The sequence below is a fragment of the Mesocricetus auratus genome, unplaced genomic scaffold, assembly GCF_017639785.1.
Source record: "Mesocricetus auratus isolate SY011 unplaced genomic scaffold, BCM_Maur_2.0 Super-Scaffold_100022, whole genome shotgun sequence".
NCBI classification, from domain to species: domain Eukaryota; kingdom Metazoa; phylum Chordata; class Mammalia; order Rodentia; family Cricetidae; genus Mesocricetus; species Mesocricetus auratus.
This window is the reverse complement of record NW_024429203.1, coordinates 19,582,036-19,870,393: the sequence shown is the minus strand read 5'-3', so window position 1 is coordinate 19,870,393 and position 288,358 is coordinate 19,582,036. Positions and strand designations below refer to the sequence as shown.

The 288,358-nt window shown below is 45.8% G+C and overlaps 2 protein-coding genes and 1 long non-coding RNA gene across 3 annotated transcripts; 2 read left to right on the top strand and 1 right to left on the bottom strand.

Annotated features, from left to right (window-relative positions):
* Positions 1 to 71,319: 71,319 nt before the first annotated feature.
* LOC110340753 lies at positions 71,320 to 73,897 on the bottom strand. Its single transcript, XR_002382558.1, has 2 exons — positions 73,464 to 73,897; positions 71,320 to 72,787 (listed from the first exon to the last, which is right to left on the bottom strand). It is a non-coding gene; the product is annotated as an uncharacterized LOC110340753 (long non-coding RNA).
* Positions 73,898 to 96,563: 22,666 nt separating this feature from the next.
* Positions 96,564 to 240,598, top strand: Ubash3b (ubiquitin associated and SH3 domain containing B). Its single transcript, XM_005069401.4, has 14 exons — positions 96,564 to 97,016; positions 202,551 to 202,604; positions 203,318 to 203,504; positions 206,465 to 206,663; positions 209,440 to 209,609; positions 215,938 to 216,146; positions 221,270 to 221,402; positions 222,668 to 222,788; positions 224,347 to 224,469; positions 225,894 to 225,986; positions 228,053 to 228,197; positions 232,653 to 232,759; positions 234,540 to 234,649; positions 236,333 to 240,598. Exons 1-14 carry the CDS (start codon positions 96,964 to 96,966, stop codon positions 236,468 to 236,470), a joined length of 1,842 nt encoding a protein of 613 aa, XP_005069458.2. The 5' UTR covers positions 96,564 to 96,963; the 3' UTR covers positions 236,471 to 240,598.
* A 29,527-nt stretch (positions 240,599 to 270,125) lies between these two features.
* Positions 270,126 to 280,077, top strand: Crtam (cytotoxic and regulatory T cell molecule). Its single transcript, XM_005069399.4, has 5 exons — positions 270,126 to 270,427; positions 271,874 to 271,957; positions 274,646 to 274,792; positions 277,232 to 277,318; positions 279,243 to 280,077. Exons 1-5 carry the CDS (start codon positions 270,292 to 270,294, stop codon positions 279,371 to 279,373), a joined length of 585 nt encoding a protein of 194 aa, XP_005069456.2. The 5' UTR covers positions 270,126 to 270,291; the 3' UTR covers positions 279,374 to 280,077.
* The last annotated feature ends 8,281 nt before the right edge of the window (positions 280,078 to 288,358 follow it).

Here is a 288,358-nt window from a genome sequence, read left to right as displayed (position 1 = left end):
AACAGCTCTTCTCCAGTAAAGTTGAGGCCCCTCTGATGAGATCATCTTTCCAATCTGGTTCAATCCCAAGACGCACTAATTTTATAATACAGACAGTTATAACAAAAGAAAAAAAACCTTTCAGATCCTTTACAGATTGCCCCAGGCTTGTCCATGTGTTATTAAAGTTGGACTGAGTAATAAGTGCTATAAACAAACGTCCTAGGAGACAGCGCTCATGCCCAGTGAGCATGACATCCCATAATAGGCCTATTTGGCTTGCTACCCTGGCGCCTCTCTCTAGCCTGATCTCTGGAAACCAGAGAAAGGCAAACATGGGAATGTCAATCCAAAGGCATTGAGAAGCTTTGTTGGAGACTTTTCATAAGATCGGATTTCTGGCCAAATTCCTATTACTTATGCATTACAGTCAGGAGGCGATCTTTTTTTTTTTTCTTTCTTAACGTTCCTCTTCCCAGAAGGAAAACATTATCCTCCAAATAAAATGCAAGTGAACTAAATCGCTTCCAACCTCAGCATCATTTCAGGCTTGGTGTCATTTGTGGATTCAAGCTTGAGTCCTGTTTAATTTGCTCGTTTCATTGCGAAGAGGGAAAACGCCAACAAAGAAGGGAAGCCTTTTCAGAGGAATCACCTTCTCTGTTTCAGACTGATCACAACGCACTTCCGTTTGTCAATTTCGTTCACAGTCAGCTCTCTCTGTCAAGCCCTCTCTCATTCTTCAGCTCGCACTTACAAAGTCTCTACCCTACCCCAGGCACTGAGGCTGGCCCAGAGAGAAGCTGGCATGGTTTATTTTAATCAAAACCTCATAGGTTAACTGTGAAGACAGAAATATAACAAGCTACTAAATCATACAATCAATATCCTCCTGGAGATTTGCTCAACATAATATGGAATTATAGGCTAGTAAGCAATAAGGATACAAATATCACTAAAACACTGTCCTTTCTCTCAAGGGGGGGTTTAATTTAGATGGGGAAACAAGAAATGCATCTGAATACTTACAGGCTATCTTTGATGAAGGCCAAGTGTATAATTAGCTGAAACAGCCAGGAATCAGTGTTGGTGGTGCTTAAGAACTTACGATGGTGGGCTGTGGGGATGAGGGTAGTGTGGTAAAGTGCATTTCCAGAAAGAGGAGAGGAGGTCTATATGAATGTAGGTGGCACTCTTCCATGAATGGGCATCTTGGGTGGAATAAAAAGGAGAAAACAGGTGAGCATTGCCAGGTTCAGTTTGCTCTGCTTCCTGACTACATGCTCCAAGCTCCCCCAAAAAAGCAAGTTGGACACCATGCTACTTCTACCACAATGGACTGTCTCCTCAAATTGAGCTCAAATAAACCCTTCTTTCCTCCATTCCTTCCTTATGTCATCAAGTATTTTGTCACAGCAATAATAAATATAGGTACATAAGTAAATAAATACATTTGAGCTGACTGAAAAAAAATTATCATGGGTAGAGGTGGCCCACTCCTTTAATCCCAGCACTTGGGAGGCAGAGGCAGGCAGATCTTAGTGAGTGTGAGGCCAGCCTGGTCTACAAAGTGAGTTCCAGGACAACTGGGGTTACACAGAGAAACCCTGTCTCAAAAAAATTCATATTCTGACAAAAAATAAAATAAAGAAAAAAAGGAAATCTCACCCCCAAGCCACCATAAACAAAAGGATGCAACAGGATATTCCATCCCCCAAGTCCTCCATCCCACAACCCCATTCTAGGGCAACAACAGAGCTCCAGGTGCATTTACAACGGAGATCGTATGCATGGCCAATTTTCAGGGGGAAACTTGTAAAAGATATTGAGGCCCTCATGTGTAGCCCTGAATAGTGTATACAGGACTGTGAGTTTTATTCCATAACTGATGGGGAACTCACATGCCTTTCTGAGCACATGAATGGGAAGAAGTCAGGAGGAAAATTGGATTTGTGATACTTTGTAGGATAACTTGGAGTTAAAAGTGCTGGGGAAAGGATCAGATGCTGGAAGGAAGTGTGGCAGAGAGAAGCCTGTGTCTGCACTCAGCAGTCATTAGCAGACTGCTCTTGTACTGGAAGTTTTGATGAGGTACATGTAAAAGGTGTGTGGGGTGCACAGCATTATTATCTAGGAAGCATCCTGGTGCAAAGTGTAGGTGACTATCCCAGATTTGAGCTTCCAAGAGGTCTAAATCATTTTCTTGAAGCTCATTAAGTCCAGTGAGGAAGCTCTCACTGCTGACGAGGGAATGCTTAGACTCTTAGAACAAGGAGAATGTTTTGTAAGATGGAGTGTAAAGGTAGTTTTGTCTAGTGACCTCATTTCTGGATCTAGACCAGTGGTTCTCAAACTTCCTAATACTGTGACCCTTCAGTTCAGTTCCTCCTGTTGTGGTGACCCCCCAACCATAAAATTATTTTCATTGCTACTTCATTAACTGTAACACTGCTACTGTTACAGATCATAGTGTAAATATTTGTGCTTCCCAAAGGTCTTAGGAGACCCCTGTGAAAGAGTCAGTCAACCCACAAGGAGTTGTGATCCATTGGTTGATAACTGCTGATCTAGGCAAAACCTTCTAGAGACAGCATCCCAGAGCCTACAGTTCAAAGGGAGGAACCTCCTGTTCAAATCAGACACTCCTGCTAAGTCAGCCTCTTTATGAAATGATAGGCAACACACTTCCCCACAAAGACCTTACTTGCAGAGATGACTGAATTGTTTCTCATGCAAGGAAAGTGTGAAAGACACACATATTGTGAGCAAAATGACTGATGGGAAAATATGCCTCCTGTATATCCCGAGGGCAGTTTCTGGGAGCTTAAAGGTCACATCACGGAAGACCACACTTCATTAAGTTTCATCTTTGTATATGAAGTTTGTCCTAGTAAACAAATGTAGGAAAGATCTCTTTCATGTGGACAGAACACTTTCACTTTCTATATCTATTATTGTCTTGGTTCTGAAGTTTGTTCCAGAGAAGCCAGAACAAATTATTCACAATTTGGGCTCACAATAAGAAGGTTCTAATTATTTGAAATAGGTACAAATAGCAACACAATAGCTCAGGGCCTTTAAAGACATGTTCATGAGATCCCAATGATTAGGCATGTCCTCACCTCTTACATTCTTCATGAGGAATTACATACATCAATATTTGAGGAACAGAAGAATGTTACACAACAGAATTGTAGGTACTCATTGAAGTAACCCAACCACCAGACCTTAATGCCTTTTCCTGGGTAGTCTATCTGAATATCGCATGTATATAAGAAAGGGAAATTAACTGGGTCTAACTAAAAGGCTACTATTTTTCCAAAGTCCATTAGAATATGTATTATTTTATTCAGACCAGGTTTTCTAAGGTCTTCCCAGACTATTGATATGCCTCACAACACATTTCAAGTGATTAAAATGTACTCGCTTTATAAATATGGTAATTGTGAGTCCTAAAATCATAGATGGTAATGGCTTACCAGGATGCTACAGAATAAAACCACCCTGTGAAGAGGTGCTTGAATTCCTCCCATGGAGCCTGATCATGTGGCTATTCTAGCCAGGACTCAAATGCACCAAGGGAGCAGAAAGTTCCTGATGTCTGGGTATTTGTTCACTTCTATGCATTACTACCTAATGTCAAAGACTACTGATCTTCTGCATTTTGTGTGTTTCCATCTCAAGAAAGAAGACAAGAGCCTACTCCCTCTTCCACTTGACAACTCATGTCACAGATAGCTGTTAATTATATGCCACACACTGAATGAGCTAGATAGTGGAGAAAGGAAGGAAGGAAGGAAGGAAGGAAGGAAGGAAGGAAGGAAGGGAGGGAGGGAGGGAGGGAGGGAGGGAGGGAGGGAGGGAGGGAGGGAGGAAGAAAGGAAGGAAGGCCATTGTTTTACAGACATATTATGGGAAATACTTGTATGACATACTCAAAGTGTTCAGTTGTACACAACATTCAAAGTTTGAGTAATTAAGAAAAGTAGTGTGTGTGTGTGTGTGTGTGTGTGTGTGTGTGTGTGTGTGTATGTACTGTGCACTTATGTGGAATGACTTCATGTAGGGAAGAGGCCAGAGGACAGTCTCATGTGTCATTCCCCAGTTGTCATCCACCTTGTTTTGCTTTTTTTTTCAGTCAGGTCTCTCAGTGGCCTGAAGTTCACGATATAGGCTAGGCTAGCTGACCAGCTACACCAAGGGACTCACCTGTCTCTTCCTCCCCAGCAGTGAGATTACAAGTATAAGCTACCACACCCGGTTTTTTACAAGGAGTCTAGGGATCAAACTCAGAGCCAAATTTTTGCAAGACATACACTTTACTGAATGAGTGATAACCCAAGCAAGGCCATAAGTGGATTTTTTAAGGGCAAATACAAGTTAGTCAAGAGAAGTAATTGCCTAAGGGGAAATTTTTGAGCAAAAGTATGTACTGGAGAAATAAGATAGTTTACTTAAGAAACTGCAGAAAAAAAGTGTACACTGTGAGTGTTGAGCAGCTGCATTAGAAACTTAAGTAGTAATCAGATAAAGAAATTTATATATCATACTTAAAACCTCTGAAATGGTTTTTAAAGGGAAATAATAAATTAGATTGACTTTTTGTTGATTGATTGGATGATAGTACAGAGAAACAAAGGCAGAATAGGTAAGACCACTTAAGAAATTCTTTTGCTAAGTCAGTGGTGACTAAATCTATGGATTGAGAAATACTTACTAGTTAAAACTGAGAGTCTAGACCAGTGTGGAGGTAACATTACAGGTATCAGCTCAAATAGGACTCCTCAAATCACATCTTTTTTTGTTTGTTTGTTTGTTTGTTTTACGAATCAGGGTTTCTCTGTATTGTTTCGGAGGCTGTCAGTCCAGCCTGGCCTCGAACTCACAGAGATCCGCCTGCCTCTGCCTCCCAAGTTCTGGGATTAAAGGCGTGCGCCACCACCGCCCGGCTCAAATCACATCTTAAGTAAACAGGTAAATGTTGATATCGATAACTCTTCATACAAGTTGGAAATTCCGGTGTGAATTGGAGCTGCATTTGTTAAGTTTGTTGGGACTTTAGAAGACTTCCTAAAAATGAATGATTAGCCATTAGATGTGAGTCTGCAGCTTGTAGAAAATTTGGGGTTGGAGTGATAAATGCAACATCTAAATAAATAGTTACAAATGTAGTAACTACAACTTGAAAGACATGAAGCACTAAACTAGAACCCCCTGAAATAAAATACAGTGAAGTATGTTCCAAGAGCCTGGCACAGCTAGCATGTTCTTCTCTTCTAGCCATTGGCAAGTCTTTTCTTTGTATCTTCTATCAGTTCACTTTGCTTTTTATTGTTATTAGTACAAATCTCATGCGCTAACTAGTACTGAGACTATTGTCTCCATTCTGAATGTCACAGATGTTAAAAGTCATCAATAAATGTGTCCCAACTTCTGAGACAGATTTGTGACTAGCCACTGGTCTAGTTTCCCTACTATTTAAGGTGATAGGAAGTAATACATAATATTTCTGGGCCATAGTTTTCTTGAACAGTAGATCTTTCTTTACTCCTTCATCTACAACAGTGTGCCACAGGCCCCTGCTTCGTTAACATTGATCTAACATCCCTCATCTCCTCCAAGCAGAACTGATTCCTTTCTCATCTCTGCTTTTGCACTTACACTGCTCCAACTTCCCTGTTTAGGTGAGTACCTCCCACTCCAGTTTGTAAGCATGCTGGGGACAGAGTTGTGGCTTTCACCTCTGCACATGTGTGCCCGTGTAGATCAAAGGTCAATCCCCTGCTGCTGTTCCTCAGGTGACATCCACTTTGTCTGGGAGGACAAGGTCTCTTCATTGGCCTGGGAGTCAAGTAAACTGGACCTACTTGCCCAGAGAGCTCAGGGACCTACCTGCCTCCTTCTCCTCAGTGCTGGGATTATAAATGTACACAGGGCTCTTTTTTAACATTTTAATCTTTAATCCATTGACTAATTGTCTGTCTGTTTTTTTGTATGTGTGTGGAGGTTGGAAGACAATTAGAGGGAGTCAGTTCTCCTTCTACTATATAGGTCCTGGGGATCAAACTCATGTCAAGCCTGGCAGCAAACACCCTTGCCAACTGAGACATCTGGTTGACCCCAGGCTCTTTCCACATGGTTTTTAAGGATCAAACTCAGTTCCTCCTGTTTGCATGGCAAGTACTATTACTTGCATTTACTAATGGAGCTATCTGTCCGGCTGTCAGTGTGACAATCTTTATGCAGTGGTAAGGAATACAGAAACTCATTATTTTTCAACTCCACTGAAGTCTGTGTGTGTGTGTGTGTGTATGTATGTAGAAAGAGAGAGAGAGAGAGAGAGAGAGAGAGAGAGAGAGAGAGAGAGAGGATCTCATTTACTTCACCCTCACCTCAAACTTGCAATGTAGTTGAGGATGATACCAAACTTCCAATCCTCCTACCTTTATCTCAGACCTGCTGGAATTCCAGGTATGCACCACCACATCTGGTTTGTGTTATGCTGAAGAGAAAAATCAAGGGTCTTGTGCATGCTAAGCAACCAGAATACCACCTGAAAAAGAACCCCAGGCCTATGGAAGTATATTTGACAGATGGAAATTATATACATTTAAGATGTATACTCTGAAGTTTAAGGTATGTATACATTGTGAAATTCTTTCCATAATAGATAAACCTAATTAGTGTGTGTATTGCTTCAGTTAACTCCTTATATATCTGATAAAAATTCCTGTGATTAATTTTCTTAACAAATTCCAAGTGTGTATTGCATTACTATTAATATGGTCACCATGCTGTATATTAGATTTACAGAACTCATTCATCCTGCATAGCTGTTCTTGATCAACATCCTTCCCTTTCTTCCAGGCCCAGTCCCTGAAAGCCATTGTTGTACTTTGTACTTCTCTGCAGGTTCAATATTTTTCAACTCTGCATGTAAATGGGAGCATTAAGGATTTGACTTTCTATGTCTGACACCTCACATAAAGTTCTCCAGGCCCATTCATGGTGTGACATCTCGCAAGTGACAGGCATCCACCATTCTTTGAAAGCTGAATGATATTCCTTCTTTAAATGAATATGTACATATGTACATATCACATTTCATTAGTTCATTCACCTTTTGATTTGACATTGTAGCTTCTATGAATGATGCTACAAAAAACACCAGGGTGCAAACACCTATTTAATATACTCATGTCATCCCCTTTGGCTGTATACTCAAATGAGGGATTATTGGAGCACATAGAAGTTCCATATTTTTTTAGGAACTTACATGCTATTTTTCAGTAGTGACAGACATTCCCATTAACCATGGACAGGATCTACCCCCCCACATCCTCACCAACACTTTTCTGATACTTGTTTAGTCACACCCATCCTAACAGGTGTTAGGTGATGGTTCATTAATATATAGACAGGTATTGACCACTTTTCAACGTTTGGCTTTAAGACTTCAAGACCCAACCATCAAAACTGGATTTAGTAAGTCAGACCTTAATCATAGCACTTAGGAAGCTGAGGCAGGTGGATCTCTGCACAGTAAAGACAGATCAAGGCTATAAAGTGAGTCCCAGGCTAGCCCGAGCTACAAAGTGAGACCTTGCCTCAAAAGAGCCATGGGTCTTTTTTTTCAGAATACACTTATCTTTCTTTATGAGACCTGGATCTACTTTGATATATGCTAGATTAAGAAACCCTTTCTATGTGCAATAACTAATATTATTTAAGAAATGAGGCAACTCCTTGATATTCAAATTCTGAATGCTAGTTCTAAAATTAGCATGGGTACATCTATTAAGGACAAATTAACATTATCTTTGCTTCTGTTTGTTTTAGTGAAGTAATAAAGAACAGCATTTTTTTAGATCCAAATACCTGGAAATAGACTGAGTAAGAATAAATCCAGTAATTAGTTTGGGAGTAGAAAGCAGGATTGACTTCATTACATAATGGCTTCCAAAGGGAATGAGCTGTCTTCCTTTTGAAGTTTGATTAAAGGTGTGCCAAGGAAGGATATTCCACTGTGCCCTCCTCAGGGATTTCTTTCCATGGTGGATTTTCCCTGGGGTAGTTGGTACAATGTACTGTTCTGCTTTCTTTCACAATTGTCCTGAAGCCCTTTGTGTTTTCAAACTGCTCTTCCATTGTTTTGTTCCTTAGGATAGACTTTAAAATGACTCCATTAGGGGAGACTGGGGAGTAAGCACAGTTCAGGGGGTTGCCAGCAAAACTGTAATAAAGAATATGAAGATTCCTTGTATATTGGTAAGGTGTTTTCAAATTGTCCTTTTTTAAAAAAATGCCATTTCCAAAATTCAAGCAAAAACATCAAACCTAGCTTTCTCCTTTTGGATGTAGAATACAGTTGACAGATAAAACACAGGGTGGTCAGTTAAATTTACACTTCAGATAAACGGTTAACTTTTTTTTAGTATAAGTGTCTCAATGAATCCTAAGAAATCTAATTATAGGGGTCCTGGGCTCTTATCTGCTAAATCTGGCCACTCTGCTGTAGGAAGATGGTGTACTATTCACCCCAGAGATATATGAACTTCAACAAAAATAAGTAGATAAAATAAAATTGTAATCTTTGTCTTTTTGAAAATTCTTAAAAGTTTATCTATGGGTTCAGTTACATGGCTCAGCAGGCAAAGGTGCTTGCTGCCAAGCCTGATGTTCTGGGGCCCACAGGGTGGAAGAAGGGAGCAGACTCTTGGCAGCTGTCCTCTGACCTCCAAACACCAGCCAAGACATATGAGCACTCATACACACACACTAAGTGTGTGTGTGTGTGTGTGTGTGTGTGTGTGCGTGTGTGTGTGTGTGTGTGTGTGCGTGTGTGTGTGTGTGTGTGTGTGTGTGTGTGTTCATGTACCAGGACGCTCATGTACAAGTCAGAGGACCTTGTTGAGGCAGAGTCTCCAGTGTAATCCTCCTGGGTTGAAGCCCTCGTCTCCAGTGGTAAAATGCTATACTACCTAAACCATAAATATGGTTTATTGCAAAGTCGGCTATGTGTTAGCATCACTGCATCATCCAAGATTTACCTGGAGACTGACTGGTATCAGGCAATAGGCGCTGTATTCAGAGCAAGATATGAGGTTGAATTTCATCGTTGACTGTACCACCTTTAGGCAAATTAGTTCCTCGGCATCTTAGATTCTTTGTCTGCAGCTACGGGGATAAGAGCCAAATTAGCTAATGTGTGCAGAAGCACTTTGCTTTTATGAATGGCTATAAACAGATTATGACTTATTAGGACGCCACTCTGATCTAGGAGTGGCCCAACCCTGAGATCCCAGCACTTGGGAGTGGGGTGGAGGAGGTAGGAGGATTGACTGTTTGAGGTCAGCCTGAGTTACACAGTGAAACCCAGGGGAAGAGATGTGGAGAAAGGGAAGAAGAAAAAAAGAGGGGAAAAGGTTATTCCGCTCTGCCAGAAGGTACTCTCATCTCAGCCTGCTTTGGAATGACTTATTGTCGAGGCTGCACAGTAAGGGGCTCTCTCCCCGAGTTTTCAAGGGCGGAAATCTTAGCCAGGAGCCACATGCAGTCATTTTACCATCCATTCTCTTTGTATTTCAAGAGACTTGGGTTCGAATGTTAGTTCCAAGCCTCTTGTTTCTTCACATAACAAATGGACCAAAGGATATTCACTCCACGAATTTATGCGGTCAGAAAAGGTGGGTGAGAAAAATAGAGGCGGTGAGCTTAGGAATTCCTCTTTAAGGGTGTATGAATTTTTTTTCTGTGATTCTCCTGAAGCCTCACCGAAAGTCCCTGAGTAGGTGTGCTGAAGGAACAGGTCCTGGTTTCCCTTGTCCTTCTTTGCCTAGCTGCTCTGTGGTCAGAGCCCAGCAGGGGAGGTGTGGGAGAGGCCTCTTCCAATCTCCACACATCCCTCTAACATGGGATCCGAAAAGCTCCAAGCAGCGCGGACTTCCAAGACAATAACCTTCTCTAATCACTACCAGATTCGCGCCAGAAAGCAGCAGGGGAGCCTTTCCCTTGACCCACCCTGGCCTCCAGCCTCTCCCCGCCAGACGCAGGCTAATGCGATACAGACGTCTCCGTCCCCGCATGGCTCTCCCACCCGCCGCCCCTCTCCAGACGGACATCGCTCTTCCGAAGTCATATTTTGGAGGTCATCAGGCCACTTTTCCGCGGACCCAGGGAGAGGCCTGCACCTGGGGACTTCCTAGCTACCCAGGGGGTATTGTATTCACCACTAGCAGAAGCCAACTTCAAAAGAGGACCAGGCGGGGCTTCTCAGTCTTATCGATGGTACAACAGTGACCTCCAGTGGCTGAACCAGGAGACCAAAAAAAATCTGCAGTGTCTCAGAACAATCCAGTCCTATAAAGACAGTCTACAATATAATAGGATTTCCTAGAAATCCTGGGTACAGCATCTAAAAAATCAACAACGATGACAATAATGACCCCCAAATTTTCTGAATCTAAGAACCCCAGCAAATGTGGCCAGTGGAAAATCTCCAGTTCACAGTGCACATGGAGCTCTAAGGAACTGAGCACCACTGCCTATCATTTGGGACAAGTTCCTCACCTCTTAATCCACTCCAGATCCTCCCTAGTCCCCAAGCAGCGTGTATTAATTTCTTTGTTAGAAATGACCTCTTCATTTCTCTGTCTGATAACATCTTGTGATGATGTCAGATGAGAGCTGGTCACTGGAGGACATGTTCAAGATCATCCTTCCTAGCAGAATTAGCATATAATATCAAGGACTCCGTACTGCTGCACGTGTTTGGCTTAAGAAGCAACATGACATGGCACTGTTATAGGGACCTACTGTGCTCTGAGCTCTAGGTAAAGGATGAGAAGTGTGGAATGTCAGTCACATTTTTAGCACTGAGGAAATGACATAAGAAAGGAAGGATTTTAATTTTTAGATCTATTCAGATATACATCTGCTGATTTAGATCTTTCTGTCTACTGTCATTGGTATCTGCTGCTTCTGGACTAAGGTGTGGTGATGCAGAACATTGGGGCAAAGAGCAAAGTGACCCTCCTCATGGCAGGCCCGAAGTGGAGATGGGAAGAACCCAACGGGATCCAGATAACGTCCTCCTAAAGGATGGCCCAGGGGACCTACTTCCTCCAGTGAGTCCCTACTTCCTGATAAAGCCATTAAATTGCAAGTTCATGCATGGACTGACCTACAGATTAGGTCAGAGCCCTCATGAGCCAACCATTTCCCCAAAGTTAACTGACTGGGTTATTTATCATTGGGTGTTGCACAGACTAGAGTTACAAGGCTGAGACACAACGGCAACCAGGAGAGAGGACCTTCCAAACTGTTGGATATGAAAATCAGAGTCTTCAATGATTGCTGAACTGAAACAATACTTAGGGAGAATAAGCTCACGCATAAACTAGAATGGCATACAGCACAAGCTAAAATCAAAATCAGGTTTCTTCCCATTAGTGGTCCTCAGACCACAGAGGTATGTGTTGGTCAAATCTCACCTGCTGGGGTGAAGATAAGTCATTGAGCCAGTGAGCAAACAGGTCAGGAACAAAGCAAAAGAAAAAACACAAGAGAGGCAGCTGCTCAGCTGCAGTTGTCAGTGGAGACAAATATCAACATTACAGGAAATGAGATGGCCCAACAGGAGAGTGGAGATGTCAAACTGTATCTTTGTGAACTGCATCATGCCAAATCATGACTGATTTTTGAATGTCCTCACTGTTGAGAGGAGATCCGATGAAGATACTCAGGTCTATCTCTGAGATCCAGGAAGCCTCAGAGAAGCCAGTGGGACCCCACTCTCCATTAAAGCCACATCCTGAGCAGCTGGGAGATGACAGCCTGTTTGTTCTTCAGCCTCAGACAATAAATACTGTCTGGAATCCGGCCCTTCTGGGTAACTTATCATGAATAAAGAGACATATGCCCCCTTCAAGGGACTCATTGATGACTGAGATGGACAGTAGCTTAAGCCATGTGACTTGTGCATCAATACAATCCCAAGAATTCAGGAAACTCATCTACAGCAGGTCAGCCATGGTGTAAGGAAAACCGGCAATCTGCTGGAGAGGGTACAAGGATCTCCAGCCAGGCTTCCAGTGAGAGTTGCTGGTCTGCACTGTGATAAACCTGTCTTCTTACTGATCCCATTAGAAAGTGATCTCCATGAGGAGTCTCCCCCAGCACTGAGCCTAGACTCTGCTCCCAATAAGCCCTGGCGGAATCAGAGAACAGTGAGCTCCTCCAGGATGAGGAACTAGGAAGTCTCTGAAGATGCCTGAAGACCAGTAGGAGTAGCAGAACATTCCATGTTTCTCAGACATGCCCTTTTAACTTTGTATTAATACTGTTAACGTGGGTATTAGAAAGAATGTGAATTTGGGAAACAGATAAAAGGGATTTTGAATTCTGGCTGTGTCACTTCATTAGTGTGAGCAGTTTGTTTGAGTTGTGTAAGATGCTCTTTAGCTTTAGAAGGTGTCTAGAAACTGTGTATAAAGTGGACCCTTGTTGATTGCTATAGTATACCGAGTCTCTATGTTAGTTTGCTCTCTGCTGCTGCTGCAAAAAAAATACTACGACCAAAAGCAACTTGAGGAGGAAAAGGTTTACTTACCTTAGATATCATGTTCATAGTCCTTCACATGGAGAAGACAAAGCAGAAACTCAAGGCAGGAACCTAGAAACAGGAATTGAAGCAAAGGCCACAGAGGAACACTGCTCAGCGGTTTGCTCCCCATGACTTGTTCAACTTTTCTATACAACCTGGGACCACCTGCCTTGGGGTGGTAGTGACCTGGGTCCTCCTACATCAATCATTAATCTATAAAATGCTCTCTTGACTTGAATACAGGTCAATTTGATGGAGGCATTTTCTCAGTTGAGGTAGTCTCTTTCCAAATGACTCTACCCTGTGTCAAGTCAACAAAACAGAACAAAACAAAACAAAAAACTAACCAGCATAGCCTCCAACAAGCATCAGCTGTTGCAATGACAGCAGCATATACCTTCTTTCAGTAGACTTTGAAATACCACTCATCCCAGAAGTTGCAGTAGATGATCTTTACCTACTGAACCATCTCCTCAGCACAGTATATGGTCTTATCCAACAAATACAAGAATCAGAACTGGGCAGCCTCTGGCCTGGCTGGAGAGCTGTACTGTGTGGTGAAACTGTACAGATGAAGGCTTACACCCAGCTTAACAGTGCAGGACCTTTCTGGGTATGAAATGACATCCATGAAAAGCAATGCCTGTCCCCATTCAACAATGTGTTGTTGCTGGAGTCAGGGACAAAGAAACACATGTGGGAATTACACATTATGACAACAACGACAAAGCACTAGACCTGCAAAGAACTAGTCCACAGGACTGTCAGGATCACATAAAGCTTTAAAGCAGACACTAACTCTTAGTCAGGGTTGCTGGCAGTTGAGTGACATGTTCGGTGGCTTAAAAATCAGTCTGAGCACCCACCTAGAATCAACCACCTGTGAGTGACACCAAGATCCAAGATCTGTGCTTCTTGCCACATATGAAAAGTCCTGTTTTGATGTTGTGGCTTCAAGGATGGAGAGTGACATCTAATCAAGGTTCCTCCTGGTTAAATGACAACATTTAACACATTGATTTTAAGCCCAAGTTGTCAGTATAGTTACACTTGTGTGACCTCACAGATATGGAAGTCAGTTTGAGAAACCAGGGACACAGAGAATACTTTTCCTAAATATCTGTTATCTGTGATGGAGTGAAGCAACCTCATTTACTTACCTGACTCGGTGGCTCTTCAGTGTATCACCTCTAGATTGAGCCCTCTACACACCCATTAGCTTTCCAATATTTCTGAAGCAAATAACTACAAAATTTTAGGCTTGAAATAACATAAATTTATTATCTTGGAGCTCTTTAGGCTAATACTCCAAGCCTTGCTGGCTAAAATTAAGACCCTGTCAGTACTCCTGCCTATTCTGGAAGCTCGAGGGGTACAGGTGGGACAAATCTATTTCCATGCATTTTACTAAAGGAAATTCACATTCCTTGGTGCATGGTCTCCTTCCTTCACCTTCAATACCATCACTATAATAACTGTAATTTATTCCACCAGTGTAATTATTGCACATGTTCCAGTGCCACACCTTTTTCTGGCTATAGCCAGCAGAGGTCCTCAAAAGATTATCCCCTATTAGGAGTTTGCATAGTTAAACTGGTCCACCTGAATAACCAGAGATAATGTCTCTAACCATTGATTTGCCTTATTCACTACAGCAACGCCTCTTTTGTCCCTAAGATAGCATCTATTCAGAAGTCCGGAAGAGTAGCGTGTGGATACACTTGGGGAGGCCAGTAATCTGGTTCCCACCACACACATTCTTTCCTCTTTCACTCCAACTCCCAAGAGATAGTCACTGCTGTTAGCTCCATTTTGTAGAATAGGATACTGTTAGCAAGCTGCTTTAGATGCCCATGGGATCACACTCTGAGAAGTAGCCAGAGACGCTCACCCTAGAGGTCCAGTCTCTTACTCTTCTGCGTTCCTGCCTCTTTGCCTAATGTCTCTTAAATCTATCTTCCCACCACTTGGTTTCAGCCACCCTTGCGGTTGACTTCAGTTATTGGAATATCCTAACTGGCCACACTCCCTCATTCTCCACTGTGCTGCCAGAGTCATCTTTCAAAGCCTGCATCTAATAAGCTTGCAAGCCTATGACATTCCACCACTGTTAGGTGAAAGCCCAGACTGGTGGAGCTGGTACACAGGACTGTCACGACACAGCATTCGCTTGACTGTCCAGCTTCACTCTTCTCCCTTCTCTATCCCAGGCTCCCACAATAAGTCCAGCCCTCTCTGATCTCCAAATGCTCTCACACACTAAATCTCCACGGGTTTGTTTGTGCATTAAAACGCGGAAAGCGTATTATCATTCTTCAAGCATGTGTTTAATAAAGGATAGTCTACGGAGAAGGGCAGCATGAACAACAGTGTGCAGCATGTTCAAGATCTCACCACCATCGATCTAAAAGAGATAGGAAGTTTCACAGGAATTTGTCAAATCTGCTTCCTTTTATTCTAATTTGTTTCTTCTGAGACAGATTTAAATAAAGGTGGGGAGAACAAAAGCATGCTTCGGAAACGACACGGCTAAGAATGACCCAGTAACCCATCTTCTCTGTTCCATTATCTAAAGCGGTGAGCACGTAAACAGAACAAAAGCAATAGACATCAAAGACGAGAGCAGGTCTCTCCTCTTACAAACTATGCGCACAGAGAACGGGTGGATCACGAGAAGGCTGCTTTGTAGGCAGAGCCCTCTGCCACAGGAAACAAAGGCCTGGGTGGTTTGAAGTACTGGATGAGTGATTTTATAAACTATTTGCAATTCTGTGTCAAGTGAAATGTTTATACTATGATTTAGAGAAAGTCTTCGAGGCTGGGCCATATGCCATGGCCGGCCTACACCTGGAAGGAAACAGCATGTACACCGAGGCAGAAAGAACATAGCAAGCATGGAAGACTGAGCCTAAAGAGAGGGGCAAGAGCAAGCCCTAAAGACATGTTGATTAGAAGCTGTCAGCACTACCGAGAGGTGACTGGATGGAGGGACCACAAGAGCACTAACTGCCGCGTGTTACTCCACTGGCAAGTTCATCCTGAATGGGCTACTGGGAGGAGGTGTGGTGAACCATGGAGGTGAGGCCTGATTGGTGGGATGCGTTGTCTGTCTTTTTCGGCTCCCAGCCCTCCCACCGCATGCTTCCTGCGCTGATTTTTCAGTGTCACCTCCATCCGGAGCCCACAACAACAGAACCAGATGACATGAACTTAAGTCTCTGAAATACCTCTCTTCCTGTAAATTGTTTACCTCATGAAATTGACTAATACAGGATGTCAAGAGTTTGAACTTCACTTGAACCTAGTTCATGACTTACTCTCAACATCCATCAACACAGGCAAATTTGAATGTTAGCACTACTACTGGAATAGCCATGTACAGGAGGCTTGGCAAAAAGCACTAGATAATTAGAGACCTTTGTAATAACTCAGGTGAGGGCTTCCCGGGGTTCTGAATACCAATTAGCAATCAGAGTGTAGATGAGGCGATGGAAGGAGGAAGGAGAGCAACATGTCAATGACTAACTTGATCCGGGAGATGCCACTCTGTGACATAAGGGATTAAAGATGAAGACCAGGTTGTAGAGAAAGGAGAAAATTGGGTTTGGAGGACTCTTGAAATTCTATAGATCTTCACTTGGTTACATACTATCCTTTTTCTACCTCCCCCTCCATTTCTTCTTCCTGTCCTCCTTTAATGGCTAACCATTGTTAAACCCTTTACTTGGGGACCCACCAGTTTAGGATACTTACCAGTTTTCCATGGGACCCAAGTTTGGTTCCCAGCACCCACATCAGGCAGCTCACAACCACCTGTAACTCCAGCTCCAGGAGGCCCAACGCCCTTTGAGGCCTCTGCAGTCACCTGTTCACACATGCACACAGATCCATACATTTTAAAAACACTTTTTTTCTACCCAGAACTTTTATTCAGAAACTGGTAGTTCAGGATTTTTTCCATAGCTGTTTGGTTCATTGTTTTTGTTTTTGTTTCTGCTTTTTTAGAATTTCATACACTTTTACAGTAACATATGATCACATTTACTCGTCTTTCCCAACTTTGAACTACCTACTCCCTCCTAGTATATACCTCTCTCCCAACTTCATGTCTTTTTTTTTCTTTTTTACTCTTTTTTGTTTTTAATAAGCCATTAAGTTCAGTTACTAATGCCCACACATGCATAAAGGTGTGTGACCAACCACTGAACCCTGAGGAAACCTTCCTTGATGGTCCCTCCTTGCCCAACAAACACAGTAAGAGGCAAGACCTGAAGACCACCTCCTCCATCTATGCTGGGATTGGGACTGGCTTGATCATGTGAAGGTCTTGTGCAGGCAACCACGGCTGCTGTGAGTTCATGGGCGTGGCAACCATGTCATATCCAGAAGAAAGCCTTTAACAGAACTCCTCCTCATCCTCCAGCTCTTAGACTCTTCCTCCTCCTCTTCTGCAATATTCTCTGTGTCATGGCAAATTAATACAACATCCCTGTCCCATGTAAACCTGAGCACTCACTCACTTACTCTCAGGACTTTGACCAGTCATGAATCTCCGCACTGATGGAAAGAAAGAAGTGTTTCTGACCAAGGTTGGGAACAGCTCAGGCCTATGGATATAAACATAAATACTCAGAAAACAATTTGATGGCATGACCATTAAAACCTCTGCTTTCTCATTTGTTCATTTGCTTGTTTTTGTTAGTTAGTTTGATTGCTGAAACAGGGTCTCCATGTAGACCTGGCTATCCTGGAACTCACTACATTAACCAGGCTAGAATGGAACTCACAAAGATTCCCCTCTATCTCTGCCCTCCGGGTGCTGTCATTAAAGGCATCCATCCCTACACTCGGCCTAAAATCCTTCCTTTAATAAAATACAGCTCTGTCTCATGCTGTTTCATTCTTTTCTGCTTCCACCTTAAGAACCCTGGCTTCACTTGAGTGGAAATCCCTACGAAGAGCTCCTTGGGATGCTACAGGCAGCGGCTTGGGGCTGTGTCTCCCACTCCTACTGTCACTTTGGGGACTCCTCAGGGAATATCTTAAAGGAAGGGAGGAAGAGATGGAAGGCGGTGAGGAGAGCACATCAGAGGGAATGGCCACATTCTACTCCCCTGCCTCTTGACTGCTGTGTTCCGAATTTTCATGAATTGTCCCCACTGTGCTCTCCCAGCCTCTTGCCATCACCTGGAATATTTCCTTTGCCGTGAAATTGAAGCCCTCTCAAACCACCTTCCAAACAGTTTATGTTCTGGATTATATTCCATCACAGTTCACTGTCACCCTTCCTTTAACACCGCCATGTCTGAGAACACCCAGCGTAGATCTATTGCACAGCAAGCTCTAGGTGAGAGGTGAGAGACACTGAGTGGAAAAGCAAGAGTCTGAAAGGACAAAAGGAAGGTGTTGACCAGAAACACACAGAAAAGTTGGGAGCAGCTCAGAAGACCCACAGAAACTGGCACGGGTCCCAGTGTTCTTCACCCCCACCCCCACCCCCACCCCCACCCCCCAAATCTTACACTAAAGAACAGGAGTGAGTTCTTAGACTGGAGATGCTCACGCTAAAGCAACATTGTGGGATATCAAACAAACCCAATGCAGCAGAGGTGATGGAGTAACCAGACAAGTGACCAGAGAGATGCCCTGGAGGCCCAGGTGAGTGTCTTGGAGAAACAATGAGTGAGGATGTCACTTCATGTGACATGCCATGGATAAAGGGAGGAAATGATTCTTGACAGAAGACAGAGGTGTTGAGAGAGGATGGCATACAGAAAAGATGCTAGAGGACACAGATTCAGTGATGGCAGGGTGCAGAGGAGTGATCAGGATGTGGGGGCTTCCCATTCTGCACAGTCACAATGGGACCAAGTTTCTGCTTGGGACACTATGGCATAAGGGACACTATGGACATAGCCATATAGTATGTTTGTAGACTATGGATCAGCGGGTCTCTTGTTAATCACTAAAAACAGGCTTAGTCTACCTGTTCTCTGCCATAAGACCCGTAACTATCATTAAAATAGTGTAAAGTGCAGTGGACCTATGTGCATAGGCAAATGAACTAACTTCTGGTTCACGCAAGCAGAAAAAGGTACTGGCTGAAATTGCATGGGAAGGCCTCTTTCCAGCACTACTAGGTCAAAGGTCAAATGAAGTAACCAGGATTCGTTTCTCTCCAAATCTGGGCTTTGCCTTACAGCATTTTGAACTAAGTTCTGGCCTTGCTTTGGTACCAAGATCTAGTCAAGAGTCATTTTCCAAAATAATCCTATGAAATTTTCACTGGCCATTTTGGTTAACCTGTACATTCCTAAACCTGTCACTGTGGCCAAAACAGTGGCAATATTATTAGCTTAGTCTGGATAACACAGATCCCGAAGACTAGAATTGTGTCTGAGTCTCAGAGTCAAAGACTAAGAGGAAATTAAAATGCAGTTTGACAAAAGTTGAATAAGTGGCAAAAGCAGCAGAGGACCATGACAAAGAGCACAGCCCACATCCTCTCAAATAGCTGGGAGATGCTAAAAGATTTATTGGGAGCAGCATGGATACATTTGCATTTCAGAAAGATCACCCTGGAGCAGTATGGAAGACAAGGTAAAGTAGGCTGAGTCTTAGGGGAGGAAAATCTACAAGATGACTCGATTCAAATTTCAAATCACCAACTCCCGCTGCCTTCTCTGGAAGCACAGTAATGAACAAGACACTCTCCGTACCATGTGAAAGATAGACAAGTAACAGGTACTTACATTGCATAATGAGGCTTCCTAACATAGCACAAGATAGGTCTGTGTTTAAGGTTTGAAAGATGAATCTGTATTGGACATATCTGCCATCAGCTGCAAGTAGAAGCAATACACTTCAAAAATGAACTCAGAAGAGCCAGAGCAGAGCATTCCACAGGGAAAGCAGCCAGAGCGGGAGTCAGACTATTGCAAAGCAGAATCATGAAGTGCCTTGCCAGGCTGAAGTTGGAAGTTAGACTCCATCCTTCACCTTTACAGAGCCATGAGTGTCTTAAGATTTGAGAGTGGCAATGACCCGTGCCTAAAGTTCCTCTTAAAAGATCAGTCTGGCTATGTAATACATGAATTAGAAAATTCACAAGCAGAATTTGGGGATGGTGTAGCTTCGTAGACACCTGTCATGGGCTCAATTCCAATCATCCCCCCCCAATAAAATTACAGAATATGCAAGATCACCACAAACGCAAGTTTTGAAATAATTCAGAAAAGATGGTAGTTCTCTCTGTGAAGACAGCAATAACAGAAACAGAGAGAAGTGGGTCTTAATGGCATTTCTACTTTGGAGAATAGAAATAAAAGAAAGCGTAGGGAAGTCTATGAGAGTCAGAAGTGAACAAGGACTGACTTGGAAGCTGGACTTTCCATTGCTACAACAAAACACCTGACAGATGCTTCTTCATTGGAGGAAAAGTTCATTGTGGCTCATGGTTGTTTCACAGGTTTCAGTCACTGGTCAGGTGCCTGTGTTTCTGGGACTGCAATGAGGCTGGGCATCATGGTAGAAGGGAGCCAAGGAAGAAAAGTGCTTGTTCATTGAGCAGCCCGGAAGCAGAGAGCATGAGCCTGTTCTTGCTGGCTTCTTCTTTCTCTTCCTTTTATTCCACCTGGTCCCCAAGTCAGAATGAGTCCTCCCTCTTAGTGAGTCCTCCCTCTTCATTAGTCCTATCTGGAAGCATCTTCACAGCCACAGACCTGGTGCAGGTTATCAATCTCCTAGGTGCCTACCCATCCAATCAGTCAGTATATGTAAAACACAAGTGCGGTATCCAGAGCGAGAACTGTGAACAGCTGGGATTCAGGAATGGAATCTGTGTGGTCTTGATTGGGAAGTGGTCAAGGTTAGACACAATGTCAGAGAAGATGAGAGGCCACAGAGGAGCCATTAGTTGAGATCAGAGCCCCCCAAGAAATAGGAATAAAGAAAAAAAGCAGAGGAAGAAGTATCAGCAAGGAGTCTTCAGAAACTACACAAGTGAGCTTGTCCTACAGCTGACTCAATGGGATATTGTCCTTGTTTCAATATTGACTCTTCTCTGTCTGAATACCGGCACTTGTGTGATTTTCAGCCATCAATCTCTTCAACTCTTCGAGGGCCTTAAAAGGTGAAACGACATAATGATTCTGCCTCTCTTCTAAGTCTGTCTATCCCAAACCTTGTCAAAGAACCAAGAAGTCCCAAGTCCTGTGCTTTGCCTCTGAATTAAGGACTTTCATGAGTTAAAAGAAGTAAACTACTTACTCAAGCAACTGCTTGAATTTACTTCCATGCTTGGAAGTACTTCAATCATTTGGGCTCAGCAGAAGCCTGTAGCGGCCTACAAAGGCTGCTCCTCACAGACTGTTGTGAACGGCTCAGCAAGTGGGCCCATCATTTTCTTGCTAATTAATTTAGGCCTAATTGGTTTCTGCCCACACAACAGTGCAGGTTGCAAACGAGGGCAATAGCAGTCATAGTCTTCTAAAAGTACCTGCCTGCATCAAAGCCTCCACCATTAAGCAATTCACTACACAGGGAAGAGCTCTTAAGAACTAAACAAAGTGAATTAATCCCCCCCTTCCCAATTAGCTTCAGAAAAATCTCCGAGTGAGGAGAACTCTGTCAAAGTCCCAGGAAACATTTCATCTTACTATCACTATTCTAGCATGGCACACCCTTGCAAGAAGTTACCAAACATTTACCAGGCCACATGCTGTGCATTATTTAGAAGGATTTTGAGTTCTCCAAAAGGACTGTTACCTACACAGGTACCACAGCCAGGAAGTTTTGCTTATTATTTCATTCCTCTCGGATAATAGAATGCATACAGATGGTGTTCAATTCATCCTTGCTACGTGAAGAGAAAATGGAGAGAAGCAGAAAGGAAGGAAGAAGGGAAGGATGAACTGATTTGTGAATTTATTCTAATTCAAAAGCTACCATAGAAAAGTACTATCTTGGGACTTGGAGATGCCTCGGTTAGTTAGTAGTTAGTAAAGTACTTGTGGCTCAAGCATGAGGATCTGAGTTTGAATCCCTAGCATGCATGTGAAAAGCTAGGTTTAGTGGTGAGCATCTGTAACCCTAACACTGAATAGGAGTGGAAGGATGGAGGGAGATAGGATTCTTGAAAGCCATTGACCAGCCAGTCTAGCCAAATTGATGAGCTCCAGGTTCAACAACAACAACAACAAAAAAAGAGTCATATCCTCCCAAAAAATTAGATGGAAAATAATCAAAGAAAAAACTTGAAGCTGGAGATGGCTCAGTGATTAAAAGCACTGGCTGCTCTCCCAGAGGACCCGGGTTCAAAGCCCCGATCCCACATGACAGCATACAACCATCTGTAACTCCATCTTGTATCAGGCACTCATACATTCAGACAAAACACTCACATGCATTAAAAAAAATTTAGCTGAACGTTGGTGGCACACGCCTTTAATCCCAGCACTAGGGAGGCAGAGGCAGGCTGATATCTGTGAGTTCCAGGACAATCTCCAAAGCAATACAGAGAAACCCTGTCTTGAAAAAAAAAGAAAAGGAAGGAAGGAAGGAAGGAAGGGAGGGAGGGAGGGAGGGAGGGAGGGAGGGAGGGAGGAAAAAAATCTCAAGTGTTGACCTCTGGGCCCCAGTTGCACTTGTGTACATATTAATGTTGCCTTACATGTGCTCATAAACATATACTTATAGCACACATGTACACACACATGAGTACACACACACAAAGTATTGTCTTGGAAGTCAACCCTGTGACCTATGACGTCATAAACAAGTCACTTAATCCCTCTGAATCATTTGTTCTTTCACTTAATGTCAGTGCTCTCTGCACAACATATTTTAAAGTACTATAAGGATGGCAGGGTATGGTCTTTAATCCAGGACAGCCAGGGCTCTGTAAAGAGACCCTGCCTAAAAAGCAAACAACAGCAAAAGTATTATAAGGAAGCAGGGGGTGGGGGATTGGCACAAAAGCAGAGCATTTGCCTAGTGTGTGCAAGTCTCTACTTAATCTCCAGATCTCCATCCCGGAAAGGGGGTGGTGTGATTGTGACAGTGAAGCAAAATAGTGAATTGATGTATTAGAAAGCAAAAAGTGTCGCTTCCCCAAAAGTAAAGAACTAGCTGCTGCCATATTCATCATTGTGCCCATGGTTAGATCAAGTTAGCATCTTTTAATAACATTTTAGTCTAAGCTTTCATGAAACTATTGTGACTTCTTGTTCTCTACTGCACAAAGCAAATCTAACTCAACTGATGTCCTTATGGGATCAGGACTCAGTGAGGGAAGCCTGCTCTAAACAGAAATGGTCATCCTTGAAGCAGCCACATCAGAGAGTGGCCAGAAGTCCCCGAGAGGAGCCATTACTCTGCTCAGCAAGTGGGACTGGGGTGGGGAGCATAACTGAACTGGGCTGCAATGTGTAACATTCACCTGTGGGGTGGAGACAAAATGGACTGTGGGTGTTTTAAGTTATGTGAGTCAAATCTCACCATACGTATTTTTCAACTTTCTTTACATATTGATTACATTTCCTAGATTTAACCAGAGTGTTATAGAGTTGCGAATATCTAGCTCTTTCCACAACTTAAACTACTTTTCAAGCTGTAGAGAGCCTTTCTCTGTACCACCAGCTCACACAAAAATGATACCATGACGACTTATTATGAAAACTTGGCCCATAGCTTAGGCTTATACCACTAGCTCTTAGAACTTAAATTAACTTATTTACATCAATCTACATTTTGCCTGGTGGCTTTCTTGTTGTTGTTGTTTTTGTTTTTATTTTTCGAGACAGGGTTTCTCTGTATTGTTTTGGAGGCTGTCCTGGAACTCACTCTGTAGACCAGGCTGGCTTCAAACTCACAGAGATCTGCCTGCCTCTGCCTCCTGAGTACTGGGATTAAAGGCGTGCGCCACCAATGCCCAGCTTGCCTGGTAGCTTTTTACCTCTCTTCCATCTTGAACCTCCTCTCTCCTCTCCATGAACCCTGGCCTCTCTCCCAAGCTATATTCATCTCCTCTTCCTCTCTGCCAGAAGTTCCATCTAACCTCTTCCTGCTTAGCTATTAGCCATTCAGCTTTTTATTAAGCCAACCAGGAGGCGCCTTGGCAAAGACACATCTTTACAATGTACAAAAAGATTATTCCACAAAATTAAGCTGGTCATGGTATAGCATGTTCGTAATCCCAACACTGAAGGTAGGGGACAGGAGGATCAGGAATTTCAAAGTCAGCCTCTACTACTTAGCCAGTTCAAGGCTAGTCTGGGCTATATGAGACCCTATCACAAAAAGGGGGAAGAGTTTTGGGGCCAGGGAGGTGGCTGACATGGTAAAAAGTGCTTGTTGTATAACCATGAGGACCTGAGTTCAAATCCTCAGAACAAAGCATGGTCCCATGTATGCCAGTAACTACAGCACTGCAGTCAGCAGAGACAGAAGGATGTCTGGGACTTGCTGGATGTCAGACTAGCTATAGATTAAGTAGAAGATGCTGTCTCAGTGGAATTTGGTGGAGGGTGATGGAGCTGGACACCAATGTCATCCTCTGACCTCCAAGGACCACACTTGGCCCAGGTACCCCCCAACACACACATAGGCATATACCATGCATACTCATCACACAAACACTATACAGATAGATTTTGAAGGGGGAGATAGGTACTCCTTTTTTTTTAAGGAAACGAAGGGTGCCTGACTGGGACAAAGTGTTCAATGTGGCTAAGAGGTAGACTTTGGTAGCTATGGGTCAGCTTAGGAATGAGAGATGTTACACGGCACAATGAGTATTCTGATTTTTCTTCCTTGGATAGAGGAATGCACAGTTGATGGTCAATCAGCACTGAGTCTACCCCATGACTCAGAAAGCCATGTAGGATGAGAGCAGAGAAGGACGCAGTCCACCAGCCATGGGAGACTTGGCTCTGCTCTCACCTTTGGCCCCTGTCTCTGTGAGTGATGCTTTCCAGATTCAGGAGAAGAGCGATGATCGTTAGGATGCGGGAGCCTTCGGGCATCTTTGTGGAGCTTCAGCTGCTACTTTAAAGTCCCATATACAAAGCACAGGCCACACATTCGTGAAGCCCCTGTCTACACCAAGTCAAGAGGAGCAGGGAGTCAAGCCAGATAGAAACGTTTTTGTTGTTGTTTCCCTCCACAGACATCCTTGTACCACACGAGGTCCCAGCTCAGTCCCAGGATTGAAGGCCAATTGTGTGTTGCTGTGACAGCAACTATTTAAAAGGAAAATAAAGACACGACAAGCTGCGACATGCTATCATTAAGTAATCATAATTTCCTCCCTATATTACGACAATAGATGTCACTCTCTCATCTGGAAGGCAGGCCACGTATAGAAACACCATGTCAAAAACCTTTTCAGACAAAGACGGGGTGGCGGGGAGTGAGCTAGCTGCACGCACCGCGGAATATGTTGATGGGCTGCACCCATCCCACTTGCCACCCCCCAAACCCCTACACTCTCTAATAAAAGTCGGATCTGTAAAGAACTTCAAAGGTTCCCTAGTCTGACAAACAGTAATAAAACAAGAACTTTTTTTTAAACCTGCCAACACGCATGGAAGAAGCAGAACTGACAAGAGCTGCTGTGGTTCTGTTTTAGTAATCAACAGGCTAACGGCAGGGCACTTCCTCCTGGCGGGAAGCTGAGTCTGGGCTGTCAACTGTGAAGGAATACAGAAGGGTCAGGCAGTACGGGGGCCCCTCTCTGTTCTTTTTGTCTTCCCGTCTCCATCCCACCCCAGGTCACAGCCCACTCCGGCCCGGTTACAAACTCAACTAGTCTCCACAAAGGAAGATATGAGAAGCAAAACGGGTGGGGTCTCACCTTCTCTTCCTCCTCCGTTGAATGGAGGACTGGGGGTGGGGAGGGGGGTTGGGAGAGAGAGAGCGAGTATGCAAGGAAATAATTCTGGAATCAGGAACATCTGGCTTCTATTGAGACCCAGTCACCAACCTTGGGAGCATATTGAAAGCATTTGGCTGTCTCAACAGTCTAAAAGGAGCTATTTATTTCAGACTCAACAACCAGCCGCAACACATGCTTCCATTTGGACACAATCGGAGCTAAGACAGGCCCCCTTGAAAGAAAGGAAGGAAGAAAAAGAAAAAAGAAAGAAAGACGTGGAAATAAGGCAGGATTTAGATCAGCACTCCAACCATGGATCCATCCGCCACTTGTCTGGGACAACTGTGTGACTGCATTTGACTCTCAGTATCTCTGCGGCTTTAGTTCCTCAGCCTGCAAGCCTTGATTGAACTTCCCTCATGTGGCATCATTGAGAGTATTAACTAGCACTGTGTCTCCTAAGAATCTGGTGCAGAGCCTGGCATACAAAGTCTGCTTCCCTCAGACAAAGCACTGAGTCACATTTTAGCCACTGGCATAAAGGGACCTATCTTGCCAGATCTGGTGCTACACATCGGTAATCTGGATATTCAGAAAGCTGAAGCAGGATTGTGAATTCTAGGCTAGACTGGCATATGTAGTGAAACCTTGTCTCAAAGAAACGAAGTTCTACCTTGTCTACCGCACATGTACCATAGTGGTTACAGTAGGGCCACTGTCGAGTGCTTTGCAGGTCAGAGAGATTTGGTGGGTGAGATCATGACTACAACAACAATATAAAATAGTATGCCAGAGGCAAATGGTTTTAGTATTCCTAAAACCAACTTTGTAGGGGGAGGCTTGACATGAGAAATTTCTAGGCCACCCCTGGATGTGTATTTTACTGTGTATTTTACTGCAGCCACATCTTGATTTGCTCCTGGACCTTTCTGAGACACTGAATTCTATATAAACCCTGAATCCTCAGCTTTTCCCAACAGCATCACTAGAAGCCAGGCAGCTGGCATGTCAAGAAACCTCCCTGCTAAAGCACAAAGCATACGTGGGCAGAGGGTTCCAGGGCACAGTGAGCATTGTTTCTGCCTCTGCATGGCTCTGTTTTAGTCCAATCCCTAAAAAGTGAGATTAGATAAAATGGGCCTGAATCTTCTTGGCCTTAGGTAGTTAGTAGTGCAGAGTATACCCCCAGAATATTACCAGGGCACCAAGTCTCACTCCTCGAGTCCCCAAGGTTGTAGACTAGAAAACATGGGCTTTATACACACATGTAAGACATTCTGTACCTGTGTGCATTCATACTGGCTACATCTCATGCTTCAGATGAGGAAACTGAGTCACAAGCAGATGGTTGTAAAGTACCCAGGCTTCCCTAGTTCAAAGCCGCCATGTCATACCACAGCTACCAACTTAGTTGGTAAAAAGGGATCATAGGAAACATCACTAGACCCTCAGAATCCCTGGGGCAGCTTTGGAAAACACAGATCTACACAGGATCAGAGCAAACTCTCAGGTCTGGCCTGGTGAAATTGCTCCACAGTTTGGTTTCTACTTTAATTTTTATTTAAAACAAGAAAAGGTCTGTGGAGGATAAAGCAAGCTTGCAGCAGAAGTGTATGGTGTCCAGGATTGAGCCACCAAGCCCTGTCCTCCACGCCTCTCCACAGCTCTGTCTATCTTCCAACTTAATCCTCAATTTCCCATGACATGATGTACAGCTGTAGTCTGACTTCCTGCCACTGAGCCAGCCTGTGCTGGGCTAGACACTTCCTAGGCCTCTGCCAACTTACCAACTACATCTTCTGGCAGGATTGAAGGTTACCAAGGTGTCTTTGGAGTACATTGTGACTTTTAGATAAGTAGACTATACTTAACAGTATGCTGACCCTTCCAGGAAGTCTTTCATTTCCCTGCCCCCTTCCAAATGTTCTACTCATTTAGAGATACAGGCCACCCCTGTGTACCTTGATGGGGTCATACTCTTTCATGTGTGACAGTATCCGTTTACTGTGTTATAAAGGTGTGTCGGTTTGTCACTGACTCTGTCTCATGAAATACATACTCTGTCTTTTGCTACTGAGCCACAGTTCCTGGTACCATGTTTCTGAGATGATTGACATTCAGGAGTGAATGAAAACAAACTGTTGTGAAGTATCTCTGCATAAACAGGAGCTGCAACAGGCTTTGTTTTTTAATAAAGCCAAAGAAGTTTATATCTCTGAGCTCTGAGTTTATATCACTGACCAATGACTCTTTCCAAAACCATGGTTTAAAAAACTATTCAGTTTTATTTTCTTTCTCTTAGAGTAGTTCTCAAATGATGCAAATGCTAGGCTACTTAAAACCGAACTCTATTCCTTGTGAATCAAACTCAGATACCAAGCCTGACCATCCAAATTTGATTCCTAGAATCTACAAGGTGGAAGGAGAAAACTGACACCCACAAGTTGTCTTCTGATCTCCACACATGCACACACACACACACACACACACACACACACACTAAATAAGTAAACAAATAAATAAAATCACTAAAGTGTTAAAGAGAAAAACAATTAAAAACTACGATAGGATTATGAATATCCGTGTTTATAATCCCAAGCAAAATGTTTTCAAACAGAACGCTACTGAGTATTATAGAGCTCATAAAATTCTTTTCTAGGGTTGGTGTAGTAGTTCAGCAGGTAAAGTTGATGGCTGCTATGCCTGACTACCACCTGAGTTCTGTCCAAAAATTCATTACTAACAGGAGTCCTTCTCAGCTTTAAATCACACATAGCTCTCCAGAAAACTCAGCATTTTGTTTCTCTGTTGCTATATAACAAATCATTGAGAACCAATGGCTTTAAAACAATAACAATAATTCACTTTGCCCCCAATCTAGAACTTACCCAAGCCTCAGTAGATAGGCCTCTGTCAGTCAGCAGTGGCTGGGCCTGGAGACATCTACCAAGACTTTCTTCTCATCACAGTGTATAGCAACCAATAGTGTAGCTATTGAAACACCTGTGACTGCAATAGCATCTCTTCCAATGTCGAGTCCAATGGGAAGACCTCAGAATTCTGTTCTCTAAGGACAGGCAAAGACATCCAAAGTGAATGTTCCAGAGAAGAGTAACAAGTATACTATTTGCTAAACTGCCTAAGAAAAACAAGAGAATTTATTTTCTCACAGTATCTTTTTTGAGGTGACCATTAAAGGTCTATTGAAATACAAAAGGCTGTTGCGTAGACTGTACCTCTTACAGGGCCAGTGTCACTTTGCAAATATGTCTTAAACAACCCTATAGCATCATACTTAGCAGGAACCAGCAGTGATATGAATATTCACATTATAGTCAGAAGCAAAGCAAGGATGGCCACTGTTAGTTATGATTTATTCTTGCATAGAAAATGTATGTGACCTTATTCTTGCACAGAAAATTGAATATGTGACAACATTCTAGTGTAGTTAAGGCTTTATAAGTTTCGGTGCCTGGCTGTTTATGAAGCATCTCTTTTAAGGTTCGGTTAGACCTTTCAATTATTGCTTGTCCTGTGGGATTGTAAGGTATACCAGTTACATGTTTTATATTATAATATTTGAAGAATTGTTCCAATTTACTGGAGACATATGCTGGACCATTGTCAGTTTTTATTGTTTTAGGTATACCCATAACAGCCATTACCTCTAAGAGGTGTGTAATAACAGAGTCAGCTTTTTCAGAGCTGAGGGCAGTAGCCCATTGGAAGCCTGAGTACGTGTCTATAGTATGGTGTACATATTTCAAACTGCCAAATTCTGGGAAGTGAAATACATCCATTTGCAAAAGTTCATTTCTGCGAACACCTTTAGGATTACAACCTGCTGGTAATGGAGTTTGATTGTACAATGAGCAACTGGGACAATTTTTTACTATTTCTTTGGCTTGTTGCCAGGTGATAGAAAAATCCTTCTTTAAACCTTTGCTGTTAACATGGTGTTTCTTATGAAATTCTGAAGCTTCCAACACATTACCTACTAATAAACGATCAATTTCATCATTGCCTTGTGCCAGAGGACCTGGCAGACCTGTATGGGATCTGATGTGTGTTATATATATAGGATGAGTCCTGTTTCTGATGATTTCCTGCAATTGTAAAAACAATGAGGTTAATTCTGTATTATCAGGAACAAATTCTGCAGTCTCAATGTGCAGGACAACTCTTTCTGCATACTGAGAATCCATGACTATATTGAGAGGTTCTGTAAAGTCTTTAAGTACCATGAGAATGGCATATAACTCTGCCTTTTGTACGGAGTTGTAAGGGCTTTGAACTACTTTACTTATTTTTCCTGATTTATACCCTGCTTTACCTGATTTGTTTGCATCTGTGTAGAAGGTAAGAACTCCAGAAATAGGTGTTTGCCTCACGATACGTGGAAGAATCCAAATTGTTTTCTTTATGAATTTGATTCTCTCTGTTTTGGGATAGTTATTACTAATACTTCCCAAAAAGTCACTGCAAGCTATTTGCCAATACTCATTATCCTTCCATAAGGAGGAAATTTCCTCATTCGTTAAAGGTACAATAATTTCAGCTGGGTCTTTCCCAGTCAGTTGACGAAGCCTTAATTTACCTTTTAATATCAAATCTGAGACCTTTTCTATATAGGTTTTCAATTTTTTATTCTGTTTATGTGGCAGAAATACCCATTCTAGAATGATGTCGTCCCTCTGCATTAATATTCCTGAGGGGTATTCTCTAGATGGTAAAATAACCAGAATACAGTCCAGATTTGGATCCACACGGTCCACATGTGCTTCTAATATTCTCTTTTCTACCCATTCTAATTCTTTTTCAGCCTCAGCTGATAGTACTCGTGGGCTGTTTAGGTCTTTATCTCCTTTTAAAGCCATTTTCAGGTGTTTTAAATCATGCCCTTCTACACCAATAATCATCTGTAATTGAGAGATTTCTCCTAATAGTTTTTGAAGATCATTAAGAGTCCGGTAACGATCTCTTCTGATCTGTACTTTCTGTGGTCTAATTTTCTGAGCATCTATTTTATAACCTAAATAGTTAATAGAATCTCCTCTTTGTATTTTTTCTGGGGCAATTTGTAATCCCCAGCGAGGCAAAATTTCCTTTACTGCCTCAAACATCTTTTCCAAAGTATCCTTATTTGAATCAGACAATAATATGTCATCCATATAATGATATATTAACGAATGTGGAAATTTTTTACGAATTATTTCTAGAGGTTTATTCACAAAATATTGACAAAAAGGTGGACTGTTTAACATACCTTGAGGTAGTACCTTCCACTGGAATCTCCGTACCGGACGGGAATTATTATAGGTAGGTACTGTGAAGGCGAACTTTTCTCTGTCGTTTTCTTGTAGCGGTATGGTGAAGAAACAATCTTTTAAGTCTATAACTATAATTGGCCAATCCTTAGGAATTAGAGAAGGTAATGGCATCCCAGGTTGTAGAGACCCCATAGGCTGAATTACCTTGTTGATGGCTCTAAGATCAGTAACCATTCTCCACTTACCAGACTTCTTCTTGACAACAAAAACAGGCGAATTCCATGCACTAGTTGATTCCTCAATATGTCCAGCATCTAGCTGTTCCTGAACTAACTTCTCCAAAGCCTCTAACTTCTCAGATGTCATAGGCCATTGACCCACCCAGACGGGTTCATCTGTCAGCCATTTTAATGGTAGAGCTTTCGGTTGCTCTGTAGGTTTGGCACTAGCATCTTGCTTCTGTACAGCCTGTACATTTGGCATCTGTTTTCTGTACTGTCTTACTATATTCTTACTACCACTAAGAGCTTGTCTATAATTCCTAGCTGATACAGGAGGAATTTTAATCTGCGTATTCCATTGCTGGAGTAGATCACGACCCCAGAGGTTTATAGCAATATCTGCAACATATGGCTTTAACCTTCCTCTCTGTCCTTCTGGTCCAATAAAGTCAATCCATCTTACACTCTGTTTAACTTCAGATAGAGTTCCAATCCCTAAGAATTGAACATTAACCTCTTTTAAAGTCCAGTTGTGTGGCCAGGACTGCTGATTAAGGATAGTGACGTCACTTCCGGTGTCCAGTAATCCGTAAATCACCCTATTATTTACCTTAACCGGAAGTTTGGGTCTATGATATTGTATAGAAGTTTGCCAAAATATATGTTTTGTATCTCCTCCTGATGTAATTGATTCATCCTCTGGAGCTAATGTATTATCCAGTGCCGTATTATTTACAATGGGCAGTGGATCTTCTAATTGTCCTGGGAGAGGCTGTCCTCCACTGTCACTGGGAATGACCGGATAATCTTCCTTTTCGGGGCTCCATTGAGCCCCAGAACCCTGTTTCCCTGCTGTAAAGATCTACCTTGTCTGTCTATTGTGGAAAAGCATTCATCAGTCCAATGGCGCCCCTTCCCACACCTCCTGCATAGACCAGGAGGCTTAGGCCTTCTGTTTGATGCATTCCTGGTAAAAGCATTATTTCTAGGAATGCGTTGTCTACAGTTCCTACTAAGATGTCCTATTCTACCACAGTTAAAGCATTTTGCATCTTTATGCCTATTTAAATTCTTTGAGATTGCCTTCCCTACCCATGCCTCTATATCATCACAGGTAGGGTATTTGGCATCCTGGTGCCTCCTCAAGCCTGTAGAAATAGCTTCACCTACCCAAGCTCCTGTATCCTGACTTTTACATTCCAGGTTCGCTGTATGTAGGACCCATTCCTCCAATGGCGCTGATCTTATTTTTAATGGCCAAATTACCTGCCTGCATTGAGGATTCGCGTTCTCATACGCCAAAGATTCTATAAGAAGACGCCTGGATTCTGGGTTCGCTACCTGTACTTCTACTGCTCTGGATAATCTCTCTAAAAATTCAGTGAACCTTTCCCTTGGGCCCTGTAATACCTTGGTGTAGGGTTGCATTATCTCTCCTGTTTCACAAACCTTATCCAAGGCATTTAAAGCAGCTGTACGGCACAAAGACAACATGTGCTCGTCATATGCAGATTGAACCTGCGTGTCAGCATAAGGACCCTCCCCAAGAATCTTGTCTTGGGGTACTTCATGACCCTTCTGCAATTCCTGAATCTCAATTGCTTTTGCTTCTTGCCTCCACAAAGCTCTCCATTGAATTTGGCAAGAATTTTCGAGCACTGCAGAGGCTAATTGGGCCCAGTCTTTTGGGGTTACTTTATTTACAGTAGCCCATGAGGTTAGGAGCTCTCTGACAAAGGGAGAATGAAGACCATACAGGACAATGGCCTCCTTAATATTTTTTAGATCCTTCATCTGTATAGGCTCCCAGTGATAAGCAATGGGACCATTTGATTGTTTTTTCATTGCTGGTTTTTCTGTTACAGATACCGGAAAAACCATAGGGGAATGCATAGCAACCTTAGGGAAATCATTCCGGCATTTGAGAAGCTTTGGGAAACTCCTGTCCTGACCTGTTGCCTGTATTTCTGATTCTGAAGTATCAGATTGAGTGTCTTCTAAATCCTGCAGTCTATTCATCATTGTTTCTCTGAGCTCCTGAAGTTCTTGGGACAAATAATTTTCTAAGGATGTCATGGAATCTTTCATTTTTTTACATTCATCATTTACATGTGATTCCAAATTTCTAATATTCTCATCCTTAGCAAGTACCTCAATAGCATGTAAACTGCCTTCTACAAATGATATTCTATCAGTTAGTTTATCATTGCTCTCAGACATGGAACAATTCTTTTCTGCTAGCATTTCAATTTTATGTTCCAGTCTTTGTAATTTGCTAGTGAAATCATCAAACATGGAACCGTGTTTTTCATTAAATGTTTCCACATTATGTTCCAATTTTTCAATTCTCTCTGTGGAACACATTTTTCCTGATAGTAATTCAATTTTGTGTTCCGTCTCTTTAAATCTGTTCGTCAGACCTACATTATCATTTTTAATATCCTGAATATTATCTACCAACCCTTTCTTACTCTCCTGCAATGAATTTTGCACTTCCTGAATCCTTTGTATTAAGATTTCAAAACTATCCTGCGATGACTGTATGACCTGTATAAGTTTATTCCTATTTTTGAGCCATTTCATTAACAAAATTATATTGATTATGAAGCTAATAATCACCATCGTGGGTAGGAAGTACCTTTCAGGTAGGTCCTCAACCCTTTCTAAAATCCCATCCATACAAAAAACAAGAAAATTCTTAACATCCTGCATCATAGTGTTAGCTGTTGACATTGTATAAAGCAGTTACGTTTGTTACCAATGGAGTAATTCAGGCCGAAATCAACAGGCTGCCAGCGAAAGAGCACGTGGCCGGAGTCAGCAGGCCGCCAGTAAAACAGCACGTGGCCGTGAGAGAAATCTTGGAATACCGCCTAACCTTACCAGCAGGTAGAAGGTGCTGATTCCTGGTGGCAGGAATCGTGCCTTGCCAGCGAAGTGGTGAGGAACTTAGCGAAAGGAGAGTCCACGTGTGCCTGGTCGGGCAGAGAGAAGCCACTTTTCAGGGTGCCTGGGTCCGGATTCCAATCCCACCGCTGCCACCAAACTGTAGGCTTTAGCGGACGCTGTAACAATACGCGACACACAATTACTGACAGTAAAGCTAAGTATTTAATGTAGAAAATTACTCACAAGATACCAAACCCAGAGGAGCAGTTTTTCAGCTAGCTGCCGGACCGGAAGCCGATCTCCAGGAAAAGAGAGCGAGACTTCCTGTGCGCTGTCTTTTATGCCTTCCCCCGTAACGCCCCTAGCCATGCCCAAAAGTGGGCCTGGCTAGTGACGTAGTTCCGCCTATGTACGTATATGTCTTTACGTCCAGCCGTATACGTCTTTAGTCCTGCCTAAAGTGGGTGTAGTTAGCGGTGTGGTAAACCGCCCTTTTATTACCTCATCTGTATGCGCCTCTAATAAGTCACATGTTTAATGGCGGCATCAGACTTCCTCCTACACACAATGACTGCCATTTGATTTCCTGGCACTCTATAAATACAGATGATAGTTTAGATGTACCCCATGTGCTCCAGTTTATTAACCTTTAGTTCAGAATGTCTGGCTAATACTAATTAGAATAGAGAAAATAGGAAGTAGAAATATGGGCAAGGAAATGATGAGTTTACTTTCTGTAGATAATATGATATGCATCTATAAAGGTCAAAAGAATCATCTAAGAAGTTATAATGAATATTATAAACCTTATAAAGATGCATGCGTACACAATTAGAATACAGAACTTAACAGTGTGTGTGTGTGTGTGTGTGTGTGTGTGTGTGTGTAAGAAATTGAAGAAGATGCTAAAAGATAGTGATGGGAGATTGATGATGGGGGACATCCTTCTGTATAAATGTTTCTCTTATTAGTTGGTGAATAAAACACTGTTTTGCCAATAGCCAGGAAGGAAGGATAGACTGGGCTACCAGAACAGAAGAAGGCTGGGGAGAGGAAGGAGACAGAGGCAACAAAGAGATGCCATGTGGCTGAGATTAACATGCTGGACTATGGGTAAGCCACAGCCTTGTGACAATACATAGATTAATAGAAATGAGCTCATAATTAAGACAGGGTTAGCCGATAAGGAGCCTAAGCCATGGACCAACATTTTATACTTAATATAATACAAGTCTCTGTGTGTTTATTTGGGGCTGAAGGGTGGTGGGAACTGACAGGACAGAAACCTCCATCTACAAAATAGTCCTCATATGCTCATAGATGGGCAAAAACTAGTGTTGTGAAATAGTTAAATTACTGAAAGTGAGTTATAGATTCAATACCATAACCCATCAAAATGAAGAGATAGTATACAATGAGCCTTCCCCATTCATGGTTGGCTGTTTACATACCCTGTCTTATATAGGCTCAGTACCAGCAATTGAAGCTACTGTAAGACAGATCATGCTGCTGTGAGACAGATCAAGCTTGCAATGGCTGCATCATGCCTTAAAGACAGCATTTCTAAGCCCTTCTCCCTATCTCTGACTCTTAACTTCTTCCCACTCTGTCTTTCATGGTGTCAATTAGAGCCTTGGTGAAGGCAGTATAAAGGTCCTGTGCAGGGCTGAGAACCATCACATATTCTCAGTTCCTTGTGTAACCAGGGGTCTCTGCATTTGTCATAGTTTTTTTTTAGTTTAAAAATGAGCACAGAAGCATCCATTTACTTGTCCAAGATCACATAGTTAGTAAACGGTTAGGATGAGCTTCAAAGCAAGAAACATAATCAGATCTTTAAGTTCTCTTTAAGTTTCTGTATATGTGTGTTTGTTTTTTGAGAAAGTGTCTCCTATATCCTAGGCTGACCTCAAACCCCCTTATTTAATAAAGGATGACTTTGAACTCCTGATCCTCCTTCTTCCGCCTTCTAAGTGCTGGCATTATGGCTGTGACACCAGTTCTGGCCCTCTCATTACAGTTTTTTTTGGGGGGGGGTTGCTGTTGCTTTTTTTTTAGTTTTGGTTTTAATGTTTTGTTTTGGTTTTGATTTTTTATCATTTTTAAATAGATCCTGAATATAGCTTATTCATTATATTTTTAAGATATCTCCTTTGGGGGTTTTGCGACTGGAATTGCTTTTCTATTTTATTTCTAAAGTATCAGATAGCACCAATTTATGTGTGTTGACTGATTGATTTTTTGAGACAGGGTCTCACGTATCCCAGACTGATGAACTCTCCGTATAGCCCAGAATGACCTTCAACTCCTGACCCCTCCCTCTACTTCTTACGTTCTGGAATCACAGGCAGGACCTACCAGGCACTGAGCCGATTTTTACACGTGCTTTTAAATTTAGCTATTTCACTAACTCCTCTTATTATCTCTAACCATTCTCTTCTGGTTTTCTTGAGGTCTCCAAGGAAGCACGTGTTTTTTACTCACACAACCACTTCACTTCTGTCTGCCAAGTGTCTTTCCGATTACTCACTTTCTCCGGTCCAGCCTGCACTCCCCCTGTTGCACTGCCCCAAGAGCCTCAGCAGAGTTCGCAGTCAAGATCAAGTGCAATCTTCAGGACTCAGGAGGTCCTTTCCCCGAGGAAGGGACGGCTAAGCAGAAACTCTGAGAATGAAAATGCGTCCATGTGGAAGAGGTGACCAGGCCAGAGTAGGCTGACAATTTCCAGATACACAGATGTACCGAAACCGGTGTGGGGAAACTGGTATAATTTTCTGGAAGGTTCTGAGGTACCATGTTGTGGATTAGATCTCCATACAAGAAGGTTATTCATGAATTTTGAGCAAAAGAATGACAAAGTGTAGTATATAATGGACCAATGGAATCGAATAAAGAATGCCAAAGTGAACAATGAGATTGGCTACACATACTAAATGAGAGGATACGACAAGCCAGTGGGACCGTATAGAGAGCACCAAAGCACATAGTGAGTCTCATTAAAGGGACAGAGCAGAGGGAGCTAAGTAGAACGTCTGTTTGAATTTTTATTTTTGGTTATGAGCCTAGCCTTTAATGGCTGAGCCATCTCTCCAGCCCTTGAATTTTTATTTTTATACTTTATTTTAGCTGACTTTGGCTAGGGGTTTTTTGTTGTCACTGTTTTTGGTTTTTGGTTTTGTCAACTTGACACAAACTAGAGTTGTTTGGAAAGAGGGCTCTCAGGTGAGAAAATGCCTCCATAAGACCTGCCAGTAGATGAGTCTGAGGGATATTGTCTTGATTATTATTGATGTGGAAGGGCCAAGATCACTGTGGGTGGTGCCACCCTGAGCAGGTGGATCCAGGGTTATAAGAAAGCAGCTGGGTAAGCCATGAGGAGCAAGTTAGTAAGCAGCACCCCTCCACAGCCTCTGCGTCAACTCCTGCCCCCAGGATCCTGCCTTGAGTTCTTGCCCTGATATCCCTGAATGATGGACTAAAAACTGTAAGATAAATATAAACCTCCTTTTCACCCCAATTTGCTTTTGGTCACAGTATTATCTAGCAATAGAAACCCTAACTTAGATAATTTCTAGTTTACATATGATTTATAGTCTCCTTGGTGCACACTTCATAAATACACAGGGAAATGTAAGACAGGAGGGTCGTGAGCTCAAGAACATCCTGGGCTGCACAGGGTGACCATGCCTCAAAAACATGAAACCAAGATGGATGTGGTGGCTCACACCTGTAATCCCAACACTCAGAAGTCAGAGGTAGGTGGATCTCTATGAGGTCAAAGCCAGCTTGGCTGCAGACACATAGCAAATGACGGGCAATCAATCTGGAACTGCACAATCAGCATCTAGAGAAAACTCCCCCAAGGAACATGCACCCCAGGAAAATGCTGTAATTATGCTCCTGTGAGACAATTCATCCCCAAGTGAAGTAAAGGGAACAGAAGTGGCAAGCCCACAGCACCCCTCAAGACTCAAAGAAAACAGTATTATGACATTTTTTAAGAATGTACTTGGAATGCCGGGCGGTGGTGGCGCACACCTTTAATCCCAGCACTCGGGAGGCAGAGGCAGGCGGATCTCTGTGAGTTCGAGGCCGGGCTGGACCGATAGCCTCCAAAACAACACAGAGAAACCCTGTCTCGTAAAAACCAAAAAAAAAAAAAAAAAAAAAAAAAAAAAGAATGTACTTGGAGCCTGGAGAGATGACTCAACAGTGAAGACCACTGGCTGCTCTTCCAAAGGACACAAGTTCGATTCCTAGTACACACATGGTGGCTCACAGCCAACTATAACTCCAGTCCCAAAGGATACAATCTTGTCTTTTGCCCTCAGTGGGCATCAGGCACATACACTTTGAAGCACAGGCATACATGCCGTCAAAACACTCGTACACATAAAAACGAACAAGTAAATAAATCATATTTGGTTGGAAATGGATATGAAAGACAACGTTGAATGGATACTTCAGGTCCCAGACTCATGATGAAACATTTAAATGTCCTCAGATATGTGTGAAGTATGAAGTGTTTTAGACAAATGTATCTCAAATATCAATTCCAAGAGCCATTCCAAACTTTGATAAATTGTTCACCCCTTTGTAACAAAACTATGAAAATAAGAAAAAGTTAGTGATTGCTCCACACAAAGCTCAATACTCCGTTTTAAACAGCCATCCATCTTTTTTTTTCCGTGAGAAAATATTTCCTCATTAAGAGTTAACTATCCTCCTCATCCCCATCCCTGGGGCAGACTCCCTGAAGGGGCCTGTCTTCCCCCTCTGTCTTCATTCCCTGGAGACTCTGCAGACCCAGCCTTCCTCCCTCACCCCACCCCTCTGTGTCAGCCACCAAGACCTGGAGGCGCTCTTTACCGGTGTGTGGGGGTGGGAAGACCTACTACCCAGATACTTATTCATCCGTATTCATGGCTGCTCTATTCAGAACAGCCAGAAATCAGAAACAGCCTAGATGTTCAGCAGCATATCAATGGATAATGAAATGTGGTACATTCATACCATGGAATATTACGCAGCTCTTGAAAAAAAATTATGGAATGTGCTGGTAAATGGATGGAGCTAGAAAAAAACTAATCCTGAGTGAGGTAACCAAGATTTCAAAATACAAATATTGCATGATTTCTGCTATATGTGCATGTCAGCTTTTAAGCACTTGATAGGCTTGCTACAATCCTTGTAACCACAGTAGGCAGGTATAGAGTAAAGGGGTTGGGATAGAGACCTCCCAAGGAAGGGGAACTAGAATAAACAGTTACGGAGAGATGGTGGGAAGACTGGAGCTCGAGGATTACACAAGAGGGAGGATGGAAGAGAGGCAAAGAGCCATTTAAAGGGTCATTTGGAAACCCACCATAGTATAAGCGTCTTAAAATATATACATAGAGTCACCAATCTAAAGTCTAAAAGGAATTACCAAAAGCGGGAGAGACAGCGCCTCCACTAGACATGTTTTGCCCCCAAGTGAGACAGCCAGTACCAAGCAAGAATGGGTTATATCTGGTAGAATCATTAGCCAAATGGGCCCTATAAAAACCCCCGAAAATTTCATGCTATTGGTTGCTCTCCACAAGCTGATGGTAAGGCCCTATTGCTGAAGGCAACATTTATATAGTTCGTCCATTGAGGAGAAGTTGAGCTGGTGCTTAACTAGAGCCGTCATGCAGTGAGAACTCTATCAGACGCACCTGCGGTGCTGACCTTTGGGTGTGCTGACCTTTGGGTGTGGTCTGATGGATCTCTCACTACACCGTCGCCTCTACTGACTAGTGTTCATGGTACTGAAAGGTACTCTGCATGTTACCAAATGAGAAAGGTAAACACCAACCCAGCTACAAACCCCGGAGTCTACAGCAATAAGCTGCCTGCATGACATGCTGGTAAGATGGTGACACAAATGTGGCGGAAGTAACCACACTCTCTAATTGGATTTAAGACCCTCTCCACAGGGTGGAACCCATGCCCAACACAGCTCAATGGCCAAGAATCTGAGACAAGACACGTCATAAGCCTAGGCAAAAAAACCCTAAATACTGTTGTTCCGCTAAAGGAACAGAGCATCGAAAGGACTCCTGACGACATTCTGCCATACACTTAGATCAGTGTCTCACTCAACCATCACTGGAGAAGCTTCCTCTTGTAGAAGATGGGAACTAACACAAGAGACCCACAACTGGACAATGTGCAGAGAGTGACAGATTCGGGGGTCACTCAGGCTTAAAGGGGACGTCTTCATCAAGCCCCTCCCCTCAGGGCTCAGGGAGCTCTGCTGAAGAGGGGCCAAAAAGAGTGTAAGAGCCAGGGGGGATGGGGAAGTCCAAAGACACGGAGTCTCCCAGGCTCAACGGGACAGATGCACGGATGAGCTCAGAGACTGCAGCAGCGTGCACAGGGCCTGCACAGGTTCCAGGCAGATGGAGTCCCAGCACTGAGACGGGGAGGTGGACACAGGCTCCCATCCCCAACCAAGAAACTATCTCCAATTGTATCTGCTTGCAAAGGAAAAATTGATTTTTCCCAGTGGAACTATTAACCACACTTAAGGACAGACCAGCAGTAGATAGACAAGATAGTGATAACTTAAAGGCATTTTTGTAGACACTTTTTTCCTTAAATTGCTTTGTTTGGGCTTTTTTTTCCTTACTGGCCTTTTGCTTGTATATTATGGTTTCTGGTGTTTTTTGTTTTTTGTTTTTTTTAATTTGGCCATGGGTGTGTGTTTCTTGTGTTCTCCTTTTTTTTTTTAATTACGGTTTGTGTTGTGGTTGCTGCTGCTGCTACTGCTGTTAACTGTTCTTAAGAGAGAAAGAAAGTTTATGTGATTGGATAGGTGGAAGGTGTCAGAGGAGTTGAGAGCGGTTGCGGAAGGGGAAACCTTGATCAGAATATATAGCACGGAAAAAAATCACAACAAAAGTAAAGTTGTCAATCATACATTAACTTTCTGTATTTGGAATTTTATGGCGTTTTCTTGTTTGTAATGCATAATAACGTGGAAACCTGTTATAAATTGCAGGTACCACTTTGCCCACCAGATGGCAGATGAGCGCTGCCGTAACTTCCACCTTTGCAGTCTCTGCATTTGTCTTACATAAAAACGCCCAGAAGGTCTTTCAAAAACAAAAAAAAATTCTTTGATTATCTCTAAGAATATTTTGAGATAAAATATTTTACACTTCATCCTAGAAATGACTTTCTACAGTAGCTGTTTCGGGTAGTTTTTAAATGATTATATCAACAGCACAACGCCCTAACTCAGCTATTTAGAGGGACAGAGAGACACTGAAGAAAGAAGACATCTTGCCCTCTTGTAAGTCGTCACCACCGCCAGACTGAGACACAGGCATGCGCACACGGCTCAGAATATGTAGCCGCAAACACACTAGGAGTGCCGTGACTCCTCAGGAGAAGCTACTACAGGCTCCATCCACACTGCCACCCAGTGGCGCCAGCTCCTCATTGCCTGTGTGTAAAACTGGTCCAGGCATCCTCTCAAAGGACTTTACCTTCCCAGTCCCTCTGTGCCACCAGGACTGACACAGAGTGTCCTTTGTGCCACAGGGAGTCAATTCCCCTGACCTCCAGATGCAGGGGTTGTCCGTATCTGACTTCAAAGCCTCCTCTAGTCTCTGACAGCCCCGGGCAGCCTCGGGTATTCTTACAAGAGCACTTACCTGTCCTAGTCCTCCAACAGGAAAAAAAGTTCCCATGTTCCCTCTAGGCAGGGGCGGCACACGTTTCTAGGGGAGGGTTCAGTCACAGTCATACAGACTGGATGCTTAAAATTGGGTCTATGTGACAGTAAAAGGATACATTGTACCTAGTGTAGGAACCCCATCTGACAGGACAGCAGAAAGGGTTCTCTTCTTTTAGATATTTACAAAGAATGGGCTTCCAGCACAGAAATATCCCCGGGAGAGCGCTTCAATGCAGCAGCTATGTTTATATTTTTGGTTGTGAGCCTAGCCTTTAACGGCTGAGCCATCTCCAGCCCTTTTTTTTTTTTTTTTTTTTTTTTTTTTTTGGTTTTTCGAGACAGGATTTCCCTGTGGCTTTGGAGGCTGTCCTGGAACTCGCTCTGTAGACCACGCTGGCCTCGAACTCACAGAGATCCGCCTGCCTCTGCCTCCCGAGTGCTAGGATTAAAGACGTGCGCCACCAACGCCCGGCTACAGCAGCTAATTTTGCCTCTCCCCACCATCAGCAAAATGTCCAAGAGTACTGATTTCATTCTAATGCCCCACCGTCTTCTAGGCTATCCCAACCCCTTCTGCTCAGAAGGGAGAGTGATCCCTAGAGAAATACCCCTGTAGAGTTCTCCCCTTCTCTGTTTCCCTTGCTCCATCCCCTCTCCTCCCCTCTCTGCATTGTGCATTCCCAAAACTGGTCATTTTCCTCCTTCTGCTCTCTCCAATGTGCACCTTGCATCGATTTCTCGCTCTTTATCCTCAGTAACTAATCTAAACAGAAGCAAAGGGAAGGGCCAGTAACCCACTCGACTATGCCTCATGACGTGGGGTTTTCTCCCATTTCAATAACTCACAAATTTGCTCTGTATTGAAATCCCCAGGATGCCTGGTGTGACCAGAACTTAACTGTACTTCCAGCACATGGGATGCTAGGGTTGAAAGATCAAGTCCAAGGGCAGAGTGGGCTGAAATGGGGGTGTACTGTCTCAGAAAGAGGAGAGCAGAGCTAAAGAGTGTGAAAACAAACAAAAAAAAAAAACAAAACAAAAAGGATTAGGTCAAAGCTGGGAAGCAACTCTCCGTCCAGGTTACCCAGCAGTTTATCCGAATCACTTTCCCACAGGACTCTCATGAAATCCCCACCTCTACAGACAGGCATTAGCCAAAGGTCTACCATCCTTTCAGTCTCTTCCCTCTATACATAAGGTGATTACTAACCTGTAACCTAAACTCTCGGTAACTCCAAACAGGGTCCAAACTCTTCAAAAGCTGGCCTCGTGTAGAAGCGTGGTTTCTCCTCTGAAAGCCCAGGTCAGTATTCTGCTATGCTTTCTACTGCTGTGACAGGCACCAAGACCGAAAACAAGTTGGAGAGAAACGGGTTTATTTTGACTTATGTGTCATCGTCCATCATCATGCGAAGCCAGCACAGAAGCTGCAGCTAGAAGTGAAGCGGAAACCAAGGGCGGGATGCTGCACTGACTTGACTCCAGGTTCATCTTCAGCTACCTTCCTTGTGCAGCCCACACTTCTTGCCCATCCTCCTAAGTCCATCCAGTGACGGCAGTCAGTGCAAGGCGTTACTGTGGGAGGGGAGAGGCAAGAACAAAAGGTCTTCTTGGAGTGGGGACACGAGAGAGGCAGACAGACAGACAGACGGGAAGGCAAGAGGAGCAAGAGAGAAGAAAGACAAGGGAGACAACTGTGCCTGGCTGACACTTTTAAAGGGTACCCATGGCGACAGGTGACGATGCAACTGCCTCGGTGGCAGCCCAGGCATCAACACTCACAATCTCACAAACACAACCAGCTCCTGCAGAAGACCACTGGCTCTGCTTTCCCTTAACTGAACTGGCGGCACTTACCCAGCCACACTATTCAAACGGACTCAACCCAAAATCTCCACCCACTCACATTCCCAACAGAACCTTTTCTTGCTGGATTTAAGACCACTTCCACCACTCTGGTGGCCAAATGTAAACACGAATTTCTCTTATTCATATCTTCTTGGCATCCTCTTAGTCAGGCCACTGATCACTGAGAAAACTCTACACTCTGGGTATTCCTTCACCATACAATCTCATCTACCTGTTAGACAAAACTGCTGTCTCAAAAACCCCCAATTCCAAGGCAATATATGAGCTTCACCGGAGGTGCTCTTGGAATGTCTGACAAACGTCTAAATAAAAATTCAACTCAATGAACCAAACTTTACTAGTCCTGACTTGTCTCCTTGATGAGATTGTACCTCTTCTCTGAAATTTCTTCAGGTCCCCTTTCTATAATGAGCAACAGGGGACCCTAATGACGCCTACATGTTCTGCCTGGACTTGGAAAATGGAAGTCCCTCCCCACCCCAAGTCAAGTTCTCCAGCTTCAGCCTTTTCTCTGAGTCGTCTTGGATTCTTATTCCCCTCGTGTCCCAACAACATCTTCCTCTAAAATGACCAACTACAAGACTGGAGTGATAGATCAGAGGTTAAGAGCATTGGCTACTTTTCCAGAGGACCTGGATTCAATTCCCAGCATTCACATGGCAGCTCACAACCATCTGTAACTCCCCAAGGCCCTCTTCTGGCCTCTGTGGACACCAGGCATGCCTGTGCTGCACAGACATTCAAGAAAAACCCCATACACATAAAATGAAATTGGAAAAATTAAATAACTACCTGCTTCTCTGCTTAGGTATAGCCACATGCCTCAAGTCCTCAGGAGCCTTCCTTCCATGTGGGGCTAAATTATTGTTTCTCAACTTGTGGGTCACAACCCCTTTGGAAGGGAAATGACCCTTTCACAGGTGCCTCATATCAGATATTTACATTACGATTCATAACAGTAGCAAAATTATCATTTTGAAGTAGCAACAAAATAATTGTATGGTTGGGGTCACCAAAAGGTGAGGAGCTGCATTAAAGGGTTAAAGCATTAGGAAGGTTGAGAACCACTGCACTAAACGTCTTCCAGCTAATTGGACTGACACCTGTATCATTGCCTTTGTTACTGCCCATATCCAAATTGCCCTTGACAACCAACTGAACTCAGTAGCCCTTTTGGGACTCTTTTCACCTAAGAGAGTCTTTAGGCTGATAATCCTGCTAATAGGACAAGAAACCATAGAGGGAGTGGGTACCCGAGTAAGTGCAGTAAAACTGGCTTCTTGTGCTTCTAACTTGTCAGCCAAACTTGCTAAGAGACTAGATCACAGCACCTTAGCCCTCAAGGCCCTTCAATACCAGTTGATTCTCTTGCTTCAGTAATATTCCAAAACAACCACACCCTAATCATGCTTGTGACTAAGCCAAAGAGTATCTGCTTGTCCCTGGAAGAAGAATGCTAACACCATGCAAAGATACTGTGAGATACAACGAAAAGACTAAGGAAGCAAAACAAAACACCTGACTAGGTACCTTGGAGGGATAGCTCTTAGGCACGTGGGTGGCTTTCCTGGTTACTAACGAATGCTCCTCTGTCCACTTACAGAAAAATTGTTCTCCCTTGTAGACCTTACTTAACCTTCTGTCATAACAGGCATCTTCCAGAATTCAGACCATTTAATTCCAAGTGGCACTGTCTCAGGCTATCAAGTGCCATCAGCATCAGCACCAAAGATCTCTTGACCTCTGTAGTTGTTTGAATGAGAAATATCTTGGTAGTTTGTGTGTTTGAACACTTGGAGGTTATGGAAGCTCTGGTCCTCATATGGTGGTGCTGTTTGGGGAGGTTAAAGAGGCAGAGCCTCGTTTGAGGGCGTATGTCACTGAGACCAGGCTTTGAGGGTTAATAGCCTCATCCCACTTCCTGTTCTCCCCCCTCTCCTTCCTGTTGTGGATGAAATGTGACTTCACTCTGCTTCCTGGCAGACTGACCTCAAGCTCCTGATGCCACACCATCCACCACCACTCCATCACTCTGGAACTATAAGCTAAATTAAACTCTACCATAAGCCTTTTTCTGTCACAGTATCTTATAGCAGCCACCGAAAAATAACCAATGCAGCCTGTAAGTGATGTCACAGTCTGAACTTCACCCTGTTAATGATAACCACTTGATCAAGTGCTATCCACATTGCTTTTTGAGACATGGTCACACAACCACCTAGAATCCACCAATTGAGTTAGACTTGCTGACCACTGAATTCTAGAGATCCACTGTTTCCATCTCCCCAGCCCTGGGAGTAACAGTACCAGCATACCTAGCTTTTTCACCTGGGTTCTCAGAACTGAACTCCAGTACCTCTGCTTGCAAGACAAGCACTTTACCCACCCAGCTACCTCCCAGCCCTACGCCTAATTCCTAATAATTCACAGGCTTTATTCAAATGGACAGTCTTTAAAAAAACAGCGGTACCCAGCAGCGGTGGCACATACCTTAATCCACGTACTCAGGAGGAAGAGACAGGAGGAAACAGAATGAGTTCCAGGATAGCCAGGGTGTCATAGTTAGGGTTTCTATTGCTGTAACACCATGACCAAGGCAACTCTGATAAACATTTAATTGAAAACAATTAAATGAAAACATTTAATTGGAGCTGGTTTACATTTTCCGAGGCTTAGTCCATTATCGTCTTGGAGGAAACATGGCAACATGCAGGCAGATATGGTTCTAGAGAAGGAGCTGAGAGTTCTACATCTTGATCCACAGGAAGCAATAGCAACTGTGTCACTGGACATAGCTTGAGCATAGAAGACCTCAAAGCTCCCCCCACAGTGATACACTTCCTCAGCAAGACCACATCTATTCCAACAAGGCCACACCTCCTAATAATGCCACTCCCTTTGGGGGCTATTTTCTTCCAAACCACTATATCCTACTCCCTGGTCCCCATAGGCTAGTAGCCATATCATAACACAAAAATGTACTCAGTTCAATTTCAAAAGTCCCCATAGCCTATAGCAGTCTCAAACTTATTTAAAAGTCTAAAGTTCATAGTCTTTTCTGAGATTGATGCAATCTCTTAACTGTAATGCCCTATAAAATCAAAAAGTAGATCACAGACTTCCAACATAAAATGGAATAGGAAACACATTGCCGTAACAAAATAGAGTAAAGGGAGGATAGTGAGGAAATTCTGAACCACAGCAAGACCAAAAAACTGCTGGGCAAACTCCAAACTCCAAACTCTGCATCTCCATGTCTGATGTCACAGCGCTCTTCAGATCTCTATCTCCATTCAGCTTTGCTGCCTGCAGAACATGCCTTTCTCTTGGGCTGGTTCCACTTCCTGTTAGCAGCTTTCCTTAGCAGGTATCACATAGGTCTGGCATCTACAACATCTTGGGGTTTCCAAGGCAATCCAGGCTTCACCCTGGAAACTTCTAGGCCTCCATTTAGGGACACCCTGGACACATGCCTGGCCTCAGCAGCTTTCCTTAGTCTCAGAGGAATAATCTGTAACTCCTTTCTTCTGTCCTTGACTTTGAAGCCAGAACCATGTGGTTAAAGCTGCCAAATTCTGCTGCTTACTGAGACTGGAACATGGCCCACCTCAAGTTCAATTACATTTTCATTAGCTTTCTGTTTTCCATGGTTTCCTTCACCGCCTAAGCTTGACTGTCCTGAAACTGGATCTCTAGACCAGACTGGCCTCAAACTCAGAGATCTGCCAACCTCTACTTTCTGAGTGCTGGGATTAAAGGTGTGTACCATCACACCCTGTTCTAAGCTTTTCTTTAGTTTCTTTTCACAAGTTGGAAACTTAGCTGGGTGGGAACTTACTTTGAGGTCATCATACCCTTTATTCCATTTCTTAATCTGTTTATGTCTTTGAACAGAGGATTTAGCTGCATTCCGCTTCCTGGGGCTCTTTTTCTGCCCAAATTGTACATTTTGTATTTTCTCTTTCTCAGCCTGCTCCTTTTCATTAGAATTAACACTAATAACCACGAAACAGAGTCTATGCTAGGCTGATTTGAGATTTTGTCTACCAATGGAATTTATCCAAATCTTTTTACTTTAGCCTCAGGCAGACTCTTTGGACAAGGGCAAAAGCAGCCACACTCTTCACAAAAATATCACAAGAATGATCTCTAGGCAACATACTGAAATTCTTCTCCTCTGAAATCTCTTGAGCCAGCCCCTCACATTCAAATCACTCCCAGCACCACTGTTTTCCACACTTTCTACTAGGATGGCCCATTAAGCAGTGCTGAAAGCATTCCACTGCTTTCCTAACCCAAACTCCCCAAGTCCAAAGTCCTCCAAACAAAAGCATGGTCAGACCTATCACAACAATAACACAGTCCCTGCTACAGGGCTACACAGAGAAACCCAGACTTGAAAAAAGAAAGCACTGATATTACAAAATTTCTATTTAGCAAGATGGGGGTGGGATGTCTGCCCATCTATCTAGATATGAGCCACACATAAATGGCTCATGAGATAAGATCAAGTAACTTCTTTGGGCTGTTCTAAAAGAGCTACCATTCATGGAAGGTGGGGTGTCCTGTAAGAATTCAACTTCCACATTTTTGTCTTTGCTGCAACTTACTTTCTTTAGTAAAACTTTTTTATATCAGTTCTGGTCTATTAAGTGCTTCATACATGCGGGGTGTTGGTGGTGAACACCTTTAATCCCAGTACTGGGGAGGCAGAGACAGGTGGATCTCTGGGAGTTTAAGGCCAGCCTGGTCTACAGATCGAGTTCCAGGACAACCTCCAAAGCAATACAGAGAAACCCCATCTCGAAAAACAAAAAGCAAGCAAACAAAAAAGCTTCATACACATGCACACACACTTTAAGATTACTAAGTCATTCCTGGCAGGGAGCTAACATTATTATAACTAACTATTGCCAACAGTACTTGCAACAGTGATTTATATTGCTGTCCACAAACAAATAAATAGTGCTGAGTTCTGGACCCCACTCTCTTTGCTTCACTGTCCATATTTCTACCACCCTCCTGGAGTATCTGAGAGAACTTCCTGCTGGTGTCGCCTCCAGCTTTTTGCTGGGAAGTGGTGAAGTATCTTGATGACTAGGCAGTCCCTACGAATGGCCACTGAAGTAGTAACTTTTGTTTTCAAGCAACAATCAACTGCCCAGAAGGAAGAATCCTCCCCAGCAGTTGCCCCCAAGTTCCAAAATCCTGAGGCATAGGAGGATGCTGGGTCACAGGCCAGGGCCAGGAACACCCAGCAGTGTGGTCTTGGCTAGACACACCAGCATCTCATCTATTAAAAAGAGAGAGAGAGAGAGATCTTGGACTGAACCATCTCAGAGGATCCTTCTGGCTTTCAGATTCATGGGTTTCATACTCTGACTCAGAGAACAGCTGTGCAACTAGCTCCAAAGCCAGGCCAACTCAGAAACCTACAACTCCCTGGAGTTCCATAACCTTAACCCAATAAGCTTCCTGAAGTGGAAGCAGAGAGGTAGCGCAATTACAGAGAAAACAAACGTTCAGATTTCCCAAGACACTTCAGTTTTCAACCACCCAGTTTCATCAACCTCAAAAACACTTATCAACTGTGAACCCTGATAATTATACAAGAAAAAGCAGATGCTACCAGCAAGCCTCTTCAGAGCTGTCCGAGACACTCCGACTCCACCACTCATCTTTGACTTCTGTGGAGCAAGGTGCACATGGTTCCTTTGGTTGAATTCTGCTGGAGTGGAAGTTCATGCATTTTGTCTCAAAATACCACAGTGAGCCCCATCACATACATTATCTTCATGTTTAGATTGGGGGTGGGGCAGCATTTACTTACTCCTTTATTTGGACATTATCCTGCTTTACAAATGGCAAAATTGGGCTCCCACATAGTGGACCCGCCCTGAAGCCCGGACTATCCCCGGTCTGTCCCATTGCAGTCTTGGCCCCTACGTCCTCTGCTTAAGGTGAGTCTGGGTTCCACCCAGGCCCAACTTCCCCATCCCCTTCCTGGAACTACCTTGGGTCTGCTTAGCATGTAGCAAACCAGCCCAAGCAGCCTGGAGTCTCTGGAGTCTGCCCACATTGCAGTCTTGGCCATGGAACTACTATACAAGAAGCTTACAGACTGGGAGAGGGCCTAGGTCCTCCTCCATGTATCTGGAGTGTAGTAGTATCCCTCCATAGGGAATGGGCTCCTGAAGTGCCTTTGTGCACTAGGAATAAATACTGGTTCCACTCAGAGTTTCCATAGACTGCCCAGCCCTCCTAACTGACACCTACATTCAGAGGTGGGTCCTTGTGCTCTCACTAGGTCAGGTCAGCTGGTTCTGTAGGTTTCTCCAGCATGGTCTTGACTCCTTTGCTCATCCCTCTTCCCTCTCTAAAACTGGATTCCAGGAGTATGGCTCAGTGCTTAGCTGCACATACCTCTCCACACCTGCCTTTTTTACGTGTGTTCTTGGACCACACTCGGGTCTCCACACTTGTGGGGAAGAACTTCACCATCTGAGCCATCTCCCTAGCCCAGTCATATTCTGTCTATAGCTGTGTGGTCCAGCAGCACAGATGGTGTGGCAGCTGGTTCAAAGGCAGGGTCTCCTCCAGACACATTGAGGAGCGTGTGCACCTTAACAATGACCTTGCAGTTAGTGTCCACGCAAAGCTAAGCCTCAGAAGCACTTCTCTGAAGGTGCCTTCATTCTCAAAGGCTCAACTTCCCATTCATACAACCGAACTAGAGGTTGGTGCTAGCGGGGGAGGTAGCACAAGCCCACTCTCAGCCTCCTAGGCACTCAATACACACACCAGCAAAAGCCACCTTGTAACAGCCACAGTGCACCTGGGGAGCCGCACGCAACCACTTAGGGAGTCGCTGGTTCTCACTTTGTAAGACGGGATCCTGAGGTTCCAGCTTTCCTCACTTTCCTGACTTAAATACTGAGATGAGAAGCACCAGGTCTGAAGCTGATGAACCCTGAACCTTCCCTTCCCTGCCTGGGTCAGAGCCGGTGGCTACTTTCTCCCCGGAACTCCCAGTGTCATTTTTGTATCTCTCTCTCTCCTCCCGTTTCTCTTCCTTCTCAGTTTGTTCTCCCATCTCCAACTGTTCATTTTTCTGTGTGTGTGTGTCTGTCTGTCTGTCTCTCTCTGCCTCTCTCTCTCTCTTTCTCTCTCTCTCTCTGTTCTCTCAAAGTTAAAGAAAGGCAAAAGAGGATCTTCTTCAGATCCAGACCCAGGAGAGATGCTTCCAGCAAAGAGATCACATTAATTACCATTAACCCCCCATCGCAGGGAAAGCTCAGTAATCCTGAAAGACTTCCAGCAAGCAAACACCTGCTCGGCCTGGCATTGGCCTTGAGGACCTGGGTTCGGGAGGCATCAGCAAGAGCTTGGAAAGGAGCCCACTCATGGCTTCCGTGCAGGTGTTCGGGATGGCGGGGAGTTAATTGGGTAACAGGTGGAAACTCAAAGGGTAGAGGGAACGGAGAACAAACAGGGCAGAAGCTGCTTGTCAAGACCTAATTTTAAACAGAGTGGAATTTTCCTTTTCATTACTCCACTGGGAGTCTCAGAAAGCTCGGTCACATCAGAACTGAATGGAACATCGTCATTTAAAAGAGCCGCGTTTGGAGCTTCCAGGTACCCAGCCCTGGGCTGGAGGACATCACAAGCTTCCTTCTTCATTTTCAGAATGGCTGTGGGGCGTTCTCAGGAGTAAGTCTGCTGTTGGAAGGCAGAAGCCAAGCCCACCTTGCCCTGAGCCACTGCTTCAGGACACACAGATGGCGCTCAGCTGAGCCAGGACTCTCTGCCATGAAATAGCTGTGTTATGCTGTCGCTCCATATTTGGCTGCTGCTCCTGCGAGCAAGAGGCCTATTGTGCAATGCATTGGTCACTGCGTCTGCAGTGTAGTCCTCCTGACCAAGCAAAGTGAGGAAAAGCTAGATCCACATGGGGGTGGGAACTCCCACCTTTTAAAACCCAAGCCTACCCCTGCTCATAGAAAAAAGATCCACAGGCACACAGCTACCTGTGTTCAATCTACCATGGCTCCTTTGTGCTAAAATTGTAGAATGGAGTGTGGTAGAGTCTCCCTCCCCCACATTATTGGAAGGGCATTTGGTTCAAGACCTCAGCTGAGGCTGGGCGTTGGTGGCGCACGCCTTTAATGCCAGAACTCGGGAGGCAGAGGCAGGCAGATCTCTGTGAGTTCGAGGCCAGCCTGGTCTACAATAGCTAGTTCCAGGACAGCCTCTAAAGCCGTAGAGAAATCCTGCCTCGGGAAAAAAAAAAAAAGACCTCAGCTGAGTCCTAGCCCTGAGAATACTACATATGCTATGGATTTTTTTCCTCTCAATACATACCTATGACAGTATATAAGTTAGTCATCTTTTTCTTTTTTTCTTAAGTTAGTCATCTCAAGAGGGCAAAATTGGTTACTACTGGTAAAACAATAACGGTAATAGTATATCTACATAAACAAAAAGCAATCATAGCTGTAATGAGGGTTCTGAACATATGGGCTTCCTCTTTAAGAAGCTGAGTGGTTTTAACAGTTTGGACCACAGTTAACTGTAGGTGATTAGCTGAAGAAAGTGGGAGCAGACAGAGAAGCTACAGCTGAGCGTGCTCGCCTTGCACAGACTCAAGCACTGCCTGTGCTGCAGACATGTGCTGAATACCCGCCAGATAAACACCTGCGGAGTGTTCTCTGGATCCTGTCCATGCTGCCCAAGAAACTGGGGCTATTGCATGGGACAGAAAATGCAAGGGCAGGACTTCACCCAGAAAGGGATCTGTTTTCAAGCTTCTGGGTGGAAATGTGGGGGAGTTGGAGTTTTTGTTTGTTTGGCTCTTTTTTTTTGGAGTAGTAACTTTTCTTTCATTCAAAACTCCCCATCAAACACATGACGGGGGGGTTCCTGAATGGTACCTGTGTTTGTTTATAACTCCCATGATTATGGATTCGTGAATTTCATTAGGACTCATGAGATACAGAAACTTTGCCTGTCTCGTGTCCTGTATTCCAAGCTATATTAAGTTTGTTTTCTTCTCTCACCCTTCCCATTCCACCCCACCCTGCCACAAGTACGGTGGCGGGTAAGTCATCAGGAAAGGGCTGGGCAAAAGGTTCAGCATCACCTGCCACTCTTTCAAAGGTCAAGAGTTTGGTTCCCAGTATCTACATCAGGTGACATGGCCACCTGCAACCCCAGCTCCAGGGAATCTGATGACCTTTTATGTCCTCTGCCGGTACCCACATATGCATGCATGTACACTGACACACATGCTCATGAATAAAAATAAATATTTTTTAAATCAATAAAGATGAAACCATCACATTTAGGCTAAGTCCCAGGCCACTGAGGTCCAGCCTGTGGTAAAGAAACATTCACACTCTTTTATTTTCCACAGTCAGAAAAAAAAATGTACTGGGCAGCGGGGCAGTGGTGGTGCACCCCTTCAATCCCAGAATTTGGGAGTTAGAGGTGGGCAGATCTTCAGATCTGTAGGCCAGCCTGGCCTACAGAGAGAGTTACCCAGATACATATTAAGCTTGAGGCTATCCTGAGCTACATGAGACTCTTTCTCAAAAGAAAAAAACCTAACTAAAAAGGAATAATTATTATTTTTAAAGTCAAAATGATATAGCTGCTTTAAAAAGTAAGATTAATTTATTTGTTCAACAGATATTCATTGAGCATCATTCTGTACAGGGCCAGAAGGATAGGGCCTGAAGCCAAGGACTTCAGGCTCCAGGTCTAGAAACAGAGAAGTGACAGGAATCCCAAGCAGGTGGGATAGCCAGGGGTTAAGAGCAACTGCTACCCTTGCAAAGGACAGGAGTTTGGTTCTCAGCACCCACATCAGCCAACAGGACCGCCCGCAACCCCCAATCCAATACCCTTTTCTGGCCTCTGCAGGCACCCACAGACCTGTGTACATACACAGATACACATGTATGTACCACAGCCAGGCCCAACAGACCAAGGGCACAGAGAAGCAGGAAGTGCCACCTGGGGCTACAGCTAACATGGAATGCACCTGAAGAAAATTCGGAGAAGCAAAAAGAGAGGCTAAGAGAGATACACCACGTGTGGAGAAAGGGGCCAACACATTGCTAGCTCTGAGAGAATTCATGATTCCTCGCCAGCATAAGACCTGCTGTCTAGCCGGGCGGTGGTGGTGGTGGTGGTGGTGCACGCCTTTAATCCCAGCACTTGGGAGGCAGAGGCAGGTGGATCTCTGTGAGTTCGAAGCCGGGCTGGTCCGACAGCCTCCAAAACAATACAGAGAAACCCTGTCTCGTAAAAACAAAACAAAAAACAAAAAAACAAAAAACAAAAAAAAAGACCTGCTGTCTAGGCTGGGGCTCAGGGGAGCCAGGGGAGCCAATCAGAGGCAGTATGAGAGGAGCATCAGCGGAGAGGGTGACATTCCTATACAGATGCCTGTCCAGTCAAACTATGCTCTGTGATCCTCCTTCAGTCACACTGTATGGAATGGGAAGTCAGTCTCCAAAGGTTAGGTTTGGTTGACTATTTCCAAAGACTGTGAGGAAACTCAATGCTTAGGAGTAAGGATCCAAGAAAGTCCATTCCAATACATGTAAAAAATGGAACAATTCCTATATAATTGTGGGGAGGGGTGTCAGGAACTGGACGTAGGGCCTCAGGCATGCTAGGCAAACCGTCTATCACCGAACTATACCCCAGATTGGCATTGTTTGTAGAATACTTAAGGCTTCAAAAAGACAGTAGGAAAGGTAACGTTGCATTTAAAAAACAAAAGAACAAAAATTATTAAACAGAAGCATAAATAAAGCATTCCCTTTGTAAGGTGCCATGCCCCCCACACACGCACTACACCCCACACACTTTCGGAAGATTCTGGTTCTGGAGAATATCTGAGAGTCTCAGACCCAGCCAGACCCAGCACACCTTGTGGTGGTGAGTTGGGAGAAAATATGAGGCGCCAAGAAGAAGAAAACCTATAAGGGCCAAGATGGAAGAGACAAGGAGGAGGGAGGCGTGTGTGGGGAGTCCATGAGGGACTAGGAGACTCTGTGTTCCATGTTCATCTTCTTAAGGATGAGAAATGGGGAGAAAGTGATGTTCTCTATACACCATCTTAAATCAGGGATCTGGTCTGCAGTCTCATCACTCAGGAGGCAGAGACAGGGGAGTCACCGCAGGTTCAAACCCAGTTTAGTCTCCTGAGGAAGTCTCTGGTCCACCAGAGTTAAACAGAGATAGCTTTTCTCAAAAATAAATTAAGGAGTCTTAAGAGCCAGGCATGGTGACACATGCCTGTGTCCCAGCACTCTGGAGGTGGAGGCAGAAGAATGAGGAGTTTAAGGTTACTGTTGGCTGAATGTAAGTTAGAAGCCAGTATGAACTATGTGAACCTTCATTTCAAAATTAAAACAAGACTCAGGATGCAAAGGCGGAGGATCTCTGTAAGTTCAAGGCCAGCCTGGTTTACAGAGCAAATTCCAGGACAGCCAGGGCTACACAGAGAAACTATGTCTTGAAAAAAATTAAAACAAGAAAATGAGACACCCTGTGGTGACTTTGCTACCTTAAGAAAAGAGACTGCAATCACACACACACACACAGAGAGAGAGAGAGAGAGAGAGAGAGAGAGAGAGAGAGGGAGAGAGAGGATCTGAGTGGGTGCCATGCATGCATCACAATGATCATGACATTGTATGCACATATTATTTATATATGTATGCATTTGTTCATTTATTCATTCATTTAATTTTTTTCGATACTAGGAACCAAACCCAAAACTTCATACCACAACAGACAAGTGCCCTACCACTGACTGACAACTCCAGGCAGACTTTTAGCTTACTTGGTAGTAATCTTCTCATATACATGACATGCGATCCTGTTATTAAACTAGTTAAATAATAATTTAACCTCTCCCCATGATTAGGGGTGGGTTACAAGCGCTTCCTCTTTGACTGTTGGGAACTGTACTCTGTTGTCTTGCTCTGAGCTATCTCTGAAGACACTGTAGGGCCATCTTTCACTTCCATCTCTGCCATTAATCTGGGGTGCGACGCTGCACAGCCAAGTTAGCACGGGTGACAGGGCAGCCCCGGAACAGACAGGTGTGCCCGAGGGCGGTTCCATCCTCTACAGCAAAAAGCAAGGGGCCCAGGTGGACCTTGTTCTATTATACTTCTGTTTGCTATGCTTTGTTTTTCAGTTAAGATCTCACTCTAGCTGGGTGGTGGTGGTGGTGGTGGTGGTGGCGGCGGTGGTGGCACATGCCTTTAACCCCAGCACTCGGGAGGCAGAGGCAGGCGGATCTCTGTGAGTTCGAGGCCAGGCTGGACTGACAGCCTCCAAAACAATACAGAGAAACCCTGTCTCGTAAAAAAAAAAAAAAAAAGATCTCACTCTATCGCCGGGGGTTAGCCTGGAACACATGATCCTCGTGTCTCAGCCTCCCAGTTCTGAGATGGCGGCTGTGTTTCTCTATGTCTGGCTTCTTGTACTCTCTTTACTGTATTTTGCACATACTGTTTTATTTACAATTGAAAGTGTCTATCAACCCTGCACGAAGCAAGTTCACAGACACCATTTTCCCATAGATCAGATGATCATTAGCACTTTTTAACAATGAAGCATCTTTTAATTAATAGATGTATAAATACTCTTTACTGCAAACTAAAGGATACAGACCTGGTATCATGGCAATGTATGCATGTGGTCCCAGCATTCAGGAGGCTGAGGCAGGAGGATCATCACAATGGGGACAGCTTGGTCTACAGAGTGAAACATTGTTTAAAAAGAAAGGAGGGAGAGACAGACAGACAGACAGACAGACAGACAGACAGACAGAAACAGAGAGGGATGAAGGGATGGAGGAAGAAAGGAAGGAAGGAAGGGAGGGAGGGAGGGAGGGAGGGAGAGAGGGAGGGAGGAAGGGAGGGAGGGAGGGAGGGAAAACCACAAACACAGAAGGTAAGAAACCAGGAAAAATACATTTTTTAAAAATTAAATAGTATGAGTACAATGTGTGTGTGTGTGTGTGTGTGTGTGTGTGTGTGTGTGTGTGTGTGACCACTATGTATGTAAAGGCCCCTGTACAAGCCAGAAGAGGGCAATGGCTCACCTAGAGCTGGAGTGACAGGTGCTTGGGAACTGAAGTCTCAGTATTGCTGAGATATGCCTGGGCAAGCTTTCTGTTTGTTTGGCTTCAGTGGTGCTGGAGATGGAGCCAAGGACCCACACGTGCTAGGCAAACACTGAATCATTGAGTTGCATCTCTGGCCCTGTACATAAAGTCTATTTTTGGTCTAGTTTACTTCCATTTATTTTGAGTTCACATATGCACTACAAGCACATGCTAGAAATCAAAATATAAGTAACTTCTGTTGAGGGGTTTCGTTTTGTTTTCTAAGTGTTGGGTATGGGACCCAAGGCTTCATGGATACCGAGAGCTTTATCACTGAATCACAGCCTCAGCCTGAAGAAAGCCTTATACCTTTGCTGAGGAGATGGCCTAGACCATGGCTAAGCTTCAGCTGTAATCTTCAGGACACCTGCAGGAGTGTGCCCGGAAATCTTCTTCCCTTTCAACATGCTGAATATCACTTTTGACAACACTGGGGAAGACTGGAGCCGTTTCAGTTTGAGCAGAATTTCATACTTAGGTTCTGACTTAGAACATGATGCTGACTTCAGAGGATTCCTACACACGTTCATGTGGTACCCACGAAGATGCCATAAAGTCAACAGTCGTTGCCTCCATCGTGGACTCCAAGGAGGACAGCCTTCCTTCCCTGGTCCTCCTTCACGAAAGTTGATGTTTGGCCAATAGTCAAATATGAAATTAAAAGGGAAGAAATGAAAACCATTTCCTCAAGGCAGAGAAACAAGAAAATAACCACAAAACAGGGCAGGGTGAGAGGTGAAATGGAGACAATCTGTCTGCTTCAGAAGCAGAGAGGGGAAAGGTCACTGTAAATAGGGATCCTGGGAAGTCTTATAGAAATGGTGGTATTAGAGGAGAGATGGGTGACCCAAGAAATGCAAGCCTGGGTGGGAAATGGTGTGGGGCATCTCCATGCCCAGGATCTGAGGCCTCCAGTATCTGCTGCACAAAAGGTTGTAGAAAACATAGCAAGTGTCAATGACCTTGGCTCCACAGGACCCTGAAAGTGACCTCCAGGGGTCTGCAATTACTCTCCATGCAGTGTGTCTTAATTAGGGTTTCTATTGAAGAAACACTATGGCCATGGCAACTCTTATGAAGGAAAGCATTTAATTGGGGATAGCTTACAGTTGCAGAGGTTTAGTCCCTTATCATCATGGTGGTGTGCAGGCAGACATAGTGCTGGAAAGGGAGCTGAGGGCTCTGCATCTTAATCCACAGGCAACAGGAAGTGAACTACATACCACACTGAGCATAGCTTGAGCGAATGAGACCCACCTCCTCCAACAAGGCCACACCTATTCCAACAAAGCCATACCTTCTAATAGTGCCACTCCCTTTGGGGGCCACTTTCTTTCAAACCACAACACCATAAAGGGAAACAAGGTGGGAGACATATCATCTGAATGATGTCCCAGCTGTGGGTACAGTAGAGGAGCAAGAACAGGCCAAGGATTGTGCAGACAGGTAAGGAGGTCATAGGTAATTCTGGAACCCTCCCCTGGCCTCTTCTGTTAGGTAGGAGCTCTTAGAGCACCTTCTACATCCATCTGAAGGAATGACAGGTTGTGGTACCTGAAGCCACAACATCTTGCCAAGGCAAAGGCTAGCCAAGGCCTGCTTTTGTTGGACTGTCACAGCCAGGAAAGGAGTTGAGTCTATTCCATTCCACCTACTCTTTTAGGTTTGGGTGGTCATCTCCACATATACACAGCATTTAAATAGGATCTGGCTCTGTGACTACACACATAATATGGCAATTCAATCCAAAGTGGAGAAAGGGGTAACAAAACTGGCAAGCCCACAGGACTCCTCTAGGCTCAGAGAGAAATGAAATGATGACAGTTTTTTAAAGAACATATTTGGAGGCTGGAGATGGTTCAGCAGTCAAGAGCACTAGCTGTTCTTCCAGAAGATGGAAGTTCAAGTCCCATATCCATACAGCAGCTCAAGCCATCTATAACTCCAGTTCCAGGAGAAATGGCACCTTCTTCCAGCATGGCACATAAAATTTAGACTTACCTCTCTATACACTCATCTTTATAAATGAAAATAATTTTTTTGAAAGTGTCTCAGACATTCTGCTATATCTATGGCAGTGCTTAATGCGAGTTCCCCATTAAGCAAAACCAGGGCAAATGTAAGGCATAACAAATAAAGAAAACTGAAGGTGTGATGAGGAGAAATTGAAGGCCAGGTGTAACTCTGGCTGCTGTTAATAGCCAAACAGAAGACAGGGGGCTTTTGCTATTGTGTCTAATCTCTATGATGGTAAGACGTGCAGAGGAAACAGTGGCGGGGGTTGACTTTCCCAGTTCCCTCCCTTCTGGTAGAAGTTCCTTCAGTGAGCATCTCATGGTCCCTCAAATGAAACTGTAAACAGTTTTACTCACTGTCTCCCAGCTCTTCTTAAATCTTGCATTCAATGTTGCACCCTGAAATCTCAGCACTCATGAGGCTGAGGCAGGAGTATCTTATGATCCTATGAAGACCTCCAAGTTTCCCAGCCCCGTATCCTAGGGGTGGGTTTTTCTTCCAGATCTGGAGACATAGACAAGAGTCGGACATTGGAAGTGGGCAGAGGGAACATCCCAAGCGAGCTTCTGTAGACATCCTCGCCGGTGGGAGCCAGGCACCCAGCCCTGGACAGAGATGGAGCTAAAGGGATCAGAAAGGACACCAAAAGTGTGTGTTATCATTTCTTGAATTCTGTTGGTCTCAGAGGCCAGAGGTCAGGACTGTCTCTCGTGGGTTAAATCAAAACATTTGCAGAAACTGGCGGAAGACTGTTCCCTTGCATCTTCCAGATTCCTTGGCTCATGGCCACCACCCCTTCAGCTCTGGAAATCTCGTGGAATTTCCCTCATCACATTGCCCACTGATGCTCCTGCTCCTCTCTCTGAGGAGGTTTACACAGAGCCCCCTGTGACTTTCCCCTGCCTAGGCTCCTCAGCTTTGCACTTGCAATGCCTCTTTTGTCAGATAAAGAACATCACAAGTTCTGGAGTTCAGAATGTAGACACGGGGAGGAGCTCCTGTTCTGTTTCCTACAATGGAGTGTTTCCAGGAGCAGTAATACAGAGCTTGAGCTGATGTTATTTGAGCAGACTCTAGGCAGAAGAACAACTCTTCTGTATAACATTTCCCATCTTGTGCATTCTTCCGGTCTTGGGCTGTGCCTGTGAATGCTCATTGATGAGCATTGATGAGCCCCCACTTGGCAGATGTTGGTAAAGAAAAACACAAACTAGGCAGTGCTCATTCCTATAATGAAGCTGCATAAAACTGTACTTTAAGAAACTGGAGAGATGGAGTGCGGGTTGGGTGGGGAACTGGGGGGAGAGGGTGGGCATGGAGGGGAGGGAGAGGGAGCTGGGATTGACATGGGAAGCAAGCTTGTTTCTAATTTAAATATATAATAAAAAAGTGTAAAAAAAAAAGAAACTGGAGAGAGAGAACACTTGTCGCTCCTGCAAATGACCTGGTTCAGTTCCCATCACCCAAGTCAGGTGGCTCATAGCTGCTTATAAGTCCAGTTCCAGGGGCATCTAGTGCCATTTTTCTGGTCTCCGAGGACACGACATTCATGTGGTGTACATACATATGCATGAACCCACACATACACACCGCATGCACGCACACACACACATCTATATAAAGAAGAAATAAATCTATAAAAAGAAGAAATCAGCAGGACATGGTGCCACACGCCTTTAATCCCAGCACACAGGAGACAGAGGCAGGTGGATCTCTGAGTTCAAAACCAGTCTGATATATAAAGTAAATCTCAGGACAGAGGACAGTTATGGCTATATAAAGAAATCCTGTCCTGAAAAACAACAACAAATAAAAAAATAAATAGGAGAAACCAAGTGTTATAGAGCCGGCTCAGCCTCGGATTAGGAAAGCCTGTTGCTGGACTGGGCACCTTGCCTGTGATCTTAGTCAAGATTTCTGTTGCTGTGATAAACACCATAAAGAAAAGGGAATGAAAGGGTTTATTTTGCTTACAGTTTCATATCACAGTCTATGAGGAAGTCAGGGTGGGAACTCAACGCAGGAACCCAGAAGCAGGAACTAAAGCAGATGGAGGATGCTGCTTCCTGGTTGCCCACACGGCTTGCACAGCCTGCTTTCTTACAGCACCCAGGAGCCCAGGGGTGTGGCCCTGTCCACGATGGGTTGAGCCCTCCTTCATCAGCCACTAAGAAAATCACCTACAGGCTTGCCTGCAGCTCAACCTATGGGGGCATTTTCTCAACTGAGGTTCCTTCCTTTCCGATGATACTAGCTTGTCTCAAGTTGACAGCAAGTGGCCCACACACCTGGAAACAGACCTGAGTCATATTGCTTTTGTTTCTGACATTCTCTTCAAATGTACAGTTCTGAGTAATGTCCTGATGATGTCTCTTTGTCACCTTTCCTGTCCTTGAGCTCAAACTGAGCAACCTCGTGCTGCCCCTGAGTCAACACTGATGTCCCTCGTCCTGTGCCAGCAAGCCAGCTGTCCTGCCAGCCCCAGCGACAACAATGAACAGGGCACCTTGCATTCCACTGAGGTCTGTGCAGGGTGGGGCCTAGAAAAAATCAATAGTGGGTGCTTGCTCTGTTGGGTGGGGCACGGACAAAGAAAATGCCGGATCTCTTATATCGTCTGCTCTTAGTATGACAGCATGAGGTTTGGTTACAGCGGTGGGTAGAATAGTTGAACTTTCTTATTTGTGCAATTGTGTTTGACAATGAAGAAGCTTGGATGTTAAAATGGCCGATGCACTAATTTCATTGTGCTACTCTATCTTTCCTTTTCTTGCTTAGCATTTACCATAGAATAATTTTTAAAACATAAAAAACGTGTGTCATATGTGTTGACAAGCTATCCCAAAGTTCAATAGAGCAGGGTTCTTCCAGCTGTCCAGGAAAAGACCTGCTTTTGTTTTTTCCCAATGTACCACAAGCTAATGTTTTTGTACCATAAAATAAAAATGAATTTCTTGAGAAATAAGAATGTTTTTAAACTTAACAGAATACACTCTGGATAGTGTTGCCACAGAACATATGAGTCACTGTTGGTGGGAGTGGAGGGGGTGTTAATGGCTCTACAAGACTGGAAAAACATGATACGTATGCTGCCTGCTCGTTTCTGAGAGTCTCTGTGTATGTCCTGGGCTCTGTGATAGTCTTCACTAAAAACGCCTGTGCCCTTACGCGAGCCAGTTTAGGACGATGCATTTAAGAGCTGGGGCTGGAGCTCACTTGGCAGTGCTCGCCTACTCCTCAGGAAGATGCCCTGGCTTCAGTCTCCACGTGTGATGTCACACAGCTGTGACCACAGGAGTCCAGACTGGGCTACATGAGAACCTGTCTCCAAAAATAAACGATAAACAATGTTAAAAATTCTGTCCGTGTTTCTGACATCCTGAGGTCCATAGTGAGAGTATTTTTTTCATCTGCTGCTCGAGTGAAAATCGGATCTTAGATCAGCAAACTATTTCTTCAGGCTTGTACTTTCCTTTCCAAAAGAAAAATGCTTTAACTGTGGTTGGAGTAGGCACAGCGGCTGGTGCTGGAAGGGAGGGGTTGCCGGGGAAGCTGTGAGGAGCTTTGTGAGCTGGCAGATGCCAGGATTTTTCTCTCCGTGCAGCAGTGTGCTGAGCTATATGTTTTGCACAGACACATTCCTTTGGCAAACAGACTGTTGTTCTTTTTGGTATAGACCTCCAACACTCTGGTGGCGTCACGCACAAGGATAGGAAACCAAGGCTGAGCTCCTCAAGATGCAGTGCCTATAGCCAGCCACAAGGAGGCACTCAGAGCACAGGTGTGATCCAATTTACGACAAAATACACCCTTGTTCTTGTGTAAGGAAGAAGGGGGCTAGAGATTGCTCCTGCAGATGATAAGATAGAGGCTACTTACTGTAAACTGATCAAGCCGGTTTAAACGTGCACATCTTACGGCAGGTACTGGGGAAGTCTGAAGAAGATAGGTTGCAGAGGTATAGTGGCTGGCAGAGCTAACTTCCAAGAAAATTAGCCACCCTGCTGCAACTTTTACGAGATGAAAAGAGTCTGGAAGCATGCGCACACACGCGTGCACACACACACACACACTTTGAGCATGGTGGCTTGCATCTGTAATCCCAGAGTTTAGGAGACTAAGGCCAGACAACAAGGCTGAGGGCCAACAAAGGCTATATAGTGACAAGGTAGCCTGAGCCTAGCATAGAATAAGACCCTATCTCAAAATACATACGTACACACATACACATACATACACACATACATATATACACATAAACACACATATACACACATACATATACATACATACATATATACATGCATCCTCACACATGTATATACACACACACACACATACATACAAACTACTCATCATCATAAACAAACTGGCAGAGAACAGACCTGTGTTTGGTTTTGGTTTATTTTTGTGCCCTGAATTCAAGTTCTACAAGGAGACACAAGACATTCCAAAGGTAGGCTCTGCCACACAGAGAGTTAATACTGAGTAACCAGGAGTTGTCCTTAAGTGACACAGAGCCCACAGAAGTGTCAGATCTTACATGCTTCTTCCTAAGGCAGGTTCCGGGGCTCAGGGATTGATCAGACTCTGTTCAAGGCTTGGGTCAGTCTGACTCCCTTTGTAGCTAGCCGGTTAACTCTTTCAAGAAAGAAATCCAACCATATTCTTTTCCCTGCTGCAGTATCCAGAACAGAGGCCACAACTATGTCCTGCTAACCCATAAAGGCACAGAGTGTGTTCTCATTCCCTTTAATCTATGCTGGTCTTGTGACCTGCTGTGCCCAGTAGAACATTCCCAAATGACACTACCAAATAACACTACAGCACTTGGCCCCAGACCTCCCAAAGACTGGCGGTGTCCACTTTCATCTTCTTGGATGACCGCCACCATGGGGCAGTAGTCTAAACAAAGAGGCTATGTGCAGAGAGCAGCATCCTGGAGGATGAAAGAGAGAAAAGAGGCCCAGCAGGCCCCTGCATCTTTTAGCCAAACCAGCTGAGGCACAGCCATGTGAGAAGGACCAGCTTGGATCCTGGAGTCTTAGGTACGCTGCTCCAGTAGACAGTACAAGAACAAAGGATCCACCCCCCAAAAGCAATGTATGAACTACAGAATCATGAACAAATAGTTGTTTCCATCCACTGATGTTTACTGTTTTTGCTTGGTTTGTTTTTTTGAAACAGAATTTCATGTTGTTCAATTGGCCTCAAACCTGCTCAAGTATAGCCTTGAACTCTTGACCCTTCTGCTTCTATCTGCAAGCTCTGTGGTTACAGACCTTTGCTATCATGACTGGCTTTGTGTGGTGCCAGAATTCAAACTCAGGGCTCCATGCATACTAAGCCAGTGATGGGGGATGTTCTTCTGTATGCTGTGAAAATAGGTTTCTCTTATTGGTTGATGAATTAATGCTGATTGGCCAGTATCCAGGCAGAACATAGAGGCAGGGCTACCAGACTAGGAGAATTCTGGGAGGAGGAAGACAGAGAGTAAGTCGAGAGGAGAGACGCCATGTAGCTACCAAAGGAGTAACATGCCGGAGCATTACAGGTAAGCCACAGCCGCACAGCAATACATAGTTTAATAGAAATGGGTTAATAATTAAGAGAAAGCTAGCCAATAAGAAGCCTGAACCATTGGCCAAGCAGTTTATAATTAATATATAAGCCTCTGTGTGTTTATTTGGGACTAAATAGCTGCAGGACCAGGTGGAAGAGAAGCCACCGTTTACAAGACAGCACTCTATCAATCAACCGAGCTACATCTCCAATCTACCTGCTGAAGAGTTTGTTGGTTAGCAATTAAGGACTGGATACAGCCTTTCCCAGCTGCCCCAGCATGCTTGTCTGGCTCATACAAACTAACAGTACAGTGCACTAAGCTCTGATAGCATCTTCAAGAAGCCCCCCACGATGCTGAGGATGCTCCTCAGACTTCACTGGCCTTCTTTATAACATACCAGAAGCCTGCACATGGCTGTTTCATGATTCCTACATTGTCTCCCCTCATCCATTACATTCAGGACAGGAAGCTGGTTACATTCACCACTGAATGCAGAGGGCCTGAAATGTTTATTCAAGAAATCATTCCATAAATAAATTGAAAGCGAGATGTAGGTCAGAGATATGAGTCACATACCCCTCAGGTGGGACTTTCACACAAAGCTTATGAACCAACAACACAATCAGAAGCAGAAAACCAAATACAAGGTAGCAGGATCATTCTCTCCAAGAATCTACCAGAGCCCTTCATCCAGGGAGACTAGAGCGTCTATCTCCTCCTCCTTTCTCTGCCTCCATCAGAAGACGCAGTTGAAGAGCGGGGAAAGTGGGTAGAGGGCTTGCCTAGCACATGTGAATCTCTGCCCTTAATCCCCAGCACTGTATAAATCCGGAATGATGATGTGTGCATACCATCCCAGCACTGAGAAAGAGGAGACAAGAGCACTACCGTGAATTGCAAGCCAGCTTGCTCTACATGATAAATTCCACATCATCCTGGGATACATAATGAAACCTTAACCAAAAAAAAAAAAAAAAAAAAGAAAAGAAAGAAAGAAAAGCAAGCAAGCAAGAATGAATGAATGAATGAATGAATGAATGAATGAATGAATGAATGAAAAAACTCTGAAAGTATCTAGAGAAAACACAAAATGTGCCTGGTAGAGAAGAGAGCCGGTAGCATGAGGCAGGCAGGGCAGTGTCTGGATCCTATTGGCTGAGCCAGAACTAGGCGGGCACATGTGATAAAGGGCCACACACCATGTGATAGAGCGTTGCTCAGTCTTGGATCACCCTCCTCACCAGTGCTGGGAATAGAACTCAGGTCTTGTGCATGGCAGGCAAGGATTCTGTCTCAGAGCCACACCTCCAGCCACATCCAGTCTTTGCAAGAAAGGAAATTTGACAAATACTACAATACAAATGAGCCTTAGAAATACCATGTTAAGTGACACAGCCATTCATAAACATGAACATGGTCAGGCTGCATTTAAGAGAAGTCCTTTCCTTTGGGAAAGACTGAAAAGGAAGGAGGTTTTGAGGGGTGAAGCAAATGGGGTATTCTGTGTTGGTACATATAGGGGTTTAGCTTGAGAAATTGAAAAAGTCCTAGAAATGGGTGGTGGTGACATCACACAAAGTGAACTCGTTGTCACAGACTGTACGTGGCACACACACACGCACATACACAGTAAATAAATAAAAATTCTTAAAAGCTAAAATTTGGCTGTGGAGATGTCTTGGTGGATAAGAGTGCCTGCTATATATGCATAAGGACCAGAGTTTGTATCCTCGGCACCCATGTAAAAGAGCAGGGCATGAGAAACTTACAAGTGGTCCACGTGTAGAGGATATGTACCTGTGACACACTCCACCACACACATCTATATCACACCACTCCCCAGGGAGGCTTGCTCACAGGCTATTGTAAAAGAGGGGTCAGAAAGACTGAAGAGCCAGAGGTCAGAGGGGGCTGGGGTGCAGCGATGTCCTCTGAGTATGATTTGGCAGCCGTGCTCATGAACTCAGTGGCTGTGTGTGGCAGTCTGTACAAGACTGAGCCTGTCAACATTCCGTCTCGGAGCAGGGGCCAGATCACTAATCCCAAGCCCTAGGTGGACGGCTTCTCAAGGAGGAGTTGTTGTACACAGAGATGTGATGCTTCCTGGTTAACCTTCTCAGAAGATTCTTTTGGCAACAACCTGGGGTGAGGACAGTTACTAAAGAGAGAAGGAAAAATGCAGAGAGGGTCAATGAGAGTACTTTTTCTAAGCCTCCATGATAGACTTTGATCTGTTGCTTGTTGTTATGTTGAGATTAGATAGCCTTGGCTGGCCTGGAACTCACTGTGTAGACTAGTTTAAAACTTAAGGCACTTCGACCTCTGCCTGGAAAGTGCTGGGGCTATAGTGTGAGTCACCACACTCGGCTTCATGGTACATGCCTCTTCATCCAGCCTGTTTGAACACCATCTCCTACCTCTTATGCTAAAAATCATCTTCATCAGTTTCCTCCCCCATCCCTGACACGGGGCATTCTCCCCCCTTGCTACCCTTCCTCAAGTCACATAAGAATGTCATTCTTTCTCAATAGAAAGCAAGGATGGTGAGGGCATGTCTTGAATATTATACATCTCTGATGCCCACCACTTTACAGAGCCTCCAAGGAAAGAGGGGGAAATCCTCATATAGTGACAGCCAAGGAAACAGAAGACGGGAGAAGGTGTCTGTCACAGGCTGTGGGCTGTGAGCTCCCTAGCACAACCTCAAGAACCAAGCTGCGGTGACCAAGGGTTGGGAAAAATTAAGTTGTGGTCAAAGCGGCAAAAACCAAGGCAAACCAAAGTGATGCCAGAATCATAGCGGTGATGCCAATGTTAATAGCCACTGGGCTGGTGACAGATGAGACTGAAAATCCATATTCGGAAAAAAACGGAACTGCCAGCGTGGTGCGTGTGGCAGGTCAGGGTGAGAGGCTTGGAAGATGGACTGTGAACAAGAAAGGCAGCAAAGGGACCATTGTCAGGGGAAGGGAGGCTCAGGCCAGATCTGGTTATCTAAAGGTGAGGCAAGTCAAGGCAGAGATGGGAGCCAGTGTTTTCTTATGCTTTCCATGATGCTGGATATTGAAACTAGTGCCTCACACTCGTTAGGCAAGTGTTCCACCACTGAGCAACATCCCCTGCCCTCATCTTTGTTTTTGACCTGTTTTTTTATCAGAGATTTCTATCCCTCCGGAGCCAGTCTGAGACGCTAACACAAATAATGTTTTCAATACAACTGCTCCAGTCGGCAGAGCAGTGTGCGCGTGCGTCGGAACGTGGGCTGGCGGCACACTTCTCCATGAGATGAACACCGTTATGTGCATTTGGGAGGCAGAGACAGGTAGATCTCTATGAGTTCAAGGCCAGGTTGGTCTACAGAGAATTCTAGGACAGCCAGGACTGTACAGAGAAACCCTGTCTAGAACCACCACCACCCAACCCCCCAAAAAAGAAAGAAAAATGTAATATGTTAATGATAGTTTCATTCGCGCATTTTTTTTGTATTTTAATCATATTCATCCCACCCCCTTCCAAATTTATGGCCCTTTGAACATAATCTACTAGGTCTAATTTGTGCTGCCCTTGTCCTTATGGCTCCATCTACTGGAGTGTGGTCCACCTGCCTGGGGCCACACCCTTAAAGAAAACCCATCCTTCTGCAGAGGTCATAAACAGCCCTAGCTCCTCAGCTAGGGGTGGGGATTCAGGAGCCCCTCCCCACACCAGCTGAACTGTTTACTGGCTTGCTCATGTGCTAACATCCACAGCTGCTGAGACTGTGAGTGCCACTGTCCTGTCCTTCCCAGAAGACACTGTTTTACTCTGGGCCTTGACCTCTGGCTCTTCCAGTCTTTCTGGCCCTTTTGCTGGATAGCCCATAGGCCTTGTGGGGAAACGGTGTGACAGATGTCTGTGGACGCCTACTCTCTGCACTTTGGTCACTTAGGAGCTATCTTAGAGGTTAAGAAAGTGTGCCAGTCTTGCAGAGGACCTGAGTTCTGTTCCCAGCACCCACACTCAGTATCCTAAGGCCACCGGCAACCCCAGTTCCAGAGGATCCAATGGCTCTCATCTCTGTGGACACCTGTACTCACATGTACATCCAAACACAAATATACACATAATTAAAAGAAAATAAATATGATCCAGGCTCGGTGGCCCATGCCTTTAATCCCAGCACTCAGAAGACAGAGGCTGGTAGATCTGAGTTGGAGGCCAGACTGGTCTACATAAAACAGGATCTTTTTCAAAAAAATTAATAATTAAATCTTTTAAAAAATTATTTTTCTTTCCTTTCTTCCTCCCTCCCTCACTCCTTCCTTCCCTCCTCCTCTTCTCTTCTTTGAGACAGGGTCTTCCTATGTATTGTAGACTGGCTTCACACTTATTAGGTAGCCCAGGCTGACCTCAAACTTTTTTTCTTTGCCTCTGCTTTGTAAGTGCAAGAACCAAATGCACCACCATCACTTCAATTTTTCCTTTATTTTTTGTACTGCTGTAGGCCAAACCTAGGCTTTGTGCCTTCTGAACACTTGATCTGAATCTCCAGCCTTTATTTTCACTGTAATTTTTTCTTTTAGGTCTAACTTGCATTGTGCCTAAGCTCAGAGCAGGGTACTACGTGCAACAACCTTTGGGGGCAACTGTGGAGCAATGGGACAATTAAGAAGTGAGGAAGCAGCTGGGTGGTGGTGGTGCACGCCTTTAATGCCAGCACTTGGGAGGCAGAGGCAGGTAGATCTCTGTGAGTTCGAGACCAGCCTGTTCTACAAGAGCTAGTTCCAGGACAGGCTCCAAAGCTACACAGGGAAACCATGTCTTGGAAAATAAAATAAAATAAAAACGAGGAAGCTGTACCTCTTTCTTCCTCTTCTTGCCTCAGTTTCCTCAAGGAATTTTTCAGTCTACACAGGGCACAGTGAGGATAATTTCCTGACAAAATGTTGAAACTGGCTTTTTCTTTCTGTGGAAATGTTATGCTTTATAGTCGTCACAAGTAGACAAAAACCGGCTGAAACATAGTTTTCAACAAGTTTCACTGAAAGATTTAATTCAAGAGAATAAAATGATAGTAGCAAGTGCAAATTTTCTATTGCTTCTAGGAGAGTATTTCTGAGAACACGGTTTATTTTCTTTGTTGCCAAGGTAACAGCACATCAGCCCAGGCAACTGTAGGCTCTCACTACATGAAAGTGCATTTATTACTGTTTGTATATAGACTTGTTTCTACCTGGTAGATCATGTGGCAAGGGCAGTAGCCCGAAATGTGTCTGGAGGCGACTGACAGGTGAGACATGTCACTATGTCATCCTGAAAACAGAGTATTTTCTAAAGCGAAAGAACACAGTGAGGCTGGAGGTGGACCTCAGTTTGTAGAGCATTTGCCCACCCTTCACAAGGCTCTGGCTTTAGTCACCCAAACTGCAAAAAAAAAAGCAGACATAGTGCTACACACCTGTGATCCCAGCTATACACATGTAATCCCAGATGCACACATGTGATCCCAGATGCACACATGTAATTCCAGATGCACACCTGTGATCCCAGCTATACACATGTAATTCCAGATGCACACATGTGATCCCAGATGCACACATGGGGTCCTAGATGCACTCATGTGGTCCTAGATGCACACATGTAATCCCAGATGCACTCATGTGGTCCCAGATGCACACATGTAATAGCAGCAATCGAAAGGAAGGAAGATCAGGAACTCAAGGTTATCCTTGGAACATAGCATGTCAGAGGCCAACCTTGGCTACATAGAAAAAAAATCCAGAGGAGTCCGAAGCCAGATATGATGACACCGCCTGTAATCTCAGCAATTTGGGAGGCAGAGGCAGGAGACCTTCAAGTCAAGACCAGCCAGGTGTACACAGAGTTTGGAGCCAGCCAGGACCACGTAATGAGACCACTGTCTCAAGAAAAACGGGGGCAATGGTCTTACACGAGAAGAATGAAGAATCTCTTAGAAGACTGACCAGTGTGAGGCAGGAAACAGTATTTGAGGAAGATGGCTGAAAGTGCAGCCCAGACAGTCAACACTCTCAAGGGAACAGACAGATGCGGTGTAGCTCAGGGAGGCGGCATGCCACAGAAGACGCAAACACGCCCTGGATACGGGACAGTCCTGGACTCCAGTCCCAGCACTGTTGTTTACTGCTGAGGCCAATTATTATCCTTGCTTAGCCGGCCTGTGGCAATGACACTCGCTTCAGGAGTTTGTGGGAATTAAGGGAGATGACGTACGAGAAGAACTCTCCCTGGCGCCCAGCACACAGCCATTTCCTCAGCAACGGTAGTCACAGTAAGGGCCAAGTAAGGAGCCTCTGTCAGAGAGACAAAGGGCACAGAGATGCCACCTGTGTCACCGTGAAGGCCGTCTGAGAGCTCTCTCCAAATATGACAAGCTGCCAAGCAGTGGGTGTGTTTAAAAGTTTTAGCTGTCTATGATGGTGTATGCATGTAGCCTTGGCTCTCTGGAGACCGAAATGGAAGTACCATAAGATCCAGGCCAGCCTGGGCTACATCGCAAAACTTTATCTTTAAAAAAAAAGTTTTGTATTTCCAATCTATCTCCAATGTATAACATTTTTAACCTTTCTCCAGATATGTTTGTCTCCTCAATGGAGGGAAGGTATGTACATACAAGAGTGAAGTCAGAGGACAAATCGCCAGAGATTCTCTCCTTCTACCCTGTGGGCCCGGCGCATCCAACTTGGACTGCTTGGCTTGGTGCCATTTCACCAGCCCAGTTTGGATTTGTTTTGCTTTGTTTTTTTTTTTTCTTTTTTTTTGTAACAACAGATGAAGGCTCACAGGGATACAGTCCGAGTGCTCAGGACTTCCTGTTCAAATGTCTGCCTTGGTAAACAATGTTTTCCAGGGCGGGAATTGCTCGCCCTGGCTGGGGAGGCTTGACCACCTATGGCAGAGCTGTTGTTAGGGAATGCGGACCCAGCCTGGATACTTGCAGAGGTCTCTTACAGCCTGCTTTACTCAGCTGCTTGCCCTGAACATTATACACCCTGGACCATCTTCTGGACACAGAAGTGAGGTGAAGAATGGACCGGATGGAAAGACACAGAGAGCAGTATTCTCTCTGAAACATCTCCAGTGTCCTCAGGAAAAACAAGGCACACATTCAACTTACTCTGTAGCTATTTATTGGAGCTCACTTTGTGGTAAATTCTGTGCATGTCTGTAGGAATTCAGAGACAAATCCGGCCTACCCCACAAACCCTGTGATGCATATATTACAACAGGAAGATGAACCAGAAAGTGGTACAGTCCAATGCCAAACGAAATGTCCTGCACACAGAACACAGAACGCACACCATTTTCTGTGAGTTCAGAGAAAGTGGTCCTTTCTTTTGGTCAGGTCCATAATCATGTATCCTTCATAATGCTTTGGACACACACCTCTCCTGAAGAGCGTCAGTCACATGCTCGCCTTTTGACTTGAGGCTTTGTTACAGTCAGACTTCAGGAACTGAAGAAGCCGGCACCTATTAGGTTTCAGCATGCAGGGGAAGGGCTATAGGAGCCTCCGCTTCCAAAGATGGGGAGATGGGCAGGCAGCCAAGTGAAGTGTTGCACTTGGGAAGGTGGGGCAGGAGAATCTGAAGTTCTGATCAATCGAGTCACCCAAGATGCTGCCACAAAATGAGGGTACAGGCGGCAACCACAAAGAAAGAAGTAGGCATAATTTCACTTGGCACATAATTCCAAGCTAAAACGTATTATTGGCATGTTTTTCATTTTGTAGTTGGCTGCTTCATTCCATACACAGCCTGCTGGCAACTCAACCCTTCATTCATAGCACATCCCCTTTGCCTCAATCACATCTTCTTCGTTCTCTGTAAGAATTTCTGAAGAAGAAACGCGTGAAGAATGGACTTTGAGTTGGGTATACACCTGTGTGTAGTGATGCACACCTGTGACTCTGGCAGTCAAGAGACAGGATGATCACAGAGATGTCAACATCATTGGGGTCCCCATAGTGAATTCCAAGCCAGCTGTGTCTCCATCCTGTCTCAAAACAAATTTTTTCAATATATCACCTTTTTTTTTCATCTTAATCGTCTGAGCCTTTTTGTCACCTCCATATAATCAATGTAAAAACTGGCATACAAAGGTGTAACTTGTCTGAGGTAACACAGTGAAGAAATCAAAGTCACATCTATCTGGACAAATGGTTTGTTTTTGAAACAGGGTCTTGAACTAAGTAGGCAGCTAATGCTGACATGAACTTCTCACTTACTTGCCTCCTCCTCCCTATCGGTAAGCCTCCACACCAGGGTTCATGCTTTTGGACACTGAGCCCGGGACTTGATGCATGCTAGAAAAGCAGCCAATCAACTGAACTGGCCTGGCATGTGGTTTTAAATACAATTTTTCCATTATGACCTTCCACACTCACGTTAGATGCTAATAGTCAAGATGGTAAGATTATAGTGTTAGCGGTATAGTGTTTGTGGTGACGACGGTGGTCGTGGTGATGATGGTATGGAGGAAGCGCAGAATTCTGGCTGCAGGGCCAATGGACTCACAGAATCGGTTCTCATGCTCTGAGGAGCAGATGCAAGACAATCTTCATAACCAGCATAAGAGGGACCTGTAACACACAGGAAAATGGAGCTGGCTTCTAGAGGAAGTTTCCTTCTGAATCTCAGGAGAGATGCTGATGGCAACACTGCCACCTCCAAGATGCCTGTTCAATGCCACAGTTCACTCTCAGCTGATCTGAAAGTCAACTGTTATCCTTCTGTTGTGCAAATGACTCTCTAGACACATTATCTATTGCCTCCCACTTAATTAGACATGGCCTTATGTACTCTTTTATTTATATTAGGTTTGGGGAGAGAGGTTAAATACAGAAACTTAAAATCATGAAAAAAATTTAACTCAGATACCTGTTCTGCACAGAAACAAAGAATTTCCCAAGTAACCCCCACAACACACATCATTCTCACTTTGACAAAGGTAGCCAAGTAAGGCCACTTTGCTTCCAGCTGGCGTATGTTCTTAAGGCGGGAGGGATGAAAGCATGTATATAAGCAATCCAGTCTTCCGAGACGGGGATAAAATGAGAAACAGATGGGCCCTGATTCCAAACCGGAAATGCTTTTTTTCTTTGGGAAACCAGTTGATTAGTGATTGTAATCTAAACCAAAAACCAGGAGACACATATAACTAACTTCACATCGCAACCCCCAAAGCACAGCTGGAAGCCAAGCGTCCCAAACAGCCTCTGGTTTGGAGAAGGGAGTGGAGCCCTTTGTCTCAATTACCTTGTTGTCTGGTGGAGGACTTAGTTCCAGGATGACTTGGAGAATTCCCGGTCCCTGATGACTCAGGCTTGATTGGAACTCCATGTATGACTGTCACACTCAATGCTGCCTGCAGAGTGACAAGCAAAGAGACCCACGAGTCCTTCATGGAGTAGGATGATGGTCTGGTCATGTATGGCAAGAACTTCTTTTGGCTTGTTTTGGTTTTCAGACTGGGTTTCACTGTTTTCCTGACTGTCCTGGAACTCTCTCTGTAGACCAGGCTGCCCTCAGACTCACAAGAGATTCACCTGCCTCTGTCTCCCAAGTACTGGGACTAAAGGCATGCACTTGGCTGAGGGCAAGTACTCTTATCACCACATTCCATCTTCAAGTTTCCAGGCCATTTGTTTCAAAACACAACCAACACCCTCCTCCTGTCCTAAGTCTCTTTCCTCAAATAACCCATTTCTTTCTTTCTTTCTTTTTTTTTATTTTTTGAGACAAGGTTTCTCTGTACTGTTTTGGAGGCTGTCCTGGAACTCACCCTGTAGACCAGGCTGGCCTCAAACTTACAGAGATACACCTGCCTCTGTCTCTGCCTCCCAGGTGCTGGGATTAAAGGCATGCGCTACCACTGCCCAGCCAAATTACCCATTTCTAAGAATGGCTTGATACTGGCTTTGACCTCTAGGCACATGACTTCACTCTTTCCTCACATTGAAGTCATTTCTCATCCTCCAGAAAGTACAGATTCCAATTCCTCTCCACTGTGTTCAAAACCACAGTCAGCATCCTATTCAAACAATATTCCACCTGGATTTTTGTAGAGTCCAAATTATTCTTTCTAAATGGCTGTAGCAACACTCACATGCTATTCCAGCACTCTGGGGGTTGAGGCATATGCCCTGCCTGACTCTGAGGCCAGCCTGGACCACAGAGTGAGACTGTCTCAAACAAACAAAACAAAATACAAAATAAGAGATGCTGGTGGAAAAATGGCTCAGATGTTAATAGTGTGTACTGTTTTTGCAGAGGACTTGAGTTCATGTCCCAGCAACCATATCAAGTGATTCATAACCACTGGCAACCCCAGTTCGAGGGCACCTACACTCATGTGCACATACCCCTCCCAGACATATATGCAAGCACATAATTTAAAATAGATTATTTTGTTGTTTTTTAAGACAGGGTTTCTCTGTGTAGCCCTGGCTGTCCTAGAACTTGCTTTGTAGACTAGGATGCCCTCCAACTCAGAGATCTGCCGACTTCTGCCTGTTGAGTGTGGGATTAAGGGCACGTGCCACCACCACCCAGCTTAAAATAAATCTTTAAGCAAAGAAGACGAGAAAGGAAAAAAAGAAAAAAGTCAGGTGCAGTGGTCTATACCTTTAACTCCAGCATTCAGGAGACAGAGGCAGGCTGATCTTTGTGAGTTCAAAGGCAACCAGAGATACACAGTGAGATTCTGTCTCTAAAGAAAATTTTCTGAAAAATAATATATACACTATTAAAGTTTTATTTACTAAATGAGCATAAATAAACAGTTTAAAGAGGAAAGAATCCTATGGCCTGGCAGGGTTGATATAACTTACTTACACTATGATTTTTTAAATATATGTGAATAATATTGGTACAAATATTTTAAATTTTCATATTAATAAAAAACATTTAAAAGAATATTAAATAGTAATATTACACTGAGACAGGTAGTATTAGATTACAGGTAGTATATGCCTATCATCCAAGTACTTGGGGAAATAGAACAGGAAGAGTGACTCAAATTCAAGTCTAGCCTGGGATGAGTCCAGGCTAGCCAAGGCCATATAGCAAGACCTTATCTCCAAAAAGACATACATACATACATACATACATACATACATACATACATACAAACCCAACCACACGCAGGCACACACACACACACACACACACACACACACACGAAACCAGTGATAAAGTTCCATTTTGAGTAGGCATGTCAGGGCATGCCAATAACCCCAGCTCTCACAAGTAGAGTTCTTGGCAAGCTCAAGCAAGGTCAACATAGGCTAGATTTATTACCTTGAGACCTTGTCTCAAAAAATCAAAATGAAATAAAAAAGTTGGTAAGATTTTATGTTTTCTATTACACATGTTCTCCCACTATAAAAGTTTTGGGAAAAAAAAGTATAATTTACAAATTATCAAAGCCAAGAGTCATGGCTCAACCTATAATTCCAGAACGTGGGAGGAAGAGGCAGGAGAATCAGGAATTCAAGGTCATCCTTGGCTACATACTGAAGCAAGAGGATTGCCTCAAGTTTGAGGGCCTATTTCCAAAAGCAACAGACTGGAGAAATGGCTTAGTGCAGTAGTTCTCAACCTTCCTAATGCTTCAACCCTTTAATACAGTTCCTCATGTTGCAATGACCCCCAACCATAAAATTATTTTTGTTGCTACTTCATAACTGTAATTTTGCTACTGTTATGAATCGTAATATAAATATCTGATATTCAGGATATCTGATATGTGACCCCTGTGAAAAGGTCATTCAACCTCCTCCCCCAAGGGTTATGACCCACAGGTTGAGAATCACTGGCTTAGTGGCTAAGAGCACTTAAAGCACAAGTATGAGATCCAAAGTTCAAATCCCAAGCACCCACATAATAAACCTGGTGTAGCTATGTTATAACCCAGCACTGTAGGAGGTGGAGACAGGAAGATCGCTGGGGAGTGCTGGCCACCAGTCTAGCTCTATTTCAGGGAATACAAGGACAGTGGTAGAACAGGACAGTCACTGTCCCTCTCTGACTTCTCCATGAGCTCCCACACCATACATATACACATGTGTATATGTTCCACACACACATATCAATAAATAAAGAAATAAACAACAAGCATTATTGCAATATTTTTAGATCACCAATAATACAACTATAAACCCCACTTTAAGTAATGTTGATATACACGGTGTGTGTGTGTGTGTGTGTGTGTGCACATGTCCCATGACCAAGTTAATTTTCAAGCTTGTTGTTGTTGTTGAAATAGGCTCACAAGCAAAGACAGACTCATAGTAGAGACAGGATTTTGATATGTAGCCAGCCTGACCTCGAACTTGCAAAGTCCCTCACACCTACCTCTGGAGAGCTGAGTTTGCAAGGATGTACCAACATATCCAACAATAGTCAAGTTCTCATCATGCTTACCATTATTTGCTACATTAAATATAAATTCTTCAGTTGACCTCTGGGGCCTGCCATACTCCATATACGTGGCTACTCTGATGTTGTACTAAAACTTGTTTGTTTTGATGTGTGGCAGGCAGCCGGGGTGAGGGTGTTGGTTGGGTTCCTTCTGATATGAGATTTCACTATGTAGCCCAGGCTACCCTTGTAGTCACAGTCCTCACACACTGCCATACATGGCAAACCTGGACAGTTACAAAGAACAAAATGTTTATCTTACAGTGATGGAAGACAAGAGGTCTGAGGTCAAGGTTCTGGCCTTTGGGGTCTGCTGAGGACCCTTCTGCTACATCTTCATATGATGGGAACAGAAAAGTGGGCAGGAATGGATGCTGTATCCTCTTAAACAAGAGTAAGGGCTTGGGTAGAGCGCTTGCCTAGCATTTATGGGGCCCTAGATTCAATCTCCAGTGCCTGAGGAGGGAAAACAGGTGAATATTAGCTAAGCATGGTGGCACTCAAAACACAGAGGCAGGAGGATTGCCAATAGTTTGAAACCAAGTAGGATTCTATAGGAAGACCAAGTCTCAGAACGAAACACAACCAGGGTTGGGACTGTAGCTCAGTTGCTAGAACACTTTTGGAGCCTGCGGATGGCCCCAAGATTGATCTTAGTACTACTTAAAACCTGCATGGTGGCACAAGCCTGTGGTCCCAACACTTGGGAGGTGGAGCCAAGAAAAATCAAATGTTCAAGGTCAGCCTTAGCTTCACAGTGAGTTCATACACAGAGAGTGCGAGGCTAGCCTGAACTTCATGAGACCATCTCAAAAACCAAAAAAGAAGGAATAGAAGGAAGAAGAGGAGGAGGAGAAGTGGAAAAAGGGAGGGCAGTGAAGAAAGTACAGGGAGAAAGAGAGATATGATACATGGATGGACTGACAGATGGAAAGACAGACAGATATTCAGATAGATTCTATATTTGCAAGGCCTTGTAATAGTATCACTAATCTACTAGTGAGGGCAGAAGCTTTGTAAACTAACCATTGTCTGTTGGGCTCCTCCTCCATGTACTGCTGCATTGGAAACTAAGCTTCTACAGTTAATCTCAGACAAAGCCTAAGTTTCCAAGAAGCAACTAGGGACTAGGGACTAAGTTTCTAACATGTCAATGTTTGGGGATACATTCCGACAAGCACATTCTCTCTCTCCCCCTCCTTCCCTCTCTCTCTCTCTCTCTCTCTCTCTCTCTCTCTCTCTCTCTCTCTCTCTCTCTCTCTCTCTCTCTCAGCTTCCCACCTTCACTGGAGGTAGACATAATGATGCACATCTATAACCCAAGCATTTGGAAGGCAGATATGGAATCAAGAGTTGAAGCCCAGGCTGAACTATATGACAAGATCCTATTCCCAACACACACACACACACACACACACACACACACACACACACACACACACACACACACAAAACCAAAGCCCTCACTGGAACAGCACACACTCCATAAGGCTGCTTAGAAAGCTTCAGCAAGATCTTTCTTACTTTGATTTTGCCTATTTCATTTCCTTTTGCAGAAATTTCTCCCCTTCCCTGCTCTTGATTCCTTATGACCCAGTAGCTTTCCCCATAGATGGCCTCCTTGCAGAAAGTCATCCTTCATCTCAATACCAGGAGAGATGCCCTACCCACGGGTTCTCATAAAACCAAGACCCTCTCACTGTTGGCATGCGTCTCCCTGCACTATAATTCCCCGTGTCTGCCCTGTGTTTCAGAATGCAGGTACACACTTTGCAGGCAGCTGCAGTGAATGAATCACTGATCCCTGTGCTGAGCTCAGAGTGTGAGTGACAGGAGTGGTGAAGTTGAGAAGGACCATGTGACCCAAGGAGAGGCAGAGAGCCCTGAAAATGGTCAAGGATCATGACTTCACCCTACAGCCAGCAAAAACCACGAGTTCTTCGCTTGATATGGGCACAACTCCATTTACAAAGTGTGTGTGTGTGTGTGTGTGTGTGTGTGTGTGTGTGTGTACTGGAAGTTGAGTCTGGGGTCTTGTACTTGCTAGATAAATATTCTCCAATTGAGTTATGCCTCAACCCTCCTTTTACTCTTTATTCTGAGTCAGAATCTCACTAGACTGCCTAAGCTAGTCTTGAACTCATTGTATCCCACACAGGCCTTGAATTTGTGATACTCCTGACTCAGACTCTTGGGAAGCTGATATTCCAAGCTTGAGCAACCAGGTTCAGTTCAGGTATGATTTTATAAAATGTCTTTTATCAAAGGCAGTGAGACAGCTTAGTAGGTAAGGGCACTTGCTGACAAACCTCTAAATGCATGCTCTGGCATGTGTGCACAGGCACACCAAATAAACTAAACGAATGTAAAAGAATTCAAAGCATTTCCAAAAAAGAAAATGCCTTTTACCTGAAGAGAATGAACAAAGAAGGCTAACAGTTGGTTTGTTCTCTGGTCCCATAGTTGCCATCTTCACTGACGTGTTGGGGTCACTGAACAATCTAGATCTTTTCTGATACTTGACCTATTGCCAAACAACACAGCCTTGGATCCTTAGGCCCTTGTGGTAACAGTTACATAACTGATGTGCTCATGGGCCATAGACTGTAAATTAGTTCTTCCAAGAAAGGAAGTAGAAGCAAAGGTCATGATCTGGGACCAGGACCCTAGACTTAACTTTCATTTCAGCTACAGACAGCCACTCGAGCTTGGCAGGCAAGGACCCACACACAGGGCTCTGTGCAGGGCTAAAGAAATGACTCTGGGCTTCAGAGAAGAGTTTTCTCAGTGAGGAAAAAGGGAGCATTAGATGGTCCCACAGTATAATTAGTATCCAAAGACTCTCTCTCTCTCTCTCTCTCTCTCTCTCTCTCTCTCTCTCTCTCTCTCTCTCTCTCTCTCTCTCTCACACACACACACACACACACACACACACACACTCCCTCTCCATCCCTTACCATGTAACTCATTGCTCAGTGAAGCTCACCTCATAATCCTCCTGGGTGCTGGGACCTCAGACATGTGCCACTGCACATGCCTTTAAGATTTCATCCTTAGAAAAGAGAATAATTTAAGAGTTATCTCTAGGCCAAGCTTGGATATCTGGGTGAGCCCACTTTGATCTGAGAGTCCTTGTCTTGTGGATGTGGTGGTTTGAAAGAAAATGGTCCCCAAAGGGAGTGGTACTATTAGGAGGTGTGGCCTTGTTGGAGAAGGTATGGTATGGCCTTGTTGAAAGAAGTTTGTCACTGTGGAGGCAGGATTTGAGGTCTCATATATGCTCAAGTCATGCCCAGAGTTTCAGACCACTTCCTGTAAGTCAAGATGTAAGGACTCTCAGCTCCTTCTCTAGCACTATGCATGCCTGTACGCTGTCTTGTTTCATGCCATGACTATAATGGACTAAACCTCTGAACTGTAAGTCAGCCCAGGTTAAATGCTTTCTTTTATAAGAATTGCCATGGTTGTGGTGTCTCTTCACAGCAATAAAAACCCTAACTAAAACAGTCTGACTACCTTTAGTACAGAGGCAATAAAATGGTCTTAAAAATGGGCTGCCTCGTGCATAAGTGAGCACACATCTGTTCTCTTGAGTTCAAGTCACATGGTGACATTTCTCAATTCTGTCCTCACATCTGCAAGAAGGGGAGCCACCATAACAGCGGAGACCTAAACGCCTCCATACACTTTCATTTAACTGCATGAGTGATTTTTTTTAAGTGTCAACTTTAGTTCCTCAAGTACTGTGGGGAAACTGTGATTTTACCATCAGGGTGATTCTGAATTCCCTTGAGAAACAAAAGGCAATGGCTGGGTTGGTTTGGGTTTGAGTTGACAGAAAGAATTTGTTATGAATAGAAACTCAATATTTCATAGACAGTTCTTATACTAGTTCTACTAAGGCACAGATTTTCTCAGAAAATTGTTCCCATTGGCTCCTGAATGACTTCACCATGTCTACCTCACTGGCAGCAGACATAGAAGAGAGGAAGAAAGCCTGATCTCTGGACCTCAGTTTCATGGGATTGGGCTCCCTCCCCTCACCCCTCTCCTTCCTTGCATGTACGAGTGCGCGCAAACACACACACACACACACACACACACACACACACAGACCACAATGGAAGCCATTCCTACCAATAAATTGGAGTACCCATAGTAGAAACTCTTCTGGAAAGATCATATGACATTATGGCCATGAAACAGATCTGTAATTAGCAATATAGCACCCAAAGGCTTAGGAAATTATTGTTTCTTCTTGGTTCTCTTCTCTGTGTTTGCACAGCTCATGTACACAGAGCTCATGTGTAACAGAGCTGAGTGGAATGGAGCTGAAGCAAATAAAAAGACTCTAAGTCCCTCAGGATTAGAGACTATAATGAGAAAGGAAATAAGCTGGGTAGCGGGCCAGGATGTACATGCCTGTGATCCCTAGAGGTTGAAACAGGAGGATAGTGAGTTCCAGGGTGGCCTGAATTACATAGTGACATCCTGTCTCAAAACAAAAGGACCGTGAAATGTAGCTCAGTGGTAGAGTTCTTGTCTATCCTGTGAAAAGCCTAGGTTTAGTACCCATCACCTCAAAGAAAGAGCTGAGCCTGAGTAGCGGCTAAATCCCACATAAGTGAGAAGACACCAGCTCTTCCTTTGTCCCTCTCTGCCTCCCTCCCATTTTAGCCCCACTTGAAGGAAGGTGTGGAAACTGAGGACACACTCCTTCCCATGCTTCCAAGTGACAAAGGATAGAGAAGCCAGCCTGCAAGGATGAGCACTCCAGTTGGAAATGACTCAAAACTGTACATAGTCAATGTGGACTTCCTCGATAGGAGGCACAAGGACACTCCCATCTAGAACTGTTCTCTTATCTCTCTCAGAAAGAAAAAAAAAAGAGCTTTCTCGTGTGCTTGCTGCAGTTTGCAAGGCATTTCATTTCCCTGCAACAACATTCTGTTCCCGATAGCACCGCCTCTATTTCACAAGTGATGAAGGTGAGGGTTAGTGGGTAAGAGCCTTCCTTGTCCAGGGTCACACTACATGGGAGCAGTAAAACCAAACCTGACACCAAACGCAGTGGCTATTGCTAGACACCAAACCATGAGCACTGATGGGACTTGGGATTCAGGAAAGTGGCCTGGCGGCAAGGCGATCGGCTTGATTCATCTTCCCATGGCCTCGGGTCTTTCACTCTTCCTCCCAACCTCTGCAGTCTCCCTCCAGAGCATCCCTGGACCCACACCACCACCAGCTGCAGTCCTCATGAGCACAGCACATTTCCCACTACACACCTGTCTTTGACCTACAAAAAGCACGAACCCGCGGCAACAAAGGGAAACAGCTAGGGGAGCCCAGGTCTTTGCTCTCCCTCCCCGACTCTCTCCCTTTTCCTGTCACTCTCTTCCTCTCGGGTCCCTCCTCCATCTCTGCCTCTTCGGCATAGCAAGGCTTTTAAACCCCTCCAAGGTGAAGCAAAGGACAAATGGCTCCCAGCGGGGGTCTGGACTAGCCTGCATCCTTTCTGATGGGCCCGGGAGATTGGACGTTTCCAGGCATTTCAAGACCTTGTCTTATTTCCTTTCCGGACAGATCACGCCTGGAAAGCAGTTCCAGCTCTGTTTCTGCAGTTGTTACCCACACACAAGACACGAGGGCCATCTTCCCCAGGTGTCCATGTCTGTGGACAGAAAAACACACGAATTCAGAGTTGGAGGGGTCTTAGCTTGGTTTGAACCTGTCCCTGAACCATTCCCCCCTTTTAGCACTCTTTCTCCTGTACCCCCCCCAAGTATTACTGGTGGTCAGCAACCTTATGCCCCTGGGTCTAGCTTGCTTCTTTGTGGCTGTGATAATACCATGACCAAAAGCAATAGTTTATTACACACTACAGGTCACAGTCAATCATGGAGGGAAGCAAAGGAAGGTTCTCTAGGTGGCAATGTGACAGGAAGAAAGGAAGCCAAAGCCAGTGCTTACTGGCTGGCTCCCTCTGGCTTGCTTCACTGCCTTTTTTTGTTTGTTTGTTTGTTTTTTGTTTTTTTGTTTTTTTGTTTTTTGGCACCACTACAATGGGAATGGGCTGGGCCTGCCCACATCAATTTGCTCTCAAGCTGATCTAATGGAAGCAATTCCTCAAATGAGGCTTCCCAGGTGTGCCACATTGACAACTGAAGCCAATCCCTTAAGGGCAGGAAGACTTTAAATACTATATTTGGTTGGTGTGGTAGCACATGCCTTTAATTCCAGCACTCGGGAGGCAGAGGCAGTTGGATCTCTGTGAGTTGAATTTGAGGCCAGCCTCGTCTACAGAGTGAGTTCCAGGACAGACTCCAAAGCTACAGAGAAACCCTCTCAAAAGGTCAACAAACAAAACACACACAAAGACACTCAGGTCATATAGTTGACCACTGTCTCCAAGGGTCCTGCAAGGCCTGACTGACAGATGTTTCTTGGGGGAAGGAAGCCAATCTGGCAGTTTCCTCTGAGTCTTCATCCCAGAAGCACCCAAAATGTTCAGGAGTTTTAGAAACAGTGGGATACCTAGATGAACATCGGTAGTCTAAACCCTTATGAATGACACCCTGGCCCTGACAGGTGGATCTGGGAAGCCGTCTAGAATATAAATGAGGCATGTCATTAAAGGTGATTCCTAATGTCCTCACGCTTGAGGGCAACAGCCCTGCTAACTTCCCAGTAGCACTGGGAGACACAAAGACGACCCATGGAAAAACTCTGTGTAAATGAGGACTACTCCTAAACCAGGAACCAGGCTCTCTCTCTGGAGGACTGCATCAACCCCAATGGGTGAACAAAGAAATAGAAGAATGCACGAATGGGTGAGTGTCTGAACAGATGGAATCTCTCTTCAATCTACATGGGGTCATGCACTAACTTACTTTTTGTAGGGCTGTAAAGCCTGCACTTTAATCTGTTTCCCGCTTCATATAACCTTCATATCCCCTACAGTATGCAGATCCAGAACTCTCAGAAGTAACACAGTTGGGTCTCAAACTTGAACTTGAACTTGAACTCAGGCCTTCAGCTATGCCTGGCAACATTGTTTCTATCCAGCTTCCTAGTGAGGGTTCAGATCTCAGTTTGAACTACATCTTCTCACTGCCAGCTGCCCTGCCCTGCCCTGTCTCGCCCCACCCTGCCCTGCCATACCGTGCCCCGAATGGGTGATAGCCCACAAAGCTGGAACCTGAAGCGCAATGCACAGCCTGCAGGCAGTTCAATGGGGTGGAGAGTGTCCTTCTCAGTTGGTCTAAACCTCTTTCAGTCAGCTCTGCTGATTTCTGCTTCTTTAGGCAGCTGGTCTGGTCTCAGAGTCTTCTTGGCAGCTCAACATTTATTGCTTGCTCTGGCAAGAAGAGGCCTAGTGAATCTAGTCAGTTTCAGGGACTTCCTGAAGCTATTTCGAGTTGTCTACCTTCCTGCTTAAGGAGCTACCCTGCAGGATAAAATGTTTCAATTTCAGAGAAAACTATTACATTACGAGATGGGTGACTAAACCTAGCGTATTTTTACTGTTTGGACCTGGGACAAAAAACCCAGGCTGTTGTCCTAAAATCCCAGTTATATTTATGTTGTGCTAAACACAGTACATAATCTAGAGGTTACTATGAGTTCAAGGCCACCAGGATCTACAAGAGCAAGCTCCAGGACAACCAAGGCAAAAGAACCCCTGTTTGGAAAAAACAAAATTAAAAAAAAAACAGAGGTTAAATATATACTAATTTTAACTGCTATTTTTCAGAATTAGCTCATGACTGCTACAATATCTCCTAAGAAAACTGGTAACATCCTAGTACCTACCAGTATCAGAAGGACTGGGAATTGCTGGTGTGTGTGTGATATAATGGATGGTTGCAACGCAGTGAGCAATGATCCACTGCTTTTCAGGTTAATGGAGATGAAGGGCACTTGGTCCTCATTAATATCTGTCTTGAAAATACATGTTCTCATTCTTCTCAAGAGTGCTTAAGGAATATCATCTCAGCAATGGAAGGAGAAGACGTGTATTGGGAATGAAGGGCAATGAATAACCTAAAGCCAAATGGCTATCTGGCTATCACAGAGTGGACTGTGAGTTCTTAGAGATAAACCACGATGGGATGAGCTTGGATTTCAGAATCTTCACATACAGCAGAGTGTGGGGTAAGTTCCAGCTCACTGAACTTTGCTCTCCACACCTGTGAAATGAGGTGGGGGAAACTTACCCACAGGAGTGTCATAAGGACTCAAGGAAACTGTGTGTAAACCACCTGATGCTGGGCCTAAGGAGCTGGTCCGACAAGAATGCTTCCCACTCTTGTAGAGGACCCAAGTTCATCCATATCAGGCAACTCACAACTGCCTACAAATATAGCTCCAGGGAATCTGACACCTTCTCTGGCTTCCTCAAGCACCTGTATCCATACCCACACACAGACACACACATACCCACAATTAGAAATAAGATTAATCTTTAAAAAAAAAAACAAAAACGCCAACAAACTGGATGGTGGTGGTACACCCCTTAATCCCAGCACTAAGGAGACGGATGGAGTTCGAGGCCAGCCTGGTCTACAGAGTGAGTTCCAGGACAGCCAGGGCTAAACAGAGAAACCCTATCTATACCCTACCTATAAAAAATACTGAAAGAAAGAGAGGAGGTCAACAAAAGATGCCTGATGCATACTGACTTAATGGTAAATGGCCTTTAATCTTCTCCCTCTATCTCATGTTAAGAATTATGTACTAACACACATAGAAGATGTGATTGCAAAATAAAGGAGATCAATATCAGGAGTTACTGCATTGGAATGTAAACTATGAGATGAATGCTCCTGGGCCCGGCAGTCCATCTTAGGGAACTGCTCACTTTGCATGAACATTTTTGAAATGCTTCTCTCTGCCTGTCAGACCCCTGTGCAGAAACCATGGGCAGGAAATGAAATCAACGATCTGCTATCTATCCATCAACACTGACTGTTACTCATCCTGGATAAGTGAATGAGTGACTCTTTTCAAAACAGAGCTGCGGACAAGAGCCTGTCCCAACCCAAGCACCCCTGCACAGAGTGGCCATTCAGCTCTGGATCAAGTGTCACTCAGCTGCCCAGAACTTTTTCCAGATAAGCTCAGAGCACTTGTGGCCAGCTTTACCACCAGCCGCTTTGTAAATGGAGAAATGTGTTGGCTCCTGGGAATAGCGCGCATTAGTCACAGGAGACTAGGGACAGTGGTATTCCTGAAAACAGGGGACCAGAAATAGAATTACAAATATCTAGGGCATTCTTTCTTCTAGAGACAGGTTGAAATACTAGCTCCTGGGAGATGAGGTCGCTGTAATAAGGCAAACATGGCAGGGATGCAAGCCCTTTTCAGGGAGACACGCTGCCCTGGAGAGGGCATCAAGAGGCCTTGCTTTCACTATGAGCAACCTCAAAAGAGCTGCTTCTTGAATGTTGACACATTCCTAGGGACTGCCCACTGGGTCATTATGCTTATCTGTGGGACACAAAAGACAAAAAGAAAGCCAGGAAGCAGAGGCCAAGCTGCCAGTTGGCTCTGAGCATCGGGCACTTGCTATCTGTGCTGGGTACTCTCCTAGGGAGAAGAAGACCTGGGTCCTCATTCCAACCCTAGCTTTGCTAACTCTGCTAGGAGGCCCAGATCTCCCCTGATCCTACTTCATGTCTTTCCTACAAATGCAGCACAACTCTTGCAGAAAAAAACAGCCATCTTTTGAAAGGCAGCTATACTTCTGCAATTCACCGTCCTTCCCCACTCTCCTGTTCCCTCCTCTTTCTTTCTTTGACACAGAGTCTCCTTGCCACCCAGGCTAGCATAAAACTAGCCAAGTATGACGTTGAACTTCTGCTCCTCCATCTTCTCCCTTTCTGGAGTGTTGAGATTATAGGTGTGAGTCACCAGGTCTGTTCGTGTGGCACTGTGGGTCAAAACCAGCCGTCTTCTGCATGCTAGATAAACACTGGACCAACTGATTTACACCACCAGCCCCTTAACTACAATTTGTTGGTTGAAAAGGTTTTTTGAACATTTTCAAACCCAGGGGAAAATGGAAAGAATAGTATAGTGAATGTCCATGTGTCCATTCAGGCAGACGCAGCAAATGGCAAGTGCCTACCGTACATGTGCCTTCCTTCGTTCTGTCTAGATTGGCACTTGTACTTGTCTTCAGCTAAACCATCTGGAGATTAGCCTGTCATATTGTGCCACCTCGCTCTTAGAAATGTCAGTCTGCATCTCCAGGGGACAAGCTCATTCTCTGACATAACCACCACCACAAAAACAAACATCAGGACAACAGCAGCTGACATCCAGTCCACATTCGATTTCCCCAGTTTCCACCCCCCCGAAAATGTCTCTTATGGCTATTCTTCATTAATTAGTTCTATTGGATCCAACTCTCAAGCATCCACATGGCAGGCAGCGTACAACAATCCATAGCACCAGCTCCAGGGGACCAGATGCACCTTTTATGACCTCCATGGGCACCAGGTACATATGTATATGCAGGCATACATCCATACGTATGGCTATGGCGCATGCCTTTAATCCCAGCAACTCAGGGAGGCAGAGGCAGTCTGATCTCTGTGAGTTCAAGTACAGCCTGGTCTACAGAGTGAGTTCCAGAACAGCCAGAGCTACACAGAAAACCCCAGTCTTGAGTCCCCCTTCCCTTCCAAAAAGAATAGACAGCATTTTGTGAAATGTCTAATTTGTTCCTACTATCCAAATGGTTCAAGCGGAGGAGGCCTGCAGTGCTCAGCAGGGTAGCCATGCTGGCCAGACACCATCAAGAAGTCTGGCACTATTGCAGCCCAAATTTTGCAGTCTGGTGTATGCAGTGTCTGAACCAACTGCTTCCCCATTCCCATTCCTCAGGTTTCTGCCACTCGGGTCTTCAGGGAGGACTTTATCCATTGGCTAGCCTTCATATATCCTCTATGAGGAATAATATGTGGGGCCTTGTTAATTTGGTTTTTTGTTTGTTTGTTTTTTACATTTTTTTGACACAAGGTTGTAAATACTATGTAGCCTTGGCTGGCTTGGAACTTTCTATGTAGACTAGTCTGGCCTCATTTATAGCAATCCTCCTGGCTCTGCCTCTTGAGCGTTAGATTACAGGCATGCACCATTACGCCCAGTGAACATGTTTTCTCCCCTACCTTTCCCCTCTGTCTTGCCCCCCTCTGCAACCCTGTTCCTCATCGAATGACCTTCCATTCATCATTCAGTGTCAGACAGAGACCTCCTTTCCCCTGGAGACACTTTCCCCTGCCATCCCCCCACACTACTGCTAGATCTATCTAGACAAACCACTGTGTCTCTTACACATCCTGTGGTGTGGTGTCCTGGTCTCTTTTGTCTCCTGTTAGACATTGTATTCCTTGAAGTCACACAGATCTATGAGCCTGTATCCAGAGATAGTAGTTATCCAGTCATTGTGGACAAGGAGTAGGCAGAGGGGGAAAAAAAGAAAACCTGTATGTCTTGCTTTCTAAAGTCCCCTTTAAAATCTATCATCTATCTATCTATCTATCTATCTATCTATTGTTGGAGCATGGATTGGTGTTTTGCCTGCATGTATATCTGTGTGAGGGTATTGGATTCCCTGGAACTGGAGTTACAGACAGTTATAAGCTGTCATGTTGGTGCTGGGAATTGAACCTGGATTTGTTGGAAGAACAGCCAATGTTCTTAACCACTGAGCCATCTCTCCATCCCCCTGCTAAACTTTTATACACGTCTGTCTTCTGCAGCGTTGATTGACCCATGAGCTTGGACAACCCTGTAGTTCATTTCACAGCACAACTATAGGAACAATCTACTAAAACTATTCGTCTATGACAATATTTCAAATCAATACTAATCATTAAAGATTCACTGTAGAGTTATGTCGTCAACCTGAGTTCAGACATCTAGTCTCTAACGTTTGTTCTACCATGTAGGAAGCATATGACTTCTGGCAAGCTGCGGCACTTCTCTGACACAGAGAGGTTTTTGGTAAATGGCTTATATGGGTGTCTGTTTGGCAGTGTGGCTGATAATATAACAATTGGGAGCCCTAAAAGGCAGCAGACACTCAAAATGTTTGTCAGGGTTAGACCTTTTATCTGAGGCCAGTGATGAAGAGGAGCACACGGGGTTAAGTGAGAGAGCTAGGGAAGGAATACAAACACCGTATTCTGCAGCGTTTTGCTTGCGTTATATTCGAGTGTGTGTTTATTTGAGATAGCTATAAGGCCCAAACTGGCCTTAAACTCCACATCTTCCTGCCCTGTTCTGTTTCTTTCAAAACACATCTTTTATTACATGGCAAACTGGGGACAGGACCCCGAGGCAGCATACCTATTCTTACAGGGAGGAACAGGGAGGCATACATACAGTCTTCAGGGAAGATTCAGAATAGACCCCCCAAAGACAGCAAAAATCACAACAAAGCAAATAATGAAAACAACCACCTCTCTCCTCTTTCTAGTGCAGTCAAGGGAATTATCTTAACTTTTTTTTTTAACAAAACACTAAAAACTGTTCTTTCTGAGGCTGGAGACATGGCTTAGTGGTTGAGTGTTTGCTGCACAATCATGAGATCAGAGTTCAGATCCCAGCTTCCACATAAGGAGCCTTAGTGTCTCACAGAGGCCAGTCACCCCAGCTCCAAGGAAGAGGATTATTGGTGTGCTAGCTTGTAACCTAACTGAGAAATTGTGACCCCCTAGATCCAGAGAGAGATGTTTGTTGTCTCAGAGGAATAGGTGGAAAGTGAGAGAGGAGACTGGATGCCCTCTTGTGACCACACACACACACACACACACACACACACACACACACACACACACACACACGCGCGCGCACACACACACACACACACACACACACGCACGCACGCACGTACACACGCACGCACGCACCTGGACACTCACCTGTACCATCATTCACATGGACAGACACATATACCCACCAAAATAAATAATAAATATTTTTAAGACATCAATATAGGCTTTCTGTTGGTTTGGGCCGATGATCCACACTTCTGTCCTTGGCCTTTCCTGCTATGTAAACTGGCTTCACATATTAAACAACAATCTGAAATCAAAGACATGCTGTGGCAGATTTTTTTTAATGTACTCCGTATTGTGTTGCATATTAGAAAAAACTTTAAGATGATGAAGTAGCCAGTTATCTCTAGGTTCTTAGTTCTGGTCCAGTTGTTCCACCGGTTCTTGGTTTACTTGTTTATTTGTTTGTGAGACAGCCTTTCTTCATATGGCTCTGGCTGGCATGGAACTTGCTATGAAGACCAATGTGGTCTCAAACTCAAAGTGATCCTCCTGCCTCTAGCCTCCCAAGTGCTGAGACTGCTGATATGCTTTACCATACTCAAACCCTACTCCCCTTCTTTGTTCTTTAGACAGGGTCTCACATAGTCCAGGCTAGCCTACACTCACTATGTAGCACAGGCTGGCCTTGAGTGGCAGTCCTCTTGCCCCCACCTCTAGACTACTGGAATTACAGGTATGTATCACCACTTCTGGTTCCACTCCATTCATGACTAAGAATAAAAGATACTTTATCTTGGTATTTCATCCTTCTATTCTGATTTTTGATTGTTTGGTTTTTTTTTTTTCAAGACAGGGTTTCTTTGTATAACCTTGGCCGTTCTAGAACTTGCTCTGTAGACCTGACTGGCCTCAACTCACAGAGATCCATCTGCCTCTGCCTCCTGAGTGCTGGGATTAAAGGTGAACACAACTACCATCTGACTTGGAGTCAAGAAGTCTTGACACAACTAAACGAGGCGTGGTGGATCCCAGCATTTGGGAGACCGAGGCAAGAGGGTCGCTGTGAGTTCAAGACCAGCCTGTGCTACACGGATTGAGTTCCAAGTCTACTTCAGCTACAGGGTGAGACGAAACCAAAAAGTGACCTGGCAGCTGCTCCTCAGTCCGTTGACGTTAAGCCACACGGTTGACGGAGAGAACTGGCTCCTTCAAGTTGTCCTCTGGCCTCCACCAAAGTGCTGTACGGGAGTGCTCCCTTGCTAACCACAAATAAGGGAGAGACACACAAATCAACTAGTTACTTATTTAGGGTCAGGAAGCTTTATATAAATGGAGAAGAGGATAGGTTAATAAGGGGGGATGGTCTTCTGGGAATGCGTAGAGATTTTCTAGAAATTTGGATATCACCCTTTTTTTATTTTTCCTTTTATAGTTCTTTCCCATGTCAACATGAAGTCTTGACCTGTCTTGGAAGAGGGTGCTAGTCAGCAACAAGATGCTATTATGATGCAGAAGTTAACTATCAGCCACTGTGACTGCCTTTATAGATGCCCACCTGAAGGGCAGCTTCTGGCCTCCAAGCAGCCGGGGGGGGGGGATGATAATAAGAGAGCTTAGTGGAGGAAAAACATTCAGGCAGGCCACGTAGGCAGCAGGAGAAAGGGCAGGATAGCATCTGTGGTGGGGCAGAGAGGACTGATAGGACCTTGTGGCAACCATTTCTCTCCATCACTCATCCTGGATGGCCCCTTTCTTCTTCACTCTCTGTTCCCTGCCCACTTCTCATCTCTCTCTCTCTCTCTCTCTCTCTCTCTCTCTCTCTCTCTCTCATGAAACCAATCCTACTTGGGTCTCCCTTGCTTTCAGTTACAGACTACAACAGCTAAACCCGTATTTAAAACGACCTAGTTCTGAAGCTGAACATGGCGGCACACACCTATAACCCTGAGTTTGCAGAATGTGGAGAAAGGAAGACAGGGAATTTAAGGACAACGTCTGTCCAGTACATAGTAATTTTGAGGCCACCCTGGGTATCTTAATTAGGGTTTTTGTTGCTGTAATAACACGATGTCCAAAAGCAAGTTGGGGAGGAAAGGGTTGATTTCACTTCCACATCATCCAGGGAAGTCAGGGCAGGAACTCAAACAAGGCAGGAAGGAAGCCAAGAGGCAGGAGCTACTGCAGAGATCATGGAGGGGTGCTGCTTACTGGCTTGCCCCTTAAGATGTGCTCAACTTGATCTCTTATAGAATCCAGGACCACCACAATGGCTAGGTCATTTCCCATTAACCACTAAGAAAATGCTCTACAGGCTTGCTTACAGCCCTATCTTGGGGAGCCATTTTCTCAGGTTCCCTCTTCTCCAATGACTCTAGTTTGTGTCAGGTTGACGTAAAACTATTCAACACCACTGGGATACTTGAGACACTATAAAACAAACAAACAAAGAGGACTAGAGTTTGAATTCCAGTATGCACATAACTGCTGCGTGGCATGGTAGTCTGTTTGTAATCCCAGACTCAGAAGGTAAAAGGGTAGAGATAGGCCATCCCCAGAGCTAGCTGGCTAGCCAAACTTGCCTTATCTGCAAGCTCTGGGTTCAACTGAGAGACCTTGCCTCAAAAATAAGATGGAGAGCGAATAAGAAAGACTCCCATGTCAACCTGGGACTCCCACATGTCCATGGGCTCTCTCTCTCTCTCTCTCTCTCACACACACACACACACACACACACACACACACACACACACACAACACACACAGTCACGCATACACCAAACCATAACTCTTGTTCTGTGCTTTCAAACATATTAAAAATATTTCCAAACTCTTTCTCGTAGAAAACTTTCATACAGCCCCCCACTCTAAGATGTAAAGCTGATGAGGTTTCTTTGCACTGAAAGAGGAAGCCAGGATGTCACGCTCTATCCACCCAGTTTCCAATTGGGTAATACTACTTCTACCCTCAAAGAGCTCCTGGGTTCCAATGTCCTGGGCTGACAGCCTAAGGGAAGCCCCCCCCCCCCCATTTGACAGGTGATGAGACTGAGCCTAGAGAGTGGCAGCACATGACTTTTTGTGCCTGAAAAACCCTCTTGCAGTTCAGGAGCTGAAGCCATTCCCAGGGGGTCAAAAAAGGCTTTCATTCACCAAGACCACTCTCAGCCCTCGGAACTGGAAGTAGTCTTCGGACTTTCCCTCCTGTTCTGATGCAACTGCTGACCTTTTCTCCTGGATCAAGAGAAGGAGAGGGAAAAGGCAGAACAGGCTTCTCAAAGGACACGTGCAGGCTGCTATGCTGCCCGTAATCCTAGCTGGGAAGGCAGAGGCAGGAGGTTCCAAGCCTGGCGACAGAGTGGGAAACTGTTTCAGAAGGAGGGAGGGGGAAGGGTAGGAAAAGGAGAAGGAAGTGGAAGAGAGAAGGAAGTGGAAGTGAGAAAGAAGAGGAGGAGGAGGAGCAGGAGGAGGAATAAGAGGATGAGAAGGAAGAGAGGAGGAGAAAGTGGGCATCTCTATGACCCACTGTGCAAGGGCTCCTAGACCAAAATAGTGTCTGGGGCCAGTGATATGGAGTAAAATGGTGTTCACATAAACAAAAGAGCTTCGTGGGCTGGGTGGATTCTGACATGACGGGGCACAGGGACATGACAATTTGCTTTCCCTCGGAGGGAACAGCAGCTTAATGTTGATGTGTCAGCTCCATCGTTGTGCAAGCCCTCGTCCGCCTCCTTCTTCCCCGCAGCTATAAGATGCACTGTCAGATGAACACTCATTCTTCTTCCTCCTTTGTAATATAACAATATGGATGTTTATAAAGTGTCTCCTCGCCTTTCAAAGCCAATACAATTAAAACACAATGCATCTTAATTGCCAGCCCCCAGTCCTGTGCAGAGCAAATGGCAGCCGTTCCGATTAAAACAAGCATGGGCACTGAGCTGAGGAAGGGTAGGAGCCAGGCTGGGACTTCTGCAGAAACTGCCCCAGACATAACAGAAAACAATTTGCATCAAAGGTGCCTGGTTTTCCATAGTGCCCTCTGCAGGTTCTTTACAACTCTTTTTATACCAATCATTCCCCACGTCCCATAGTTTTCCAGAGGCAGGGGAAAGGCAACTAAATTATCTTTGCAGAGAAACAGAGTGCCAGCAAACCATGCCAAGAGGCCCAGAAGACAATCACACTGTGGGTGGCACAGGTCTATAATCCTGCACTTGGGAGGCGGCTAAGGCAGGAAGATCTTGAGTTTGAGGTTAACCTGGACTACATAGGAAGACTGCCACAAACAATAAACAGACTAACAAATAAAAACACAATCAGAATCAGCTATCTTAAAGTTTCACATCCTTTGTCATTATAACAGTACATGGTTGTTGGCTTAATATGAAAAGTTTATTTTTATCAAATATGTTCATTTTATTTTAAATGTGATTTGCCCCACATGGATGTCTGTGTACCACACATGTGCTAGGTGTCCATGAATGTCAGAAGAGGACATCAGACTCCCTAGAACTGGAGTTACAGATGGTTGTCAACTACCATGTAGGTGCTGGAAACTGAACCTGTATCCTCTGCAATAGCAACAAATGTTCTTTTAATCAATGAGCATCTGTTCAGCCCCCCAAAGTTGGAATTTCTTAAGCAAATACTTTGGCCTAGTGTAATGGCTCAACAGACAGAGCCCCTGATGGCCTGAGTTCAGTCCCTGGGATCCGCACAATAAAGCGAGAGAAATGAGTCCTACAAATTGTCTTCTGACTTCCACACCCACACTGTTGTGTTCGATTAAAAAACTCGCGTGCGAGCTCACACACACACACACACACACACACATGCTGATGGGGGAAGTCCTTCTGTGTATATGTTAATAAAGCACTGTTGGCCAATAGGGAAGCAAGATAGGTGGGACTAGGAGTTGAGGAGGATTATGGGAAACAGAGGCACAGAAGTCACAATGTAGGACGCGGGAGAAGAGTTCCGGACCTTTCTCCGGTAAGAGATCACGTGGAAGCACTCAGATTAGCAGTTATGGTTTAATAATTAAGTCAGAGCTAGCCGATAAGAAATCAAAGCAAACAGCCAACAGCTTCATAATTAATATAGTGTCTCATGTGTTATTTGGGTGCTGAGACAGCAGCAGGACCCAAGTGGCTGGTGGGAAGACTACACGTTACACACACACACACACACACACACACACACACACACACACACACACTCAGAAATAAATATAAATAAAATAAAAATGTAAAAGGGAAAATATCGTAATATAGTTTTAAGATCTTGCACAGAGCACTTAGCAAAAAGACAGTACACACTCAATACATGGGTGCCAGTTTCTCAAGAGAGAGCCACCTCATAGTCTGGTCAAAGAGTGGTGTGCGCCACGTATGTAAGACACTAAGGACAGCACCAGTGTCTAGTAAAGGCTCCTTCAGTCAGAGATGCTGTTCCGGCAGGGCTTTGAGTGCAGAGTGCTGCCTCAGGCGGTATTTTCTCCTGACTGAAACCCAGACCATCTGGCTCAAGCCCAGATACTTTAAAAAGACGTAGAATGCCTACTGTCCAGTTGACTTTACTGAGCACATCCCAAGGAGGCTAGTCTAAAGATCATGCTTTTCCCAGCTCCCTCCAACCTCTGCCTCAGTCAAGCATTCTGTCTGCTGGGAAGAAGAAACAGCCCCATGTAGGAAGTGTGAACTGTCCCTGGTCTCTTTCATAACACCAGGCAGAAACATGCAAATTGTTACCCATGCTTCCCCCATCCCATCTCTCCACTTCCAAATGCCACTGGTACCTCAAATAAGAAAAACAGAACAAAGCAAAACAAAAACAGTGAAGGGTGGAAGGTCAGGGAATTAAATGATAATCTCCCCCTCCCCGCCTTAGAAAGCTACATTGAGAGTGCTGGTCACCATCTGTTCCCTATACCATAAGCAGGCAAGCAGAGAGAGCTGAAGTGTTTAGATAACCTGGTGTGTGTGTGTGTGTGTGTGTGTGTGTGTGTGTGTGTGTGTGTGTGTGTGTGTGTGTGGTATTAGGTGACTGCTTCTATATAGATGGGACTACAAGGCTGTTGGGGACAAAAGTAACTTGTTCAGGGCACCACAGTAAGTCAAACTCATCTCTTCACTTGTGAGCTCTTTCGATCTCCTCTGCCCCTCTGAGCTGAGTGTTCTCACCAATAAAACCAGGCTATACGGGCAGGCACCCTCCAGGGCACTGTAAAAGGCCCACGAGTTACCTCAGCCATATGCTTAACACAATCATTGGCACACAGATGGGTCCAATAAATGTCAGGTATTATTATTACCCCCAGAGGAGATGTGTGCCTCTTCTCTTACACCAAACGGAACTCTGTTCCTGACTGAGGGCAACAGCTTTGTCTCCGGGTGACCGAGTGTTAATTTCCTCAGCGGAGTTCATGATGTGAGACAAGGGGCATTAGCAGTAATGCCTTATCTGCTTTGAGGAGAGATGTTTGGTCCAGCTGTGGCGTGCGGGGGTTCACTTGTGGCTCCTGGGCTGAACCCTCCTATTGGCAGGCCAGCTCACTCCACTAGGAAGTGCTCTAATTAGTGTCCTTCCTCCTGTTCTCTCTACCTCCAATCCCTTGGCTTCTCTGCTCGTCCTCCCCTTTTTCTTTCCCTTTCTCTTCTCCCTTCCTCTGTGGCTGGCCTCTGCCTTCTCTGGGGTCCCACCACTTCCAAGAGCCACTGGCCCTTTTCCAGAGGTCTCTCTTCAGTCACCGCAGGCTGTGGGGGACTCGGCCTACAGAGATGTAAACAACTTTGTAACTGTTGCAGGATCTATCTCAAGTGACACCTTTTCCCTGGGCCTCAAGGCTTAGCCTTCTGGTCCTCTCATCCATCAGTGCAGTAGGTTTCCATGACTGACTTCGCCAATGATCAAATGAAACGTGAAATGGGCTATTCCGAAGCTTCGAGGCCCAGATGAGTCGATATGCAAGTCAGGGGCAGAGCTGGGGCTCTGTGAATCCAAGCACACTGGCCTAGTTCGGTTGCTGGGGGATGTTCTGTCTAGAAGCAATCCCTACTACAGCTGGAAACCAGCCAGCAGAGCTTTCGGCCCGCGCGGCCGCTTTAAGAAAGGGGCGGGGCCCGGCACAGGCGAGGCAGGGCCTGCCCACAAGGCTGCTTTTCCTTTTTGATCCATTCAAAAATTACTCATTGCAAATTCCCGGACAGCTCAGGGAAGAGAAGCCGGGGGGCGGAGGACACAGAAGGCTGCAGCGGCGCAGTGTTGGGACTCCCAGACACAGCGGGCTGAGGTCAGTCCCACAGAAGCCGCCGGCCCGCGCCGAGCTCCGGCGGCCTCTCCAGGAAGCGTCAGTCTCCGCCCGAGGAGCTGGGAGCACCGCCCCCGCCGTCCTCCCGGACCCCCAGCTCCGACGCGCCGGCGATGGGCGGCCGCTGAGCGGGCACTCGGCACCGTGACCCTAGCCCTCGGCATGGCCGCGCGCGAGGAGCTGTATAGCAAAGTCACCCCGCGCAGGGACCGCCTGCAGCGCCCGGGCACCATCAAGCATGGGTCGGCGCTGGACGTGCTTCTGTCCATGGGCTTCCCCCCGCGCCCGTGCGTAAGTAACCCGCTCGGTCCCCGCGACCCTCGGCTTCGCTCCGGCTCGCCGTCCTGGCGCTACCCGAGACCTTCTTGAGGGGATACGATGGGCGCGCTGGCGGCAGGAGTGTTGGGCTAAGGGCTTGCATGGGAATGTTGGGCTACTAGGGCAGCTGGTTCGAATCCCAGGCTCCGCGGGTGGCCCTGGGCGGTTCGCGCGCGCGCTCTCCGGAGGTCTCTTTTGCTAAGCCCGAGGAAAGGCGGGTCCCTTGGAGGACTCGGATCCCCTCTCCACCCAGAGTGCCGAGTCAGTTTCGGATAACAGGGTGTGTGTGGGGGGGGGGGTCTTCTGGTGGCTAGGGAAAGGCGAGGAGCACCGGGGCAGGGTGACCGGCACCCCCGCTGCAGCGGCTTCCAGCTCCGGATGTCGCTCTTGAGCTCAGGCTCCCTCCGGAGTGGGAGGAGCGGGAGCGTGGGTGTCGCTGCGTGTTCATTGATAGAGAGGATGGAATGGGAAGGAGAAGCGATTCCTCCAGGGGACCAGGGTTCTCGTCAGTGGTGACGGCAGTTCAGAAAGCTGTGGGTGCTGGAAAGTGGGGGGGTGCTGCCTCCTCCTTCCTTCCCGGGGGTGGGCTGGGGAAGGGCAGAGAGCGCAGGTGGCTGTCGCTGCAGCCTTCAGGAGAGAGCAGGGCCAGCATCGGGCAGCAACAGCAGGAGACCTCTGGAGCTGGTGCACTCCAGAGCAAGGGGTTGGAACCTCGCCTGACAGAAAGCCGGGGCCGACTGGCCAGGAAGGGGGGGGGACTTCTCTGTTTAATTCCTGACTTGCTGGTTTCCTTGGTGGGGACACTAAGTCCAGGATGGTGACAGGTGCTGCTTTCCTACTCTTTCATTTGCATCACCTCAACTGGAGTTGGACGAACTTGATCAGTAAGTTCGTTCTCTCCTATGCTTTCATTCAGGCGATAACTCTAGGGGTCTTTCCTGGGAGCCGTGGTTCTTCACTAACTTGTGGGCAGTCTAAATAAAGCAGACTCCTGAACGTATGCGTCCCACCCAGCCCGCTAGGACAGACTGGAGTGCTGTTTGGCCCAGTCGGTGAAAGGTCACAAAGTGAACCAAGATTTCTGCTTCCTGCTGACTTCGGAATAACAGAGAGAAGATGTGAAGGGTTCTATAGGGGTTGCTAGGTGAGAGTCCTTTACAGAAGGCTCTGAAGATGGATGGCATTCTGTAGGGCCTCGTGAGAGCCCGGGCAGTGTCCAAATGTGCTGTAGAACTTGCATAGTTCCAGACAGCTGTCATTTCTGAAGTGAGACCAGCCTCACAGACCCATATTGCTTAATTAAAGGAGAAGTGTTTCACTGGACTCTTTAGATTCTCATATCTGATAATCATTGGACTTTAAGGGAACAATCTATTTCCTGTAATGGACCTCGGAGGATGGCCTGATTTTGTTTTGCTTAATTCCCGGGGTCGCACAATAGCTAGATTACTGACTATTGTTGATGGTTGGAAATATTTTATTTTCATTACACATTTAGCCTCGTAGCAGCTTAATGTAGACATGCCCCGTGCCTATGTTGTAACCATGGAAGCCAGGGCTAAATATTATACAGCATACATAGGGTCACGGTAGTTGGGAGGGCGGGAGCAGAGATTCAAACCGAGGCTTTGTGTCTGCACTGCAAGACACCCCAGGAAGAGCCTTGGGATTCCATGTGGATGAGACGCTCAGCAGTTCCGTGCGTACAGTAGGCAGGCTCTAAGTGGTAGCGCTGTGTTTGTTTCTCCTGGCTGCTGGAGCAAGTGGCTACAGGTGGAATGGCTTAAGTCAACAGAAACGTATCCTCTGCATAGTCCAGAGGACAGGTGTTCCAACTTGGTATCCTTGGGATAAAACTGTTAGCTAGGTTGTGCTCCCCCTGGAGGCTTTAGGGGAGAATCCATCCCTTTCATCCGCTTTCTACTGGGCTGGTGGGCATTGTTTGGTTGTGACTTTATCATTCCAAACAGTCTGTACCTTTGTCTTGTCTTTGCCCCAGATTTACTTCTGGGTGTCTCTTATGATACATGTAATATGTGTGTGTGTGTGCGCGTGCGTGCGTGTGTGTGTGTGTGTGTGTGTGTGTGTGTGTGTGTGTGTGTGTGTGTGTGTGTCACATGGCCATGTAGAGGCTCATTCCCCCATTCATTCCTGTGTGGAGGTCAGAGGTTGACCTTGAGTGTCTTCCAATATTGCTCTCCACCTTATATTTTGAACAGGTTCTCTCAGTGATCTCGAGCTTGTTGTTTTGACTGGACTAGCTGGCCCAGGAGCCCCCACAATCCACCTGTCTGCACCCCACCCAGTGCTGAGATCACGGATGCTTGTTAGTGCACGCAGTCTTTCCAAGGCTCTCAGGTGCCTGTGCGGTGAACACTTTACCCAGCGAGCCATGTCCCCAGCCCTGGTATACCATGGTTAACTGTTACTTACGTGAAGCTGTGCGTACATGGAGTCCCTCCCATACACGTTCACACTGTGTATACACTGTGTATTGTTGAAATTGGGCTGAATGTTTCCTCAAATATGTAACATTCCCTCCTTTCTTTGCTTCCTTCCTACCTTCCTTCCTTCAATATTTTTTTTGTGAGACAAGGTCTTTTCTGTGTAGTCTAAGCTCGCATCAAATTCCTCAGCCTCCTGCCTTACTATCCCAAATGTGTGTGTGTTACCAGCCTTATCTTTTTTTAATGATACAAACTTTCATTTTTTTCTTACTTTAAAAAAAATCTAAAAAACTTTTAAATATAGGACTGGAGCAATGGCTGTGGGGGGGGAGGTTTAAGAACACTTGTTCATGCAAAGGAACCAGGTTCAATTCCCAGGACCCACAGGGCAGCTCAGAGCTGCCTATAATTCCAGTTATGACCCTCTTCTGACTGCCGCAGGCACCAGGCACACAAGTGGCACACAGACGTACATGCAGGTAAAAACACTTGCATGCATAAAACAAACACATTTAAAAATGTAATTGCATTTATTTATGTGTGTGCGCCCCACCCACATGCATGTGGAGGTCACAGGATGGCTTCTGGGAGTCTAGCTCTCTCCTTCCACCACGTGGGTCTCCAGGATCAAACTCAGGACCTCAAGCTTGGTGACAAGCTCTTGGTATATCGTTTCCAGCTCCATCCCTGTCCTTAGGAAGTGGCGGGAGTCTGTTCTCTCTCTCTCTTTTTTTTTATGGCTTAGTAGTGTTCCATGAATGCATACGACTGCCCTGTGGTCTTGAGTAACCCAGAATAATTGCCCATGTCAAAGTCGTTCCTGAGCTTCAGTACATCATTCTTGTAAAGTCTTTTCGTTGTCAGGTAAAGTAGTGTTTAGGGATTAAGACATAGGTATCAGCCTGTGGATGGTGGCGTGTGCCTTTAATCCCAGCACTTGGGAGGCAGAGGCAGGTGGATATCTGTGAGTTTGAGGCCAGCCTGGTCTATGGAGGAGTTCTGGGACAACCAGGGCTGTTATACAGAGAAACCCTGTCTCAAAAAAACAAAACAAAAAACAAAAAACAAAGAGAGAGAGAGAGAAATGGGTATCTCTTGGAGAGTCATTCTGTAGCCTACCACAAGTATTGTGGTGTTTCTAGTATTGCCTCTCTTTACCAAAGAGAGGAAACATAAGGTCTGAGGGAGGGAGGTTGGGTTTATTGCTCTTAGCTAAATTTTTCCTAAAGACAAGTGGTGGTGTTGGAGTCACCGGATCAGATTCGATGCCCTGGGCAGGCTTTATTTTGTCTTGCCATTTTTGTTTTCACAGTGTCTCTTACACACCAGACTGGAACTCACTATCCTGATCCTCCTGCTTCTGCCTCCAAAGTGCTGGGATAATAGGCATGTGCCACATACAGGGCCCCAAAGGAGGTTTGAATCTGCTCTCTGTCCGTCCTAAAAAGTGTCTGGGGTTCTCCTTAGTTGGTTCACTCCAGTCAATAAGAGATAGTTATTTCAGACTGCAGGCTTTTAACTTCTCATGGAGAACTGAGGCAGAAGACTGGCAAGATTTGCCTGAACATTGGAGGATGGAATGAGCAGTGTCATCCCTGGGGTCCCAGAAGAGCCTTGGTGCAGCATATGTGAGGAGACCCAGTTACCCTTCTAGAGAGTAGCTGAAGCTGGGTTACTAACAAGACTCCCTAACTGGGTCTGTTGTCCTGGGACAGGGACTGGACTCTGGATGGCTACAGAGATATGACACATCAGTAGGTCCAGGTCTGATTCTGATTTGTTCTGTGTCATGCTGTGTTCCTGAAGCTGACTTAGCCCCTCTCTCCCCAGCTTCCAGGGCCTTGAGGAAGCCTTCTCAGGGGAGTGCTCTCAATGATGGAAGGCTTGTTAAGAGCTTGTTAGACCTGAAAGGGGTACACTGTCAGGCTGGGCCACCCAGGGTGACTTCAGGGGGGAGGGGTGGGGGGAGGCGTATGTTCTCTCTGGCTACTCTCAGGGGCTTTGTCACCCCACATGACCTTCAGTTTAGCCCAAACACTGCTGTGGAGGGACTGTGTTCCGCTTGGTGGTGATGTTGGGGAGTGGGGCAAAGCCGGAGCGAGTGAGGTTGGGATGAGTAGGGACTCTGGAAGGAAACTTTCAGGCGCGGTATTTAGCTCATCCCTTCCTTGTTCTGCTCATTAGCTCTGTGCTGGCCCAAACATCCTAAAAATAGAAGCCTAGCTTCCTCCAGGCTGGCGAGGTTGGTCTGAAGGAAAAGGAAGAGTGATCGCTGGGCAAAGGCCTGAGGCCGATGAGTGGAGGGTCTGAGTGGCCCCGGGGAGAGTGAAAGTGGCCTCGAGCTCCGGGCGCCCACCTTCAGCCAAGGGTATTGCTGTCTGCATGTTGCCCCTCCTGTGACAAAGGATACAGATGGTCTCAGCTTGTCTCTAGGGGCCAGCTGTGTGCCTTGGAGCAAGTCACTGAGTCACTGCATCTGAGGACTCTGCCTATACAACCCTGTCCTGTCCTTTTTTTAAAATTTCACTTATTTGTTTTAATTTTGAGACTCAGACTGACTGTGTAGCTAAGGTTGGCCTTGAACTCTTAGTCCAGCTTTCCCCACTTCCTGAGTACTGGGATCACAAGTAGTTACTACTACAGTTGCCTTATTTCTATTTTTTAAAGGTTGCCTGTGGCTAGAACATTCCTTTGTTTAGAAAAAAAATAATGGTTTCTATATATTTCCTAATGGTTGAAAGAGAGAGAGAGAGAGATCATAAGATCATAAGCTCACTGGTAAAGCACTTGCCTAGCCTTCACAAACTGTGGGTTCAGACCCCAGCACTCCTAGACAAACAAATAACAAAACATGATAGTCTCAGAAGGGTCCTGGCAGGAGTGCACTATCCCAGCGTTTACCTGACACTTGAATCATCTACATTTCCATTGAGTCTCCTTTTCCCAGCATTGTGATCAGCAGCATTGCCTTCCCTGGTTACATGGGCCGGTGGAGTAATGGAAAGGACTTGGAAACAGCAGAGCCAGACTTTCATTATTTTGGCAATATTGCATTAGACTGGAAGGAGACAGGTGGGGGATGTTGGTGATCTGCAGGTGAAGGATAGCTGGGTAGGATGGGCTTGTTTCTCTCAGCTGAGAGTATTTGAGCTATGTCTAGTTAAAGAGCAAGACCATGGCAGAAGGCTGGAGTAAGCGCCTGGGACTTGGCTTCAGGCAGCAAGCTGAGTTAGCTACACCTCACTGCTCAAAGATAAAGGCTGCCTAAAGTGGCTCCAGGAGCAGTGGAGAGCCAACCAGCAGGGCCATGCATTAAAGTATCTAGTTTCTCTGGCTCTCTCTGGTTTACCTGTTGGTTGACACTGGATCCCCTGAAAGCACTTGGCCAACCACACATCTCCGACATGAAGCCAACTCTGACCTGGGGCCAGGAGCTACTTCCCTGAGCATCTTGGATAGAAAAATAGAATCATGGTCCACTTGCTGCTAAAGGGCTCTTACAGGTGTCAGGGCAAGGACGTCTCTACCTACTGTAACTATGGCTGCGCTCTTATACTTGTATATTATGGTGCAGTTTAAAAAATGTTCTCACATGCATTAAATACCAACTGCAAGGTCAGTGATATAGCCTTGGTTTGAAGATGAGGAAACCGGAGGCCTCCAGGACCTGTCTATGATTACATGGTCAGTTTGGGGAGGGGGAAGTCATTATTGTTTATGAACCTCAGGCTAAAATCTGAAGTCCAGTGAATGTTCTGTGTACACAGAGACTGCAATTTAAAAAGATGTTGGCAGACCATCTTTTTAGTCTACTGAGGAGTGGTAAACTATTAAAGATGGATGCTCTTGGGCAAATAATATAAAACAGCATATCAAATGCCTTCTTCAAATTTTCTTGTGCTGGGTCAGCAAGATGGATCAGTAGGTAAGGGTGCCTGCTGCCAAGCCTGACAACCTGAGTTCAATCCTGGCACGCAGAGGGTAGAAGGAGAAAACAACTCCAGAAGCTTTCTTCTGCCAGTGCAAAAGTTTTCTTGTGTCCTTTTGCAGTAGCCTCCTCTTGAGTTCATTCCCCCGAGTCCTATGCAACCTTTCCCATTGACTTTTTGATGTAGTTGGCATTTTCTAGACTTACATGTAAGTGGTCTGGAACAGTGCATACAGTTGTACTCAGTTTCTTTTCTTGAGTTTTGATTGTGTGTGTGGGTGAGAGAGAGACACAGAGAGAGTTAGTTAAGGTTTTCTGAGATAGGGCCTCATGTACGCTGACCTCAAATGTGGTGTGTAGCTGAGGCTGGTTTTGAACGTTAGTTCTTTATTCTTCCACCTTGCAAATGTAGTGATTATGGGCGTGTGCCACCACGCTCCACTTGATCACGATATTTTTTGTTCAACATCCTATGTTGTGTATCAGTAGTTAGTTTCTTTTGATTGATCTTGAGGCGTGTGAATGGGCTGCTGGCCTAATTATAACCCCGGAATACAGCTTTTATGAAAATTCCCCGTCATGCCCTCATTTCTAATTACACGTTAGGCTTTTAGACCACATTGTCGATGACACAGCAACCACTTTTAAGTCTCAGAAATTGAAGATTTGGTGAGGAAACAGGCCTAGAAGTCTAAGTGCTGTGGAAATGGACCAGCACCCTGCCTCACTGTTGTGTGGTGTGCTTGTGTCAACTCCAGCTGCCTCTGGCCAAAGCTACAGGCTTTGCTTTGTCTCCCATTACAGTCACTTTGGCTAAGGACAGTGGCTCTATGGGAGCCTCTGCCATCCCAGCAGTCTGTATGCGTGCGTGCGTGCGTGCGTGCGTGCGTGCGTGTGTGTGTGTGTGTGTGTGTGTGTAGGGGGCTTTCCCTCTATATGGGTATTATTATCTGTCTCTACATACCCAGCAGGCATTGCACATAGTGATCTTTCCCCTCTGTGCTAGCATCTGAGAACTGGAGAGACCCTGTTTTTAATTGTCTCCTTTCTCCTGCCTTGGTGTGCAGCAAAAAGTCATGCCTGGGTTTGAGTCCTAGGCCAGCTGATGAACTTGGGGTAAGTTTCTGAACACACCAAGTCTCAGTTTTCCTGTCTGTACTACCCTGTCCCCCTCCCCAACACACACACACACACACACACACACACACACACACACACACACATTGACATCTAAGACCACTCACCCCGTTTTCCTGTCTCAGCCTTCTGGGTAGCTGGGGCTATAGGTATGTGCCACCAAGCCCAGATCTGCTGATAAAATTCTGACAGTAATGAAGGACAGTTGTGCCTGTGAGATGTGCCAATCTTCGAACAGTGGGACAGTGCCTGGCATTCCCGCAGCCCTCGGTCACTAGACAGTTCTTCATGGTGCTTGTGCTGCCTGGATGCCTGGCTACCCTGTGCCTTTATGTCTCCTTGCCCCTCTTTGAGCTGCCATACACGGTAGTAGATGGGCAGAGGCCAATGGTGCTCTCAGTGTTGCATTCTGCTCCCTCGTGCCTGGCTCCCTGCAGAGGGTCCGAGCGGTGCCAGGCCAAGTAGCAGCAGAGGCAGAGCAGAGAGCCAGCACCGCCCAAGCAGCTGGCTGTGATTGATGCCCAGGCTCAGGGATCTGATGGGGTACCATATGGCTGTCTACTGATTACTCTCAAATGGAATCAGACTTGAGGTCTGGAGAGTGGAGAGTGGGGAGGCAGGCAGGCAGGCGGGCAGGGAGAGAGGGACTCAAGAACAGATCTCCTGTGCCTTTCTACACTGTGACGGGCACAGCCCCAAGCAGGACACAGAGTCAGTGCCAGGAGAAGGATGCTAGCAGTCCCTGCAGGGACTAAAAGCCCTTGTCTTCTTTAAGGCCAAGTCTCTCAGAGACCACTGGGAATTTGCCCAAAGACTTCTGGGAGAATCTTTCTGCTGCTGGTGTTTTCTTGGATGGTGGGTGGGTGGATGTGACATTGGCTAGAACCCTCTGGATCATCTCCTAAGGTCACTCGAGAGTGATCCTCTCTTCCTCCCTCCCTCCCTCACTATTAATTATTTAGAGACCCAACCAGTCTTGAACTCTTCATCCTCCTGCCTCTGTCTGCCCAGTGTTCCATTTCTCTTCCTCCCTCTTCCCTGGCGACTTGAATTATCCTCTTTGCCTCCTACTGTTTATGAGGGACGGCATCCTGGATGACCACCTCCTGTGCCCACAGTGTTCCACTAAGTTCTGAGGTGTGGAGGAAATGGCAAATGTCAGTCTCACTACTGAGCGACACTAGAAGCTGCTTGATCTGGCCAGTTGGAGACTGTTTCCATCAGCACTGGGTAGATGTCTTCTAGGCTAGAGCGCATGTCCAGAGGCTTTGGGCTCTGTGGTCGAATGAGATGAGTAGGTCAGTGGTGACACATGGTGCAAGTTGGCAGGTTTGCCATTCTGACCCTAAATGAAATTGACTTTCTCGGCTTTTTAGACTCCTTTGCCTTCCTGGGCCTCAGTGGTTCCAACTACAGAGGACATTGAACTCAGACATTTCCGAGGTCATTTGCAATTGTCTGGGTGGCTCCAAGGTGACTTGAGTAAGCGTGATTGAACATCACAGGGGCGTTTTTGTGACTCTTCTATTCTGGAGCACTTGGATTTTGTGCCTTCACTTTTGTTCCCCTTTCCACAATGCTTTGTTGTCAAAGAACATTCTTCAGGGGCTCAGTAGGTAAAGTGCCTGCTTTGCAAGCATGAGAACCTAGTTCCACCACTTAGCACCCACATATAAAGCCATGGGTGGTGATTATGGTCACCGTTCTGGGAGGCAGAGACAGGTGGAACCATGGAGCTTGCTAGCCAGCATAGCCCAATATTGGAGGCCAAGTTCCAGTTCCCAGGGAGGCCCTTGTCAAAGCACGAGGTGTGTGGCTGCTGAGGGATGGCACCTGAGGTTGTCTTCTGGCTTCCACATGCACACATATGTGAACCCTGCACATGAACACACACACACACACACACACACACACACACTCACGCAGGCACACACACACTCTTTAGGACTGTTGATATTCTAGAGAGTAAATAAATGGAAAGAAAGAAAGATATGAGGCAATTACAGCCATAGGGAGTCATTTAATGAGTATGCATTAGTGTAATTTTCCAATTGGTACGAAATGTGCTTGCTTTCCTGCAAAATACAACCCAAATGCTGGCTAAGTAAGAGAGGAGGTCCTGCCTGGCACCTGGGGTGAACAAATGATTCAGGGATACTTTTTCAGTTACAGGGACAGCTTCCCTTCAGCGGAGTTGCCACGTGTTTATAGGATGCTCTCCAGTGTGTTTCCTGGCTCCCGAGGAAGCATACATATTCTTGTATATAAAGCAACCTTGGCAGCGAGCTCTTTCAGGACTAGAGCTGTTTCTGTGCAGGGCTGCGGAGCTGAAAGAGACATCAGCCTGAGGTTCACAGCAGTCTGCAGGATGCCTGGGGGAGACTGAGGGCACAGGAGATGGACAGTGGCAGCTGGACACATGCCTTCAGGTGTGGCTGTGTGGCTGGAGGGAGCTTGCTTGGGAATCAGGTAGCTGAGTTGTTTAGAATCCTACTTCCTTGGAGACTGTGCCCCATTCCGAAATATTTACTGAGAGCGTTCACTCTCTAAATGTTTATTCCTTTGTCCCGGGAAGGAAGCACTTGGAGGGCAGGAAGGAAGCGTGCTTCCATAACTGCTGTTGCATACGGTGCTTTCGGTCACAGAGACATGTGCAGAGCCCTGTAGGGTCAACTCGAGTCCCCAACCCCTGTTGCTGCAGGCTTGCTTCTTACTCCGCCTCTCCTGGAAGTGCCTGCCCTTCGCCTTTCTCCATCCTTTGTGTCTGGTTGCATTTTGTACATTCCTGACAGTGCAGCTGTGGCACACCTAACTGTTCTTCCCTTCCTCTTCCCATCTCCCTCAAGCCTCGTTAAGCATGACCCATGAAACAAGTGGAGCAAAGGGGGATCCCTCCGTCACCTTCTGAGGACACAGAGTGAGCTAACTGCCCGAGGCCCTCTAATAGCTTTTTACCGAGAAGTTTCCTGTGGGATGCGATTTTCAGAAAGACAAGGAGTATAGGCGGTTCACTGCATAGTTGCAGGCAGCTGTGAAAGCTTGTTCTAATAGGAGCTGGGAGTGCAGATAGAATTAGACATAATCTCTCTTTCCCTGGGACATTGGCACTGCAGTGTGAAAGAAACTTATGACCATGTGGTCCCTGCAGTGCAAGGGATAGAAGACACATCTGTGGGCTGGGGATGGAGGTCCATTAGCAGAGTGCTTGGTTAGCATGCACACAGTCCCCAGAACCATGTCAGTGTGGAGTGTTGATGTAGTTCTAGCATTTGGGAGATGGAGGCAGACGGATCAGAAGCTTGAGACCATCCTCAGATTCGTAACGACTTTGAGGCTAGCCTGGGCTACATTGGGCAGGAGAAGGGTGATATGAGCAGATGATCAAAGAGGGAAACATGAGTTTGAAATGCAGGTACAACAGGCTCAGTGAACGGTCTTTAGGAGGGGGGCAGAGGTTCAAAGGATTTTATATTACAAGTCGAGCATCTCTGAGCCAAGAACCCAAACCCTGAGTTTAAAGATGATGCTGCCAGAGGCAGATTTCACACCTTGTTTGGGTGCACAGAGGCACCCAAAATACATGAACTGACCTGCAGGGTATGCATGTGAGCTATGGAACATACGTGAAGTTCACATTTAGATTTGGGTCCCCCTCCCCGAGAGGTTTCATCTGATGTGCGTGCGGTTATCCCGAGCTGAAAGTGTATGAAATGTGAGGCTCTGCTGGTACCAACGTTGCCGATGCTCGAACTGGGCACATTGAGAGGGACTGCTTGTGGGAAAATCCTCCAGGGGGGAGAAGCTGGGGAAGTTTAGCTGGCCCAAACCCTCAGGTAAACTAAGAGAAATAAGAGCACCAAGTGAAGTGAGGCTTTCAGTTTCTAACAGGTCGCCTGTGACAGAAGCAACGCTTAGGCCTGCTGACCACCTGTCTAGACCGCAAGGTCTGTCATCTGCTTCGTGTAACTTGCCCAAGCCCGGGCTCTAAGAAGCAAGGTTGCCTGTTTCAAGGTTTGGCTCTGTTTTGAGAGCCGTGCTCTGGTGGCATTCTCTAGCTTGGCCTTTGCATGTGACTTCTCTCCTTTTCCTCTTCCAGCCTCCCTCCCTTTTACTTTGGCCTTGGAGACAGGGTCTCACTCTATAGCCAAGGCTAGTCCCACAGTCCTCTGACCCTGCCTTCTAAGTTCTGGGATTGCAGCCATATCACCACTCTGCCCAGCCCCCCCCAACTTTTCTTTCTTTCTTTCTTTCTTTCTTTCTTTCTTTCTTTCTTTCTTTCTTTCTTTCTTTCTTTCTTTCTTCCTTTTTTTTTTTTTGCTTTGCTTCCCTGATACAGTTGGACATTTGTTTGCTTCTCACCCTAGAGAAGTCAGTCGTCATTTGCTTAGGCCCGTGGGAATGGCAACCCTTGAGGAGGAGGAGGGTGGGCTTGGGTGGGGAAGTGCTGTCTACAGAAGGGAACTAGGAGAGCCAGAGATGTGCCACCCACTCCCTCATGAAGGTGAGAACAAGGCATTTTCTCCTCAGGGGCTGAACATGGGCTTTTGAGATGAATGACCAAGTTCTAGTCCTGACTCTGTTGCTTTCTGAGGATGTGGTTTTATCGTGTGACAAAACTTTTCTGGGGAGACACAACACAGGTCTACTCACCCAAGATAGGGAACCCATGACAGAACCAAAGTACAGATACCACCGAAGACCAGTGTGGTGAACCAATGAGTTTTATTGGGGTTGCTTACAGAAACATGGGGAAGGGGTTACTTACAGGATCAGAAGTGACTCAGAAACACCTGCGTCACCAAAGCCTCCCCCAGCAGGAGTGGCCACTCAGAACGCTGGGAACCTGGAGCACACTGCACAGCCTGTAAGGTGGAGAGTGTCTCCCATGTAGTGGAGGTAATATCCCAAGTTCTGGGATTACAACGTGAGCAGCTTCAGGAGGCTCTTACTCTGTCAACTCCACTCTGTGCTCTGCATTTCTCCCTAGTCTATGGCACTTGTCACACTTTTCTTTCCTGCCACTAACCCTCATTTGCTGTTTTATTATTCTCTCTTTTTTCTTTTTTTAGTTTTTCCAAACAGGGTTTCTGTGTGTAGGCCTGGTTGTCCTGAGACTCACTCTGTAGACCAGGCTGGCTTTGAACTCACTGAGATTCACCTGCCCCTGCCTCCTGAGTGCTGGGACTAAAGTTCTGTGTCACCACACCTGGCATCTTATTCTTAACTTTAATTCCCAACCCTGATATTTAAACACTGTACAGCATCTTATTTTGTGCCTCACAACATGCCTGTGCGGCAGGAGCAGCCACCCCCATCTTATAGGTGAGAACACGGGCAGCCACGGCGAAACCAGGATGCAGAAGCCAGGTGGCTTACCGAGTGCGCTTTGTTTTTTTGTTTTTTTGTTTTGTTTTTTTGCTTGTTTGTTTGTTTTGTAGTTCTGGGGGATTGAGCCATTTAACCACTGAGCTATGTCCCAAACCTTCTTTTTTTGAGTTTATTTGTAACATTTGCACATTTATTTGTTTACATGTAAGCTGTCTCACTAGCCCTAAATTAAAAAACAAAACAAAATGATTTTTTGAGATTATAATATAGTTGTTATATTATTTCCCCTTCTTTTTCACCCTCAGAAACCTCCCAAGCACCCTCCTTGCTCTCTTTCAAATTCACAGCTTCCTTTTGCATTTATTGTTACATACATATGTGTATACATGTATATTCCTAAATGCACAGATATAACATGCTTAGTCTGTGTAATGTTACTTATTTGTATAGTTTTATGTACGAAGAGCTAGCATGATCCCTTTCACTGGGTAAATGGTCTTGAGTAAACCATTCTTAGAAGGCTATTTAGTTTGACTTAATGAGGCCTACATCCTTCATCCTGGGGAGATGCTGGCGAAGGCTCAGCCTCTGTTTCCAGATGGGCCTTGGCTGGTGTAGGCACAGCAAATGTACACCCAACCTTATATTTTTTGCTGGTGTCTCCATGGGAGCTGCTGTTACTGTTTCCCCTTCAGAAGCCCAAGGAGGAAAATGACTGACTGGGACTTCAGCACCCAGAGTGCTGGCCTCTGACTGGTGTTCTGTGAGGTTTGATGAGTAACAGAAGGCAGGAAACTCAAGTTCCAAATAAATGAGGTGATAACCCTGGATTACCCAGGACTGAGGTCATGAGGGCAGCCTGGTCTGCCATTGGTTTGGTTTGTTTCTGGGTTCACCAGCTGCGTTGTGGTTGGCTGTTTAGTGGTGTAGACTGGGTTGACAATGATGCTTGCTATCCCCCTTATGGAATAGTGTGTGTGTGTGTGTGTGTGTGTGTGTGTGTGTGTGTGTGTGTTGGGAAGGACAGGCACTGGATAGTTCTTGGAGTCACAGATCACCTAGTCCCTGCCTCCTATGGAGTTCCCACCTGTTGCTGACTCTCAATGATGGTGGTAGAAGCAGCAAGCACACCCCTTACTCGTGTGTCTTCATCAAGGGACTCCCTGGATAGAACGCATTGTGGTTTGTGTGGTAATGTAGTAATGGAATTTGTGGACAGACTGATGCAAGTTCAAATTCCTACTCCATTTGGGTGAGTTGACAAAGTCCCTGTGAGCCTTGGTGTGATCACCTCTTAAATGCAGGTATAGTGATGGAATGAGATGGTGCACATAGGTGGGGTCAGCGTGAAGCCTGATGCCATGTGCATGGCAGGTGGCCGTCAGGGAGGGTGGGGACTGGCCTGTCTTTAGAGCCACAGCATTGAGAGACATGCAGAAGGGAATTCTGGGTACAGATGGGATTTTTCTGTTTGTTTTGACTTGTTGTTTTGAGACTGAGTCTCATGTAACCCAGCAGTTCTTCAACTCATTTTGTAGCTGAGGAAGACCTTTAATTTCTTCCCTGACCAGAGCACTGGGGTTACAGGCAGGTATGCACCAAGATGCATGGCACATTTGGGGTTCTTTTTGCTGCGTGTCCTGTCCCTGGAGTTCAAGCTTCTCTGGCCTCAGCCTCCCTATAGTGGAAGCTTTGGGCTAGAGCCACCACATCCAGCCAAGTGAAGAAAACAAGCCACTCCAGGTCTTTCTCAAGAGACGTAGTCAGTCTTCCTCCCTTTCCACAACCATTGAAGGTAGAAGCCTGTGGCTAACTCAAATAGCCCTCTGTGAAACTTCTGACTGCCTGGGGTCCTGGGGAGGGACTGGAGAGTAAAGGGATCTGCCTTTGAAGTATGGGAAAGCTCTCCTGCAAAGATCCTGGGAGCCAAACCACCGCTCTTACTAGAATTCCCATGTGCATGGAACTGGTAGTCTCCCTTACCAAGAAGGATCTGTGGCCAGGCGTGATGTAATCCCAGCACTTTGGAGACCTCAAGGAGCAGAAGTTCAAGGTCATCTTTGACTACATAGTGAATTCAAGGCCAGCCTAGAATACATAAGACTGTATCCAAAAAACAAAATAAAACAACAACAACAACAAAATAAATGAAAGGAAAAAAACATAAGTCTGAGTCTTCTGGCACAGACCTGTATATTAGCATGAAGGGCATCGCAGCAGGAGAATGGTGAGTTCAATGGTGAGAGCCTGCCTCAACAAAGCAAACAAACAAACAAACAAACAAACAAGGTCTGGGAGTGTGACTTTGTGATAGAGCACTTGCCTAGTATGTACAAGGTCCGGGGTTTGACCTCCAGTTCAGCAAAAATAAGTGAGCAACAAGAACAAAACCAGAACCCACGACACATTGGCTGGGTTGCACTAATCACACAGGACCTCTGTGGGAGCCAGCTTGTAGGTAGGACTTGAAAATCAGAGAGGCCACAAACATCAGCCTCCCAGAGATCTCAGGCCTCAGGCCTGAGGTGCCTACCCTTCATGCCTCAGGAAGTTCTTATTCCAGTGGAAGATCACTACCTTACCCATGGAGGGGTGAAGGACAGCTGTGCCCCCTTGCCTTTGAGGCGTGGCGAAGTTCCCAGCCTCATCTCATCTGTCAGTCATGACAGGAGACTAAATGTAGGAACAGGGAGGTAGCCCAGGTGGGACTTGGTCTTACTGGTATGAACAGTCCCAGTACTATGAGCCTCAGAAGACCTGAAGGTACAGAGAAGTTTGTACTTTGTCAGACTGTCTGCCCTGGGATACAGAGGTTGCATCTTAGAACATAAAGCTGTAATTTTTAAAAATGTCTTTCCCTTTCCATCTTCTGTATAGCCAGGGAGACTGTCCTTTGATTTTTCCCAGTTGTCTGGAAGTAGTAAGGCGGGGCTATAGATATTTAATTTGGAGAATGCTTGACAAGATAAGCAAGAGGCAAGATGGAAAGAGTCAGGTTAGTTCAATAAAGATTCACTAAGCTATGATCCTGACAGGCACCCAAGAGTTTGCTGTGTTGGTAGTATTAATGCAGAGAGGAGTAAGACCCGACCTCTGACTGCAAGAAGCATGTGACTTTGATATGTGATAAGATTGAGGGAGGGGAACCTATCTCCCTCTAATCTGTGGGCTGCCATGTGAACATAGGAGGCTTATCGGGGGACGTTCATAGGGAGGTTATCACTGCAAGGGGCAGAATCAAGTCTTAGTTCACAAGTACAAACAACCTTGAGGCCCCTTGCTCAAGCACTCTGGTGTCTACTGAGCATGGCAGACTTTCTGACTGCAATCCCTAGGAAACCCCAAGAGTTCCACTCGGACTTAGAAACAAGTCTTGGGGACTAGATGGTCTATTCTGGGTTGTAAGGCCCATAGAGATGAGACTGTCCTTTGGGGGTCAGTCCAGGTGGCTACTTCCTCATGCGCCCCCTCCCAGGGATGTTTAGGAAGATTGATTCAGCAAAGGCTAAAGGGTGTACAGTGATAAGCGGATGGGGGCCAGCCAGGGCCTCAGCAGAGGTAGCATCTGCTTGCTGAACAATCCCTCATGGGGACTAACTGCACTTGTGACTGCTAGGTACACATATAATGGGGAGTGGGGACCGGCATTTTGGAGGTAGAGAGTGGGGATGGATGACTTCTCAGAGGTAGCAAGGTGGCAAGCAAATCCAGAGTAACTGAGCCAGGCAATGAGCCCAGCCCTGAGGAGGGAAAAAAGGAACTGTGAAGCTGATGGGAATAGGAATGCGACTCTTCAAGATTTCCAAGGATAGCTTGGAACTCCTGATAGGACTGGGTGTGTGGGTTTGAACGGCAAGAAGAAGAGCCGTAGGTCAGCCTTGACCTCCTTTTGAGAGAAAATTCTAGAAGGATTGAAGTTGTCACTACAGTTTCTGAGGAAGGGGTCTGCCTGTATTTACTTTTAGTAACAAGTCCAAGACTCTTCTTTCCCTGTTTGGTCCTCTTGACTCTGGAATTGTTTTTCTTTATAGAGGGAGCTATCTCCTCAGAAAGGGAAAGATCAGGGTGAAGGTGCAAAAGTCTCTCTCCATCAGGGTTCTGCAGCTATCTCCGGTGTCTTCTGGGCTCTTGCCACAGCACAGAGCATCATTTTATGTCTTTTCTGAGACAGGATCTCATGTAGCCCAAGCTGGCCTGAAACTCATGGAGTCAAGGATGACCTCAGACCTCTGATCCACCCACCCCCACCTCCCAAGAACGCTAAGACTATAGGAGTGTGACACCATTCCCAGGCTTTGCAGTGCTGGGGATTGAACCCAGTGATGTGTGCACACTAGGCAAGACCCCTAGCAACTGAGCCTGGCGCACCCTCTCAGTGCTACTTGATGTCAAATACCCAGAATGCTCTCTTCCTTCTTTCTGCTATAGAATGCTCTCTTTCTTCTTTCTTGGTTGTTGTTTTCGTTTGTTTTTTTTTAAACACATATTTTTTGGGCATACACAGTACTAGGATCTAAAAAGAAACAATACAAATAGGAAGTACCCTCTACCTATTTAGTACTCCCAGTCAGGTGGGACCAAGGGAAGACTGAAAACATAAAAGAGAGATGAAAGAATAATTAGGTGCACTCTGCTAAGTGCTTGGAAACAGAGGTGTAAGTAGGACTGTGGGGTCATTCAGGAGTCGGGAAGTTGGTGGTGGGGTCTTTATTTCTACCAAAGTGCTAGAAGCAAAGTCCTGCTGGTTTCTGGAAGATGTTGGTGTGTGTGTGTGTGTGTGTGTGTGTGTGTGAGAGAGAGAGAGAGAGAGAGAGAGAGAGAGCGAGAGAGCGCTAAGCAAGCCCTTTACTGCTGAGCTCCACCCTCCATGTCTCCAGCGTTCATGTTCCATTCCCCTGCATCAGCACCCTTTGAACCCAGCCCTAACTTACTGCAAAAGGCCATCAGTGTTACTGACCCCATTTACAAATGAGGGAGTGGAACTCAAAGGGGCTGTTGGGCATGCTCTGTGGGTTTAGGGGTGCCCCTGGCCCCTAACCTGTTCTGTTTTTGTTTTTGTTTTTGTGTTTTGGCTCTGAACGTTTCCTTACACCTAGGCTACAGAGCTTTGGTTTTGGCTTGGCTGGTTTATTTTTGTTCCTGGATCACAGCTTTAAACTCACACAACGAGCTCCCACATGCTCACTGGCAAACAAACTTTCCTGGCAACACAGCCAGCTGCTGTTTCCTGTGTTTAGAGACTGCATTGCAGGGAAGTGTTTTAAGAGTTGTTTTGAGTGTTGTGTCTGCTCCTCCATGCAGAAGTGTGGATGCTGCTTCTGAGAAAGAAGAAAGTGACGTGGATGTTCCATGTTCCGTGGCAGCTCTCAGGTGCTGGGAGATTTGTGTATCGGGACAAGCTCCGAGCCTTTGTTCTGAAACCATGAGTTTATGAAGTCCGTGGGCTGTGGGGTCAGAGTTCTCGAGCCTCCTCTGACTCCGGGTAGGACAGTTTATGTCTGCCTTGCCCATCTGTGTGACAAGTTCCCCAGAACTGCACATAGCACCTCTGGAAAGTTCAGTGTGGCACAGATCCATTAGCCCCTCTCAGAGATGTCTAGGGTACTGTACCTCAATAGATCCCAGAGACAGGGTTGTCATGAAACAAGGTGGTGCATGCTGGAAGGGGGACTGTTCCCTAGTTTTCATCCTGGAACAACAGAGACTCCATAAGACAGGTGACAGCCTATGTTTGTGTGTGCCTACTATGTGCTACTTTATGCTTTTTCTCAATCCTGAACCAAGGAGTAACTAGCATTTCTGTCTTGCAAATGAAAAAAGCCAGACAGACATATGCAAAGGTATCCAACTAGGAAGTATACTCTTGCCCACCAGGTTTCAGGGCCCTTCATGATTCGTTACTGTTTGCTATTCCACACTCTGCCTCACCCTGCCCTGACAGCCCGTTGAAGCTTTTACATACCAGCATCCTTGCTATTAAATTGTCTTCCTTTTCTTCCCCTGCAGCTCCCTTCTGTGGTTCTGAGAGAGCTGTCATTCAGCAGTTAATCACAGCCTGGCTACCATTTGCTTTTCCAGATCCTTCTCACCCACCTTTTGTCACTGCCACACGTCCAGTACTCCTCAGCTACCTTTGATTACTCAAGGGCTCACCCTTTTAGCACCTCAGGATCCTGCACAAATTTGTTGATGAGATGAATGTCTTCTTTCTGGGTGCATTTTTTTCTCTCTTTGGTGACACCTCATGTACATTTGCTTTGCTTACTGAATTATGTAACAGACCAACCTTGACCTCACTGTGTAGACCAGGCCAGCCTCAAGCTTATGACCCCCCTTTTTTTTTTTTTTTTTTTTTTTTTTTTGGTTTTACGAGACAGGGTTTCTCTGTATTGTTTTGGAGGCTGTCGGTCCAGCCTGGCCTCGAACTCACAGAGATCCGCCTGCCTCTGCCTCCTGAGTGCTGGGATTAAAGGCATGCGCCACCACCGCCCAGCAAGCTTATGACCCTTTTGCTTCAGGCTCACCAATGCCAGGATTAGAGACGTGTGACACCACACCCTGCTTAGGTAGGTGCGATCTTATCCATGCCTTTCAAATACTTTGTCCTTTGAGAAAATTTCTCAGATTGTGTCATTCATTTCACACTTCTCCACCCACCTCTCTCCACTCCCCTTCCTGGTGTGTGTGTGTGCGTGTGTGTGAGTGTGTGTGTATGTATTCGTGCGCACACGTGCACATGAATACACTGCCTCAGCTCATAGCTTGCAAACTATACCACACTACTTTTCAGAGCACTCGCAGCTGGCTTATGTCACTTTCCAGGGCTGAACTGTAATCACAGAGAGTAGTATCTCAGAGTTTTCAGTTTCCATAATTTACTACATGGGGCCAGCATCTAGTAACTGGTAGCTCATTCATCCCAAGTACTATTACAGTTCATTAACACTTGTTATTCAGATATCCCATGCTGGGGAAGACAGTGATTTGCAAAACGGGATTCCTAAGTCTTCAGGAGCTTAATGGTTCCATGGGAGAAGTAGAAACCCAGCCGCTAACCTGTAAAGGAAAAATACTGTCCCCATCAGCATAGGCAGCTATAGCAAAATAACTGCAGACTGGGTGCTTAACCAACAGCTGGAGCAGCGGAGCCGCAAGTCCAGCTCCACCGTCTGATGGGTTCTAGTTATTGACAGGGCTCTTTCCCTGCCTTGCTCATGATGTCTTCTGTGTCCTCAGATGGAAGAGAGAGCACCAGTGGGATCGGGACCCGAGCGGTCTCTTGTGTCTGTGGGTTCTTTTTGCTTTGGTTTTTCGAGACAGGTTTTTCTGTGAAGCCTTGACTGTCCTGGAGCTTGCTCTATAGATCAGGTTGGCCTCCAGAACTTGGAGAGATCCACCTGACTCTGCCACTGCCCCCCCTTTTTTTTAAGATGGGGGCTCTTGTAATGCTGTGTAGCTGAGGATAATCTTAAGCTTCTGACCCACATCCTCTACTTCCCAAGTGCTGGGATGACAGGCATGTGCCACTTTGCCTGGTTATATGTCAGGCGAGGACCTGAACCCTCGGCTTCACAAATGCTAGGCGAGCACCCTACCAACTGAGCCACTCCCTCCCTTGGTTTTCCTTTTAAGAGATAGGATGTATAGCCTGGGCTGGCTCCCAACTCCCAACCCTTTTACCTCTGCCTCCCAAGTGCTGTGAATATAAATGGTGTCACCAGACTTGACCTTACTGGTCTCCTCTTACCAGGCCACTCTGCTAATCCTAAGAACTCCAAAGGGCCAACTCCACATTCCATTGTATTGTAAGTTGGGTATCAGTCTGTGAATTTATTCTTTCATGTGTGTGTGTCTGTGTGTGTGTGTGTGTCTGTGTGTGTCTGTGTGTGTGCGTGCGCACGTACACCACATTCTTGACTGGTGCTCAAAGTTCCAGCTCCCCTGGAACTTGAGTGATAGGTGGTTGTGAGTTGCTAGGTGTGGGAGCTGGCAGCTGAACCCAGGACTTTTGGAAGAACAGTAATACTTTTGACCTCTGAATCATCTTTCTAGCCCCCTTAGTTTTTCTTTAGCAGAGAGCTCAAGAAACCCGGCTCAATCTCTCAGTCTATGTGTTTTAAGGGAAAACACTTTTGTTTTCCTTGCTAACTGTGGCAGCCAAGTGTCCTTCTAAAGAGAGTACTTCTGTGGCTTTAATGGTAGGGATTGAGCACAGATAGGAAAAAGCTGGGAAGGGTGCTATAGTGAAGCTGTGGGCACAGATATGGCTTCCTCAGTATGTGCCCCCACTCCCGCGTCCCTGTCATTAGCTGGGGACCAGTGTCTGCCACGCCTTCTGTCCTCTTTTCCATTGTAGCTGCACTCAGCCTACATCTGGCTGGCTAGCCCACATTCCTCTGGGCCCAGGTGACCAATAAGGAAACAGAAACCGTAGAATTGAGAGAGAAATGCCTGCAGCCCTTAGGAGTGGTGGCAAAGACTGAATCATTTCTCACTAACCGCTTTCCAACATGGACATGCTCATTCGCTTGTGACTCACTGTTGTGGGTGACAGCCATTCGGCATAGCCACAATCAGCTCCCAGGACCTGCTTCCTAGAGGTGGGCAGAGGCCATCAGGGCCAGTGGATGCCTGGGATCAGAAATTCTCAGTACTCCATGTAATGGCCAGCAGGGAAAGGGGCTGCTCTGCTCAAACACTTATGTGTAGAACCTAGCCTGAGACTCCCTCTGTTTGAAAGGCAGTGGAACAAATTCCACCATGAGTGAGGGCAAAGAGTGTCCACTTGTGGGGCATGGTCTGAGGCAAAGTTACCACACACAGGGACTCTAGGCGTGAGCTCTAGTCCCAGCTTTTCACTTGTTGGCTGCTCCGTTTCAAACAGCATGCATTATATTCTCACTGTGTACCAAGAACTGCTTGGTGAGTAGGTACATGGTGATAAACCGGGAACCTCTACCCTCAAGTCCCTCAAAGTCTTATCCGCATGACTCGGCCTGTGAAGAGGGATGAAACCCGCTCATCCCACTGAGGAACTAAGAAAAGCTCTCCAAGGAGGTGCTGGGGCCAAAGAGCCTGGGAGGGCAAGAAGGTGGGCACATGTTGAAGGTGGAGAGGTAGGCGGAGAAGGCAGAGTCAGTTGCACACACAGGCAAGGTGGGTAAGACACATGCACACAGCCCAGGGCACATTCAGGAGGCTAGGGAGATGGCAAGAATCTTACGTATGCCAAGCCTTCAAAAGGTGCTGGAAGCCACTGAGCAAATTCATGGTCTGCCAGATCTGTCTATGAAGGCCCCAAGTGTAAAGTTTTAACTCCGTTCCACATCCACTAAATGCGAGCGTTCATTGTAGTAAAATCCCCTGAAGATCGGCATGCACCATGGGCATTTTATAGCTGAAGGGTCCACATCCCTGGATTCAACCAACCATGTGTGAAAAATATTCAAAAACAGTGCAAGCTGTGGGTATCATTCAGTTAGTAGCACTTTTGTGTGGCATGTGGAAAGCCCTGAATTTGATCCCCAGTGTCACAAACAGAAAAATAAACAAGGTGTGCCAGGCATGGTGGTGCCTGCCTGTAATCCCAGCACTTAGGATGCTATGGGTCACTATAACTTTAAGGCTAGCCTGTGCTACATAGGTGAGGCCCTATCTTTCGAAAAAGGTCCTCAGGTCTGAGCATGAAGGATGATTTTCTTGTCATGATTCTGCAATCAACTGCTGATGTAGCATTTACATTTTTCACGAATACTCTAGAACAATAGAAAGTATAGGGAGGCTGCAGGGGGGGATGTCATGAATACTCTAGAACAATAGAAAGTGTAGGGAGGCTGCAGGGGGGATGTCATGAATACTCTAGAACAATAGAAAGTGTAGGGAGGCTGCACGGTGGGGGGGTGTGCATGTGGATACAGTGCACCTCTGAGGAGACTGAGCTCTTGTGACTTGGGCATCTGTGGGAGGAGGTCCTGGAGCATGGCGGTTGCCCGTGGACATAACTGTTTGCTCACACTACAGACAGCTTGCTCCACACCAGTGATTCTAGCCTTCCTAAGGCTGCCCCCCTTTAATGCAGTCCCTCGTGTTGTAGTGTCCCCAACCATAAAATTGTTCCACTGCTGCCTCATAACTAATTTTGATACTGTTATAAGTTGTAATGTAAATATTGAGAAGTTTCTGCAGCCCAATAAGTCTCTCCGCCAACGCAACAATCCAAAGCAGACCAAATCAAACCGAACTAGAAAAGAGCCCAGGTTTAATGGGTAAGATATTCCCGGTGATTTTCCACCCCTCTAGAGATGAGACAAGGAAGAGAGACTGAAAAACCATATTTCTGTTTTCTGGGGGGGCAGTTTAAATACCCTGTAGGAGTAGTCTTGAGCATCTCAGCAGGAGGAGCTATGTTTGGTGGGCTTTCTGGAATCAGGCAGGGTTTGGGGAGAGAAAAATGGGCGAGGGGATTGAGGTGGAACCCCCACCAGAACATTCCAGACTCTTTGGGTATATGTATGCTAGAGGCTGGGGTGGAGCTTGCACCAGAACAAATATCTGGTATGTAGGATCTCTGATATTTGACCCCCAAGGAGTTGGAACCCACAGGTTGAGAACCACTGTTCTACACTAAGGGACAGCAAACTTTATAAAGAAGCATCGAGAATATTCTAGGCCTCAGGTCAGGTGGTCTCTTTGGTGGTAGTCATTGCTGCTGTTCTCAAAAGGAGAGCAGAGACAATATACACACAAGTGGCCTTTGCCAGTAAGCTTATTGAGTCTGGTGCAGTTTTATGTAGTACAATGTTTTATTCTTTTAAAAAATTAAAAATGTAAAAACTGTTCTTAGGGACTGGGGAGATAGCTGAAAAGCAGGTGGTGGATTGGATTTGGCCAAGGGCTATTGTTTGCTGATCCCCGTGTAGAAGATTCCAGACCCTCAGTTTTCAAATAATACCTCCTGGCCTAGATACTTCAGAGAGACTGTGGAAATCAAGTAAGCCAGGAAGGGCACTAACGCGAAGCCTGTGTTCTTCAGGTGAGGAAATGGAGGCCCAGAACCCGAGTGTGGCTCATTTGTGGCCGTCCAGCCTCTCCCCAGCGAGGACTCAAGCAGGCAGTTGAATTCCAAGCAGATGCTCTGCCCCATTCTAGGCAGCGTTGATTTGAAAGGAGAACAGAGTTAAAAAGGCAAAATTAACTTCCTTTCTGACATGTTGCAAATGGCTACTTCAGTGCCAGAGTTGCTTTGTCAACGTCAAATGCAGCTAGTGGCCAGTCTTGGGAAAATACATCGGATAGGGCAAGGAATTTTAGCACCTGAAATAACACACTGATGTTCAAATATGTGGATCTGAGGCAGTGTGTTGCTATAGAGCCCTGACTGGTCTGGCTTTCCCTATGTAGCTCAGGCTGTCTTTGAACTTGCAGCTGTCTCCTACATCAGCCTTTCTAGAGCTGGGTGACAAACATTAACCGCCATGCCCTGCTAAAGCTCCTTTTTGCTTAGCAAAACGGAAGCTACGTTAGATGTCATTCCCATTGCAAAGTTTGACTACAAATTATCTCATTTAAACATCCATTTTTATTGAAACCTTGGGGTTCAGAGAAATTAATGATCATTTATTGTGAAGGATTTTTAAAAAAACACAATAGTAAGAAATGTTTTATAATGTTTTCTCACCCAAAATGGCAGCACACCCGAGTGGCCTTTTTGTTTTCATTTCTCTGAGGCAGGGTCTGCCTATGTAGCCCAGACTGGACTGGAACTCATTATGCAGCCTAGAATGAATTCAAACTCAGGATTTTTCTGCCTCAGGCTCCTAGTAACCCACTTTGCAGCAACACGTAAGACTGGCTAAAACAAAAGAAGTCGACCAAGAAGGCCGCGTCTTTCTGAAGTGCAGATTGCCAGCTTAGTCTCTTTGTGTTCCAGCCCAGGTCCCCAGTCAGACAGAAAACAGTTGCTCTCAGAGGATATGGAGCTCTGCCCTCCTCCTCTTCTGCATCTTTGCTTTTGGACGCTAGATTGAGAATGTAGGTCCTGGACAAGCCAGAGGGAATGGCACCTTCAAAAGTCAGACCCAAGGACGTCTCTGTGCATATGTACCAGTTCCCCTCAAATGAATCCCCAGGTCCTGGCACACAGAAGCTTGTTCATCCATTGTTTGGGAGTCCTGTTCTTTGTTCTTCTACTGGGAAACTTACCTAGGACTCTTCCCTATGAGGCAACAGGTGCAGGCTCACATGTGCTGTTCTGGTGTGTGGGGGGGGGGCTTGCTGGACAACTGAAGAAACAACCTGAATCAGCAAGTTCCAGGTGGTGGTGATGGGGGAGGGCAGGGAAGAGGGAGGGAAGGAGGGAGGACCCTGTCTCAAAAATTAAGGTGGAGAACAATTAATGAAGGTATCCATGTTGACCTTTGGCTTCCAAGTGTACATGTGCCTGTATGTACATGTAAACTCACACAACACACACACACACACACACACACACACACACACACACACACACGTCTACTCAGATACTAAGAGAAGCCTGCCATGCCCTTGGGGAGGAGATGCATAGAGACAAGCCATTGACTATTATCACACACAGACTCCATTCTGGGAGTCTGTGATCTGAGATGCCCTGCCTAGGCTCAGGAGCCTTATGTTGAGCATAGCAGCAGTGAGCTGACTCATTCCTGCCATCCAGGGTGGCCCAGCTGTCAGGACCAGATTGGCTTGTGCCTCCCCCCCCCACGTCCCTCCCCTACCCGTTTGCCCTGCTTTGTCAAAAAAAAAAAAGTCATGGTTTGTGTAGCCTCTGCCCTCACAGAGCCACTCAGCTCAATGGGCTTGGAGGGGTGGGGGTGGGGTGGCACATTGTCCTCCTAAGTAGAACCCTGCTGAGTCATTTTGAGGCCTGGAACAAATTGCTTTTTTCTAAATAATTAATCGCAGCAGTTTTCATTTCTTTAGTAGCGGACGTGTGGATGGCCAAGCAGAGCCATGGGCGCTGTCAGACTCGTGTCCATCCCCAGCTCCATGCCTGGCCCCTTCACGTGAGAGACGACACCCCATCTTCACGGTTCTGTGAGGCAGACTGTAGTAATAGCCCCCAGTTATGAACAAAACAGGGAGGGAGTTCACTTGTCCCAGGTGAAGAGCCAGGACTACGCCCTACCTTTTAAAATCCTTTTTTCTTCCTTCCAGTGTGCCTTTTCTGAGCCCCACCCCACCCCTTTTCCTGGCACTGGGTACTGGCCTCAGGATTGGCCTCAAATATGCATCTGGTCTACCACAGAGCTGCAGGCTGGAGAAACCCACAGAAACAGCTGACCTGAACAAGGAGAAGCTCATGGACCCCAGACTTATAGCTGGGAAACCAGCATAGGACGGACCCAGACCCCCTGAACGTGTCAGTTAGGAGGCCTGGACAGTTTATGGGGCCTTTGGTATTTATCCCTAGTACACCAACGGACTTTGGGAGTCCACTCCACACAGAGGGAAACTCTCTCAGCCTAGACACATGGGGGAGGGTCTAGGCCCTGCTCCAAATGATTTGACAGACTTTGACGACTTCCCCAATGGAAGGCCTTACTCTCCCTGGGGAGCAGAAAGGGGATGGGATAGGGGCCTTCTTCTCCCGTGAGAGGGAGAGACATGTCAGAGAAAGAAAAGATCAGGAGTGAGGTGAGGGACGCTTGGCCATGTGTAGAGAGATCAACAGCCTTGGGTCCAGGTCTCCATGGGAAAACATGGCTTTGGCTGGGAAGAGGTTGTAGCCATTTCTCCTAGCAGCAGAGAGCATGCTGTTGGCTGTGGAAGGGTGGGCTTTATAGGAAACGCTGATGCTGAGATGGTCTGAAATGTTAAAACATCTGGACAGGGTGAGTAAGGCTCTTGGCTGTTGTTTTTAAGGAAAGAACAAGACCCTGAAGAAAGGCCCCTGAGAGGAGCTGGCCTGGTGGGAGGAGGGGGAGGAGGAGGAAGAAGATGAGGAGCAGGAGGAGGGGGAGGAGGAAGAAGATGAGGAGGAGGGGGAGGAAGAAAATGAGGAGGGGGAGAGGGAGGAGGAGGAGGGGGAGGGGGAGGAGGAGGGGGAGGAAGAAGATGAGGAGGAGGGGGAGGAAGAAGATGAGGAGGAGGGGAGGAAGAAGATGAGGAGGAGGGGGAGGAAGAAAATGAGGGGGAGGGGGAGGGGGAGGAGGAGAGGAAGAAGATGAGGAGGAGGGGGAGGAAGAAGATGAGGAGGAGGGGGAGGAGGAGGAGGGGGAGGAGGAGGGGGGAGAAGGAGAAGGAAGAAGAGGAGGAGGAGGGGGAAGAAGAGGAGGGACAGGAGGAGGAGGAGGGGGAGGAGGAGGAGGAGGAGGAGGGAGACTAGACTACACATGCATTAAGCAGCATTTCCAGCCTTGCTTCTCCTCCCCTGATCTCCTTCTCCCACATCCACTCCCACGTGCAACTGCTCTCAGACAAATCAATGTCTGTGATTCCTGTTTGTCTCTAAGTAAGACGAGGCCATTGCTATCACCTTCACACCTCCAGGGAAGCGAGATGCAACATGTATGAAAAATTGAAGGTTTATCACAAGCTACACACATGTAGTCAGAACAGAGATGGTTATGGCCACGCAATTGCAGCACGCTGGAGGGAGCATCGTCCCCATTTCCAGGCTGGTTCCTGCTCAAGCTCTCCCATGTCTCTAGGTGGGAGAATATGCCAAGTCACAGGGCCAGCTCTGGGCTCTGTGTTCCCCATACCCTGGCTCAAGCACCTCACTTAAACACCTAATAGCAATGATGAGAACCGTAATGTACAGCAGAGATGGAACATTTGGGAATGGTATTTATTAAGTAGCATGGAAGTTATCTTTCTGTCATTACCAGATGCCCTGTCTGTCAACTTATAAGGAAGGACATTTAATTTGGATCATGATTCCCTAGGCTTCAGTTCACGATCCGTTGTCCCTGCTCCTTTAGGCCTGCAGACCCACACAGTAACAAGAGTGTGAGGAAATCTCTTGTTTACCTCACAGTGGTCAGGAAGCAAAGGGAGAGAGGAAGGGGTTGGAGTCCCATTGCTCCTTTCAAAAATATTCCCTCTGGCAACCAAACTTCTTCTCAGTAGGACCCACATCCTAAAGATTCCTTCCACTTCCCAGTAGTAACACAGGCTAAAAGATATTTTGGATACCTGCCAAGTACAGGTGGTTTCATTTTGGGGGTCCCTGCTTTACTGTTTTGGGGTATAAAAGTCTGGGCTAGTTAGCAGCCAATTAGACAGCCAATCATTGATAAGCCTCTGCCATCCCAGGCAGTCTCATTACTATTCATATATAATTGCATACAAATTAGACAGTTACAGTTCTTACTGAGCAACTTGTGAGCCCTTTACCGTATCAACTGCGCTTCTCATCTGATTTGTGCTATTGTAGGGACGTACCATTTGATCGGCCCCTTAGCTTTTGAAAATATGGGTCGCTTTGTTGACATCAGCATACTTACATACGCAGCCTTGTGCCCTGGACAGCTAGGTAAAGGCTTTAGAACAGTAGAGACAAAGTGTCCCTTACAAAGCCCCATGTGGAGGATTGCAGATGACAGTTCACAGACCTGGAGAAGCACACTGCCCTGTATGGAGGATTACAGATGACTGACCGTTCACAGAACTGGAGAATCAGCTGTGCACGAACTGTAGCTGTTGTGGCCAGCTTAACTTCTTAGGTCTGGTCATTTTCTTAAGGGAGATACTACTAAGAAGCAGAATTATATTCCTTTGGCATTTGAAAGGTGTGTGGGTGAACTGTGCTGGCCTCTTTGAGGGTCAGACAAAACGGGAATCTGGTGCAATGGTTCACCTAGGCCACTGCTTAAACCAACTAGATAAGGTAGCTGGAGAATGCAGGCATGCTGCTGCCATCCAAGCATCCAATCCAAGACCTCTGGGTCCAAATCCTCTGTCCTGCATGCCCAGCTGCCCCTAAAGGTAGACCCATGAGATCCAGTAAGAAAGGTGTGACCTAGACCTGGTCCCTTCTTCCAAAACTCAACCTCTTCTATTTCACATCATGTACCCCTTGTTGGTAGGAACTGTGAGTGGGAGATGCTGGCCTCAGCTAATCATCTTCGTTCCTGAGACAGAATTTGCCTAAGGTGGCGGCACCTGGGGGAGTGGGTCAGGACTCCTGTCTTCCTTCTGTGTGTGCTGTTACTATCACAGGATTTCAGAGCAGACAGGAAACTTGGTGATCTCTGGGCATTGGGCCCAATCCCTCCCTTCTGTGAAAAGCGGAAGCTTAGAACACTTAGAGGATTTGTGCAAAGCTGTGAAATATGTGGCAATTCAAGGACAAAATCCCAGGTCTTCCGGTCCCCCACCCCCACCCCCACCCCCAGGGATTTTCCCCCAGACCAAGTTCATCTTAAGCAAATGAAAGGTCATGGTTAAAGAGTTGTCTGGTTATGTTTGCCTCTTTTTCCAAAACGGGTGTTGCTCCAGAGAAGTTCATCACTGCAAAAGCGAAACCCCATGGCCACATGGCCTGCCCTGGGCCTTGGCTAGGTCTTCCCTGAAGATCATTCTGGAAACATCACCAAAAAGCAGGAAGTAGGGGCTTAGGAGGTAGCTTCATGTAAAGAGGGCTTGTCTAGGATGCACAAGGCAGTGCTCATTCCTCAGCCAGCTAAGTGCATAATCTTCCCCTTCCCAAATTCACACAAATATTGGAGCTAGTTTTTGAAGAAAAAAACTGCTCCTTTTTGGACAGAAACTTCTGCCATCAAGCAAGTAGTGTTCTTCTCATTTTCTTGGGTACAAATGAGAGGAAAGTGGTCTTTCTTGCTCCAGGTGCTTTTGACACTGGACTGCAAGGGAAGAAAGAGCAGCTGTGACCCCTTTCCCAGAGCCCAGAAGAGCCTCCTAGACCATGCCGGCATCTGCTGTCCCTGTGAGGCTCTGCTGGACTCTCTCATAGCTCTTCAATCAGTCTAGGGCTTACAGCCTTTACGGGAAAAGCCTTCTTATTCAGCTTTCAAAGATAGTGGTTTGCCTGCTTCTACTATAGCCACTCACTGTATGTAGGAAAATCCCCAAATGTCAAATTGGGATATTTTAAAATGAGAAGGAGATACTTTGGGAATTAATGAAAAACTTGCCTTGACTTGCCTTCTGCGGGTGACTGTGGGTCCCATGGTCTAGCTGAGTCAGCCTGACTTAAACAAGATGCCATGGTGGCCATTTGTGGCAGGATCCTCGACTTGACTTGCTTTGTGACTTCATGGTGCTATTCCAAAGAAATATAGTCAGTAGTACCTACAAGGTATCTGCCTAGTACTTTGCTTCTGGTGATGAAAGAGGGTTACAAGTTTCATAGAAAAGTCACAGGCCAGAGAGTAGTTAAGCTCTATGGAGGTTTTCAGACCTGGTCTGTGTCCTGTGATGTAATCTGTAATATTGGCCTCGTGAATCTTCCTCAGCCAGATTTCCTCACCTGTGAATTGGCATCCTTCAAAGTTGGGACAACTAGGAAATCTCCATAAAACACCTGGCAGGTAGCAGGCACTCTCTGAGTGTCCAAATCCATTTCATATTTTTGTGTTTTTGCTGACTTACCAGAAGGGGATTGGGGTGGGAGGAGGCTCATAAAATAATATAGGAAAGTGTTTTGCTATGAAGTCCTGCTTTCTTCCTTTGGATAACGTGCATTTATTGATTGCTGTCTGTATGCCAGCCTCTGTCTAGACCTCCGGAACACAAGAGGGAGGTGCCCAGTCTCTGTCTCAGAAACACAGTCTTCTCAGCAGGACTGTACAAGGGGGTTTGAATACCATCAAGGGCATTCCCACAGAGTCACAGCACTCAAAATCGCCCAGAAAAAGGAAGGGCAGAGTGTAAGGAAGGAGCTGGAGTCTCTTCCTTTAACACACAATTAATGGAGTAGCAGCTAATTCCAGACTATTGAAAGAGACAGGGAAATAAACTTTTTTTTTCTTCAAGGAATGTTGAAACTGGTAGCAAAGGAAAGGCCAAGCTAATTGCTGCTTATAATGCAAGCACTATAATCAAGGAACTCACAAGTAGGTGCACAAGCTGGGTGAACGGTGCAGGTTTGTAATCTCCTGGGGAGGTGCAAACAGGAGGATCAGGGGTTCGAGGTCAGTCTTAGTTACATAAGCCATAGAACCTGGTCTACATGAAACCCTGTCCTCACCACACCCCAGTCTCATGTAAGACACTGAAATAACAGCAGAAAATCCCTACTGTCAACCTCAAGGAGACAGAGGGACACTGTCAAGGGGAAAATGGTACAATCAAAAATTGCAGATGCTAGCATTAACTCACGGATAGTGTCAGGCAGAGGGAAAGGGGAAATATCCCCCTGAGTGTTCAGAGGCATAGAGGGATGAGTAAGCACAGATCCTACAAGAGGGAAAAGTGAGTCCCAGTTGTGGCCAACATGAGAATGGTGAGGTCAGCCAGGCGTGGCAGCTCACGCCTGTGATCTCAGAACTTGGGAAGTGAAGGCAGGAGGATCACAAGTTCGAGACTACCATGGGCCAGATGAGATCTTGTTTCAGAAACTAAACCAAACAGAAAAGAATGATGAGGCCAAAGTCTGCATTCATTCATTCATTCATTCACTCACTCATACGTTCCTTCATGCATTCAGTGAATATGTGCTAAGTATCTACTGTGTGGTATCCTAGAATCTGAGGTGCTGTGAAGGGGTACACATGGTACTGGACCCCCACATGCCTTGGGGATAGGCAGTATGGCATTAGGAAAGCAGAGAGGAGGTGAGCGCTAGTTGGTCTGTAGTACCAGATCTCCCACTCAGCCATCTCACTGGCCCAGTTTTGGTTTTGCTTTTGCTTTTGCTTTGGTTTTCTTGTTGCAAGGTCTCACTATGAAGCCCGGGCTGGCCTTGGACTCTTACTCCTCCTGTCTCAGCCTTTGGATTCCTGGAGTTACATATACCGGGTTTTGCTTTGTTGTTATGGCGTATCCGTTTTCTATTGTGTAGTGCCCATGCAAATGTTTTTTCCAGAATATATTTGAGTAAAATAAATGGGTTATTTTTAATAAACATATTAAAATAGATTACAGATCCAGATATAGTAGACTTATGAGTCAACTTCTAGGATGCGGGGTGGTGAGGGAGAAGGCCACAGAAAATGGGTGTTATGCACAGGCAACAAGAGGCAGCTAATAGAATCTGCCGGGACTGTGGCATCCCTGGGTTGTCTTGATTTTTGACATTCCTTGTTTTCATGGTAGAGCTGGCCACTCAACCCATGCTTAACGGAGGCTGTCTCAGTATGTGTTATTTACAGTTGATCTACTTGTTTGTGTTTGGAAACATGGTCTCACCGAGTAGCCCTGGCTGTCCTAGAACTCACAGGGTTGTCTCTGAGTCGACTTCCAGAGTTTTGGAACTGCAGATGTTTTGCTGCCACACCTGCTTTTATGAGTTGCTTCAAATCACACCTAGCATTTTGTGCATGTTAGGCAAGCATCTCTGCTGACTGAGCCACACACCTAGCCGGACAATTGATCTGCTTTAAAATCTGAAACCTTGGCCACGTTTGATGGCAAATACACCTTTAATCCCAACACCCAAGAGGCAGTGGCAGATGGATCTGAGTTCGAATCTAGCCTGGTATGGATAGCTAGTTCCATAGCCAGGCCTACAAAGTAAGATCTTGTCTCAAAAAAGAAAAGCATACTGGAACCCTGTATGTATTTCTTCTGTTAACACTTGTCATCCTTGTGGGGGAGCCTAGGAGGAGTTAGAAAATGTGGCTCTGAGGGACAGAAGTGGCAGTACTTCTTAGTACTAGAGACAGTAGGCTGGTGATCATGGATACATCTTCACCTTTTCTGTAACCATGCCCAAGTTCTCTCCACTTGGGTGTATTTTTGTGTGAGACACGGTCCGTGTAGCCCAAGCTATCCTAAGAGTCTTATATAGTTGAGGTTGGCCTTGAATTCTGATCCTCCTCCTCCTCCTACCTCCTGAGAGTGCTGGGATTATAAATGTGCCCCCACCAAGCCTGAGTTGTGTGCTTCTGGGAACTGAACCCTGTGCTTCCTGTATGCCAGGCAAGCACCCTATTAACTGAATTACATCCCCAGCCCCAATAGTTGGTTCTAATATTGTTTCAACCTGCACTGGGACAGTCTTCCTGATCCTTGTGGTAGTGACCCCATTATTCTCTGACAGATGATGAATATTCATATTCATCTGGTACTGTTGTGTTGTATTAGCTCATTAAAACAATGGGCGGAGACTTCTCAATTTTTCAATTTGATTTCTATTACTTTTTAACTTATTATGCAAAATACTAGGTTTCCTTATGGTATTTTCTTGCATATAATGTGACTATACTTGCTCTTCCCCTCCCCTATCCCTTCTGCTCCATTTTCCTTTGTTACATTTTCTTCACCATGCACAAACATTTCTGCAGGCCCTGTTTTGTGCCTAGTGATTCCTAGTGCCCAGGGTATGATGTTTGGATGCTCATTTATACAATGCCTCATTCCCTAACGGATTGACAGTGCTCAGGACAGACGGAAAGATGCTTGCAGGATTTTTGCACTGGCTCACTGCTTCCTGCAGCTTAGCCGTGCCAAAGAGACTTTCAAGTGGAGTGTGCATCTCATTCCCAGCTACTTGTGTAGAAAGCTACTGGGAAGTTCTTAGATAGCTGCCAACCTCAGTGAGCTTTGATTTTTCAGTTCTGAGCAGGCAGACTGGTTCCCAGGGGGTACCAAGTACACACACACACACACACACACACACACACACACACACACACACACACACTTAAAAGACTTCAGCTCATTTCTAGAATGAGGAACTTGCCTATGTATCCACAGTGCTGACCAGCCTTCTGTGGGCCATGGTTGGTGCCTCAGCCACATTAGAGAAGTATCCCAGGTGTCCACCTGGCCTCTGGCTTCCCGTCTATGCAGAACACACAGTTGCTCTGCTCTAGGGGAGGTCTGAGTGTTGACAGGCATTTCTCTTATCTTGTTTTCACATCGGCAGCTGCATGATTGCTGCTAGTAGCAAGCGTGGGTGGGGGTTCCTCTGCCCTGCCCTGTGCTAGCTGTTAAAATAAGAGGAGTGCTTTTCTGTATTGTTTTTCATGTAAAGATCAGGCCACTAGCAGTTGTGTGGCATAATTTGTTCATATCCAAACAAAACCAGACCTAGGCCTTTTTGGAGTGCGTTAACAAGATGAGGATCGTGGACAGCTCTGGAAGGTGGGGGGCAGTAAGTGAGAAAGCAGTGGCTGATAGGAACTGTGACAAAAGTTGGCACAACTGTAGGGGTGAAGGTGGGCAGGAAGGAGGCCACTGACAGCTTTTCCACTGAGTGGAATCCCGCCTCTGAGGCGGAATTACACTGCTGAGACCTAGCCTTGCCCTTGAGCTGCCGTGCGATGGAGGGGCCACCCCGCCATTCTGGTTCTCTCCTCAGCAGAATGTGGGAGTTGGACTGGGCTGCTTTATAATCATAGAGACCTAGATTCCAATTCAGGCTGCACAACTCCCTTAATGTGCAGGTCTAGACCAGTTCCCTTACACCTCCAAGTTCTAGGTCTCATTAGTCCACTGGGGATAAACAAATGTGTCTCCAGAGGGAATTTGAAGCTTTAATGAGGAGACATAAATATCTACCCTTTTGCATAACCGTGTCCCTGAATATCCCAACCAGGTATTGGCTATTTGCTTTATGACCCTTTACGGTCCTTTATGATGCTGTGCACCTATGTGTCACTGGGTCTCCATTTCCGTACGTGGCTGCAGTGCCCGCCCTAAGCATTGCTCAAGACCCTGAAGTGCCATGACCTAAAGTGGACAGATCAACTTGACCTTGCAAAAGTTGTTTATAAGTCACATCATTTGGACCAGTCTAATTTGTGCATTTTCTTTCAATAGATAGACAGGATCAGCTTATGAGATTGCAGGATTATGGGAAAACAGGAGTGTCGTATAAAGCTCAGGGAGAGAAAGAAGATAGATGCAATCATTTAGTAAAAGCCACACTTGTGGAATGGGAGAGTATGCAGTATGCTAGGGATGTCCCAGCCAAGGGGGGAACTAGATATCAGGCCGCAGAACATACTGGGCACCATTTGGGGGCTCATGTTCTACTATAGCAGCCAGAATGTTCCCCCAAGCCTCACCCCTCCTCATCCTTCTCACACCCACACTCTCTACCCCGTCGGAGATGTTTGCTTTAAGACCCTCACAGCTGTCTTTCTTTTCCTTCCTTCCTTATCCTTTCCTTCTTCCTCTTCAACACTTCTTCCTGTTCCTCTCCTTCCCCCTCCCCACCACCCCCTCTTTCCCTCTCACTGTGTAGCCCAGGCTGGCCTTGAAATCACAATCCTGCTGCAGATTTTATATCACTGTGTCCAGCTACAGTTGTTTGTTTCTACCTGAAGTCCAGTGTGTAAATGTGTAGCACATGCCAACCATATGCCGGGATTGATTATCCGTCTTGGTCTCTGACCAAGAGGCATGCCGGTTAAAATGGTGACAAGGCTGTAGCAGGTGCCTGCTGCCCACAGATTATTATTCATTTACCCCTTACAATACATTGTGAGATAGGTGTTAGGCTCACTTTATAGAAGCAAAAACTTCAAGGGTCATGGGCTTAGGGCGGCCCAGATGGCAGGGCGGCAGGCCAGGATCAAAGTAGGCCTTTCTCCTTACTGCTCATACTGTCTCCACGTGTAACAGAGCCCCTCCCTTTGGCGTCTTCACAGTGGTGGAAGTCATACGATTGCTGAATTGAAGAACTCCCAACTCAGAAGAGCATGGCACAGAGGCACACAGAAGCAAGCTCACATCCTGTCCAGCAGCTGCCAGCATGTTTTGACATGTCCTCAACCTCTCTCCACCATCCTCTTTTCCCTGAAATGCCCATAAACAGCAACATCTCCTTCCCACATTTGCCAGCAAATCTCGGGGTACTTTGTTACCTATGGTGCTCTAAGGACATGTTATGATTGAACTGTGGAAGTTGATAGAGGAATCGCTAATGACACATACAGGTCAGCAGCACCCATGGACCAGAGGCAGGGCTCTGTTAGATCCCTGCTGGCTGGCAGCCTTCTGCACCTGGGCTCACAGGTGTGCGCTGTGCGCAGTCAGGTGTTGGATGGGAAGAGCCAATATGCTGTGTCTGTGCATCTCGGGGAACAGGACATACTAAGGCAGCTGTCACCCCACCTTGGGGAAGCCCTGCTGTTAGAGGAAGAAGAGGAGAATTCACTCTTCCTGCTCCCCTTCAAGATCCGATTTCTCGGGGCTTTAAACCCATGGATGTCCCCAGCAAAGTGGCTTCTCAAGGAGAACTTCCTCTCTCTGGCTTTGAGCTCTGGCCCAAGTTGCAGACATTGAGGGTATCTTTAAATAAAAATCACCTCCTCGGAGCTAAGCGTGGTAGCACATGCTTAGGACCCCAGCATCCGAAGGTGGAAGCTGGAGGTTCCCACGGTCCAAGGACAGCCAGGGCTACATTCTGAGACCTTGTCTCTGAACAAACAAAAATAAATAAAACAAAGGTACATAGCCCTGGGTTACCCTCCCAGCAGCACAAACAACAAACCCTTCCAAACAGAATTCTTTCTTAGGTCTTACAGTTTAGTAGACATGCCTAAATGTTAAGGTTTTTTTTCTTCTCAATCTTTCCACTTCAAGTTTGGTCTGTCCATTTTGCTCACACCAGAATTTACTTCAGATCCTAATGCTAATCGTTTTGGAATTGATAGGCAGAAGTGGTTACTGACAGGTGAGGGAATGCTTCACCGGGATAAGACATAAACTCTCGAAAATGGTTGAGACAATGATCTGAGAAATGGGAGAGCCCTGGAAGTCTGCATCTGCTGGAATTCCAGCAGATGGGTCGACCCTTTAACCAGAATCCTTTGGTTTCATCACAAAAAGAATATCCACACAGTGGGGTGTGGTTTCTGTTAAAGATTCCCAGGCCCCAACACTGTAACATGGGGGGCCCCATGGGCTTTTCTGGTTCACAGGGGTATGGTATTCTCCTCTGACTGTCTTAGTTTCTCTGTCCAAGAGTACTAGTAAATCTGTTTCTTGGGAGAGCCTAGGGATTTTTGTTAATTTTGGATAACAAAGAAAAGCTGGTGAGATATATTCTAGTTGGGTATTTTTATTGTGTACCGTGGCCTGATGTCCCCCGAGGTACCGAACATGAAATGCAAAGAGTAAATGTTCCAGGGTAAAAGTGGGGAATATTTTTATTGTGTACCATGGCCTGATGTCCCCTGAGTTACCGAACATGAAGTGCAAAGAATAAATGTTCCAGGGTAAAAGTCAGTGGGGAATTACATGGTGTGGAAACACTAGAGTGAACATCTGGTAGTGAGAGCCAGATACTTGTAGCGACAGGTTCTTCTGGCCAGCCTTTCCAAAACTCCTCATGGTACAGTATTCACACTTTCCAACGTCTTTGGGCTTTCCAAAATGCACCATTCTTCCACGAAGGCGTGATGCAGAAGCCTGCTCAAGGCCAGAGTCAAGTCATCCACGAGTTAGCCCGCAGGAGACTAAGAGTATTTGGGGTTGGGAGGGATGGTGGGCTGAGACTAGGGCCAACCCTCACTTTGACTCTATTAGACCTCAAGATGCACCTACCTCAGTTGAACCCATTCTGACAGCTTTCTCCCAGGTGTATGCAGGCCCCTCCCTTTTGAAGCCCTTGTGCAGTCATGTTTAAACCTTGATCCCCATCAGGAACCCCACTTCTTGTGTTGGGGTCTTTACTTCTTATGCTTTTTTTAGTCCTAAGAGGTAGCAAGAGTGGATGTTCCTGAAGAGGGGGCATCAAACCACGCAGGCAGGAAAGTACCATCTGTGCCTTGGAGAATAAAGATTTTTGAGAGGACTGAAAAGAAGGACAAGGCAGACCTTACGTCATCACACAGAGAGGAACAAAGGACACTTGCCCTCTCCCCTAAGTACAGAGATCCCTTTCCTTGGCCACTCAAAGTCACAGATTTCAGGGGTTTTATCAGAAGTTAGGTTCAGGGGAACAGACACATTAAGCAGGAAACAAAATCACCAGATTTTCACTCAAGAAAAATGTATATTCTTAACCCTGTGCCTCATACTAACATAATTAAATGAAGGACAGGAATTGTTAAAATTGGCCACTAATTCTGAGTTTGTATTCATTCGTTTATTCATTCTTACGTTTTTCCTCCCTTTCCTCTGTCTTTCTGTCTCTGTCTTTCTTTTAAAATTTCTTCAAGCTTTCACTGTGTAGCCCTGGATGCCCTGGAACTCATTGTATAGGCTAGGCTGGCCTCTGCCTCTCAAGTGTTAGAGGCATAGGCCACTGTGCCTGGCTTCATCCTTTGGAGCCTTTTGCTTGTGGAGACAATCATCTAGCTATTCATGACAGAGGAAATGATGACTGGGTTTCTAAAACATGGTGACCTGCCTTTAGTTTCACAGTGGGCAGAAAAGCAGATTCTCTCTCTCTCTCTCTCTCTCTCTCTCTCTCTCTCTCTCTCTCTCTCTCTCTCTCTCTCTCTCTCTCCCCCTGTGTGTGTGTGTGTGTGTGTGTGTGTGTGTGTTCATGTAAGTGCTGCCTTGCAAGAAGAGGTCAGAGGACAACCTCATGTGTCGTCCTCACCCCTGCACCTTGTCTGAGACAGGCTCTCTCTTTTTGTTATTTATATTACTGTGTACCACGATAGCTGGCCTTCAAACTTTGAATTCTCCTGTGTCCACTTCCCATCTGTTAAGAGAAGCTTTCCTTGAGAGGAGCTTTCCCGCCAGCCTGGTTCCAGAGCTGCTTCAATCCCAAATAAACACACAAGAGGCTATATTCATTATGAAGCTGTTGGCATTGCTTGTCTCTTACTGGCTAGCTCTGCTTTAAGTAATTACCCCATAATTGTTAATCTAAGTATGTCTCTTACCGGAGAATAGTTCTGGGCTCCTACCCCCATGGCGGTTACATGTTGACTCTCTTGTGTTTCTCCTACCCAGAGTCCTTCTGGACTCCTAGTCCCTCCTATCTAGATTCCCTATTGGCCAGACAGTACTTTATTGACAAATGCACAGGCAAATAACAGGACTTCCCCAACATCTCCTCTTTTCTGTTTAAACAAAAAGAAAGGTCTTAACTTTAGCACAGTCAAATTGTATATAACAGAACAGTTATCAAGTAAGTTACAACATTTTAGCAAGATTTAAAGAAAATATCCATCCCATTCTTGTGAGTCCAAAGTTCTATATGTAGCTTATCTTTTATCATAACTAAGGAAAACTATAATTATAACTATCTGTCTTCAACTCCATCAAAGACCACAGAAGGATAATATATAAACACTAGGATTGACAGAGATATCTTACTGCCTGGACAGTCACCCGAAGTTCCTCTGTAACGTTGGGGCATCCATCTTCAGCCCATAGGCCACAATGTATCCAGAAGATTTCTCAGCCAAGCAGGAAATTTCAAACTGTCCATCTGCATCAGCAGTCTGTCAGTCATTTTTCTTTGTCCTGCAGACAGTCTCTCAGACTCTTCCATGAAGCAGGAACCCTGTAAGACTGAGTTCAGCAGTCACTTTCCTGTGGGTCCTGCATGTCCAGATTATACAGCAACAGTCAGTCTAGGCAAGAGCAGTTTCTTGCCCAAATGGCTAAACTTGCCATGTTGAAAGCAAACTCCATAATAAGTTTCTTCGATGCCCATCTTCCTCTCAGATGTAATTGGTGCTGCCAGGAGCAGACATTTCTCATTGTCAAGAAAAACCCTAAACCATTTTAAATGCCATTTTCTGAAGGTCTTTGAGAGGTTTGAAGGCTATCTATCTGCCTCAAATACATCTCTATATATCTAGAAAACCTAACTTACCTAACTATAAATTCTATTATAAGTAACTATCTATAGTCTGTATTCAATTATGCATTATGTTTTAAAAGATCAGTATAAGCACAATACTTAATCAAGAGGAGAAATATAAGCATCACAAAATTTACCTTGAATTTGTATCAATAAATGAAAAACAATACCCATACCATAAATCCCCTTTTTACCATTAAAAAGAGATTGGTTGTGATCATTAACCAACTATAAACAATCCCATTTAAATGAAAACAAAGATTTATAAACAAGATGGGAATTAGGACGTCGCTCATTCCAAACTGCTTCCTGCTGGAAGGGGGCGCTGTTCATACCATGGGGATCATGACAAAACTCAGAAACCTGTATAAATCCGTATTTTCGGGGTCTGTAAAACTGCATCATCTTAGCTGTTTCAATTGTTGGAACATCTGATCCACTGCTTCTGGGGGTCTTGGTTCAGCAAACCACAGAAGCCTGGAAGAAATCCTCAGCTTTTTATGTTCTGTGGAAACATAAATTAAAACTCCTTTTCCAAGTAACATATCCTTATACTTAAATTTTGAAGTCAAGGCATTTTCAAAAGATATAAGTTGGATTAATTTAGCAGCATTTATAATTAAGTGTACTTTAGTAGCAGTTCCTTCTTGAGCAAGCAAAAAACTGAAAAACACAATAGCGTACAGTATCCAGACTCTCTGTGTATTTTCCATCTTTACGTGGCTTATTTTTTATCTATTATTACTTTATTTCTTTCACTTTTATTTATTTTTCTCTGAGACAGGGTTTCTCTTTGGAAACCTGCCTGCCTCTGCCTCTGGAGCAATTCCTACGGGCGCGCGCCACCAACGCCCGGCCTTTATATTTATATACCACTTTGCTGTTTTATTTTCTCTCTTAATCTCACGTATATTTTTAAACACACTGTAAACCTTTAGAGGTTTTCTTTATCCAAGTCTGACTTTACTGTAAATCTTTATGTTTTTCTGGCCACGTGTCTTATCTGTAAAATCTGTTTTAAACTGCCAGTTTTTCATCAAGATGGCGGGCGTAAGCGTGATTCTAGCTTACCGCCTCAGTCCATGCTGACATCCAGCAAAAGCTGCCACTTCCAGCTGTACGTACACACCTTTTAATCGTTAGCAGAGTCTCTTAAAAGAACCTCGTTGGGTTTTTTTTTCCTTTTTCTTTTTTCTTTTTATGCCGAGTCAGGAAGACTCTGGTAAGCGAGCCGTGTGAATCTCGGCTTGTCGCTAGCAAAACAGAGCACACCTGAGAAAAATGCTGCTACCAAAATCTGTGCTTCTTTCTGTTCTTCTGTTTCTAAAATTCCTTTAAAGCTTTTGTCATTCTACGTGGAAATTCAATCCCACTCCTGATCACCATTATGTTAAGAGAAGCTTTTTCTTTACTAGCCGCTTTGGTTTATCACCCGCCAGTCGCCTGGGCTCTGCCACATTGTAGTCCCCAAATAATCAGGAGAGATAATGCAACCCTACACCAAGGTATTACAGGTCCCAAGGGAAAGGTTCACTGAATTTTTAGAGAGATTATCCAGAGCAGTAGAAGTACAGGTAGCGAATCCAGAATCCAGGCGTCTCCTTATAGAATCTTTGGCGTATGAGAACGCGAATCCTCAATGCAGGCAGGTATTTTGGCCATTAAAAATAAGATCAGCGCCATTGGAGGAATGGGTCCTACATACAGCGAACCTGGAATGTAAAAGTCAGGATACAGGAACTTGGGTAGGTGAAGCTATTTCTACAGGCTTGAGGAGGCACCAGGATGCCAAATACCCTACATGTGATGATATAGAGGCCTGGGTAGGGAAGGCAATCTCAAAGAATTTTAATAGGCATAAAGATTCAACATGCTTTAACTGTGGTAGAATAGGACATCTTAGTAGGAACTGTAGACAACGCATTCCTAGAAATAATGCTTTTACCAGGAATGCATCAAACAGAAGGCCTAAGCCTCCTGGTCTATGCAGGAGGTGTGGGAAGGGGCGCCATTGGACTGATGAATGCTTTTCCACAATAGACAGAAAAGGTAGATCTTTAAAACCGGGAAACGGGGTTCAGGGGCTCAATGGAGCCCCAAAAAGGAAGATTATCCGGTCATTCCCAGTGACAGTGGAGGACAGCCTCTCCCAGGACAATTAGAAGATCCACTGCCCATTGTAAATAATACGGCACTGGATAATACATTAGCTCCAGAGGATGAATCAATTACATCAGGAGGAGATACAAAACATATATTTTGGCAAACTTCTATACAATATCATAGACCCAAGCTACCAGTTAAGGTAAATAATAGGGTGATTTACGGATTACTGGACACCGGAAGTGACGTCACTATCATTAATCAGCAGTCCTGGCCACCCAACTGGGCTTTAAAAGAGGTTAATGTTCAATTCTTAGGGATTGGAACCCTATCTGAAGTTAAACAGAGCGTTAGATGGATTGACTTTATTGGGCCAGAAGGACAGAGAGGAAGGTTAAAGCCATATGTTGCAGATATTGCTATAAACCTCTGGGGTCGTGATCTACTCCAGCAATGGAATACGCAGATTAACATTCCTCCTGTATCAGCTAGGAATTATAGACAAGCTCTTAGTGGTAGAAAGAATATAGTAAGACAGTACAGAAAACAGATGACAAATGCACAGGCAAATAACAGGACTTTCCCAACACCCATCTTTCTTTAAGGAATAGGGTTACTGATGTGTACCACCACACCCTGCTGTATGTGTTTCTTGGGATTCAGACTCAGCTCTTCAAACTTGTATGGAAAGCACATTTTCCTGGGGGTAGAAAAGATGACGTGAGAAATGTACTCTAGGGACCTGGCAACCTCACCCTGCAGGCTCTCTAGTGATTGTCTCTCCTTATCCTGCAAGACACTCACTATACTCTCTAAGCCAAGAGTAATGACTTCAGACTTGACTCTGTTCAACTCAGAAACCAGCTGATATGCCTCAGGTGTCTGTGGTCCCAGGTCTGGTGAAGGCCAAAGCCAAGTTTCGCCAACAGCAGCAAGTACTCCGCAGACTGTGCAGGACCTTTGAGAAACCACAGCTGTTGGTGGTTTGCTTATGGCTGAGTCCTTGGCTTGAAGACTGCCAGTGGGTGATGGAAATAGGGTCCTGTGGAATGTCTGAATCACGGGTTCCTGACACCTACCTTTCCAACTGTATTGGGAGCTCACATTTCTGGGCTTTGAAAACACCTTCCATTCTTCACTTTGGTATAGATGGCCTTTTAAAAGGTCATACAGGCCGGCAAGGGAGACCTGAACATAGAGCTTCCATTTCAGAAATAGTAACAGTCGAAGAGAAATCATCAAGGCCATTTCTCCGTGAGAGTCTGGAAACCATTACTTTTACTAAGTAAGGAACTTTATTCCTGGATTTAGTTCCTTCTCTTTTATTTTGCTTTATTTGAGACAAGGTTTCACTGTGTAGCCCTGCTGTCCTGTAACTAGTTATATAGACCAGCCTAGTCTCAAACTTTGGGCATTCTCCTACCTGTTGCTGGTTGTTTTTATTTACTCTTTACTTTTTGGCTTTCTATTCTTTGTGGGCCTGCCACTCAGCTCCCAAATAAATCACACAGGAGATTTTGTTCTTACTTATAAATGCCCACCCTTAGCTTGTCTTGTTTCTTGCCAACTTTTCTTAAATTATCCCATCTATCTTTTGCCTATGGGCTTTTACCTCTCTCTATTTCTGTATTTCTTTACTTCTTACTCCATGGCTGTCTGTGTAGCTGAGTAGCTGGCCCCTGATGTTCTCCTCTCCTTCTTCCTCTTTTCCCAGATGTCCCCTCCTATTTATTCTCTCTGACGGCCCCACCTATCCCACTCCTGTCTAGCTATTGTTCATTCAGCTTTGCATTAGACCAATCAGGTGTTTTAGACAGGCAAAGTAGCACAGCTTCACAGAGTTAAACAAGTGCAACACAGAAAAATGCAACACATCTTTGCATCATTAAAAGAAATGTTCCAAAGGATAAAAAATGTAACGCATCTTAAAATAATATTCTACAACACCTAGCACTGCCTCCTGAGTGTTAAAATTATACACTTCAATCACCATGACTGGAATTCTTTTTTTCCTCTCAATATATGTTTTTATTTAAATTATATACGTGAATGTTTCACATGTCAGTCCCAGCTCCCTCTCCCACCCCTCCTCCCTTGTCCCTCCACCAGCCCCCCAGCCCCCACCCAATCCCCACATCATTCCCCAGGGAGGGTGAGACACTCCTTGGAGGGGGGGAATCTCTAAAGTCTGTCATTTCATCCTGGGCAGGACCTAGGCCCTTCCCCATGTGTCCAGGCTGAGAGAGCATCGCTCTATTTGGAATGGGCTCCCAAAGCTCATTCATAAACCATAGTGAACACTGATCTACCACCCAAGGCCCCAGTGATTTCTGTGGCCTCCTCCCTGGCACTACATTCATAGAATCTGAATCAGTCTCCTGTTGGCCTCTCAGCCATCATTCTGAGATTCAAGAGCTCCCCCTTATCCGGTCAGCTGTCTTTGTGGGATTCATCATCATGGTCTTGACCCCTTTGCTCATCACTCCTCCATCTCTGTCACTAGGTTCCAGGAGTTCAGTTCAGTGTTTAGCTGTGAGTATCTGTCTCTGCTTCTATCAATCCCTGGATGAAGGTTCTAGGATGGCATATAGGATACTCATCAACCCTATCATCAAGGAGGGACTATTAGTGTAGACTCTCCACTATTGTTTAGGTTGTCAGTTGGTATTATCCTTGGAGATCTCTGGAGATCTCACTAGAGTCAGCTCACTCCTCAAGCTTATAATGACTCGATCTATTATGGTATCTCTCATCCTGCTCTCCTCTATTCTTACCTTGACTCAACCTTCCTGCACCCCCATGCCTTCTTCTCCCCTCCTCTTATCCCCCTCTGTTTTTCTTAATAGGACAAGATTTCTAGGCCTGTCAATGGTCAGAAATAGTCAATTGTCTTGTTTTCTTAATTTGGGGAGTTAAAAGAGAAAAGTAGGCCACATACATGAAAGCCTGGGGTTAAAGATTTGGTTTAGGGTTCCAAACCCAATAACTTTAGTTGTAGAAAGAAGGGTGCAAGTGTCAACTAGTCAAAATTATGTCTGCACCATATCTCAGCCTGTCCCTACACAGGAACTACTTCCTCCTTGCCACCCAGACCCATGAATCCCAAAGAGGGGTGAGTGGCTTTCAGCCCTGGAGACCACAGTCAACTGCATATGGGCACTTGACTTTCCTTTGCCCCAAGAGTAATCATCACACGGTCATGGTTCTGGGGCTTCTTCCTCGGGGCAAGGGAGGCTCCCCACCATGGCAGAGCATCCCCTACCATCATGAAGCACCCATGCAGCCAGTAAGGAGGTTGGGAAGTCTTGTGAGTAGGAAGAAGGACTTGACTGCAAATGAATTCTTTGGTCTTCCATCTCCACCACCCAGTGTTATCAGAGGGTGTTCTTTCACCTCGCCCTGCCTGACTGAACCCTGGGAGGCTGAGTTTGTTCTTTTGTAAAGAATGTAGTCAATTGTCATTGATTCCTGTGGTCCCCAGATGTTGTATCAATTCCTGTAGTTCCCACTGAGTCACCGAGACACCTGTATGGTGGCTGACTGTCTATAATCTTAGACAACTAACACCCTGGTGTCTATCTCTAAGGGCTCAAAGTATCCAGCATGAAAAGAGATTCTTTATTTTTTTTCTTTAAATCCCTGGTAGGTGCTCAAGGGATAGAAGCAGGGGGATATTGAGTTTGAGACCAGCCTGGGCAATATCATGAAATCCTCTTGAAATGAATGAATGAATGGATGAATGAATGAATGAACAAACAAACCTTTATTTGACAGAACTTAGTTCCTTATTTTGTAGGTTTGTTTGTTTGTTTGTTTGTTTGAGAAAGGGTCTTAATATGTGGCCAGATAAGACCCAAGCTTTGGTTCTCAATGACACCCCTGGATTGAGATCTATGGTATAGGACTTTTAAAAGTATATGGTGGGCTTGTGAGATGGCTCAGTGGGTAAAAGGCTTTTTCCACCAAGTTTTAAGATCTGAATTTGATCCCCAGGACCCACATTTTGGGGAGAGAACCACACTTGCAAGTTGTCCTCGGACTTCTACATGTGTACCATAGTGTATGATGACCAAACGTATTAACACACACACACACACACACACACACACATACACACACACGAATGTAAACATTGTTGAAAAGTATTAACTGCTTATAAGAAATCACCTCCTTTAGAATAGACCCAACTGTCATCTCCTCATGTGCCCTTGTAAGGGCTTCGGTTATCCAAGCATTTAAAAGGTGGTCAGAGAGGTCTTATTTGCACATCTGCTGGCTGTGGGAAACTTCCTCCCATGAAGGTCTGAGGAAGGGGCTCTGTTACTAACAGATCGTGCTGTACTATGTACATTCTGCAGTTTGCCCTGGTACTCTGGATATAAGACTCCTCCAGTAGTTACTGATTCCAGTGACTGTGTCATGGGATAGTTGAGGGTTATCCATCTCCTAATGTTGAAATACAAAGAAAGAGTAGAAGACCTTTGAAAGAATGGAAATTCTTGATTATAATTTTACATACATTCACACAATGATAACTTGAAGCTTGGGTATACTTAAAAGATGTGAGATAGAATTTCAGGTGTGGGGATCTGTAGCGCATCACATGTATGCCAAGTGACAGATTGCAATGTTTCTAGGCCAAGGACAGGCTCGTCTGTCTCTTTCTGTATCTTTGTGCACTGATGGGCTATGTTCTTCAGCCATGACTTTGGTCCCAAATCCTGCCAACAGTGCCTTTAGTGTGTAGAGAAATGAATTATAAAAGAGGACTGACAAGAGGCTTCTGCATGACTCAGTCCCCTTTTCAATGGACTGAGGCTGATGACTGAGGTTGATCAGAAACTGTTTTTTATTAGAGAAAATAAAAAGTTAGCAAATCTGCATGATCTGTGAGCACACTACTGACTCATTTTCAAAGTGCATTAGTTCATAAAATCCAAGATCGCTGGGCTGCTGCCTGGGCCTCTGCCCAGCCGTCTGTGAACCAGCAGGTAGCTGCTACTCTCCTGCTTGCTCTCTGGGAAGGCAGACCCTACAACCCTGCTCTGTCAGTAGCTGTTAGTCTTTTTGTAGCTTATGCCTCCTCTCCTTGATGGCTACTGTCACCTCATTTCTTCCTGATGACTTCGTCTGGATACCCTTTGCAGAGAAGCAGACTTGCTAGCCACCTGGCTGGGCGGCTGAAGCCCTTTGTCCATATTTGGTTAGAGAATCACAATAAGAGAGAACAACTTTTATTGCAGTCATTTTGTTACCACAAAGCATAGAGCCAGCTAAATACACATTTACTAAAGGAAAAAAGAAAAACCCAAGTCTCAGGTCGCCATGAAAACCTGCTTTCTTTGTCTCCCTCTGTAGTAATAAGCCAGTGATCTCACAGAGTATCTTTCAGTGTGTGGTAGACTTATCTTTTGACCATGGCTTCCCTGGCATAACAATTCTAGCCTAGAAGCACAGGGCTAAGAATGTAAACAATGGACTCTTCCTGACGCTACCCCAAACAGGCACTCTTTCTGAATACCTTGTCTAGAAAGGAATATGATTGAGAGTGAGCATCTTCGTGTCCTGTGTGAGGAAGGGACTCTTCTCTGGGCTGTGATACTAAATAGTCTAGAACTTTACTTTTGCATTTGAGGAAAGAACTCAGGTTTCCTGTTAGAGCTTTAAACACAGTCTTATATTTACATTTAGGCAAATTGACTGCTCTCCTTAGACCTTCATTTTTCCATCTCTAAAATGGGAATGGTGCCAGAAGTGATGACACACTCTTGGAAGGTGGAGGTGGGAGGGTTACCAGTTCAAGATCAGCTTGGATTAAATGAGACTGACACACATGTATAATGAGTATGTGTATATTCATTCTGCCATTGATGCCCACTTGGTGATACGCCGGGTCGCAGAGATACTTCCAGGACAAAAGCTTTGAAAGTAAAGATTCCAAAACTAGGAAGAATGTCAGGGTTCATGTTGTTCACCCCTGTATCTCCAGCTGAGATTTCTACGCAATACGCATCCCAGACAAAAGACCACCTAGAAACGGGAACCCACAGCTTCCTCTTGGTTTGGAGTCAAGTTGGAAGAAGTCATGCCAGATTTCCCCCTGCTTTGCTGTTCACTGTCAAATAATTTAGGGCATGGCGGGGGGGGGTGTGGAAATGAGGGAGTGATTTGCAGCATCTGCTCCTTCCTTTCTGTTGAATCTGTTCTTCTCAGATACCAGCAGCAAGTGCCAAAGTCAGCAATGGAATTCAGCTGTGTGCGTTTGAAAGGCGCTGGGAGATAAATTTATGTTCACTCTTTGGATGTAGATTGTACAGAGAAACCAGATGGCCCAATTGTCCTCCAAGTGCCCCACAGGGTGGTGACTGATGAGAAGTTTTGGAATGAGAGCTGGGAGGTCATTTCAGTCCCACCCCCAAAGAGCTTGCTGGATAGGTATCCACCCAGGATATATTTGGATAATCCCTCAGTGGAGATGGAAGGTTACCTTAGAGGGATCCCAAGACTCTCTTGCTCCCTTCCATCATGCCCATGAGGGATGGACAGTTTTGTGCCTGAGAGTGCAGTTGACTATTGCTCTTTTCTCTTACATTCTGCATCCTTGTTGAGCACTGGAAGAATACCAAGGGAGGTGAAGGAATTTCCGACCTTAGAGAGAGTCCTAAACAGAAGAACCTGAGTGCTGAAGCCAGGGGAAGACTTCCCACATACCTTCCTGGCCCAAACCCCAGCCATACATTACCCCACTTATTACTAATGTGACTTTTCAGAAGTGGATTTTAGTCCAAGGTGAAGAACAGTGGTGATACAAGGCCCTGCACTTTTGAGTTGAAACCCAGAAAGCTGGCTGAGCACTGACCTTCCTCTTGTGAGCTGTCTATATTCTGAGCCTTGCTGCCTCAAACCTGTTGCTAAATCCCCTTTTTCAAGCCTTAGGACCAAGTTGCACCCTTCACTCCAGAAACTTCGCCCAGAGACACTGAGATGAATTGGAGGCAGCACAAGATCAGCTTCATTGCTGGCTCTGGATGCTGTCTGTGCTGCCGTTGAACTGTGTGGCTTTGGACCAATTGCTTGATAACCTGTGGCCCCCAATTTCCTCATTAGTAAACGGGGAGATTCTAGTGTTGGTGGGAACTAGTCTGAAACACTATAAATGTGCTTTCTCTTTTCATCTTTGCTCACAGGGCAGCCATGACAACTGGTATGGGGAGGCAGGGCAAGATTATGGCTAAAGTCAGGTTTCGGGCAAGCCTGGGTTTGTGCCTGAGTCCTACATACTGTCTGTACAACCTTATTCAGGCTGTTTGGCTTCTCCTTAGTTCATGTGTATCATGAGGTAATACTAATCAATGCCTATGTCACAGTTACTTGAAAATTAAGTTAGATCTGTTAAATGCTTACTTGGTTCATGGCACATAAATAACAGCACCCAAAAAATGCTATTTCTTTTTCTTTTCTTTTTTTTTTAATTTTTATTTTTCCAGACAGGGTTTCTCTGTATAACAGTCCTGGCTGTCCTAGAATTCACAATGTAAACCAGGCTGGCCTGGAACTCACAGAGATCCACCTGCCTCTACCTCCCAAGTGCTGGGATTAAAGGCATGTGCCACCATCACCTGGCCAAAAATGTTATTTCTTACTGTTATTGACTGGCAGTTATATCGGTAGGACTCTATGGTCAGAATGGTCCTTGCTTGGCCACCATTGACAAGAGGTGATTGCCTGCATCAGAAGCACTGTTACATCACTTTTAGTGTCCGTTGAGAATGAGGTCTTGCATTTGCTATGTTGAGAGTGTCTGAAAACACCATCCAGTAAGCTTTTGAGTCTTAGGTGAGTTACTGATGTTACCTGGCAGAAATTACTGGAGAGCCACTGATGAGGAGGTCTGCAGGGATGACTACCAACCCCCTCCTCTGTCCTCACCTCAGTCCTCCGAGGTCATCATATTAATGTACACAACTTTTGCATCTCTCGGTAAGGGATAATTACAAAACTCAAATCTAAACAGGCAGCAGCCGTAGCTGTTTATGTTTAAGCACATAGCTTCCCAGCCAAGCTCTCTGGATTTGCAGGGTGAGATCTGCAGCCTCTACCAACGACCTCTGACTGTAGGGCCATTCACCCTGAGATTAGGGAGCCATGAACCTCAACTCCGTGAGTTTTAGCCCAAACCACATCTTCCTGTCTTGAGAATGTTCCAGAAACAGGAAGTTGAGTGCTCCCCTCCTGCTCACCATCCTAGCGGCTTGTTTCAGTGACAGACCCTGTTGGGGAAGGACAGGACTCTCCGATCATACCTCCTTGTCCTCTCTAGAGTAGAAAGCTGTGGAGGCAATGGGTGGAAACTGTTGAGAACCAGGATGAAGGGGAATCTTGGGCACAGGTCCATGGATATCCTGTAGGGAGTATCTCTGTTCCCTCTGTGGCTTGGTACATTGATGTCCTTTGATCTTCTGGGGCCAGCGTGCCTCTAGGAAACGGCTTAGAGCTTTCAGTCTGGTCTGCTCTAAAAGAAGTGAGTTACAGAGCTTCCTCCACCCCCCAGGAGAACCACAATCTCAATATTATCCACTTTTGAGACTCCAATCCGGCTGCAGGGCAGAACCCTGGAGAACTTGCTGGAAGGTAAAGAGAAAGGATGTTCCCCACTTCCCTCCTAGTAGACAATTTGGACCTGGCTGCCCTGGCCTCACAGCTTATTCTCCACACGGTGACTGTCATCTCCAGCCTCTGTTTTCTTTCCGTGGTGGATTGACACAGACTCGGAGCCTGAGTTTCCTCCAGCACAACCAAGGCCTCAGTACAGTAAGCTGAACAAGCCTTGGCAAACTCAGGCTTCAAGGCCACTCTAATGGGGCTTCCCCAAGGCTCTCTCAGAGCTGCCTTCCTGTATCAGAGGTCCTGTCTTCTAGGTTTCAATATTTTCCTCAGGCTATCTTTGTATTCCCTGGTGTCTTAAAGTAAGAAGGAAAGATTCTGTCTTCCTTGTCCATCTTTGACCTCTTTCTGGGTCTTGATTGCTCATCCTGGGAACTGCCCAGCACCCCCTTTGTGAAACACCAGACACTCTGGTGAGAAGACTTGGAGGGGAACTTTCTGACTATGTTGCACTGTCCTTCTTGTGAGTAGAAAATACTAGACAGATTGATGGAGGTTTCCCTCTTTGCCCCCAAAGAATTGTAGGATCTAGGGCCTCCTAAGACAATCACTTCAAGGCATAATGAACCCATAGTCTCAAGAAAGATTTCCTGCTAGTTGCCAGGTGTATGGGGAGGGTGTCCTGGCCACACCCAGGCAGTCTCCACCACATGCATTGGGCGTGGTTGAATCACTGCACATAGCCCAAGGCTGCTTGCTTTCAGTGGGTGTGGGGAGACAGTGGCTATAATTAGCTTCTGGAGTACCCTGTGTTCAACAGAAGGGAAAAGGGCTCCTTGAAGTATGTCTGTTTTTCACTGCTGCACCCCATGGTGTCACCACAGGTGCTTGTAAGCTGTCGTTCTCCAGGAACTGCTGTGACTGTTGGTGATAGCTCTGCAGCTTTAAGTCTCACAGGGTCCGGTCAAGCATCAGCAAATGAGTTCCGGTTCCCTTCTCCCCTCCCCCTTCTCCCCGCTGACTTCATTCCCCTGACATGAGGCCACCATTGCAGGGTGAGAAGCTCAACTCTAAGGCTATTTCTCACCCAGGATTTAAAGCCACCCAAGGGAGGACGTGCATCTGCACCCAGCCTACTTCAGATATCGCTTCCCTTGTTCTGAACAACCTATCATAAAGTCCCTGACTTATCTACAGAGCTGTAGAGTCCTGCCTGGTCTCTGTGAGGGTTCATAGCACATGCATTTAGTGTTAAGAGGAATTAGGGAGGCTGTTGTGTCTGCACACTTAGGTTTGACTCTTGGCTCTGCCATGTCTGGGCATGTGGCCTTGGGCAACTCCTTCAACTTTTGAGGACCAGCCTTCTGATCTCTAAAATGTGGTAGTTAACTTGCCTCACAGGACTGTGCAAGGATTTATTATCATGACCAAAGTACAAATTAATCAATACAGCATTCAGCAGACTCTCACTCAAATACTGTTTATATTGAGAGTAATAGTAGGAACAAACATTGCAGCACTTGGATTTTTAATTCAGGGCCGTGTGCAAGTTACCTAGTGCTTTCTCACTGAACAACACTCCCAGCCTGTGTACATATTCTTTTGCTATTATGTTTGTGAAAATAGTTAGAATGGGACCAGTTAAAAGATAATAGAAAGCTAGAAATAAAGTTGGGCGTGGTGGCACATGCCTTTAATGCCAGCATTCGGGAGGCAGAGGCTGGTGGGTCTCTGTGAGTTCAAGGCTATCCAGGTCTACATGGTGAGTTCCAGGACAGCCAGAGCTGTAACACAGAGAAACCCTGTCTCAGAAAAAAAAACAAGCAAACAACAAACAAATAAAAAGCTAGAAATGTAAAGCTAGCTATCTCGTGGAGCCTGTGTTTTCAGGCAGTGAGAAGGTAGAATGTACTTCTTACAGCCATTTGACCCAAATCTTCTGAGTGACTTGGGCAGTGGAAACACAAAACAAAAGTAACACTGGCTTCATGTCAAATTCTCTTCCAAGAATATTAAGAATGATGATCTCAAGCATCAGTTCCACTTAAGGCGGTAGCAGTAGGTGGGGAGCTTCACAGCTGCCCATTTAACAGAGATATGTCAACCAATGTAATCCAAAGTCAAAGTCATTTGTTCAAGACCACAGCTAATAAGTGAGAAGTTCAGGAAGTCAGTTACCCAGTCTGAACTTCAGAGTCTCCATCAGAGCACCCGCTTAGATGTCCACTAGTACACACTACTCTTTAGGTGTCCACTAGTACACACTAATCCTTAGACGTCCACTGCTACCCACTAATCCTGCTGACTTGACCTGGGGGTGTGTGAGAATTGTGGCATTAACATTTGTGATGGTTGTATGGGACAGAAATGAAGAGGACCCAACACTCTGAACTCTGAGATGTCCTCTTGCACTCCTGTTTTACCACTTTCTTCTGTCTTTCCTCTTTACTGAGAATAAGTCCCCAAGAGTGAGAAGCCTAGCATATGTCCCATGACGTCATCAGCACTGGCTCCTCTTAACAGTCGAGAAGTTTCCAAAGGTGGGGGCAGCTGGGCTTCAAGTGAGAGAGCTTGTCCACTGCTTTCCTTTCTAGCCAACCTAAGTATCAAGACACGTTCTTTAACAATTAAACGTCTCAGAAAGTTGTCTACACTCTATACCATTTCCATTTTCATCATGTCCTTTCTTGTTAAGATGGCCACAGCATTGCCCTGTCCATGGTCAGCTGCATCCTCTATCTCCAGCATGAGATAAAAACGATTGAACCCCTCTTTGTTCACATTTTCATTAAACACATTTAGCTTCCAGAGGTCTCCTCTCTCTGGCTATCCACTCTTTTAATTGTTTCAGCACAGATTCTTTTGTGAGTTAGTTATCTCCTATTCTAGATATTGGAAGAGCCTAGTCTGAAAACCAAGACGTTTAAACTCGTTATATAGATGAGGGTGTCAGTCAGCTTCTTCTCCTGTTTCCACCTTCCAAGTGCTGGGATTAAAGTCTTGGACCATCACACCTGGTTGATGTGGTGCTGTTAATCCAGCTGAGGGCATTGTGTGTGCTGGACAAGTACTCACAGCCGTTATCATTTCAGTTTTATTCAGATTTCTGGCTTTAATTTCCATATACTGATAATTCCTGTGCTGAACTCCCAACCCAGCTGGTCCTTTCTCCTGTTTCCTTTGATCAACAGCTTATGAATGCCAGGCTGGCATCTCAAACATAGCTCTTCCCTTGGTTTTGTCATCTCTAAGTAGAATAGTCTCTCTCACAGATGGTCAAGCCTATAACACCTCAGACCTCTCAGTAAGTCATTTTTATTGATATCAGGCCATCCGTAAATCTGCCAACTATACTACTTACACACTGTCCAGGTCATAAGTGTTGTCTTGTTGGTGTTTGGACTCTAGTGAGCTCCAAACCAGTAGTGGTAAATTTGATCTCGTTTTTCTTCTCTATTCTTGTCAAAACACAGATATTGGGTGAAGTATTTAGCTCAGTTGGTAGTCTGTCTAACATGAACAAAGCCCTCAATTTGATGCCTAACATGGCATAAAACTAGGTGTGCTGAAACAGGCCTATAATCCCAGTACTTGACATGTGGAGGCAGGAAGATCAGGAGTTGAAGGTCAAAGTCAGCTACAAAGTGAGTTCAAAGCTAGCCCAGGGATGCATGAGACCTTGTCCTTCCCAAACCAGAAAATAAAATAAACCATGAGTCACTTGTAGAGTATTCCTTTCTAACAATGTGAATCCCATCTTCCGCCTTCCCTTTGCTCATTCATTCAATGCTGAAGCAACTGGTCTATGCATCATTTCTGTCCTTTATTTATTTAAATGTATTTATATGCATCGTTTTATAAGTACTCCAAGCATGGTGCTGCTCTAGGCCTTTGATGTCTTCTGGTCTCCCCGCCAGGAGTGTTCCTGATATGGAATCCACATGGCTTGAGTCCTTTGTTAGCTTACCTGACCTTTCTGTGTCAACTAGAAATCTCTTCCCGTCTTCCCTGCTTTATTCTTTTCCAGAATACTTACTGTAAGATGCATACATTATTTATTGTATGCTCTCTCCCCTCTGATATGAGGGCAAAGAGATTTGCAAGTCCTGTTCACTCCTATAACCCCAAGACTAGAATAGCATTTGTCACATGGTAGGTGTTCAGCTAATAGTTGATAAAAGGAAGGATGACTCCAGATCAGTTGATTTTTGTTTGTTTCCGGGGATTTCTTTTGTTTGTCTCATGTAACCCAGGCTGGCCTTGAACTGCCTATGCAGCTGAGGGTCATTGAACTTGAACTTCTGATTCAGCGGCCTTACATTCTGGGGTTATGAGCATGAGCCACCACACCCAATTTGTGTGTTCCCGGGACTGAAACCAGGACTTTGTTCATGCTAGGCAAGCCCTCTACTTACGGAGATACATTTCTAGCCTTCTAGATCCGTTTCAACAACAGGTTCCAAATAACCAGGCAAGCTCTTTACTGTATTTTGTTAACTTACAGTCAGTGAATTTTTGATGCTTTTTTAAAAGCAGAAGTGGGGGTGTGGGGCGGCTGGACAGACCTAGGCCTTTTTGCGTGTCCTAAACGACTTTCCCAGGTGATAGTATTTACTGTGGCAGGGTTTTGCTCTAGGTCAAAGCTTCCTAAGGATGTTTGGCAGAGTGAACTGGCCTGAGAGTTCAATGGTTCTCAAGGTGATTTCCCCCGAAAGGGTCCTTGTTGGAATATCATCCTTTGAAAAGATTCAGATCCAGACCTCCTGTTCAGCAGACATTCTCATGTGTGTGTTACTTAAAGTTATTTCCAGTGGTGCGTGGGTGGGAGGCGGGAGCTACATTTGCTACTTAGTGGTTTAGAAAGGCCTTCCACAATGGCTTCCCTTCCTGCCTCAGTCAATTTGCTCTCTTTAAACCCTTTTCCAAATTACCCGCGTAACCTCTTAGACTCAGTGGGACATCTGAAAATCTCAAAGCATACCCTTATCTATTCTTGGTACCATTTGGAAGGGTTCATCACGAATTACACTTGGCGTTTGTTTTTGCTTGTGAGACAGGGTGTCTTGTAGCCCTGCCTAGCCTGGAGTTTCCCATGAAGCCAAGGATGACCATGAACTTCTGATCTTCCTGCCTCTACTTCCTAAATGCTGGAATTACAAGCATTTGGAACCCTATTGGGTTTATGGAACCCTGAGGGTCCATTTCAGATATGATAGGCAAACCTCACTGCTGACTGAGTTACCTCTCTAGCATAGGTGACAGACTCTTAAAGAGCAAAAGGTGGCATTGTGGAGCTCTGTGATTAAAGTGCTTCCCATGCAAGTTCAAGGACCAGAGTTTATATCTCCAGAGGTAAAGCTGGTGGATATGGTAGCTCACCTGAAGTCTCCCGTGCTTGAGAAGCAGAGGTACGCACTCTTTGGAACTAGCTGACACAGACTGAAACCGGGCAAGCTGGCTAGCTGAAGTAGTTGAAATGGCAAACTTCAGGCTCAAACTCCAGGCTGGGACCCAATGCCAGTTAGAGGGCCAGAACCCAGCAGTCAACATCAGCTTTGGAATTCCGCACATTTGCACACATACCCACACACCGACGTGCAGCACAAGTATAAAGAACACACGATCTGTTGCATTGTGTGCATGGCCTTTGCACGTGCCCCGCAACCCTTCGTGTCTGTTATTTCCTTTGCTCTGGAAGCTTCCTGTTGTGGACAAGCTTCAGCACCATTTTGCAGATGAAGTCAGAGGGGCAGTGAAAGCTAGGACTAGCTGAAGCCTGCTGTCGGTTGGCAGCTCTGAAGGATCTCTCACTCCAGACTCTTGCTCTCACTTGTTGGCCTTATGGGGATTTCCTTTCTTCATTAGGTCTCCCTTGGCCATTGATCTGTGTCCTTCCTGCTCTCCAGGTGATTCTTTGGCTGTGTAGGCTGGGGGTGGTACGGATGGAGGAATAGTGTGTGTTCTTTGTCTGGGAGAATCCACAGTGGCAGCAGGAGCCACCTGTACAGTTCTTTATCTGTGCCCCAAGTCTGTGGGGCTTCTTTTCTCCATGCCCACAAGAGAGTCGCCTCTGTCAGAAATGGTCTGTCTCCAAGTCATACAACCCTAGGTGCTGCTCTTCAACCATGATACTCAGGCCTAGAATTTACCACAGAATCACATCCGTGTCAACTCTGTGTAGTGTTTTGGAACTGTGACAGTTTTCTCGGGAGCACCCAAGAAGTTTCTGAAACACGAGTTCCTGAAGCCTTCTCCGGAGATTTTAATTGAGCAAGCTCTTAAGACGGATCCAGCAATCTATAATTAAATTAAAGAAACAAACCCTTTGGCAGTTCTGACAATGTACCAGGCTGGAAACGCTGTTTAGATTACTAAACCCTTTTGTACATAATATTTCATTTGTTCCTCTCGGCGCACGAGGAAGCTGTTAAACTCCTCTGCAGATGTGACTCAAATACGGTAAATAACTTCTTCTGCATCACGAAGTTAGTAAATGGCACTGAGGCCTTTGTTCCTAAACCCAAGTCTGCTTCCACTGAATCTCCCTGGAGATTCATTCTCCTCTCAGTTACCCTGAGGTGTAGATTCCCACCCCCCTCATTTTCTGCTTCCCAGTGAAAGGCCAGAGTCAATTGCTCTTCCCTGAGAACAACTCCGAGCAGGTTTGAGAAAAGAATGGGAAGATAGACTCCAGGGAGGTTTTGCAAACTGCCCTAGTATATCCCAGGCTCTGGGCCCATCAGCCAGCAGTGACCGTCAGACTCAGCTTCACCCAGAGCAGGCTAGGTCTTTTGCCTTCAGAAACATGGAGACTACAGGCCAACCTTCACGGCTGGATGGCTGTTTCCACCCAGTTCCAGGAAAGTGTCTGTCCTGGAGCTGAAGCCACAGACCACAGGCAGGGCAAACTGGGGATAAATCTTCCCTCTTTCCTATGGGTTGTAGTTTAGAGTTAGAGAGTCAGGACAGACCTCAAGATGTCACGTGTCATTGTAACAGGGAGAGAGATGCTGGGTGGCCCTCGGGGAGGCTGTGGGAAGCTGGATTTTTCTATGGCTTCGGGATGACCTAATGTCACTCTGGTTCTTTTGTTCCAGTGGGTCCTGTGCCATGAGAGCTCCTGCCATGAGATGCATTCATGTCAGTTTCCAAGAGCAGTCCCCTTGGTTCATATTCCCAGCATGGCCTTTGGTTGTCAGTTTTAGAAACAGCAGCCTTGAAGACCGTTGCCTAAGCAATGTGAGCCTGTTCCTAATTGTTTATTTGTTTATATATAGACATTACTCACTTTTTAAAACCCTGGGCTCTGCAGGCTGCTCCCTGACTTCAGTGTCTTATGTTTGACCCTGACTATCTTTGCAACTTCTATCTCTGAGCCTCAGTGTACTTTGCTGTGTAAAACAGCGTGAATGCCTACTTCCTAAAGTTTGGTAAAGGTAAGATGAATTGTGTGTGGAGTGCACAGAACAGTGGCAGAGAAGATATCATGGTGGGGAGGCAGTCAGGAGAGACTCTGCCTTGAGGAGTTCATAGTTAACAAGGAGGCAGACATAGAAACCGCAATCATTGATTGTTGTGGATATAAGGCCGAAGGGTATCATGGGAAGGACAGTGATAGAAGAGTGTCCAAAATGCCTTGAGAGTACAGGCAGCAGGCTTGCCATGCTCTACAGAGGAGAAGACTTGAAGAGGTGGTGGCATTTGATCTGGAAGTGTCACTGGGAATCTACCAGAGGGAGAGGAAGGGAGAGGCATTCCTGAGAGAGGTGACAGCAGACACAGGGCCACAGTCATGGAAACTCTGTGCAGGAAGTGATACAAGGTAGAGAATGTGGTGCATGGGCAGGAGGTGAGAAGTGAGGAGAAGACCCCAGCCGGCATCATGGCGAGAATTGTTGAAGCGATGGACTGCATTTGTGCTGAGTGAGGGCAGTCACTCAGGCTTCCTCTATGAGGAGCAGGAAAGGAAGGAGAAAAAAAATGAGACTGGTAATTTGTCTCACATCTCCATTAAATCTGAATTCAGGTCATCCGTCACTTTGGAGAGATCCCAACACTAACTATGGCCAGGAGTTGAGTGTTTGATGTCAGTGTTGACCCTGATATTCACAGTGACCTTGAGAGGGGACCCTTCAAGTATCCAGACTTGCAGGTGTTGTAGGCGTATCGAGGCTCATGCTGTCTCCAGACCTAAACCTTAGGTCATTGCCCCGAAACACAGCAGGTTGAGGACCAAGACCAGGGCTCAGAAGAATAGCTTTCATTGTTGAATGGTTACATTTTCATGACTTGAGTAGGGCAAATAAAAATTGTACATTCATTCACCCACATATTGCTCCTCCACCTTGCTGGCACAGGGCCCTTCCACAAGCTATTGCACTTACTAGTTTCTTGCCTGTCTTTTCAAGAGCTCTTTATATACACATGAACAAATACAGATAGAATGGACACTTAAGGAGTAAGAATCTAGTACTTAACTAGGTCTTAAAAATGTTCATAGCCATTTCTAACTGAGCTATCCTTTCTCGGGTGCAACTAAGAAAAGCAAAATCTGTGACACAACTGTCCCCATGTTCTGTAGAACAGAGACAAGATCTGTCCACCTTGACCTCCGTGCCAGGAGAGTTGGAATTTCACATTGGCCAACCGCTTGGGCAGAACTGTGCCTGTTCGATGGTTTCTCAGCCAGGGACTTCCCTTGTGTTCATTGGTCCTAGGACTTCATTTTTTTTATTTTTAGACTGCTAATTATTAACAAGTTGTTGGCTGTTGTTGCTCCCCCTCCTCTCCTTCCCTCCAGCTCTTCCTGTCAAGGCTTCTGAGCCTTAATTGACTGCCCCTGGTCTCCACCAGGGCCATGTGTGTCTGATTTGAACCTCAAGCTCTGCCAGGGGCTCCTACTGCACGCATGTGGCTGTCAGTGCCTCTCCGGAATTGGTTGCAAGCTTTTTGCTTTCTTGGTTTCCACCCCATATGGGGAGCCACACAGAAGCTTTAAGTCTCCCAACCCCAGCAGTGAACCAGGCCTGGCTGCAATTAGCTTGAGCTCCCAGTACCCCTGATCATAAAGACCCCCGTATCTTTGCTTACGGTAGAGGATTTCCTGCATTCTCCAAGGGTCACTAGAGAGACTCCGAGGAAGGAAGTGGTGTGGGGGTGGGGAGGGTGAGGCCAGATGATCTCCAGGATGCCTTCAGTCCTAAAATTACACACTGGTGACATCTTTGGGGATGGCCTATCCTGTGCAATTAGCTTGAGGTGCACCATCGGAGAGAAGGGATCTTGGTATAATTTGGCTATTGAGACAGGGATTTGGGTTCTGTCTTCCTGGGAAACTTCCTGGAAGTGTTTGTTGTCGTTTTCTTTTGTTCTGAAGCTGTGTGTTTCTGTTGGCCCTTAGGTAGTGAACAAAGCCATTTTCTCTCAGATGTGGGCTTGGTGACAGATGGCTAAATTCTGGGCTGTGATTCAGAACCTTTCCGGTTTTTGAAGTCAAGAAAATCCTTGTCCTACCCAAGGACTCTAAGAGACCTTGGTCTCAGCGCAACACAACCTCTAGTGGCTATCACATCCTGAAGGCTACCAGCTCTTACCTGAAGGCAAGTAAGGAGGAGGGGCCTGTCTTCCAGTCTGTGGCCTTGGCCCGTTGACCGGATGAACTGTGGTTGAACTGTGAAACTGTGCTAGTTGAATTCTTAGCTGTCTTCAGGAAATACCATTCACAGGTAGCAGTCAGTATCCCTCCTGTGACCTTCCCTTGGGGAGTCCAGACCCTTGAAAGAGCTCCAGATGCTATTTGGGACACGCTCTCCTTGGTGACTTTGTGCAGGCATAGATCTGCCTGAAGCATTGCTGTTGGAACAGTTGTGGGGGTTGGCAATTAGGCTTAACTGATGCCAGGGTTCAATGAGAGAAGCAGGAAAACCATGGACTGCAGCTCCTGGCCCCATGTCTTTATCTCAGGTCCTAACTGTTAGGACCAATAACCACTTCTCTTACATTAGAGAACTTCCCTCTGCACGCCACAGCTTCATAAGACTTGAGGTCTCTGGATTGGCATTGTGCCTGAATCATTGGGGGATGGAAGCTCTGGCATTGATGATTGCCTTGGAGAGTCACCTGGCATTGTTTAAGTGCTGACCGTGTGATTCCCACCATGTTAGAGTCTAGTGTTTTTTAAAAGACAATGATCCAGCCGGGCAGTGGTGGTGCACACCTTTAATCCCAGCACTTAAGAGGCAGTGACAGGCGGAGTTCGAGGCCAAACTTGTCTACAGAGTGAGTTCCAGGACAACCAGGACCATTTCACAGGGAAACCCTGTCTCTGAAAATCCTAAGAGATAAAAAGGCAGTGATCCTAGCAGCCTGGCAAAACATAGTTGCCACTAGCATCTTTTGAACTGGGAGCCATAAATGGTCAAAGCTGGGGTGGGGGATTCAAGGATATCTGAGTTTCCCTTCTTTGAAAACAGATGAGGGATAAAAGTTCAGGACTGTGCCTCTCAGATTTCCATTCAGCAGGGCCTGGCTGCCCACAGCTCTCACTGGGACTCCATTCACCACCAAAGGCCAGACTCCAGCAGCCCAGGCCACATCACTTTGACCTTGTGGCTCTGACTGTTGAGCTCCTGACACTTGACCCATGTTCCTTCCTGTCAGAATCAGGTCAGAGCCTTGCTGACCTTGTTTCCAAGTAACCGTTGGTTGTTAAGAAAGAAGTCTTGGATGATCAGGAGGAAATGAATGTGAACTTAATACTCGATGACACAAAGGAATGGTGTTAGATATGATAATGGAAGGGAATGCCAAAAATAAGTGTTAGCCTCTAGATGTGCTAATATTTATGTGGGTTCTAAATGACTGGAGAGCAGCCACAAAGATGGTTCATTGGTAGAGGTGCCTACTGCTACCTGACCACCAGATTTCAGTTCCCTGGAACCTACATGGTAGGAGAGAAGACTCCAGCAAGCTGTTCCATGACCTCTACATGTCACATACACACACACAATGCAATTTAAAAAAAAAGCTGCCCATTGTGTTTTGGAGTAAGATAGTGTGTTGGCTATGATTCACTTAAAATGTTACAGATGTTACAGGGAAAACAAATTGACCATATGAATAATTCAGCAACCTCTTCTTGTAATTATTGAAGCAAGGTGATGAGTACAATGAAGTTTATTACCAAATACACTCCATTTTTGCATGAGTTTTAAAAATCTAAAATGGCTTAAAAATAGGGCAAGGAGCTCAGAAACCCTTTGGGACAGGGTGGAGATGTGAACTCCAGTGGCAGATCTGAGAGGGAGGAGAAGGATAGACGAGAAGTCTGGAGGCCGCATGTGAGTGTGTCTGTTCAAAGTCTGTGTTACCCAACCCTCCATTATTTCTCCTCTGATGAGTCCACGGAAGCCACATGAACCCAATGCCATTCTCCATATTTTCCATTCGGAGCACTGGTCCATGTAGGCTTTAGGTCAACCACCCCAGAATCTCCCAGGGAGGCCCCATCCTAAGTCAATTAACAACATATTGCCACATCTCACATCTATGGGCTGCACAGAATAGCTCTCCAGCCCACCATGATCCAAATACTTGCATTGCCATGTCTGTGTTCCTCTGTGTCTGTGTCTGTAGCCCTCTGCCCTCTCCATCCTCAGAAACTGTCACTCGGTGTGCCCTCTCATGATGCAGAAGGAAGCGCTACAGTCGCCCATGTCCTCTACAGTGGAGGAAAGCCTTCAGGGTTAGTTCATGTCACCTTTTTATTCTGTTATTTTCATGTGTGATTTTTATACATATCCCTTCTCTTAGACTAGAGCATCCATGCTGGCCCTTCTGTGGGCCTGCCCTTTAGTACAGAGTGAAGAGCCCTTAGGCCCAGGAGACGTATTTCCTTGGAGCCTCTGTTCCTCTGAACTTCTCACTCCCAGTGCCACAAACAGACATCCTCTGATATTAGATACTAACTTCACATGTCTTTCCCATCTCCAGCCTCCTGAACATGGATGCTCCTATCAGCTAGGATGACCAAGAGCAGTGTTTGTGGAATTGTGGGCAGAACTTGGGCTTGCTACTGCTATATCCAAACACTTGAATGCAGAAAGTGTCCAGAGCAGATCACAGGTGCATCAGGGACTGATAGTTCTGTTCTTCCTAAGCTGCCATGTTCTGGCGCAGAATGCCAAAACCTGTGTTTTGACCAGACCACTCTTGACTATATGGTGTCCAAGGCAAGAAAGTAGGATATGTCTAACTCACCAGCTAGTCAGCTTGACTTACAACTTTTAAGCATTTTGACAGTAAGAATATGGGCCTTTGGGTTGGCAAGATGTCTCAGCAGTGAGGAGCACATACCGTGCTTGTAGAGGAACTAAGTCCAGTTCCCAGCACCCACATGGAGCAGCTTATAACAGCCTGTAACTCTAGCACCAAGTGGTTAGATGCCCTCTTCTGGCCACGTCATGAAATTGTACACACATACACTCACAGGCACACACAACATACAATTACTCCAGACATTCCTGGTGTTCTGTTTCCTACTCAAGACTCAGGACCTTGCTCTTAAACTGTGACTCCTGTCACCTGAAGAAAGGCTTCTGCACCCTGTGGCATTTCCTGCTGTAACACCTGTGAACTGGAGGTCAAGTCATGCTCTGTTATTCCTTCTTCTCTTCCCTGAGAGCTCTTATTACCAAACTAACCACTCCCTTTGCACTAGTCTTAAGTGAGGGACCATTGCACGCCCCGACACTTTACCATAACTCCTTCCCCTGAAATTCCCTGTGCTTATTATCCCAGCACATTGTCTGTGTTCTAGACTGTTCTCAGCAGATAGCAGCTCTAAGACACAAAACACTGAGCTGTCTTTTAAACTATAGTTAGGCAATATGGCCCCTCCTGTTCACACAATGACAGGGTCCTACCTCCCCTCCCTCCAGTCAGTGAAATGTTCTGGCCTTCCGAGTGTGTTGTATTAAATGTGTTGTTTTAAAATTCCCAGTTCTTTATGGTGCAAGCTCATCACTACTCACACATGGTGTCAAGCACTGTTCTGAGGGCTTGCTGGGATCTCAGAGCAAAGGTCTTCCTCCAGTGTTAATTATGTAATTAGTGCCCCCCCTCCGGTGTGTGTGTCATACATCTTGTGTGCACTTGTTTGAACTTGGGGTACACATGCACATGCTTAGAGTCAGGTCGTTTCTCAGTTGCTCTCCACTACCTACTCCTCCTTTCCCTTTTCTGAGACAGGGTTTCCCTATGTAGTAGCCCTGCCTGGCCTGGTACCCTCTATGTTGACCAGGCCAGCCTTGATCTCAGAGATCTGCCTGCCTCTGTCTGCCACCTGCCTCTATCTGCCGAGTGCCAGGATTAAAGGCATGTGCCACTATGCTTAGCTTTCCACATTATTTTTCAAGACTGGGTCTTTCACTGAACCCAGAGATCAGGGACTAGGTAGATTGTCTTTCCAGTGTTCCTTGGGCCTGTCTCCAATCCCTCAGCCCTGGGGTTATGGGTACACACCTTGCTACATGACTTTTTACACGGGATCTTGGGATCTGAACTGAGATCCTCATGTTTGCACAGCAGGTACGTTTCCCACGAGCCATCTTCCCAGCCCTGGTTCTCTTTAAAGACACAAAGACCCCTGTGCTACATAGGAAATGCAAGAGGAGTCTGGATACAGTGGGTGAATGTAAATATGTGTAAACAAATAAGTGGCTTTATATACAACAGAATATGCATTTCCTCTTTGTTGTCGAAGACTAACCTTGGTAGCTTCCCACACATTCCATCTCAAACTCCAATTAAATTTTAATCCAAATTATCACAAATGCAAAATGCTTTCTTCAACTCCATTAATTCTGCAGCTCCCTGGTGGCCAGTTATACATGCTTCAAGAGAAAATGTCTGGCAACAACTGGACGAGGCTATTGACTTTGCAGAGGTAGTCTTAATGTCAAGTATGTCAATGATAAGCCGGTAGAAACAAAACCCAGCCATCCAGCCTGCCTGTTTATGTGGGTTGGGTGGTCTTCACCCAGCCTCTGCCCAAATCTAAGTTTCACATCATCAAGTCCTGTCATTCAATGTGTCTGGCATTTGTTTCTTAATGGATGTCCACCGACAAATTTTATTTCCCACAATCCTCCTGCATCCATTCCATAAAAAATATGGAGTAACTCTGGAGTCCTTGCTTTATAGGTACCTGCAGGTATATTAACAAATGATTATAGTAATAAGAAGAAAACTGTATGATAACGAACATTAGAAGCACTGTTTGGACCCAGAACAAGTGGTGTTTGCCTGTCTTAGAGAATTCAATAAAGGGGCTTAAAGGAGGGGACAGCTGAGGTGCATCTTGGAGAAGGGGCAGCTGATTTGAGTAGTTGAAATGTTTTATGTCTATCTTGTGAGTCGCCCTTCCAGGGTTAGTTTTCGTGAGCACAGAAAGAGGGCTGGTGACCAACTTGGGTCAATAAGCTGCAAGGGAAAGAGAAGGAACTGGAAAGGACTTGGCGTGGTGGGGTCAGGGGAAAGCACTCTGTCTGAGCCAGTGGGATAGTGTGACCAAGGCCAAGACTCTGGAGCATCTCGTGTTTCTCTGCCTCTGCCTCTAAACCTGGATGGCAGCCATAGATGTGCTAGTTGCCTATCGGCTCCAGTATGCCTCTAGGGTGGGACCCAGCTGTCCAGGAAGGCCGGTGGGGACAGTTGTCAGCTCTGTTCATCTGGCTCAGCTGAACAGGCTGAACAAGGAGGCATGCTCTGCACGCCAACCCCACCACAACTGTGGCCTTGGTTCACATCTTGAAATAACTTCTCATCACTGGGTGAGTATTTTAAGATGTTGTTTTCATCAAGGAGGCCCCATTAAAGCAATTCCAGTAGAGCGAATAATCATGCCCCTGCCCAATCAGGCAGGCTTGTCTTACAGAATCACAATGAGTTCAGCTCTAACTTTTTTAGCATTGACTTAAAAACAAAAAAATAAATAAATTAAAAAATTAAAAAACCTTTCTCATCAGTGATGGTGGTATATTTGTATCAAGTGCTTCCCTGTAAGATTCCAGATCCTTCTTTCCTGGGTCAGCATTTCTCTTTATGGTCTTCCTTATCACAGTTTTTTCCCTAACTTCCTGTTTCCTTAGCAAGCTTTATATAAACTCATTTTTCCTTTTCTTAAACCATTCAGGATTGAAGCTTTCCATTTTGGAGGCCAGTGCTCTTTCTACATCTTCTTCTTCGCTGTGCACTTGAAGGTTATAGTGGCTTCAAATGTTCGGACAGCCTGCAATTATTTGCACTTAAAGGGTCGAGCAGAGAAGAGCCATGGCATACTTAGGAGCAAACTGCCATTAGAACAGTCACCTGGGTACTGTCCAGTGGCACGCATCCCTCCTTTGTTTGTATGCCCTTGGCATGCACTTAATGTCTTATTTTTAGCCTACTCAGCTGTGTCATTCGCAATTACTATGCATATGACAAACAGGCAACAAACTTTACAGAGGAAAACTCCACAACATGTGACAGAGAGGAAGGTGCAATTTGACTTTTTCCTCCCTGGCTCCTTCTTCCTTCCCTTTGTTCTGTCCTTCCTTAGGCAGTGCCCCCTGTATCCGAGGCTAGGCTGGAATCCCCTTTGGAGCTGAGGTGACCTTGCTCATCTGCGCCTTGTACTTGCAGCTCTAGAGTACTGGAATTTAAGCCCTAAGTCTCCATACCCAGTCTGTTGTTGTAGTAGTTGTAGTTGTTAACAGTGCTCTGACGGAACCCAGGGCTCCATGCATGCTATGCAAGTGCTGTACCAACCGGGCTACAACCCTGGACCTGTAATCTAACTCTTTGACAAGAACAACTTCCAGAGACAGGTTAGCGGAGCAGTCTTCTAAGTAAGGAAAGAGGCAAAGTGAAACAAAGGTCAGACCTGTCTCACCCGCTCATACCGACCTCAGCTTCCCACGCCCCTTCTGTGGCGCCTGGTATACACTAGCTGTCAGGGCCAGTGAAGCTAACCAAGGCACCTGTTCGTTCTTGGAGCCAAGTAAAGGAAAACAAGACTGCCGGTGTCTATGCAGATCTGAGAGCCCCAGGAGCAACAGTTAGGCCGGCAATAATCAATAGAGAAATGGGGAAGCCACCTTCCACGCCAAGAGCCCAACATATACAAAGACAGGGAAAGAAACAGTGTATCCAGGGAGGACAGGTCGGACTTGTGGAGTGTTGGAGGGGATGTGGAAGGGAAATAGCAGGGTTGAGCCTGGAAGGATGGATTTGGGCACCACCACCAAATACCCTGAATGTCTTATGGAAAGGATTTTATCCGTAGGTGCTACCATCATCAAACACCCTGAATGTCTATGGAAAGGACTTTATCCCTAGGTGGTAGGATGTTCTTGATGGGGTAACCACAAATGATGCAGTTGATTCTGAGTTCTAGAATAATCACTGACAACAGTGTGGACAGTGTGTGCAAAAGGAGAGAAAAGCTAAGACCATAGAACAGACTTGGTAGAGCAAAAGGAAGGTACCTGAGGCACATATGGAGCCTTTGTTTCCCATGCTTTGTACCTGTCTTAGTTGGGGTTTCTATTGCTACAGTGAAACACCATGACTAAAAAGCAAGTGTGTGTGTGTGGGGGGTGTTTATATGGCTTACACTTCCACATTGCTGCTCATCAGTGAAGGAAGTCAGGACAGGAACTCAAGCAAGGCAGGAACCTGGAGGCAGGAGCTGATGCAGAGGCTTTTGAAGGGGGCAGTTTACTGGCTTGCTCCTTCTCATTATAGATCTGCATAAGATTGGCCAGTAGTAACCATATGGCACAGTCAACACTAGGCTGTTTTGAAATATCCTCTGCAAACACAATTATTCCAAAATTCTTCAATTTAGCATCAGGCAGACTTTCCAACAAGGGCAAAAAGCAGTCACAATCTTCACCAAAATATCACACAACTGGTCTCTAGGCCACATACTAACATTTTCTCCTCTGAGGCTTCTTGAGTCAGGCCTCCACAGGGCAAATCACCCTCAGCACCACCGATTTCCATGCTTCTGCTAGGATGGCCCATTAAGTTCCACTTAAAATAACCAATTGCTTTTCTAGTTCAAAGTCTCAATGTATTCCATATTCCTCCAAACAAAAACACAGTCCAGCCTATCACAGCAATACCCCACTCCTGGTACCAACTTCTGTCTATTGCTGTGAAGAGACATCATGACCACAGCAATTCTTATAAAGGAAAACGTTTAATTGGGCTGGCTTATAGTTCAGAGACTTATCCCATTATCATCATGGCAGGAAGCATGATGGTACAAAGCAGATAGGGTGCTGGAGAGGTAGCTGAGAGTTCTACGTCCAGATTGGCAGACAGCAGGAAGAGAAAGTGACACTGAGCCTAGCTTTAGCGTTTGAAATCTCAAAGCCTTCCTCCAGTGATACACTTCCTCCAACAAGACCACACCTACTCCAACAAGAACACACCGCTTAATAGTGACAGTCCCTGTGAGTCTACGGAGGTCATTTTCATTCAGACTACCACAGTGTATGATAGAAAAAGAATGCCCTTAGGAAGATGGGGGCATTGATAATATTGCCTGCCTGATTTCCACTCACATCAGCACTGTGGGCCATTTCAAAATGTCTATATAAAAAACTATCCAATGCTACAACACAGTTCCTGCTTCTGCTATGTGTTCTTCCTGCTCATTAGACATGAGTTACTTATCTCTGGATGTTTGTTTTGTTTTGTTTTTTGGCATACATTCTTACTCTACAACCTAATATTTTGAGGTACAAGAACTTGTCCTTTACATGTCTTGGCCTCCTTCTATCTTAATCCAGAAAGATCACTGGCATCGTTCAGGAAGATAAGGCATACAGAATGAGTACTCAGTCTTTTCCTCCAAGGGCTGTTGTACTTATAGGGAAGGAAGATAGAAACACACATATGGATCACAGCAGAGGGAAAGCACAAGGGTGGAGCCATCAAATGGGTAAAGATGCTTGCTGCCAAGCTGATGAACTGAGTTTGGTCCCCAGGACCCACATGGTGGTAGGAAAGAACCGGCTTCCCCGATTTTTCCTCTGATCTACACAAACACACTCACACACACACACACACACACACACACACACACACACGTACACACGGGGGAGGGGGATGGCTTAAAATAATTTTTAAAAAGAAAGAACAAAAAACAATAAGGTACAAGGACTAAGGGCCATAGATGATTCAAGATGGTGTGAAGCTGTTATTTTAATTGAGCACCCACAGCATGCCGTGTTCTACCCTTGGCATGGAGAATAGGGCGGGGAGTGTGGCTAAATGGGAAAGCACTTGCCTAGAATGCATGAAACTCTTACTCTAGCCTCTAGCATTGTGAAACAAACACCAGTCTAATGTAAATTCACAAGAAGACAAACACGAAAGCATTAATTAAACCCAAAGAGAGGGTGGCATGAGAGCTGGAGGTGAATGCAGAGACTGAGTCAAAGCCATGGAGAAGATTTACAGGGATGGGAAAGGTGGGCAGTGACAGGGTATGGGGCAGTGCTCCTGGAGACAGACTACAGGCTTACCAGCATGCAGTCAGGAAAGACAACATGTTGAAAAACCTGAGAAACACTCTCACATGACTGGCACATACTGGGAAGGGGGACGAGTCTGCCGGAAAATAGATGCCTGTCCACCATGTCTCAACTGCAGAAATGTATCCTAAGGAAACCAGGGGGGCTCTTGAGAAATAGAATCATGTGATGGTGTAACTGGCTGGAAAGGGCAAAACCCAAGGTAACGAATCTGTTAATCAGAGTATTTAGAGAGTAAAATATGAGAGACAGGGAAAAGCCAAGGATGGACCCAAGGTTTCTTTTCTTCTTTTTGTTTTTTAAGACAAGGTTTTCTTTGTGTAACAGCCCCACCCAGCTGTCCTGGAACTCAGACCAGGCTGAACTCACAGAGATCCACTTGCCTCTGCCTCCTGAGTGCTGGGATTAAAGGTGTGCACCACCACTGCCCTGCTAGACCTGAGGCTTCTAACGTGACTACTCAAGTATACAGCCAGACATTAACCAAAACAAACAGGAGAGGCAGCTTGGGGGGGGGTAGTATGGTCTATTTTGAACCCTGAGATTTAATGTAAGCAAAATATTTAAGAGAAGATTTCCAGTGAGGAGTTTGCTCTTGAATCCCATTAGGATGTCAAGAGGGAGTGGTTCATCTCTCTTCCAGAGTGTCTGGCTTGTAAAGAGGAAGATGGGAAGACCCCCAAGGAATATTGGTAACTAAAGCATCTTTGGAGAAATGAGCAAGTTGAGAAGGAACAGCAAGAGAAAGCAGAATAAAAAGCAAAGGGAGCCAGTGTCTAGGAAATAAAGGAGAGAACGGGAGGACTGTCCATGGTGGGGAGCACTGTCCATGGTGGGGAGCACTGTCCATGGTGGGGAGCACTGTCCATGGTGGGGAGCACTATTGAGACGTCAGTCTGGCGACCTCCATCAAATGGAGTGCAGTGAGTCCTCCTCTCATGGCTACTCACTCTGTGACCTTGGACAGCCTGTTAATTTTATACTGAGCTCTTCTATAAATTGAAATGCTTGTGTGCAATTTAGACAGCAGCCAAATAAATATTCAGTAAGAGTAGCCATTATTATTCAGAGGTCCTGAAGACCATTTAGGAGCTTAGGGGAGGGACACAGTGTTAGGGAAGTGCCACATTAGAACGGCTTCATTTTATTTGTTTATTCATTCTTTCTTTATTTATTTGTCTGTTTATTACCAAGACAGGGTCTCATTTTGGAGCCCTGACGGGCCTAGAATTCACAGAGATCCTCCTGTCTTGCATCCCTTGGTTTTCAAGACAAGCCATGGAAGGCCAAGGAGAGCAAAGTACTTACCCCACTAGTGTGCAGGCTGGAGTGCAGGTCACTAGCACCCATATAAATGCCAGGCGACTATGGAAGTGTGCCCATAATTCCAGCACTCAGGAGGCAGAGTCAGGGGGTCTTGGGGCCCCCTGGAGTAGCTGAATCCGTAATTCTGAGTTCAGCAAGAGATTGTAATGAATCTCTCTGAGCTTGAGGCCAGTTTGGTCTACAGAGTGAGTTCCAGGACAGCCAAAGCTATACTGAGAAACATTGTATCGAAAAACAAACAACAACAAAAAAGACACCAAATAGCAATCTCTGACTCCAACATGCATGCACACACGAGCCCCCCACACATGAGAACATGAATACACACAGGAAAACAACATGTAAACTTAGTTCCCAAGTTTGCTCTACTAGAGTGAAACAACAATCTTGTCTTCAAAAACAAAAACAAGCAAACAAACAAAAAGGATAAAAAAAACTTAAAGCAGGGTAGATGCCTGTGATCCCAGCATGTGGCAGGCTGAGGAGTGAGGCTTCCTGACTTTGAGGCTAGCCTGGACTATAGTGAGTTCCTGGCCATCCTAGGCTACAAACAGAGTCCTTGTCTCTAGACAAAGCGAAACAAGCAACAACAAGGATGAGGTAGGAATTACCGCTCTACCTGCTCCCTGCTCGGCAAACAAATGAGTACTTTCTGTGCGCCCCATTATCTCGGTGCTAAGCCTTCTGTGTTTGGGGCAGGGTCCTGGGAAGAAAGGATCAGATGACCATGAGACTTTTGGACCTTGACTCACAAGGAAGGGGAAATCACTTCTCCATTCTTTCACTCTGTATTCCATGATCGCTGATTTGCTTAAATTCTCCCCACCCCCCTCTGGAAAAGCAATAACCTGGGAGTGTTTCTGTAGAGCCGGATGCTCTCTCTGTCTGACATTTGCACACATACCAATTTATTCCATTTTCTTCTATTCATCCAGTATTTATTGGGTGTCTGCTCAGTGCATGGCATCTGTGGTACGGAGGAAGCTCCACACTCAAAATGCTCCTGTATTTTATGGCAAAGCCCTATTTTATTGGAGTCCTAGAGACATAATTTTAGTAAATTGTGGCCAGGTGTTATAGGAGCTATGAAGTGAAAAAAAACCAGAAAACACCTGAATCTGGCATTTGAACTGAGTCTCAGAATGGGAGTTGGGTCTTCCCAAGAGAAGACAGAGAGATGGGTTTTCCTCCTGTAGTCTGATGAGGCCGAATGCACTGGAAAAAGCTGGGCTGGTAAGATGGCTCAGGGTTAAAGGGTGCTTGCTGCCAAGCCTGAGAGTCCCAGAACCCACATGGTAGAGAAGAGAACCAACTCCCATACATTGTCTCTGTCCTCCATGTGAGAGCTGTGGTATGCACATACATATGTACTTACAAGTATGTGTGTGCTCACACAGACACAGACACATACACACACACACACACACACACACACACACACACACACACGTAATAATAAGTAAATAAACCAGGTAGCTCTGAACAGGGTGAGCCATTCCTAACTGTAGTAACAGGACAGGCCACCAGCCGCTGCTTGCTAGGAACCAGCATATTGTCTCCTCAGTACCCACCAGGGATGGGATCCACGATGCCATACAGATACCAAAGTCCAAGGATTCTCGTATCCCTTAGGTATAATTTAGTGTTTGCTTGCAACCTGCATTCGCCCTCCCATGTACCTCATAGCATCTCTTGGTTACTTACAATGCCTAACACAATGTGACTATGGCGTGTTAACTGTACTTAATTAGCGGTACTCCTTCCACCACCTCGGTCCTGGGAGTTAAACTCAGCTGGTCAGGCCTGGCACGGGTGCCTTTACCTGCTGAGCCATCTCTCCTAGCCCCGTATTTCAGACTGGCATTACCCCGCAGCTGGCTTATAGGCTGATGTGGTCACTGCATTCGGATTCCATAGGAACTCACACTTGGTAAAAATCTTTCTCTGGCTTTTGTGTTCTGTGTTTTCTCTAACATTGAATTGTAAAATGCTCTGTTTGACTCTCGTACCGACATCTGTAGGAAAAAGTTCAACCAGGAGAAACAAACCCGAACAAAGATGCAGTTCTACAACCAAGGCTTGACAGGGGTGTTTACTAATAAATGATCTGTGATGGACCTGTCTGCTTGCTTTCAAGCCCCTCTACTAGACTCATTTCCTGGAGTGGCTATCCATCCTAAAGCATCCACAAACTACACTAAATCCCTCAAATGCAGCATCCTCTGGTAAGGTCCCTTAGCATTGGGAGGCCCCCGAGGCTCTGTTTGGAACAACACAGATCCATAAGCAAGGAACAGGCCGCTCCTTTTCCCTCTCTTAAGGCCCCACAGACGTGAACTCCCTGAACTTGGGTGGCCTGGCAGCTCCAGAGTCAGCAGCCCCATCCAACTCCTCCCTTCTTCCTCCCGTGGGTTCTGCTTCCTGAACCCTTTTGCTGACCATGGAAAACCAGCCTTGAGCAAGTGCTTGGTGCTTCATCCAACCTCAGCAGGCCAGCTCCCCAGGGGCAGCTCGCCCACGCTCAGCAGGAACCTGGCCCACCAAGGGGCCAGGAGTCAAGTCCAGATGACCCTGTCCCCACCTCTCTGCGTATATAGTACAACAAACAGCAACACAATCTGAATGGCCTCCAAGGTCATCCCAGGCATCTAGTTCCCCTGGTAAATTCTCCCTGACATGCCAGACAGCGTGATGTCACCAGCCACAGTCTGACCTCTGGGAATGGTCAAGGCTGGGAGGCTCAGGAGGGGCTTGGCAGAAAAGGGTGGGGCTTGGGGAAAGGAGGAGAGATTTAGACAACATTCCAGAAAGGGCGAGCAAAGCGAGCCCAAGAGAAGAGCAAGTCTCCAAGTTCAGTGTCTGTATGCTCTATCCTGAAGGTCTCCAGGAAAGGAAATTCCAGGGCTTCCCCTGAGTGCAGCTCATCCTCTTTCCTGTGATCTCTGCTGCTCCTCACTGCAGGGACCAGCTGTTCAGAGTGTGGGATCTGAAACCACGAGGGTTGAGGAACATGTCCTGTACAACAATGCTATCTTGGAGGAGCCTGGTCTGGATCCATTTATCTCCTTCCAGCTGCATGCATGGTGGATCTCCTCTCCTAGGCTGGTCTGGAGGCTACCTGAGACATCTCACTCCACTGTCAAGCACCCCTTGGTACAGAAAACAGCAAAGGCCTCTGCTCCCAGGTGTGGATGCCCCTGTCCACTACAGGGCTGCTGTTGAGGAAAAATGGTTTTCATCATTTTTTTTCAGACAGAGAAGGGGAGGGCTGGGGTGCTGGTACAGTGCTTGCCCAGCACACGTAAGGCCCTGCCCTCCATACCTAGCACCTCTACCCCGTGAGTGGTGGAGCCAGCCTGCAATCTCAGCACTCAGAAGGACAGGAAGATCAGAAGTTCAACGTCTTCCTTGGCTACACAGGGGAGTTTGTGGCCAGCCTGGGCTACATTTGTTCTGTATGAGGGGAGAGAGAGAGAGAGCCACAAAGTCATTCGTCTGTATAACTATTACTTGCCTATGGCTCCTCATGCTTGTGTCAGTGTGTGAGAGAGTATATGTGTGAGTGTGTCAGTGTTGTTGAGAGAATATATGAGTGTGTGAGAGAGAAAGAGTATGTGTATAAGAGTGTTGTAAGAGAGGGTAGGTGTGTGTGTGAGAGAGAGAGGGAGAGAGGGAGGGAGAGAGAGCATTGTATGAAAGGGAGTGTGTGAGAAAGTGTGTGTGTGTGTTGTATGAGAGGGAGAGAATGGTGTGTGTGTGTGTGTGTGTGTGTGTGTTGTATGAGAGGGAAAGAGAGAGAGTGAGTGGTGTGTGTGTGTAGCCAAGCGAGTAGCATGCAGTCTGTAGTCCATGTGAGTCATGAGGTAGGACCTGCAGCAGTTCCTTTTCTTTCCCACGCCTGGCCATCTAAGCCCTGCTCTTGTGTTAGAACTAGGGCAGGAGACTTGGGTTGTGACAGTCCTGACAGTGAGGAGTTGGGTGACCAGTCTGTTTTGGGATCTTGGAACAAGGAACTTAAACTCTGCTCTCAGTTCCTCATCTGTAAAATGGGCTCATGATAACCTCCCAGATGATCTGGTCTCAAATTCAAGATGCAGGCTAAGGGGCAAACACCATGTGGCTTGGGTGGCTCCAAGGGGGAGCTGTTGAGAGCCTTTCCAGCCAGGACAGATCCAGTGTGGATCTGGGCCAAGTCCGGACTCTATCCAGCTAGCTTTCCTGCCTGTGAAGGAGATAAGACATGGTGTCCTTCAGAGTCTAGCCCTGCACCTGGGCCCTTCTTGGTAACTCTCTCATCACCAACACCCCCTGCCCTAGACAGGTTTCCTGTTTTGAAACAGACGGAAAATGTGGGTGCTGCCACTTTAGCAGCTGAGGCTAGGCGTGTGAGAGTGTGAGCATGTGAGCTTGTGCTATATGAACTCATGAATGTTAATGTAGCATTGTGGGTTTGAGTGTAGGTAGGTTGTCTGGGGTGTATGTGTGTGTGTGTGTGTGTGTGTGTGTGTTTAGGTGTGCATGAGGGTGAATGAATGCCAGTGTGTATATTTAGTTGTAAATATGGGTGAATGTGTGTGTGTGTGTGTGTGTGTGTGTTCAGTTGGGCATGTGTATGAATGCTTGCCAGTGTGTGCTGGGTGAGTACATGGACATTGTTGTGTGCAGTTAAGCATGTATAGTGGTGCTACCTGCTTGTATATCATTGTGTTTATTTCAACATGCATGACTAGCCGTGTACTGGGAAATATGTGATAAAGCATACCTGTGTGTTGTATGTGATTGCTGTGTTGTTCATTTGAGTGCTTGCTTGTTTTTGAGACAGGGTCTCTTGTAGACCAGGCTAGCCTTGAACTTATGTAGTTGAAGATGCCCTTGAAGTCCTGATCTTGCTGCTTCCACCTCCCAAGCGCTGAGATCACAGGTGTGCTGCCACACTTGTCTTAGAGGCTCTTGTTGTTTTATTGTTATACTTGTTTGATAGTTCTGAGGATTGACTCAGGGCCTGGCCAGCACTCTACCAACTGAACTATATCCCTGTGTATGGTTGTGTTTGTGGCTATGTATTATGTGAGTGCAATCACATGTGCCTGAGTGTTTCATGTGGTCCTGTGCATCTTGTATGACAGTGAGTGTACCTAAGTGTGTCATTGTTCTGCTCAACATGGAGAAGGCCAGCTGAGGCCCCTATAGGAGAAGCTAGATCCGATGGGGAGGGTGGCCAGCAGCATTCCTAGGGGCATTCCTGCCCAGGAGTCTAAAAAGCTCACTCCTCATCCTGTCCAAGATCTTTATTTTCCAAACTTTGAACCAGAAAATTTCCTACTACTTCTGGCTTTGTTAGGAATAAGATCACAGTACAGAATAGATCCCAAGCCTACTAGCTTGAAGGTCTAGGTCATTTCTTTATCCCTGGTATGTAACAGTTCCTGGTGGTTAGCAGGTCCAACCAGTTCATTCACCAAGTGTCTGCATATCAATTTCTATGCACCCTAGGCTGATCAAGACCCTTAGGATTCAAGACATATAACAAAATCAGATAGTTTATAGTGTTTGGGAAAGACAATCACATACATACATACATATATACATACATGAAACTGTATCAGATATGGTTACTGCTGAGTGACAAATGGGGTCACTTAGGGCTCTTTCCAGCACTATTTAGAAAGGACTAGGCCTTTTCTGGTTATCAGTAGAGGCAGGTCATAACTTTTCATTTAAGAAAGTAATAGTGTTCCACAGGCTTTAAAAATTACTTTTATTTACTTGGGCATGTGCATGTGTGGTCAGAGGACAACCGTCAGGAGTTGATTGGCACCTCCTACCATGTAGATCTTGGAAATGTGACTCAGATCCTGGGGTTTGTTGGCAGGCACATTTCCTCTTGGGCCATCTTGTCAACCTGCACAAGCTTTTGAGAACAAAGGATTTTCCTTATTGAGAAAATGCCGCCAAATTTCTTCTACCCAGTGCTCCTTTACCAGTTGTTGGTGGCCTTGTGGTTTCTAGAACCTTAGGTCTCATCTCTCTTCATGCTTGCTGTCCTTCCTCTCTTTTTGCCTGGATGACAGCATTCCATGGATCCTTCCGGGCTCAGTTCAGATCATTCCATGTCTGTGGATTCAGACAATCTTTCCTCCTTGCTATGTTTTAAGTGGCAGGGGACTGTGTGTTTATAAGGTTTGGGATTGTTTTCTTTGCTCTCTACTGAGCTCCTGGAGGGCACAGACTCTGGTCTCTTGCTGAATCTGCCAGTGTCAAGCGCAAAGCTGTGTTTTGTTTTTTGTTTTTTTGTTGTTGTTGTTGTTGTTGTTTTTACGAGACAGGGTTTCTCTGTATTGTTTTGTAGGCTGTCGATCCAGCCCGGCCTCGAACTCACAGAGATCCGCCTGCCTCTGCCTCCCGAATGCTGGGATTAAAGGCGTGTGCCACCACCGCCCGGCCAGCTATGTCCTTCCTAAGACACTCAGCACTCATTAGAAGGCTGTATGGATAGAGGGTGGACAGCTCCAGAGCTCCTTCCTAAGTAAGGTTCTGTTCCTAGAATTGTCCCAAGGTAGTCTTTGATGCAAGTGGAAGCCTAGCAGCGGCCCGTTCCCGATCACGTGAATGCAAACACTTTGTTGTGGCAGAAGTCACCTGTGGTGGAAGTTGGCAGAGGAGTCCTGCCATGACTAGGTTGTACCTCCTCCCTGGGAAGATCTGGAGTGTCAGGAGAGGAGTGTTCCCAATGCAGTGTGAAAGTGGATATAGAAGGAAATGATGGAGCTGGGACTTAAAAGCCTAGCAGACAGCAAAAGAAGGTTCATTCATTCCATTCATTTAAGAATGTTTTTCTTATTGTAATTTTGTGGTGTGTGTGTGTGTGCATGTGCATGCATGTGTGGGAGTCAGAGGACAACTTCTGGGGGTTGGTGCTCTCCTTCCACTATGTGGTTTCTAGGAACTGAACTTGGGTCATCAGGCATAGGCAGCAAGCACATTTACCCTCCATTGTGTGCTCCACTAGAAGTCAAAGCTAAGACAAAACACAGTCCTCTCTGGGAATCTAGATAAGGAACTTGTGAGAATTGCCAGGAGAGATTTTCAATTCAGAAAGGAAGTTCGGGAAATTTTTCTGACGATTAGGTTAAGTCTTAGCTGGGTCTTAACGTGTCCTTTAGAAAAGGAAGGTGTGAACAACCCCAATAGGAGAGCACAGTGGGCAGGGGCCCCACAGAGAACTGCAGGCCATGAGTGGGCAGTGAGGAGGCTTCCAAGGCTGCTTGTTAGCAGGGGGCAGGAGAAGCAGGCAGGGATGTGGGAATGCCCGAGAATTTTAAGCAGGATAACGTCGTGGTCCAGGGTGATTTTATCAAAGGGAGGAGTGGGCTTTGGGGGATGCAGCGGAGAGTGAGCCAGCAGCTGAGAGACTTGGGAAGTCACTCAAGCAAGAGCTCACACCCTGGGAACAAGATGAACAAATAAATAAGTGCCTGCACTCAGAGTGAGCAGAGTGGAGCAGACCTGATGGCAGCAGCCGATACCTGGGGAGTGTCCTCTTTGCTGTGAGAACCATGCTGAGACAACTCAGACAGGAAGGTGGTGTCTGTAATCCCAGCACTCAGACAGCTGGGGCTGGAGGATGGAGACTCTAAAGCCAGCCTGGGCTATCTAGCAACACCTTGTCTCAGAAAACCAAAAGTAAATAAATATGGGAAGGGAGAAAAGAACTTACCAGAAGAGAGACAAGTGCCAGGGTCACATGGGTCTCCAGTTTAGACGGTGGCTCTGTGACTTTGAACAGTTGTGATCTTCCCCCACCCAGCCAGCCCCATGGGGGCTGTTGAGAAAACAAAACAAGATTAACCTGTGATTTAGTTTCTTTATAAGCAGTAGGGTCACCACCTGCAGTGATTGGTTGGTTTAGGCTTCTGCAGCTAAAAGATAAAAACCAATCTGGGGAGGGACAGAGAGGGGCCCTAAGGTCATGATGATGTTGGACAGTTTTCTGTACAGAGACTAAAAGAAAACCGGTAGAGTTATTCAGCTTGGATAGAACAAAAGAATATCAACACAGCTGAGGCTTTACAACCCAGAAGTGGAAAACACGTCCTACAGTCGGACTCCTGGGTTCAAATCCTGTGTCTGCAAAGCATATTGCCTTGTACACACTGTTTACCCTCTCAAACCCTCAGTTTCCTCATTTGTGCAATGGGGATGATAATAATGGGCTAGTAGCATGTGCAGATGAGCTGGCCTAATTGCAGCCTAACTGTTGAAAGGATCGTGTGACACACACAGAGCAGGTAAAGAGCACGACACGAGGGAAGCGCACAGCCTCAGCTTTGAAATCAGGACGGGATGTTTACTCCCCACCCCATAAAACTGAGATCAGGGAGATCTGCTGCAGGCTTTGAGAGATGCAGGGACTCGAAAACAGAGCTACCTCACTCACCCAGTGGCTCGAAACTGAAGAAACACCTTCCTCGTTTTTCTTTGTGAAGATGGAGAGCAGCCATGAGAGAAGATGAGAGGTTTCATCTCACCATAGCCTAGTTTCTTCTCTGGGTCTAAAGCATTTGTCTGTGTAGCTTATGTGGGGACACTGTACAACACAGTTGTCTTCTCTGAATGCTTCTTTTCCTTCCCACAATTGATTCTGAGCCCAGAACAAGAAATAAGAACTTCATCAAAGGTCTGTCTAAGGGTCAGAGAGATGGGAGGCTAAATAAAGGCAAGGCCTACTCTCCACCCAACTCTAAGCTCTTAGAGGCTCTGAACTGTGTGCCAATCCTGGGCCCTGTTGAACACATGAATGTTTAATGCTGACCTGGCCCTTAGGTTTCTTGGGGCGAGTGTCAGGGAGAGGGGGGTGTGGAATGTAGGAGAGTCCTCGACGTTGGCTGTGTTTACAAGGAGAACATCTTCATGGCTGACAACCGGTATGACAGCTCTTTGTTTCAGAGTTGTCCCTGCGCTCTGCACACCCTAGACTGCACATGACAGCATGGTTGCTGTCATTGTGAGAGGAAGAGCCTTCTGCTGACACATCGAAAGTTCTCGGGTTGGATCCCTTGTGGCTCTTGCTGCCACCAGAGCCCCTCCCCAGGGAAGCAGCCTGTCTCCAGTTGGTCTCTAATTTGTGAGGTTGGCAGCCTGGAATGTAGTCATTGCAAATGATACTAATCTCCCAGCTGAATCCCAGAGTGGAGCTGCCTCCATGAATGCCGTAATTGCGTCTGGCTGATAATTATTGCTATATGAAGGCACTTTGTGTATTGGCAGCACTTGCCTGGAAAGATAATCACAGTTATTTGCATGGTGCTTTGCATGGAGCCTCTAGAATATATTAACAGAGGACATTCACTGAGTGCCCGTGTATACCAGGTGCTGTGTGAGTAAAACCCCCGAACAACACTCTGTGTGTCATTACATCCTGTGTGTTCAGTGAGGATCCAGGGGGGTAGCTGCATTGTGAAGAGTGCCCGAAGGCTGCCCGATGCTGAACAGTGGATACTGGTCAAACTCAGATCCCCAAGTCAGGCTACTTAACCCCACTGGTGAGAGCCAGTGAGGCCGTAATTACTATTCTACACTTTGTGGGGGCTTGGGGGTGCAATAGGGCCTCACAACTCAGGTAGCCCAGATCATATCATTCTATTTTAATGGTGAGATCTCATTGTCCACAAGGTTTCCCTAAATCTGGTCAATATCAGAATCTTGGCTTGAAGTTTGGGGCTTTGTATTCAGTGTGCTTATTAATAAACACAGTGTCTCAAAGACAAGTCTGTCTGACCTAAGGAAGCCAGTGCAGGTTTTGATAGACTGAGCCCTGGTGGAAGATGGCAGCTTTTCCTCCCTCCATCTAGCATATCATCCAACATGCTGGACATTCTACTCATGCATATGATGCATCCTCAGTTACATCCCCAGAATTGTGCACTTTTAATCTAAACTCCCAGTGCTGCAAAGGCCTCCACCCAGCCAGCACTGTGTGTGCTAATGACACTTTTATCCATGGTGGCATCATCCATGAGGCCTAAATCCAGCCATCTTTCTGCAACACAACCAGTGAGAAACCATTCTTCTCCTCCAGGGCATCTTGTGAATGGACTCTGGAGAAATTGAGAGCCTGGAGTCCGTTGAATTCTCCTTGCAGTTGTCAGCTTGATTCTGCATTGCTAGGATGTCCACTCTCAGCAGAACCAACTAGGGGACTTCAGGGGAACATGCATCTTTGGTTGGGTTTTCAGATCTCAACCCAAACCCATCCACTGACATCTTAGTGGCCACCACCCCCATTGAACATACACACCTGAGACCCAACAGTAAGACTCACATGTTCATGGTGATGCACACCTTTAATCCCAGTACTGGGAAAGCAGGCAGATCTCTGAGTTCAAGGCCAGCCTGGTCCACATAGTGAGTTCCAGGACTGCCAGGGCTGCACAGAGAATCCCTGTCTCGAAAAACAAACAAACAAACCTCACATGCTCACCCCTTCTGTACTCTTGGGAAGGTGGAAGATCTTAGGGGTGGTGGTTACATCTGTGCTACTGATAGAGTACTCTGACAAAGCATCTGTAAGAGAGAAAGGGTTTGTTCAGCTTCCCATTCCAGATTGAGTCCTTCATAATGAGGAAGGCAAGTAAGAACTTAAGACATCTAGTCACACCATGTCTATAGTCCGGAATAGGGAGGATGCATGCGTATTTGGTACTCAACTAGCTTTCTCTATTGTACAATTCAGCGCTGAAAACCAGGGAATGGCACTGCTCTCTTTCAGCCTAAGTATTCCCAGATCAGTTAAGTGAACCAGAACAGTGCCCTCCAACCCCCAGGCATGTTCACAGCCAATCCCAATCTCAATCCCTCAAGGAGATTCACTTCTTAAATGGTTCTTGGTCATGTCAAGCTGGAAACTGGTTTTACACGAATGTCACTGAGGAAGTTACCTGAGCAGCGAGCATAGGTATGATGACTGCATAGACTTGATGGAACATTGGCATTTGAGTCCCTGGTTAAAAAAAAAAAAAAAAAAAAAAACACTTGAAGACAGGAGCTCTGTATGGGAAGTCTAGGCCTGCAATCACATTGCTCACCATGTTTCCCTGTTTGGTGCTTGGCTAAGAGCAAAGAATGGTAAAGTCAAGCGTGGCGGCAGTCATCCTGCTCGCCCATGTGAAATAGATGATGCAGTGTCTCTCCATAGTTGAAGCAGCTGGATCTCCCACAGCAAACTGCAAACCTGGAGGAGCATCTCCCCTCCATAGTCTTCCTGGAAGCAGCCTGGAATTGCTTCTGAGGCCCTAGGAGCAGTGAGGAGGCATGCTGGAGCTTTCTCTGCCCACTTTGGCCTTTAGAATAAATACACCCACGTGAGGCTGGTTCCGGGCTGGGATCAGATGTGGCTGGTCTTGGAGATGCTTTCAGCCTAACTGTGTTCAGCTTCAGGGCCACCAACAGGGCCCACCTCCTGGCTCCAGTCTGCCCCGTAATTAGGTGTTTTGATTGGGTGATTTGTTTAGACTCTGCCAGAGCTGTTTTGTGCTGGCTGGGGCCTCACAAAGGCGGTGCTGCCTGGCTGCAGCCTTGCTCTACTGGAAGATGGTGTTCATTATGAAGAGGAAGGAGTGGAGACCACACACACAGGCCTGCAGCAGCAGCTGACCGTCTTCCAGGTGGTCATGGCTGGTAATGGTGCTCCCAGCTGCTCTGGAATATCATTAAGTCATTGACCTCCACCCTAGAGCTGTCACTGCTGGGCCTTATCTTAGACCCATCACCTTCTGTAGGGGTCGAATGGCTCTTTCACAGGAATCACCTAAGACCATTGGAAAATGCAGACATTTACAATACGATTCATTTTATTTATTTAATTACTTGTTTATTTATTTTGGTTTTTTGAGACAGGATTTCTCTGTAGCTTTGGAGGCATAACAGTAGCAAAATTGCAGTTATGAAGTGACAATGAAAATAGTGTTATGGTTGGGGATCGCCAAAACATGAGCAACTGTATTAAGGGGCCTCAGTATGAAGAAGACTGAGGACCACTGCTTTAGGGAAACAGTTATAAAGGGCCTTTAATCCCTTCTGTGGTGATGGGACTAGAACCCAGGATTTCACACATGTTAGACAGGTACTGGACCACTGAGCACACACCCCACTTGGTCATAGAGGTCTGACCCAGGTTGAGAACTGATTGCCACAGTCAAAAATAGTTAGGTATCTAAATTAAAGCCTCAAGTAACTAAACCTCTACATTCCTTTGTTTCAGCTGGGATTATATCAACTTATAATTAGTTATTGACGTTTAATATACGGGCATGTCAAATATTTATACGAAAACACAGAATCAACTGAAGTAAGTTCACCTGGACAAGTATCTTTCCCAAACCCGGTTTTCTTTCTGATGTACCTTATTACCTTATTACCACTACCACACGTGTCATTTTCTGGTCAGCCTACAAGACCAATCACCCTCTCAGATCCCTACCATCCCTATTTGGTGAGAAGCCAAAGAGCGTGGTTGGTCAAAGCATTTGTTCAGTGCCTGATGGGGGCCTTCCTGGTATATCATAACATGGTGGGGGCATTATATCATAGAGTCAGTGTGCCAACTCATGTCTCCCTCTTCATAGGAAGCCAAAGTTGCCATCATAGCCCCCTGCCCCTAACGTCAGCTAGTCAGTCCTAATTACCTCTCCAAATACAAACATGGGGAGTAGATTTCATGCAGACAGACTCCCACAAGACACATGCAAACCATAACAGGGACCAGTTTTTCCCTTGAGAGACAGTCAGCATTGCTAAGGAGATGAGACACACAAAACAACCAGAGAACAAACCCAGAAGGGAGGGCATATTCTAAAATGCAGATAAGGTAGCATAAGAATGCCAGGGCGAGGGCTGGAGAGATGGCACTGTAGTTAAGAGCACTGGCTGCTCTTTGAGAGGACGTGGGTTCAATCCCCGGCACCCACATGGCAGCTCCCAGCCTTCGGTAGTTCCAGTTCTAGGGACCCAACACTGTCTGGACTCCTTGGGCACTGCATGCACATGAGGCATAGGTATGCATGTGGATAAGACACCCGTGCACATACAAATAAATAGAGGAGTGCCAGGGTGATTGGGGCTGCTGTGATAGACAGGGTGAACTCAAGGGAAGAAGAGACTTGGTTTGGAGGAGTAGGATGGGAGCAGGCTGGATCAAGTAGGAGTTTGTATGTAACAGAGAGAATCAAGCTTTCCTATTTCAGTCAGGTCCTGTCTGATCGTCTGAAATAGGAGCTTCCTAGTGAAATGGGACACAGGTTAGATTTATTTATTTTATGTATATGGTGAGTATTTTTACCTGCATTATATATGTGCGGCATGTGTGTGCCTGGTACCTGGGGAGATCAGAAGAAGGCATTGGGTCCCTTGGGGGCTTTCTCGTTGTGCTGGTTGTAAGCTGTCATGTGGGTTCTGGGAAGTGAACCCCGATCCTCTGTAAGAGCAACAAGTGCTCTAAACCAATGAGCCGTCTCTCCAGCCCCCAAACTTCTTAACAAGAAAAACCCAGCCCCTCATTTCTCTAAAGAATCTCTCTCTTTGAGTGTTCTCTTTACTGTTGAACACAAGACAGTACACTTAGCCCTCTTTGTTCATGTGCATTATTGAGTCAGTCATAGATCAGAGGTATTCAAAAATGTGTGTCTGGACTGAATATGCAAATTTTTCTTGGCATTCTCCACATAATAAAAGAATAGTAATTATGCATTGCATTTGGTCATATCAATTAGAGGTTATTTAAAGTATTGGTGACCCAGGACTACATAGAGCAACCCGGTCTCAAAACATAAACTAAAAATAAAGAATTAGGGAGGGTGTTCACGTGCCCTTATGCCATTTTCTACAAGTGACCTCTGTATCTATTGTAGTATCTGTGTATTGGGTGTGGAGGACGGAGTCCCAGAACCAATCCTCTGAGGATACCAATGGAATGATGTCTTTTTGGGAACCCAATCTGGTTTGCATCTCAGAAAGCAACTGGAAGGGTTAGACCATGTCATATGACTTGGAGAGAGACTGTATGGTCCCTATACAGTGAAAGAGCAGAGGAAGTCCTATGGCTGTCTTTGAGGCAGCTGCTTTGTCTCACATTCAGTACTGTAACATGACTCTTGCTTTGGTATCTGACACCAGTTTCCAGTGAGGACTATTCACGCCCCTTCCTTCCCTGCAGCCCATACCTGCTTTATCTATTCATTTCAGCTCAAGGTTAAGGAAACCACAGTCCCACTTCCTCCCCTTGTGGGTAAAAGAGACTCCACAGCACAGAAAAACATAAGCTGCTAGAACCGGAGAGGGCCCGAGAGCTCCACAAGCCCCTTCCGTTTTCTCTAAGCTCCAGAAGGCTGGAGGACATGCCAAGAGTCACATAAGGACATTGCTGGAACTAGGCCCTCGCTGCATCTCAGGCATCCCCTTTCTACCAGAAGGATGGGGAAAGACACGGGGTGCAGGTAACACAGATCTGCAAGTCTTAGGTCATTGAATATGCTGTGCCTAGACTTCATTTGACCTTGAAGATGTGTTTGTGCCCTCCCTCACCACCATAACTCCCATCTCTGTGCAATGGAAAAGATACATTATATGACCCACTCACTTCTGCATCTATGTAGGCATCACTGAAGTCACAACTCCCAGGGACGTTAAGGAAAGTTAATAGCTGCTGTTAGCTTCAAACTGCACACTGCCATGATCCTTAATACTTTAGATGGAGAATTGCAGACCTTCTGTCCCCTCTCAGCTTCTCCGTGCCCCGCCTGATCTAAGGAAAAAGACTCCAATAACCCAGAGAACAGGTGAGCTTTTGACTTGTCACCTGTCCTGGGAAGGACCAGGAAGCTGTTGTAAAGTGAAGATGGGGGGTTTTGATTGGGGAGCAATGGAGAGGGTGGGGTGCTGGCAAGAAAGAAACACACAAGCACACACCCTCTGCTTCTACGTTGTACCAAAGAGGTCCCAGCCCTGATCTGGTTATCTCTCCCTCCCACTCTACTGGGGATGCTGTATCAGTGAAAGAGGAAGTAAAGCAGGGGAAGTGACTCATTAGGATCCTCTAATCCAGCACAGAAGTGCATTTTGTCAACTCGGAGTCACAGTCTTATCTCTGTAAGCCTGGCTTTATGAGAGACAGAGAGGAGTGGAGAAAGAGAGAGAGAGAGAGAAAGAGAGAAAGAGAGAGAGAGAGACAGAGAGAGACAGAGAGACAGAGAGACAGAGAGGAGTGGAGAGAGAGAGAGAGAGAGAGACAGAGAGGAGTGGGGAGAGAGAGAGAGAGAGAGAGAGAGAGAGAGAGAGAGAGAGAGAGAGAACACCAAAAAAGCTCCCCTAAAAATGTCCTGGCTAAAGACAGCTGGTAGAGCCACAGAGCACAGGTTAGCATCCACCTCCCTTCTGGAACTCATAGCCTAATATAATTGTTTCCTGGGACTTGGAGTTCATCATGGAGTCTTGTATCCAAACACCACAGTATCCCTGCTGTTGGTTCTATCGCAGAAGACACTGCTGCAATTTGTGAGCTAGTCAAGGAAGAAGATTGATTAGTTAGGACAGAAGGAATTAGGCCCCATGTAGGCATAAGCAAGACCACATGTTGGCCTGCCAGGAATCAAGGCTGACCACATTTGGGGGCAGCATTTGAATGTAGCAATCAGAATAACCCGTGGGGAAACTTCTTGAGAGCATCTGACCTTGAAATGTCATGCAGAACCACCCAGAGTTAAGTCAGACCCCCTTCCTACTCGGGAAACAGGAGATCATGTCCTGGTAGCTGAGCCAGTGGCTGGCTCGAACTTCCACAGGTAAAGTGCCTCTCTCTTGCTTGCTAGAACTCTTGTTTTCTTACCTTTCAAAAAAGTTTCCCCCTATTTAGCCAGACATGGTGATGTGTGCTTGCAATCCCAGCACTTGAGGCAGGAGAATTGCTAGATTGAAACCAGAATGGACCACATAGTAAGACTCTGTTTTTAAAAGCAAAAGAAAACAGTAACTATTTTTATAGTGGTCAAATGGTTCCCTAATTTAAAATTTTATTTTTATTTATTTTTCAGTTAATTATTTAGCATGTATGTACATGCATTGAGTTAGGTGCACATACATACACTCGTGAATAGGCCACAGTGTACATGTGGAGGTCACAGGACAGTTTCCAGGAAGTGGTTCTCTCTCCCCACCATGTGGGTCATAGGGATCAAACACAGGTTGTCAGGCTTGAAGCCATCTCCCAGCCCTATTTATTTCTTACTTATTTATTGCCTCAGTGCCCTGCCAAGAGAATTAGTTTAATGTTTTGACATGAGCAGAAATGCCTGTCACAGTGTAGAACAACTTCCTGCCCTCATAGCCTTCTTCTCTGAGCCTTGGGGATCATGAAAGAGGAAAGGGCTCTTGGGGAATCTCGGGACACTTCCTGTTCTCCCAAGCACGTCTCTGTGTGGTGCTCTTCTTTCACACACCAAAGGAGGAAGTTGGACTTTTTCCCCAACCGCTGCCTCTTACCCCCCCCCTCCGCCCCCGTTATCTCCAGTGCCATGATCCTAAGTCCCAGAGAAAAGCCTGTGTGGAGCTACTTGAAGACTCTTGTCTCTTGTGTCTTTCATCTTGAATGGTCCCAGTTGTTATCAAAGGCCTTGGTGCCTCATGGTGAAGAGCTGAGGTTGGGCCTGGAGGGCTGGAAGCAATCCAAGGAGGAAGCTGGGCCCTAGGAAAGGTGGGGCTTCAGCAGGAAGACAGTCCCTCAACCTGTGTGGGCCACACTGCAGGACCAAAGGCAAGCTGAGGGTCTGCTTCCTCTGCCTGTCGACATGGTTGTCACAGCACTGCCCAGTAGACTAGTCCTTGCCCGGGAGCTTACAGGGTTGACTAAGTCCAAAGGAAAGCAAGCAGCACCTTCTAGGTGGAAAAGAGTCATGGTGTCAATGTGCAGAGAGCAGCTGGGGGCTTGAGGGACCTGAGTGCCTAACTCACCACACTGCTTACCTCTGCGGGTCTCTGTTCCCCATCTGAAAAACAGGAGGACTTAGCCACTGAGGCTGGATGTTTTCAGGGTACTGTATCCTAAATATCATATCTTTCTCTTTCTTTCCTTTTTTTTTTCTCCTGCCTGTTCTCTCCCTACTTCTTTTTGTGCCAGTGTCTCTCCCATTGTAGCCCAGACTTATCTGGTATTTGATATGTAGTTCAAGCCGGCCTCAAATTTGTGACTCTTCTCTTCAGCACTGGTCTTACAATTATGTGCCACCATGCCCGACTCAAATACTAAATCTTAGCATGTGCGTGCACTTGCGCTCATGCGTGTGCGTGCGCGCGCGCACACACACACACATACACACACACACACACTATTGAACCCTAAAATAAGAACTTAAGTATCTCATTGTGTGTGTTATACTGAGAGCCTTTGTGAATGCTGTATATGGAACATTTCCTTTGGGGAAGTGACTGGGATGTAGAGGCAGAGCCCTAGTGAATGGGACAAGCGACTTAGGAAGTAGTTTGGTGGTAGAGTACTTGACTATCCTGTAGGAGTTCATGGATTTGATTCCTGCACTATAATAGACAAATGCCTTCCCCACTCTCCTTCTGCCAACCTGGAAGAGAACCCACATCAGACCCCAGTCAGACTGGCCCTGGTCTTACTTAGACTTCCAGACTGTATGCCTGCGAAGTATAAATTTCTGTTCTTTATCAGCCACCTCAGTCAGCAGCACACAGTTATCACAGCCTGAACTAGGACAATGTATATCTATCAGATCTAGATAATCAGAGCCCTGTGGGATTAGACAAATATGCTGTATGGTCTCTGTCCATAACATAAAATTCATAAGTACCGTCTGGTCCCTGTTTCTTACTCTACTGAGGCATCCAGAGAGGCAGATGTGTAGAGTGGAAGAGCTCTAAGCAGTCAGAAGGCCAAGGAAAGTAAGATTTTATTATATTAGGAAATGGATCCTCTCCTTTGCGCAAGGCTTCCTTGAGGGCCCCCAACCTTTAGAAAGCGTTGGTATGTTTACTGTACCCCAGAGTCTGAGGTTCCTCAGTCCCTGAGCTCTGTGAGCTGAGGCCCAAAGAGGGAAGACTTGTCAGGGGGGAGGGGCATGTAGTTAGGCCAAGCAGACAAATGACTGCCTAGAGAGTTTGTGGCCCTTCTAACTTCCTGGTGGGTTTGGTAAGTCCCCACTTAGAAACACCAAGTACTCCCATAGAGGGGGAAACAGTAAATCAGTTCAGGAAGCGGTGCCTAGCCTCCTGTAGCTGCTGAGCAGTTAGAACAGGCCAGCTGGAATTACCTAGGATTTGGGCTGCAGAGTGGACCTGTGAGCCCCTGCAGAGAATTAAATTGCTGAAGGACTCTGTCCAAGAGAATCTCAAAGTGGGCATAACCCTAATCAGGGGAAACACTAAAAGGCATAGTGGTAGGGGCCGGCAGTCTGGGAGACAACAGACTCTGTGCTGGCTGAGTTTGTGCCCCTGGCCTACATTCCACACAGACAAATAGATGTTATGAGTTTCGGTTTGCACAGACAGGGATTGAGCCTCCAGGGGGGTAGAGACCCACCTGGTTATGAAGCCCATGACATCACAGCTCCCTCCAGTTGAGGTCCCAGCCTGTCAACTGTTGGTCTAGAAGGCCCCTCATTGAGTTTTAACCAGTGCAAGCATTGGGGTTAGACATACTTGTTGGGAAGTATTGGAGGAACAGCAGTTTCCATTAGTTCTAGTATCTAGGCCCCCTATCTCCTGCATAAAATTCTTCATTCTTACGTTCATACCAGCTAAACATCAGCCAGTGTTCTTTTCATGCCTATTTTCCCCTGTGTGAAAGGCTGGATGTTTCCATTTCTGTTACGGAGCCTTAAAACTCAGCAGCTTCGAACACACCCCTTTGCTCTTTCACAGTGGCTGTAGGCTGGGGAGTCCAGAAATACTTGACTAGGATCTCTGCTTGGCGTTTCATTTCACAGGGTCCCAGTCGCCTGACACCAGCCAGACTGTGTTCTCACCTGGAAGCCCGAGCAGGAGCCTTCTCCAAGCTGCTTCTGCTGTTGGCAAAGTTCACTTCCCTTTTCATGTGGGACTGAGGAAGGAGCCCCAGCCTCTTGGCGGATGTTGGCTCTAAGCCACTTGCAAGTCCTGAAGGCCACCTAGCGCCTGCCATGTGCTTTTCTCTATAGGCAGTTCCTACTCGGGATCTAGCAGGAGAGTGAGCTGTTGCTTAGAGTCTTCTGTGTGGATGCTAGTGGAGTCTGTAACCGCTGTCACATTCTGTTGGGTAAGAGTGAGTCATGGCCTCCCCCTAGACTCAAGCAGATGGCATTCCACAAAGCGGTGAGCACCAAAAGACAGGCATACAAAGGTGTCACTTTAGGGCGTTTGCCACACTGGTGAAGACTACCTTTAACATCCTAACAGATGTCACATTTTAACATTATCACCTCCTGTATGTCTCATACTGTGCTGACTGTTGAAGCTACAAAGAAAATAAGAAATGGCCTGTGCTTCAAATAGTTCACAGCAATTTCAGGGAGGGAGATGATTTTTGTGTAATTGGGAAGGTGGGTACCGGGCATGTGGGTACCCAGAGAAGTCAAGTGGAGGCATGAGCAGGGACCAGCCAAGTAAGCAAAGGTAGATATCAGTCAATAGGAGAGGCCAGAGCTGGGGAGCGGAACTGTTGAGAGTCAGCAAAAGAGGTGGTGGACGGGGAGGGGGGGAGTCAAATGGAAGAGGAGGTCCTGGTTTGGGCCCCATGTGCTGTGGTAAGGAGGTCAGCCATGATGTTGGCGATGGCCTGTAGCATAAGGGGAGAGATTGCACTGAATCCTAGGTGGCAGCAGGAGTCTTAATCCTATTATACTTCTGCGTTTGCCCCTCAAATCCCATATGTAGTACTGGCCTGCCCCAAGGTTGTTTTGCTGTTTGGCTAGCTGGGCTTCGTTCTCTATGAATGCCTCTTGAAATAAGTCACCAGCAGAGTGAGATTAGGTTGCACCATGGCACTTTTCTGTGGTAGAACTAGACTGGTAGGTAGTTTGTGGTGAAAAAGTTTCACATCTTTCCAGAGTGTCAGCTGCCAGCACCGAGGTGGCAGAAGTTGGTTTCTCTGCAGAGATGTCTCCAAGGTCATGATAGGAACCCATCCTCCTGGAAAGCCTTACAGAAATTCTCCAAACCCAGATTCACGTTTTTACATACTCATGGGTGTGATGACAGATCACTTTGGGTTGATCCTGGATCCTCACTGGTTCTCATTAAAAAACAGAACATGTATGTGTGTACATGTTCCTGTGTGTTCAGATGTATGTGTGGGCACACATGCACATGTGTGGAGGCTAGAGACAACCTCAGGAGTCGTCCTCAGAAAGAACGTTCATCTCCTTTGAGACAGAGTCTCTCATTGGCCTGAAGCTCAGCAGTTAGGTTAGCTGGATCTGCCCATCTCCACCCCACCCCCACCCCTGGGATCGCAGACACAAGCATCACCACCACCACCCCCCCCCCGGCACTTTTATGTGGGTTCTGGAGACTGAAGTCACACCCATGCTTGGAAGGTGAGCACTGTATTGATGAAGCAGCGTACCATGAAGCCCTTCTGTATCTTTTTTACCTACTGTTCTTAGCATGTATAAATGTAGGTGGTGATGTCTACTCCATCAAAAATGGCCTATGAATTTGATGATTGATGGAACAGAGGCTGATGAGGTTCCAGGTCTAGCTGAGGAGCTATTGATAGCTGCTGGGGGACGGGTAGTAATTTTTCTTTAGAGTTATGACTGCTGCCAGGTTGCCCAAGCTCCAACGAATGGTTCTACATGAACACCCATACAGGCAACAGTAACTTTGTTCAGTAGGTCATTTTTAAATGGAGATGTTATGAGGAGGAGGAGGAAGAGGAAAAGGGACAAAAGAGGGGAGACAATGGGAGAAGGGATTTGAGTTGGATATGATCAAGGTACATGCATGCATGAAATCGGCAAAGAAGAAATACACTCATTGAAAAGAAAGGAAAGAGAAAAAACTGAAAATTACATGAAGCAGCATTTGTACATTGTGTAACAGATATTCTGATAGTGTTAGTTCCTCCCCCTTTTGGTTTTTCCAGAGAGGGTTTCTCTGTGAAAAAAGTTCTGACTGTCCTGGAACTCGCTCCGTAGACCAGGCTGGCCACAAACTCACAGAGATCCACCTGCCTCTGCCTCCTGAGTGCTGAGATTAAAGGCATGTGCCACCACACCCCACCTCCCCTTTCTTATACCTATTTATTTAAGTGGCTCAGCGTGGTCTCCCCAAGTGCAGAAGCCATGTTTCCGTGTCTGTGTATTCTCAGTCCTTAGCACGGTATCTGGTGACAGACTTTGGCTGAATATTTGCTTGTCAGGGAATGCTTGAATGAATGAATGAATGAATGAATGAATGAATGAATGAGTGAGCAGACAAGTGATTGAATGCTAAAGCAATACCATGGTGTCTTGTAGGAAGTCCATTGTAGATCATCGTTTACTTTACATTGTCATACCCAGAAACAGAGCAGTCCCTGTTGGTCCCGACCCCCATCACCTGCGCTGGTTCCTGGAGGTTCTGTCTTATCATCTGTATGACCCAGCCAAGTTATACCATCTCCTCATACCTCACTTTACCTAGTATGAAAAACCTACTAGTACCTGCCTAGAGGATGGCACAGGGGTCTACTGAGTCTGTTTACATGTGAAATGATTTGTACAGCACCTGGCCCCCACATGCGCGCCCCGGCTTAACTGTCAGTGACTAATCCATAGGCATCCTAGGGAGACAAGGGCTCTGTCTAACAGTCTGTGCTTCTCTGACCCAGCGCAGCTGTGAGTCACACAGCCTCTTCTGCAGCTCTGGGATGAAACCGCTTCAGGAGGACTAACCCCATCCTCGCTGAAGTATTTTTAGCTGATTCTAGTGGTTAGAGAATGAGGAGGTGGGGATGGGAGGGAAGAGAAATTAGTGTCTGTTGTCATCTGCAACCTGAAATGACTCCTTCTCATCGGTCCTCCGGGGTCTGCTGTTCCCTGGTGTGGGATTGGGGTGGGGGGCGCTTCTCCCTGCATGCAATCCCAGTTGCTGTAACCCTCTCCCCCTGAGCTCAAGTCACTCCTCAGACCCCACACAAGAAGGTGTGGGTTCTAGGCTTGCCTGTTCCTTGCGCTGAGTGGTTCTGGGCATATCTGTTGGCCTCCCTGTTGCCTCCTTTTGTGTGTCTGTGAAATTATAATGGCTGGCTGCTCCAGAACTGTGGGCCTTTTAGGAGGACCCCAGAAATGATTGTGGAAGTATCTTTAGCACAGCTGTGACTCTACCCACATGCTGGGGTGCCATGTTCCCTGGCTCCATCCTCTTCCTGTCTGATGGGGTTCTCTGCATTTTCTTTAGAGCCACTCCCCAGGGCTGTCAGCCTGAGTTATTCCTGGGGACTCTGTGAGTCTGCATTCACCCCCTCCCCACTCTCGACAGCACCCTGTATGGACACAGTCTATTATTCAGTGGACATTTGCCCTCCCAAATCGGCTTGGCTGTCCTCTGTAGGGTTGGCATGACAGTGTCTGTCATTGTTGCTCCGGGACAGCCTGGTCTCCGTGACATTCTATAGAACCTCCTTGGTTGATGAGACTGAAAAGTTGGACACCTTAAGTATGGCCTTGAGCCCAGGGGTTGGTTAAAGGACTAATTACATCTTACACTCACAAACCTCTCCACAGAAAAGCATGGGAAAGCCCGCAGAAATAGTCGATTCCTATAGCGAGGAGTCATAAAGAGGGAACTGTGGCCTTATTTATTGAGCACCTGCTATGGAAGGGGACTGGGCTGAATGTCAGTATCTGTCATCTCATTCCTGGGTCATGGTGCCTCTGGCTTCCTTGGGGGCAAGGTAGCAGTCTCTTTTGGCCTCAGATTCCCAGGGGGATAATACTAGTAGTTTGTGCAATGTACTGAACTTTAGAAGTCCGTAGACTCTTTCTAAGAAGATATTCCAGTGATCAGTGCGACACCACTCTGCAGAGTAAGAAGGACCTCATAAAGAGGGCTATGGTGACTTCAGAGCCGAGGTGTACTTGTGCGCATGCGTGCTTGCATGAGTGCGCATGTACAAGCTGCGGGTCAGCACCTAGCATCTTCCTCTGTCAAATCCATCCTTATTTTTTGATATATGGTCTCTTGCTGAACCTGAAGTTCATGGATCAGCTAAACTAGCTGACCAGTGAGTCCACATAATCATCCTGTCTCCACCTCCCTGTGCCGGGAAAGGAGGCATTTGTCATACTGCTGGCCATTTATGTGGGTCCTGGGGATCCGAACTCTGATGCCCATGCTTGTGTGTCCCCTTAGATTTTCTGTAGCATCCCCCAGAACCAGTTGGTTTCCACAATGGCCCCTTTCCTTGTGCTGTCTAGAAAGCTTTTCTCTCTTGCCAAATCTGAAACACTCTCAAGACTGTTCCAGAATATAGATGGTTTCAGCAGAGAAGGAATCTGGGTCACTGAGCACCCGACCCTGAAATGCTTCTATTAGCTTGGAACTTCCATTTATCCTTGGGAAACCATGAAGATTGATGGGCTAATAGGCACAGGCGTGTGTGCAGATGTTATTTTTGTTCAGCATCTAATATATGCAAGACACCACGCTGAGCTCTTCAAATGCATTACCTGATCTTAACCGTGAACCTTCCTGGAGAAGTCGGCATAGTTACCCCGACTTCAGAAATTGAGAAATTGAGTCTTGGGGAGAAATAACTTACCCACTGTCGTCTTCCAGCTAGAAAGACTTTGGTTCCCCGGTAACAAGCTTTTTGTCGCAGCAGACAAGCACACCTGTGCCTCTCTGAAACCCCACCACATCATAGCTGCTCAAAGTGTGGAGCTTGTGATGTCGCCACCCATGGTCTAATGGCTGGTTTCCCAATTACAAACCACTGCCTCCCCAAGCAGAGGCCACACAACTCCCGCTTCTTTCTAGCAAGAACAAAACAAGGCCTCCCATATGGGCTGCTGGGCTGCTGGGCTCTGCCACATAAACACACTGGAAACCTAAACAGCATTTTTCCTGCTAACCACCCCCTGAGAAGGCTGCTTGATAGAGGGCTTGTGGACAGAGAGGCTTCACCTCATTGGAGTTCTCTGGGGAGGGCCTGCACACCTAATGCCCCAAATAGCTCATCTTTTTTCTTTCTCTGATGGGTTCTGTGAAAAAGTTCAGTGCATTTTCCTCCCCGCTGGCTGGCCTTGGAGGCAACGGCCAAAGGCTTGCTATTGCATTGATTATTAGATACAGCCAGGCCATTAACCCCGGCTGACTGAAATGGCTCTCCACTGGGAGCCTGACTCTGACACAGGCCGTCAGGATCAATACATCTTTCTCCATTAGGTGCATTTCCTCTGCCGGAAATGAGTCTGCCCATTACAGTTGATGCTTATTGACAGGCCTGTCTCCTGCCTTCTCAAAGCCCCCTGGGAAACCCCACAGGGATATGCGCCAAGGCTCTGGGGATGAGTTTGTTTAGTAGAGCTACCTCCATTCTCAGCAAGTAGCTGGACTCCCCTGTGTGACTGTGATAGAATGAATGCCTTTATTGTGTAGGAAAGAGAGACCAGGTCCAGAAGGGCAGGGTCACTTAGAGAATAGTGAGCTCACAAAGTTGGACTCAGGAATGAACTTTCTGAGTGCAGATGCCATTGGGCAACCAGGAACTGTCCTCATAATGTCTGGAAGAAAAGATGATTCCCTCAAACATCAAGGGAAGGGCCGGGTGATGGTGATGGCAAGCTCCCTACAGTCAAGGGATGTCCAAGGTACCTGGGGGGAAACCTCAAAATACCTTGAAGGCATCATTCCTTTCTTTGTCAGCCTTCCTGTGGCCTTGTTCCTCCCTCCTTCCCTCCCTCCCTCCCTCCCTCCCTCCCTCCCTCCCTCCCTCCCTCCCTCCCTCCCTCTGTGTCTCTGTCTCTGTGTCTCTCTCTCTCTCTGTCTTTCTCTCGCTGTCTGCCTCTCTCTGCCTGTCTCTGTCTCTGTCTCTCTGTCTCTCTGTCTCTCTCTCTCTCTCTCACACACACACACATACACACACACACACACACACACACACACACACACACACACACACACGAAAACTAAACACCAAACTGGGAGGACACCTTTGGGGAAAGGACACTTGAAAACCAGTACTGGTTGCTGATGCTCTCCTTCACAACAACGTGGCCAGTCCCTGAGCTGGCCCTGGTGGCCTCACTAACCCCCACTGCTGCCCATTCTTGGTGTGCGCAGCTCTTAGCGGGTCATCAAATGTGCCTCACACTCAGTTGGACCTCTGGCTGCCAACTAAAGAGGAGGCTGAATCTTTAGAGCTCTTCCCTTAGCTGCTGGGATAGCAGATGTCTCAGTTGATGGGCAGTGACAGTGAGAGACCCTGAGCCTGTGAGGTCAGGGGTTTTGAGGTCAGGGGTTACATACAAGCTATTTGTGTGGTTCTGGGGGCATCCGGGGTCTGGCTGCTGAAGTGCCTGCAAGTCATCTTGACTGTGTGGTTTCCATCTGTCTTCTCATCCCCACATTCATGTGCTCTGCCCAGCCTTGGAGCCATCCTAAGACAAAAGAAGAGAGAGGAAGTGTGCTGACTGTGGTCTGCGGTGGGATTGAGCCTTCACTAAGAGTAAAATCCAAAAGAAATAAATAGGAAGCAAAAGCAATCAATTCTCATGAGGGAGGTGGGAGCAGAGAGGAAAGAGAAAGAGACAGAGGGGGATGGAGATACAGAGAAAAGGAGACACAGAGATGACAGAGAAACAGACAGAGACAGAGAATGAATAGTTTCAGGATACTTCCCCCTTTTAGATGAGCAGGCTTTTTATTTTGCTTTATGTTTGGGGTCATAAAAGCATTTTTTAAAAACATTTGTTTATTTTAGCCAGGCAGTGGTGGTGCACACCTTTAATTCCAGCACTCAGGAGACAGAGGCAGGCAGATCTCCGTGAGTTTGAGACCAGCCTGGTCTGCAATAGCTAATTCCAGGACACCCTCCAAAGCCACAGAGAAACCAACCAAAAAAAAAAAAAGATATTTTATTCTTGGTATGTCTGAGTGTTTTTGCTGCATTTTGTATGTGTACCATGTGTGTGCCTGGTCCCCATGGAGACCAGAAGAGGGTATTGGATCCCCTAGAACTGGAGTTACAGGTGGTTGTGAGCCACCGTGTGGGTTCTGAGACCTCTGGCCCCAGATCCTCTGCAAGAGCAACAAGTGCTGTAAGCTGCTGAGCCATCTCTCCAGCCTGCAAATGTCTTTGTCCATGTCCATTGTTCCTACAGAGAAGGGTTTGGTTGTGCTCACAGTTCTCACAGGTAGGAGTGAGGACCTCCCTTGGCTGATGCAGTAAGGTAAATGCCCAGCTTAGACCCGGAGAAACTGACTCTGAAGTTCCCCATGTCCCCACCCTCTCTGTATTCCATGGAGTCTGGAGCAGGTCTAAATAAGTTTGGGTTGAACAAGTTCTTCTACCACTTCTCCCTGGGTCTACAAAGAGATCAGAACTAGTAACCTACAAGCCAAGACCCTTACCCAGGCTGAGCCTCAGATCACCATACCAATGAGTGGTACTCCTACTTTGACCTGAAGGTGCCAGGTCAGTCAAGTCCTTTGGGTGGGTGACAGGAAGGGGAAAGTTTCTGAGGCTACTGTAGACTCTGCAATTCCAGACCTCAACAGGTGTCAATGACATGCCTTAATTGCAAAACCAAAAACCTTAGACACCCTATTTTTCAAGACAGACTGTCTCTGTGTAAAAGTCTTGGCTGTCCTAAAACTCACTCTGTAGACCAGGCTGACCTCAAACTCACAGAGATCCACCTGCCTCTGTCTCCTGACTATAGGCATGTGCCACCACCCAGAATAAAAGTTCAACTTTCTTAAACTTTGACATAGTATTCAAAATTTGCGAGTTTTGGAACATTTTGGATTTCAAATGTCTTGATAAAGTGTGCTCAATCTGCTATGAGACATTTAATCCCAGCACCAAGGAGGTAGAGTTAGGCAGATCTTTGAGTTAAAGGCCAGCCTGGTCTACAGTGAGTTCCAGGACAGCCAGGGCTACACAGAGAAACCCTGTCTCAAAGGAAAAGAGAGATGTGGGGAGGGTATTTGGAAACCCAATAGGCCAGAGAAGATGATTGGGTGGAGTCCAGAAAGGCCATCTTAACTCTGCACAGCCTTTCACCTCCCTTTATCTTCATGAGGAAATGACAGATGACAAGTGATAACTGGCAATCTACTGACTTGCACCCAGAAAGGCCAGAGATTAGGGAAGTTTTGGGTAAACCAGCTCTGGGCTGCTAGCTTCAGTGATTAACAGCAGGCATGTGTGTTCATCTCAGCAGGAGCTGTTCCTAGCAAACAGAGCCATGAGCACAGCAATGACCCAGCCATGTGTGTGCAAACCATTCCCAAACCCCAGAAACACCCCTGAAACCTGACAGCTCGTCATGAGGGATGCTTTAACCTGTGTTTTTAGAAGAGTGACAATGTTGTTCTTGTGGTGAGTTGTACCTTACAAGAGGAAGTTTAACAGACTGAAAGTCACTAAAAGTGACCCGTTTGGTGACCACTGCCTGATCTAGATCGTTCCATTGCAGTCGGCTGAACAGCTACAGTTTCCACCAGTAGACCTGTCTCTAAGGTACAGATCACATGTAACCCTCCCCAGTGGGAGTTCCCACATCCTTAAGTCCTGGCTCTGTCCACCAGGCTACCTTTGGGCAGGGATCGTGGTGTTAATACATCGATCTGGACATCTCTTGGCTAATGTGTATGTATGTGCATGTGTGCATACATGTAAGTGTATGTTTGTAGGTGTATAGAATATGTGTACACACATGTGAAGAGGAGAGGTCAACCTCACATGTCATTCCTAAGGAGTCATCCACCTTGCTTTTTGAGGTGGTGCCTGAAACTCACTGAGTAGGCTGGGCTGGCTGGGCCAAGGAACCTCAAGGATTCAGCTGTGTTCCACAGCTCTGGGATAACAAAAGCAGCACTGTGGCTGGCCATTTTTGGTTGTTCTTAAACATGGATTCTAGGACTCTAGTTTGGGCCTCCACATTCATGCTCAAGTACCAACTACACTGTCACCCACTGTCACCCATGCCCCTCACTTAGCAACTTACAAGGCAGCCAAGCTCAGCTGCCATTGTTTGTCACCACCACACACATATGCTCAGCACATTACAGCAACTAAAGCTGAGATCCAAACGTTCCTGTCTTGACTCCCCAGTGTGGCCAGTGGGCTTTGGGATAGCAAGGGCCATTTCGCTGAGCTGAGGCAGCCTCTGGTCTTCTATAGCTGGAGGGACCGACAGCCTGTAGTTTGTCAGGAGGTTGTAACATCTACTCAGTGCCTGGTATTTAAAGTCTTTCCCACTTCCCTAATCTTACCTGGAAGGTCACCTCTTGTCCTCTGCTCTCAAGGTGGCTGCCAGCCTCAGGCACAATGCTGAGCTGCACCAGGTCATGCAGAGGTGCTCAACTCAGCAGACAGACCCACAAAGCCTCTGGCATTTCCGCCTAAAATCCACCTACAAAAAAGGGGGGTTCATTGGGTTGGGAATGTGGCTGTGAGTGTTTACCATGTATGCACAAAGCACTGGATTCCAGGCCCAGTACCACATGAATTAACTCCCAGCACCGTGTGGTAGCTTACAACCATCTGTAACTCCACTTCCAATTCCCTCTTTTGGCCTCTTTGGTCACCAGGCATACATATGATACACCTATATGCATGCAGGCACAAAACAAAAACAAACAAAAAAACCTATGCACGCACATACATAAAACCTGCATGATGGAGCATCCTAAAAATCTCACCATCAGAAAGTATAGGCCAAGTGGATCAGAAGTTCAAAGTCATCCTTGGGCTAATTGGGACCCTGTCTCCCAAATCAGCCTTTGTTTTTCACAGATAGTGCTCTGGAAGTATTTCTCCATTGTCCCTTATAGCACCAGTGGCTTCATTGTATGTCTGGACTCTCCTACTGAGAGGCAGAATTCACTCCACCTATGTCTGCCCAGGATGGAACAGACTGTTAAACTGATTTTGAGCAGAGTCATTGGTTAATTGGGCCATATTTTAATTTAATTAAGTGTGTTAGGTGTGAAAAATTAATAATTGCTATCCTCCAGGTTGAGAGGGTTTTTTTTTACATCTTAGAGTTCATATTAAATATTTCTAGAATGTAAGGTTGTCTTGGTGACATGGAGAAGAGATATAATTAATTTAATTATTTGCTATATAGGGTGTTGTATCCACTAGGAGGGTTCTTGTGTCTTCTCATTTCTTCACAAATAGGTCTTTTGAGCATAGACAACTGGAGCACAAGAATGAGTTGGGTAGGGGTGGAGGGATGCTGCGGCTGTATATCTGTCTGAGAGCTGCGCAGAGCGGACTGCAGTTCAACAGAGAAAAAGCATCTCTAAGCCCCAGCTCTGAAATCCAAACGGCTCAAAATCTACACCTCTCTGAGTACCATGATGCTTTGTGTTTGAAACCATTTGGGCTTTCAGGTCTTCAGATTTGTGGTGCTCAACTGTTAGTCTATGCAAAAACCCCCAAGGCCAAAAATACTACAAAATGGGAGGCACTTCTGGTGTTTTGGATAAGGGTGACTCAGTCTGCAGTTGGGAAGTTCAGTGAGTTTGTTTGGTATTCACCGAACCAAGGTTTTACTCTTTTGAGGGAATACATTCAGAGTATTTCCTACTGGTTTGTACTACGGGTGTCAGGTATCTGAGTCATAAGCCCTCTGAAGGCATAAGAGGGAAGGCTTACCACAGAGGACCTCAGGTCCAGGCTAGCCTGTTCCCCATGTTAGGGGTGTGTTCATTGTTTATTAACCTTGATTATCAGTCAGTTATTAGCAGATCGTCCTTGGACAGGAAATTGGATCTTGGTTGTAACTCAAAAATGTATGGACAGACAGACAGGCAGACAGTCAGACAGACAGACAGACAGAAGTCACAGTCAAGCTGAGAAGCCAAGTTTTAGGTACTGGATATCCAACAGCAAGCTACACAGCCTCTCTTTTCATGACCCCTGGCCTGGCTGTCCACCTAGACTAAGCCCTTAACTCCTGGCCTATCATCCCCGCCCCAAAGAATTCTGTCAGAATTCTGTCTGTCCTGTGCTCTCCCTCAGAGCAGTCTCCAGTGTGGATTCAGCTCTCAGTGTCTTGCAGTGGCACGGCAGCTTTGTCCAGCACCTCAAACACCCTTTCCAGCGCCCCTGCCTTTGGACAGCCTGCTGATCTGCCCTCTACAGAGCTCAGACTGCCACTGGAGCCCTAAGAGGGAATGGTGCCTGTTAAGCACTTACATGATGCTCTGGCCTCCGCCCCTGGCATCTATGGTTATTCTTGGTTTGGTCCCCACTCTTTGCTATAGTGATTGTCAGAACTCCAGCTTCACAAAGATGAAGTCTGGAGGAGTGTGGTGCAGCTGATGCTCAGAGCTAGTAGCTGCCTTGAGCTAGTAGCTTGTGTGATGGCCATTGAGTGAAGACCATCGCCATTTTCCCCAAAGCTCGTTAAAACTGCCCCTGGCACCTCTGAGTTTAATTTAATGTCGTAGGGTGGTGTGATGTAGTGTTCGAGCCCGGGACTCCCCACTGTGGAGGTAGACTACCCCTTACCTGAGCTTAGCCACAGCCCTTGTTCACCTCTGAGAAGACATTTGTGGGTGTCCTTCTTTGTCTGGTCTTTGCCTCTGTTTTCCTTTTTGCGTGTCTCTTGTTATGTGAACCCTCTACCAGCAAGGCCACTGCTTTCTCCCTCTGTATACCCGTAACTGTTCAGACCCTGGTAGGTGTTGTGTTCAAGAGACCTGAACTAGAAGTAGGGTATGAGCCCAGAATGAGATTCCACAGAACCAGGGCAGCAGCTGAGGGGGTCCACTCCTAGGGCAAGAAAATAGGGGATTCCAGTCAAGTTCCAGTGAGTATGCTGCTTGAGCTTGTAGCTTCCATGATGCCCAAGGGTCAGAGAAGATTGCCACTTCCCTCAGAACACTGAAGATCTTTCATGGTTCATTTTCAAGTTTAGCACAGTGACTTTGCAGCAGTTCTCAACCTGTGGGTCGAATATCACATCTCCTGAATCACAGATATTTACATTACGATTTGTAATTCATAGTAGCAAAATTGCAGTTATGACGTAGCAACAGAATAATTTTATGGCTGGGGGTCACCACAACATGAAGAACTGTATTAAAGAGTCACAGCGTTGGGAAGGTCAAGAACTACTGTCCTAGAGTAACATGGAGTATAGTCTGAGGGAGTTGAGAACAGAGCGTATGGTGGAGTCTGGAAATGACACCAGCCTCGGTCAGCCAAGGGAACCAGAGGCCTGAAAGATGCCCACCAATCAGAGAGCAGCACTGCAGACCTTCAGCGAGGCTTTTCGTTTTCATTTGGTTCCCTTCAGAGTTCCAGACAGCAGGTGAGAGGACACCAAAAGGAAGGAAAGAAGGAAGGGACTGGGAGATGGAGAAGGGCTGAGGGGAGGAAGAAAGAGGAGGAAGAAGGGAGAGACGCTGTCACAGGCAAACCAGCAGGAAGGGTAAACCTCCTTCTAAAGCGTGGCCTTGGGGCATGCCCTCCACATCCAAAGATCTGAAGATCCCAGGAGCTGGGAGCTGTGGGAGGACTCCCAGCAGAGCCCACCACAAGTAGTTGGTTGGAGGCTCTACTGGCTCCTCCCAGTGACCAGAGCTCTCTTAGTGGCCTGTTTGGCGTGTCCATCAGTCCTTGCCTTTGCGTCACCTGTGCTGGTCCCCCTCTGAGTAGTCAGGAGACTTGGTGCTACGAATGAATGCTAGATGTCAGTTAGGACTGAGGTGTTCCACGTGACAGAGTATCAGGAACTCTTGGATTGTCCCACTTACTGGTCTCCGGTGAGGCCTTCCTCCAAGGCCATCCTACCCACTGCTGTGTCCCGCTGAGCCTCGAGGGTGGGACTGGACTCCCACACTCCAGGCTGAAGGAGCTCCATCTGCTGAGGTCTCCAGCAGACTCTGAAGTCAGCCTCCTGCCGGCCTCTGGTTGCTCTGAGCGGAGCAGATGCTTGGCTGTGCTCGGCACACTCCCACTTGCCCTTGGCATTGGCCCCAGGGCGTGGGCCGTGGGGGTGTCGCACTATGGCAACTCACTCAGCAGAGCTGAGCAGTCCTCTGCCACTGTTCCCCGGCTGTCTGTTCTGTGGGCTGAGCTCTGGGAACATGCTCAATCCCAACTGTAGCCAGCTTGCTTTGGGCCTCCAGGCCTCGTAGGATTGGGGTTTTCCCTTCCTAGGGAATTTCACCACTCTGCTTCAGATGTATAAATACTTTCCAGAAACCTTTAGAAATACATTTAGGGACCGGTGGGTAAAGGTGTTCCCCACAAAGCCTGACAAATTGAGTTGAATCACTTATGGAAGGAGAGAACCAACCCCTACAAGTTGTCTTCTGACCTCACCACCATCCCCCCAAGAAGGGGCGGGGTCGCTGGAAGGATGGCTTAGCGGTTAAAAGCACTGGCTGCCCTTCCAGGGGACCCGAGTTTGTTTCCAGCACCCGCTTGCTGGCTCTCAGTCATCCGTAACTCCAGGTCTGTGGGACCCAATACCATCTTCCAAGCATGAACATTGTCCATACACATGCATGCAGACAAAACATACGCGTAAAATAGATCTGAAAATGAAGGTTACAAAGTGTCTAAGACATATTTCTTCGAGACGGTTCTTTCTTGAGGCCCCCAGGGACCTTTGTGCTGTAGCCATCACAGCTAACCCTCTCTAGAGAGGGTGTGTTACATGTGATACCCTTCCACCGAATGAAAGCGGTCAGTCTTGTCTTCTCCAAAAGGAACTGTTTGGGTTTCCTTAACTCTTATCGCAGACTTATCACATTCAAATCTTTCATTAGCTCTCCTTTCTTTCCCTTTGAACCTTCTCCAAAACAAGTCTTTTAAGTTAGGGAGACCGTAACTTAATTAGATCTCTCATTTCCCAAGGATTTTCGTGGCTCCTCCAAAGAAATAAATTAAATTTCAGTCCGATATATTTCACTGGGGGAAGGGTGCAAGAAAAAGAGAGTGGATGCTTTATATAGATAGCACATTGTCTGGGCTGAAAATGAGTTTTCCTCATTCCAGTTGTTTTTTGGAACAATGGGTCGTTTGGGAGACATTTAATCCTTTCGAGTTTCTAGCCGCCAGCTCCCCACAACCGGTGGGCTTTTGTGTATCCGTGGCTTCTCTTCCTAAAATAGGGAGGGGGCGTGTCTCGGCTAGGGAGCACCTTTCAAAGTGCATGAGGTGGGAGGGTGAGAGCGTTATGCTTCCAGCTTCCTTCCATCCAGGGTCTGCCTCTTCCCTCTGGGACTTCATCTCAGTGGTAGGCCTGTCTTTCACAGTGCTGGTCCAGGTAGCGGGGGTCCCACGGGAGCCAGGCTAGGAGGAAAGCCAGGCCTGACTTAGTTCTCAGCTGGTAACAGAACACCAGGCCCTGTGCTCTGCGGTGCCTCAGGCAGGCTGTTTTGAAAATCCCATTTCTCCACTTCTTCCCTCTGGAGCTTTCCTTGGTGGACTGAAGAAACTGGGCTCACAAGTGATGCCTGAGGTCCCTCCCAGGCTGATGCAGAGACTCACAGTCTTCGTGGTTCTAAGTGGTCCAGCGAGGGGTCACGAGGGAAAGAAAGACCCAGGTGACACAGGCAAACGGGAAAAGGATGCTTGGAGAGACTGACAGTTCCATTTGAATTCCTTCCCAGTGGACCCCAATGGAAGGGGGACAGAAATGATCGCTTATTGATGACTTGTTTTGAAAGCGGTCTTTGACTGGCCACCTGTGATGTGTCCACCCTGCTCAAGACTCCATGTACTATCCATTGCTACGTCCTGTGACAGAGTAGAGGCACTCTGTCTCTTCCACCACCCCCTCCCCCAGGAGTCAGCACCTTCCAGTTCACAATGCCTCTCTTTGGTGCTGTCATTAGACTCAGTGTGTTGCCAGGGCTCTGAGTTTTTCCTCCATTGCTGTCACTGCTATTGCTATTACTACCTCCACTACTGCTATTATTGAGACAAGGTCTCACTGTGTAGCCCTGGCTGTCTTGGAATTCTCACTGTGAAGGCCAAGCCGATCTCTATTTCCCCCAGTGCTGCATGAAAGGCGTGCACCATCATACCCGGCTCGCTCTGTTGCTCTTGCCCCCAGTACAATCAGATACTTAGCTTCTGGCTCCTGTCTTCCTGCCTGCCTGGCTGAATTCCACGGGGACAGAGACATGTGCTTCTGGTTCCCAGCCCCCAGAACGGTGCTGATGAAACAGGTGATAGTGAGTAGTAACTTGTATGTGCGTGGGCATGAATGCATGGTCAGAACCCAGAACTCTGTGGCTCTGGCAGACCCGGCCTTGCAGTGCTCCTGGAAAGTTTGTGTGCAGGGCCTCACAGCTTTGAGTCTCCCGTACATACAAGCTCGCCATCAGGAGGGCTGTGAGCAGTCTCTCCATGAGTAACTGATGGTATCCCATCTCTATTCTATCCAATATTATTGGTCCCCAAAGATATCTGTGACATCATTGGAGATGATGGATCCACCTGGGCGGGTGGGGCCTGGAGAAGGAGGAAGTGAGTTCATCCAAGTGTCCTTGGAGACATTTAACTCTGCATCTTCATGTCCGTTCCCTCTGCCTCCTCACCCATCCATCAAGGGCTGTAAGAATCCACTCTGCAAGGGGAATCTAGGTCATTGGAAATGAGTGGGTAAAAATCAAGGAGGAGAAGTACAGACATGACAACTTTTAGGGAAGTGAAAATAAAACCCTAATGTGGAAACAACTGAAAATAGACGGTATGGATGTCAGGCTGCATGCAAATCCGATGTTAATTACATGGAAATTAATGATGAGTCCTAACTTGCATCTGCCTTCCTGTGACCCTTGGGGAGCCCCTGCTGCAGGCTCTCTCCTATGCCACATAACAGTGCTGGGAAGGCAAACTCTGATGTTGCCCCCTGCCCACTCCACCCCAGTGAGAGAAGCTGAGAGGAAGGCTAAAAATACCAACAATAGATATTTGATTTCTTTTTGCAGACAAAAAGCGCTGGCATCCACTGGAGGAAGAAGCGTTCAAGCAGCATGTGACTGGTTGGTATGAAATAAATAAATTGAGAAGATAGCATGTAATTAACTCTGAGTGTCTGTAAGAAGTGCGAGTGTGCAGCCTTTTTCTAATGGACCCTTCTTGGGGGAGGGGATGAGCCAAATGTGACAGGCCCATTTATCAAGTCTCCTGCCTCCTTTGCCCTGGCCCCAGGGTGTGTGTATCTCCTTGGATCTGTTTTCAGAATCTTCCCAGATAGAGGCTCACTTTACCTGAGCCCTGCCAGTCACTTGGAGATTCACTGTACGTGTGTGGATGCCAGGCTGGCCAATTTAGGAAACCGTCGTGCTTAATCATTTGTCAGGATGTCATTCCCAAGAGAAGCCCCCACAGGCCCCCTTCCTGGAGCTTCCCTTTCGCTTTAGAGGTACAGGAGCTCCAGCATAGACGGAGCTGAAGGATGGGGGGTATGCAAGGAAACTTACTCTGTGGGGACAGGATGTAGAGTTGGCTCAAGGATGCTTCCTGGAGAGTTGTGGGATGAGGAGGCAATACCACTCTCTGGGGGACAGAAGTCTCTCCATCTGAGAGTTGGTTGGGAGTGTAAGCTACAAGGGGCGGGTCTTTATGGCTCAGATGGAAGTCTTCTCCGTGTGGTCCAGGAGGCGAAGCGTGGCGAGGGAGGGGCCTGCCTCTTCTGTTCCTCCTTGTCCACTGTTCTCCAGTGAGGCTTTCTGGGCGCTCTTCTCTCTCACAGGTTGTTCTCCCATGTCGGTGACCCCTTCCTGGATGACCCCCTGCCTCGGGAGTATGTCCTCTACCTCCGTCCAACCGGCCCATTAGCCCAGAAGTTGTCGGACTTCTGGCAGCAGTCCAAGCAGATCTGTGGGAAGAACAAGGCCCACAACATCTTCCCCCACATCACCCTCTGCCAGTTCTTCATGGTGAGTGGCATCACATTCCCTGTCTCCCCACCCTCCAGTGTCCAGGCAGCCCCGGGGACCTGGGCTGACCGTAGGAGCTGTTCAGAAGACTGAGGAAATGCTCAGGAGCTCTCAGCACTGCGTGGGCCTCCCAGGAGTCCATGCTGCTGTGGTCCATAGTGAGGGCCTCGCTCCAGCGCCACACGCCTGACTGTGCATCAGGACAACCATGTACTTCCACGACCTAAAGAACAAGCCTGACCCTTTGTGGGTGGCACTCTGGCCTGGTACCTGCACAGTCAATGACACGGCTTCAGACATGCTTGCTGTCTGCATGCTCCGCTCATAGGATGGGAGTCACAATCTCTCTGTGTCTCTGTGTCTCTGTCCCTGTCTCTTTCTGTCTCTGCCCCCTCTCTCTGTCTCTATGTCTCTGTCTCTGTCTGTCTCTCTATCTGTCTCTCTCTGTGTCTCTCTGTCTCTGTCTCTGTCTCTCTCTCTCTCTGTCTCTCTCTTTCCAGAGATCCACCACAGGTGTTGTTTTTCAGAAGCCATCCATCCACCTTGTAGTCTAGTCTGGAACTCACTGAGGAGCCTAGGCTGGCTAGCCAGTAAGCCCCAGAGATTCTCCTGGCTCTGCCTCCCCAGTGCTGAAATTACAAGCCATGCTACCACACCCAACATTTTTATGTGGTTCTGTCAGCTGAACGTCATCCTCATGCACGCTTACGTGGCGTGTACTCCAAATGACCTCCTCACCTTTGTTTTTATTTTGTGAGACAAAGTCTCGTGTAGCTCAGCTTCCAGCTTGCTACCTCACTGAGGATGACCTGACACTCCTGCTCTCCCTGCCTCAGCCTTCCAAGTGCTGTGATCACAGGCACGTGATACCATGCCTGGCCAGCTGTCAGGGCAGACAGGGGTAAAAACAGAAAGACTGGGGAATAAAATAAGTGGTACAGACAAGAAAATCCACTCCACCTACGTGGGCAGCACTACAAGGTCTTACTAGGCTTTTCTGGAGACTGAAAGATAACCCTTGGCTGCCACGGTTCCTTTTCTGCACTCTGCTGTCTATGGGAAAGCTTATTGAGGTGCTAAGTCAATCCTCTGTACTATGATGTTTGAAGTATTTGTCCTCTGCTTCCGCTCTCACGGTGATGGCATCTACCTACTCACATGCGCTCCACACGAAAACAGGATGGTAGCCTTATCAAACAATTTTCAAAATACATTTTGCTTTGCCACCCCCTGGAACATAGCCTCTCTTTGTGTGTGTCTCAGGTAGAAGACGTGTTCCTAACACCTTGTCTCTCTCAAGTCACTCTGAGAATTAAATCAGTTGTCACTTCCTCTTAGTCACGCCAGGATCTTGCAGAAAAGCATTCAGGGGTTTAGAGTGTCTTGTTCTTCCTCCCAGCCCTCCAGAGAGGGTAGGTGGATGACATCACCACTCCCAGACTTATTCTTCCTTTTCCCCAACAATCATGGGAGTGGAGGTAGAGATGGCGGTTGTCTGAGGAGCAGCGGAAAGAGCTCCCAGAGGCTGTGTTTTGTGTCTTCCTTTGCCCCCACCCCACTCCCCTCCTCTGACTCTCAGGCAGCCTCCTCCCTCCACCCCTTGAAGCACGGTCTCTGACTGAACTGGAGCCTCGCTTTTGTGGGGGGTAGGCTGGTTGGCTAGCAAGCTGGCAGACTCCAGCCATCTCAGCCTTCCTGTGTTGGCTTACGAGTGCCTGCAGCGTGTGTGACATCTGACGTCTGACGTTTTATGTGGGTCCCAGGCCCTCATGCTTGCAGAACAAGTGCTCCTTCACACAGAGTTGTCTCCCTGGCCTGCCTCCTTTTCCTCCTCTTCCTGTCTCAGGTATCCCAGGCTAACCTAGAACTCAATATGGCTGAGGATGCCCTTACGCTATTCTTCACTTCCTCAGTGCTGGGTTTTCAGATGTGGCCCTAACACAGCCCATATGTTACCCGCCCCCACCCAGTTTTACGTGGTATTGGAGATGGAATGGAGTCTCAGCCTCCCGAATGCCAGACAAGCACTCTACCAACTGAGCTATCTCTTCTACTCCAACCTCTGGGTTTTGTTTTTTAACATTTTATTTTATGTCTATAGGTGTGCATGTGTGTCTGTACACTGTTTTCATGCCTGGTACACACAGAGGCCAGAGCAGGTTATTGATTGGATCCCCTGGAGCTGGAGTTACAGACAGCTGTGAGCTACCATGTGGGTGCTGGGAACTGACCATAGGGCCTCTGCAAGAGCAACACGTGCTCTAAACCTCCAAGCCACCTCCCCAGGCCCAAGAACTTTTTATTTAATTGTCAGATTATGGTATATGGCATGACTGTTTGATGTATGCATGCATTATAGAATCTAATTGAGCTAACCCTATATACGCTTCCTGCTGTCATTGTTTATCTGCTCTAAGAACTTGGCCAGCTACCACCTTCCTCTCCTTGCTTTCCTTTGGGTCTGTGGGTTGAGCTCAGGGCCTCTTGCATACTCGGGACGAACTCTAACACTGCGCCCCGTTCCCAGCCCTAAAATCTTCCTTTTAACAGTTTTCAAGTGTACATCGCATTGATTGTTTCCAGCTATTGTTACCATGCTTCTATGACCTCCTCTGAAATTGTGTTTCCTTTAACCAACCACCTCAGCCCCAACCCTGCCTTTTTTTTTTTCTACTTAACCAATCCCATGACAGCCTGGCAAGGTTCCCAGGAGCCACCACAGAGCAAGGAGAGAGATGTCATGGTGCATTCCCTAGTTTCGTGTGCCCACTGGATAATCAGTGTCTGGCTAATTGAGAGCCTGCAGCTTTTCCCTCCCTGGTGGACAGGAGTGCTGGTTAAGTAATCGTAGTGATCAGCCTCAGCTCTCTGGGGACTGACACGGTGCTCAGCGCTGAGGGGCGGCAGGCTTCTCTCTGTCTCCTGGGCTGTAATGAAGCCTGCTTGTATTCTGTCCCCAGTGCGAGGACAGCAAGGTGGACGCGCTGGGGGAGGCCCTGCAGACAACCGTCAGTCGCTGGAAATGCAAGTTCTCCGCCCCACTGCCGCTGGAGCTCTACACCTCCTCCAACTTCATCGGGCTCTTCGTCAAGGAAGACAGCGCCGAGGTCCTCAAGAAGTTCGCGGCTGACTTTGCCGCGGAGGCTGCCTCCAAAACGGGTAAATCCCCACGGGGCTGTCTGCGTGGTCCTGGATCCCAAGCTCAGAGAGCTCAAAGGGACAGGGATGGGAATGGGTGTGTGACAGTCAACCTACAAAGAGGAAAGGATGTATTTGGGCTCATGGTCCCTCGGTTTTCAGCCAGTGGTGGTTGGCACGATAACCAGTTGGCCTGTGGTGAGGCGGAACATCAGGCAGGAGTGCATAGAGAAAGCTGCTCACCTGAAGGGGGCCAGGAAACAGGCAGGAGTGAGCACAAGCGCAGGGGTCCCAATGTCCTCTTCAGAGGCATCCCAGATAACCTAAGTTCTTCCCATAGGGTCCACCCCTGAAAGATTCACCTCCTCCCTGTGATATCACAGGTTGGTGACCAAGCCTTCCACATATGACATATGGGGACTTTGAAGGTCAGATGGTAACGTCTGCAGAGGAGAGGGCTGGAGCCCCGAGGTGGAGGATCGTGTAGAAACGGACCCGGGTGGCGAAGCACGCCCCACATCCCTCGTGAAATGTTGGGCTTCTTTCTGTCCCGCTAACCTACTGAAGAGCCTGCCCATGCCGTGTTCCATGCCTCCCAGGGACTTAACTGCTCCCGCTAAGCTATAAATGTCACCCTTTGTAGTGTCTCCATCTCCTCCAGTCCACATCTAAGAGGACTCCCTTTCATCCTCTAAGCTCCCAGCCATGCGTGCTTTTGTCTGGGCCTGGCCGTTTGGTCCCGTAGCACGGGGCACAGTGGCGTGGAGCCACTTTATAGTAAGTCATGAAAACAGCAAGCTGAAGAGTGTTGCTCCAGCGGATCACTCTACTGTACAGTTTATTTTTGAGATAGGGTCTCGTGTAGCCCAGGCTTAGCCTCGTGAAGCTAAGGTTGCACCATGAACTTCTGATCCTCCGGTGTCTGGCTCCTGGGTGCGGGGATTCCGGGTGCGGGGATTCCAGCTGCGCACCACCACATCTGGTTTTGCCTGGTCCTAGGGATGGAATCCAGGGTTTCATGCATGCTCTCCCAGTCGAGCTGCATCCCCAGCCCCTGAATCCAAGTGCTGAGTGAGAAGCTGGGGGGCGCCTGTAGCGCCCCAGCCTCACGTTTAGGGATGACTGATCCAAGCCACAGAACTTACTTACTCCTTTGGCTCCTAACCTTCAGCGGTACCTTCCCGTAGGGTGCTAGTCCTCGATGCTGACATTTCTTCAGAGACGCCCCCACATAGAGCTTGGGATCTAGGAAGAGTAATAAGAAGCAACTGCTGAGCTGCAGGTCACAGGGCGTGTCTGCCCTCAGGACTGTGGGTCCCTAAGACCCTCCCCGTGGCTTGGGATCCCCTTCTGAGAACCCCTTTCTCCCTGGATTCAACAGAGAGATGGAACATTTCAAAGAGATAGAATAACAAGGAGAAAAATCACCTGTCTTCTTATCCATTGTCCTTGGGGAATTTTTTTTCTTGATCCCCCTATTGTCAACCCACCAAAAGCCCTGCATCCTTTACAAATCAGAGAGCAGGGCTGTGGCCCATTCTTAAAGTGCACATGGAGTAAGAGACAGTCAAAGAGCTTGTTTTCCATGTGGAAATGAGACTGCTAGTCCCTCTCCAAGAAATCTACGATCACAAAGAACTTGGTGGTTTAAAGGCTCTGTCTCTGTGGTGCCCCCTGGTGGTGAACGTCAGAACTGGGTGGCCCTGACACAGCTGGTCTAGCTTTGTGGAAAGTAGGTCATTATGTCTTTGCCCTAGAACTCAAGCCTGAGTAGTGAGAATTACTGGTTCACCCAGATTCCTCCAAAAGTATATTTAGTGTCGTTCTTCATTCTTGGTGGCTCAAGAAGACTCGCCCACATGCTTTTGTTTCATCAGCAAGAACTGAAGACCCAGAAAGAATAGTGAAAACTTACAAACACCCGTCTTGTGGGCTCGCTCCACAGAAACACCCTGTAGTATAATGGAAGAAAAGCAAAACCCAAAAGAGCAGCTTCCTGCTCTATGTCCCTTCATTTCTTCTTGTTGCCGGTTCTTCACTGTTCTCACCTGGGAAGCAGACAGGTCTTCCTCGTGTAACATACAAAGAGGAGATGAAACTCGTCCCTTGCATTGGTAGATTTGTTCTGCTTTATTTTTAGCATTCTAGAATAATGCCATGCACACTTCAAATGACCCCAACCCAGAGCAGTGTCCCCCTGAGGGAACATTTGCCGATGTGGGGAGTTCTTTTGGGTTGCTGTGACATTGGGGGTGCTTCTATCCAGCGGGTAGAAGCAGGGCAGGGTATAGTACCCTGCAATGCAAGAACAGCTCCCCACAAAGAACTGTTCACATAAGTGTTTTGGGGGGAAGCCGCCTTCACCCTCCTCGTTTCCCCGCCACACTCCGGGAATCCAGGAAGCTTGGTTCCAGATGAAGACAATATAGCTCCAGCAGTCACGCCGTTACCAAACCTACTTTCTATTTCCACATCAGTCACGTTGGCCCTTTAGGCCTCGGTTTTCTTTACCTGAATGGTGGGACTGATGATGAACCCTGGACCTGCCAGGAGAAGTCAGCCAAAAGGGTTAACCGGAGCCCATCCACAGCTCCTGCAGAAAAGCCATCTGGTGTGTGGGTTTTTTTTATCTCTGGAACAGCGGTTGATTCGGGGTCTGGGGCCCACCCATTTAATTCTCTGCTTTGTCACTTGGGGGACAGGGCGTCTGAGGGCGCCTTTCTGTGCCCTTTCTTCTGTCTCCTCCTTGCTGTGTTGTCCTCGTTCTAATCCCCGAACGCTACCTTCCCTTTTCCAGAAGTGCACGTGGAGCCCCATAAGAAACAGCTGCACGTGACCCTGGCATACCACTTCCAAGCCAGCCACCTGCCCACTCTAGAGAAACTTGCCCAGAACATCGATGTCAAGCTAGGGTGTGACTGGGTGGCCACCATATTCTCTCGGGATATCCGGTTTGCCAACCATGAGGTAACGCTTCCCTGCAGTCTTGCATATTTCCAGGCACCTGGATGCCTTACGAACAAGGAGCGCTTGCTAATGGTGACACAGAGTGATGGAGACCGAAGGGAAGTGACACAGGGCAGTGGGGACCAACAGGGAGTTATCAAGCAGCACAGAAAGATGGGAACCAGAGGGGAGTGAGTGAGCACTTGGCCGGGAGTCAGAAGGCTCCAGATTTTATGAAGGTTCTGGAGACTCCCTGAGAGGCTTAGCATGGGTGACATGGTTCATTTAGATAACATCCCTATGTTCTGTCTGCCCTGTCAGTCTGATTGGAGGGACGTAGGAATAAAATGGAGAATAGACAGAAAATATATTAGTGGAGTTAATATTATATTCATGTAAACTTTTGATGTTGAAAGGGCATTAATCCTGACCTGAGGTGAGTCAAACACATAGATACAAAAGTAAACCAAAATATAAAACCTACAAAAGCAAAATCCGCAGGTATTTGATGACATGCTGATGTCTAGAGCATGCGGGGTACCATTGGACATGCAGAATTTTTAAAAAGTCTGCACTCAAGGAGTTTTAAGGGCCAGTGAGATGGCTCATCCGGTGAGGGCCCTTGCTATCAACCCTGACAACCTGAGTTTGATTCCCGGAACCCACATGGTAGAAAGGGAGAATAGAGTGTTTCAGGTTGTCCTCTGACCTGCAGCGTGTGCGCGCACGCGCGCGCGCGCACACACACACACACACACACACACACACACACACATGCACGCACGCTCGCACGCACGCACGCACAGCAGTATAGTTGAGGCCCCCAGACAGCAAGCAGAGCCTAGACCTTCTAATCAACAAAGGTGGCTGATCCATGTAAAGAAAGGTCACACACGGTGGTCCCGAGTGTCTTCTGTTTCCCTGTCTGCTGTGGTTTCAGTTACCAGAAGCTATTGTTTCATGAAGGGCTCGGGGGATGGCCCAGTGGGTAGGAACACTTGCTGTGCAAACACAAAGTTCAGGTCCCCATCATTCTGCTCAGTCTGTGCCTGTGAGCTCAGTGTTGAGAGGCAGACAGATGAATCCTTGGAGCTAGCATGCATGAAATGATGAGCTTCAGAGCCAGTGAGAGAACCTGTCTCAAGGGAATAAATAGAGAGCACTAGAAGAAGACACCCAGCCTTTCCCTGGACTCCACCTGTGCACACACACGGGTACGAGCATACACTTGCACACACACTTGTGCATATACTACATGTGTAATGTAAACACACACAAATTCATAGCCTTCAGATAACTTTTATTACAATGTATTATTAGAATGTCTCTATTTTATTATTGGTTAATGTCCTCAGTCTATAGATTAAATGTGACCATAGCTATAAATAGAAAAAAGTATCCAGTGTAGGCTTACCCAACACAGAGAATGTGTCTGGTGCTAGCTTCAATTTCAGGCCTACCCTTTGGGTTTTGGAATAAACCCCGTGTTTAGTGGAGAACCACTGTAACTAGATGAAAATTTTTCTTCTAATTTAATTACATTTATTAAGCAATAGTTACATGTTCCCCAGTTTTTCAACAACAAAGTTGTTGTTATTGTGTTAGCATATATGACCTTATGGCAATTATTTTATGCTAACATGAAAAAAATAAAGAACAGAAACTAACAGGACCTCTTGCTCTGCCCAGGCAACCTTGGGATCAACTATGGACCAAAGCTTTGGGGTGAGGTATGGCGCTTTGGAAGTGTCGAGGGCAGGCTTGACCTGATCTTCCTGATGAGATCATCCTTCAGTCATTGGATGTTGGTTTCTCCTGAGGCAGACTAAACTAACTAAATGGGATCTTAAGAATTTTAGCATCTCAGCCGGGCAGTGGTGGCGCACGCCTTTAATCCCAGCACTCGGGAGGCAGAGGCAGGCGGATCTCTGTGAGTTCGAGGCCAGGCTGGACTGACAGCCTCCAAAACAATACAGAGAAACCCTGTCTCGTAAAACAAAAAAACAACAACAACAAAAAAAAGAATTTTAGCATCTCCTGGAACCACCTAGAATGAGCCCTGAAGGATACTAGAGTAGGTGTGGCTCGTCAGACTCTTTTCCAAGGACAGAGGCAGAATAAAAAGGTCGAGGGGGCGATTGTGCCAGGCCCCGGAGAGGTCACCTCTGTGAGAGGAGAAGATGGCTGTGGAATCCACCGGGCTGTCCTCTAACGAACGCTGCCCTCCAGTTAACTCCAAGGGTAACCGGTCTCTTCGTGACCCACATTCTGTTCTGTCTGTGCAGCCGGAAAGAGGCTGCAAATGCCCGAGTGAATTCTTTTCTAAAAATAACTTAGCCCCTTTATCTCTTATTTGTTAAAGCTCAATTATTACTGTTTTTTTCTGATAAGGCGCTCACTTCCCCTCTAGGTTCCCTCTGGGGTCTTCTGCTCTTCCAGAGCCCCTTGGGTGTATAACACTCCCACCCTCCTCCTTCATTCTGTCCCCAGGAGGGAGGTTTGATAGAGTGTTCTAACCAGGGAATGAGCCACCAGAGGACACTGAATTAGGCAAAGACATGGAGCAAGGTTCAAAGGCTCGGTGATGCTTAGGATACTGTAAGGCGTTATCCTCTGCTGTTTCACATTCTCAGACACAAACTCAGATGCCCAGCTGTAGCTCACACCCCTTCCGTGTTCGTGTTGACATTGTTCTGCAGCCACGGAAATGTAGGACAGATTTCTACAGAAAGTAGACATTTCGGAGCCTCCAGCTCCTGCTTCCATCTTGGCTGGCTCATTTTAGCGGTAGTTCGATTCACACTGGCAATTTCTGTAATTCACAAGCTAGGAATGTAGCTCAGTTTATAGAGTGCTTGCCTGAAACACGTGATCCCTGGATTCAGTTCCCATAGCCGCAGTACACACCTGTAATCCCAGAAGCAGGAGGACTAGAAATTAAAGGCCTTCCCCCGCTACACAGTGAGTTCAGGGCCAGCCTGGGCTACACGAGTAGTTGACTAAAGCAAAACAAACAAAAAGTCCAACCAGCCAACTGAAGAGCAAAACAACAGAAACAGACTAGGGAGGTGACCCTAAAGGGCAGAATTCAATACCCCAGCATTCGCATAAGGGATGTGTACTGGGGCAGGTACCTGTAATCTGAGTGTTGGGGAGGCAGAGACAGGAGGCTCCCTGGAGTTTGCTGCATAGCCAGTCTAGTCAAATCAGGAAGCTCCTGGTTCCATGAGAGACCCTGACTCAAAATATAAGGTAGAATGAGGATGGAGAAATAGCTCAGCAGTTACTTGTATTCCGGAGGACCCAAATTCAGTTCCTAGCACCCATGTCAGGGCTCACAACCCTTCTGGTCCCTAAGGACATGTACACATGTGGCACGCGCGTACACACACACACACACACACACACACACACAATTACAATGAAGTAGAAGGTAATTGGAAAAGCACTCAACATTGACCTCTGACCTACACACATAGAGTGTATCTTTTTTCCAGTTCTTCATTTCCTCTTCTCTAAGGTAGAGATCTTTCCTAGACTGTTGGCAAGGATGTGGGGGATATGTGGAGAGCTACCGTAACAGCTAGCACGGGGCAGGTACAACACAGAAACCACACACCTGCAGCTTCTCTTCAGTCAGCTGTCATTGGGTTTGGTCTCTGTGGAATAATGAGGGAGGAAAAAGCTAAGCTTGGCACAAAAGTCTTTTTTTATATTTATTGTTTTTATTTTACATGTGTGGGTGTTTTGCCTGTGTGTATGTCTTTGTACCATGTGTGTGCAGTGCCCATAGAGGCCACAAAAGGGTGTCAGATCCCCCAGCATTGGAGTTACAGATGGTTGTGAACTACCATGTGAGTTCTGGGAGCTGAATCCACGTCCTCTGGAAGAGCAGCCCATGCTGGTAGCTGCAGAGCCATCTCTCAAGAAAGACACAAAAACATAAAACAACGAAATAGCACAGAGCAGGGCAAGTTAGTCTCAGGTCTCTCAGAGGTGGACTGAGTCTTTGTGTCTAGCTTTGGGGTGGAAAGCATCAGAGAGTACTGGGGTCTGGATTATTATCCGTTTGTTTATTGGTGCTGGGGGCTGTACCCCAAACCCAGAGCACCAGAGCACCCATTCCACTACTAAGTTACACCCTTGGCCTCCAGTTATAATGCTAGATTTGATGAACTCCCTTGATTTTTTTCAGTTATAAATTCAGTCAGTCAAACTTATTTACTGACCCTCTAAGGTATGCCGAGGATCTATCGTCTCCATGCCTCCTTGTACCTTGATGATCCCTAGGACATCTGAGGTGGGATGTTCACCATTAAGGAGTACTTCTCTGAGCTCTTCAAAGGGAAAGCTGAACTTCCAGCCAGGGGTATTGTGAGCCAAAAGTAAGCTGTGCTCAGGTAGCTGAGGGGGGTTTGACTGTGTCCTGTTCCAGCAATGCTGCCTTCCCTTGCGTCACATGACCACCCAGAATTGATCGTAAAAGAGATCTCTAGTGAGTAAATTTTTTGTCTTTTAAAACAATTTTTAAATCAACTCAGCAGAGCCCTTGGCTTGCCTGGTGATCAGAGAGGGACAGGAGAGGGAGAGAGGAGGTGATCAGAGGACAGACCAACAAGCAACTGAGAGATAACTGGAGGATTAGAAACAGAAGGTACGCGCCCTAAATTAGAAAGGCCAGGGAGACGAAAATCTACGCATTATCAGCTTCATTGTCTGAGAGAAACCATTTTCCCAGCTCTTTTCCTCGGAAGTTTCCAGAAGAAAATGGTTTATTTGGTTTGGTTTGATATTTTATTTTGTTTCCTTTTGAGGTAAGGATTCACTCTGTAGCCCAGGCTTGCCTAGACTCACTATATACACCAGGCTAACCTCAAATTCAAGGTGATCCTCCGTCTCAGCCTCCCCAGTTCTGAGATAACAGCTGTTCCCCACCACACGCAGCAGAGCCCTTTCTTTATAACATGTTTTGGTGACTCGCCTTGACGTCAGCAGCTGGCTAGTGCACAGATCCACCCAGGGCTGGCCTCAGGCCCCAAGGTCAGGAATGGCTGCAAAGAGTGCCATCAGCCAGGAGCCAGGAACCCAGGGCCACTGGAAGTACCTATGCCTCTGTCCTCCAGCATTTTCTTAGGGCGCCACACTTAACTTTTGTAGTCTAGGTATTGCTGGAGACTAAAGCTTAAAACTAAGAAGATGAGAACCAGTAGCCTGTCACCATCAGCTGTAGAACCTTAGGAAGACTGTGAAAGCCTCTTCTACCTTTCTCACTGTCTGGAAACAAATAAAATAGGATATAATTATCTTTCCTGTTGAGGTCTCTTGCTCGTAATAAAAAATGCAAAACAAATGTCTGAAGTTAAAAAAAAAAAGTCTAGGATTATGATGCTCGTATACACAAGAAAGGAAGCACACACCCCCACCCCCACCCCACGGAGAATGGATCAGCCACATGGCCTGGCCCCATGTCTGCCCCGCAGGCCTATTCTGAGCTCAGAAAAAGGACATGTGGCTTCCATCTGAACTGGTGGAAGCTGGTTACCCTCCCATACAGACACTGGTGTCTAGGAGAGACAGCTTCCTTTCAAGGTCTTTGATACAATTGTAGGCTTGGAGAAAGAGCCTTGAAGGTGTAGACTGTGTTTTGCTCTATCAGATGAGTCACATAGAATGAGCCATCCTTCCTAAGTGGCTGAAAGCATTTACTGCTCTGGCAGAAGATCTGAGTGGTTCCCAGTACACACACACACACACACACACACACACACACACACACACACACATGCACGCACGCACGCACGCACGCACGCACACACGCACGCACGCACGCACGCACACAAACCTATGCACGCACATGCATGCACACACACACATTATAAATAAATAAATAAAGGCCATACTTTATTCCCATCCCAGTAGAAGTGACTTCCCATATGACCCATCTGTGAGCCTGTAGAAGACAAGTTGCATTGCACAATTCCCATCTGCCTGGTGCTTGCTACAGCAGATAGAGCAGGGACAATGAATGTCTGTATGTTCAGTGGTTGGTTGCCTGGCGAAACCTTCCAGGTTTCTGATGAGTCCCTGAAACTCATTTCTGAGTGCTGACAGAAAGTGAAAGCATGACTGGGGGGGGGCGGGTCTGGAAGGTTGTGCAGCACCAGACACCTTCCCATAAAGCCCTGGCAAGAGTAGTGCTCTCGGGTCAGGAGCCAGGTCTGCTGAGAGCCTGTGAGCCAGGTGTTCCTGTATGCAGCACACTCAGCTATTGCATTTGTAGAGTATGGTCTAGTGCCTGAGTGTTAAAAAGGATGGCCGATGGGTCTCATGTGTCCTCTCCTTTTTGCAGACGTTACAGGTGATCTACCCCTATTCCCCTCAGAATGATGATGAGCTGGAGTTGGTCCCTGGGGACTTCATCTTCATGTCTCCCATGGAGCAGACCAGCACCAGTGAGGGCTGGATTTACGGCACCTCGCTGACCACCGGCTGCTCTGGGCTGCTTCCTGAGAACTATATTACCAAGGCTGATGAGTGTAGCACCTGGATCTTCCATGGGTAGGTAAACCCACTCTCCTGCCCAAGTCATGTGATGGCCTGTCTGGTTTCCTAGTGGGTGCCAACCTAAGGCTGCTGTCCATCTCTGGCTAGAGCATAGCTACATCTCATGCCAAGCATGGAGTGTTTCATAGCTTCAGTCCACCTCACTCTGAGAAGCGGGGGGCTTTTCAGAGCAGCTAGACAGATTTCCTTCTATGTCAGCCAGACCAGTGACAGAAAGAGACTGTAAAATCAGGAGCCCTAAATGTAACCCGTGTTTGCTAGGTGACCCTGAGCAAGTCCTCAGACCTGGCACAAATGTGCCTAGGCTATGTCCAAGGGACTATGTCCAAGAGATGGGCAACTGTTAGGAATTAACAAGAGCATGATGCCTCCCATTCTTTATTAAGGTGACAGTCACCACCCCTCACTACTCTGCTGTCCTCAGCCCACTCTGGGGTCCAGGGTCCAGAATGGACCATGTTGTATGACCAGCTTTGCCCCAGATATAAACAGGAGCGCAACGCTCCTTTCCCCTTCCCAATCCAGGGAGTTCAAGTCCAGTCACCAGGCTTCACATGCCAGTTTGGTTTTCCCTCCCTTTTGTTTCTTCCATGTGGCAATGTTGCTGAGCCCTGAAAACCTGCTGTGTCCTTAGCTCCCATTGTTGTTCCTGTTGGAAGGGACCAGAGCAGGGGCGGGGGACGACACAGGACACATCTGCCTGGTATTTTGCCTGGAGGGAAAAGAACAAAGACAGTCCCCTGCTCTGTGAGCCCGGACAAACCACACACTCATGATGAGAAAGAACTCACTCTCCCTTCCTCCGCCTTGTGTGGCATCCCTCCCCAACCCACAGGCACCCAGATGCTTCATGCCCTCAACCATCCAGGTTTTTCTTTTTTTTTTTTTTAGAAATGTTTATGAAGCTAGAAATACAGAAGTTGAAACTCTGCAGCCACCATTTTATCCTTTAAAAATAGATAAGGGCTGGAGAGACCACATTGGCAAAGTCATGCTTATAATCCTAGTGCTGAGAAAGCAGAGACTCTGTGTGTGTGTGTGTGTGTGTGTGTGTGTGTGTGTGTGTGTGTGTGTGTGTGTGTGTGTGTTCAACCACCCTAACCTAACCTACTTGGTGAGTCTCAGACAAGGGACTCTTCCAAAAAAAAGGTGAAGGGCTAGCAACATGGCTGAGTGGGTAGGTAAAAACACGTGCCACAGAGCCTAATGCCCCTAGTTCAAACTTGAGGGCACACATGGTGGAAGGAAAAACTCACTTTAGCAGGTTGTCCGTACACACATGCACACTCACGCACGCGCGCGCGCACACACACACACACACACACACATACACACGCAGATACAGTCATGTATCAGGTTTGTAATAACATTTGGCTTGGGGGTAGACCTTGTACAGAGTAGTGGTCCCTTGAATTGTTTCAGGCAGTGTGCTAGAATGTATCCTGCTCATAATAGTATTCGGGTTATAGGTGGACCTTGTACACAGTGATGATCCCCTGAATTGTGTCATGCAGCATGCTAACAGCTTAGTTTAAGTTCACTGTAATGATATTCTGACAAATCTCCCAGTGGCACATTTCCTAGAACATCTCCCCAATAAGTGGCTCGTGCATATACTGAAAACCGAAGATAATTTGCTTGATGAAGCACGGCTCATGGGTCTGTTTTTTAGCAATAGGGATATATGTGGGGTAGAGAACACACATGAAATCCTGCTAACTCATGGAAGACCCTCCCTGTAGACCTCCTCCCTGAACTAGAATTCAGACTTCACCATGGGGAAAACTGTCTGGCCTCACTCAGGGGGCACTATGGAAGGTCTACGAATCACCTTTTATTTTGAAGATAATTGTTGATGTTATTTCCTGGGAACTTTGTTTGATATTAAACTATTGGTCCACAGTTGACTCTGCTGAGTGTCAGAATACACAGATTAGGCATTGAGACTCTGATTAAAAATTTGAGTTACAGTCGAGTTATATCCAAATCCTCTTTCTCATACCAGCCATGTAAATCTTGCCCAAGCTTAATTGCTTCACTAGGCCACCAAACAGGAGATAATCATTGTACATACAGTAGAACTTGTGGTGGTGACTGCCATAGAGATCAGCTTGACAAGTTCTGGTGACACAGTATTAGCTACAGAATACCCACTAGTGTTTTGATTATTTCTTGTCTATGTTTACCAAACCTCATTAAGCTAAATGTCTCTTCCATTAAAAGGGCCTAGCTACACTTTTACTGCTTACCGCCGGAGGTAGAAATGACCCACGGAGGCAGTCACCCCCCCCCCCTGTAGGACAGGCGTTCTCATGTGAGTCTAACCAAAGATGGGAAGACACATGAGCCGACTGGCTTGACCCCACCTGACTTCATGAGAAGCTGTAGAGAGGGTTCGTACAGTGAACAGGGACTTGGGACAGCAGTGGCTTTTATAGCTCTCCCCGCCCACTGCTCCTCAGCCTTCTAGATAGCTAAGAAAAATATCTCCTCGCTGCCTTTCTTGGTGATCATTTGTTCCTGAGTGTCCCTAAGTCCCTTTGGGTGATGCTGGCCCATTGTCCTCTACAGTGTGGTGAGCTACAGGCCCTCGAACAGGGAAGCTGGAATCTTCCTGCTCCCTGAGAAGGGGTTCTGGGTGTCAGATTTGCTTCCTCTCCTCCCTGGTCTGACTCTGTCCTCAAGCTGTCTCAGGGGGAGCCAGGTCCTTTGATTGTAGTGACGCTGAAGACAGGAAGGAAGCTGCCACTCTCCTCACCAAGGGAACGGGAGGGAGAGAAAGGGCCCTATCATTTGCTTCCCAGCTGTGATAAAGTAAAGATGTTACGGACGTGGGCAAGGGAGATGTCAGCATGATTCCAGACAGCTAGACATTGGAGGCCTGAAGCTTTGATGAGCCAGACAGGAAAACTGAAGTTTGTTCAATTGTGTGCCGTTGGGGAAGCTCTCTGCTTAAAATAAAGGCGAGCAGCTGGTCTATTAGAGCGTGTAAATGGCTCAAATTTCCTTAAGCTATCGTTACTTAAATTTGCCCATAACAGGTTTAATTTAGCTGCATATCATACTAAACACAGCCGCATTAAGCTACAGACTCCTGGTTCTACCTCTTAGGCTCTGGACAATGGCTTGTGAGGAGCAGGATTCAGCCAAGAGCACCTTCGTGCATCTCATATGCACAGGGATGCAAATCTCTTGGGGTCAGACACCAATACAATCAGGCTGAGGACACTCTCAGTTGGTAGAGTGCTTGCCTGGCATGCCTGAAGCCCTGAGTTTGATCTTCAGATCATGGACGACTGGGCATTGGTGCACACCTGTTATCCCATCTCTCGGGAGGTAGAAGCAGGGGGATCAGGAGTTTGAAGCCAGCCTTGGCTGCATGTGGTTTTGGAAACCACCAGCCTAAACTATATAAAACCTGTCTCAAAGGAAAAAAAAATCCAACCAACATCTGACCTCTAACCTGGTGGGTATCTACCATAGACTTTAAGGCAATATACGGTGACTTTTACTGAAGTACTGGTCACAATTAGCTCAATGATGGAAATGACACAGGTGTCTGTCAGCAGAGGAGTGAATAAAGAAAATGTGGTAAATATATGCAGTGGAATTTGATTTAGCACAAAAACAAAACAAGATTATGTTACTTGAAGGAAAGTAGATACAACTGGAGATTATTATCATAAGTGAATTAAGTCAGACTTGGAAAAACAGACACTGTGTGTTTTCTCTCACTTGTCGATGGCACGTTTTAGAGAGGTAATAAAATGACATATGCACACATATATGTGACATGAAGTGGAAATGGAACTGTTTAAAGGAGTTTAGGGAGCTAATGGGGGAGATGAGGGAGTCAGGAGAGAAAATGTAATCTAAGTACATTATCAGTCGCCACCAGACAGGGTCTCTGTGTAGTCCTGGCTGTCCTGGAGCTTGCTATGTAGACAAGGCTGACCTAAGACTCAAGAGTTCTGCCTACTTCTGCCTCCAGAGTGCTGTGATTAAAGGGGTGTGCCACCACACCCAACACCTAAGTACGGTATGTACTCGTGTGACAGCGTCCTTATGAAACTGAGTACTGTGTTCAATGAATACATGCCAAAAAAAAAACCCAGAGGTAGCTGATTTTTAAAACCCTGAAAATTAGTTAGCTTGCTGATTTTATAAAATATGAAAAATTCAAAAATAAAATTCTAATAAGCATACTGTGTTAAAGATGAATACTGCAGAGTGGGAGCTTGCTAACAGACACAGGTCATAGGGTCCACAGACACAAACCCAGACTTGATTGAGCAAACTGGGACTTTCCAAGAGCAAGAAATTAAAAATTCAGATGCTTCCTTTTGAGACTGCCCAGTGACCCAGGAGATGTTTGTTTGATTTGCCCAGTGACCTACTTAAATTGGAAAGCTGTACTGTGTGCAGAAATTTCAGTGTGGCATGTTTGGACAGTTTTGCTGTCATCCAGACCGCCTCTGGGCTTCATAGCTACAGTGGCATAGTCAGAAATAAGAGTTCTTGGCTCACAGTTCCAAACATCTGGCAAGAGTCAGATCCTCTGAAATAGCCCCGTTTTTAATCATCTTCCTGGAGTTGCTATGGAGGCGAGCACAGTGCTGGAGGCTGAAGAAGGCAGGTTAAGGGATAAGGGAGATAAGGGATGGATAAGTCCTGGGAGCCTTAGAGCCATGGGCAAGTGGTGCTGGGAAGACGTCTCCCCTCACATCCCTCAGATGGAAATTACCATGGAAAAGATTAAAGGCAGCGGGAACTATTTGTTTCACTGCAGCGACAGAGAGAACTGAAACTGTGGTACATAATTGATACTTCATTATTCTTTAACGTGTCTTTGCTGCCAACCCTGCCTGCAGCATCCTAATAAGCCTAGAATCACTGGGCCCCATCCCTGCCCAAAGAGATGCATGCAACTGTTTCAGCTCTGAGAACTGTCTGCCCCTTGTTTATTAACTGTGAGACTTCAGAAAAACAAAACCCAAGATGTTCTCCCTGCTCAGGTCCCCAAATACCCTGTGACCAGACAGTCCTTTGTGCTACTGTCCATGCTCCTGTTGAGCCTCACCACGAACAGTTGACCCTTCCTTCTCCTTCCTCTGCAGTTCCTACTCCATCTTAAATACGGTGCCATCCAGCTCTCTCACGTTTGGTGATGGAGTATTAGAGAGGCGGCAGTATGAGGACCAAGGACTCGGGGAGACGACGCCTCTCACTATCATCTGCCAGCCCATGCAGGTAAGACTGATCGTGAGGGTCATGCCACGTCCTCGAATCTAATCAGGATGCTCTGAGTGGTGCTGCCGATGGACATCGCCATGTGGGTCCCAAGGAAGGAAGAGGAGGCGACTGATGTTTGTATCAGTAGAATGAGGTTCTTAGCATGGTTGTTGGACTTGAGAATTCAGGGTATTGATAACACTTTGGGGACAGGCTGAAAGAAGGAGTAGGAGTAGTCAAGCAGATCAGGGACAGGTTGAAAGTTCGGCGTGTTAAGGATGAAAAGGGAGGAGGTGCGCTTTGATCTGGATCCCAGGGTTTGAATTAAAGAACGTCTGGAGAGCGGGTGCCAAATCCACAGCACCAAGTTAGCCCTGGCAAAGCAAAAGGAGCCAGTGGAAGAGTGTTCGCCAGCAAGGACCAAAGCAATGGGAGCATCTGACGCATCCGCAAGCAGGGCGTGGAAGTGTCTGTGCAGTTCCACCAGCAGCTGTGGGAACCAGGAGTTGGCTCCGCTTGCCTGTGTTGCCACTGAGAAGTTACTGCTTTCCCACTTGAGCCCATTTAGAAATACCAGTGTATGTAGTCAGATGGCAGCGCACATGATGGGCAGAACGTGTAAAATGTGTAAAATGTGGCTGGGTAGAGAGATGGCCCCGCAGTTAAGTGCACTGACCGCCCTTCCAAAGGATCCAGGTTCAGCTCTCGGCACCCACGTGGAAGCTTATAACTGTAATTCCAGTCCCGGTGTGTTCTTCTGGCCTCTGTGGACACTGCACACACGTGGTGCACACATACGTGCATGCAGGCAAAACACCCGCACATATAAATAGTAAGCAATAAAATTAAAGGAAAGGAAAAGAATACGCAAGGCAGAGCACTGATCTAAACCAGGCATGAGGCAGACACATGCGTGACAATAGAATTTCTGCCTCCTCAAAGGAACTGACGGCATATCTCTTTGGAGGAGATAGCTGTCATTCTCATCTCTACATTAAGGGCAGGTTTGACCCTTGAACTCTACCGTGAGTAACCCTCCTGTTACAGTAGGGGGCAGCAAAGAGTGTAGCACTTGCACAATCCATCATACTCATAGGCTTGTAGGGTCTGTAGGAGGAGCTTATTATCCTCACCTTACAAGCAGACCAAACTAAGCCCAGGGCAGTCGGGGAGACTGTCAAAGTCATACATTGGCAGAATGTGTCCCAGAGCTCCACTCTCTTGACATCAGGGTAGGTCTGTGGTACTGTGTGTATGTTCACTCTGCCTTTCTTTCTCTGCAGCCCCTGAGAGTCAACAGCCAGCCCGGGCCCCAGAAGCGATGCCTCTTTGTGTGTCGGCATGGGGAGAGGATGGATGTTGTATTCGGGAAGTACTGGCTGTCCCAGTGCTTTGATGCCAAAGGTGAGTAACTGCAGTCTCTCCATTCATCCAGTTTGACTCTGTGGTTTCAGTTACCCACAGTTAACCATGGCCTAAAACTAGTAAGTGGAAAAGTCTCAAACGAGCTGTCTTAGTCAGGGTTTCCGTTACTAGTCTCAAACAAGCTGTCTTAGTCAGGGTTTCTGCTACTGTGGTGAATCATCATGACCAAAAGCAAGTCCGGCGAGGAAAGGGTTTATTTGGCTGACACTTCCGCATTGTAGTTCATCATTTGAAGGAAGCCAGGACAGGAACTCAAATAGAGTAGGAACCTGGAGGCAGGAGCTGATGCAGAGGCCATGGAGGGTGCTGCTTGTTTCCCATGGTTTGCTCAGAACCCAGGACCACCAGCCCAGGGCTGGCATCACCCACAATGGGCTGGGCCCTCCCCCATCAATCACTATTTAAGAAAATGTCCTACAGGCCTGCTCAATCATATGGAGGCATTTTCCCAATAGGGGTTCCCTCCTCTCAGGAGACTCCAGGTGATGTAAAATTGGCCAGCACACAAGCAATTCATGCTTTATATTGTGATCCCTGCTCTCTGGGTAACACGATAAAATCCATCTATGTCCCAACTAGTTCATCGTCCCTTTGCTCAGTGTACAATCGATATTGTACCCACCAATTTCTTGCCTAATGTCATTTTAGTTATCAAATCTACTGTCACAGTAGCATTTGCCTCTCTTCACTATCACGTAAATACAACACCCTTTCACAGGAAGTCCAGATACACTGCAGCAAGATATTTTGTGTGAGACATCTCTGTAACTTGCATTACTGTATATTATTATTCCTCATTACTGTGGCTGACTTACAAGTTCAGTGTTAGCGTAGGTGTGTTTTTTTGGGGGGGGAGGTGGAACATGGTCTGTTCAGGATTCACCACTATCTCTATGGTCTTAGGCATCTATCTAGTGGGGCCCTTGGAATACATCACCTGTCTCTCAGGGGTGGTAATTAATGGCCTACACAGCAATGCATGCCCATAATGACCTCTAGGGGGCACAGGCAGGCTACTTCTATGTACATGTAGTCATCATGGACAAGCAGTTGCAAAATCCTTGGAATCTCTACGTCGTTCTGGATTGCTGTAACTTGTAGAGGACAGATAAACATTCTTGTCCCGATTCTATATGCTGAGGTACCAGGGAGCAAAGAGTAGCTGTGTCTGGCCCATATTCAGATGACAAATCAGTTCAGAGACATGTTCTGATTCTGTGACCAGAGCTCCTGCCACAATATCACTGTGGACCATCTGGTTCCATCCTCATTTGAGTGGTGTTTTAGGAGTGGGAGCCTTGCCTGTGTCTGGTGGTTATATTCACTGAGAAATCCCCTTATTGCTGTTGTCAGCAGAAGAGAGGGTGGATTGTAAGTCAATCTACTTAAGAAAAAGTGTCAGATTCGATGTTTTCCATTGACTTCAGATGGTTGAATTCAGTGTCTTTAGCCAAGAAGGAGGAGGGGTCAGGATCATTGAAGAAAGTCTCAAGTGACAAGAAGTCTATGCAGCCTTTATTTGATCTTCTCCCACCAGGCCGCTACATACGCACCAACCTGAACATGCCTCACAGCTTACCTCAGCGGAGCGGCGGTTTCCGGGACTATGAGAAAGATGCTCCAATCACTGTGTTTGGGTGTATGCAAGCAAGGCTAGTGGGTAAGGGCTCCTGTGATGGCATAGCATCCCCTGGCTCCTTCAACAGACCCACAGCATGGGTGGGCAAACACACTTCTTGCACTTTCTCTCTTATTTTTTGGTTTGATTTTTTTGAGACACCATGGTGGCCTACAACATTAGGTTTTCCTGCCTCAGCCTTTTTGGGCTGGAGTTACAGGTAGGCCCCTGATGATTAACAGATGTGGTCCCTAAGGTGGAATGAAAGAAGGAAAATGAGGCTTGGTTTACTTACAGCGCTGGTCTAGTAGATGTATTGGCTGATAGCTCAAGACAGCAGCATCTGCCACCATGGTGTGAGATGTGAGGTTAAGAGGTACAGGGGAATCCGGGCGATGGTGGTGCACACCTGTAATGCCAGCACTTGGAGGCAGAGGCAGGCGGATCTCTATGAATTTGAGACCATCCTGGTCTACAATGCTACACAGAGAAACCCTGTCTCGAAAAACAGAGAGAGGTGGGGGGAGAGAGGGAGGGAGGGAGGGAGGGAGGGAGGGATGCAAGGGCATTGATGAATTCATTTTGAAGCTGTTCAGTAACTATCAGGCTGTATGACGGACTGAATATGCACACGTGTTTTCTCCTCTCTTTTTCTCTCTGTCTCTTATACACACCACCACCAACAACAACAACAATAATAAATACTTAAAAAATTAGAGCATTAAGAGTGCAGGAAAAGCTGGGTGGTAGTGATGCTACCTTTAACCCCAACACCTGAGAGGCAGAGGCAGGCAGATTTCTGTGAGTTTGAGGCCAGCCTGGTCTACAGAGTGAGCTCTAGGACAGCCAGGGCTACACAGAGAAAGCCTGTCTTGAAAAAAACCTAAATAAATAATCATAATGATGATGATGATGATAATGATGAGTACAGGGGATGCTGTGACCTCTTCTTATTTCTAGAGTCAGGTCAAAAGAAGGGGCTGGCAAGGTAACCAAGTCCATGACAGACACTGACACCACATGAAGATATTTAGAGTTTACCTAGTAGAGAAAAGTGAACTACGTCAGGAAGTATTAGAATATTTGATGGGTTTCTGGTGTTCAAGAGTCTGGGCAGCTGAGATTTGGGTTAGTGCACTAGAATTATAACAAGGCATGACTAACCCTCTCCCTGTCATAACAGAGCGGGTTTCAGCATCTTCCTAGTAGAGGTCAGAGCATTTCCCTGTTAGTAGGCCTTCCCAAGAGGTCATTTTGTTGCATGCTGGTACCAGAAAGAAAAGGGGACAAAGAGGCGTGTTGGTAGGCCTCTTCCATGAATGCACTGATGTGGCTGCCACTCCTGGCTCTCTGTGAGCTCCTGCTGGGAGAGGGGGAGTGTATGGGTCTGCTTGGCAGGTTCCATCAAGGGTCAAGATGAAGCCCAAGGCTCTACCATGCTGACTGTCCGTTGATTTGCTCGGCAGGTGAAGCCTTGTTAGAAAGCAACACCGTTATTGATCACGTTTATTGCTCTCCATCCCTACGCTGCGTCCAGACCGCACATAATATATTGAAAGGTAAGACTCTTGGCTTGACGGGGTTACGTAATTCATCCCTGTTTCCCGGCACTTACTGCAGAGCTATGGAGCTTCAAAGACTGAAAGTTTAGTTTGTTTTGTTTTGTTTTGTTTTTTTGAGACAGGGTTTCAAGGTGATGTGTAGCACAAGGCTACCCTCGAACCTGCAGCAATCCTCCTGCCGCAGCCTCCTGAGTGCTAGGAGTATAGGCTTGAGCCACTGTGGCTCACACAAATCTGGAAACTTTATAGAGGATTCTTCCAGAAGGCAACCAACCTTTCACAAAAGTTATCTTCCTGATAATGTAATCCAGACAGAGGGGGGAATACTAATACTTTTCCTCTAAGAATTTTAAGATGGGTTGGATGGATTGTAGCGGTACAAAAGAACTTAACACCTTTTACAGAACTCCATTCTCACCCCCAACTGGAAGGAAGACTGGGGTTAGGGAGGCGGGGAGGTGGGGAGTTGGACTGAACTTGAGCCAGACAAACAAATGAGCCAGATATAAAGTAGCCAGCAAAAACATTTGACACAACACTCTGTTCTTAGCCTTCAGTACACCTTCTTCCCAATCCAGAGGCATCTGTGTAGTCACTGTGCACAGAGAAACGACTACAGGCAGTGTAAGGAGAGCTACATGAATCAAAAGGGAAGATTTCTACTCTGGGGGAATCACACTGTGATAAAACAGAATTTGTGCACTGTCACACATAAATGTTCAACACTGGGGTCCTTGATAGACAGCAGGCATATGTGGTGAAGGGGCAGCCAGAGTAATAAACACACATGTTAATGAACAAAAATGTATTTTATTTTTTAAACACGTGCTTTATGTATAGCTGTACAATTTACTTATTAAATAAATTTTCAATTTACACTGTAAAACACAAAATTTATAAACTTTGTCCAAACCTGTGTGCTTCCAACTTAAGTGATCTATTAAGTCTAGTAGCAAAGGAATCATACCTTATAATTAAAAACAATTTTTTCATGTTTTGAGATTATTGTATAATGACATCATTTCTCCCTCCCTTTCCTCCTCCCAAAACCTCCCACACACCCCACCCTGCTCTCTCTAATGACCTCTTTCTTCATCAGTTATTAACATGTGTGCATTGTGTTTCTGAATGTGTAAGTAGGACCTGCTCAGTTTGTACAATGTTATTCGTGTGTGTGTGTGTGTGTGTGTGTGTGTGTGTGTGTGTGTGTGTGTGTGTGTGTTTTCAGGCTGACCATTTGGTATTGGACAGCCATTCAATATGCTCTTCCCTGCAGAAAAACACCTCTGCTATTCTCAGCATTCCCCAGTTGTCCACAGTTCCTTATGCATGGTTGAGCTCTCCTGGCCCCCCCATCCCCACCACCATCATGTATGCTGGTGTCATCTTTGTTCAGCTCATGTTGGTGAGACTTTATGGGTGTATCTTCTGATATTCCTAGGAGACACACTCTTGTAGCAAACTTCCTGATCCCCATTTCTCCCTGTCTTTCTGCTTCCTCTTTCTCAATGTTCACCTGAGCCTTAGGTATGGGAGTGTTCTGTAGGTATATCTTTTGGGTCTGGGCTCCACAGCTCTGCATTTGGTTGGCTGTGGTCTTCTGCAATGTGTTCCATCTGTTGCAAAGTGAAGTTTCCTTGATGAAGGGGGAGGGCTATACTTGTCTGTGGGTATAAGGACGAATATTTAGAATGTAGTTGAGGGTTGTGCTGGTTTAGTAAAGTGGTGATTGCAGGTTCTCCCGATCCATGACTTCACTAGCCCCCGGTAGTTGGCTAGGTTTCTGATACCAGGCATGATTTTCCTCTCATTGAGCAGGTCTTAGGTCCATTTAGAGTGCTGATGGTAACCAGGCCACTGCTACACCATTAGAGTTACCTTGCCATGCTTATCATCATTGTTATAGACATTAGAGCTGGGTAGGACTTTCGGCTGCTTCCCTCCTTTGGAAGCTGGCACGGTACATCCTGCTCTGCCTTGTAAATTTTGTAATGGCTTGTCCTGTGGTTCATTTTTTCCACTGACAATTAGTGAGACTTCCTTCATTTTACTTCGTCCCTAAGGCTTACAACAAGACAATCTCTTGAAGATTCGGGTCGAGCCGGGCTTATTTGAATGGACAAAGTGGGTTGCTGGGAGCACGTTACCGGCATGGATACCTCCATCAGAGTTAGCTGCAGCCAACCTGAGTGTTGATACAACCTACAGGTAACCTCTAACTTGCTGTCTTCCTAGGGTCCTGTGTCCTGCACTGTTATCACGCCATGTTCATCAAGCACATGATGGACCTCACAAGGCCTCCAAGGAGTTGTTCATAGTGGTAGACACCAAGCTTTGATTCTAGAAAACAAAACTGGGAAACACTTAGTGTTTCCTTGTATTTAATGTTAGCATAAATTATGATCCATACCCCACTCGATCTTGTGTTCAGATTTCCTAACTTTACTATATCTACTTCAATGTTAAAGTAAAGCCAGTTTGTATTTTAGGCATACGCACAAGGTGGTGATAAAATAGCTCAGTGGATGCAGGAAATGACAGTGTGTCACCTTCTATTTTACTTTAAATTTTCCAAATCACTTGCTCTTTTATTCTTTTGAGACAGGGTCTCATTATGTAGCCCAGGCTGACCTGGAACTCATGATTTTCCTGTGTGCATGTCTCCCAAGGGCTGTAACTACAGGCATGGGCCACTGTTTCTGGCTTCCACTGAATTTTTAATTCTTCTTTCTGTGTTCATTTATTATTTCTATGATCTTGGAAAATGAAAGTGAATAAGGTGTGTGTGTCCATACACACACACACACACACACACACACACAAACACATACATACACACACATGTAAGTACTCTACTGGGCTATGTTCCCAGTCCAGAAAGCCATGTTTATGTATATGACAGTTCAAATAGCTTGCCTATGGTAAAATGGTTTGTTATCATTCATAGAAATAATAATGGCTTACTATTAACATCTATTAATATTTTTCTGTGTCTCAGGTTCTGTGTGCTCTGCCTTGCAGCCATTCTAGTCCTGTTTTATTGTTATTTCCATTGAACTATACTCTGTGCTAGGATTTTTTAATGCCCCCCCAGGTGAACAATCCACGTTCCTGGTAAAGAATTAACCAATAATAATAATATAGTGGTAATATCTCAAAAACCACCCTAACACTTTGAGGAAAGACAGGTAACCACAACCATTCCAGTAAGAAATGAAACTCCTCTTTCTTAGGGCAGACTTTAGCAAAGGGGCCAGTCTGCATAGAACTTTCTTCCTTGTACTCTCTATTGGCCTCTCCTTCAAATACTTTAACTGCGAGTGATCCATTGGGTTCCTGGACAAGATGGGAGAGAATGTGTGTCTCTACAAACCCCTTCTACTCTGTGTGTAGGAGCTAAGGTAGCCCAGTCACTCATCTCTGTGCTTGTCATAAGGGAGTTAGCATCCTCAAACATAGCATTAAATGGACTCATCCCTAGTATACCTCACAGGTTGATATGTCCTCTCTCTAGCCACTGTTTTCCTCTTCCTTGGGGGAAATGGCAGTAGAATATTGTTCCAGTGCCGATGCCATCACCTTTCTGGCTGGGAAATAAGTCAGGTTACTGCTGACATCAGTAAAATAGCTCTCCCCTCTCTTCATCCAGCCCCAACCAAGTCACCTCGGGGTGGCTGGGCTTTAGTATGCATGTATGTGTTCTGTGATATTTCCCAAGATGACCTACAAAGTTCTGCAAGTGCATTCTCACTGAGCTCTTCACTGCACACCAGATGTGGACCCAGGCCACACAGCCACCAGTTGTGCAGGCAGGATGAATGCTGGGAATTGCTGGATCAAGATATGTTCCTGATTGTCCATTTAAAACTCAGTGTAATATTTTCTGTCAGTTTTGAGTGGGAATAGGAAGCCTCCAATCCCAAAAGTAAGTTGAGAAAACCAAAAACAAAGCATTAGGGAGGCAATATGATAGTTAACCCCTATGTCATAAATGGCACCAAATGAATAGGTCAGCAATTCTCAACTTGTGGGCTGAGACCCCTTTATGGTTGAATGACCTTTCACATGGGTCCCCTGAGGCCATCAGACAACACAGATATTTATGTTACAAGTCATAACAATAGCAAAAGTATGGTTAAAAACTAGCAATGAAAATAACGTTGGGGTTGGAGGTCACCAGAACATGAGGAACTATAGTCAAGGGTTGCAGCATTAGGAGTATATACTCCACCACACACACACATTAAATAAATAAATAGATGATGGATGGATGGATGGATGGATGGGCAGACGGATAGATAGATAGATAGATAGATAGATAGATAGATGATTTTTAATTTAAAAAAAGAGTCTTGAATCCTTGCAACAAGGATCATGCAGAACAGTATTGAAGAACAGGAAGCTAAGTGAGGGAACCATGCCAGACCAGTGACTCACAGCTAGGCATCATCCACAGGCAGCAAGAACAGCCTGTGGACTGTGTATAAAAAGCTGGCTAGGGAGCTAGGCCAAGAATACAAGAGAGAAAAACAAAAACAAATTATTCTATAGACTGGAAAGGGCATCTGAGCAGGGTACAGGGCCTGACACTTGGTTGTAGAGGGAGGGTTAGGGAGGAGAGAGGACTGAAGGAGTCATAGATGTGGGGACAAGTGGGGTGAGTTTTGAATGAAGCTTAAGGCAAAGCCTGCACTATGGATTGGACCTGTAGGTTGGAGAAGACGGTAGCCATGGGAGAATGCTGGGAGAACCACCAGAGAGCACTTAAGTTCCAGGGGTGGTAAGTGGTTGGAAGCTGGCCTGGCTCTAAAGGCGATACAGGGCCTTGTAGGTGTGGTTAGCAGGGTCCTGCTTATAGGAGAAACTTAGACTCTACCTCGTGGACATCAGGGCATCCTTCAAGATGTAGAGAGAAGCCAAAGGCAAGAACAGATGAAGAGCTAGGTCCTAGGATCCCATCTTTCATTTACACAAATCTCAAATGGCAATGTGGTGTCACCTATAAAGTGACTCCCTGACCATAGAACGTGGCCCTTTTGTTTACAGAGTGAGGGAGAGAGGGGGGCTCTTGGGAGACAAGATAATATCAACCACAGTGGAATTGCACCAGAGGGGGGGTGGGCAGAGAAGGCCAGGAAGAGAAATTCATTCCAACACAAAGATGTCCATCCTTACGTGGTGGTGACACTTGTTTCTATGTGTCCTTGGGAAGAGTCAGATGGTGGACATTAGGACCCTTCCTCCTGGGAGAAGTGTGCCTGGTGAGTGAAGATTAGGAAAGGCAAGTTTCCTCCGAACACAGCAGTATTAGCTTTCCCGATAGTAAGAAAGAGCACCAAATGGGCCAGCTTTTGGTGTTTTGTTTGATTGGTTGGCTGACTGATAGTTTATTTGATTGGTTGGTTGACTGGTTGTTTGTTTCTTTGGTCTGTTGTTTGAGAGAGCAATTTGCTAGGTAATCCAGGCTGGTCTTCACCTTCCATGGGGGTTCTCTTGCCTTAGCCCCATGAGTGTTAAAAGTTCAGGTTTGTGCCAGAATACCCAGCCATGATGGATGGCCTTGAAGACAACACTAGTGGAAGTTGTCTTGAGTAAGAGGTCCAGTTCACGGGGCACATCCAAGAGTCAGATTCAGTCTCAGCTCTAAGAGTAGCTGAAGACTGGAGCAAGTCAGGTGTCACCTCAAGTCGGTTTTATCACCTAGAGACTTAGAATTATGCAAGTGTGGCTGGGCAGACGACTGGAAGAACGCAGACAGTGAGCTTTCAGAGAGCCCTGACGCATGGGGCCTCTCAGTAAATATTTTTCATGCTAATTTTAACAGTAGTGATTTTAAAATTATAACGAAGATGCCATGTGTATTTTGAGAGCTCAACACCACCTGCACTAAGCACCACACATTCAACAATTAAAGACACAAGAAAATGGAAAAGGGCACAGGACAAAGATAAGACAAATACTCATGGACCAGAAACAGATCAAGGTGGGCCCCATGGGCATTGGTGACTGGTGACCATGATGAATACTTTGAATCTCCTATCAAATTCTTTTGTAAATTGTATCTCACAGTTATGGTTTCCATTTATAGTCTCCCCACCTGGTCCACACAGAAAACGTCTCACATGGAGAAATGAATTCATCTTTATGTCCCTTGGGCTTTTCATGGTACTGGATGCATGGTTTAAAATAAGACTCAGAGATAAAGCAGTGGCTGGTGGAAATTTCATAGGCTCACAAGGAGATGGACAGTTTCTTTGCAGCTCATTGTGAATAAAGCTGCCAAGGAAAGCTTGAGCACTCCAGGTGTCTATACAGTGGGAGCCAGTCTTCACCTTGCTTCCTGTTGGCCAGATTGTTAGGACCCTCAGTGACCAGTAATGTCAAGAAAAGTATGCAGTCTGCTTAAGTGTGTCCCTGTGGGTAAGACATTCACTGAATGCCTAATTTTTCCAATGAGTCAATATGAGTGATGCTATAGCCTTTAGACCTCAGTGTCTGCCTGATGGAGATTCTCTTCCCTGCACCTCCTACCTTTCCAGAGAAATGGATAAACAAAAATATGCGTCTTCCAAGAGATCTGGAAATATTTAGTGATGTCATTCCTTTATTTCAGGATCAGAATGTCAAAAGGTTTCCTTTCCTTTGTTCACTTTTCCATTGTAGACCTCACATTCCAGTCAGCAAATTGGTGATTTCCGAATCCTATGATACCTACATCAGTAGAAGTTTCCAGGTGACGAAAGAGATAATAAGCGAATGTAAAAGCAAAGGTAGGTGACATGATTTAGGACTCCATTAATATATGAACATCTCTCCATGATTTATGAACTGTTTGGGATGTTTGAATTTGCTTTTTCAAACTTAATAGGAAATAAAAATGTTTCCAGGCCCTCTTGTAGAGTCTTTCACATTGAATTTGTGATATTCTAGGAGAATCTAACATGGTAGGTATTGCACAGGATGGAATTACTTCATTAAGTAAGCTGGGCTCTGCGTTGTAGCTTGTCATTTTGTATCCTATGGAGAGGATGCCCAGTTATGATTTCTAGAATAGAATACCATTTACCTTCAATGATCCAGGATGGGGACATCTACACACAGACTCTCCCACAGAAGTGCATTCCTTGTCGCTGCTGTCATTAGCCAAGAGTAGTGTTGGGTAACACTCAAGTCTGTTTGCATCTTAGAGACTGGTCTCAAATACTTGATGACATGTAGGACCAACTGCCCACCATGAGCTTTAGGTTAATGTATTTATACTCAGGGAGCAAAACTTGCAACTACATACACGCAAATGTTAACAGTGGGTAGTCATGGGCAACTGAGGATGGATGATTCTCACATTGTGGTTATTACTCACAGTGTGGCTATTCACTACCATGGCATGCTCTCAACTATGGGGTCTCAAATGTTCACAGATCTGCAGTGGTGACGAGTAAAATTGTATTAGAGGGCTGGCTCAGGGAGCCTGTAGTTGTAGAGTGGTAAGCTTGTGTCTCAGTTGAGGTGATAGTTACACAAAGATATATATGTGAGGGCATCACCAAAAACCATATGGTCATACACAAAGCAGTGCTGATGAGCCTGGTGAAATCAAATTGTGAATTGTATCCATGTCTGTTTCCATGTTTTTGATGGTAAACCACCATGGACATGAGCCCTCCTTACTCCAGTAGGGTGTGAGGGTGTAACTTCCTATAAATCTATAATTATGTCTATCTACTTTTTTCTTTTGGGAAATAACTTTTAGTCCTGTTGTGGAATATTATTTTAAAATCATTACATTTGCTTATGCTGTGGAGCATTCGTTTAACTCTATGAAGCTGTGTTAGTTTGCCTGTCTAAAACACCTGATGGTCTAATAAGGAGCTGGATGGACAATAGCAAGGCAGGAGAAAATATAGGCAGAGCAGGCACACAATAAATAGAAGGAGGGGCAAAAAGAAGGAGAGGACACTAGGGGCTAACCACCCAGCCACACAACCAGCTACAAAGATTGAAAGTAAGATATACAAAAGTAAGAAAAGGTAAAAAGCCCAGAGATAGAAGGGATAATTTAAGAAAAGCTAGCTAGAAACCAAGTGTAGGCAGGGCATTTATAAGTAATAATAAACTCCATGTGATTTGTTGGGAGCTGGCTAGAGGGCCCTCTAAAGAGTAAAGAGTTTAAAAAAAAACAAATACATTTTGTCGTTCCAATGTGGGGCTAGAGTAAAAGAAAATCCAACTGCATAGTTCTTTCTAAACTATCGTAGAAGATATTAGACATTATTATGACATGCAAGGTATTCGATGCTATTATGAACATTTTCGAAAAGGAGGTGTGTTTTTGTAGATTGTTCTCCCCGAAATTCACCGATTTATTTGCAGTGTCCAGGGCATTATGTATGCTAGAAATGTTTTACCTCTGAACTCTATCCCTAGATTTCTTTAAAATTTTAATTAGCATATACTAATCATGCATATTTATAGAATGCAATGTGATCTCAATATATGTGTATGTAGTATATAGTGAACCAGTCAGGGTAATGAGCATCTCTCATTTTCTAGGAAATAACATTCTGATTGTGGCCCATGCGTCTTCCCTTGAAGCCTGTACCTGCCAACTCCAAGGCCTGTCCCCTCAGAACTCCAAGGACTTCGTACAAATGGTCCGGAAGGTAATTCACTCTTGCATTTATGGGGCTGGTGGTACTTTGCTGTTTCTCTAACTGATCAGTGACTGGCTGATAGCCAATTTCCCTGAAGCAGAATTTTCTGCTGAGCTGGGAAGATCCATTAACTGATTCACTCAGCCAAGATGTGTTCAGGGGAACTCTGTAGGGTATTTGATTAGGACTGTGTAAGAGGAAAGGTTTTATGGAGGAAGCTAAGAACTGTGAGTAATGAGGGAATAAGCAGATGCAAGTTCGAATACAGCCGAGATCTTAGCCTGAAGAGAGGGCCCAGCAGGCAGGCCAGGGGGCTGCAGCCTGTGAGAACAACCAGGCTAGAACAAGGCAGGACAGAAGCCCCAGGAGACTGACCTTACCCTCAGGTCTGGATTCTTCCTTCTGCCTGTATTTTCCACCAGCCACATCCCACACACGCCTCTTCAAGTGAGAACAGAGACCCTAGTTCACACTCAATCACAATTTCCTTATTTAAAAAAAGAATGTTCCCTTAGGCATGCATCCATCCCATTAGTCTGTAAGCTACTTGGGCGGGGGGAGGCAGGTTGCTGTCTTGTTTATGGCTGTGCCTTTGGACACAGAACACAAAAATAAGCTCCGAGTTGCTGTGACAGCCCATGGTTTCTTTTCTGAATGTCACAAGCACATGGACTGTGCTCCCCACAAAACAATGCTGACTCGTTTGGTTTGTTTTTCTTTTCCGTCTTTCTTTTATTTATGTGGTTTTGAGACAGGGTTACTTTGTGTAGCCCTGACTGTCCTGGAACTCACTTTGTATACCAGTAGCTCTCTGATCTCAAACCCACAGAGATCTGCCTGCCTCTGCCTCCTAAGTGCCAGGGTTAAAGGGGATGCATTTTTTTGAATTGAATAGTCAGCTAGGTGTGGTGGCATATGTCTATAATCCCAGTCCTTTGGAAATACATTCTGGATGATCAGGATTTCAAGGTCATCCTTAGCTGCATAATGAGTTCAAGGCCAGTCTGGACTACGTGAGATCCTAACTCAAAAAATCTGGATATTCTTTCCCATAGTGCCCAAATATGATGTGAGAAATCCTTGGTATGTCTTTTAAACTTGATATGCAATTTGGAATTTGGTACAATTGCGTTACTCTAGTCTCCCCAACCCGGAGGTCAACTGTAGTCTGAAAATACAATATTGTACAGTAAGATACTGACAGGGTGGAATGTGAGCACATTCTTATAACTTCTATTATAGTATATTGTTAAAACTGTTCTGCTTTATTTATTATTGATTTTTGTCTTATGGTATCTAGTTTATAAATTAAACCTTATTGTAGGTGTGTAAATATAGGGGGAAACATGTCCAGGGTTTGAAACTGTCAGAGTTTCAGACACTTGGAATCGGGAATGCAACCCGTGGTTAAGCTAGCACTGTGCGTGCTTCTATTCTTGTCTCCCTCACTATTAGCCAGCAATCTGTAATCATGTAGTCTGGGTGCTTACCATTGACCAGATCCTGCTGATCAATACTAGCACTGTTGTCTTAGATTTACCAGTCCCGTCCATTTAGGACTGTTTGTTGACTTGAAAGGTTTTACAGTTCTGCCTGTGTGTCCTGGAAACACTTGAGTGTTCGTGTCAACAGAGGTTAAGGCATTAACTCTTGGTCTTCTGTTTTCCCCTTTCCTTGCTGCTCTGACTTCAGATCCCATACCTAGGCTTCTGTTCCTGTGAAGAATTGGGAGAAACTGGAATATGGCAGCTGACAGACCCGCCTATCCTCCCCCTTACCCATGGACCCACTGGGGGCTTCAACTGGAGAGAAACCTTGCTGCAAGAATAAGCTGCCTGAGCGGTGGGAAGAATTGGCCTATTTGCAGATGAGTCCTCAGATGTTCAGTAGCAGCGAGAAAACCCATACTGCATTCAAAGTGGACAGCTCAGAATCATTTAGCATATTTCTTTTCACGCTTAGGGGTCTTACAGTGAGACTGTGTCAATGAGAGAAAGGCACGATTCAGAAGGAGAAAACAAAACCCATCTTCTCTGACTTGCCTAGCTAACATGGCTTTGGAGAATTGTCTTCCTAAGCTGGGGCACCTGCTGCAGCCGAGACTACCACCCTTCTTCAGGCTATGCATGGCTAAAGAGCCTCACTCTTCCCCAGAGAGCTGCCCCCGCCCTCAGGAGACATGCAAGGGGAAGGACTGCGCCTCGAATCCAACTGGGGATGGGATAGTCTTTGGTACTCCATTTGCAAGTTAGGCATAGCCACGCTGTGGAGTGCTTTGATGGTTCTTAGAAACCATAAGAATAGTCCTCGGGTCATAGAACAGAGTCCACCCCCAGCAGACTCCATTCACTAGTGTGCAAGGCACCTGATTGAGGACTCCCAGCATTCACCCTGGTAACCACCACTTCATCTCCAGAGCAGCCTGGCCCTTCATGCTTCTGTCTGTGAAATGGGGAGAGAAGCACTTTTGCTCTCCAAAGCACTTTGAGATACTCAGGGGGAAATAAAGAAAATGGAGGACATATTGAATGGGAGGTATGGAGACTTGCAGAATATTAATCAAGTTGAAATTACCCCTGCCAAGCCCAGTGAGCTGTGAGATCTCTCAGCCAGTTTGAATCAAGATCTGTCCACCCAGGCTCTAGACTGTGTTAAGCAGTTAAGGAGATTGAGATCTGGATGGATGGATGTTCCATTCATTTTTTGGGTCAGCAAGAAACTCCTTCTGTGCAATATGGATATTTCTAGAAGCTATACTGATGGTCGAGTTGTACACATGCAGTCTGTGTCAACTGTAGCAGAGCATCTGTAGGTAAACCAGTTGTCGGTTGTCTAAGGAAGTCAGGGGTCTGACTTGAATGACGGCCGTCACAACCGCACTGCTCCGTATGCTGTCCTCTTTGTTTGCTTTTCTGTGATAATTTAAGATGGATGGAAGGTAGGGCTGCTGGAAGGGAGTCGAGAGTCACACAGCCTTTCTGTGGACTCCCATCACACCCGCTTCATGTATTTAGACAGAATGTGTGTATTTAAAAAAAGAATAAATGACAATCAAACCAAAACGTCACTTATCAATGTCTATTTAATTGTGTGAATAGACACTAGGGCCACAGACAGAAGCCTGGTATGAGATAGTTCACTGTGTGGCATGTAAGACACTTAGAGATATATGTCATCAGCTTTACATTTTGATAAATAAGCTGTGATTTTTTTTGCTAGTATGGAAAGAACATGGGCCCAGCTTCCAGCATGAATGTAACCCTATGGTGACACATCAATTATGTTTTAACCTTAAAATATCTTGGAGGAAAGACTCCGATTAGAAGTCGCAAAGGGAAAGTCACAGTGCAGCCACTGTAATGTCCCTGTCACTCATCTTCTGGCATTTGTAGTGAAGTGAACCCACCGTTCACTCAGATCCAAAATGATTCGCCACTGCATCTCCAGATTGGGTGCTCCCAGCAAATCATCAGATTTCCCTGACACTCTGAAGAAGTGACTGTGAAAGCAGGTCTTCCTAGGCTTGCTCTCTCTCTCTCTCTCTCTCTCTCTCTCTCTCTCTCTCTCTCTCTCTCTCTCTCTCTCTCTCTCTCTCTCTCTCTCGTTGTCTTAGTTTTAAGTGTCTAGGTAAATGAAGCACTTTGATTGGGCCGCATTCCATTGTCCTTAATCCAATATAGACAGAGTCCTGGGTGATTCTGACAGAGCCAGAGGGGGCAGGATCTGAAGTAAGTTTCTGGATAACTTTAAGTGGAAAACTCTTGAGTACAGAACAGTTTAATTAACCAAATTGCTTATCACATTGGCTGGGTGATCCGTACTCAGTTAACATTGCACGTTTGCCTACTTCAAAAATTAACCATGGGGTCCAGCTGGGTGATCCTTCGAATCACCCTGAATCTGTGTGTAAAGAAACATCTCTACCATCCCATTTCATAAGCATACAGAAGTTCTGTGCTGGCAGTGGCCCTGAGTCGAGGCTAGTTCTTTTTGATCTGCAGCTCACGCTTATTAGCTCACATGATATTTGAGAATGAGTCGAGCAGAGGACAGAAAAAAATAATCAAGAGAAAATGTTCATGCCCTTCCCCCTTTTTGTAAGTGTTGGAAAGCTGTCTGATACCTGAAATACACCAAGGGAAAAGAAATTAGTGAAAGGGCTGACTGTGGCATTACATGTCTAAACGGTGACCTATCTTCACAAGTGTGCACATGCTCCAGTGTTTTTCCTGGGTAGGACTTTGTCCCTGTAATTTCCTCTGAGTGCCGACTGGAATAATTGGTGCATGTTAGTGCGCGCACTCGCTGGGGGCTGTCCTTTTCCCAGGCTCTCCTCACCATCGATGCTTGGCCATGAGGAGCCCTTTGCTTCACCTCACGGTGACAATAGCATTCAGATAAGTGTGTCTTTCCCTTTGCATTCAGACTCATGCAATCTGAATGGCTGATTAAGTGGCCATCTGATGGCTGAGAGAGGAGGTTATTTTTTATCCCTTAGTGAAGGCCTGGGAGACTTTCTACTTCTTATTTTAATTATACTTTAACCAAAGAATTATTTTAAAGTAACCTTATATTTGAAAGATGATTTTGCAATAAATAATAAATAAATAAATAAATAAAAGTGTGCCTTCTGGAGCTGTGGGGGTTTGGTAAGTCGCTGTTGGTCATTTTCTTGCCGGTTTTGTTCGGAATATGTGTAAATGGTCTTCCTGCTGTGTGTAGCACCGCCTTGGATGTGTCTTTTTCCACTCTGCAAGCTGTATTCCTGCAAAAATGAGGTTTCTTATTCCAAGTATGTAATGCCGTGGGGGACTCAGTGAGTGGCAACAGGGAGAGACATTCCTATCTCGCTGCCTTTGTAGAAGTTTGCTTCTGTGCTCCGAGAATGCCATTCCTCTGTAACCTAGGCGCTGGCTTTAATTTCACACCAATGATGAATTGCTCTTTTGAGTCTACTGTCAGGATGTCCGTGTGTTAAGAATACAGATGAGCCTCCCACTAAGCTTCGCAGGGTCGGCACAGTCAACTGTACCAAATGTGCACAAGGTTGGATAACGAGACTCCTGGAGATTTGCATTTAAATTGTAATCCGGCACATGCCAAGTGAGGGAAAAGGAGGGGTCTAGTATGACCAGCCTATGCTGCTGCAGGGGAAAGACTGACAAGGAGAACAGAGACAGCCTGGCTTAAACACCTGTTTAGGTGAACGTCTGTGGTACAAAGGTGATGGAGATGGGCTTGTTAAGTGGGTGCTTTTCATCTTCAAGCACGTGACTAAAATTGGATTTGCTTTTGTAACACTTCACCATTGGTTTCTGGGAAAGTGTCTGTGGGCACTGTCTCTCGGTGCAGAAGAAATAACTGGACCATTACATATGTAAAGTATTAGGTTTGCTATGTGTAGGTTGAATATTAGAGTCACTAGTAATCAAACAATAGACAGTTCTCACAGATATTTGCCTGGTACTCCTTAACCGCCATGACTTGCACGGAAATTTTGCAGCTGTTCAACCCTTCATGGACTCTGTATGGAATACATGTGTATAATGAAAGCAATGGATACTGGTTCTTTGGTTGCCACTGAGAACAGCATCCCAGAGCCTTTGAGTTATGCGTCCACCATTCTGAGCCTGCCGTGTTGGGAAGGCGTGTTTGTTTCTTTCTCACTTCTGAGGCTTTTGTATCCCTTCTTTTCTGTGCGATCCGTGTGTATTTATTAGGGGGGGTTGTAATCACAAAAAGAGGGAGAAAACCACACCTAGCTGTACTGCCAAATTCCTTGTACACTACCTGTGGCATTTGTGCTTGCTGGCTGAGAAGCTGATCTTCCGGAGAGAGCTGTGACAGTATTGTGATCAATTCACTGCTTTCCAGGGCCACATCCACTGAAATGGTCCATAAATGACTTAATAAAAAGAAACCGTGTCCTCAGTCGATCCAGAGCAACTGCAAACCAAATCCTGAGCGTGGTCTCTTCCTGTCCTGTCTTCGATGGCACTGTGGTCACTGTCACTGTGCAGGTGTCCATTGAGAGTGTGAGTCTTAGCTGGGTGGTGGTGGCCCATGCCTTTAATATCAGCACTCAGGAGTCAGAGGTAGGTGGAGCTCCTTAATTTTAAGGTCAGCTTGGTCCACAGAGCTAGTTCCACGACATCCAAGGCTACACAGTGAAACCCTGTCTCAAACCCCCCCCACCAAAAACAGAAAAAGCAGAGGGTCAGAGAGATGCTAGCTGCTGATGGAAAGGGGGGTCCTTTTGTGGCTCTGTGGCTCTCTTCATCCTTTCTGGTGAGGCATCCAGATGGAGAGGCACAAACACAAAGGGCACTGAAAGAGCATGCCTCCAGTTTATCCTAGGCAAACCACAGGGGACACAACACCTTCCCATCAACTGATCAGGGCCAACGCTTCTGTGACAAAATCAAAATAACAAGAGAAAAATAGACAGATCTAACTTTTATATCACATGGGAAGCTCCATAAAGTGGCGAAGACCCAAAATTCACAACACAATGAACCCTAACAATATTCATGTATATAAGTGGTTTTAGTTACGTTTTTGACATAGAAACTCACATAGCCCACTCCCCAAGGCTTGGATTACAGACACACACCACCACACAAGGCTAAAGCCTAAATGTTTCAATGCTAAGTCTGAGGGCAAATGGATGGTTGTGGAGAAACATGACAGGGCAAAAAATATGATCAAATTGTGACAAGCTGCTGGCAGCTATGCCATCTGCTTGGTTTCTCCTTAGTTTCCCTCTATCATCAGAGACAAGAAAGCCCCCTCCCACAGGAGGCCTACTGGGGGTAGTGACTCGGAGCATCCTTTGTAAGTTTTATGACCTGCTTTGGGAGAAAATGGCATGGGTGGTAGGAGTGACCTTGCTGTCATTTTCAAACGCCTGTCTTAACAATCCTCAGTTATACCAAAGTAAAATATTTGAAGGGGGCAGCTCTGAACCCCACTGGCATAATTCCCCATCAATGACCACTCCAAGAAGCGGTGGTGTGCCTGGAGTGGGGAAAAGGGCTAGCCACAGAAACACACCCTGACCAGGGCCAAAGAAACACACTCTGACCCTGAAACCAGTGCCGGAGAAACGCACTCTGACCCTGAAACCAGAACCAAAGAAACGCACCCTGACCCTGAAACCAGTGCCGAAGAAACACACTCTGACCCTGAAACCAGTGCCGGAGAAATGCACTCTGACCCTGAAACCAGTGCCGAAGAAACACACTTTGGCCATAGAATCAGAGCCAGTGAAAAAAATATGTCCTGGCCCTGAAATTGGAGTCAAAAAGCTAAAAAGGGCCAGTGGGGGGGGGGAACACTTATGCCCTGAAACCAGAGCCAAATCTGCCCCTGACCAACTATGCAGAAAACCAACCAATCCCTGAGCAGAAAACCAACCAGTCCCTGGAAAAACACCGCCCCTAAGAATCTCTATATAAATGCTGTGCCTGTTCGGTTTGCTGCTGTCCTCTTCCACCCTGGCAGAGACAGCCACTCTCCTAGATTCTTCCCTCACAATAAGTCTCCTGAATGAGGTTTGGTTGAGACCTTTCTTCGCTGGAATGGAGGGGAGGAGAGAAATAACAACTTTTCACATGAACCAGAGTGGAGCAGGGCTATAACACTTCCCCTAGCTGATCAGAGGAGGGAGGGGACATCTGGGGGGAGACCTGAGCCAAACTGTAACAACTTCGCCAGGGAAGCCCTCCCCTGCCCCAACAGAGCTGTTACACTGGGGAGGCCTTTTCCTGGAGCAGAGCTGTAAGATGCCACACTTACTGTGAGATACCTTGGCTCCAGATTGCCAGAATACTTTTCCATCCAAGCTATAACACTCAGTATTCCTTGGCTCCTAAGTGCCAGAATCCCTGTCCATCTGAGCCTCAATGCTTACAGTGCCAAGCATCATCCACCAAGCAAAAATATGAAAGACATAGGGGGGTGTCACAAATCTAGCTCACACTACCTGCTATGTACATAGGCTCCACTTCTGAATTGTATGTTAAGCTAATAAGATTTTTAAATAATCCTTGAAAGCAAATGTGTACTCAGGACATGAATACAGATTTTCATCTACACAGCCATCCGCAACACTGGCGGGGTCCACTCCCTGAGGAACCGTAACAGCTAACCTGGAGTATACACAAAAGACTGGGTTATGTTTAACTTTCTGGCTGGTTTGCAGCTGTTCTCTGCTTGAAAGGTTCCCAAGCTCATTTTGCCCTTTTGTGATATGTGCAAAAGCTAGCTGCACAACCAGAAGAAAAAAAAATCGGTCAGCGTGCTTTGCATTAGGCTGACGTCAGCAAAATGCCGTGCTTCTCTTGTTCGTGTGGGTTCGGGTCGTTGTTTGTGGGGTTTGTTTTGGCCTTGTGTTAGGACCTTTCCCCCACCAAAAAACATCTTCCTCTCAAAAGAGAATACTGCATTTTCCAGAAATGCATACATTAACCCCAGACGGCTTGCTTCTGGCCAGGATAAGATGTCGGGGTTTATTCCGCTTTTGGTTGTCCCTGAATTCTTGGGGGCAGTCTACAAGGTCTGCCTGTCTCTGGGGAAGAAGGCCAAGCTACTGAAGGTGATGCTTCTAGGACCAAAGCTGAGCGGGATACTGGCTCAGATTGGCTGCTGCATGCCTCCAACTCACCTCAGCTCTAAGGGAGCTCAATAATGACCCTTCCTTCCTCCCTCTGTCCCTCCCTTTTTTCCTTCTTCCCCTATTCTTCCTTCCTCCCTCTGTCCCTCCCTTTTTCTTCCTTCCTTCTTTCTTTTACCAGCATGCTTTGAAAAAATCAGATGGGATATAAAATACTTGATACCATATGCCAATAATAACAAAACGCTAAATTCTAATACATATATAACTGCTTTTCCAAGGCCAAGATAAAACTCATGGACTATTCCAGTTGCCTGGAGGTATGAGGGGTGAGGGATGAAGGCCTCATTTATACAGATAATGTCTCTTTTCTCTGTGAGTGAGCTGCTGTAGAAAGAATGGGGAAAGTTGATGTGTCGGTTAGCATCTGTAGGGATCTTGTCGTGGTTATTGTTGTTGAGGTTGGGGAGTTTATCTGAGGCAGGCTCTTTCCATATAGCCTAGTCTGGCTTCAAACATACTATCCCCCTGCCTCAACTTCCTGAGTGCTGATACTGCAGACAATGCACACCACACATGATTGAAGTATGTGTTTTGTTTAGAAAGTTACTCGAATGATCCACCCCATCCTCTTATTTATGTAATGCAGCATAACTAAATTGTTTTCATTTGATCTTGGTAACAATTTTGCAAGGCAAGGAGACCAGGTATTATGAAGTCATTGTATGAAAGAAACTAAGAGGGCCATTGCGATGACTCAGTAGGGAAGTGCTTGACACAAAAGCCAGCCTGAGTTTTGAGAACTCACGGGGGGGGGGGGGGGGGGGATGAGGGGGGGGATTTTGCCCTCCCAAGGCACTGTGGCCATGCAGCCCTCCCTCACCCATAATAATGATGATGATAAGAGTCATAACCATAATAAGCAGTAAAATAATTGCTCAGGTACAAACCGACGTTTTTTAAAAGACACTAAGATATTGAGGTTATGAACTCATTTGCCCTTCTACAGCATTCACTGAGTGTCTAAGGTAAGGACACTGGAGTGGCGGCAGCAGCAAAAAGAGAAAGCCAAGTGTTGGCCGTTATGGAGTAAAGAGACAGACAGTGAATACACAGTATGGTTAGAAACTTTGACGGGACCCACCAGCCCCTATAGGGGCAGGAGATGCTCCCTTGAGTGGGATGCTCAGGAATAGAGACCCTGAGAGGGTGACCATTGAAGGAACTAACTGCTTATGACAAAGGACTGGGCAAGGAATGTTTGCTGGAAGTTCCCAGTGCAGAGTTTAGGGGTGACTGGGCATTTACTCTTTGGCCTTTACAGGAAGAGTGTGACGAGCTCTAAGGCATAGTATGGTAAAGTATGGGGGTGTTATCTGAAGCTCACAACTAGTTCCTCTGATGACAGGTTTGGAGATGGGGCTGCCCCAGACCTAGCCACATGACAAACAGCATTTATTGAACATTTGTATTTGTCATGCCCTGACACACGCACCATTTATTTATTTGTTTATTTGCTTATTTGTTTACTAATTTACTTATTTTGTGTGTGTGTGTGTATGTGTGTGTGCGTTTGTGTATGCATGTCCATGTGTGTTCAGGTATGTGCACATTTGTGTGTAGGCCAGAAAGCAATGTTGGTGTTTTCCTCAATTCCTCTCCATTTTATATAATAACTTATTTAAGTTTATTTTATATGCATTGGTTTGAAGGTGTCAGATCCTCTGGAACTGGAGCTACAGACATTGTGAACTTCCATGTGGGTGCTGGGAACTGAACTCAGGACCTCTGGAAGAGCAGCCAGTGCTCTTAACTTCTGAGTCATCTCTCCAGCACCATTTTATTTTTATTTTGATTTGAGTGTGGATATGCGTTTGTCTGTGTGTATGGGTGCCCACAGAGGCCACAAGAGGGCACTGGATTCCCTGGAGTTGGAGTTACAGATGACTGAGCTGCCTGATGTAGATGTTGGGAATTGAACTCATGTCCTCTGCAAGAGCAGCCAGTACTCTTAAACCACTGAACCATCTCTCCAGTCACTCATATTTTTCTTTTTGACACAGATTTCCACTACATAGTTCTAGCTGGCCTGGAATTCTCTCTGTGTAGACCAGGATGGCCTCTAATTCATAGAGACTAACCTGCCTCTCAAGTGCTGGAATTAAAGGAATGCACCGCCCTGTCTGGCCCTTCCACATTAATTTGAGACAGAATTCCTCACTGTACCTACAGCTTTCTGACTAGACTATCCTGGCTAGTCAGCAAGCCCCAGAGATCTTCTTGTCTCTGCCTCCATAGTGCAGGGTCTATGTCTGAAACCAACTTGTATTTGGGCTATTTCCAGAATTGTCCATTTGATTAAATTAAACCTCCCTCCTCCATGAGAGCTTAGAGCAGGATTTCCAGGTAGAAGTCTTAAAGGCAGAAGCCTAGTTGTCAGTTTTGTTCCAGTTTCATCTCCAATGCTGTGACAAATGCCACAACCAAAGCAACTTAGGAAAGAAGGGGTTTATTTGGCCCACACTGAGCAAAGCCAGGGTAGAAACCTGAAGCAGAAAACATGGAGGTACACTGCATCCTGCCTTGCCCAGGCTCATGGTTAGTTTGCTAGCTTCCTTGCACATTCCAGGACTGCATGCATAGGGAATGATGCTGCCCTCCTCCAACAATTAACAAACAATAATCCCTCACAATTGGCCCACAGGCCAGTCTGATTTGGGCAATGTCTCCACTGAGACTCCCTTTTCAGGTGACTCTAGGCTGTGCCAAGTTGACCCATCCTGCCATGCTTGCTGAGATGTAACCCCAGCTACCTAGGTCTGAAGAACTCTGTACCGCAAGGTGCTCAGGGTGCTGGTTTAATTCTAATCTCAGTCCCTGTGGGCCGTGATTGTTCTTTCCATCTTACAAATGTGGAAATGGATTCTAAGAGACAAGAAATGTGCTAACGGGTGTGGCTGCTGTTGGATAGGTGTAGGTGAGGAGGCTCCGTCTCTCTGGTGCCCACCGTCATCTCATGATCTTTGCTGCTCCTGAGAAACAATTTCTGGATCTGTAAGTGATTACGAAAGCTGCCAGTCCATCTTAGAAACCCCACAGCAAGCTTTACAACAGTACTTGAAGAATCCTGCCCCCAGTGTGAATTAGCAGCAAGAGCTGCTGGGAAACAGGCAGGCCCATCACTGTGTCTGGCTGGGGAAGGCCAGGGTTTTTCACAAGAGCACGAAAAGGTCAAGAAGAAAGTGAAGGCCGTCCTGTAACTGCCACAGACAGTAGCGTCTGTTTGTTCGGACTCTTAACTTGTCTACTTCTGATCTATTTAATAGTCCTTTTCTCCTTAACTCTCACCTCTGCCAGCAGTTATACCAGGATAACGATGGGCAATGCAGAGGATACTTGCTCATCAAAAATTTGACCCTCTTCATCTTCCCATCCAACCTTAGTCCCTGGGAGTAGTGAAACCAAACACAAAGATCCCACGGAATGGAAGCCGCAGTCACAAATTGGTGGACACTCTCTTCTTGACCTTTCTTGGTTCTTGTGGAGAACTGTGGCCTTTCCCACAAAATGTCCCTTCCAAATGTGCCTCTGGTGTAAGGGTGATTTTGAGCTGAGGTACCTAGGAAGAAGGTAAAAATAATCAACAAGAAAATAAGTCATCTCTGTTCTCATCCTTCTTTGCAAAAAACAAAAACACAAAAAAAACAAAACCAGGGCATCTGTGTATTAAGAAGGTGCCCTCCTCCCAGGTGCTCTGAAGACACAGGGTCATTTCCTGGAGACAAGTTTGGGTACTTCCCACCCTCCAGAGGGCACCAGAGGAACTTTGTAAAAAGCTTTATTAACCAGCCCTTTTCTTCTTCTTCTTCTTCTTCTTCTTCTTTTTTTTTTTTTTTTTTTTTACAGTTTTTCGAGACAGGGTTTCTCTGTGGCTTTGGAGCCTGTTCTGGAACTAGCTCTTGTAGACCAGGCTGGTCTCGAACTCACAGAGATCCGCCTGCCTCTGCCTCCCGAGTGCTGGGATTAAAGGCGTGCACCACCACCGCCTGACTTAATCAGCCTTTTTTGTGTGTGCTCATTCCACACACATTTGCCCGTCCGGCTTATTGCTGTCCTGTTGTGACTCACCATCCTTTTTCAGACTATGTTGCAAGTTCTCTGAAACTCCATTGTTCCCTGCTGAAATGCTGCTTTAGAGTTCTGAGCCACCCCCTCCAGACTTGCTCACTCGCTGGTGTCTCCTATGCACATTCAAGTACAAAGTACATGTGAAGACAAACGGCTTTTCTCTTCTTACTCTATCTTTTGTTATTAGGTTCAAGTTAAGAACTTAGGACAGTAATGGGGAAACTTTCTCACTAATGAGGTCTCCCACCTACAAGGTGGTCACCACACACTCTTCCATTAGAAGATGGCTAAAAGGCACTCCTTGACCACTGTGGCCCTCCTTCATCGTTTCTCTCCACCCACTGAATGGTCACGGTCTGTAATTTTCCCCCATTGGGCACTTGTGGGCTGTGGTCGGAGCGGAGTTTAATGAGTGAATAGGAAGGACATTGCAGACCACAAGGACACGTCATACACCAGCTTGCTTTGCAACACTTCCTTTGGGGACAGTTCTTAACCTCTGAGACTAATGGACTCTTGTGACATTAAAACATTTTGTTGTTGTTTAGAGTTCTTTCGAATTTTGAATTATGTGTATATATGTGCTCTCTTTTGTGTGTGTGTGTGTGTGTGTGTGTAAGTGCATGTGCCTTTGGAATCTAGAAGAGGACATCAGATCCCCCTAGAGCTAGAGTTACAGGCTCACGGCTTCAGACACACAGTCCATCACGGGTATACTCAAGGGGCATGGTAGCTAGAGTGTTACTATCCATAGCAGTAGCACTATTTATTTGGTCGCTGTTTATTCATATCATGGTGGGCAGGACAACAGAAAGCTAGACCAGAACTGGATGATTGTGACCTTCGAAGTTCTAGTTACAATAGGACCATGCTAAGCACCATGACCTAATGGCTGCACAGCCAACACAGACCATGTAGACCAGCTAAGCACCATGACCCAGTGGTCACACAGTCAACACAGACCATGTAGACCAGCTAAGCACCATGACCCAATGGTTACACAGTCAACACAGACCATGTAGACCAACTAAGCACCATGACCCAGTGGTCGCACAGTCAACACAGACCATGTAGACCAGCTAAGCACCATGACCCAGTGGTCACACAGTCAACACAGACCATGTAGACCAGCTAAGCACCATGACCCAATGGTTACACAGTCAACACAGACCATGTAGACCAACTAAGCACCATGACCCAGTGGTCGCACAGTCAACACAGACCATGTAGACCAACTAAGCACCATGACCCAGTGGTCACACAGTCAACACAGACCATGTAGACCAGCTAAGCACCATGACCCAATGGTTACACAGTCAACACAGTGAAGTTTAAACACAACACCTAGTCAGAGACATTCACATTTAAAACATAACAGGAAAGTCTTTATGCTCTAGAAAAATTATATCAAGCATCCTTTTAGACTTCAGAATAAAAAGAGTAGTGATGGGGCTGGAGAGATGCTCTGTGGCTAAGAGCACTGGCTATTTCTCCAGAGGACCTGGGTTCTATTCCAGACACCCACATGGCAGATAACAACTGTCCATAACTATAGTTCCAGGGATCTGCCTTCCTCTGGCCTCTGTGGGCACCAAGATCACACAAGGTATACAGACATAAATTCAGTCACAATACTCTTATACATAAAAATAATTTTTTAAAGAATAGTGTGTACATCTCAAACAGAGCATCCATTCAGCCTTATATTATCTTACTCATGGCAGTTTATTACAAATGAAATAGTCTATCTCAACTAATGAAAAAAAGCAAAAAGATATTGTTTATTTGCATATTTTGGTCTCTCATCAGAGAATATTTTTCTAAAAAAAATAAATAAACAAGGATTTTTTTATTCCACATCCAATCATCTTAGAGAGTCATGTAAGAGGTGGTTGAAAACGGTGCTGGCATAACTAGATGTTGACATGTAGAAGAATGCAAATAGATCCATATCTATCACCATAAACAAAACTCAAGTCCAAGTGGATCAAAGACCTCAACATAAATCCAGTTACACTGAACCTGATAGAAGAGAAAGTGGGAACTAATCTTGAAGGCACTGGCACAGGAGACAACTGTTATGGGAGATTCTTGGCCCAGTAGGTCCCGCTACCCTTGAGCCCCAAAATAAACACACGGATGCTATATTAATTATAAAATGTTGGCTGGTGGCTTGGGCTTCTTATTGGCTAGCTATGTCTTAGTTATTAATCTATTTCTATTAATTCATGTCTTTCCACCGTAATCTTATCTTACCAGAGAAGAGTCTGGACCTGTTCCTCCTTTGTGGTCTACATGGTGACTGTCTCTGATGGGCTCTCCTGCCTGCCCCTCTCAAAATGCTCCTTATCTCCTAGTCCCGCCTATCTTCCTGCCTCATTGGCCAGACAGTGTTTTATTCATCAACCAATAAAAGAAACATATACAGAAGGACATCCCCCATCAAACAACTTCCTGAGCAGAACACCAATAGCACAGATACTAAGACTGACAAGTAATAAATGGGATCTCATGAAATTGAGAAGCTTCTATAAGGCAAAGGTCATGGTCAACAAGACAAAATGGCAGCCTGAAGAATGGGAAAAGATTTTCACCAACCCCACATCTAACAGAGGGCTGATTTCCAAAATATATAAAGAACTCAAGAAACTATACAACAAGAAACCAAATAATCCTATTAAAAAATTGGGTACAGAACTGAATAGAGAATTTTCAACAGAGAAATCTCAAATGGCCAAGCAATACTTAAATAATTGTTCAAGGCAAATGCAAATTAAAACAACTTTGAGATTTCACCTTACATCTGTCAGAATGGCTAAGATCAAAAACACAAGTGACAACCCCTGCTGGAGAGGATGTGGAGCAAAGGGAGCACTCCTCCACTGGTGGTAGAAGTGCAAACTTGTGCAGCCTCTTTGGATATCAATATGGCAGTTTCTCAGAAAATTAGGCATTGATCCACCTCAAGACCCAGTGATACCAATCTTGGGCATATACCCAAAGGATGCCCAGTTATACCACAAGGCTGCTTGCTCAACTATGCTCATAGAAGCTTTATTCATAATAACTAGAAACTGGAAACAACCTAAATATCCCTCAAGTAAATAATGGATAAAGAAAATGTAGCACATTTACACAATGGAGTATTACTCAGTTGTTAAAAACAATGACACCATGAAATTTGAAGGCAAATGAATGGAACTAGAAAAGAAAAAAACCATCCTGAGCTAGGTAACCCAAACCCAGAAAGCCAAACATGGTGTGTATTCAGTTATAAGTGGATATTAACTATAAAGTAAAGGATAATCATACTACAATCCACAGACCAAAGAGGATAGGTAATAAGGAGTACCCAAGGGGACACTTGGATCTCCCTTGGAAAGGAAAATAGAAGAGATTTTGTAGAAGAACTGGGGAAGAGAAGAGATGGGAACATGAGGGATCAGGCAGCAATGGGGTGGAGGGGAGAGTACTGAGAGAGACTAATGGGGTCAGGTAGAAACCTGGTACAAGGGAGTCTCCAAGTCCTAGCTATAGTAGATCTGTAACCTGAACTGGCCATCTCCTGTGACCAGGCAAGATTTCCTGTGGAAGGATAGGGACACCAACCCAGTCACATAACCTTCAACCTACAGTCTGCCCTGCCTATGGATGTGCTGTGGTAAGGGTGGCACAGGGATTGTGGGAGTGTCCAACCAATGACTGGTCCAGCCTGGGACCCATGCTTCAAGAGTGATCCAACCCCTGACACTGCCTGGAGCTCCGGGATTCAGAGGCTGGATGGCCCAGAGACCTAGGATAAAACCAAACACAACTGAGGGGGGCAATATAATGATTCCTAACGATATTCTGTTATACTCATAGAATGTTGCCCAGCCCAATAGTCATCAGAGAGGCTTCATCCAGAAACTGATGGAAACATATACAGACCCACAGCCAAACTTTAGGCTGAGCTGGAGTAACCCTTCTGAAGAGGGGGAGAAAGAGTTGTAGGAGCCAGAGGAGTCAAAGACACCACAGAAAAAAAAACACAAAATCAACTAACTTGGCCTCACTGAGGCTTTGTATATATGTGACAGTTGTATAGCTCAGTCTTATGGGACTCCTAACAGTGGGAGCAGGTCCTGTCTTTGACCTTTTACTGGTTTGGGGGACCCAATTCCTCATACTGGATTGCCTTGCCCATCCTTAATACAAGGTGAGGTGCCTAGTCTTGCTATAACTTGATATGGCATGCTGTGTCAATATCCATGGGCGGCCTGACCTTTTCTGAGTAGAAATGGAGAAGGAGTGGATGGGGGTGGGGCACAGAGAGGAGGGGAGGGGAGGGACTTGGGGAGAAGAGGGATGGTAAACTGTGGTCAGGTTGTAAAATAAATAATAAATAAGATTAAAAGAAAGAGTTGGTTGACTATGTGGAGAGATGGCTGGAAGGGTGAATAGATGGGTAGATTAGTAAGTAGATGGAAGGATAGATTAAACAGATGAATGCATATATTTCAAAAGCAGATGAATGAATTGATATACCCCTTAATAACCACTTGAAATTGTTGTCCAAGTTATAAATACAAAATATCCAAGAAGGTCAGCTAACAATTACCTAGCTATAATTTGTCTAATAAACTAGAAAAGCAGGAATAAAGATGACCTCACTAGACAGGGACATTCTAACCTTTCCCACCCTTTGTCCTCCCCAGAGCCTCAGTCATTTGACTCACCGTCACTACCCACGTGTGGTGGGGCAGTGCTTCTCATCAGCACCTTGCCCACTCCTCTCCACAATGGATATGACACCTGTGGTCCCCAAGATGTTCCAGCAGGAGGTGTTTAAGGGGCAACAACTAAGAGGGTGCTCAGAGTGGGTGGAGGAATCGGCACATGTAAGGTCACAGAGCTACAGCCTCCTCCCTTCAAAAGCCTGCGTGCACCTTAGAACCTACAGGAAGCTGTCAAAGAGTGTGTTCAGTCAACATGTGGTGGGGCATTCTCAGCTTGCTGTCCTGGGTCCCGTTGCAAGGTAAGGACTTAGAGTGAACATGGTGTTTTGTTTCGTTATTTATTCAGCTGAGGTAACATTTTTGCCAAACCTACCTGTCGGTCCACTGTGTTCATGGAGGATCTACTTTGGAAGACAACCCAGGTAATTTTGCTAATGCTTCTCCAGCTGTGCTCAACCCATACTCCCAGTTACTGTGTCTATTCTGTCTCCTGTTAACTGCTCTTCACGGTATAGGGACTGTGGATCTGTTATGGTGGAAACATATCCAGCTTCCTCATCAAAACCTCCTTGTGTATAAGCCTTTATCGAATATTTTAATTTCTCTAAAATTCAGTTTTTGCACATTTAGATGAAGATGTTCGTAAAAGTTTGACCCTGTCAAACTCCTCAGTATAAGAAAATCTCTAATGCAAAAATCTCTTTGGAAGTGCCGAGGCATTACTCAGTGCTAATTTACTTTAGAGCTAATGGGATCCTAGTGAAAACTAGTTACTTTTAAACATATGTTGCTTTTTAGTTCTACGTGTATGAGAGTTGTATCTGCCTGGGTCTGTTTTCCATGTGCATGCAGTGTCCAAGATGGCCAGGAGGGGAAGCTGGATCTTTTGGACCCAGAATTGCAGATGGCCTTGAGCTGCCCGGCAGGTGCTGGCAATGAACTCTTAACAGCTGAGCCTCTCTCCAGACCCGAAACCCGCTTGCCTTGTAGAAATCAGTTCCATTTCACATTTTGCCATAATTTGGTTTCCGAATATTAGAGAAAGATGCAGTGACCTTTTAAATGTAGGTCAGATTATTCCTACCCAGAAGTGGGAGAGAGGGTGAGGATCCTGTCCTGGTGTCACAGATGGTCCTTGCATCAGGTGCATGGGAAGGGACCGGGTACAAAGAGCCACTGCTCAACTTCAGGTGCTTGTTTGCTTCGGAACAGTGACTCTGCGGCTCTGTGTCAGGGAACCTGCCTATCCTTCTCATTGTGCTCATTTCAGAGTGGCATCTGAAGGACGCTATCTCAGGGGGAGGGGACAGCAAGTTTTTTTTTTTCAAACGTAGTTTCTCAATTCCCTGATCTCTATATTTCAATTAGTGCCTTCCTTTCTGTTCCCTGTACCCTGAGGCACTTAACAAGGATTCTGTTTTTGGTAACGAATGACATTAGCTTCTTCAGTAAGTGCCTTACAGAACAGCTAATGCATTCTGAAAGGGTACATTTAGGCAGCCAAAATTAGTATGATTTCAATTATTCCAAGGTTTAAAGCCTCTTGGCTGACCTTAACTTTTCCAGGCTTCAAATGTTTCCCACATTAAAAAATAGAAGTAATTTTTAAATAAATAGCCAAAAACAAAAGAACTATATCTTAAGATAAACCTAATTGGAGCACAGCAGTGCCCATCAGTAACATCAGCATTTGGGGCAGGAGGATCACCATGATGAGTTCAGGATCAGCCTAGGCTACGTAGTGGATGTCAGTAATTGCAATGCAACATGGCAACACCCTGCCTCAAAAAGTAATAAAACAAAGCTTAAGACAAGTCTGCTAGGACATATAACCCGCGTGTGCACACGTATGCTGCTGCCTGCTGAGGTCAGAGGCATCGGATTCCCCAGGAGCTGGAGTTACAGATGTTTACTAGCCACCGGAAGTGTGTGCTGGGAACCGAGCTAGGGTCCTCTGCAAGAGCAGTATTCTCTTAACTGCCGAGCCATCTCTCCAGCCCTGAAACTATGTCTTCACATGGATGAAGAATCTGAGGCTCACACTGACTTAGACATTCTGAAAGATCAATATTGAAAGAACCCAAACTGAAGATTCCCCACCCAGATGGCACAGACCCTCAGTAGAATTTGAGCCACCACTGCTCACTCTGACCCAAACCTGCTCAGAGTCCCATGTGGCCATACAGCTTCTCGTCAACAGCAGCCTTGACACAGCTGCAAATTGTCAGCCGACGTTAGCAAATTAGGTAGAAGGAAAATCACTGTGGTGGCTTCTAAGGCTGCCAGAGATCTGCAGACAAAAGGATTTCAAGTCTCCCTCTTCTCAAGGCTCCTGGGATGAATAATTTCTAGTGTGGCTAAAATGTGAGGAGAATGAGTCAGGGGAGGGGAATGGCTTGTTTGTTTTTTGCTTTTCCAGATTCATTTCTCTCTGTGGTGGATGAAAAGGTCAAACCCAGCTGATGCAGCCCTCTTTTCTAGCTGGGGAAAGGAAGGTCTTCTGCAAACTGAAGAATTCCTTTGTTCTCTTGCATCAAGTTGCCTCTTTGTGATGATCTGGGAAATGATTTGATTTTGACAAGTCTAATTGATTGTCACATCCGTAGTTTTCTCTGCCAGTCTATCTAAAAATAACACAAATCTCTTTTTCGTAATAATCCATTTCTGCCCAGCTCTCCTCAAGAGCCAGAGAAACAGGACTCCAATCTGAGAATTCACTCACTGTTTTTAGCTTTAATTCAGTTCAAGTCTCTGTCATTTGCTGTCACACTTGCCGAGTTCTGTTAAAATATTTGTCTCTGAAGATTTACATTTGTCCTTTTTCCCATTAATTCAACTAATATCCAAAACTTTGTTCTAGTCCCTTCGGAATGTATAGTGAATGGATGGCACACTGCCCCTGCTTCTAGCAATTTGTAATCCATTACAAATTGTACCTGTAACCACAAAAGTGTAGAGTCATGCCGTAAGAGCTAAAACCATTCAATGCCTTTGAGTGTCTACAATAGAGATTTGGTCACTTGGAAGGAAGGAGGTGAAGGCCTGATTTCAAGTTTGCTTTTATTCATATGTATGTGTGTGTATGTCTGTGTGTGTGTGTGTGTGTGTGTGTGTGTGTGGTAGGCATGCACATATGTATGTGTGTGGACATGTGTGTGTACGTGTGGAAGCCCAAGTTTGTTATTGGAAATCTTCCTTGATAACTCTCCACTTACTCATTTTGAGGCAGGGGCTCTCTGTCAAACCTAGAGCTTGCCAACATAACTACTGACACTAGCCAGCTTGGTCCGGAGATTCCCCTCTCTGCCTCCTGAATGTAGGGATGGTAAAGGAGTCACCACCCCCACCACATAGTCACGTGGGTTCTAGGGATCCAAACTCCCATTTTCTTGCTTGCTCAGCACCTGCTTTAAGCACTGAGCAGTCCCCTAAACCTTCCACTTGGAATTTATGACAAAAGTTGCAACCTATGAGTTAAGTCTCCATAAGGGGAGTCTTGGAGGGGATAAGGAAAGCTCTGTGTAGGGCATGAGAATGGCTGGACAAAAGTGGCTTTTCAGCCTGAATCTTCCAGGACCCAACAAGTGTCCCTTCACATGGAGTATCTGGGAGAAGCGTCATGCCATGAGACATGAGAATGTGTGAGGAAATCCATCGGGAGTTCTAGACCGATGGCTACATACAAATACTTTGAAATATTCTTTATTCTCTTTAAAAAGTATATGTGTGTGTGCTGAAGGACAGAAGCATCAGATCCCCCAGAGTTGGGGATCCAGCTGTTAACTACTGGCTATGGGTGCTAAGTACTGAACTCAAGTTCTCTGCCAGAATAATAATGCTCTTCTGTAATTTTTTATTTTATTTTATGAGCCTTGTCTGCACGTATGTCTGTATAGCCATATGCATGCCCAGTGCCCTCTGAAGCCAAAGAGCACATTGGATCCTCTGGAACTAGAGTTACAGACAGTTGTGAGCCACTGTGATTGATGGGAATCAAAGTGTCCCCTGGAAGAGCAGCAAATGCTCTTACCGGCTGAGCCATCTTTGCAGCCCCAGGAAATATTTTAAATGAAGAAGGAGAAAGCATATGTCTTTAAAATGTCAGTGTAAAAGCTAATGGATGATGAATTAGAGGGAAGGGCAGCTAGAAGACAATTTTTGGAATGGTTCAGCAAGAAGCGATGGGAGACTCCGGCAAGGTCGCAGCAGTAGTGGGAAAAGGAAGACAGGTTGATTAAATCAGTGCTCGGGAGAGGTGAGAGGGTGATTGTCTAATGTCTGGGTGCCAGGGCTGGTGACCACATTAACTAAGTAAGCAATGCAGGGGTGTAGCCTGTGGCATGTCTGTATTAGTTATGAGAACAGGAGAGACAAGGAGCAGGATAGAGCCCAGATTCCAATTGGACATGGAGAGACGCAGGGGACAGGACAGGTCACAGAGTCCCGTTGCACATGCTGGAGTTTGCGACCCTGAAACAGACTTGCTCTGCTTTGATCTTGAATTTATTACATGCTACAATTGGGCATGAGTCAATTTTAAAAAAGAATATTTTATTGTTTTTTTTCAGTCTCCCTGATAACATATATAAGGACCCTCCACATTAATCTCCCCTTGGGAAAGGCCAAGAGTTCTTAGGATGGTAGTGGCTTCAGCTGTGAGTGCTTCAGGAGGTGGGCGTGACTACCTCTTGCCCTTTGCTTGAAAGTTAGTCACATGTGCTTTGATGACACATCATCCACTGACAGGAACACTAGTCTATTTATTTTTGTGTGGTGCAGTGTGTGTGTGTGTGTGTGTGTGTCTGTATACACTTGTGTATGCTTGTGCACATAATACAAAGATCAGTGGAGAACACTGGATACCCTAATCTAATGTTCTCTCCCTCATTCCCTTAAGACAGGGTCTCCATTAAGCCTGAAGCCCACTGTTTTAGCCAGCCTGACCTTAGCTGCCACCAGGGATCTGCCTGTCTCTGAACCCCAACACCTGGGTTACAAGCACAGGTAGAGCACACAGACATGCCTGGCTTTTCTTTTCACGTGGTTGCTGAGTATTTGAACTCAGGCTCTCATGCTTGCAGAGCATGTGCTCTTACCCACTAAGCCATCTTCCAAGTCCAGGACCATTAGTTTACCGGTGAGAGGGAAGAAATGTTGAAGAGTCCAAGCTCCATTTCTATAAAGTCATGCATGATAGAGTGTTGGTAAGCCTCTATAATGTCTCTATAGCAGGCTACATACACTGTGGCCTCACAAGATTACAACACAGTCTGAGTGTGCAGCAAGCCACACTCTCTAAGTTTGTGTAAATACTAAGTACCGTTGATGAAAAGGGAAGGGGGACGCGTAAGACAGCTCAGTGCATTACGGTACCTGCTGCCAAGAGTTCTGACTTGATTTGCATCCAGGTTGTCCTCAGGGTGAAAGGAGAGAAGCAATTCCCATGAGTTGTTCTCTGACCTCCATATGTACACATGATGTACTCACCCACTTCCTTACATAAACAGACAGACAGACAGAGACAGACAGACAGACAGACAGACAGACAGGACAGGCAGGCAGACCGACAGACAGACAGACAGATCTACCAGGCTTTTGAGACCACCAATCAACTCCCAAATCATAACACACAGACTTATTAGTTTTGAATGCTCAGCCTTAGCGTAGCTCTTTTCTGGCTAGCTCCTAAAACTTAAATTAACCTGTTTCTCTTCATCTTGGGGCTATGTGCTTTTCTTTCCTTCTGTTTATCTTTCACTACTTCTCCTGTCTTACTGACTGGCCGCTGCCTGGTTTCTGGACCCAGGAGTCTCCCGCATTCTCTCCTTCTTTTCTCTCTTCCTGTTCTTCCCTTCTCTTGAGCCTAGATTTCCCCTCCTATTTATTCTCTGTCCTCCAGCCACACCTATCCTTTCTCCGCCTGGCTGTTGGCCATTCAAATCTTTAGTAGATCAATCAGGCACCTTAAGCAGGCAAGGTGAAACAAATTCAACACATCTTTACAGAATTAAACAAAGGCAGCATAAACAAAAGTAACACACCTTTACACAGTTAAAGTAATATTCCACAACAAAAACAAATGTAAACACATCTTTACATAGCTAAATATTCCACAAAGATAGGTAGGTAGATAGACAGATAGATGAGTGAATAAATCCATGTAAAATTTTTTAAAAGACAAGAAAAGAAAAAAGTCAGCACCGTAGGGTAAAAGTAAGTATACTTCACGGCATCTGCACCATGATGAAATCTCCTAACCACACAGTTCATAAGAAGAGGTTCAAAGGGTGGCCTCGTAACACGTGGCCATTAGTGGCTGCATGCATCCAGTCATGGGGACAACCAAGCCCAGAAGACAGTAATCCACTTAGCCAATGGGACCTCAGCAGGAGGAGGTGAGACGTCACAGGACTGAGATCCACATAGGACTGCTCTGCAGGCCAGAAGGCTGCAGGCCGGGCAGGCAGAAGGAGGAGGCTGGCACATGGCATGTCGGGTGTGAGAAAAGTTAAGGGGGAGCGAGAATACTGCCGGTGTATCCTCAGCACTGAAGGGGAGGAAGTGGCAAGCAAAAAGAACCCACACCTCGTTGCTCTGACGACAGGTGAAAGTTTGACTCCAAGCTGAGGCGAGGGAAAAGTGAAGACAGCTAAACCTCCCGTTGAGTATCTGCCAGCACGAAGAGGACCTTGCGTATCATTTCCTTGGAAGGCTTCTCCCTCGAGCCGCAGGACAGCATCTTCCTCTTGCTCTCTTTGACAGACAGACCTAGGCGTCCCGAGTTCTATTTTAAGTATTATTTTAAGAAAGCTGGGTGAACCTGTCTGTGGCTTCGCAGTGGACTAGTCTTCCTTTCTACACCAATTTCCTGCTGGAAGATCAAACTCAGGGCCAAAAATAAGACCAATAAAACCCAAAGCAAGGAGTGGTGGGACAGCTGCGGCTCTCCACCTCCATCTTGGTCCTTCCCATAGGCATCTCTGGTATCAGTAGACGTGATCAGTCTGACCAGCAGCCACACGCATTGCGTTCTCCGCAGCAAGAGCAGCTGCTACCGATCTTAGGGAGGATCATACCTTTGCCTGTGCTACAAAGCCACCGTACTCTTTATCACAATCTAATGGCGTTTTAAGAGTCTACTGTCTCTATTTAATTCATGAGCATGAGATTATTTCCCATGAGGGAACCCACGCAGAATTCTGGCTGCAGGCCTCATTGCTTATTTTTGAAAATACGGATGTCTTGATTAGTTACTGAATTGCACAGTAATTGAAACGAAGGCCTGTGGCATGCTAGGCACACACTCTACCACCGGAGCTGGCCCCAGCCCCACAAATCTCTTTGTGTGTTTGTGTATACACAGTTAAGTAGGTGTGTATGCGTATGTGTGGGTGGGTGTGTACATATGTGTGGAAGTCAGAGGTGGATATTGAGTGTGCTCAACATCACTCGCTACCTTTTTTTTTTTTTTGAGACAGGTCTCTTTGAACCTGGAGTCATCTATTCTGCTAGACTGGCTGGCCAGCGCCCAGGGGTCCTCCTGTCCCCAGCTCCGCAGCATGGGGTTGCAAATGAACACTCTGCGCTTGTTACACACATTTTAGCAGGTGCTGGGGTCCAAGCTCAGATCCCCAGGATTCCATGGCAAGCACTTCACAGTGTAAGCCATCTCTCTAGCCTCACAGTGACACATTGTTCTTTTTCCACGTTGGCTGACAGTACAGGTGTTTGTCAATTAGGGCTAAAACAAACTGTTTCCCTGTGAAAATCAGTATGACTACAACACAAAATCCTGGGTTATAATTGCTATAGCCTACATGAAAATTAAGGGCTAGAGATGGAATGCATACAATAAGACTTCACTAGTGAAGCCCCAGAGCTCCCGAGAGCATTTTTCCTGATATTTACAATCATCTCAAGGATGCTGGGTACCATGGCTCATGTGTGTAAACCCAGCACGTGGGAGGCTGGGACAGGAGGATCAGGAGCTCAGTGCCAGCTTGGGCTATGTAGTGAGTTCATGATTGGGTCTGGGCTACACGAGACATTATTTCAGAAAGTTTTTAATTTTTGTTTTTTTACAATGTCTCTATCACAAGGAAATAAACTGCCTCTTTTTTCTTTTTTTTCATTTCTGGGTTGAAGACATGGCTAAAAGCATTTGCTGTTCATAATTTATAAGTATAGTGTTCTTCTGGTTGGATAATTTTTACACCCTCCTGGGCAAGAATTATAGTATACCGAGGAAAACAGTTTAGTTTAAAACTTGAAGCAATAATAAACGATGAGGAATGTGCCAGTTCAGTAAAAACAAGTTTATTCTTCCTTTATTTTCTTTCTGGAACTGCTTGCAGTCAATTCATCATTCTCTGGGGGCTATGATTCAGGAAATTAAACTCATACATTTACTAGGGAAAGTCCCTTTGTGGTTGAAGCTATCTGAAGTGGATCTATATACTCCCAGTGGCCAACAGTCCCAACAAGTGACTAGAGCATCACGGAGCATGTGTGCATGTGTTCGTGCATGCATGTGAGTGTGCATGGAATAGGGATTCAACACAGGGCTTTTCCATTGGTACTCCATTGCTAGGAAGCACTTTACCACTGAGCAACACCAGGGACTGCAAACCCCCGCCCCCCCACACACACACAGGCTCATAGACAGCTGATGAAATACTTAAACTTGCAAACTACCCATTTTATAAACTGAAGCTGTGAAAGCTGTTTTCTGGGGATTCATCACTGATAGGTCTGCCTGTGTAGTTACAGAGATGCAGACTGAGGTCCACACCCTGAGTGTATAGATTCCCCAGTCCTGTGACCTCTGTGACCTTGAGCCTGGTGATTTACTCATCTGTAAAGTGAGCAACAGGTCTTTTCTTTGGGGCTGGGCAGTGGCCTCTGCTGCCAGGGTACTGGCTACCAGGCCTGACGACCTCAGTCACGGGACTGGCTTGTGCTCTGACCACCACACCTCAGCGTGTGTGCGTGTGCGTGCCGTCTGACCTTCTCCGTCTCTCCCTCCACAGCTGCCTTTCTGAACATGGAAACCATCATAGTGGAGGAAGGCCAGACACTCACCCTAAACTGTGTCACTTCCATGACTAAGAATGCCTCTCTCCAGTGGCTGGCCCCTTCCGGGTTCACCATTTTTTTTAACCAGCATCCTGGTAAGTGGGGTGAGGGGAGAAAGAAAATGATAAACCTCAGCCTAAGGGATTTCCAACTGGGGCAGATTAATGGCACAAAGACCCACATGAGTCACCCAAGGGTGGGCTCAGCCCACCCACTGTTGCACGTGACTCACACTTCTGAAGCCTGTTATTTGACACAGGGTGGCTTTTGGGGGGACAGGAAGTCTGAAGTGGAAACCCCATCAGAAAGGCTGTTAAGGGGGCTCGAATTACAAAGCGCCTTTCCACGCCTGTAGCTCACCCCCACATCACTTTTTGACTCTCACTGACCAGGAAATACCCACCGCACAGCCTTAGGCAGGCAGCAGGCTGCCTTGAGGACCTTCCTGGGGAATGCACATCACCGCCTGTCTGGAGCCACCAGCAAAGTCACATTTCCAAGCACCTCGTCTTCCCCTGTTGGGCTTCACGACAGGGTTTCTAGGCAATGGAAATTGACGGGATGTGCTTTAGTCAGGACAGTCATGCCTTTCCTGTGTCACACATGACGTGTGTGCTGCACGCTTAAGACAGAAAGAAAGGGACATTCTGCTACCATAACTCTTCCCACCAGTCTAGTCACAGGGCCGTGTCAGCCCCAAATAACACACAGAGACTCTATTAGTTACAATGCTATTGGCCGGTGACTTGGATTTCTTATAGGCTAGCTCTGTCTTTTTGTTTTGTTTTGTTTTTTTTGTTTTTACGAGACAGGGTTTCTCCTTATTGTTTTGGAGGCTATCAGTCCAGCCCGGCCGCGAACTCACAGAGATCCGCCTGCCTCTGCCTCCCGAGTGCTGTAGCTCTGTCTTAAGTATTAACCCATAACTACTAATATGCATTTCTTCATGGTCTTATCTTACCAAGAACGTCAGACTCATGCCCCCCCATCACATGGCGACTTCTCTCTTACTACACTTCCCAGAATCCTCCTTGTCTCCTCATCCCTCTTATCTTGCTTCCCTATTGGCCAACAGTGTTTTATTTATCAACCAATAAGAGAAACATATGTACAGAAGACTTCCTCCATCAACATTCTTCAGGCATCCCTTAGACCTCAGTCAGGAATTATCAAAGACTCTCATAATGAGACCATTGATATCTCTAGTACCCCCTAGATGTCAAGCACTCGAGAAGAATCAGATTCAACAAAGTTCCATTTATGTTCAAAAACAGAGCCACTAAAAATAGATATGCTTTGTCAATACTGTTTAATTGATACATAAAATATAAAATAGCCAAATAGACTGTGGTGCACTTTTCTGGCTGTTCATAGTGGAGATCAATAGAATAAATAAACACAAGTTGAGAAAAGTAGTGGTAGCAATAGTTCTGTTAAATGAAGTTTTTGTTGTTTGGCTTGTTTTTCTTTGGAAGAATGGGAAGTTAGACATTACTGTGGTAAAACCCCCTAATCCACATCAAAAATTCTCCAAATGGAGTTGCCTTGACCTCTGACTGGCCTTTGGCAGCGACTGAGAATTGTTGGGGTTGTTACCAGTAGGGAGTGGGGGCCCTGGACTCTGGAATCTAGAAGGTAGAGGCCAGGTGTGCAATAAACAACCCACACTTCACAGAGCAGCCCCCTGCGACAGAGAACCCTTGACTCCAAAGTCAACAGAGATGGGACTGAAAACCCAAGGTTCTAGCTTGGGAGGCATCAGGTCTCAAGAGGCACGGCCATCCTTTTGGATGAGAGATGCTCCTTGGCCGTTAGCCAAGGTTTAACTCTGTTCTAGTGTGCACATTAAGTACCTCTACCAGGTTAAAGTCAGCCGGATTGCTCTGTTCGGAGCCTCTGCTTTCTGCTTTGTCCAGGGATCTTTGACCTCAAGTGAAATTCCCAGGTCACTATGTAAAGTCAAATCAAGAGGCAGCCTCCATGTTGGTTAGAACTTCTTGGGCTTGCTTTTTTTGAACTATTGGCTAACTCCCTGGAAGGACTAAAGATCAAATTAAAAGTTGAAGGCACTTAGCTGGTGTATGTGTCTTCCATGGCTGACATTGGTTGTGACAAGGCAAACCCCACAGACATCAGGCCTGAGAAGCAAGCTACAGCAGGGATTGCTCATTACATGGATGGAAGCTGGGTGTGGTGACACAGCCCTGGGGAGGCAGGGGCAGGAAGCTCCTGTGAGTGAGCTTCTATAACAACTTCTTTCCCCTCCTGTAACAGCTCTAAAAGGCTCCAAATACCAGCTTCTTCACCACTCGGCCACACAGCTCTCCATCCGTGTGCCCAATGTGACTCTGCAAGAGGAAGGCGTGTACAAGTGCCTGCATTATGGAAGTTCCGTGAGGACGAAGCAAGTGAGGGTGACTGTGTTAGGTATGTCCCCAGCAGGGTCACTCCCCACGGGTGTGGCATGGTGAGGAACAGAATGAACTGCTTTCATTTATTTATTTTTAATTTTAAGAATTTATCTGCGGCTGGGTGGTGGTGGTGGTGGTGGTGGTGGTGGTGGTGGTGGTGGTGGTGGTGGTGGTGGTGCACGCCTTTAATCCCAGACAAAGGCAAGAAGACCCCTGTGAGTTCCAGGCCAGCCTGGTCTACAGAGTGAGTTCCAGGACAGTTAGGGCTACACTGAGAAACCCTATCATGAAAAAACAAACAAATAAACAAAAGAGTATCCAAGGAGGAGCATGTGCCATGAGGCTCACACAGAGGTCAGAGGACAATTTGAAGGAATTAGTTCTCTCCTTCCACCGCGCAGATGTTGGGGACTGAACTCAGGTTGTCCTGCTTGGTAGCCTGTACTGCTACCTGCTGAGCCCCGCTCCCAGCCCACTTGGAAATTACAATGAATCATGTGTAAGATTGATTTGATTTTTAATTATGTGTCTATGCGGGGATAAAGTGTGAGTGCCCGAACAGGCCAGAAGGTAGTGCCAGAAACCAAACACAGGTTGTTAGCCTCCAGGCTTTTTCTTAGCCACTGAGCCATCCCTCCAGCTCCATGATGTACCATTTTAAAAGTTGATATTTTGGTTTTAAATTTTTTTCTCATAGCAAGGAGCTTCTAAAGAAAACGAAAGAGACCATTTTGTATGGCAAGCTCTAGATTCAGAAGTAAACCAGTAAATTTGCCTTGGGCATCAACTAAGTTTTCTTCTCAGAAACGAAACAGAAGTATGACTGTCCTATTTTACAGATTGTGCCGGGCACCATATGAGATTCTAGGGAATCAGAGACGTAGGCGTGATCTCTGTCCTTAAGGAGTTTGCCCTCTTCTTATCTCCACCACTGAGAGATCTCACCAACCACCCTGGCTCAGGCTGCTGTGTGTCCTTTCCAGCTGTCATAACGTGCTGTGTGCTCCTCTGTCATAACACCCAGCACACGTCACTTTTGCTTTCCCCCATGACAGTAAGGCTTGAACCCAGAGCCTTGAGCATGGTAAGCACATGCTCTGCCACCGAGCCACCTCTCTAAGACGCCATATCCGGCCTTCTAACTCAGTGGTTCTCAGCCTTCCTAACGCTGTGACCCTTTGATACAGTTCCTCATGCTGTGGTGACCCCCAACCATACAATTGTTTTCTTTGCTACTTCAAAACTATAATTTTGCTAGTTATGAATCGTCATGTAAATATGTGTGTTTTCTGATGGTCTTAGGCAACCCCTGTGAAAGGGTCATTCAACCCCCAGAGGGCTTGAGAGCCACAGGTTGAGAACCACCGCCCTAACCTTCTAAAAGCACAGCCAGGCTGTTGGTTCCTTGTCATTCCCGTCTTTGTGGAGCCCACAGGGAACACATCTGGAACAGCCCAGAGTCCTTCCGTTCCTTCCCAACGTCTCGATGAATCCAATAAATGCACACAAGTGTGATTCTCCCGTGAAAGAAAACAGCAAAAGTAGAATTGGAGAAAGGAGATTAGTAAGTCCGGCTGAAAACCATGTCCAGGACAGCAGTACAAAAAGAAAAGTCCAGCGGGTCCTCGCTAATGGAAATGTTCTTTTGATGTGAGGAAGCGGCAGAAGACATTTACTTTGCCCCTTATTTGCATAAACTTGCAAACCTTTAGAGCTGAAAAGCTAGCTCCTCTGTGCTCCAGCTGACTTACCAAGAAGCTGGAGGACTTGCCTGTTTCTACAGCTCCCTGGTGACAGAGGCAGGACTAGAAGTCAGGTCTCTCCCTAGTGTGCTAGCAACCAAGCTTGTGGCATTGCGTCACATCCAGACTGCTGTTCTGACGAGGTCCCTCTGGGAATTCTCAGGACCCAGTCACATGCTCAGAAACAAGCATTTGGACTTCAGCCAGCTTGGTTGTTTGAAAGCATACCGTGGTAGGATTCTGTGGGAAGTTAAACAAGAAATGTGGTCAGCAATTATGTAATTGTCCCCACAGCAGTCCCCAAGATTCATAGGTGATGTGCTTTGCCAACATAACAGACCAGGAGATGGAGATCCTGTCCTTCAGGAGAGTGCTTGCAGTGCAAGCCTGACACACTGGCTTAGGATGCCCACTACCCACATAAAAGCTGGGCACAGACATCTTTAACTCCAGCACTGATGGAGGGACAAGCAACATCCCTGCAGCTCATTAACCAGCCAGCCTAGCTGCATCCATGAGTCCAGATCCAGTCATAGACAGTGATCAAAGAATAAGGCTGACATCTGCCTCTGGCCTCCACATACCCATGCCCACATGCACACCTACAGCTAGTCCAGCATAGAAAATTAATTTTCTTCTAGTGACTCCTTTCAAGCCGACCGTGGAAGCTTTGGTTCTCAGAAGGCAGAATGGAGAAAAACACGTGGTACTGAAATGCTCCACAGAGAGGAGCAAGCCCGCTCCACAAATCACCTGGCTGCTGGGGAATAATCTGGAGATCTCTGGTAAGAGAAAGGCTTCTTTTTCTTTCTTGCTTAAATCTCCGAAGAGCTTTTTAGATGTTACGGCGCCCTCTGGTGGTCAAAGGTGCCCAAAGACACCATCAGTTCAGACTCCAGAGAAATTAACCTTGTAATAATCAATATTTTGTCTGATGTTAAAAGACCGGAGCAAATCATGAATTTTTAAAAATAAGAGTATAAATATAGAGTGAGTTGTTTATAATACGTCTTAAAAACTGACAAAATCCCCTAAATTAAGTCGTGTAACACAAGCGTAAGCTTTTTCACGGTCATAAAATTGGAAACCCGTCATTACATGTGTATACGAGATATCCAGCTTACCAAATGGCTATGTTCCAAGAAACCCTACCATAAGCTGAAATCTCTTCATGAAAATCTCAGTGCTCCAATTCACCAGATGTCAAGCAACCTGGTCAACCTCAGGCATACTTTGAGCCCTTACATTATCACAAAGCATAAAGAATTTCTAAGAGCTGTGCATGTGTTTGATTCAATTCTGTGCTGAAAATAGCTAAATCAAAGAGCAATTGCCTATATATCCAAGTGTGTGTGTGTGCGCGCGCGTGCACGCGTGTGTGCCTTCCCGCATTTTAAGGTTGAGAAGTCCTACACTGAGGCATCTTAAGTCAGGGAGCATCTGTAAGTAAATACATAAAGCCTTCCTTATATACGGATACTGTGTTTCACACACAGAGACAGACGAAAAAGTTATGAGAGGCAAATGAGACAGTTCATACATGTAATCTCAGCACCCGGGAGGCTGGGGCAAGAGGATTATGTGTTTGAGATAAGCCTGAACTACATAGGGAGTCCTGAGCTGGTGTGAACCACTTAGTGAACCCTAGATTAAAAATGTATTTAATACTGTAAGGATAAAGAACCTACTTTTGTTTTAAACAAGACAACTGTGAGTTTGGAGGAAACACATAGTATTGGCTGAGATTCCAGCAGATGTTGCCTTTGCTAACTGTACAATCATCTGCCCTTAAGAGCTGCAAGGGACTGTTCAAGGAAGATGAGGGCTAAATGGAATTCTAGGTAGAAAAGGCTTAAGACTCAGCCTGTCTTCCAGTCCAGCAAAATCTACTTCATCCTAAAACTCCTTCATTAATGTAACCTTCATGTGTCCTGGGACTTTGTGTTCTGTGACAGTAAGTTACCCTTCTTTTTTTTAAGGCCTTCAAAAGGTTACCCTTCTTGTGTAATCACTGTAAGCTTTGCTTTTTTTCCCCCCAATGCAAAGTTTGTAGAAATTCATATACCCCATGTCCAACCCACGCAAGGCAGCTGTCTGGGTGTTAGGCTCATCCAACTGAGTTCTGTAGCCATAACCTTTCTTCAAAACTGCTGTGTAGGTGGACTCCACCATGAATTTGAAACTGATGGGAAGGTCTGTAACACCACCAGCACGCTCATAGTCCACACATATAGCAAGAACTCAACAGTGCACTGCATTATCCGGCACAAGGGCCTGCAAGGAAGGAAGTTGGTGGCCCCCTTCCAGTTTGAAGATCTGGGTAAGAAGAATGAATGGTTTTGTTTAGCTGTCTTTAATTTAGCTTAATGTTTCTTTATTGTCATAGTTTGCTTCCATGTTGCTATGCTAAAACATTAACAAAAACAGGTTAAAGGAGGAAAGAATTTGTTCCGTCTTACAGCTCTCGGGTCACACTCTATCACCAAGGGATCTCGGGGCAGGAATTCAAGGCAGGAGCCAGTAGATAGGAACTGAAGCAGAGGCCATGGAGGAATGCTGCTCACTGATTTGCTCCTCGTGGCTTGCTCAGTCTAGTTTCTTATAGAAAGTAAGCTTTCCCCCATCAATCATCAGTCAAGACAATGCCTCATAGACATGCCTGCAGGCTGTCTAATGGAAGGAATTCTTCAACTGAGGTTGCCTCCTCCCAAGTGCATCAAGTTGACAGCCAACATTAGCCATTGTAGCTGCCTATTGACTATCTAGAACCATTCCAGATCTGCAGCAAATGTTCCAAGTGGGTCATTAGTATCAGCAATTGGTGACTTCTATTTACTTACTATCTTTTTCCTTTGATGAGCCATGGAAAAAAATACAAATATTTTATTCATTCGATCAGTTAAAAAAAAACAAGCTTGCTAGCAGAGAATGCTTTAAAGTACATTTACAAGAAAGCATTCTGATCCCTTTTGTCTACACTGTCTTCTGGGTGGGATGTAGGGAACGTAAGAATTGCCCTAGGAAGATGTCACATCTAGGAACTTGCCATGTTTCTAGAGAACAGAGCAAGAAGAAAGATTAAATTCTCTGGGGACTGGTTTGCTGCGTTTGTGTGGGATTGCAAAAGAGGAACATTTGGTTCCCATCATTAATGTGGGAGTTGGGTTTTACGGCATTGAGCCACAGTTCTCAAACACCTTTAATGTAATCACTCCTTGTGTGACTGTGTGTGTGTGTGTGTGTGTGTGTGTATTCATGTTCATGTGTGAATTGTCTGCTGGTGCATGTGTAGGTAATGTATGTGGCCAGAGACTGACATGTCTTTCTCAGTCACTGTCGAATCTTATTTTTTGAGATAGTCTCTCACTGAACCTGTGGGTCAGGGTTCGAGCCTGGGTGGCCAGCAAGTACATGGATCCACCTGTCTCTGCCTCGGGGTGCAGGGAGCACAGGTTCATGTTGTTCTGGCTTCTATTTGGGTGCCGGGAATGCTAACTCTTGACGTCACACTTATGGAGCAGGCACTTTGCCACTGAGCCTTCACCCAAGCTCACCTTTCTGAGGACCATAAAGAATGTTTATATATTCGAATTGTCTCTGTTAATATTTACTGTTAATAGTTAAAACTGAGAAATTTAAAATACGTGGTTAAGTTATTTTAAAATAAGTCTACATATATAGTTTTATGAAAAAATAACATGTTGGGAAAATGGCTGCTTTTTTATTTTTTTAAATACTCTCAATGTCTAGTTCCATGGAAAACAATGCAGTTCTCAGCAGTTTCTGCATTCAATTATTTCTACCAAGTCATCTTGTTTGCAATAAATATGTAATAGTTCAGCAGACATTTGAGGCCAGCCAGGTCTACTAAAGCTATCATATAGGAAGACTGTCTCAAAACAAACAAACAAAACTGTATCACCCTGGGTAAAGGGACTTTCTGAAATATTATTTCTCTGATGGTTTTTCTGTAACTCTCCATGCTTTCCTCAGAGGTTTTGTGTACAATTCAGTGGGTTTTTTTGTTTTTTCGAGACAGGGCTTCATTGTATTGTTTTGGAGGCTGTCCTGGAACTTGCTCTGTAGTCCAGGCTGGCCTCAAACTCACAGAGATCCACCTGCCTCTGCCTCCCAAGTGCTGGGATTAAAGGCGTGCGCCACCAATGCCCGGCATACAATTCAGAATTTTACACCTGTTTAAAAATAACAATTTTAAGCCACAGAAAATTCTTTGATTAAATGAACACAGCAAAGCATCCATAAGTTTCAGGAGACAATGCCCATCTGTCACATATTGTGGTTGGAAGGCACAGTTACATGATTATACATTAACATTCTTCCTGAATGCCACCCTTTTCATCGGCCGATCAAAATGATCTACGCTGACTCTCTGGAAATATCCACAAATTTCTTTATGTTACACAACAACATTTAGTGGACACCCCACTTAGTAAACAGGCATTGTACTAAACACCTTATGTGAATGGAATTACTACTGCACACACACACACACACATACACACACACATACACACACACATACACACACACACACACACACACACACCAGTTAAAAGCTAGCAACTGTATTTCACACACAAGGGGAAATATTCATGTGGATAAATTGAGCATCTTGCCCAAGTCTCTGAGGAACATGCTGATAATAGCATTGAGATTCAGCTCGTTCTGCAACTGGAGAAATGGGTCAGTGATATGAAAGCATATTTGCTCTGGAAATAGGAAAATATCCATATGCAGATGGACAGACAAATACCCTTTGCCTGCTACTGCCAAATGTCCTTCCTCGCGGGGGTCCCGGCGTGCTGTACTCTCAGCCAGGTCACCTAGCAGATGGGCAAGCAGCGGGGTACAGATTCAAAACACGGAGTCAGGGCTCCGAGTCTCGGCACAACCCCCAGAAGCCGGTGGCAGCCAGGCTCTGCGCACTGTGATCCTGAGCGAGATGTGGCTGAAGCTGATCTCAGTGGTTACAGAATTTTGTTTTTCCCCCTTTTTAGTTGCAGATGAAGAAACAGCTTCAGATGCCCCTGAGCAGAGGTCTCTCTCCTCTCAGACCCCCCAGCAGCCCACGAGGATGGGTAAGTCTCAAAAATCCCTGAGCCTGTAGAAGAAATGCCTGGTTGGGGCTGCACATTTTTAATTCTACATTTAAAGAATATTTTTTTAAATTTCTGTATGTGGGTGGCATGTATGTGTGTACACATGGGGGTGTACTCATTTTGTGCAGCATTGTATCTGCCAATAGTGGGAACTCAGAAAATGCACAATAAATGGGTATATGAATGAATGAATGAACTAGTGAGTGGGTTTATAAGTGTCTTGAGCAGGAAGACATGCATTCCTGCATGTTCTCTATAATAATTCCATCTTTCTAGGTAACTGTCTTCGGGTCATTATCATGTTCATAGTTTTCAGTATCAGATCACATACATTTAAAAAAAAGAGGTGTGTCCTGAATAATATTGAAAAGTAAATGTTTGGGGCTTTTTAAACACTGAAAAACACAATATGTACCATACAGATTTTTTTGAAGAGTGGTGGAAATTGAAAACAATATGAAGTGGGACAACCACATCCTTGCCTTAATAATTCAATATTTTTAAGCGTATTTAGAGTCTGGTTGTTTTTAAATTGCTTGACACCACTACTGAACAACTCAATTTTCTGCTCTGCATTTTCATATACAACCTAGGATTTAAGAGACATGGCCTCTAAAATTCGTTTCAGTTTTCAATTTCTGCAATTTTATTACTGCTAATAAAACCTATATTGAGAGTTGGAGGCTTCATCCCCCTTGGGGCCACAGAGTGGCGCTGTGCAATGGGCTGATAAAACACGGCCGCCAAGGAAGTGGGAACCGGAAGCTTGAGCAACAGAACTCCAGAAAAGATCTTATTGTTCCAGTTCATCTACAAAAGCCTCACAGTTCAACCTGTTTCTAAAAGACGGGCTTTAGGCTGGCGGCTGAGACTCTAGCGCGGCACAAAAAGCTTTGTGCAGTGCGTTTCTACCCAAGTGTCCCTCCAGGAAGGCCAGAGGCCGTCGCAGGCGCTCCTTGTTCGGTGCTTCTCTTGAAGCATCCTATGGACCTCCTCCCTGATTGTTCTCAGGAAGGAAGGAAGCACGGAATAAAAGACTTGGATGTAGGTTCCCCAGTTAGACAACAAACTGGGAATGTCCCGGTTGACCCTGTTAGGAACTGCTCAAAACCTGTTCTCTCGGAGCTGAGGGGAGAGACCACACACCCAATTATGACTATTTTTATGAGAAACTGGTACTTTTAAGGCAAACACAGGAAGACAAAGGCTGCATGTTCTTTCTCGTGTGTGTGTGTGTGTGTGTGTGTGTGTGTGTGTGTGTGTGTGTGTGAGCTGAAAATGCTGACCTAAGAGTAAAAGCACACAGAACTGTGACTATTAGTAATCGAAACTCAGAGGGGAAGGACAGTCAAGCCAGAGCAGTTATAGGATGAAGTCACATATATGTGATATACGTATATACATCATGTCTTACTTTCACCTTAGTCTCAATGGTGGAAAATTCCAGCGTACAAGAGACTGACAAGCAAGAGAAAGAACACATCACTCAAGACCCCGACTTGACTACTGGTGAGTGTTACCCACTGGGCTTAGAACAGACGTCTGATATTCTGACCTCCTAACTGTGTGTCCAGTGGTTTTCTTCAGTCCTTGTTTTCTGTGACCTTTCTACCCTCATGACATGTGAATCACTCCCCTACCCCATCCTTAGCTGTCTCTGGATTCCCTTATCCTCCCTGCCCTGTTATTTTTGCTAACCACTGTCTCGCTACATCAGCTAACTAACCCTACTCAGAAGAAGAACTTCTGAGTTCTTTTGCCTCAAAAGAATTTCTTTTCCATGGGTATGAGTGTTTCCCTGCATGTTTGTACATGTACTCATGTGTGCCTGGTGTCCGCAGAGGCTAGAGGAGGACATTGGAGGCCTTGAAACTGAAGCTACCAACAGTTGGGGGTCATCATGTGGTCACTGGGAATGGTCAAACCCAGGTCCTCTAGAAGAGCAGCCAGTCCTTAGGAAGCGTAGTTCTTAACTTCCGGGCCATCTCTCCAGTCCCTTTTCTGAATTCCTAAATGTATATGCTAGATGCATATGCACAGGCACACGCATGTAGTCACCGACGACGCATGAGTTCTCTTCCAGGTGTTTTGTCTATGTTCATAGTTACTCCCTTAATATGGGGCCTCATCTTCTTGTGACTTCAGCTCTTCCTCTTCTGGTCCAGGCTTAGCGCCGTGGAAACATACCCTTGTACCCTGCCCACTTGTGTACTGAGAACCTTTCTGGCTTCCCATAGTCTACAACATATAAAACCAGCTTTCCATCTGCTTAAGGTGCACTCTGCTACCTATCTCTGCAGCCCTGCTTCTAGAAAGCCCCTTCGAGATACTTGATACTCTGAAGGCATTACCCTGTCTCAGCATCCCTACTCTATCAGTCCTTATTACCCCACAGCAGGAGAGACTTCACCTTAATGGTCTTCTCTCCCAAGACTGATGGATGTCTTCTGGAAGCTTCCCAGAGGCATGCAGCCTCCGGGTCCCTGCTTGTCTCTGAATTCCTAGTCTACAAATACACATGGCTGTAGGAGTTGGCATATCCTACTTGGTTTTGCCTTTTTAATGTGTTAATTTTATAAAGAAAAAATGATGCCCTAAGGCATAGGTCCTAGGCAGGTTCTCAGGCACTCTGTTCTCCACACAGCCACAATTCCTTAATTCTGGCCTTGTTAGCTGAGGTGAAGGATATTTGGCAAAATTGCAGACTGGTTTAGAAGTACTTTTAAGAACTCATCAAGTGTATCTCCTAATGCGTACAAGGGCCACATTTAGCCTAGTCAAGGTACATAGAAGGCAGGGTTTAAATGAGTCTACCAGACTCAAGATAAATGATAAATAGGTATTTATTAGGGAAGCACTTACACAGATAAGAGAAAATAACCGCCGAGGTCTTCCTGCTCCAAAATATGCAGTCTCAGCCCTTCCCGTGCTCTCCACAACCCAAGAGAGCACGAGCCAGCCCCTCCTCTACCTCATAAGGGGTCATGTCTGCACCTGGAACTACACCCAAAGGGTGGGGCTGCCACCACAAGTTCACTGACAAGGCAAGATGCCACTGCAGTACATGGCATGTTGTTTCATTGGAATAGTTTTTTTCCAAACCCCCTAATTCTCCTGTGCTACTAAACAAGCATTCCTCATAGTTACTTAGAATTCCCAGACTATAATTTAAGTCAATATTCTTTCATGCTTTTTCTAGAAATGAAAAAAGGACTAAATGTCCATGTCATAAAAAAAAACCAAACACACAACTTTTCAAGTAGTCCGTGGGATTGATTTGTCTCTATTGCCCATTTGCTTGTTTTCAGAGACCCGAAAAGCACTCAATGAATGGTTTCTGGGGTAAATCTGGCCCTTCTCCTGAGCTGAGATGGAGAAGTGCTGTATATATTCCTTGCCCTGGCTGCATTCCCTCCTGCTGTGATAAAACATTCTCACAAAAGCAGCTTGAATAAAGAGTGGTTTTATTCCACTTACAGTTCCAGGTTATAGTCTGTAAGTGAGGGGAAGTCAAGGCAGGAGCTTGAACTAGCTTGTCCCATTCATAATTAGGAGCACAGTGAGAATGAATGAATGCTTGCTCGACCACTTTCTTTGATTTTATACAGTCTGGAACCAAAACCTAGGGAATGGGGCCATCCACAATGGGCAGGGTCATCCTAGTCAATTAATGGAATCAAGACAATCTTCCACAGACACTCCCTCATTGAGATGGTCTCTTTGCAGGTGATTCTATATTGCATCAAGATGACAATTAAAATCATAGTGCCGGGTGGTGGTGGTACACACCTCTAATCCCAGCACTCAGGAGGCAGAGGCAGATGGATTTCTGTGAGTTAACAAGGCCAGCCTGGTCTATAGAGCGAGTTCTAGGACCTCCAGGGCTACACAAAGAAACCCTGTCTCAAAAATAAAATAAAACAAAAATTAAGCATCACAGCCAGGTGTGGTGTCACATGCCTTTAACCCCAACCCTAGGGAGGTATTCAGGAGGGGCCCTGTGGGTCTCACGCAAGCTTAGATTACAGCAGCAAGTTCCAGGCTGGCCAGGGCTGCATAATGAGACTTTATCTCAAAATAAGAAAAAGGTAGAGAAAGAAAGACAGTGAGGACTAACCACCACATTCCACAGTGACCAGAACCAGAGGGAAAGGCACCAAACCCAAACCGCCTAACAGCCTGTCACTCTCCTCGCAGAAGCCAGTGCTCAGTACACGGGCCTGGAGAGGAGGAAGAGTGGCATCCTGCTGCTCACATTGGTGTCCTTCCTCATCTTCATCCTCTTCATCATCGTTCAGCTCTTCATCATGAAGCTCCGTAAAGCACACATGATTTGGAAAAGGGGTGAGTAGGCAGAGAATCCGGTGAGGTCCCTAAGAGCCCAATGACTGGCTAGAGAAAGGGAGGAGCCTGTCAATCAAACCCCTCTCTTAGCTGCTCTGCAAGCTGACCAGTAAGGGGTGTCACACAAATAAGCAACCCTTTGTCTTCTAGCAAATGTGGCCTATGGATCTCCAGGGAACATGCTCAAAAAGCATCAGACAGAGATGCTAAAGTAGCTATGGGAGTTGCCGCAGAACTGTAGATGATCTAGTTGACAAAACGCTGAGCCAATTCATCCACTCACTCAGCGAGCCTTCACTGAGTTCCCACTGCATGCCAGGAACTGTTCCTGGTGCTGGTGCTATGTGATTCTACAGGATGGGAGATCCCTGGTCTCCTTTATGTTCTAGTTATGGATAAAAGTCCGATAGTTTTTTCGTATTTTATGAGAGTGTGCTCGGCTTCACTCATCCATGAGACACCAGCCATTTTCCCCCAAGCATTCTAATGAAAGAGTTACCATTTAAACCACACAGTAACAATCACAATAATACCATAGTAATAAATAAATCAAAATAAAAATATCTAGTATAGATGATCCCCACTAAAATGTGTATGCTCAACATACAACAGAGCTTGACAGGACATTAGAAATTATTCAGAATAATTCCATGAACATATGGAGGATTAGAGCCCCTCTTCATGGGTGTGAAGACGGTAATATCTGGAGGATGGGGGAGCACCATACAATGCTGTCTTCTGGGTGTGGCATGGCTACTGGCATCATGAACACACAGCAGCTGACCATCTATATGGGAGCTGCGAGCATCAGAAAAAGAGATGGTGATGGGCAAGTAGCTGGGGGAAATGTGATGGTCAGCAGGGGTAGGAGGAAGCATGGTAAAAAGGTAATGGAGGTAAATCCGATCACAGTACAATATATACAAATCACAAACTTAAAATCAATCTAGCCCTACCACTGTCTGTTGCTGCAGAAGTCCCAAGATGACTGTCTAGCCCCTGACATTCATGAGTCTCTATCAAGATGTGCTATAAAGATAAACTAGCCAATTTTCAAAAGTCAGTACACACACTCAAACTCAAACACAATGGGGTATTTGGAGTATGCCAGTTAACTAAAATACATTGTGAAATTAATATCCCCCTTATTATTGCAGCTGCTAGAGCATTTTTTATTTAAGTTAGAAACAAGCTTGTTTCACACGTTAATCCCAGCTCCCTCTCCCTGCCCTCTGCTAGAGCATTTTAAATGAAGTGTTATAGTGCTGCTGGACAAAGCTGATCTAGTCACATATGGTCCAAGGTCTCTGTTCTGTCCAAGAAACAGAAAATTCTTTATACCAACTCAAGATACTGCATCTTTGATTATCTCTGACTTCAAAGCATCACTCTTGATAGCTTAGCATGAACTCATCTAGATAGATGAAGTAATAACCATCATAGATAGACCCAAGGGGGTGACTAAGGGAGGGTAATGATGGGAAGATGAATAGCATGTGCTTTCCTTCGCATGCAGAAAATACACATGACATGAAAGCAGAAGAAAGACTGGGGAGGAGCAGTGGAAGGGGGGGAAGAGATCTAAGGGGGGGTAATGGAGTGATGGTGGGAGGGAAACATAAGAAAACTATGATACATATGTATCTCAGTTACTTTTCTGTTGCTGTGAAGAGATACCGTGACCAAGGCAACTTATAGAAGATGCCTACAGTATCAAAGGGCGAGTCCATTATCATCAAAGTGCGGAGTGTGACAGCATTCAGGCAAGCATGGTGCTGGAGACATAGCTGAGAGTTCTACGTCTTTATTCGCCAGTAGAGATAGAGACACTGGGCTTGGTGTGAGCTTTTGACACCTCAAAGCCCACTCCCAATGATATCCCTTCTCCAACAAGGATGTCCTAATCCTTCCCAAATAGTTCCATGCCCTGTTGACTAAGCATTCAAGTATATGGGCCTATACAGGTCATTTTGATTCAAACTACCACAATATTCATGAAAATGTCATAATGAAAACCCAATATTTTGTGTGCTAAGTAAATCAAGTAAAAGATAATTTGACCTAAATATGTATATGTATATGTATGTATGCATACCCAGAAAGAGGGTCTGATGTTTCATTTGTGCAGTAGGCAAGTGGCAGAGTATTATTTCAAAGTCTCCCATTAATGATTGGCCACCACCATTCTGTTAGGACTGCTGCAGTTGTTCCTTTATGAAGGACAATGCCTGCTTCTGTCCTGCTGTCATTTGACTTCATTTAGACAGTGCCCCTGGGAACATGAAAACACTGTAAGATGGCATATTGAGATAATGAATACATAAGGCACAGGAGATCACGACAGTTCAACAGTGGCCAGGCTGTCATCTTCCTCCAATATCCATTTCTAACGATATCTGCAATGTCAGAAATTAGTAAAGCAATTTTCTTTTCTTACAGAAAGTGAAATTTCAGAGCAAACTCTAGAAAGTTACAGGTCAAGATCCAACAATGAAGAAACATCTTCCCAAGAGAATAACAGCCAGAGTAAGTCTCATGCATGGCCTGACACTTGGACAATGGGGGCTCGCTCGTGAGTTGCCTTAGGGACAGTGAGGAGTGGATAGGATGGAAGTTTGATTTGACCTGATAGATTTTCACTTGATTTATGATATTTAAGGAAGTTTATCTTTAAAGACTAAATGAAAGCTAAATTCATGTAGTGGAAGGTTCTCCACTTTAGGGAGGCTGGCTCTGACCTCGTTGTCACACTCAGGGTCACTGTGTGACCAGAGCTGTGCAGCATCCTACACAAAACCTCTGTCAATGCAGCATTTTACAAACCACCCTATGCTTTATTCTGTTAGTCAGAAAACAACTGAATTCATCCTGCATCCTTGAAGTCTGTCACGTGGTCTGGCACAAATGGAATAGCTGGTAGATTTTCAATGAATTCAAGGCTTAATTAATCCAAAGAGAAACATTTGGGGTCTCTTGGGTGACTTCATTGCATTACTTTAAGCAGAATAATCGTGGGAAAGACCCTACAGGGAAAGGAGTGTGGGTGGGTGTGGATGTGTGAATGGGGGTGCGGGTCTGCACACGCACACGTGTGTATTCCTTATTTTTAAAAAATCTAGCAGGCAGACGCCAGGCAGGTCGATAGCACCACAAGAATTATATACCTTCTACTGGCAGTGTGTCCTCCCTGCAAATTAATTTATTCTACCTGCCAAGTGTTTCAAGAAAATGTCCTGAGCTTTGCTTCTTGGTTCTGTTCGTTTGCTTAAAGGGATTTTGTGAGATCCGGTCTCTTGAAACACCTGTGCCTTTTCATTTCATTTTGACCTTCCGAGGTGTGAGAAATAGGCTTCTAGCAGGGAAAGAGACACAGTGACCAGATGGTGGGGAAATATGTGGAAACTACCTGCTGGCCATTGGGCCATGAAGCACAGGCGACTGGCATCGGAACTGGTGTGATTGCGTAGATGCCTGTGTTGCTTTTCCTGGGCAAAGGGAAGATAAAACAGCTGGAGGAGAATCATGCGCCTCAGCAGAAGAAAGCCCTCACCCCAGGAGCTGAACGAGCAAGTGTCCTCATGGTTCAGTTTTAAGAAAATGGAATGGATGCCTGCACTCAGCACTCCCTGTGCACATGGGGACATCCTAGGCTCACATCTCCACTTTCTTTCTGTGGTAGTCATGTTTGGTTTGGTCTCTCGCTGCTGTGGCAAACCCCTGACAGACCAAGGGAAGAGGGGTTTATCTTAGCTTATTATGTTGAAAGGTCTCAGCCCACTGTGGTGGGGGGTGTGGTAGGGCGGGGCCCATCATGGCAGCCAGATGAGAGAACCCTTTGCTCACTAACCTCCTCGTCCTCTCCCTTTGACCCCACCCATGCAGGCCCTGGCCTGTTGGTTTGTGACTCCCACACCCAGGGCAGGTGCATTCCCCCTTACATCAGCCTCCCTAGAAACAACAGATACTCCCAACACCATGCTTTCCTGTTCTTTAGGTTTGTAGATCCAATCAGGTTGACATTCAAGATACAAAGCACTATCCTCCTTGCCTCCATGCCTCAAACCCAATGCTGAAGCTATATTGTTTTATGCTTTCAAAAGATCAGTCTGGGGCCAGCTTCGGCTCTAGGCTTTGAGAGTTCTGCCCCAGTCTAATTTTGTCCCACAAGCCTTGCTATTTTCTAGTATGTGGTTTTGCTGAAGGCAGTATATCATATTCTGCAGTTGATAGGTAGCAAAAAATGACTATGTATTTTATTTCAGGTTGATTAATACATTGTTTATATAGCAAAGGTTGTTTTTTAATTAAGACATAACAATTCGTTTAGAACATTTACATGTGCCAGATTATTGTAGGTTAGGTTTTATAACTAAAACATGGCCTCCAAAGAGCTTCAAATAAGTGGGCACAATGCTGTTCAAAACCCATCTTTAATGTGTTTTTCTTTCAGCTTCCCAGTCTAAGCATTGTATGAACTACATCACGCGGTTATACTCAGGAGTCAAAACAAAGAGGAAGGAGAATGCACAGCATTGGAAACTAGAAGGCAAACGCAGTCGTGTACCAGAGAGTATTGTATAAGTGTTCCCTGCAATAGAAGATATGATTTCAGAGCAGCCGCATAAGGCCCTGGAAAGGAGCATAACTACAGTGGCATGAAAAAAAATGTTCATTGAGTATAATTCAGGACAGTGTCCACTGAGCCAGGACAACAGCATGAGGACGAAGCCATGGACAGAAAGCTCCTCATTGAAATACAAACATAGAAAGAACCTATTATGACTGACACTACTTCAGAGCCGGAAAACTCTACTAAGTCTTTTGGATCAGGGTCAGTATGACCAGTGAACATCTGACCTCGAAAGGAGCAGTAGGCAGCAGTCTTTAGATATGGGACTGCAGTGGAACAATTTAAATTGGTTTAAAATCTTCTATTCAAGAAGAACTTAAGGATGAAATGTACCCAAAGAAGACCCGAGATTCCAGAGGCCCACTTTCAAGACAGGCTCCATGTGGGCAATAGGGAGAGATGGGATGTCACAGCATGTGATGGACATGAAGATCCAGAGGTCTGTCACTTGCAACACAAGGACTGAATTCAGTTGCCACTTTCTTAGGTTTTCTTGCTAACCATGGGAGGCAACCTGGCAGACAATTATTTTTTAACCTGATTACACCATGACCAGAGCATGTACAGAAGAAAACCATGATTTTAATTCACAGGTTGTTAAACTCATGAGTGGCTTTTGAAACTTCTTTAATAAAGACCAGAGTGTGTCTTCCTAGAGGTTGTTATGTTTCTATGCTTCTTGATTCTGTATAAAAAATGATTGATGACTCTCTTTTCTAAAAGAGAGAGAGAGAGAGAGAGAGAGAGAGAGAGAGAGGAAGGAAGGAAGGAAGGAAGGAAGGGAGGAAGGAAGGAAGGAAGGGAGGAAGGAAGGAAGGAAGAAAAGAAAAAATCAGTCCAGAGGACATAGCAAACTCTGGTGCTCTATGAGGAATTTCTGCTTATTTGGATCTGAAAAAAGCAATTTGAAAATACGATATGCACACCCATGCACTCATGCACACACTTAGATACACTTGTATACACCCATGCACACAAACATACATGCACACCCCTGTTTCATGAATGTGTTGTTGCAGGGAGAAGCTCCTCCTGGTTCTATCGCTCCGTTGATCTTTTTTTTTTTCATTTAACATTTACAATATTACAGCAAAGTGTAAAGGCAGTACAGAGGACCTTCCCTGCCTCTCTGAGAGTGAATGGACCTGATGCTCATCACTTCTTAATCTTGCCAAGTGCCCCAACAAAGACACACCTCACCGCAAAGCCACCATCTAAGTCAGGAAAGCAGCATCACTGTCTTTCCCCTCACGGTCCTGTGGTTTGAGTGAGCATGGCCACCACAGGCTCACATGTTTGAATGCTTGGTCCTCAGTAAAAATGTTTGAAGTCAGGCGCTGGTGGCGCACGCCTTTGATTCCAGCACTCAGGAGGCAGAGGCAGGCGAATCTATGTGAGTTCAAGACCAGCCCGGTTTACAAAGCTACACAGAGAAACTCTATCTTGAAAAAAATTTTTAAAAACAATGTTTGGGAAGGATTAGGAGGTGTGGCCTTGCTGGAGGTGTGTCACTGGGGATGGGCTTTGAGGTTTCAAAACCCCACACCAAGCTCAGTCTCACTCTCTCTGCCTGCTGATTAAGATTAAGATGTAATGCTCCCAGCTACTGTTCCAGCACCAGGCCTGTCTGCTTCCCATCATGTTGATAATGAACTAACCCTCTAAAACTGTAAGCCAGCCTCAATTAAATGCTTTCTTTTGTAAGAATTGTCTCTTCACAGCAATAGAACAGTGACTAAGGCAGACACCATTCCAGCTTTCCCAGTTGCCCTAACTGGGAAGGCCCCAATTAGAGCGTCCCTTCATCTTCACCTCTGTCTGTTTGGAATTATCTATCTGTCTTGTTTTTCTTTTCATACCTGGGTGTTTGAAGCACGGGATAATTATTTTACAGAGCAGCCATCAGTTGGGCTTTGTCCAGTGTTTTTTGGAGATCAGGCTCAAGGAACACTTTTATTTGACTCCCAAGGAAGCCCACTGGGTTTTATTTTCTTGTGTATTATTTGTCCCACTTTATTTCTTCTGCTCATTTTGATGGATTCATGTGGTGCTGTTGGAGTTCTTCACTGCACATCTACTCTCTTCTTTAAGGATTTTATGAGGAATTGCTTCAAATCTATGCTGATATTGTCTTCCTCCTTAAACTTTAAAGCCATTCACTTACTTTTTAGATCTGTGCTTTCTTAGACCTTGGTCTTCACTGTTGTTCAGTGGGTTATTTTCTGTGACTACCAAACTGATCCGTTGCTAATTTCACTGTCCTTCTGACAGACAAGCATCCATCTTCAGGCACACAGTTTACGCTCTCTGATACTAGACATTCAAACTTCCCCTGGGCCAGCCCTGAAATCAGCAACTCTCTAAGAATTCCTAGTCCTGTTTAATGGATGTTATTAAGCTACAGAACTCCAGGGAATAGCAAGAAAGGACACCCAGACTAACAGCCCCTCAGAAATGAGCTTTCTTAGGAGAGAGAGCCTTGCAAACATTGGGGCCAGGATTGGGCCTTGGGGTGGGGAAACATCCAAAAGGATAGATCAAAAAGAAGATGGCCATTATGAACAACATGTGGGGGGCACTGAAGAAAGGAGGGAGTGTGTCTTTGGAGAAATCATTTGAACAAAGAGGATAACTAACTTTTATGCTTTAGTTCCACATTGCATGCTTTGGTCTGTCACAGCCTATAAGACAAGGAGCCAGTCACTGGATAGCACCATAGATTTATCTTGCAGCTTTGAGAAGGATAGGCTTCAAGGTCACAGCATGGAACAACCTTTTAACTCAGTCCCAGAGTGGCACGGCCTGATTTTGGGGAGATGGGGGGATTTCAAAGAGAGTTTGCAATCTAACAATGGATGCTGGCATTTAGAAGCTGGGACTTGTGATCATAGTCATCTGTGCTTTTGAGGTATCATCACTGTCAGGTCCTCTCAATGGACAGAACTTTGGACTATTTATATAGATGTGGTTGTGTGTGTGTGTGTGTGTGTGTGTGTGTGTTGATGTATATTTAAGTCCCTCTGTTGAAACCATGAGTTTATTCTAGAGTCTCTCTTTCTGCATTAATAATTCCCTCCTCTGGGAGATTTTTTTGTACCCCTAACATATTTTGGTCAGCTTCTTGTGTGGAGGTCATCTCCCATCCTTAGGATGTCCTTCTTCTGCATCACCTCCCTTCCTTAGGATGTCCTCCTACATCACCTCCCTTCCTTAGGATGTCCTCCTACATCACCTCCCTTCCTTAGGATGTCCTCCTACATCACCTCCCATCCTTAGGATGCCCTTCTCCTGCTTCACCTCCCTTCCTTAGGATGTCATTCTCCTGTATCACCTCCCATCCTTAGGATGCCCTTCTCCTGCAAAGGCTCCAACTCTAACTCCTGTGTTTCTGTCATCATTTCCTCCATGTGGAGTCTGTGCTCATTAACCTTGGACTCTGATACCTCACACCATGTGGCCCCTCTGTGTGGGAGTGTTTGGCATGCACATGAGCATGTGTGCACACACGTACGTGCGCACACATACATACACACACGCACACACACACTGATGTGTGGCATCCTTCTCACTCATTCAAGTTGACACTATGGGCAGGGTAGCTCTCTATGGGGCACTGCTGCCTCCCTAGGCTTGGCCTCCCACACCCTGTCTGGACCTTCACATGTTCCTACTCACATTCTCATGGATGTCTGCCTTGTCTTCAGGATGGAACTGTTTGGGAAGACCATGTGGGTAGGAGGCTGAGAGAATGGGAGTAAGTCAGGAGTCTTGCTTTCCAATGGAGTGTCAATGTGCAAAGGCATATGTTTACAGTCTTGTAGCATCTCTTTGTCGGTCATTTGTCAAGCCACCAGTAGTTTGAAAACAATCCAGGAGGAATCATTGTTATTTCAGAGGTGGTGCCTGCCATGGTCAGTCAAACATGTTTGCCAACTTTGAGTCTGTGTTTATCTAACCCTCCCACATGGTAACCCCTGTGACTGCCCTGTTTCTCCAGACCAGTTATCGGGAACCAAATGAAAGAGACAACAATTCAGTACCAGGCAGAGTGGAGGAAAATGCTTGGCTGATTGTCAGAATCCCCTGGGAGGGTTTCCTAAGATCCCCAGTTCCTTCCCAGTGACTGGTGTCGGGAGATTTGGGGTAGAGTTTTGGAATCAGTATATTGTAAAGACTCTACTGCAACCTGGTAGGGAACCAGTGGTGGAGAATAAACCAGACATTTTCAAAACAGAGATGAACTGTCAATGGCATGGTTGAGGTGACCACAGTCTCCTGGTCCCTTTAAAGCATTCATGCCAAGATTACAAAAACAACTAAGGGTAGAACCTAGATGCGAGTCCAAGCCTACCTGGCCTCAAGACCATCCCTCCTCTATTGCTATAGTAAGATGATTTAAAAAGGAAGATGTTGGGAGCTGTGTTCAGTGTCTTTCATTTGCCCTAGGAGACTGGTGAGTTGGGCTACATCAGTGGTACCCCTTTCCATCTCTCTAAAGAGAATGTGAAGTACCAACAGGTGAGCAGAGAGCACCAGGTGTCCAGGGTTGGTGGGACTGAGTGCATTCTTCAACTAGATGTTCCACTCTGATCAGCTGTTTTGTTTCTCTCGTCCTGGAACCTGTTTGCTTTTTTCTTCACACTAAGTGGGCACTGGATGATCCTGTGCCGCCTTTATTTCCCCAAAAGCCTTGAATTTAGCTTATTAAATCCCTTGTATAATCCAATTTGAGTGTATCACCCAGGTGTTGCAGAGAAACTTATCAACAAAATAATTATATGTATATATTCCTTGAATTCCAGTCATTCCTGGCCTAGTTTTACAGATAGAATATTCAAAATAGGAAGGAATTTATGTCAGGCATTAAAATGTATGTTGAGGAAAATTAATGTCCTGGAAATATTAGTAGAAAGGTTTCTGGGGTGGTGAGATGGTTGAGCAGGTAAGGCTCTTGCTGCAAATGCTGAAGATTTGATTTCAGTATCTGGGACCCACATGGTGAAAGGAGAAAATAGGTCCTTGAAAGTTGACTTATGACCACCCACGTGTGCCATGGCACATTCATTCATACACATACACACGAAAAAGAACAAATAATGTTAACTATTTTTTAAAAGGAAGTCTCCCGTTGTCATATAAGTTTGAGAACTATCAAACATTATAACTTCAACATACAGGACCCAAAAGTTATCATAAAGGATTCTATGTAACTTGATTTTACCCAGTTTTGTTCAGATGTATTTTACCCACAAATAGTGACCCCTGGTGTCTATGGGGGACACTTTCAGGATCTCTCTGTCACCATCTCCCAAAACACCAAATCTGAGTATTTTCAGGTCCCTTATATAAAACAGTGTGATATTCATTTATACACTACATATATCCTTCTGAAAATGTAAATCACTTCCAGATTATAAATGATACTTAGTGCAATGTAAATGACCCATGGATAGCAATTACAGCCTATTGTTTTGGGGATACCAACAAGAGTTGTACATGTAAGTGCAAAGCCACCTGTTTTGATACCTAAGATTTGTCGCATCCATGGAGGTAGAATAAATATTACAATAAATGCAATCACTTAAAACAACACTGACCACTGAGACATGAAGGAGTTCTTGATAGGTTTCTTTTTTTTTTTTTTTTTTTTTTGGTTTTACGAGACAGGGTTTCTCTGTATTGTTTTGGAGGCTGTCGGTCCAGCCTGGCCTCGAACTCACAGAGATCTGCCTGCCTCTGCCTCCCGAGTGCTGGGATTAAAGGCATGTGCCACCAACGCCCGGCTTCTTGATAGGTTTCTAGAAAAGATTTTTGTTGTTGTTTATTTACACATTTTGAGACAGGATCTTGCCACGTGGTCCAAGATGGCCTCACATGTATAAACCTCCTGGTACAGAAAAGACTTTTCTTAGTGATAAAAGGAGGCCTTCAGAATCAAAACATCCTTCCCTGAAAATGAAACTATAAATGATGTCTGGAGCCACCATTACTCCTTCAGTGGGCCAGGCTACTGTGCCAAGGACATGGCAAGGAAGAGAAGGAAGTCCCGCGTCCTTACTGCTCTTGAGTTGCTGTGTCAGAGCTGTCATGAACTGGAGAGCTGATCGCTTTTCAAACCAGGCAAGCTGGATCTACAGTTACCTTCACCTTCCAAATGGAGCAGCTTGAAATCCTAGAGCAGGCAGTTTCGTGAACAGTCATTATCCTGGAAAACACAAATCAAGCTCCGTTTATTGGCTGAAGTACACTGACCCAGGCACAGCCAAACAGCTACCAAAGATGCAACTAGTGAGTCAAATAGCTGGGATCAGGACCTGAGCCTCTGAGCTCCTGCAACACCCAAAGCAAGATCCTGCCTTTTCCCCTACACAAGAAGGGGTTTCATGCTCTTGTTGTCTCATTCATGGCAAGATGGAGCCAGAGAAGAATGGACAGAGCCTGCTCAGTGCTGCCTTCTAGGAAGGAAGTCAAAAGAATGCTGATCATGCTACCCCATTACAATAAATGAATAGGTTTTCCGGCTCCAATCATCATCCACACTATCTGTCATCAGGTAAAAATGGAGAAAATGACAACCACCCAACATTCTGAGCACACGAGGCTCCCTGTAGATGAAGAAGGTAGTTTGAACTGCTGACCATTAATGAGTCCACTAATTTAACCCAACAACATAATCTCCCATCACTTCCTCTGGCCGAAGTCATGGTAATTTGCTATATTCATAAAGGGGGTTTGATCTAGATGAAACGCAGTTGTATTTTTTTTACCATCCTGAATCTTCTGAGAGAGAAGAAGCCCTCTTCCTTCCTGTAATGCACTCATGAGCAGATCTGTCATCAGAGTTGAAATATGTTAATTTCCCCCATCTTGTCTCCTCTGCTTCTTGTTTTCAGATACAAGTAAACCTAGTCACAGCAAGCAAAAATATCTTCTATTCTCCCCAAATGTATCATACAGTTTGATACTTAATTTCTAGAAAAGCCTAAATTCGGGCAAACACTATATTAATATTTTAAAAGAAAAAATAAATTTTGCCAGGGTGTTTTTGGCTCGTGAAACAATTTGTCATTGTTATTATTATTATTATTATTACTATTATTAAGGCAGGAAAGCTCAGGGTTGGAGAGATGGCTTAGCAGTTAAGAACACATGCTGCTCTCATAGAGGAATGGAGTTCCGTTCCCAGCACCTATATCCAAGAACTTACAACCTCCTGTAACTTGTGTTCCAGGAGGATGTGTTGCCTCATTCCTCCTCAGGTACCTGCGGTCTCTCTCTCTCTCTCTCTCTCTCTCTCTCTCTCTCTCTCTCTCTCTCTCTCTCTCTCTGACTCTCACTCTCACACACACAAACACACACACACCTGATGCAAACTATATTTCTCCTTTCCCAATGGGCCTCTTGCAGGCTTCCCGGCTGCAGTAGAGGCACCCGAGTCCCCTCTGCTCCTCCCAAAGCCAGCTCTGTTAGTCCTTCCTCATCCCCCAAGTGGCTCTTCTCCATGCTTCTCAAGGATAATGATTCCAGGTCCATCCTGGGCTTCCCTAACAAGAAAGACCAAAACTGCTTTCCATGGTCACTACACCCATGAGAAGTGTGTCCCCTTTCCAACTCTTCATAACATATCTTCATGTCGAATTATCTCCACTAAAACAACTGACATCATTCCAACCCCCTGGCATGCATTGTCATTTGTGTTATTCCAATGTTTAGTTACACCAGAGCAAAAGCAGGAAAGCTGCTGCAGAGGAGGAAGGGGGCAGACTTCAGGGGGTTCTATGTTGAGGAGATGGTGTGTCTCTACAAGGAGCTGCTGGATCGCACCACTTGTGAGTCACAGGTGGACGGTGAGGTGCAGGAAGTCAGAAGGAATGCTCTCCTGATGAGGCAGAAAGCAGCTGAAGAACTGCAGCAGTGATCCTCTCTGACTAGTGGCCGAGGAGCTGGGCAGGTGTGAGCGGTCCGCTCTTGATACCTCGGAACACAGCTGCAAGCTGCTACAAAGAAGGAATACTTTTGCATGGGTTTTCTCTGCATGTTTGAGGTTGCTATCGTAGTTCGTGCAATGGGCTGGACAGAATAACACAAATGCTGGAGATAACTCATTTTTACTTTGTCAGTGAACACTGGGGTCTTACTGTGCATGTAGAGGTCCCTGCTGTCAAAAGGAAGTGAAAATATAATCGGCTATACTAAGAACCAGATTGAAACGTGGTAAAAACTAGTATCTTCCAGTTCCCTGTTTCCCATTATTAGTGAAGCTACTAGTCTGTAGACATTCTTGCCTCTTTGAAGGCAGTTATACAGACCTATTTGTGTCTTGAATGTGAATATAATTTCCATCATTTCCTTTGTCTTTGAACAATTTTTGATAGTAGGTGTCCTACACACACATATATGCCCTTCCTTCCTTCCTTTTCCTTTCTTCCCTTCTTTCTCCCTTTCTTTCTTTCTTTTTTGAGACACTGTGTATCCCCCTGGCTGTCCTGGGACTCGCTCTGTAGACCATGCTGGCCTCAAACTCAGAGATCACCTGCCTCTGCCTCCCAAGCGCTGGGATTAAAGCCGTGTGCTGCCACCACCCTGCATAAACGTTATGTCTTAAAGAAGTATTTAAAATGAGCATCAATGCCAACCATTAAGGTCATCAAACAAATCTCAAAAGCAATCTGCGCTGATCAGAGTCCTAACTTCACATAAGTTCCTACTTGGGCCTTTTTAAAAGTATTATTATGTTGTTGTTTTCTTTGCTGTGTGTGACCTACAAAGCCAGCAGAGTTTGATTTGGCTGGTCTTTAATTTCCTGTTCCCATATTCACCAGTTTGGATGCTGTATGAGGTATTTTCATCATAACTGTGGCAAAATGCCAGACAGCAAGAAAACGGGTGACTATTTTGGCTTATGATTTCAGCCGGCCAAGGTGGGGAAGGTATGG

Excerpts from the sequence above, each read along its gene's own strand:
- Ubash3b (XM_005069401.4), top strand. The coding sequence starts at position 96,964 with ATGGGTCGGCGCTGGACGTGCTTCTGTCCATGGGCTTCCCCCCGCGCC. Across the intron at positions 202,605-203,317 it reads GTTCAAGCAGCATGTGACTG|GTTGTTCTCCCATGTCGGTG; the intron begins GTTGGTATGAAA and ends TCTCTCTCACAG. Across the intron at positions 206,664-209,439 it reads GGAGGCTGCCTCCAAAACGG|AAGTGCACGTGGAGCCCCAT; the intron begins GTAAATCCCCAC and ends TCCCTTTTCCAG.
- Crtam (XM_005069399.4), top strand. The coding sequence starts at position 270,292 with ATGTGGCTGAAGCTGATCTCAGTGGTTACAGAATTTTGTTTTTCCCCC. Across the intron at positions 270,428-271,873 it reads CCAGCAGCCCACGAGGATGG|TCTCAATGGTGGAAAATTCC; the intron begins GTAAGTCTCAAA and ends CTTTCACCTTAG. Across the intron at positions 274,793-277,231 it reads ACACATGATTTGGAAAAGGG|AAAGTGAAATTTCAGAGCAA; the intron begins GTGAGTAGGCAG and ends CTTTTCTTACAG.